The sequence below is a fragment of the Xenopus laevis genome, chromosome 3L, assembly GCF_017654675.1.
Source record: "Xenopus laevis strain J_2021 chromosome 3L, Xenopus_laevis_v10.1, whole genome shotgun sequence".
Lineage (NCBI taxonomy): Eukaryota > Metazoa > Chordata > Amphibia > Anura > Pipidae > Xenopus > Xenopus laevis.
In genome coordinates, this window is record NC_054375.1 from 49,095,007 (window position 1) to 49,383,364 (window position 288,358).

General features: G+C 38.6%; 3 protein-coding genes across 6 annotated transcripts; 2 read left to right on the top strand and 1 right to left on the bottom strand.

Annotated features, from left to right (window-relative positions):
• Positions 1-2,750: 2,750 nt before the first annotated feature.
• sh3pxd2b.L (SH3 and PX domains 2B L homeolog) lies at positions 2,751-106,624 on the top strand. Of its 4 annotated transcripts, XM_018252162.2 has the most exons (15): positions 2,751-3,340; positions 32,576-32,656; positions 47,473-47,548; positions 62,434-62,510; positions 73,796-73,887; positions 93,895-93,920; positions 94,554-94,583; positions 96,547-96,681; positions 98,032-98,136; positions 98,575-98,658; positions 99,051-99,168; positions 100,855-101,081; positions 101,853-101,902; positions 102,188-102,313; positions 102,467-106,624. In XM_018252162.2, the coding sequence occupies exons 1-15, from the start codon at positions 3,266-3,268 to the stop codon at positions 103,985-103,987; spliced, it is 2,823 nt and encodes a 940-aa protein (XP_018107651.1). In that variant the 5' UTR covers positions 2,751-3,265; the 3' UTR covers positions 103,988-106,624. The 4 variants fall into 4 exon arrangements, with proteins under 4 accessions (XP_018107651.1, XP_018107652.1, XP_018107653.1 ...); XM_018252163.2 differs by lacking the exon at positions 94,554-94,583 and having other exon boundaries at positions 2,752-3,340; XM_018252164.2 differs by lacking the exon at positions 98,575-98,658 and having other exon boundaries at positions 2,755-3,340.
• Positions 106,625-113,292: 6,668 nt separating this feature from the next.
• neurl1b.L (neuralized E3 ubiquitin protein ligase 1B L homeolog) lies at positions 113,293-167,787 on the bottom strand. Its single transcript, XM_018252167.2, has 5 exons — positions 167,507-167,787; positions 130,797-131,357; positions 120,101-120,802; positions 118,810-118,929; positions 113,293-118,273 (listed from the first exon to the last, which is right to left on the bottom strand). Exons 1-5 carry the CDS (start codon positions 167,535-167,537, stop codon positions 118,029-118,031), a joined length of 1,659 nt encoding a protein of 552 aa, XP_018107656.1. The 5' UTR covers positions 167,538-167,787; the 3' UTR covers positions 113,293-118,028.
• Positions 167,788-175,344: 7,557 nt separating this feature from the next.
• On the top strand, positions 175,345-180,484 carry LOC108706566. The gene has a single exon (XM_041585566.1). It carries the CDS (start codon positions 176,279-176,281, stop codon positions 180,482-180,484), a length of 4,206 nt encoding a protein of 1,401 aa, XP_041441500.1. The 5' UTR covers positions 175,345-176,278.
• Positions 180,485-288,358: the final 107,874 nt, after the last annotated feature.

The window sequence follows — 288,358 nt, forward strand, 5'->3', positions numbered from 1 at the left end:
GCCCTGTTCTTGAAGTTGAAATTAGTTGATGCCCCCTGCAAGGTGTTGATGTGACAATATTAGAACCTGATGATTATGGGCTAAAGTTTCATGGAACGCAAGAAGAGACGGTACATGGGGAAAATATGGATTGGGTAAGAGCATAGTAGAAGTATGTAAATAAGAGCAAAAACTCCTGAGGTCCAACCTTGTGTCATTTCCTTTATTACTGCTGGAGAGCAAAGCACACTGTTCATTTGGAAGTTGCAATACCCATCAGGAGTCCAGGCGTTCTCCTATTGAAACCCTTGAAACAGGGAAGAGAGAGTTCTGGGTGGCTAGGCAGGTGGATGTGTTTAGATACTGGAACTGCTTCTCTCTAAGGGTAAGGCCTCACGAGGAGATTCGGGGAGATTTTGTCGCCTGGTGACTAATCGCCTTGACTTTTGCCCGACTATCTCCCCGAACTGCCTCGGCGGTTTTCCCCATAGGCTACAATGCAAAGTCGCCTGCGCTAATGCACACGCGGCGATGCGTTTTCAATAGTCGCCCAAAGTTGCCTCGCTGCGTGTGCATTAGCGCAGGCGACTTTCCATTCTAGCCTATGGGGAAAAACGCAGAGGCAGTTCGGGGAGATGGTCGCGCAAAAAGACGAGGCGATTAGTCGCCAGGCGAAAAAATCTTCCCGAATCTCCTCGTGTGGCCTTACCCTAAGAAGTCAATTCTGTTATTTCTGCATCTATCAACAACAATCTTCTTTTTCATCCACAAACTACATATAGATGCTGCATTGTGTGGGAATTGGCTTTATTCAGTGGGTGTCATTGTCACTAGCTTTGTTGCGCACTGAAAACTGCACTTTCACAAAAGGCTAAAGATAGCATGCATTTTCTGGCTGAACTCCACTTTACTTGCAAGCAGCAGCTGCATTTTTCAGTGCAGATCAATGGAGTGGGTTCGCTTCTCACAGCCTGGAAAAAAAAACACCATCTGAGAGCAGTGGAGCCAATGCTGTATGTGCCCTCGCCCTTGAGACTAATGTCACACATTGCTAAAACTTAGCCTGCGGAAAAACACAGGTCGAGAATCTATTGTGTTGGCCTGTATGCAGACACATGGGATGGATTTTGGCTCCAAAACTAAATGGTTCGCATTTTGTCACCAATATCCAACATGCATATCTGCACCCAAGATAGGATTGCCACCTTTTCGAGAAAAAAATACCCAGGGCCGGATTTACATAGCGGGCCCACTGCCGTTCATCACCCCTATCCCCTCCCATTCATTTGTGCACATGCACAAATGTTTATCATCCAAACAAAAACAAAGATCAGCGCCTGTGGCAACAGAAATTAGAAACTAATATGGTGTAATACGTTTGAGTTTTGTTGGCACCACCCGGTGTTTAATTATTGCCAGGATGCCCATGTTTAACCTTTGGAAATCACACAGAGATTCACTTTCAAAGTTCTGCAATTGTGCTGGCGAATAAACGGTTTTTGTGTTTGGTCCCAAAACACCAGATGGCTGAAATGCCTACTTACAGACCAGAGGTGTTAATATGGCGTGTATTATGAATCCTCACACAGGTTTTCCCTTCTGGTGTACAGCAGCCTTACGACTCCAAAATGGAAACACAATCCAAAAATAGTGTAATACTATTTCAATAAAAAACATTTATTTAAAAACAATTCACTCACATTTTATTCGTTGGACTATATGTGTTGTTCCGAGGAGGTGATTCTGACGGCTTTCTTAGGTCACCTCGTGGTAATACCTTCAGTCCTGTGCAACGTCTCTTACTCCTGACACGTTTCGCTAGTTTCCCAGCTTCCTCAGAGATGCCTCTGAGGAAGCTGGGAAACTAGCTCAGGAGTAAGAGACCGCCTTCAGTCCTGTGCATCTTCTCTTACTCCTGACACGTTTCGCTAGTTTCCCAGCTTCCTCAGAGATGCCTCTGCGGAAGCTGGGAAAATAGCAAAAAGCGTCAGGAGTGAGACGTAGCACAGGACTGAAAGCAGTACCACGAGGTGACCTAATAAAGCCTGCAGAATCACCTCCTTTCCTTCTTTAAGGGCTGATTCTTGGTCTGCCTTTTTCAGTAGGCCGAGTTTCAGCACTGTGAGACATTAGCATAAAATGTATTTGTAAATTGAATTATTACTGAAATAACTATTTGTCTGTCCTTTCCTGGTGGCTGTCGTTTAAACCAATGTGGCAGAATCCAGCTGATTAACAGGCCCTTCTTAAACTGCCCATTAACTGGCCAATAACAGCAACTGATTTGGTGTGTAAGGATTATTGGGCATGGGAGCTTGTCTGGCTCATCACAACGAGTCAGCCAGGCAGGTTTGAAAACCTCAAATTTCTATTGAAACTTTTGGTAAAAGCAGCTGTAATCTGTGCATCTGATTGTTCTGCTTCCAGGAGAATGGGTTTTTAGAAGAAAGAATAAGGCATAAAAGAAGGAAAAACTAAAACATGAGTCGGCTGGCGCAAAAGCATGCGGTTAACCAGGCCTGGGATGGGATAAAAAAATAGGCCCTGGCATTTCAAGTAGATAAAAGGCCCGAACAGCCACCTACCAGCCCACTAATAGTGACTGTCTATGGAAATGTACAGCAGCTCCTCTGGCATTTGCCATATTCCACAGATTGACAGTCAGTGCCTGGGTTATACACACACACATATTGTCACGTGATGTTGATAACTCCAATGTTACAAGTTCATCTCGGAAGCAATTTTAAGCGAACCAAAAACAGCAGGCAGCCCAAATCACGTGCCCAGTTGAGAAATATTCCAGCAGCAGAAAGAATTGAACTGGCAGAGTGCTGTGCCCAGTGAGGGAAGAGTAAGGCCCAGCCCAAACTGGCACCAGAGCGGCAAGACACATAGATGAATGAATGTGGAGCCGGTCAGCCAACTATCAATACCCGTGAGTCACCCCTCTCGGCCTCAATTGCGCGGCTTGTGCTGCTGCAGCTTTAAATAGTGGGCTGACTATTCCAAGTCAGAGAGGGGAGGGGTGAGCGGAGTGCGGCGCTTTTCTGAAACTGTGCAAGAAAGAAAAGAGAGACAAGGGGAAGAGAAAAGTGAGCACAGTCTGGATCCCGTGCCTCTGTCTAAGCGAGCGCTGCTCCTTTTTTAGCCGCCCCCGAGTTGCGCTGAATGCAAGATCCTCTCTCCCCCCCCCCAGCTGGATGTACTCAGGGCCGGACCACCCAAACACAAGTGCCAGGCTCTCTGATAAGCCCTTTGTTTGCTGCTGGAGAGCAGAGATCCAGCCATGCCCAGCAGGAGAAGCATCGTGCAAGTATGTGTGCAGGACGTGCAAAAGCGGCGCAGCCCCAACAAGCATTATGTGAGTAACCCTTGCCTTTATCCACTTGGGGAACGGCGCTCTCTGTCTGACCCCTTCTACTGGCACCATTCCCTCATGTGCCTTCCCATAGCTGCAATGTGCTACCAATTTTCAGGGGCATCCTTCTAATGCTGTAAAAGGACCAACTGCAGGGGTGGATTATAGTGTTGCCATAAGCAGAAATCACTGACCAACTGCAGGGATGGATTATAGTGTTGCTATAAGCAGAAATCACTAAGCAGCAGCATCTGCTGTCACTATAAGTTCTAGTTTTTGGAAAGATGAAACAGCAGTGCTCTATAGATGGAGGGTGGGTTGAATACAGACAGTCCTCTCTGCAGGGACAAGAGACATATATACTGCCCCAGCCCTTCTCTGGGAACCAATAACACCAGCAGCACCATGTCTTGATGCTGAATATTACTATTATTAATAACACATTTTCCACAGCTGTAAAGGACAGAAACATACAAACCACTGATGCCAAAACAGCAGGTAAAGGGGAATACAGCCTATTTCATCTATATGTTCCCAAACTCTAGCCAAGCAGCAAAGTGCTCACTGGAATTATCACATTGTGGAAAGTTTTTCTTCTGCCTTGGCTTACTTTAAGGTGGGGGCTGCTATGTTTCCCTGTTGGACTTAAAGGAGGTCTAAACCCTAAAAATGAATATGGCTAAAAATGTCATATTTTATATACTGCACTTATTTCACCAGCCTAAAGTTTCAGCTTGTCAATAGCAGCAATGATCCAGGACTTTAAACTTGCCACAGGGGGTCACCATCTTGGAAAGTGTCTGCGACACTCACATGCTCAGTGGGCTCTGAGCAGCTGTTGAGAAACCGAGCTTAGGGGTCGTCGCAAATTATCAAGCAGAAAATGAGGTTGGTCTGTAATATAAGCTGCTGCTACAGGGCTGATTATTAAATTCTGATGCCAGTTACACTGGTTTCTGTGCTGCCATGTAGTAATTATCTGTATTAATTACTAATCAGCCTTATATTGTGACATTTCTATGTGTACTGTATATTGTGAGTGGGTCCCTAAGCTCAGTAAATGACAGCAGCACAGAGCATGTGTGGTGAATCAGCAGAAAAGAAGGCAAGGCGCTACTGGGGCATCTTTGTAGGCACAGATCTTCCCTGCTAAAGGGCTGTGGTTGCCTTGGGCTGGTACAGAGCACAAAGCATAATGCTCAACATTTCTAGCTACTTCTTTAGTTACGATTTACTTCTCCTTTAAGGCGTGGGCACTTTGTTTAGGAAGGAAGAAGGTGCCCAACCTGTATCCTAACGGCTACTGTTCTTCACAGTGTGCTATGATAGGCCGGATGATCCTTTGGCATGGATTCTTGTAAAGACCAATGTAGAATGAATGTATAAAATGATGAAATGAGGGGGCTGTTCAGCGATCAGCATTAGAATCTAGAGTCCCAGATTGTGAGCACACAACCGCTATTCACTTCCCATCTGCAGAAACTGCACAACATCCATTCACCATAAATATATTTCCCCATGTGCACAGAGAAGAGATATTTAAATAGAGCAAAGTCTAATGAACATGGCATGCAAATATGTTATCGTGTACAACCTAATGTATATGTCGCAGTATTGGGTAACACCTGATTGAATTGACGAAAAGGCTTGAAAGCCATGATTTGGACTGGGCAGTAATTTGACGACTTGGAATGGAAGACCTGAATTTATCACTGGCTCAGTCTGCCCGTGTGCAAGAAAGTAATCAGCTTAATTATAGACTGGGTCTGGCTCTCAGACTTGACTCCTATTCCCAGATGAGCTGACCGTATATATTTTTACTGTGTAAAGGTAATGCAAATGTGTAATAATCATATAAAACCCTGGTATATTCTAAAGAGGAATGCACTGGAAAGTGCCGATATTCTGCGTCTCACCTACTGAGTGGGATGTTGGGCTGGTCTTTGTCAGAAAAGGAAGCCTAAAAGCACGTATTGATTTGTACATATGCATTAGTCAGATAGCAAGTATATCCAGCTGTAAGGGTTCCATTTAAGATCATTACAAGTCATTTGGTGCTTTCAGAGTACTTCATTCAGCCACTGTTCTATATTACAGTGCAAGTCCCACTGAGCTTTGTATAGAGGAACCCATCAGTAAATTAGCCATGCCCCCAAGGCCCTACACTATTCAGCTGTTTTTACATCACGGTTTAAATTTCTTCCTGTATGTTTAGCTAGCATATGGAACATTTATCATTCACTGTCAACAGAGAGAAGATTTATATGTTCATTCAAGATATTTATGAACAGTAGAGATGCTTTATGAACATGGGGGGCTAAATTGTACATGTGCAGTTGCCCGTAGCAACCAGTTAGTTGCTGGCTTTCATTTCCTGACTTGGAGTAGACTGTTCAAAACTGATCCCCAGTGACAAAAATAGTAAGCCAAATGTATTCATCTTAGATGCAATAACCGATGTGAAAGCTTAAAGGGTTTGTTCACCTTCAGACACTTGTTCCAGAGCGTTTATCAGAAATAAGAACTTTTTCGAAACACTTTCTATTTAGTGTATGTGACCGTTTTTATAATATTGAAGTGTAAAGTTTCATTTTTTCAGCTCTGGGAGGGGAGGGGGTCGCTGATACTTTAACTGTTTTAAATTGATACATTTATTGGTACATTTCTTGTTTGTCCCTGCTTGAGTTCCATTAAAGGCAGCTGTTAGATTTGATACAATATATTCCCCACAGATCCTACTGAGAAACGGAGCAACTAATTGTATCAACTAAATGTATTAAATTGTAACAATTCAGATGTTCTTGGATCACTGAGCTGCCACAAACATTAATCTTACATTTTGGGAAACCGGCAAAAAATAAAAGATGGAAAGCAATTGGAAAAAGTCTTTGTTCTGAAACAACTTAACTAAAAAAGTGTTTAGAAGGTGAACAACCCCTTTAAAGGAACCGTTCAGTGTAAAAATAAAAACTGGGTAAATAGTTAGGCTGTGCAAAATAAAAAATACACACATCCAGCCTTTATACATTACATTTTTGCCTGACTAACTATATTAGAAACATTTTTTTTATTATTTTGCACAGCCTATCTATTTACCCAGTTTTTATTTTTAAATTGAACAATTCCTTAAACTGTTAAGATTTGCGGTTGATTTGATGCCTTTTAGCTGATTGAAGAGCAGTTTTCCGTAACATACATATTTGTTACACAGAGGGCAATAAATCACTGGAAGTGACATGTCATTCTTCAGAAACTATATCATACGTCACAAATTCTACTATTTAAGAATAATGTCCCATTGCAGCTTTTACAGTTCTTTTTAAAGGGGAAACCATATTATTGTCTCCTTGTCTTGGTATTTAGAGTGGTGGCACATGTGGCTATTCGGGGAGATTAGTTGCCCAGTGCCAAATCTCCTGTTCTTCGGGCGACTAATCTCCCTGCCTTCCTGCCAGCTAGAATGTGAATCACTGGCAGGGTGCCGCTCGGTTTCTCTTCGGTTTTGGGAAGTGAGCAACATCCAAACCCTTTGGATGTTGCTTACAGTGGCATCAAAGCAGGGGCTTTTATTTGAATTCCTAATTTGAAGGCAAGTTTTGGTTGCATAAAAACCAAATGTACTGCCAAACAGAGCATCCGGTAGGCAGTCAGACCACATAGGGGCTACTAAACAGCCAACCAGTGCCCTTATTTGGCACCCCAGGGACTTTTTCATGCTTGTGTTGCTCCCCAACTCTTTTTACACTTGACATGGTGGCTCACAGGTTTAAAACGTTGGGGACCCCTGCTCTAGTGATATGAAGCTAGCTGATGGTCATATAACGTCCCAGATAGACACAGACACATACACAAACAAGATCTTCAGGATGGTGCATTTGTTGTTAAGCTTAATTAAGCATAAGGGTAATTAATCATAGTTATCACAAATAATTGGAATTTGAATTCTGAAGTTTGTTGCCTTTTTACTTCATTTGCGTGATTTATTTTTGAGCTGCGCCTTTTTAATTCTCTTCCCTATTGCTATATGACATACTTGAAAACAACTCAGTGACCAAATAAGAAAAGATTCTGGTTCATGGGTAAGACTTTCTCATCCCTCTTAAAGCTTCTTCTAGAGGGCATGCTTGAAAATGGCACCATATTCAGAAACACTTAAGAAGATATAGCAAGTTCTTATGGATGATCTTAATCTGCCCTGGAAATGGGACAAGACACCTAAGGGGGAAAAAAAGTTCTAAATTAGTTTTAAACTGTCACTTCTGCTTTAAACCTTGTTGGTGTCCCTTCAGTCAGATGAAGGAGTCAGCCAGTGTTTGGCCACCTTAACTCAAATGTATAGCTCCTGTATTACTGGCTATACACTTTGGGCTCTCTGCACTAGCGATGTGGACCCGTCTGGCGCTGAAGGTGAGAGGAGGGGGGCGGCAAAAACGAAGGGCGCCTCGGGCGGCAAATTGGGCATAAAATAGTTTCTTAGGACTAGCCAACAAATCCGAAAATGTGCTTCTGTGTGACCCAGGGTAGCCTAGACACATGTTTAGAATCTTCTCACACAGTGTATGCATTCCATAGCAAAGGTTTGTTCCTGTCTGCAAAGCAAGGCCTCCAGTACAGAGCTGTAATTATCATCTGAGAACTAGACCGCTTAGAGGCCATTTATTTCTTGTAATCTTGACTTCCACACAAAGGAACAGCGAAAGAATGAGATTTATGTTCTGCTAAATCAAACTGGCCACTGTGAAAAAAGTCATACAAGTACAAGCAGCTCCCATTTGTTAAACCTTCGTTGGAAAAATCAGCAGCTAGACTAAACCTGAATATTCCCTTATGACCACTTTAACCCTTGCCTCACAGTGAAGAAGGCTTTTTCCTGGTCTTGCTGATTGTCCTCTGAAGTGTAAATGGTGTTTTTGTACAGACTGGGTGGTCTAATGGTATTAAATACTGTACATCTGTGTGAGTATATCCCACTCAAACCAACCTTCCTTTCATCTTGCTTCTGGTTTCCCACCACTGACAACACATTCTCTAATTTTCAATGAACTCTGGGATGCTGAATTCTTTCTAAGCCCTTTCCTAATATACAAGGGACACCAAGCTTGCAACATTAATGGTTAACAATCTGTTGTTCTGGGTCCATTGTGGGGGCCCTGAGCAGTGCCTGGTGGGACTCTGAGCTTTAGGTAGAATGGGTCCTTGTCACGGTTGGCACCCAACACCAGAACAAACACCAGGCACCCTGGTCTCAGCTCGTGCTTCACCAGTAGTGTGACCGCCTTTGGGCCTCGGGAGGAGCCCTCGGTTTACTAGGATGCCACCTGGACTTAAATGAGAGGTGCAAGATGAGGGTTCTGGATAGGCAGAGGGGCACAACTATAGGTCAAGGTACAAGAAGGAATAGGCAAATTCGTGGTCAGACAGGCAGGATCGAGGCAGGTAGATAGCAGGATCGTCAGGCAGGCAAGGGTCAAAACCGGGTAATCAATCAGATGGGGTGAGGCAGAATCGGAATCAAACAACAGGCAGGAGTCAAACCAGGAAGTCAATCAGGAGGGACAGACGGAATAAGAGTCGGTTTCAGGCAAGGTTCAGGTTACGGAGGTCAGATAAGTCAAAAGCCAGGCCGGGTCAAAACACAGAAGTTCAAAACAGAATTCCGGCAAACAGATACTAGCACAATGTTCAGGAACCACCAGGAAACTAATTCTATCATGGGCAAAGAATAAAGTGTAATGGCCCCTTAAATACCCATAAGGCCTCGCGCCATTGCGCGCTGACGTCACGCATCAGTGTGCCTGCGCCTTTAAAAGGAACAGAGGCGCGTCGCGCATGCCCTTAACAGATCGGCACATCAAGGGGAAGACCGGCTTGGCGGGCGTACCCGCCGAGAGCGTGGCGGGCGTCCCCGCCGAGAGCGTGGCGGGCGTCCCCGCCGGCCCGCTAGACCACCAGGGTAAGTTACCATTACAGTCCTTGCCCAAATGCTGGACCTCTAAAGAAGGTTTGAACTAAATAAGCCTGAAAAGTGTTACTATAGATTATAAAAGAAATACTAAAATTCCTGTATGAGGATGGTGGTTGTTCGATTCTTGAAGTCCAACTTGAGTCGTCTGCATTTATTTTTGCACCAGGGTATTCACTTGGGACCTCCAAATTCTATAGACTGGTGAAGCCTTGATGCACTCCCTAAAACTGGCCATTCATGTCCACATTCAGTCAGGCAGCTTAGCTGTTTTGCCCATAACTATTAAAGGAGAACTAAACCCTAACAATTAATATGGTTAAAAATTCCATTTTTTATATACTTAACCTATTACACCAGCCTCCATCCTGAAGTTTCAGCTTCTCAATAGCAGCAATGTTCGAGGACTTCAAAATTGTCACAGGGGGGTCACCATCTTGGAAAGTGTCTGCTACAAGACTGATTATTAAATTCTGATGCTAGTTTCACTGGTTACTGTCATATAGTTATTATCTGTATTAATTACTAATCTACCTTTATATTGTGACATTTCTATTCTATGTGTACTATATATTGTGAGTCAGTCCTTAAGATCAGTAAGTGACAATAGTACAGAGCATGTGCAGTGAATCAGCAGAAAAGAAAAGACGAATACCAAACCTAATCCTAATTTGCATATGCAAATTAGGGGTGGGAAGGGAAAAACATTTTGTACTTCCTTGTTTTGTGACAAAAAGTCACATAATTTCACTCCCTTCCCCTAATGCATATGCAAATTAGGATTTGGATTCAGTTCGGCCGAATCCGAATCCTGCTGAAAAAGGCCGAATCCCGAACCGAATCCTGGATTTGGTGCATCCCTAATTTTTGGAGACACAGATTTTTACTGCTAAAGGGCTGTGATTGCATTGGGCTGTTACAGAAGCCAAAACATAATGTACAACATTTCTAGATACTTCTTTAGTTAAGCTTTAGTTCTCCTTTAAACATCTGGGCATGGATGGCACCTTGAGTGGCAGTCATAGTTTTCACAAATCAGACTGAAGTTGTTTATGCTAAAAATCTGCTTACACTTCATCTTCATGGAGGGGCATTGTCAGAATACTGAAAGAGCAACATATAGGGCATTGAAAGTAATATACCCGCACATGCAAAATTATACAGAATAATATATGGTTGTGCCACGTATAGTGCTGGCCATAGATACACAAATGATCTCAATATAAATCTCCGGCAGGATGGCACTCAACGCAGTTCATTTTCCGATGTCGTCCGCAGTTGCCTCACGAGGAAACTTCGGGCGACTTCAGAAAACGAATCACTCAGAGTGCCATCCCGACGGAGATTTACATTTTAGCTGGTGAGAAAGCAGGGGAGGCAGTTTGGGGAGATTAGTCAACCCGAAGAAGAGGAGATTTGTCGCCGGGCAACTAATCTCCCTGAATCTGCCTGTATACCCTGACACTAAATGATGGAAGTTCATGAGCAGCTGGGAAGACATTTATAATGACCATAAACCTGATTTCCCAGATACAGAGTTAATGTTTTTTTTTATTAGTGATGGAATATATCCAAGTCCATTAGACTAAGACTGAAAGGGAGTAATTTCTCATGAAACAATGCAGTGCTTGCTTTATATACGCGATATCTCGGCTATAAGACAAGTAATACTTTCTGTCTCTGTATAAATGAGGAGACTAATACTTTTATAACTAATATACAAACCAAGCTGTTTTAGCTTACTATAACAAACATCAGGACATAGTACATCTATATGCTGCCTGATATCTTGTAACTGATTGTAACTATATGAGATGTAAGCACAAATGCAGTTCCTAGGCAGAGATGTGTTTTATGTGCCATAAAGAAAATAAAACCCATCCTATCCAGAATGATGTTATGATCTACATCACTAATCTAATTCCAGTTTTGCTTTTCTGCCTGTATATACCACAGCTGGATGATGGGAGAGATTCCATATCCTACTGGATAATGCTATGAATATAATAAAAAGAGTTTGATTTACTAAGGCCAACTGAGCACCCTACCCTTACCATTCAATTTCCATTCCTATGTTCACATTTGAGTAGAGACTGGTTATTTGAAATAGTGTATTTTACTGCCACAAAAATGGGCCCTCGGTGCAGCCAACCTAGTATTGGCCAAGGCAATATTTCCTGCAGTTTTCTCATATATTTCCATGTACTTAAGACACTTTCATGATTATAGTTGTTGTGTTTTTTTTTTTTTTTTTTTAGTTCAATCATATACAGATTAGCTGCCCAGCAACAAATATCCTCTACTGCGGGAGACTAATCTCCCCAAAATGCCTTTCTGCCGGCAAGAATGTGAATCTCCGGTGGGATGGCATACATAGCTTTGGTTTTCCGAACTTCGGGAAAACTTCAGAAAACAAAGCGATCCGAATGCCATCCCGCTGGCGATTGACATTCTAGTCGCCCTCGGTAGAGGAGATTTATCACTGGCCAACTAATCTCCTCGCCTGCCGTCACCCTGAGTGGAACAAGATAAGGGTGCGTTTGCCTGAAGGGAGTGTAGATTTAATCCGAGGGAGTGCAGACAGACTATCATGGTTTCCTTTCTATTTGCAGAATCAGATTTGTGTGTATGTGTATCATTATATCTATATAAAGGTGCCCAGCACTAATTCTAAGTGTTAAGGCCCCCATATATGGCCTGATAAAAGCTGCAGACAGACAGAATCGACAGTTTATTGGCCAGTGTGTGGGGCCATCCGACGGGCTTTCCCAATCGATAACTGGCCGAAAGTCAGCCAGCTCTTGATCGGGCAGGTTAAAAAATCCCGTTGGATCGCAGCCGCATAAGTGCGTGTATGCGGTCCCGCGATCTGACCGCCCATATCGGATGCATTATGATCCAATCGTGGGGCCCTAGGGCCCACGATTGGATCAGCCCGATATGGCCCACCTCAAGGTTTCTCTACGTCTCTAGCCACCTTAAAAGGTGCTCCCTGCCTCTCCCTCAGCTGTCTGATACTCATCTGTGTTGAGCCCCAACACAGCTAAGGGTGAAAACACAGTGTCCCTGTTAAAACTGGTATGTGTCGCTACTATCCCTTTAAGTCTAAGCAGGATTTAGTGATGTTTGTTACACCTAGCCCCTATGCAATGCAAAACCTAAACTAATTCATAATGAAAAGAAAACTGCACAAACGTGGCTTTATATGCATTGCTAACCTCTCCACTATTTTCTGTTCATAGTGAGATACTGAAGCCACAAGGTTATCCCTTCAGATAGTGGGAAAGGAGATTAACCTTCAGCAAGGATAAAGATATGGAATTCCCTATCTAAAAGATATATTGGAATGTGCATTATGTTCCTATGTGACACAGATGTACAGTGCAGCCCAGGGAATATTTGCAACACAGAATTTCTTTTAGTACAAGCAAAATCTTGTTCTAGATAGAAATCTAGTCTCTGGAATGTTTTTCCTTGAGGCAAAATTTGGGTGGTTGTTTTTTGTGGCTTAGTGGCAGGGGTTGCATCAAAGGAGGTTTTTCTGCTTTTATTAGATTGTTATTCTGTGGCAAGGGATTTTCAAGGCATCAGCAGAAAAAATAGGCTGGCTGTTATATGTATTGTTCATTCATTGTTCAAAATTATAGTACCTTTATTTAATAGGCTGTTGCACACAGGGTATAATGACTGCTGCATGTGTTCTTGTCTACACTAATTCCACTGGGAATGCTCAACCTTTGGCAGACATTGTTGCTGAAGGTTTCTGAGCAGTGCCAGCCTGTCTCAAGTGCTTTTTCTTTACTGAAGGAGAGTAGTGGTATTGTCTGCAAGTTGCCGTAGGTGCCATAACCGCTACGGCTAATTATTTGTGTACAACCGGTTGATGAATTTAGAGAATTGTGCAATTGTAAAGAAGACTTTCCACTGGAGAACTTAACATTATATATTAATTTAATGCACTTGAACTTGCTTTTTTTGGGGGGTGTGGATGCTGAGTCTCCCTAAAATTTCATTCACCTTCATCTTCTCCACCTCTGGGTGCTGTAATGCTTAGTGGTGCTAAAGCAAGAATCAATCTCCCTTTATATGAATGTGGATATACATAGAAGAAATCAGCTATGCCCCATGATTTTACCTTTCTATTTTTCCGACTGATTATGGCGTTAATAACTAAAATCTAAAGGTTTCAATAAGTTGTGCAGGGCTGTCCATCTAGGGGTTTATGGACTGGACATAGCCATTCAAAGCATCTCTATGGCTCTAAGTCTGTACAGGTATGGGATCTGTTATCCTGAAACCCCAGAAAGCTCCGAATTATGGAAAGGCTGTCCCCCATAGACTCCCTTTTATCCAAATAATCAACATTTTTTAAAAATAATTTCCCTTTTCTCTATAATAAAAACAGAGTACCTTTTACTTGATCCAAACTAAGATATAATTAGGAATTCCCCGGATCTAGGATTCAGTTCAGGATTCGGCCAGGATTCTGACTTCTGAAGGATTCAGCTTCAGATCCTCGTGCCTGGCCAACTGAATCCTAATTTACATATGAAAATTAGGAGCGCAAAAGGAAATCACATAACTTTTTGTCACAAAAAAAGGAAGTAAAGTTTTTTCCACTTTTTCCCATTCTGTCCCTAATTCACATATGCAAATTAGGATTCAGTTTGGTATTCGGCTGATTCTTTCATGAAGGATTCGGGGATTTATGTTATGGGATAGTCTTTTTGATACATGGGCATCTTAGACCTTCATGTATGACTGTATTGTTTCAGTATGATTTGGCCAGGGTACATAGCGTATATCAGATAGCAGGCACTCTACTCTGAAAAAGTTAAACAGCCTTGAAACAGGGTATAAGCTTTCATATGACTGAAAATATTTCTCTGTATTAGGCTACATTTGGCAAACTGTGGACCAACTGTTTACTTATTACTCATTATCCATTTTTGGAGAACAACATCTAGAACTATTTTTTGTGTTAGGGGGGAATTAGAGTAAGGTGTAGGAACTGACTGGCAGCAAGGACCTCCTGCTGCTTTTGAGAACTGCTTGTTTGCACAAAGGGGAAGCAGCTATCTGCGGGCATAGCATTTTGAGTTCTGTAGTTCCTAGAGGGAACTGGTGATGTTAAACTCTTGCTACTCCTTGGGCTCATTTGCAAATAGAAGCACAAGTGCAGAGTGCTAGTTTGGACTCCCTAATCGAGAGAGAAGTACTTGCTGCTTTGCAGCTTGAGGGGAGTACCTTGGTGCTTGCCCAACCTGCACCCATTGATCTAAGGTAATGCTGGACTGCCGACAAACTGGACCTGCCGATCATTCCAGGGTTCCCTTAGGAGAGAGCAGAGAGCAAACACCTCCTCAGTGCTATTCTGTAAAATGACTAGTTTATTGACTCCCTAGTGTCTCCCATACAGTTAAATGGCAATCGCGTGAAGGAGATTTAGTGCATAAACTCAGCGAAAATCAGCTGTGAAGGAATTCTTTTAGAGCAGGGGTGCCCAAATGGTAGATCAGGGCCTACCAGTAGACCTTTAGCTGGTGATCAGTAGATCTCAAGACTCTGTCTAGTCTTGAGATCTACAGCTTGTCTAAATCACCCTTCTGTTTAATTCAGGTATTTATTCTGTTATGGTTACATAAGGAATAGTTAATAATAAATGATTATTATTATTATAATAATACAATAATATCACAATAATATATTAATAATGCATAATAACATTATTAAATATAGCAATATAACTTTACCAATAAATCAATATAATATTTAAGTAATACAAAATGCTAACAATGCTATTATGGATGTAGAGCCGACTGATGGTTCTGTTTAATCCTTACACTGCATCCCATCATTAACCCAGGGGCTTACAATTATGGCCAACCCTGAACGTAGTTGTATGGCTAGCTGTAAACTCATCCAGACTCCAGTGAAATAGTGTGGCCCCAAGTATGTGTAATTTACTAAGCAATTACTTTGGAACTGAGCATTTCTTAGACACTCGCGTATAATTGTTTTACCAAATAGGAAAAGACATACATAACAGTTAACTTGTTTAAAAAATCCATAAATGACCAACATAATGTTTCTTTAATATGCATCCCCATTAAGGAAATGTTTCAAAGAAAGCAATGAAGCCATTAACCTAATGAATTAAATTAGGTTATGTTTCTGCTTGCCGTGACAGTCTACATATTTTGAAGTGGCCTAGCAAGTGCATTGACCTGAGAAAAAGTGAGAGGAGTGTCTGTAAGAAATATCTGTTTAGATGGAAAGTTCAGAAAGTCACGAATGTCTCCTTATCCCACACATGTGTTATTCCTTTCCTGGCTCCCTTCCCACTGGAACACGCCTTGATATGCTGAATATTTTCCTTAACAGTCAGGTGTCCTGCTTCTGCCTCTAGAGCTGGGGGGCTATTGTCCGAAAGCAGGATATTTCAGGAGATATATCATAAGCCCTTCAGGTATTGTAAACACAACTCCCATATCGTTGGGAGTGCTGAGAAATTCAATAGTTCTAATGCTGGCCTGTCACTGCATTATAATGTTGATCAGTATCCATGAGCTATAGATATCAGGTGGTTCGAAGATCGGGCTTTCTTCTACTGATGTTAGCGAGTACATGTTGGATCGGTCATAGATTGGCTGTGTATGGCTGCCCTATAGGGAACAGATCCAAGTTAGTACAGACTGATATAAAAGATATAAAATCTGTACAAAGTGCTGCATAATATGTTACTGCTGTCCACTAAAAAAATAGGAGGTACTGCGGATTTGGCCTGCCACCCCCTTGCTTTCCTGAGCAATAGCTTTTTACGTTTACTTAAATATTTTTGTTTTAGCTCTATTTTAACTTTTTATGTTCAGGGGCTGCTGGTAACCAGATGGCCTTGTCTGATTCCCCCCCCTACAGTGTTCAGGGCCATTTTTGCTGTATGGGTAAATTAAATTCCACAGTGAAGCATAGACGTTCTTATCCACCTTAGCTGGAATAGATATAGTAAAAGCTAACCTTTATTTAACCTTTATTATCAGAATGAAAAAATAAAGGCAAAGTCCATTCACGTGATCACAAGGCAGAGAATGTGTACCCTCTGCTTGTAGTTACAGTTTATGACTATAAAAGGACTGACCCCTGTATTGTGGGTTAAAATGGTACATTACCAAAGCAGTCAGATGGCTGAATGTTACCTTACAAAGCCTGTTACTCTTGTCCTAGTTGGATCAGTCTGATTCGCATTAGGGAAAGCTGACTTTGTGTTTTTCCTATGCAGCCTTGGACTCCTAATGTGGGACCTGGATGACTGCTCGTGAGGGTGTGGACTCCAGCCAGCAGCCATAGCAGCCAAGAGGAGAAATCTCTTTGTTTCCTGGCATCTCCATCATTGCCTCTTATAGTTGTTTTATTTTCCTCTGACTTTTTCCACTTTCTATACAGCCCTCCCATTCTGTGTTCTTGCCAGCAAGGCAGCTACTAAACAGCACTGTAATGATTTAACATATTAGATCCCACGTAATGAGCATTGGTCTCTTAAGGAGCCTCATTGTTTGCTCCAGTCATGTTTGTTTTTGGAGAAAAGTACTCGAGCTTTGTGATTGTCTCCTTGTGACGCAATATTACACACAATTTGATGCGACCTTTAAAGAGAACTGGATTTTTTTGTATTATTTATGGCCACAATACGTTGGGAATATGACAATTTGGTGCCAACCAAAAACAGATTTAGTTTGTTAAATGGTATCTTACTGTTCAGAGTGATCATGTCAGTCCTAAAGTGTCAAGTTTAAATTGGGCATGATGGAAGGAACAGATAGAGGTTGACTTATTTATGTTTTATTGAGAACGAGACTCTGAAGATGGTATGCTCTTGCCCCGATTGCTGCAGCCACCCAAGCCACCTAGTAGTGCAATATGCATTTTTCAGTAATACAAGGCAGTTACTTGAGTGGACAAGGCATGGTTGTAGGGAAATGTATGTTCCTTCATTGCAGAGACATGCCCTTAGTATCCGTGCCTCTTTCCCACAAGACAAAGGAGAATTAACTGAATGGCTTGTAAATATTTACTACACTCCTGCTTGGAATGCCTGAGTGAAACAGACCTGGCCATGACGACCATCTAAATAGTGCAGAAGTGCCCCTTTTCATCAAAAAGTTGAACTTTCCCTTTAAAAAACATAGAATCTGTCTTTTGTTTTTTTTTTTGCAGAGCTTGTTTGTAGCCTGGTTACGATTATGTATTATACAGTCTCTCATTGAAACCGCTGGTTACTAGAGCAAATAAGACCCTAACAACCAGATAGCTGCTGAAATACCAAACTGGAAAGCTGCTGAACAAAAAGCTAAATAAGTGAAAAACCACAATTACAAATTGTTGCAGAATATCAATTTCTACATCATACTAATTAGTTTAAAGGTGAACTGCACCTTTAAAAGCAGTAGGCATTAGGCCAGGGTTCCCCAACCTATTTTGGCCAAGGGACCTATGGACCGGGGGAGGGGGTCGCCGTCCAATTCAAGCGCACCGCATTAATTGCACCTAGGCTCGGCGGCCCAGTTGAAGACCTGTCGGTTGGGGACCCCTGCATTAGGCAACCTTGTGGTACTCTCTGAGATGCAACTTGTGGTATGAGATAATTAATATAATATTTCACCGGTCGTCGGCTGCTCATCCAAAATCAATAGTGATAAGCATCTGTAAAGCACTTCTGGAAATACTTTTATTTTAAGTTTATAAAATAAATACATTTATATCGAGTGGCTTTACCCAGCACCCAGTTAATTAGGAGCCAGTTGCTTTACTCACAACCTTAACTCTTCTATATACCAGGTATTATTTTATGGGGAACCACAGTAATCTTGGCTTTTATGGAACACTCTCTGCCAAGGGCACCTTCAAGTGGTAGACAAATTAATTCCATATGAGTATCTAAACCGCTCAGAGCTGTGCAACAAAGTTTCCTTATTTCATTTTAAGGGTGCTGTAAAATTTCAAGCATATTAAAATGTTCAGTATAAGAGAAACACAAAGCAGTGTGTGTATCAGCAGTGGGTGCCCTGTAGTAATTCAGATTCAGTGGGCTGCATAACATGGAAAAGCCATACTTTACAGAATCCCAATAAATAGGACTTGCACTGCCCAAAATCAGGTATCATTCTGTTTATGTTATATGAAGTAGTGCTATATGATGTGGTGCCTGGTGTTATATTATAATATTGGTAGATATTCTAGGATATTGGCATGGATCTTACAGAGTAGAAGAATTTCAAGTGGCTCAGCTGGTGGGAAGTTATTAGCTGGGTTCGAGCGTGTTACAAAAAAAGTAAAAACATCTATTTCTGCTATTCTGTCTTTGATATTGGGACTAACTGTAAACTTATTCCTTCTGTATAATGAGCTGCTCCCTATCTTACAGGCTGCAGCTGGGGGAAGTGGGCTTCTCAGCGGATTTGTTTGCTGATTTGTTTGATTGTGCTTGCATGAACAAGAAGTGGCTTTAAATTTTAATTGCCCTGTTTAGTGAAAGCAATCACGAAAACCATACATAATCCCTAATTAAAACTATATGAAAAAAGTATATTCAACATAAGCCTTATTCATGGATCTAATGTTGAAAAAAAAACAGGAATCTGCCCCTTTTAATGGGACCTAACTTGTGTCCGCCGTACTTAACAGCGAAACATTGGAGGAAAACAAGGCAATGTTCACGGACTTGCTAACATTATAAGCATATACTGTATAGACTATGAATGTCTAAAAAGAACATGTGATAAATGATTTTGTTAATAGTCAGGGTAAAGCTGTTTTTTTTCTGAATGGCTTTTCTTTCTGAAATCTGAATTCTGTTAAAGCCAGATACAGCTGGAATTAATAGTCCTGGAAATTGCACCTGCGTTATATCACGAAACACTGCTGGAACGCAAATATCTAGTGGGGGTGGGCGGTGGTGCATAGAATTCCTCCTAGCAATTGGTCGTTTGTAATGAGCATCTCTGTGACCACATGACTTATTTAGCCATCTGCTTTGCAGTACTGTAGCCAGTAAGTCACGTGGCCATGCTTTCCTTTAACTCCTTACAGTTAATTGCAAATACTGGATCCTCCATTCCTTTTTTTATTATAGCATCTGTTTGCACTATGATGATTTGCTGTATCCGTCTAATTGACTAGAGCCGCTGCCGAAATTCCATGGCACTTTTCATTTCCTTTATACTTTTCATTATTCAGTTATTATTTTAAGCTGGAATAGAACTTTTTTTTTTTTCTGCGAAAACACAAAGTGCAACCCTTTTAGACCATTAGTGATTTGAGGTCTTAAAGTGTCAATATACCCTATATGTCAAGGACCTTAACATTTACCATTTGTATACAAACAAAGTACAGTATTGGCATAAACTGGTTAAGGTCAAGTGGATTTATTTAACCTCATCCAAAGAGGTGGCTGTTTTGTGACCAAACGTTCATGAAAATGACAGAATGCATGCTTGGCTTTACCAGGCAGTAATCTGTAAAATTGCCATGTCTCAGACATAAGTGTACCCTTGTTTAATTTGACAGGGAAAACCTAGAAAAAACTCAGTCTACTGTCCCTTTAAAGTAGGCATTCATATACAGTGGTTGAATAAAAGAAATATGTAATTTTAGCTTCCTTGGCAGAGACATTTTTTGGATAAATTTTAACACGTAAAGGATAAATACAGTTTGTATTCCATTTTGTTTTTGCCTTTAACAAAATATTTCCTCATTATCAGCCATATTACAGCACATTTGGAGAGAGGAGAAAACTGTTTTATAAAACTGGTCTAGACCAGGGGTCCCCCACCTTTTTCACCCATGAGCCACATTCAAATACAAAAAAAGTTGGAGAGCATCACAAGCATGCGGAAATAGCTCAAATCTGAACTTACACCATCTAAAACCTGTTGAGGTCATGTAGAAGTCAACTGCAGAGGTCCATTGAACCATCTGAATAGCCTTCATGATGTTCAAGTTTTTTTTGGTGGGTTTCTCTCAAAAACTCGATCAATTCGAGTTTTCAAGTTTCACAACTCGAAGTCGCTAATTTTCGTTTTTTCTTAAATAAGAAACCATTTGAATTGTGAGTTCATTCGAGGTTTAATAAAAGCTCACATAGTTCTTAAAGTCGACCTTTGAAAAATAGTGTGAGGATTCCTACTAAGTTTGCAGTATTTCTTGGGCCACTAAAATAAATCATGGCATGTTAATGTTCTTAAATGTTCCTAACATAATTGGTAAAACAGCAGAAGAATCACTTGTATTCTCAGAAGCCCATTCTGGCATTTTAGAACATCGCTATTCTTCCTCTTTACAAAGGCAATGCCAATTAACATATAATTGTTAATGGCAATAGCATGCATTAAGTTAATTAAGCTTAACTCTCACGCACAATAAAGCATATGTGTATCATTTTGTCCCTCTGAATTATGCATGGAGTTAATGTAGTAAAATAAATTGAGAGGCGGTATCTGGTGTCACTTCTGTTGCCTGCAAAGCTGCTTCTATGCTCGAAGGGTATGAATGTTCCGTCTCCCATAGACTCAATTTTCATCCAAATAATCCAAATTTTTGTACAGGTATGGGATCAGTTATCCGCAAACCCATTATCCAGAAAGTTCTGAATTACGGAAAGGCAGTCTCCCATAGACTCCATTTTATTCAAATAATCCAAATCTTTCAAAATGATTTCCTTTTTCTCTGTAAAAATAAAACAGTTCCTTGTAATTGACCCAAGCCAGCCTATTGGGTTTATTTAATGTTTACAGTACATTGTTTTCTAGTAGACTTTATCTACTACTATCTACTTTTATCTACTAGTTTAGTTATCAGGAAAGCCTTGGGTCCCAAACATTCTGGATCACAGGTCCCATACCTGTAATAATAAAACAGCAGCTTGTACGTAATCCAGTCTAAGATATAATTAATCCTTATTGGCAGCAAAACAATCGTATTCAATTTATTTCATATTTAAATGATTTTCAATTAGATTTAGGATACCAAGATCCAAATTACGGAAAGATCTGTTATACGGAAAACTCCAGGTCCCGATATTCTGGATAACCGGTCCCATACCTGTATTCGATAATATTACAGGTATGGGATCTATTATTTTGGATGCTTTGGGAATGTACTACTTATGCTTAAGGCTACCCAAAAACGCCTACACACATTAGAAAAAACAATCCATCAACCTGGATCCCATCTATTTTAGGTTTACATCTGCTTCCTTATTACTACTGAGGATAAAGCAAATTAGTCAAAAATGAACTATTTGCCCTTTTTTGGAAATGGTGCTGGCATTTTTAGTGTTTTCTAGATAACTGCAACTAAAAAATAGTTTGAAACCAATATATATTGTAATTATTAAAAGGGAATTAAAGGATCCGTAACATCAATTTTTTTTTAAGAAATAATTTGTTTGTATACTACGAAACAAAAAAACTCCAACACATATTAAACTTTAAAAATCGCAAAGTCTTTATTAAGAAATAACTTACTGAAACTCCGCTTGCGCTCCTCTACAGAAACGGCGATCAGTGGTGATCGATCGCACTCGATTTCTCCTCCATGCCTTCCTTATAGGAGATGGGAGGAGAAATTGAACGCCGCGCGATAGATTGTCGCCCTTCCTCCTTTTCTGAAGAGGAGCGCAAGCGGAGATTTGGCAAGTTATTTCCAAACAAACTAATTTTTTTTGATGTTACTGGTCCTTTAAAGGGAAGCTTATAGTGTTGTCTCACATGAATGAACGTGCCTCCTCATTAAAACTAGACCTGCCACTACAGTTGCACTACATTTAGTGGAAAAAGAATCCAGGCTCAACATTAACAAGTTAAGTAACTTCACCCTATTAATGGATCAAAAAACCACTGAGAATGCTGCTTACTATAATATACGCACATCACACTTTTTAGACAGAATGCAGCCAATGGGTAATGCTACATGTTGGCCTCTCGCTGTAACTTCAGCTTCCCAAAAATGGCTGATATGCCTGATTAAAATAATGCAATATAGGAGACCATTAAGTCTTATGCATATTTCAGTGAAGTGTCAATGAAGTCTTTGTATGCAGAAGTAAAAACGAAGTAATACAGCACCTCAGCCCTAACAGATGGTGGTGTAAGGGATTCCATTTCTCTATGCCTTTTACCAAGCTGTTCTCTTTAGAACATTTTTGTGGATTTTTTGTAAGTACTAAAAAACCTTTAGGAATTCCAAGCCGAGCCTTGAAAGTCCTATATTGCTTTTCTGATCCCAGAAAGTGATTGGGTTTAAGGAAAGCAGCATCTCTTCTCTTTCAAACCAAAGACACATTAGTTGGTTTCTTCGGGATGGCGGCCAGCGATGATGTAACTCTGTAAAACCTTCGTTCACATTGGGATTTCAGCAGAACAAAACTGCCTGATTACATGATGTCATCTGGCAATTCTTAACGGACTTCAATAAAAAAGCCAAAGATTTTAAGAGCACATGACTCAAGATTTTACAGTCTAGAGAGGAGAATTGGTGGCCATTTTCCACCTAACAATGATGGTTAATGTTATAAGAAAATGTTAGTTTTTTTTCCCAATTGACACATAAGCAGTTTTTATAGTCTCTCTGCCTTTAAAGGGCAACATACTGTCAATGCAACAATATAGTGTGGTCACAATGTCATTCATTCAGTGGCATGGGCGCAGTCTTGAATAAGACTCGATTGTTCAGTTATTCCTTCTGTATATGAAGTATGTTTCTGCTTCAGATTCCATTAAAAATTATATATGTTAATGTGCAGAGAGTGCAGGCTCTTTATTCCCTATTCAAGGGGTCCCCTAAACCATCAATGATTATTTTTCCCTAAGGATTTGTCCAATGAATATATTAAAGGGGACCTGTCATCCAAAAAAATTATTCCAAATCCTGTTTTATCACGTTAGTCAAGCAAAATGAACTTTATTTAGACTATATGAATTATTTTATCTTGTTTCCATCAGTCTGGGAATTCATAATTATAGCAAGCAGGCAGGAGCCATTATGTGGACACTGTTATTAAAGGAACAGTTCAGTGTGAAAATAAAAACTGTGTAAATAGATAGGCTGTGCAAAATAAAAAATGTTTCTAATATAGTTAGTTAGCCAAAAATGTAATGTATAAAGGCTGGAGTGAACAGATGTCTAATAAAACAGTCAGAATCCAACTTCCTGCTTTTCAGCTCTATAACTCTGAGTTAGTCAGCGACTTGAAGGGGGGCCACATGGGACATTTCTGTTCAGTGAGTTTGTAATTGATCCTCAGCATTCAGCTCAGATTCAAAAGCAACAGAAATGACCCATGTGGCCCCTCTCAAGTCTCTGATTGGTTACTGCCTGGTAACCTGGGTAACCAGTCAGTGTAAACCAAGAGAGCTGAAAAGCAGGAAGTAGTGTTCAGACTGACATGTTATACTTCAAATCACTCCAGCCTTTATACATTACATTTTTTCCTAACTAACTATATTAGAAACATTTTTTATTTTGCACAGCCTATCTATTTACCCAGTTTTTATTTTTACACTGAACAATTCCTTTAAGGCAAGTCTTGTATCATCTCAGAATCTTGTTTGTGCACCAGAATGGGGGACCTGATGTCCATCCCCATGCCCTGGCTACACAATTAAATGGTGAAGAGAATGAGGGAATGTGGAGAGCAGTGACATCTAGGAAGTGCTGAATGGAAAGTGAAAGTAATTGTCTGCCCCGCCTCTATACCTAAGGCATAGAGGAGGGGCAGACTATTTGATTGACAGCTGAGATTTTTAAACGAGTTTACATCAGCTATGAATGCTTTAATAAAAAAAGAATTTGGATTTCATGTTTAAATTTAAAAGGACTTTTAGGGGCAGATGTATCAAGGTACGAATTGAAAATCAGAATTTCGAGTTTATTTTTGTGTAATTCGACTAGGGAATCCACATTTCTTTTTTTAAAAAAAATTTATAAGAATTCGATTTCGAGGGGCGTGACCAACGCTGAAAGAAAATGGCCGCATAGTTAAGAGCTCCGCTCGACCGTAGGCCCACTGACTACCGAACATCCAGAAATATGGGGAAATCTAACGGACCCAAAGCAACCAAAGACAGCGGGAAAACCCCGAAACACTCGGGGCAACATAAAGATATCCCCGCTCTCTTCTACAAGAAAAACCGCGATGACCCGCAAGGCAAGATGGCGCCCGCTAGGGCCGAGGACCACGAGGACGCGGCATCTCAAATACCAGACTCCTCGGAGGGAGAAAGCGAAACCGACAGCACCACAGACATGCAAACATACTTACGGAGATTACCCTCCAAGAATGACATAAAGGAGATGCTGCACACGGTAACGGATGAAATCCGCAAGGAACTGCAGGGCATCAAACAGGAACTAGAAAGTGTGGGAGCCAGAACAGATACCCTGGAAAGGAAACACACAAAGCTGGTAAGCAACCAACAGCACTTACATGCCACAATACGCAGACAAGGAAAAGAACTTACTGAGCTACACAGACAGATAGAAGACCTACAAAATAGAAGCCGTAGGAATAATATAAGAGTCAGGGGGATCCCCGAGAGCATAACTAGAGAAGAGATAACACCCACACTCCACAGACTTTTCCACAGCATACTGGAGAAAGACGCCAATATACCAATACCAATTGAAAGAGCGCACAGAGTTTATAAACCGCGCAATGCCCCGCCAGAAGCCCCAAGAGACATTCTATGCTGCATAAACAACTTCCCACTTAAAGAAGAGATACTATCCAAAGCCAGAGGAATGAAAAAGATAACCTTTGAAACCTACAGCATTATACTGTTCCAAGACTTATCTCTATCCACACTGATCAAAAGGAAACAACTTAAGCCGCTGACAGACCAATTGAAGACCAAAGGCATACTATTCAGATGGGGATTCCCATTTAGCCTTATGGCAAACAAAGATGGAGTGCAAGCAACAATTCGACTACCCGCAGACCTGAAAGAGTTCATGGGAAAATTCCAACTAGAGGAAGTCACCATGGAAGGATGGAACGACAAAGACAAAGGCCAAAGAGAACAGGCAATAGAAGAGGACGACACATGGCAGGAAGTACCTCTCACACAGAGAACCCCAAAAAAGCCGAGAAGCCAATTCCCCAAAGAAAACGACACCAACAAAAGAACACCGAACAAAGACTGGGCGGAGTAGTGAGTATACCATTACCTGCAAAATAACTGTTTATGTTTCAGAACTGTCCTGAAAGCCCCACCAACAGACATTCACTTTTGAAAAGTCAGTGGGCCACGTTCAATGACTGTTATTTTCTACACCAGTTAACCACCCCCCCACGGTGGTAATTCCGCACATAAAGGCGGTTCAGACCCAATAGTTGTTAAAGTTAATAAAGTTGCAACTGCATATAATTGTCTATTTGCATAGAAATGTATAATATGTTTGTTATAATAAGGTTTCTTACCCCCCCCCCCCAAAGGAAGCAGGTCAAACTGAGTAAGACCAAAAGCACACCACATTATATATATTACTATGGGACGTAATATCCCACTGACAATTTGGTCGCAAAATGTTAATGGGATAAACAACCCCAAGAAACGAGCACAGATCATCAACAACTGTAAAAAACATGATGCAAAAATAATATACTTACAAGAAACTCATATAAAATCCACTCACGCAACCGTAATCAGAAGCAAGTGGTACGACAAAGTGTTTACTAGCACAAATCCAGAAGCCAAAGTAAAAGGAACAGCAATCCTTATTCATAAAGATGTCCCATTTACACTGATAGACTCAAAAATAGATACAGAAGGACACTTTGTCATCTTAAAAGTAGACATCTACAACACACGAATGACATTATGCTCAACGTACATACCAAACAGAAATCAAGAAAACTACATAAAAAACATAACGAAAATAATAGAGGATTTTGCGGAGGGCATCCTCTTGTTAGGAGGAGATTTAAATGTAGCACTAAATCCGATGATGGACTGTTCATCACAAAAATCAGCCACGTCATACAAGACACTAAAGAAAATTAAAGGCCACCTGAATAAATTAAACTTAATCGACATATGGAGGACACACAACCCAAAAAAGAGAGACTACACATTCTTCTCAAACTCACACAACAGCTATACGAGAATTGACCACATGTTTATAAATCAGAAATGGCTACATACAGTAAAGAAGACACAAATAGACAATATGCTCCTCTCGGACCACGCTCCGTACGTAACACAAATAGAGATTCCAGACACTACAAAGGCGACATTCGCATGGAGATTCAACGAGAGAATACTCTTAAACAAAAATAATAGAAACAAAATACAAGAACAACTTCAGGAAACTATAGATTTCAATAACCTAGCAGACACAGACCCCTCCACGCTATGGGAAACAATAAAAGCAGTGACTAGAGGGAACCTGATTGCTCTGAGCTCCAAGATAAAAAAGGAACACGAAGCGAATACACAAACATTACTACAAGAAATCAAAATGCTAGAGGATAAACACAAGGAATCATTAGCTAAACAAGTCAAGGAAGAATTAGAATTGAAAAGAACCCAACTAAAACAATTATTAGATATTTATACAGAACAAGCTTACCTGAAATGCAAAAGAGAATTCTACGAACTGGGGAACAAACCATCCAAATTACTCACTCAAATTATCAAATCACAGAAAAGCAAAACCTACATCGCACAAATGAAGGATAACAAACAAACACTTCACCAGAGCTACCCTGGAATAGCTAACTGTTTCCAGGAATACTACCAAGAACTCTACAACTTAAAAACAGACATGTCACCCCAAACCAAAGACAAAAAAATTGAGCATTACTTAAAACAATTAAAGTTAACACAAATACCGGCAAACCTACAACTACAGTTGGATGCACCACTACTGACAGAAGAAATAACTAAAGTCATTAAAGATCTGCCACCAAATAAAAGTCCAGGACCAGATGGATACAGCGCAGCCTTCTATAAAGAATACCAGAATCATATTATACCCATTCTCTTACAACACTTCAACTCGATTACAGCAGAAAAAAATTTTCACAAACAGGCCCAAGAAGCGCAAATCACAGTAATCCACAAAGCCAACAAAGATCCATCAACCTGCGGAAGTTACAGGCCAATTTCACTGATAAACTTGGATCAAAAAATTTATGCAAAAATATTAGCGAACAGACTCCAAAGCATTATCCCACTGTTGATACATCCAGACCAAACGGGATTCGTGAAAGGACGAGAAGGGAAAGACAATTCGACCCGACTCCTTAATCTAATATCATCTGCTACCAAAAACGCCACACCGACGCTCCTACTGACAACTGACGCAGAAAAAGCGTTTGACCGAGTGGACTGGTCATTCCTCAAAGCCACAATGAAAGCCTTTGGATGCGGCCCTACTATAATTGCACGAATAATGGCATTATACAACGCCCCCCATGCACGCATAAAAGTTAATGGGATACTATCCTCCCCCTTCAAAATCTCTAATGGCACACGACAGGGATGCCCTCTCTCCCCGATCCTGTTCGTCCTGGTGATGGAGACGCTAATCACAGCCATCCGACAAAACAAGAACATCTCAGGCCTTCAAATAAACAAGAGGGAACATAAAGCAGCGGCCTTTGCCGACGACCTATTATTAGTAGTAACCAAACCAGAAATATCAATACCCAACATAATACAGGAATTCTCAACATTCGGAGTTGTGTCTAACTTCAAGATCAATTACTCGAAATCAGAAATACTAAACGTCAACATACCAACAGAAAGAGCGAACCGACTGCAAGACTCATTCCCATTTAAATGGGCACACCAGGCCATAAAATACCTAGGCATCAATCTCCCAGCTAAATTGGACAAACTATATGAATTGAACCACATACCACTACTAAAAGATATAAGCAACACCCTGAACCAATGGCAACATAAATCTATCTCGTGGATGGGCAGAGCCCATGTGTTGAAGATGATGATAATGCCCAAACTACTATACTTATTCCAAATGATCCCAATCAAGATCCCCAAAATCTTCTTCCAAAAAGTCAGAAAGGAAATGACGAGCTTCCTCTGGGCGAAAAAGCACCCAAGAATTGGATATCAACAAATGCTGAAACAAAAAGCCGATGGAGGTTTGGCCCTCCCATGCCCGGAAAGATACTATCTAGCCACGCACCTACACAGAATATGGCTCTGGAAAAGAGATGCAATCTCCAAATTGTGGAAAGAAATAGAACAGTACGAAACACAAGGGAACCTACGAAATATAATGAACATTAACTACAAGGATCTTCCCCCAAACCTCTTACAACATACCACAATTGGAGCCACATTACAGATCTGGAAGCAACTACAAGAAGAAATAGAGATCTCACCATTTCCGTCCCCAGACCTAGAGCTATTAAACAACCCTGGTTTTCCACCCAGCTGTGAAAGAGGATTACTAAATAGATGGGCAATAACAAACAACGAGTCCACAAAACTAATTGACTTCGTAAGGAATAAAGAGGTGATATCACTGGACGATATAACTAAACAATGGGGATACCACCCGAGAAACCAATGGAATCACATGCAAATAACCAACTACCTGAAAGCCAAAGAAATACCGCAGAAAGCAAGACCGTCAACGGAATGGGAAAAACTACTGAGTCAGAACAATATACAACATCCCGTCGCACAATTCTATAAAAAATTAATCAAGGAAAACCAGGAAGAAAAAACACCTTTCATGAAACAATGGGAAAAAGAACTCAACACGGAAATGCGGCAGACTACATGGAGGAAAATAATGGCAACTACACATAAAGGCTCAAGATCAACAAGAACACAAGAAGCAAATTACAAACTAGTTAGCAGATGGTATAGAACTCCTGAATACTTACACAAGATATACGAAACGACATCCGAAAAATGCTGGAGATGCAACGAGGCAGTCGGCTCCCTCAGCCACATCTGGTACACCTGCAAAAAAATAAGGAATTATTGGAGTGAAATAGTTGACAGGATAGGAAAACTAAGACCCAAAGCAATACCCAACAACATAGAGATGGCAATATTTAATCTAGATACAACAGATAACAAAGTCATAACAGACAAACTTACAATACATATGCTACAGGCAGCGAGAATAATAATCCCAAAATACTGGAAGAGTACAGAAGAACCCAAAATAATTGACTGGTTAAAAGAAATGGAATACGTTAAAGCGATGGAGGAACTAACGGCAATCAAAAACGGGACAACCAAAACATTTAGAAAAATCTGGGCGGAATGGAGAACATAAGTCATAACCCAAATAAGAAGATTAGAAAAGCAAGCATGACAACATCAAACATTCTCATTAACCCAAATTTACGAAACTAATAATGAGAAAAGAAAAGTAATACAACAAAACTCATGACCTGCTTCCACAGCTCCTACCCCACAACCACCCCCCCTTACCCATTTCTCATTCGATGCAGTTACCATCACCTTTTCCCTCCCACCCCCCTACCCCCCCCCCCACCTCTTATCCCCACACCCCAACCCCTCTTCATACTCCTCCTTTGATAGCAATTTATGCAAGATCAAGATGCTATGTGAGACTGATATACCCTCCCTATCTTTATTTCTGTATCCCATGTTAAACTTGAAAAAGCAAAATAAAGACTTACAAAAAAAAAAAAGAATTCGATTTCGACTATTCGTCATGTAAAACTGCCGAATTTGTGTTTTAGCCTATGGGGACCTCCTACAACCAACTAGGAATAATTGGTGGACTTTGAAAAAAAACTAGGGATGCACCTAATCCCAATTCGGTTTGGGATTCGGCCTTTTTCAAATGGATTCGGCCGAATCCTTCTGCCCGGCCAAACCGAATCCTAATTTGCATATGTGGAATTTGCATATGCAAATTAGGGCAGGGTGTAAAATCACGTGATTTTTTTGTCACAAAACAATGAAGTAAAAAATGTTTATCTCTTCCTACCCCTAATTTATATATGCAAATTAGGTTTCGGTATTCGGCCAAATCCAAAATAGTGGATTTGGTGCATCCCTAAAAAAACTCAAATTTGCTGCTCGATCCTATTCACCCCTTTCGATTGATCTTTTTTTTTTTTTTTCTAATTTTGCGTTTTTGGGGAGTTCATGGGAGTTTTTAGAAACTCCCATAAAGTCGAAATTCCACCCTTGATAAATTTTCCCTTAATATACAGCTGTTTATGTCTGGTTGAAGGGTCCACATTAAGAGCTGAATATGTTGGGTGTGCTCAGCTGAGGGGAGAGACACTGGATTAGTACTAAGGATACATAAAATCGCACATTTTGGACTTGAGATTAAAAAAAAAGTAAGAAGAAATAGTTGAATCGCTGCTTTGTGTTTAAAAACAAAAACACGCATTGTTTTTGCATTTTACACATTACATTGTAAATAAGTCTTTGTAAATGTATAATTTAATCATTGAAAGTGTAACAGACCAAGAGGACTTCCTATAAACAACTTGTTCTGTTTTGTTAGAAATACTTGTGGCTATTTGTGCTTCACCAGCCAGGACACAATCACTGCTTTCTGCAAGTTATGTGATTCCTTCAGAGATAGCCTCTGTGTTCATGAGCGGAATCTAAGATTGAGGACCTAACTAACATTTAATGTTGTTACAGTCACTTAGATCTCCTAGATGTGCAGGCTGAAATGAGACTCTCAGTTTCCTGCAGATGGGAATATGTACATTTTTTTTTTGGTTTCCTGCCCATCTGTCTCCACTCCTGCATCTGTTGGAAAATCTCCTTGATAAAATTGGGAAAACTGTGGAAATTTATAGGATAAACACAGATAATATTTCCTCGCTGTGATCATAAATAAATATATATATATATATATATATATATATATATATATATATATATATATATATGTTGAGAGCAATTTACGATGTGGCTACTATTAGTAAAGCGTCTACACCTCAAATGTGTATTTGTAAAATTCTTTAGGTGTTTGGTTCTTTACGAAGTAACATTTATTGAACATTTTTGCATAATACAGGTATGGGATCTGTTATCAAGGATGCTTGGGATCTGGGGTTTTCTGGATGATGGATCTTTTTGTAATCTGGATCTCCATACCTTACGTTCATTAGAAAATAGTTTAAACATTAATTAAACCCAATGGTCTTGTTTTGTCACCAATAAGGATTAATTATATCTTAGTTTGAATCAAGTACAAGCTACTGCTTTATTATTACAAAGAAAAAGGAAATCATTTTTTTTAAATTTGATTATTTGGATGAAATGGAGTCTATGGAAGACGGCCTTTCTGTAATCCGGAGCTTTCTGGATAACAGGTTTCCAGATAATTGATCCCATACCTGTATTCTCTGTGGCCAGCTTAGAGCTGCTAAATGGGGGATCCATGTTTTGAGTCGGATCTGATTCTTAAGTGCTATTTTCAGTACAAAAGTAAACCACCATCAATTACAAACAAAACATCGCTAATGTATATTTTAGTTTTTGTTTTATATCTTGGTCTTAACACCCACTATGTCACAACTACTGCTAAACACTGGGATTTCCATTGGTGTGTAGCAGAAGCATACTACAACTTCTATACTTGTCTGATAGAACATTCAGTACAGATACTTACAGTATATGGTCATCTTATATTTTACAGCAGAGAGTACCGGTACATTATTCTCTATATAAGGGTTTCTGGGTATCATGTCTTGGCTCTTTTTTTCCAGCTCCAGTGTTTAAAAGTAAAAAAAAAAAAAATACGATCGCTTCCAGTACTTTTAAAATTTTACTTCTAGAGTAAAACTGTTCAGCCAAGACATAATTGTCTGTACTGCAGTTATCTATTCTCTTGTTAATCTGAATTCCCCTGTGTATGCCTTTGGGCATGACTAGCCTTTATATGGCGGGGGAACGTTTGGGATAAAATAAAGGAATCCAAATGCCTTGAACTGCTGGCAGGCACTTTCCAGGACATAGGACTGCCTGGGGCACACCAGAGCAAGCAAAAACAAATGTCAGCATTCTCATGCAATATTCATTCCTCTGCCAATCGTGGAAAGCATTTTGATGGCTGTGGCTTTCCCTGAGAAGATCATGGTTATCAAAAGGCTGAGTGTTCAATAAGCCTTTAGTTAACTGTTACAAAGAGACAATTTAATAAACGTACCATGTTGTTCTGCCACAAATATTAGGAAACAAATCATTGCATGTTCCTGTATTGTAACCTTTTCTTTTTCTTTCTGCAAACAGGTATACATCATAAAGGTGACATGGTCTAATGGAACAACAGAGGTCATCTACAGGAGGTACAGCAAATTCTTTGACCTGCAGGTATGAGGGGGGAACCCGTGGGAAAAATAATGTTGCCAAATCCAAATGTGAGGATTGATGTGGGTCTGCTGCTCTGAATTTCACAGTTGAGTTTCTGATGGATCTTTATGCTAAAGTCTGAAAAATATGGAGACCTGTGAGTTTAAAAGGGATCTTTAGTCACTAGTACCTAGTTCAGTTTTCTCTAACTCATTATTAATCAGGTCCAATGAGCTATCTTCCTCTTGTTGTCAGTACAGGGCTAAAACCTCTAGGAAAATGAGAAGAGCTTGGTATAGGATACACTGCCTGCAAATTAATTTAATCCTTGGGCTGCTGGCACAACGGGTCATGGATACAAAAATACAATACAATAAAATCACTTGGGGGTGCCTGACATTTGGAAAATTACTTTTCTTACTTTTTCTTTTAAAAAATGTAAAGTTGCCTCCTAAAGTTACCAGAGGCTGCTTTCTACAACCCCTGGTATGTGGCTGCTCACCTTGCCTCACGACAGGAGCTGCCTGGACCCATAGCAATCCCATAAGAAACTCTTATTATCCGGGATACCCTGAGAAGTCATTTGGGATAGCCAGTGCTCCATCTGTATTATAAATAAAGTAAGTTGCAGAAGTGCTAAGAAGCCTGTAGTCTTGTGCCTTTATAAGGTTACAAAACTCCTTGGTGGCTTCTGATATTAGTGCAGTCTCATAATCATACTTTAGGGCAGAGACACACGCAAAGATTCGGGGAGATTTAGTCGCCCAGCGATAAATCGCCTCTTCTTCAGGCGACTAATCTCCCCAAACTGCCTTCCTGCCAGCTAGAATCTAAATCGCCAGCGGGATGGCACTTGGAGTGATTTGTTTTCCGAAGTTGCCTTACGAGGAAACTTTAGGTGACTTCGGAAAATTAAGTGCTCCGAGCGTCATCCCACTGGCGATTTAGATTGTAGCTGGAGGGAAGGCTTTTCGGGGAGATTAGTCACCTGAAGAAGAGGCGATTTGTCGCCGGAATCTTCGCATGTATCTCTGACCTTAAGTGTAGGATACTGCTCAACACTCATAGCCCATATAGAATAGAGTCAAAATACAATAGATGGTGCACGCCCAAACTGGCAGAGAGAAACAGTCCGACAGATAGATTAGCACAGCATTAGAGAATAATAAATGCTGAGTATTGCTCTCTGTGTGATTGGATATACTGCACTGTCAGACTTGCCAGGGAATAGACAGCCAAGAGTGGAGAACTACTTCACTTTATGAAAGTACTGCAGATAATATCAGTGTGAGGAGGCAAGGGGATAACTGTATTTATAACTGCTTCTGATGAATGTGCTGTAGGATTATAGAAGATTGAAGTGCTGCACCTTTGTAGATGGGAATAAGGGGGCGAACTTCTTTTGCCAGACTCATAATGACCGACAAGGCATCTCCAACAGTAAGGAAAATTTGTACAGTGACCATATAACCCCTTGTTCAACTTTCTTGGTGTAAGCTCGCCATATCCCTGGATGGTGGCATTGTATAAATTCTCTTTTTTTTGATCTGGGGTTAAATGACTGATGGAAACAGATTAAGATGAGTTTTTGGATTCCCTCTTCCGTGTAAATATTTTGATTAGTTTAAACTGAAGTGCAGCTGTACCTTCATATTTCCTGCATAGTACAGGGAAATGGCTATTTATGGTACTGCAATGCTTATGACCTGTTATCCAGAATTCTTGGGACCTGGGGTGTTACAGATAAGGGAACTCCATTATTTGAATCTCTCTACCATAAGTCTGCAGAAAAATAATTTAAACATTAAATAAATCCAACAGGCTGGTTTTGCTTCCAATAAGGATTCATTATATCTTAGGATCAAGTACAAGGTACTGTTTTATTATTACAGAGAAAAGGGAAATCTTTTCTAAAAATTTTAATTATTTCCTTAAAATGGACTCTATGGGAGACGGCCTTACTGTAATTTGGAGCTTTCTGGATAATGGATCCCATAGCTGTATCTCACTGCATGTTATAAGAAAACTAAGCTGTCCTTGCCCTGTTGGCTTGGTTATGCCCCAGTGACATTCAGTATGTTCACTCTTCATGTTTTTAGTTATTCCCTGTTGGATTCTTGTTATAGGAACACACCCTGGGAGTGCTATGGATAAAGCTAAGGAAAGCTGATGCCAGCCAGTCTGGGAGACAATGGTAGCTTAGGCAACTGAGAAAGTAACACCTTCAGAGAAGGTAGAATTAGAAGGAAAATAACATTATATTTACCTCTTAATATTTTCATTAGATCAATCTAAAGGGAAAATGGAGAGTTTCAGGATGGGTGGGCACTTATAAATGATGCTTCCGTGCTGCACCCTGTGTTGTCACTCACTTTATGGTCCTCCAGTCTTATCTCTCCAGAGCAACCTTGTAATAATTCAGGCCATTTGCAACAAAATAGTTATGTTTTCCTTCATGTAACCATGCTGGCTCTATATAGAGTTATGTCAGCACACTACAAGGTGAAAGCTTTCTCTGTACTCTGTAAATGGATTCCGTGAGGCTGGTATAATGTTATCTGCCTATGATGTGACTGTGCTTTGCTACCGTTTTTGTTTTTTTAGATGTGGCACTGAAAATAGGTCTTTTTGCCAAAAGGAAATCTTTGTGACTCCTAGAAATTGCTTTTTCAGATAAAAATGATAGCTAATTTAGCAGTACTAAGGGTAGTGACACAAAGGAAGATTGGTCGCCTGCAATTAATGCGTGGCTGCTACTAATCTCCCGAAAATGCCTCTCCATTGCCAATCATTGAAATCACTTATCTCTTATTAGCTCGAAGTTTCCTCCAGAGGCAACTTCAGGCGATTTAGAGATAAGTTGGGTATACCGCCAGCAATTTCACTGATTGGCAATGGAGAGGCATCTTCAGGAGATTTGTCCGACGCGCATAAAAAATCTCAGGCAACAAATCTTCCCGTATGCTACTACCCTAAGGGGACATTAATTCCCTGGCGATCTCACAGTATTAGCCAAATATTTATAGCTCTCATTTGCATCCAATATATTCACCAAGATTTTATTTATAGGGACCTCATTTACCCCACCAGAGGTGCAACTGGTTTAGTTACAACAGTTTCGAAATTCTGAGCCAGAGAATAGACAGTGACAAATAATGATACTTTCAACAGCAATGACTTTTACAAATAAAGCTGGCCATACACTGTAAGATCCGCTTGATCCCTAGGGCCAAATGATCATGTTGGGAAACCGAAATCCGCCCGATCGATGCCTTTCCAGCAGTGCAACAAAATATTATCAAATTTTATATGTCACCGGAATATGTATTGCCTCTGTCAAAAGGCACCCATATCAACCTGCAGATCTCTTCACTTTTACAAAGGCATCAAAACTTAAATATTTAGAAATATCACAGTTTCACGTGCAGCAGGAACAGCATGTGCTTTAAGCCAGCCCTCTGGGAGTGTGTTCATTTAAGAACATGTTAGCACCACCTTATGTACAATTTAAGTCTGTGGATGTCACTAGTAATAGTGGAACCAGTGTAAATAAAAGGGGCAATAATCATTCTTGTATTCTAAGGTCCCACTTATTGTGGAATGAAGGAATATATATACATAATCACTGACTTAGTGTACATGAGTCTATGGAGTGGTTTTATGGGTCAAGGGCACAGACTAGTGATGATTTACACAAATATGAACCAAACGGAAAGCCACGTTCCTGTGTATACACATTTGCGGATGTTGCCTGTAATTTCTCCCGGGGCATTGTTACATGGAGTAATTTTGCATGATGGAAATATGGCAGTGTGCATTTCCAAGCGACAGATGTCTGCCGTTCACTTGCATTTGTGATTTTACAGCCGTGGCTGGCAGTGGAAGTGATTTCAAGCAATTTGGTGCTATAGATAACGCACGATCATGGGTGCCAAAACAAAGAGGCTCGATTGCCGTAAGGGGCCATTTTTAGAGGAATAAACTCATAGTGGTGCAAAAATAACCTAAACTATTGTGTTGTAATAACATGTTGTGTTTTTTCCCCCACATGACATGCTTCCTATTTTTACATGACTAATAATCACTCATGGGCCATTTTTCTTGGCAGGGAATTAAATAACCATAGACTAAAGTATAAAGCAACAGTTCCCCAACATAAGATGAGAGGTGCGATATGATGACATCTTAATTCCTGAATTTATATTTTATGCCCTGAGCGCTCCTGGCTGCATGGTGTAACTACTAGGGGAGCAGCTTATTCAAACAAGCAATCTCATTGTTGTTAAAGGGGAACTAAAGTCTAACATAGAATATTGCTAGAAATGCTGTATTTTGTATACTAAATATAAAAATGAACTTACTGCACCAGAACCCTAATATAACAAATGATTTATGCTTTCAAAGTTAGCCACAGAGGGTCATCATCTTGTAACTATGTTAAACCATCTTTGCAAGACCAAGACCATGCACCTGCTCAGTCTGTTCTGGGCGTCTGCTGTGAGGTTAAGCTTAGGGATTGTCATAAATTATCAAATCAGCCAAGTCAAATATCTGCCATAGAAGCAGATACAGCAAGACTGATTAATAATCAGAATATAAAGACTGCACTGGGTCTGCGGATACGAATCTCTAAACAGTCGCCGGCTGCTCCACAGGGAAACAAACAAAGCTGCTGGAGTTCTGGGAAGTAAGGTGAGGGGCTCCCCCTGCCGTTAGAATGTATGATGGTGTCCCTGCACAGCTGTCAGGGACTGTCTGAAGTTTCCTATCCACAGCAGTGAGAGCAAGTAAAACTAAGGGGAAATTTCACTGCATACTGTTTCTTATAAAAATGGTAGACCTTTTTTAATTAAAGTATGTTGGAGATAGATTTCTTTTTCATTAAAGAAAGTAAAAATTAGATTTTATTTTTTTGCCTTTACATCCCCTTTAAGATGGGACCTGGCTGCTAATGCCTCAAGTTCTGCACTTCTGGAGAGACGACCGCTGTATACAGTTACAGGATAATGAAGTTATAGTAACTCACCAGCTAGGGGAGAGACTTTTACACTTGCTGCAAATACTTGACTTGCTCTCTCAGCCACTCTCAGATAACAGATTAAAAGCAACATTTTTATTTCATTGTTAATAAAATACACATGGCCATAGACAAGTTACTGGCACTTATTAATACCAGTTCCTGGGTCAGCAACAGTGACACATGGCAGCCTAGGTAGATTCTGGGACAGAACAATAGCAAGTTTTATTTAACAAGATTACTTTATTTGTCAATAAAGACCATATCAGTTATAAAATGTATTGAAATCACGTTTCACCCAGCTCCCTCCCCATGTTACATAAGGAAAGAGGATACACATAAAGTGACCGGTGCACGGAACAGTTAGTTCTACCATATTACTTTGTTAATGACTCTAATTGCTTGTTGGAAGCTTTTGCAGTGTCTAGCAGTTCTAGTTTGAATGCTGCGGAACCTTCTTCTAGATGGCAAGAGAAAGAACAGAGAATAAGATGGGTGAAAAAGGTCTTTTGCTAAGATATTTGCACGGAGTATAATGTGTTTTTGGGTTAGGAGATCGGTGGGAGAGGTTTTGTAGTAAGCCATAAGGACTATGTGATTGTACCACAATGTGCCAGCATGTTGCATCTAAAAAATGCAATGAAACATGAATGGAATAAAAAAACAACCAGGTAGAATATGATGGGATCAATTAGCTAATATGTTTAGGTGCAACTCAAACATGCAACTCAAACATACATCAAGCACATTAAAAAAGGCTGTATGTATAAAGAGCCCTAAACGTTATTTTTTTTTTTATGAACATTTCCTTTTGCATAGCTTGCTAACAAAAAATATAGTGCCCGATCTTGCACATAAAAGGTCTGATTTTTATACCTTTCAGCTCATTTCATTACCAGCTGCACAGACCTGATCTGAGTGAAAGCTAAATGAGTCACTACTAGTTTGCCAACACAAGAGCCATGAATATCCTGTAAATTGTATCCTTTTAAACGGTACTTAGTGATGTCATCTGTTATAATTGGAGCTTAGTGATGTCATTTCTGTCACATGACTCACTGAAACTTGTGTATTATAATATATATAGTACCCCCTGTTGCAAAATATGAGGATTTTAGAAGTCACCTTGGAGTACCATGACCTGTATAAAAGAAAACTCACCTGTATAATTTCCCTGGAACCACCCAGCAGAGTATAGGGCAAGTGCTTCTGTATTTCTGCCTTGCCCACATGTTCACGCTATTTCCTGGCTTGGCAAAAATAAGGCAGGATTTTGGGAAGTTTCAGTATAGAGTTCTTTATGATCCATGTGACTGGAAGTCATTGTGCATAAAAATGAACTGGGAGGTTTTGAATATGGGAAATCTGCCTTTGCCACTTAACCAAAGGAGAAATAGCAGAAATGTTTGCAATTACTGGCATCAATAATTGCCCCAAAGTATGAAGACCCATATAATGGGTTCATACAGTATGTACTCTTGATGAAATGACCTTTACCCATAGCTTTGTATCCGATAAGGAACCTAAAAGCTTGTTTTTGGAGAAACTGGGATACAGTTGAATTGGAAAGTAGGTTCTGAGCTTCATAGTACATAATCTAGGTTTAGTAAGCATTCAAATGCAGACCCCCTACCTCTAAAATCATACTCGGCATTAGAATATTGGCAAATACAGTTCCGTTAGATTAACCACAAAATTATATATGGGGGGGATTCAGGCTCTCAAAAACCATGAAGGTCACCAGAAAAATAAGTTAAAAAATGAAAAACTTCATTTGAACAACATCTCTATTGCTTTGCCCATTTCATGTTGTTCGAGAACTTAATCATGGGCTACTAAGCTTATAGCCTATGATTTAGGGTTGCCACCTGTCCGGATTTCCAAATTAGGAATGTAGTGAACCCTCTCTCGAAAATCACACAATCCGCCCCTAGATGTCATCTGTCCTCCCTTGATGTCATCGTCCCTCCACCTGCCCAGAAAGTGGCAACCCTACTATGATTAAAGGAACAGTAACACCAAAAAATGAAAGTGTTTTAAAGTAATGAAAATATCATGTACCGTTGCCCTGCACTGGTTAAACTGATCAGTTTGCTTCAGAAACACTAGTTCATATAAACAAGCTGCTGTGTAGCAATGGTGGAAATGGAAAAAAAGGTTATATGGCACAGGTTAAATAGTGGATAACAGATAACACCATTATGTTCTGCAGAGATTATCTGCTGTGTAACCTGATCCTTTTCTCCTTTGAATGGCTGCCCTAATTGCTACACAGCAGTTTATTTATATAAACAATAGTAGTGTTTCTGAAGCAAACACAACAGTTTTACTAGTGCAGGGCAACATTACAGTACTCTACATTTTTATTATTTAAAACACTTTACATTTTTGATGTTACTGTTCCTTTAAGTGCTCGGAAAGAACGAAACGTGAACTTATTTTTCTTGTGATCTTTATGGTTGTTGAATGCCTAATCTATATCTACACAATCTATATTATTTTTCCAAAACTGTTTGTTGAAGATTTTCTGGGGTTAGTGCACTTGGACCATGTTATATACTAGGCGAAACACAATATACAGTACAGGTATGAGAGCTGTTATCCAGACTGCTCGGGACAGGGGTTTTTCCAGATAATGGATCTTCCCATAATATGGATTTTCATACCTTAAGTCAACTAGAGAATCATGTTAACCTCAAATAAACCCAATAGGCTGGTTTTGCTTCCAATAAGGATTAATTATATCTCAGTTTGGATCAAGTACAATGTACTGTTTTATTATTACAGGTATGGGATCCGTTACCTGGAAACCCGTTATCCAGAAAGTTCTGAATTACAGAAAGTCTCCCGAAGACTGAATTTTGTCCAAATAATCCATATTTCTAAAAATTATTTCCTTTATCTCTGTAATAATAAAACCCTAGCTTCTACTTGGTGCAAACTAAGATATAATTAATCCTTATTGGAAGCAAAACCAGCCTATTGGGTTTATTTAATGTTTAAATAATTTTCTAGTAGTCTTAAGGTATGTAGATTCAAATTACAGAAAGATCTGTAATACAGAAAACCCAAGGTCCCGAGCATTCAGCATAACAGGTCCTATACCTGTTCAGAGAAAAATGTAGTAATTTAAAAAAATGTTGAATTGTTTGGATAAAATGGAGTCTGTGGCAGATGGCTAACAGGTGTCCAAATAACGGATACCATAATCGTATTTATATTTTTTACTTTTGTACTGTGTTCTATATACAATAAATGTTTTTTTTGTGTGAAATACAGTTCCATTGCCACCATAAATTCACCAGTAAGGTGCTCCCATTACAGAAGCTAATATACAGGACCCAAACTTGTCGAAAGTTCAGGGTTTGGATATTCCTGAGAGAACTTCAGTGGAAGATTCCATGTAACTTACATATGTGCCGTGGGGCCATGCGGGTAGAAAGTGGTGTATAGGTCTTCTTCCCCATACACCATATTGTTCTCTTTCCTTATTTTTGTTTCATTTTAACTAACAAGTGAACATAATCCTCACAGCTCTACCAACATCAAGAATTGAGAATTTTAATCAAAACTCTTAGTGCTCCCAGGTGTATCCTGAGCAGATGTGCAAACACAAGGTCTCTTCTAGACCCACTTAGAAAGTAAACACGTAGAGGCTACAAATGTGTGATTCTTTTTTTTTTTTTTCCCCCACATAAACCTACAGCCATTGAAATGGAGAAAAGCTGTGTTAACCCACAGCTGTGAACTGATTTTCCCACACAATAATACCACATCTCCTTTCTTAGAAAACAGCAGGACCTGATTCATCGGCCACTTACGCCAAATACAGGAACTGACTCCGCTGGCCGGCTTTACAGTGCTATCAATGATCCCAGTAGCTGAAGAAAAAAGTAGTCCCTCTCCCCAGCTGCCACTTTAGCCAGTGATATGCATGTGACTAAGATACGCATACGTTCCCATTACCTTTGATGAATGATATAGTCAGAATATTAATGATTGGTTGTTATAGGTTTCTAAACTCAAAGGAAGCTTTGAACCTGTTATTAAATTATCCCCATTGCGTTTTTTGTGTTACATTTATTGTAGAGAGTGCAGGAGCTTATTCTACAATTGTAGGGAATGGTTAATGTTTTTGCTTTGTTAAAAAATGATTATCAGTTGTAAAATAGGTTTGGAGGCCTCGCTATCATTGTTAGCTCCCTGCACATTTTCCTCGAATCTTGAGACCCCGCAGCGATGATGATATTACGGAACAGCTTCCTACTTGGCACCGGCTGCTTGTCTCCGCTTGCTGTGTCACCTACTGTTCCAGACAACATCTAAATACATCTAAATACAACTGGAGATTAGAGAATCGGCATATTATTATTGACCAGTGAAACACGCAAGGTTTTCACAGTTTATACTAGAGCAGCAAGAGTTTCCGGTGGCTGCTTATTTTCAAGGCGCTTTTCCAGTATTTTGTTTTTGCAGACCTGACTTTGGTTAGATGTAAAGCTGAATCCTTATATTCGGAAACAGAGCCTCTAGTTTTTATACTTCTTGGGTTAAAGTAGTACAGCGTTTGTTCAGGGTCCATCAGGATATCCAATAGATGAAACCAACATAATAATATTGTATTGAGTTCCAGGAATATCTAGAACAGCAGATAATCATTTTGCCAAATGAAAGCAAATGTAATTTTAATCCCCTTGCCAATATATTGACAGTTTAAATGATTTTAAAGCCATGTGTAAATGTGATGGCTGTGCCTTGCAATGCTCTGCACTGCTTGTTCTGACTATTGAAGCAACATAACAAAAGACAACATTTTAATAGAACTCTAAAGGAGCATGAAGGGCATTGTGGAATTGTAATTCTGGTTGAAAGTTTGCTGATTGCTGTGTCGTTTCAGTAGCTAAAACCACAGACACAGATACAGCTTTCATCAGCAATTAAACTTATAAACAATTTTAACATTTGCAGTTATTGGAAAATAATTTTTCTTTTTTGCTGACTGTTCTAATTTCGGACCCTAATTACTGCTGTGGGTTTCCACGGAGGTGGCACTGTTTCAAGATTTGTTCTGTTCATGACTGATCGTGCCTAATGCACAATGCTTAGTTTTTCTGCCGTGCATTCTTGGATTAGTGTCTTGGATTATTTTACTCTATGGTAAAATGAACTTGGGTGCTATCATTGCACTCCTGCTTACTCCTTACTTTTTTATGTCATTATTTTGCATATATAATTGGTCATTTGGCATTTATAAATAGACCTTGTCCTGAGCGAGTGGTCCCCACGTGATAATTTTGCAGTCTGAAAAGCAGACGTGACCACATTGGTTGTTATTCTTCAATATGGAAAATCCTGTGAAGTGACTTTCCTCATTGTTGAGTGCAGGAGTCATGAGCCGACCTTGGAAGTGCAAATGGTCACACTTCTCCTACAGTCTGATCATTTAGTCTTGATCCCAAAGGAACGGATTGGTGCAGTGGGACTAACCACTTGTGTGGTCAGGATCTGATTCCTGAGGATAAACGATCGGATTGCTCTTTTGTGCCCTACTTACATAAATCAAATCATAAATAGAAGTAATTTTAGCCAGTTTCACCCAGCTGGCCTCAAATCATCTGTGCAGTCCCAAAACGGCCCCATTGCCTGATCCAAATTCATTCAGGGTCAAATGAGTTTTTTATCTACGTGATGGCAGCCATGGTCCTTGTTTCCAGCCTTAGCTACTTTTGCTCCGGAGCAATTTGGTCAACTTTGGCACAGAAAACTGCATTCCGGTTATATATAAATCTACTTTAAATGTTTCCAACCAGTTTAGAAACCTGAGCATTTCTAGAGGCATGCACTACCACGGACAGTTGACATCTATGCTATTATTAACCAATACATAGTTGGAGAGGTTTTAAAGGGCTTTTTATTTTATTAAACAAAGACTGCCTTTGGGCATTTGGCACTGAATGACAAGTAGAACAGGAATACTTCCTTCTATGATATAAGAACCTTGCCTCAAATTTTAGAAGAATTAATCTGCTGCCTCTTGACAACAAGGTAGAACCCTGACCCTCGAGTTTCATTCTGAACCAGCACATCTTCATAGAGTTTATCCTGTGTTTGTGTGGCTTTCCGACAGATACTATGGTTAATTCACTTAAACACAGGTAGAGTAAATGGGTCCTGATGAAGGAAAGCCCTGACAGCTGTGATGGGCAATGTTTTTGAATGACAAGAAATTACTGCAGTTAAAATATTGAAAGCAGAAGCCTGATTGGATGTGATGAGTTAGAGCAAAACTGAAAAAAATCTTACTGCATTTGAAGAACTGAAAGTTCATCTGACAAGCAGCCAGCCCCACAAGTAAAAGCTAAAGAGAGCGTTGCCATATGGTAGTGGTAATGGAACATCAGGCAGAATGCTGTGCTCAGCCTTTTGCAGAATATGAAGCAGCTGCCGGGGGGGGACGTGTCTGCTCCAAGAGCAACAACGCAAGGCCCACATCCAACCGCACCGCTTTACTTGCACAAAAGTGCGCCCATTGCCATTTCAAAGAGACCAGTGCGGAGGAGGGACATGTGTTTGTTTAATGAGAATGCCGGGGTTAAAAATGACAAACATACACACAAAATCAGCAGGAACCTTGGGAGGGGAAAACTTTTTACTGTCTGTAACCTCTGTGGTGCTGGAGAGATATCCGAAAGCAACAATAAGTCCTGCGAAACAACTTAGTCTACCCATGTGTAGACACAAAATTGCCTTAGTCCGCAAATCTCATTCTTTATTTATGTCTTCAGCCTTTTCCCCTTTCAACTTCAGTCCCTTTATTCCCGTCAGTACTGCAAATAAATCACAATGATTAGTCCTAAGGAAGGTGTTGGGGAATTCAGTGGAGCAAGGCCGATCTGCAGAATGGCTTCTAAAGATGTTTAAAAAATTCCTTCTGGCTCCATATTCTAGAATCATTATGTGCCTGACATTCTGCAGCCTTACAGGAGTGAATCATCTCTTTTACATGTGGCTCAGTAATTAATAGGGTCTTGTTAAAACCTGCAGTGCTGTGCGCTCTAACCAGGGGTCACCATTGGGGAACAAAGATGCTGTTTTATGTCGGCTTTAAATTCCACCAGTCATCTCTTTAGAACACTTTAATAGAACGACTGAGGATACGGTGGTGCTATATCCAGGGGTGTAACTACAGAGGAAGCAGACCCTGCAGCTGCAGGTGGGCCCAGGGGATGGATATAGGGTTCCCCATGAGGCCCAAATTAATGGGCGATTTCAACATATATTTGTAAACAAAATACAGCCTCTGGATATGTTTGGAGCCTTAAAGTGAATTTGCTGTGGGGCCCAGTAACATCTAGTTATGCCGCTGGTGCTATCTATTAAAGGAAAACTATACCCCCAAAATGAACACTTAAGCAAAAGATAGTTCATATCAAATTAAGTGGCATATTAAAGAATCTTACCAAACTGGAATATATATTTAAGTAAATATTGCCCTTTTACATCTCTTGCCTTGAGCCACCATTTCATGATGGACTGTGTGCTGCCTCAGAGATCACCTGACCAGAAATACTACAACTCTAACTGTAACAGGAAGAAGTCTTGAAGCAAAAGACACAACTCTGTCTGTTAATTGGCTCATGTGACCTAACATGTATGGTTTGTTGTTATGTTTGTGAATCCTACGATCCCAGGGGGCGGCCCTTATTTTTTAAAATGGCAATTTTCTATTTATGATTACCCAATGGCACATACTACTAGAAAAGTACATTATTATGAAAATGGTTTATTTACATGAAGCAGGATTTTACATATGAGATGTTTTATGCAATATCTTTTTATAGAGACCTACATTGTTTGGGGGGTATAGTTTTCCTTTAATAGGCATAAATATTTTTCACTAATGTCCTAAAACTAGATAATGTGAACCAAATTAAACAAAAGAGCCCAAGTCATAATACTTGTCAGTTTTATTTATTGAGGAAAAATGATCATAAGTCACATATTTTTGCATGCCCCCCTTGTCAATAACTGTAACAAAATATTTCTGGTATCCATTGATCAGTCCTGCACAGCTTGTAGGGATTCTAGCCCATTCCTCCTTACAGAACAGATTCAACTCAGACATGACCCCCTGATCTGTGCACGTGTTACACCTCCCCTTTTTGTTTCTGTCTCCTATTTGTGTATAGATTGTGAGCTCTTTGGGGCTTTTTGCACCTGTATATAATTATCATAGTTAGAGTTATATTAGTTGTCCCCTTATTTGTTTTTATGCTTTTTTTCTATTTCTTTTATTAAAGGAGTGGATCACCTTTATGTTAACTTTTTAGTGTGTGTCACTGTGATGGAACAGTTAATTCTAAGAAATTTCAATTGGCCTTAATTTTTTCATTTTTAAATTATTTGCTCTCTTCTTCTGACTATTTCCAGCTTTCAAATAGTGGTCACTGACCCCGGAGGCCAAAACGATTGCTCTGTGAGGCTACAATGATATTGTTACCATTACCTTTTCTTACTTCTCTATCTTTTCATACCCTTTACTATATATTACTTCATATTCCAGCCTCTGATTCAACCCACTGCCTGGTTGCTTGGGTAATTTGGACCCTAGCAAACAAATTGGTGAAATTGCAAACATCAGAGCTGCTGAATAAAAAGCTAAAAAACACTAATAATAAAAAATAAAAAACAGTTGCAAATTGTCTCAGAATATCACTTTCTACATCATACCAAAAGTTAATTTAAAGGTGAACAACCTCTTTAAAGGTAAACTAAAGTCTAAAATAGAATAATGATAGAAATGCTGTATATTGTATACTAAACATAAACATGAACTTACTGCACCAGAAGCCTAATAAAACAAATGATTTATGCTTTCAAATGTTGGACACAGGGGGTCACCATCTTGTAACTTTGTTAATCATCTGTGCAAGACCAAGACCATGCACATGCTCAGTGTAGTCTGGGCTGCTGCTTAGGGATCGTCATAAGTTACCAAAACAGCTCAAGTCAAATAATATCTGCCATAGAAGCCGATACAGCAAGACTGATTACTATTCAGAATAGGCAGACTGCACTGGGTCCTGTGTTGTCATGTAATCTAATGTGGATTTTATAGTTTTTGTATTGTTTAATACAAACTTTCTCCAACTCTCCAGAACCAGTGGCTGCAGCAAAAATATCCTACAAATAGAATCCCAGTTTATCCGTTTAAATCTGACTCCATGATCTTTGTCTCTGCAGCTGGAGTTGGAAACAAGCAAAAATAAAATACTGTTCCATTTTTACTTTATTAACTGGAAAAGAAACCTATCCCCAATATACTTCAATTAAAAAAATCTGTACAGTTTTTATAAGAAATCTGACTGTATGGAGTAAAATTCTCCCTTCATTTACTTGCTCTGACTGCTGCAGATATGAATCTCTACATGGTATGATCCTGTGCCTTAAGACCATCTGACGTTTCCTATCTATAGCAGAACTAGTAAATAATGGGAGAATTTCACAGCACACAGTCAGGTTTCTTATACAAACGGTAGACATTTTTTAATTTAAGTATATTGGAGATAGGTTTCTTTTTCATTAAAGAAAGTAAAAATGGGATTTTATTTTATTTTTTTTGCCTTTACATCCCATTTAAAAGTATCTTATGTGATAAGCAGCATGAAATATAATGGAAGACTCAAATGCATTAGTGCTTTATTGTTGTATTTTTGTTTATTATTTTTAATTGTATGCCAGTTGTTGCCTTTGTTTCTTTCTGGTTGCCAGGCAAACACCGGTCAACTGTGTTATATTTAACAACTTCTTTTATATTTAGATGCAAATTTTGGATAAGTTTCCAGTGGAAGGAGGTCAGAAGGATCCAAAACAGAGAATTATCCCTTTCTTGCCAGGTATGTGATCTATCTGTACAATACATGCACTGATTCATGTTTTCTATTGTGTGTTAGAATAATATTATTTGGTATCATTCTGTTTTTGGAGCAAGCAGACACTTTTTTTTTTTTATGAACATAATTTTGTCATAATATGTAAAGTGTTACAAGTCACTGACTTTTTTTGGAACTTCTGATGTCCTCTTATTTTACAAAATGGGTACCTTTATTTCTTATATTGATGAGCCATGATGGAAGTAACATCACCTTTTATAACTAATGACATAACTAAGTATTTTACATTAGGATATATTATTTGCAGGTAATTCATGACTCTTGAGACTTCTATTAGGGCATTATCCTGTCTGTATGTTTTTGGACTATGGGAGCAAACCTGGAGGAAACTGTAGCAGCATAAAAACTCTTCCATTGTTTGTATTACATTTTATGTTGATTTGTAATATCTTTAAGGTATAGGTCCAATTCATAGATGAGATGCACTGAAGAGGCTTTCTGAAAATGGAAGTCTGTTTGTTGTACAACAATGTTTCAAGCAGAACTGAAACATTGACAATAAACGGATTTACCTTTTAATAAAGCCCCTTGCGTTCACCTCATTTATGAATTAGACTTGTGTGTGTGATGCTGGAAGGCTGCAGTATAAATTAATCTATATAGAGATTAGATGGCTGTTCTCAGTTATGCCGTTGCCTCTGGAGTTAGGAGAAGAGAAAGGGTTACTGATGCTTGGGTGGGATTGGCAGCTGCTGAGTTTCATTCCAGCAGAGAAGTTTTCTTGCAGAACCTTTGGAAAATCCCTGTTCAATATTTGGAAAAATAATCATTTGTATTTGTAACTGGAATATTCTGCACAGTTTAATGATTTACTTGCTGTTATGCTGAGGCTTTTAAAGGAACGATCTTGCACATTTGACAGTTTCAGCCAATTGCCAACAAATAGGATTCTGTGATGAGCATCTGTGCATCATTTGACACATCTAATGCACAAACAATATGCCTTCACGCAGCATCCTCTCTATTTTGCTTGAGTTATTGGTGTTCAAGTGAAATGCTCTTATGCATGGTTTCCTAGCAGGGCACACTGGGGAGTGGAGATTATTGCTTCCATAACTTTCATTTGCAGAAAGAATCTCTGATCCCTGATTACGTGTTTTGCAGTTACGCAGCCACCCACACCAACTACACTCGTCTAACTCATTAAATAATGATTCCTATAATTGATGATTTTTCTTAGTCCAATACTGGCAAGTGGTTTCTTTTTTTTATGGATTTGAAATTTTCATGGAATTTACCTTGTTATGATGCCGTCTGAAGTAAAATCTGGGTTCTACTGTAAATATTTTTTATACATCATGATTGCTCATATTGATTGAAAACTGTAAGTCTGTTCCTGACTTGCAGGGACCATTTCAACTCACTCACCATTAAGTTGGTCATTAGTCATTCAACCCATCCTTTCCCTGTTTTATGTTGACATGATGGATTCTGGCACTTGATAGGGAGTTCTTGGTTTTGTCTCTATCACGTAGCACTTAATCTTGAATGTTAATGCATAGTTCTAGTGTATAGAGCTCTGTGCATAATTAGTGCCATATAAATAAAAATGTAAAAAATACACACTTGAGGGTCAGGGCACATGCTCAGATTCAGGGAGATTGGTCGCCCGGCTAATCTCGGGGCGACTATTCTCCCCTGAACTGCCTCCTGCTGGCTATAATGTAAATCACAGCAGGACATCGCTCGGATCGCTTCGTTTTCCGAAGTCGCCCGCAGTTTCCTCGTGAGGCAACTTTGGGTGACTTCGGAGTGCCATTCCGCCGGCGATTTACATTCTAGCCGGCGGGAGGCAGTTCGGGGAGATTAGTCGCCCGGAAAAGTGGAGATTTGACGCCGGGCGACTAATCTCCCCAAATCTGAGCGTGTGCCGTGACCCTGAAAATTCATCTGCATTCTTTATAATGCAAATTGTCTCAGAATATTGCTGTCTGATAATAAAAGTTTATTGTATTATCAGGTCAGCTAATCTATCACTTCATTTTGGAACAAGGTAAGGGAGAGGTTGAATGGCAGCCAGTTTAGGGAGCGAAATTGTCCCTACGAGTCTCACTTTCATGGTTCCTATCAGTCTGAGGAGTCCTGTATGTCTGTCACATACAGGACATGATTCTTTTTTTTATTTAAGCCCAACTGAATGAGTCTATATCAAAAAGTTGGGTGTGGGGTATATTTACCCTTTTATATAATCCTTCCTTGTGCTTTTCCTGACAGCAGAGAGTGGGGGTCACCATATATTCTCATTCATTAGACTTTAGTGTTAGGAAACACACAGCTTAGCCTGGAAAAGCTCACGGCAGTTCTGTCCTTGACTTCAGTTTGACTTTATACAACTGCTGTGATATATTGGGGCTTGTGGGTCTTTGTCAGCGCTTTTGGGGGCTGCGCAGTATGAGCAAGCAATGTTATTCCACCGGAAAGTCTGTAACACACAGATTTTGTGCCAAAATATTCATCACAGGGATTTGGAAATGAGTGCAGCTGGTCTGCATGTTTCCCTGCGGTGACCCCTCACTGTATACATACCCTACCCCCGAAACACACATTAGTAAAATGCAAATCACTCACATCACTAGGTGGTGTTACAATCAAATAGAAATAATTTGAAAGTAGTACTTTACATTCATGAAAAAACCCTCTGACCAAGATTTAAAGGAGAACTAAACTCTAGTCCATCCTTAGCCCACTTCACCTGCCTCCATTTTTGGCCCTAAGCTCCTTTCCCTCAACATCTATTCTAGTTTCGTAGTAGTAGTTTCGTAGAGCTTCTCAGTGGAGTTGAAAGGCCACGGAGACGGTACTTGTACAGTACTTGTGTTCACTTGTTTCTCATTCTTGTTAGGCCCTCTGTTATTGATCTTCCATTCTGCCTTCCAAACTGCTGCCTGGTTGCCAGGGTAGTTAAGCCATAGGAACCAGATATCAGATTATTATTATTATCACATTTTTATAAAGCGCGAGCATATTCTGCAGCGCTGTACAATAAATGGGTGTATACATCTAACCTACAAATTTACGTACAAAGCCACCAATAACTGATACAATAGAGCTTACAATCTTAAAAATGAAATCCAAGCCTAAGGCTTGCAGAACTAGAGACAAATCTATATTTTTTGTAATGACATATATTTAATAGTGCAAGTACCTTTTTTTTACTATTTCCCACTGGTCTCTTTAGAGTCATCTTGAGGAGGAGACTAAAATGCTCTTCTGCTTTCCTTTACAAGAAGGGTTAATCTCTGTAGATAAGAGAGTCTCTACCCCATATAATTCCCATATTATATGGACAGTCCACATATATAACGGGAAGTGGAGTAAAAAATTGTCCCCGGTGAATCTAATTGAGTGCTTGAGATAACCCCCGTTTGCTTCTATAAAATCATGGCAAGTTTTACATGGAGGTTTAGATTTTTTTTTTTATTTGAGTTTTTGTTTTTTTGTTTTTTTTCCATTTGATAAAGCATAAATATTTGTGTTTGGGGGGAAAAAACCTTAAATACAGGTATAGGACCTGTTATACAGAATGCTCGGGACCTGGGGTTCTAAATAACGGATATTTTTGTAATTGGGATCTTGGGATTGCTAGAAAATCACGTAAACATGAAATAAACCCAATAGGCTGGTTTTGCTTCCAATAAGGATTAGTGATCTCTTCGTTTGGATCAAATACAAGTTACCATTTTATTTTTACAGAGAAAAAGTAAATCATTTTTAAATATTTAGATTATTTGGATATAATGGAGTCTATGGGAGACGGCCTTTCCGTAATTCGGAGCTTCTTGGATAACTTTGCCTCCTAATTCTGCATATATAATCTTAAAAACAAAACCTACCATTATATATGTTTTTTTTAAATGAAAAGAATAGGCAGATGAAGTTTTACAAACTTTTTTGTTTTACTGAGTTATATATTGTCGCTGTAAACAAATGGTCGCCTCCTTTGTATTTGGATAAAAAGAGATCTCTGCAGGCACCATGTGTGTGTAGAAAGTGATACAGAATGTGAGGGTATTAGAGGTTTAAGGGCAATGGTGCAAGGGGTAGTGCATTAATGAGAGAGGAACTGAGCCATATAAGTACATTAATATCCACTGGGGATATTAGGATGCAAGACAAAGACCCTTGTGGTGACCGAGGGGTAATCCGATAAGGCAGTAGCGGAAATCTCTGCGGATTATTAGGCAAAACTATTAAGCAGAAGTTATTATCATATAACTATTCCCCAGGTCAGACAGTCAGAAAGGCTTTGAAATCAATTATAAAATCAAAGCAGCCGCTCCAGCTGTAAGCATGTGTCGCCCTATTAATCCCGAGCTCCTTGTTTTCTCAGTAAGTGACATGTAGCCTCACAGGATCCATTGACGTGACATGCCTGACAAAACCCAATTCTCCTTTAGCTAAAAGCTGTTGAAGGTTAATCCAGAATCTGCTGCATTGCTCTCAGTAAGTGGATTAGATGCCTTTGCTTAGGTGTGGAGGGCACTTTCAAGGCTAAGTTACTGCTAAGTATATTGGGATATTATATTTCACTCTGTGGCCTTTAAGTAGTCATCCGGGCTTAGGTGTAGGATTTGCACCCGGGCTCCACTGTTGGACGGGACCCTCCAGACGGCCTTCTCACCCTCCGGACATGTGTATGCATACAAGTTCTGTCCTCTGTCTTTTTGTAATGGGCTGCATTGAAGCACCTTTAACTGATTTTGCTTTATCGATTACATTTGAGTAGTGCCACACTAAACATGCACAACCATACTCTGTACTTGCTTTATCAATTAGTATGTGTTAGTCTCAGGCAACTGCTTCATATAATTTAATAGTATCCCACTGGCAGCAGTTAAAGACTTGTGCTTTAATATGTAATGGCTAATTTACGTGCCTTCCATTTCTGTGCCAAGCCATGCCCACTTTGCCAAGTATGAAGCGGTCTGGGTTAAGAATGATGAAAAATTCCATATTTAAAAGCAACTAGTCTGACATACCCCTTCTGTCTCATTCCCCCGTCCTGAGCGCAGCTCTCAGTTCATGGGCCAAACAAAATGCACCCTTTCCTAGATTGTGCGCCTCTATCAGAATAAGCCTGCCACCATGTATTTAGAGATGAATACGTTTTCTATACCTCCCTCTCTGCTTCCTCGCTTTTTGGCTTCTTTCCAACTCTGTTTAGGTGAAAGTGCTTTCATTGTGAAACCAAAGCTTTGGACAAAGGGCACTGAATGAAATGTGACTGTGGCTAAGGAAGGAAAAGCTTCTGGAACACTGCCCTTTTTGTAGAAAAAGACAAGCGGCTTTTAAATTTGCAAACTGTGCTCTGTTCCAGGTCAAAGATGGCATGGCGGGAGAAGAACAGGCACTCTGTAGGCTGCAGAATAGAGCAAGAATTTATTTTAACCATTTCTTTTCGGCAGGCTATAATGTGAACTCTAGTTCATACCTCCCAACTGTCCCTTTTTCAGAGGGACAGTCCCTCTTTTGACAGCTCAACCTGCAGTCCCTCATTTGTACTGGAAAGTCCCTATTTTCTCTGCACTGAACAGCCAGAAAAAGAAACAAAGTTTCTCACTTAATTGGCTTTTAGCAGAGAGCCCAGAACAGCTAACAGGTGCAAATAAGATACTTTGTAACAATTTTGAGACACAAAAAAACAGTTTAGATAAGGAGAAATATTTTCAAAATTTCATCACCTGCCAAATTTTGTAAAATGAATATGGTAATCAGGGGGTGTGGCCACAGAAAAGGGCGTAGTCAAAATGTCGCTGTTCTACGTGCAAAAAAATTTTTTGTCCCTCTTTTTACTTCCAAAATGTTGGGAGGTATGCTAGTTACAACTTTTATTGTAGTGAAGCTATATATATATATATATATATATATATATATATATATATATATATAGTAAAACTTGGTCCCTTTGTAAAATGTATAATTAAGCAATTGAATTCTTAATGAATCAGATGAAAATTGAGCGTAGGACTGGCCAGATATGGGATGACTTTGACGTAGTTGGCCAGCTTAAATATATTGCAATATATGGACAAACAATCCCTGTTTTGTTTAAAGGGTAAGGCATTTTTTAGTAGCAGTATGCACAAAATGTCTCAATGTCTTAAATATATTGATAATGAGTGCAGAGGACCTCTTGTAGTTGACTATATGTATTTTGTGGTCACACCCTCATTGCACCCCTACCTAAATAGTGGTGAGCACAACTTTCGTGGCTAAAATTGTGAATTAAAAGAATACAGTAAGACAGACATCAGCATTTCACTTGTGAATATACCATTTATCACTGAAATAGGGATGCTAAAATCAAGCCGTGTCTGTGTGCTGAGTGTGTATTTGCCAGGTCTATACCCAGGAACATAGTCAGATAACTAGGACAGATGGAAGCTGTGACACTGCTCCCTGCTCAACCGAATGTCTATAGCGCATTAGTGTAATATACAGTATTTATAATCGATGACTTATGCATAAGCATCTCCCTTTTATATCTCTGCCTCCCTACTCCACCTCCACTATCCTTGCAAGGTTTTGTCATTAAACCCTTTTGTGGTTTCAGAGCAATGAATCCTTGTGAATATAAAAAGCATGGCTATTATTTCCTTAATATTCCAATTAATGACATCCTCTCCTTTCTTGTGCAGACAGTTCATTTACATAATTCATTTGGGTTAAAAAAGACAAAAGCCCAAGTTCAACCCCTCAGTATGACCTCAATATGAGTAGCCCTCATAATAACTGAAGACGTTTGGAGGAAAAACACAGGGAATCATATGGTACTAGACAAGACAATGGAGGACTTAGGGATTGTTTACTACCACTGGTTTTTAAGTGACGTTCAGAGTTGTTGGAGTGCATAGGAGCAAATAACAAAAGTTTAAGTTGGCCTTAAAAAAAGGATTCCTTGAACCCGTGTGAGCTAATAGATCTTGCCACAGGTATAGAAAAAAGTCCTCTGGGTATGGGCACTTGTATTTGTCCCTGTGGTAAATGATCCATTTGTTCTACATCTAAGCTCTCTCTTTGATTTGTATCCCTTTAATCAGGGTAAAAATTGCATTTTAAAACCAACCAGCATCTGCTGACTTTTCTGTTGTTTTTCTCTTATGGTTGGATTATTTCTAAACTTAGAAATGTCTGAATATGAAAGAGAGGGCTACTACGTGTAATGTTTTTCTACTACATGTTGGATAATGTGGCAGAAGATACCTGGGTTGGACTTTCCAAGTGTGAATATAATAGGAGGCGGCTAATATATACAATGACATGCAAGTACATGTTGGATAACCTGGCAGAAGTAGCCGGCAGCTATTGTTGTCCGATGGTTGGACCCTAACTAAGCCACTAACACATGCTGAAAATATTAAAACCAAGTAAGCTTCATAAATAATAAAAGCACTGTAATTCCTGCATATAGTTTCAAAGAAGGCCAGCACAGAGGTTAAAACATCAATCCCTGGCATACTTTTAGGGTTATGGAAACACACTGTCTTGTTTTATAAGGTGCAGTCAATTGCCTCCATATTCATAAAATACTTTGTTTCCTTTTATTCCAACTGTTCTCCCTTTCTGTTTTTTTTTCCCCCATCTTTTCCTAAATGTAATAAATCATGTTATTACAAGCACCAGTTCCTATGGAGCAACTTATTGTACACTTCCCAGAAGTCCCAAGTATAAGAGAGAAGATTTTCCGAAGAGTAGGTGAAACTTTAAACCTGACACCAGGGTGTTGTCTAAGTGAACATATTGTTTGCGTTTGTAATAGAAAAGAAAGGTGAAATTAGGACAGAGGGCTCGTGCTGAGGCTTTTGTGTCCTGATCAGCACATTTGCTGGCTATAATAATGCGCCCACTGCTAGAGTTTAAATGCTTCACTAAGGAATTTCTATTGAATTCAGAGTAAAGTTTTACTTCCTAAAACATTTTATTTGTTTGCACAGATCCGCTTTTTTTGGAAATTTTAACCTTAGTCAAAATGTAAGATTGGGTAATTTTTTTTGGGGTTTCTACAGTCAACATATTGCAGCCTTGTCTTATATAAAAAGGACATTGGCTTCGGGTGAAATTATCTTTCCTCTATATATAGAATGCTGGTAAGGTCTCACCATGAATGAGAGGGTAGGGTTGGGCCTATTGTTGGCATGGTTTGGGCATAATTTGGTTTGGCTAAAGTGAATTGAAGATAAGGTCAGGTGTCAAATATAGGTGGCATTTTTTTTTATTCTAATTGGAGTCCCCATTTTACTTGGCAGGACCCTCTTCCCAAAGGGCCTGAATGGGCAGTGGACTAATAACTGTGGCCCACTGGAGAGAAGGGCCATACAAACTTAAAGTGCAAGTCAATCCCTAAATAAAATGCAGTGTTTGTCCCTGTCTATTCTCGGTCCTGATGGCTCAGACTGTTGATACAATGTAAGACAAGGCAGCTGATTAACAGATGTGTCTTTGCTGGGAAACTAAGAGTTTTGCAACATTATTTACAAACAACAACCAGGAGTTAAGCAAATACTGCTTTCAATAGCAATTTGTTTTTACAAATAACTTTTAAAAGCACTGACAATTTTTTAGAAATGTATATTGGAAAGTTACTCACAATAATGTGTTCTTTTAATAGGCAGGTTTTTATTTTGGGTTGACTTGCCCTTTAAGTTTGCCATGATTTTTTGTGAAAGTGGTGAAGTTGTAGAATTCCCTGCTGGATGTGTAATAAAAAGTAGAAATAACAATGAATTTTGTAGCCTTACAGAGCATTTGTTTTTTAGATGGGTCAGTGACCCCCATTTGAAAGTCAGAAAGGGCCAGAAGAAGAAGCCCATTAATTAAAAAAAAAAAATATAAAAAGAAAATAAAGGCAAAATAAAAAGTTGCTTAAAATGAGGCATTCTATAACATACTAAAAGTTAATGTAAAGGTGAACCACCCCTTTCATATTGTGCATGTCTTCTTGAACAGGAAAGATCTCTAGGGTTACAACTGAGGGACATTTGTCTAATTTCATCTTATATTAACAATGTACCAATAATAATCTTTGTTGGAAACTTCAGGCTAATTTGGGAACATGTATCTGAATACTGACAGTTACTACTGCTCTAGAGGACTATGTTCAGATCCTTTGAATGCATAAATACATGTAATTCATTGGTGAGCTCTCACATATTCTGAACCCCCTATTTATACCATGGGTTACTCACTGATGGTCTATGTCAGGGACCTGTGCAATATAGCCCTTTGTTTATCACTGGCTCTACATTCCATTAAGCAAAAATCTGCTTTCTTTTTTAAAAGCATCTTTATAGGGGGGATTTGGGATTAAAAAATTACCAACCGCCATGGAACTGATAAGGTTTGGGTTAAAATCGATGGGGTTTGGTTAGTTGCTTATCATTACTTTCTCCTAAATAAAACAGCGTTTTTGGAAATCATATTACTCTGTTCCTTTTATGTCCGTCCTTCGCATGCCAGAATTTTGGGGAAAATGCCAAGCTCCATAATGGATTTTATTATTTTCCTGCAGCGAGGCCTCTTGAACAGAAAGCAGTACAGCATAACATACTATCAAATGTTGTTTCTTTTCCTTTAAAGCTTTATTAGGATCCCGCTGATTTGCTGCATTCCTATCCTACCTTGTAAGTCTGCTAAAGAATACGATTTATATAAGTATAGTGATTGCCTTCACTGCAGCTGACTTTAACCCAGTATTTTACTTAGAAGCAGAGAGAGTGTTTATGCCTTCTAGCTAATTGAACAGCTCAGATAAGCAACAGTAGGACCCATTTGGTTCATCAATGTCATGATAACAGATTCCATACCTGTATTGCATTGGTCTATTATGGCCTTACTCAGTGGGCTTCAATCCATACTGGAATTCGGTGCTTCATGTGGCATCTCTTTTTCAGTGGATATATGACTGCAGAAATTAGCAACATGCAGTGATACTTGTATTTGAGAAACTGCTGCCTATCACTAGCCCACCAGGATATTTTGAATAACTTAGGACCTAGGGTTTTCTGGATAAGGGGTATTTCCATAATTGAATTTCCATATCTGAAATCTACTAAAAAAAACATTTAATCGTTCATTAAACCCAATTTTATTGCATTGCATCCAATAAGGATTTATTATATCTCAGTAAGGATCAAGTACAAGGCACTGTTTTATTAATACAGAGAAAAAGGAAATGATTTAAAAAAAAATTGAATTACAGGTATGGGGCCCATTATCCAAAATGCTCAGGACCTGGGGTTTTCCAGATAAGGGCATGTGCCTTAAAACTACTAAAAACAAATCATTTAAACATTAAATAACCCCAATTGGTGTGTTTTGCATTCAATAAGGATTAATAATATCTTAGTTGGGATCAAGTACAAGCTACTGTTTTATTATTACAGAGAAAAAGGAAATTGTTTTAAAAAAAAAAAAATGGATTCTATGGGAGATGGCCATCCCGTATGTATTTCAGAACATTCTAATAATTCTAATAGAAGGGCCCGCACTCCAACTTAACGTGAATCAAGTGTGTTTTATTTTAATGCGTAATTAATCCGTGTGTGTGTCTTAAAAATCTGAGTTCACTCTCTGGAGCAAATTTACTTACCTTCGAAGTTGCACCAGCGTTGGCTTCACAGCATTCGCCAGGCGTAGATTTGCCAGGGCTGTGCAAATTCACGAAGATCCAAAGGTGTGCAAAAGGTACCGATTGCGTGCGAAGTTGCACTAGCGATGTTACGATCAGTGGGTTCGAAGTTACGCTAGTGATGGCAAATTTGCATACGGCGTGCAGTTAAAGTACAATGGCCGTATATGCAGCAGCAAACACACTACACAAGGCCAGGGAACCTTAATAAATGTGTTCTAATGCCCTACTCATGTGCCCACAGTATAGTTTAAATGCCATATGTTATCAAATGTAGGGAGGAAGGAGGGTACCCTAAAAGAAATTTCGATCTTTTTCAGCCTATCACCCTATAAAAAGTAAAAGACGCCAGCGTTTTTTTGGGACTTTTTTTGGACCATCCCTATCTACTCTATTGCACTTCACCTGGTCTGAGGTGGCAAAGTAAAGTCTTGCGCAAGAGAAACGTTCACGAAAATCAGTGAATTATCGTAGTTACGTCCCTTCACCAGAGCGCAACTTCGCCTGGCGTAAGGGTACGAAGTATCGCTAGAGTAGGTCCAGAGTAATGAATTTACGCGAAGTGGCAAAATTATGTCACGCTGTTGAATTTTCGTTAGCGTTAGCCACTTCACCCTTTAGTAAATTTGGCCCTCTCAGTGCTCTGCAATGAATGAAAGCTTCCTGAATAGGGTTACACAGTCTATTAAGCCACTAGAGGACTGACTATACATAATACATACAATTCCCCAGAAACCTAATTGTTTGTGTACACATGCACTAAGTGTTTAGTATTTAAGTAGTGCACGGCTATCAGCCAGCAGTCTTGTAGGCTAAATGTGTCCAGGTGACTTTTATGACGTCCACAATGTCACATGGGCTCAATAGACATCATCATTTTAATACAATGTGACCCTTAAATGTTTGATATATTAGATGTACATGTTGGGTAGTGCTTAGCTTGTCCATTGTAACCCTTGTTTACATGTTAAAGTTCAGGCTCATGACCGCGGGTCTGCCACTACAAAAATGAAAAATCTTCTGTTCGGGTTGTTTGCTCCCTTCCGTTCTCCCCGCCCGTGACCTCACATTACAGGTTTCAGGCCTATCAATTTATAGACTCACGCCTGCCCCACCCCTTTCGTGATGTCATTGCGGGGCAGGGTGGGGTCTATAAATAGAGGGGACGGAGCAGGCCAGGCAGGGTTCAGGATCGGAGGGAGCCGGTCGAGAGAAACTCAAACCCGCACATGACTAGTACAAAGATTTATCCACCCAGGGTCTGAAGAATAGACCATTGCTGATGCATTTTAATTTGCTGCTGTCTGTTCAGCCAAATCTTATGTAGTGCGGGTCTTGTTAAATATATTCTGCAGGCTCAGTGGAACCGTTTATACATTCTTTTGACTGGATCAGTCCTATCGGTGACAAATTAACAAAGCATAACTTAATAGACACAGGTGTCTGGCACCTTCTTACTGCAAAGACTTGGCAAAGTCCCTGAATGGAAAATACAATCTGTTACTCCTTTTAAAACTCTACAAAAGACTAATAATGGATGTTAAAATGCTATAAATAACCAAAAGGTATTTTGAAGATATATTTAATAGGCGGCTGCAGCAAAATAAGCGATGTCTTAGCTCTGCAATATCGAAATCTTTTTCTTAAAGTGGACCTGTCACCCAGACACAAAAATCTGTATAAGAAAAGTCCTTTTCAAATTAAACATGAAATCCAATTTCTATTTTTTATTAAAGCATTCAAAGCTGTTGTAAGCGCATTTAAAAATCTCAGCTGTCAATCAAATATTGTCTGCCACTCCTCTATGCCATGGGCATAGAGGCGGGGCAGACAATTACTTTCACTTTCCATTCAGCACTTCCTAGAAGTCACTGCTCTCAACATATTCCCCTGTTCTCTTTACGATTTAATTGTGTAACCAGGGCATGGGGATGGACATGGGGTACCCAATTCTGGTGCACAAACAAGATTCTGACACGATGCAACGCTTGCCTTAATAACAGTGTCCACAAAATGGCTGCTGCCTTCTAGTTATAATTTTGAAATTCCAAACTGAAGGAAGCAATATTCAAATAATTTAGATAGTGTAATTAAAGTTAATTTTGCTTGACTAATGTAATAAAATAGGATTTTGAATAATTTTTTTGGGTGACGGGTCCCCTTTAAGGAGAACTATGCCATTTAAATGTAGGAGTGACATTTTATAGAACTGTCAGAAAACATGGCAATTGTTTGTATTTCATATGGAGATCCACCTTATGAAACCCACACGTTGTTGTTTATCAGGGTCATCAAGATCTTCAGGCCCCATATTTTTTTTGTGGGGGTTTACTGTATGACTGTTCCCCCAGTAAGGTCATTGGATTTAGGCAACAGTGACTACTAAGTGAGTACGGGTTGTTTATAGGGCAGGCAAAGCCACACCATGTGTTTTAAATCAAGTCTCTTAGCTGGTCTTGAAGCTTCTTATTTTATCATAGTCCTCCTTCTGCTTACCTTCATTGTCTTATGCTGGATATCCCTTACCATGTCTCTTTGATGCAATGAGTACATCTTCCCCTATCTCTATGTAAACCACAGAGTAATATCCATTTCCCTGGTGTAACAAATTCAGGCTCCCAAAATACTCAGCACTAAGAACACATCCCCAGTAGATACATTGATCCTACACACGGCACTTGAGCCAGATGTATTCCAATACGTCTTGTAGCATCTGAATCATCTCATATATAATGAAGGACAGATGTGGCCTGGATTTTATCAGGACCCAAGTATAAGACTCTCATTCAGAGTATTGGGCAGCAGCACTGCTGACCCCAGGAATGCATAGACCGCTGATGAACTTCTGAATGCCATTACTTCCAATAAAATAAGTTAAGTAGATATAGAATTTGGGATTGCAGTCATTCAGATCCAAGTTGCAACCCAATGACTTGGGACTGAATAAAAAATGCTGGGCAGTATCAGAAATTACAGAGCCAAAGGGAAAGCTATTAGCATAGTGTGACACTGTGTTCATATCTCTATCTGAGACCATTAAATATGATTTATGGAATGATTTGTTTTTGTCATTTTGAGGCTTAGGTTGTCTTTTACAGACTCCTTATTGAACAAAATGAGTGGGTTTAGGCAGCTGCAGGTCTGAAGGAAGGAGCTTTGTGCAATTGTGCAGTTAGTACAAACGAGCAGACATTTGTTTCCTGTCACGCTGGAATTTTGGCCTGAAGAAAGATGAAAAGAGTGAACCCAAACTTTACAGTAACGAGAATATATCCAAACCTGTTCCCGAAAGAATTCCTTTTAAGGACAGTGAAAATAAACACTAGGCAGGAAAGAATATCATATAGGACCTGACTCAGGTCTACTGCTTAAAGTAAATAAATGGCTCTGCCCTTCACAGATGGGAGGAAGAAAGTGCAGAATAAGATACATGTTTTGTAGAAAGTGTTCTTTATAGTGGAATTGCTTTGATACAGAATACCAGTGGGAAGCAATTATGGTAGGGGCTTGTGCGGGGCTGGGTTTAAAAAAAAAAACTATTTTGGATACTGTTATATGATTGGAATATGAATGTAGGGATACTGACATATACTGTACATGATGCAAACAACATTTATACCCACCCACTCTTGTTAGTGTGCTTAGCTGGTACTGTAAACTCAATGGTAGAGAAAAAGAACTGACACTTCCCATTAACACAAAGACTGTAAGGTTTGGGTGGTAGGACATAAAAATGAGAGGAGCAAGGACTAATCTCTCCAAACTATCTCCCCTGCCTTCCCGCTGGTGCTGGCTAAAATATAAATCGCCGACGGGATGGCACTCGGAGCGATTCGTTTTCCGAAGTCGTATGATATCAGGCGACTTTGGAAAACGAATCGCTCCGAGTGCCATCCCGTCTGCGATTTACATTTTAGCCGGAGGGGAGGCAGTTCAGGGAGATTAGTCGCCTCAAAGAAGAGGAGATTTGTCGCTGGGTGACTAACCTCCCCGAATCTTTCTGTGTGGCCTGACCCTTAATGTAAACCTCCATTACCCTATGAATAGAGTTCTCGAGTCTGTGTACCTTGCATCTGTCAGTGGATTGTAAGTGGTTGTAGATGGAGATACATCCCCTTCTTTCATATATAGATTTGTTATCTTAAGGCAAGTTCAGCCAGAGAACATTTAGATGAGTGACGTGTCTCTGTATTTCCTTCAGGTAAAATTCTGTTCAGAAGGAGCCACATACGAGATGTCGCTGTGAGGAGACTGATACCAATTGATGAATACTGCAAGGTGAGTGTGTGTTATGGCACTTTAAAAAAAAAATAGTTTTTTTTGGGTGTCAGGTTCTCTTGTGAACCATAGGTGGCCCTGCCCATGAGGGAGAGGGGTGCTCAGACAAAGGTCTCTGCTTAATGGTGAATAACTGTGAATAACTTCTACATGACCCAGTTTGGAAAACTGAATTCCAGTAGTCCTTAAAAGAGAACTCTGAGCAGGTTTCTTTTTCTGTTTGGCTTTGTGTTGCTTTTAAACTCTCGCTCATACTTCTGGTTTGGCATTTCTTTCTTTTGTGCTGCAATTGCTTAGTATCATAAATTGTTATGTAAAAGCTTCTGATCAATCATTTCAGATTTATTCTTGGTAATAAATATGCAGGCATTGTTAATTTATGATATTTTTTTCCAGATGCTTCATTTTTAAAGGGCCTTGGAAGCCATTTTTATCTTTGCTTTGTACAGTATTTAACTGTGCTCAGAGTTGCTGATGCGAGGCTTGCCCTAAGCTAGCAATGCATGCCCTGACCTGATTGTTTTGGGCGAGCATTTTTTTCCAGGAATTTGGCAAAAATCTACAGTATGTAATTGAAATAATAGATCAGGGAAATGTAATGAAATTATTTACGAATGATTATAACATCTGTGCATGCTTTGCAATAGGTAGAATTTGCCTGGAACATATTTTGCTTAGCGTGTCCTTGGTTTGATCTCAATATAGACAGTCTGTGCCCCAAACAGCCAGTACAGGGACTGTATTGTTCACCTACAGCAGCAGCATCATTAATTACCCGTATCTAGTTAAGATTAGATTTCTCCTTTTTTTTTGCCGCTCAAAGTCATAGTGTAAGTGAAAATCCTACCTGTTAGGGTAAGGCCACACGAGGAGATTCGGGGAGATTTTGTCGTCTGGTGACTATCGCCTTGTCTTTTGCGCGACTATCTCCCCAAACGCATTGCCACATGTGCATTAGCGCAGGCGACTTTGCATTGTAGCCTATGGGGAAAAATGCTGAGGCAGTTCGGGGAGATAGTCGCGGAAAAGACGAGGCGATTAGTCGCCAGGGGACAAAATCTCCCCGAATCTCCTCTTGTGGACTAGACCTTACAGTGCAGAATATGAATACCGGATATACTCGAGTATAAGCCGTCCCGAGTATAAGGTACCTAATTTTAGCACCAAAAACTGGGAAAGCTTATTGACTCCAGTATAAGCCTAGGGTGAGAAATGCAGCAGCTTCTGGTAAGTTTCAATCAAAAAATTGAGGGTTTCTGCTCCCATTGGAGGTGCCGGCGTCTCGTTTTTGGATGCCGGCGACCATTCTTGGATGCCGGCGAATATTCTTGGAGACTATTCTATGACGCCGGCGACTATTCTTGGACGCCGGCGTCCATTTTTGCGCTTGACCCGAGTATTTCAACATATTTTGGGGGCTGAAAAACTCGGCTTATACTCGAGTATATACATTACGTACAATTGTGTTCATGTGCAATTGAGTCAGGCACCTGCCACACACCTGGCCCTTTGCTCTTAAACAGAGAGTGTGTATTATAGTTAGTATGTATGAATTTATTGATTGGACCCCCCAGCTCTGCCACTGGATTTAGGACCCTGACAAATAAGGGGTTAGTTTGCCTCACAAATAATCTCCTCTAGTGTCGGGGCGACTGATTTCCTCTGAACACTTGGCAATTAAAAAAGTTGTTTCGGCTTTCCAAAGTTGTCTGAGGATTTTTTTCTTTATGTAGGCAATGAGGGCCGTCCCCGAAAGCTGCACAGTGTATTGAATATATGGTATATATGACCTTGAGGAGGGTGGGTGATGTTTGGTTCCTTTCTGCATTGCAACTGGGGGTATAGGTTTTCATGTAGTGGGGATATATGTTCATTCAAGTAGTCCCTTATTTGTTCCATAGCCTTCATCCATTTCTCCTTAGATACCAAAAGGTCCTTTCCTGGAAGGCTTAGCTGGCTGCAAGAGTGCAGGCATACTAGAATTAAACCTTTCCCTAATATAAATCACAGGATTAGTGTTGCCACCTGGTAGAAATGATGCTTGATGCAATGTTATTAATAACAGGGAGGAAAGAGAAAAACTATAAGAAGATCGGAATACTATTCCAGAAAAGGTGGTGACCCTATAAAGGGTTCACCTAAAGAACTGTCTAAAGCTTCTCATTTTCCCCATCAGGTGTAAGCTTCCGAGGAAGTGGTGTGCAGCATGGTGTGATAAGTCTCCATGATGTGGATGTTTTAATGGTGCAAATAAAAGTGTTTTTAACTGAAGAAGCAGCATTTTCTGTGCCCTATGAATTTAGACTTTTCATTGGATAAGGACACCTGAACCACATTACCAAAAGGACTATTGAGGGTTCATGGTCATGGCTGTGTTCCAGAGCTACTAACTCATCAGTTGGTCATGCTTAATGGGAAATGTTTTTTATAGTTGCCTGACCGATATATATATATATTTGATTTTTGCATTCTTCTTGCTTTTGCCCCTTCAGGTCTGATTAATTCTACTAAAACATTCTGCTTGCAGTGTCTGTAAAGAATGATGTCTGGAGACTTTTCAGCATTTTCATTGTGGATAGCCTGGGTGGTTTTTAGTGCATGTACCATGTGGCAAAATCTATGAATGAATGAAAGGAAAAATAAATGATGTAAAACAGAAAAACCAATAGAAGAGCAGCACACGGTGTGCTGGAAATCTCCCCCATCTAGATCAATTGCCAGTACTAAACTGGACTAGGTTGAGGGGAGTGTGCCATGACACTTACTTACCATAGTTATCCATAATGATCATGGCTAATGCTGATATGTGTATTCACCAACCTGCTGGGTGTGTTTCTCTGATCTCCTCCTTTTAGAGCAGGGATCCCCAACCTTTTCAACCCATGAGAAACATCCAGGAGTAAAAGGAGTTGGGGAGCAACACAAGCATGAAAAATGTTCTTGGGTGCCATATAAGTGCTGTTATTGGCCATTTGGTAGCCCCTATGTGGATTGTCAACCTACGTTGAGGCTCTGTTTGGCAGTACACGTGGCTTTCATGAAATCAAAACTTGACTCCAAGCCAGGAATTGAAAAATAAGCTCCTGTTTGAGGCCACTGGGAGCAGCATCCAAGGGGTTAAAGAGCAACATGTTGCTCACAAACTACTGGTTGGGGATCACTGTTTTAGAGTGAAGGCCACTACTTGACTGCTTTAAGCGGGCCAAAAAGAGACTCCGCTGTTTCTAAGGGGTTCTTTTGTAGTCTGTTTATATTGACCCACCTCAAACAATGTAACATTATTTTGGCTGCTGCGGGTAGTTGGCTGCGGCTCCATAACAGCTGGCGGGCCTCATGTTAAACATCCATATACCAAAAAGTTAATCTCTTGGAAATGAACGATCCTTTTTAGTACATAAATTGTATTCCTGTACTAGTGGAGATGAGAGTGCCCAGCACCCGCCTACTTCTCAGTGAGTTATTTGAAACCATTTGTGCTGTGGTTGAATGAATTATTTCTGCTATGTGGATTTGGGCAGGGCAAGGTATGGAGTGTGTATGGGCTCATTGGTTAACACAGTTATGCACAGACTTTGCTCTTGACTAGATGCACCGTAGTATGAGGACATGTGCCTGTCCAACACCTCATTCCAAAACCATGAGTATTGATATTATGTGGCACCTGTGTGTTAGAAATAGTGTGTGTGCTTTAAATAGGCAACTCTATGAGCCAGTCTATTGCATTAGGAACAGGTGGATTCATGAATGTTGTACTTACACCTGACAGATTGTGTAACATTTGGAAATTACAGAACTATGTCTTTGTGTGACCAGCATGAGTCTAATATGTGCTCTGGAAGATTAAGATGTAGACTATTTGATCCTAAGGCAATTTTGCTTTTAGCATCCATTTTGTTAAAATTTCTAATCGCTGACTCTCAAACCTGAAAATAAATACACATTCTGCGATCAGTGACTCTGGCAACTACAAAGCAGATTAATCCCAAGGTTAGATTTTTTTTTTATTATTATATTAATATTATATTAATATAATTTTCTGTAATTTTTCTTTGTACTCCTTCTTCCTTTAGTCTACATACTGCCTGGTTTCTAGGTTATGTGTGAAGACAACAGTTTACATTTTAAAACCGAAGATCTGTAGGACAAAGAATTATTTAAAATCAGTAATCAATTAATAAGTTGATATCACATGAACTGCCTCTTTAGGTTTCGTGCCCAAATAGCCACAGAAACGGAACCCTGCAATCCCCGGGCCTATTAACTAAACCCATGAGCCATTGCTTCTCCCACTGACATAACATATTTCTATACTGGATATCTATAGGATTGTGAGGGAAGTACTAGAGATTTGCGAGTCAACAAAAATTTAACCCAGACCCAACCTTCACCTCCATTTATAGATGTCACAAAAGGGGCAGAGCAAGCGTGCGCCTATGTTTGTCAAAAAGCAGGGAGCAACAAGAAGGAGCAGAATAATTGATAAAATATCACCTTTAGTAGTTCATCTTTAAACAAATCCAATACATCCCAACATAGAACTGTGGATCATACGCTTAAAATGTGCTCCCTTCAAATGGACTCAAGCGTGCTCCTATAAATGGAGGCTACCGGAGCTACAAGCAGAGAAAGGTCACGGGTGGGGAAAGCGTAAGAAAAGCTCAACCTGACCCATCCACGACCCAAAAAATATGTGTGATGGTTGTTCTGGACCAGCATGAACATCACTAGAAGGTACATATGTAAATAAAAGAATGCTTGCCCAGCCCCTCAATGCCACTGAACATTTGCACTTACACGTTCTATGGTTCAGCTTTCTCTCCTTTTGTTAGCATATATCTGTGTTACAATCGGTTTTCCCATCCCATATATATAACTGGAAGCCGTGCAAAAAAAAAAAAACCCCACAGAAATAGATATGTTCTTGTTATGTAAAGCTACGTTTAAAATAGCATTGAGACACATGATTTCCCGTGCCTATATACACTGTTTAGAGGCTATTATTTGACCTATAAGAACACAAAGGGTCCAGGATATACACACCCATATTTCCTTTCCATTCATATACTCAGCCACGTGAGCAATTCTTATAATGTCAGCAATACGAAATGTGTGTGAGAAAGAGTCTGTTACTAATGTGTTATGGGAGGCTCCCACCTCTGTATACAAGGCTTTATTTGGGCACCTCAAATTTGTATTGACTGGGTGCTGTAATGCAGAATTACGAGCTTGAATTTCCAAGAAGGCAATGAAATTGGGCTGTTTGTTCTTCTTATCATATATTTTAGCTAGTGGGTGTAGAAACGTCCACAATAGCTTTCCATTACTTGTAATGACACTTACCTGCACCCGTGTGGTACATTCATGGGCCACGTAACTGATGCTGACAATACACTGGTAGAGGCATAGGAATGAATTCTGGATGGTTTTGCAATGAAATCATTTTTTCATGGCCATTGGCAAGGCCTGATGGTAGCCCTGAAATTGGCCACTTTCACAACACATCAGGGTGGTACATAGGGTTCTCCACTCAGGGGGGTCATGGCAGAAGGGGCCCAAAGAGATGGGAAAGTTCAATTTGCAGGTCGCAAAGGGAACAGGTCTCTAAAGAGTGGGCAGGGATTGTGTGGGGAAAGGGTGTTGACATAATAGGGCATCCATAACAAACCTCATTGTGTTTTTTTCCTTTTTGTTTTGGGGCACCATTCTACTTGTTGACAGGTCCCACCCCTCTAGGGGTGCAGGTGACCAATGGGCCGCTAACTGGAGAGGAACCGGTAACAGTAGTATGGAGCTCTATGATTACATACTGAGGCCCTGCATTCGTTTATCCAATAGACAAAAGTAACCTAATTTGTGTTGGCTAGCCTTAGTAATGTGTAATGCTTCTTTGGCTGTCTTTTAGTGTTACCCACAGCACTTATGATGGAAAGGCAATACAAAATTAGGGAGAGAAGACTAACTTTAAGGGGTGGTTAACTTTTAGTATGTTAAAATAACAAAACTTACTGAGCAAAGACAATTGCCCTTCATTTTTTCTTTTCTATAGTTTTTGAATTATTTGCCTTCTTCTTTTGACTCTTCCCAGCTTTTTAATGGGGGTCACTGACCCTGTCTGAAAAAACAAATGCTCTGAAAGGGTACAAGTGATTGCTACTATCTATCTACTCTATCTACTCTATCTACTCTATCTACTCTATCTACTCTATCTACTCTATCTACTCTATCTACTCTATCTACTCTATCTACTCTATCTACTCTATCTACTCTATCTATCTACTCTATCTATCTACTCTATCTATCTACTCTATCTATCTACTCTATCTATCTACTCTATCTATCTACTCTATCTATCTACTCTATCTATCTACTCTATCTTTCTAGACACTCTCCTATTCATATTCCAGTCTCTTATTCAAATCACTGCATGATTACTAGGGTAATTCGGACCCAAGCAACCAGATAGCTGAATTTGCAAACTGGAGACCTGCTGAATAAAAAGCTAAATAAGTAAAAAACCACAAATTATAAAAAATTAAAACCTATTGCAATTTGTCTCAGAATGTGACACCATACTAAATGCAACCCCTTTAATCAGTTACAATATGTAAAATATTGGCAGCAAAAATAGTAACCAAATCAGGTTTAGGAGCTCCAACATGAAAGAAAGCAGGTTACAGTTTCACTTGTGTTTATAAACGAGTCTTTCCACTGGGATGTGAGTGATGAGTATTTCGCTTTTACAGATGGGAGATGCCAGACAGCAGTATTGTGTGGCCACTACACACCACCCCAGGCAGCGACACTTTATTAAGTGTCAGTAACACGGCTACATTTGTTACTATTACTCTTCTAAAAAAACAGTGTAAAATATTTATATAGTTTTATTTTAAACTGACAGTACAAGAAGACGTAATCTAACTTTGGCAGTGCAGAATCATTTCACACTTTTGTTGGCCTTCCATACAGGGCTTGGCAAAGCTTTTGGTAAATGAGCTTCGCAGGCCTCGCCAGTGGCTGAACTGGATCAAGTAACACAGGTGTAAAAGGACTGTAGTAGGTCTAGGAAATGAAAGGAGAATTCAGCTGATTTCCATTTAGTCAGCCTCTCTGTGCTGCGTTATTTCTCTGGTGCACATCAGGCCAAGATCTCATACACCTTAACTAGGTTCTTTTTTTTGATAATAAAAAGAAAACAAGTTAATTTTCAATATTATCATCTTGGGCTCATTGCTTTATTTTCCTTTAACTTTTTGTATGTTATAGAATGGCCAATACTTAGCAACTCTTCAATTGGTCCTCATTTTCAATTTTTTTGAGATTTTAAATTATTTGCTTTCCTCTTCTGACTTTATACATCTTTTAAATGGGGGGGGGGGGTCACTTACCCCCAACAGTGAAAGAACTAATGCTCTGGGAGGCTACAATTGTTATTGCTACTTTTATTGCTTCTCTTTCTGTTCAGTTCCCCTACTATTAATATTACAGCCATATGAAAAAGTTTGGGAACCCCTCTTAGCCTGCATAATAATTTACTCCACTTTAAACAAAAAAGATAACAGTGGTAAGTCTTTTATTGGGGTGTTTTCTAAACAAATATTTTTAGTGAAGCAGTATTCAGTTGTATGAAATTAAATCAAATGTGAAAAACTGGCTGGGGCCCTTAAATTCGAGGGTCAGATAAATTCAACTCAATATCAACAAATTCTTCAGGATAATGTTCAAGCATCAGTCACAAAGTTGAAGTTGTGCAGGGGTTGGATATTCCAACAAGACAATGACCCTAAACACACTTCAAAATCTACAAAGTCATTTATGCAGAGGGAGAAGTACAATATTCTGGAATGGCTGTAACAGTCCCCTGACTTGAATATCATGGAAAATCTATGGGATGATTTGAAGCAGGCTGTCCATGCTCGGCAGCCATCAAATTTAACTGAACTTGAGAGATTTTTTATGGACGAATGGTCAAAAATACCGACATCCAGAATCCAGACATTCATCAAAGACTATAGGAGGTGTCTAGAGGCTGTTACATTTGCAAAAGGAGGCTCAACTAAGTATTGATGTAATATCTCTGTTGGGGGTGCCCAAATTTATGCACCTATCTAATTTTGTTATGAAGCATATTGCAAACTTTCTGTTAATCCAATAAACTTTATGTCACAGCTGAAATACTACTGTTTCCATAAGGCATGTTATATATTAAAAAGAAGTTGCTACTTTGAAAGCTCAGCCAATGATAAACAAACTCCAAAGAATTAAAAGGGGTTCCCAAACTTTTTCATATGACTGTATATTCTCTAATTAAAACCACTGCCTTCTGCAATGGTAATTTGGACCCAAACAACCAGATAGCTGCTGAAGTGGCAAACTGCAGCACTGCTGAACACAAAGGTAAATAATTCAAAAAGCAAAAATAAAAAAAAAATAAAGACCATTTGCAATTTATATCTCTATCTACAATTCTACATCATACTGAGAGTTTAATTAAAAGGGGAACAACCCTTTAAGAACACGCAATATAACAATAGACATAAAACAGTTATCGCAGAGCTTTTTCCTAAATAAATTGCCATAAAAGTGGGTAACAAGTATTGCCTTGCTTTATACACTTTATAAATTGATGGCATTTGACTTTGAAAGTTACCATTTGTATTTCCCTCAAAATCTTGCCAGCGCCTACAGGTGGTTTCACTTCTAACTGGCTGCACTCCCAGGCTGCCCAAGAGAGCTTTCTAGGATAGCGGCCAATCCCAATCTCCAGAGAGGGAACTTCCTTTTATCTGTCCCTGTATGAAGGCCTATGCATGCATTTTGGGGGTGGAATTATTTAGTATCTGTGCACACAGCAGTATCTGTCTGACCAGCTGAAAGCCTAAAGCAAATATGCTTTATATAGTGGAGCTAGAGTTTATCTTCCATTCTTTATAAAACCAGGAAGTATTATAATAATACCTAAAACAAACATTGCATTGCAATTACACCAAAGAATAGGAGTGTATATATTACTAGCGTGATGTTGTCTTGTGAGACCGGTTTCGCATATATTTTCCTTATGTGTCCCACTTAAATTTATAAATACAAACATGGGGAAAAAACCCTTGTAGTTCACCCTCGTAACCTAAAATGTGTTGAGCTGCCATTTTTTGATGCCAAGTATTTTGCTTTTAAATTAGTTATCTATGGCTTCCAGGCCCCTGCTCTTCTGCTCCCATAATCCCAGAGCCCAGCTGCCTCGCTAGCTTCAAGATAGTCCATAACTTGTCTTTTGTCGCTTGAATGAAACTCAAAATCTTTTCTTCTGCTCTGCTTCCTGATTATTGTTATCAATGTTGTAATTCTGAGTCTTAATGTTTTTCCTTTTTTATTTGCAATTGATGATATTGTTTTACGTTTACACATTTCTAATGGTATCATTGAGTGGGCCTGGTCTGTAACAAGTATGGAATCTGTTATCCAGGACCTGGGGTTTTCCGGATAATGGATCATGGATTAAGTCTTTTAGAAAATCATGTAAACATGACATAAACCCAATAGGCTGGGTTTGGTTCTGATACAGATTAATTATATCTTAGTTAAGATAAAGTACAAACTACTGTTTTAATATTACAGAGAAAAGGGAAATTTTTAAAATTTGGATTATTTGGATAAAATGGAGTCTATGGGAGACACCTTTCCGTAATTCAAAGCTTGCTGGATAACGGATGCCATACCTGTATATCGTAGTTGTATTGTAATATAATATATTCACCACTAATAGTCTATGTTGTATACAATATAAATACTCCCCCATTATAAATAAAGCCATTGTGTCTTTGACTTATACTTCAGTAACTCCATTTGTAGGGGACCGATGGAAGCATCCATACCAACAAGTACCTCCAAGGGGTTGGTGTCAGAAACTATCATAGCTATATAAATGCAACCAAACTGCAGTCATGTCTGATTATCTTTGGGAATATTAGTGGCCTTGTATTTGGCCTAACTTGTTGCAGACCCCTTAGTCATGCTCTGTGGCACTTAGGCACTCCAGATGACACATGCTGGAATCTATTTATTAGACCTGAGGAATTACTAAAGGTTGCAAATCCTTGCCTCTGCCTAACCATTTTCACCTCGTAAAGTTAATTGTTCTGCTTTTAGTCTGGAACTTACTGGGTTAATGAGATGTCTACAGCCGAAAGAATATTGCTGGGTTGAGTGAGCTCATCTTGAAATATCTCATAAACTGTAAGAATTATAATGAGAAAACAATTCATTTAACAACATGGGCAGTTCCACTGTGTAGGACTTTACATAGTCTGCCTGTTGTTCCATCTAGAAAAGAATATTATATTGCAAATATTACAGCCCAGCATTCTTTCTGCTGTTCTTCTGCCTGTAAATCCAGTCCTTCCAAAAAAACATAAAATAGCTTTCTGTGTTGTATGATATCCATACGGTAAGTAGGATTAGTTTGGCTGGGATCCCTTTAACTGACTCAATACAATCTTGGTTAATCGTAACTACCCAAGAAATCAGGAACAGCCATGGTTTTCTTTTAGCCCAACTCATTCCTAAACTCTAGAACCCGGTGTGCTAAAGATCTTCCCATTACATGTTTTCTACCAAAGCTTTCATGTAATTAACCATGCATAATCAGAGCTTTACAGTTTAGCTGTGAATGGTAATTAATAACAGAATGGAGTTTTACTGGCTTCAGACAGAAATCCCCTTGCTTTTTTTTAAACATTTTAACTTGATATGTAATTCATTTTTCTCTGTATACCCAAGTGGTGAATGGATTCATTATGACTGTGCTAAGATAACTCTTGTTTGGTAGCCCCTTAGGGTAATGGCACATGGGTTGTTTCTGCATCTGGGTCCAATTTGGCCACCCACAAACTAGGCCAATCAGTTTGATCAAAATCAACATATGAGACCTGTCTGACAAGGACCATATCAATGTGCCAACACACTCGCCCCCCAACTGGATTTTGGGCCAGAAATCAATCAGGCAGGTTTATGGGTGGGTCCAATATGCTGCCAACATGGTCCTAAGAGGCTGAATCAGCAGCCCATGTATGGCCTCCTTAATATTGCAATGTCCTGAGCATCTTTGCCTTTACACACTGGATCACTTGTAATTCAGTTATTTGCTATTGAATTTTAGAATATTTTACTCCCATGTGTCTAGTTACATTGCAGCCCTGGGACACACTATTCTCTCTTAAATGTAGGTATTTTTGTTCTGGCAGCACTGCTTCCCATTAAAACTTGTACAATTTCCCAATTCTCACCTCCAGGCACTTATCCGGCTGCCAGCCTATATCTCCCAGTGTGATGAAGTGCTACAGTTTTTCGAAGCCAGAGTAGAAGACTTCAACCCACCGAAAGAGTAAGTATAGCATCTGTGAATTCTCTTCCAGTACCAAAGAGTATAAAGAGGTTGCACAACACCATACAACTGTTGTCTTAGTTAAAAAGGGTTATTGTTATAATTAGCCGTAACTATGATTTTTAAAGGTCTATGTGATCTCGCTGACCGCTAATGTTGGACACCCTCCAATATCCTTTTTAAGAGTCAGGAGAAGTCACGCATCTCTGCTGTAGAAGACTTTGTGCCAAATAGGAAATCTCACACATTACCAGCCATTGTTACCTGCCAGTATGTCTGTGCTGTAACTGCAATCTGTACACTAATGCTGTCTAAGATTTCTGCATTTGAATGATTTTGCTTACTCCATGACTTCCATGATTAACCTGACAACACCTTGTGTTAGATTCCTACCCAAGGTTATTGGCTGAAGTTAATGTAAAACAAAGGTTTTTTGGAGTACTGTTATTCTCACCTCAGTACTCCGTAAATAATCTAGGGTCGTGCCTCCTCATGAAATAGAGAGCTGACTTCAGTTCTGCCTGTAAACGTCCCAACAACAGTTGTGGTTCAGCAACATCTGGAGAGCAGCAGGTTGCTTGTTCAATGCATACACATGCACACCCACACATGGACTTTATACATAGGGTTCTAGGGATGCACTGAATCCAGGATTCAGTTTGGGATTCGGCCAGAATTCTGCCTTTTTCAGCAAAATTCGGATTTGGCCGAATCCTTCTTCCAGGCCAAACTGAATCCAAATCCTAATTAGCATATGCAAATTAGGGTCAGGAGGGAAATTGTGTGACTTTTTGTCACAAAAAGTCACACATATGCAAATTAGGGGTGGGAAGGAAAAGATGTTTCCCCCTTCCCACCCCTAGTTTGCATATGCAAATTAGGGTTCGGTATTCGGCCGAATCTTTCTCGAAGGATTCGGGGGTTCGGCCGAATCCAAAATAGTGGATTCGGTGCATCCCTATAGGGTTCAATGGCATATACATCCATTTATTAACTTATGTAGTTAAAAAAAACCATTAATAATGCTTTAAGTACCCATACAAGTACTTAAAGTTAAATGTTTAGTCCTTTACATGGACAAATATTAACAGATTGAATGCCGTTATGAAGCCTATGGACAAACCTGTTACAGTGACTATGCATGAATGTTATGACAGTATCTTGTCTTGGTGGTACAACTTTGGGGCATGGCTTGGCCTCCATGGATCCAGGACTGTCTCATAGTATGGTCAGGGTTCCACAGAGCCTATTAATAACCCTGTACAAATCAGACAATTTACAGCTAATTAATAAATATTACAATGCCCATTTTACATCAACTTTCAGCAGAGTTTAGACCTGCTGGCAAAAAGGTACTTGAGGATGATGGAAGCTCTCAGTTCTCATCAGCTGAAGGCTACAAGCTTGACATCATTGCTTTCTAGTCTTCAGGTTTATTTTTTTTTTACTCTTTCACTTCCATTTTATTTACGCATCCTTTTTCCTGGCAAACATTGAGCTTCTCTCGTTTCTTGACGATAAATAATCGTATTTAGCCTGTGGTTTCTTCTGCCTTTCATAGTCATTTCTTAGTGGCACATCTGCTCCCACATCTCCACAGTAGTTCTTTGAAATGCTGATTTATGGGGTTTATTTTTTGCTTGAAAGGTTTAGCTAGGTAATGTGTTCCAGAGATGTTTAAGCATGTGAGTATGCTTGTATGAGTGTTCTACAGAAGGGTGCAATTCTAGTGATATCCCACCATAAGGTGGGGACCCCAATAACCGTCTTTTGGATGAGAAGGATTGCCTGGAATAGAAGTTGTATAGCAGCTTTAGGCCTGACATTCCTGGCATATATACTGTATGCATTGGCCATTACCACTTTCATTAGCCAGATGTGATTTAGTTGGATATCCTGCAGATATTTTGTGTTGGGCCTGGCAGTAAATGTATGCGACAGCCGTCCGGCTCATATCCTGTGAGTCACTATTTCTTTATTGAATCTGAAGTGACCACAAGGGTTATTTTATCATGAGCAAGACAAAAATAGCTCTCATGTTTGCAATGAAAGATTAGCCTTGTTGGCATTTGATGTTATACATTATGACCCCATGTAGCAGACCTCAGTCTGCTGCACAGCACATCTTAGTTAATGTAATGGAGGCAATAATTCAACATATTAGTTGGAGGCTTCACAAATGAAAATCATTGGTAGGGGCTGTTAGCTTTTCCTGCAAGTGTCTCATGTAGAACTGACAGGGACATTATATGGAAGGGCATATTTATACACATTCTCGTTTGCAGTAGTCTTCCCCCATCAGCATGTGACGTGCAGTGGTATACATAGTGGAGTCTTCTCCATTTCAGAACAATCAACTCTGGGATTATGTATAGATGTAGGCAAATAGCGGATCATTTTTCTTCAACCTGATAAAATCACAGACCTTTCAAAACAACCTAAAGCTGGCCATAGATGCAAAGATCCGATCGTACGAATCATCGTACGATCGGACTTTCCCATCTCCCGACCCGCCACTAACCATTCAGGTCAAAGTCTTACCAGTCAGATTAGTTAAAGAACAGATCTGCAATGTTCTGCCCCTGACAGCAATCGTACGATATCTATGTCCAACCAAAGCTAGTGACAGTCTCCCACTGAAAATCGTACGATCGGCAATACACGCAGAGATATTATCGACAGAAATTTTCTAATCTGTCCGATCGACCAAACGACCGATCTCCGCCGGACGAAAAATGTCGGGACTCTCCACACACGGTTCGAAAATCGTACGAATCCTCGATTCGTACGATCAGATCTTTGCGTCTATGGCCAGCTTAATAAGGGTGCTGTTTTATTTAGCAGCGCAAGTATTATGACAGCTCCTACTTTTATAAAGAAGCGTGCAGATGAGTAGGAATGTCTGTGTGGCATAACCTATGTGCATATTAACATATAAATGTACTGTTCAACCCATTAACATTGTAATTATGAAAGGATTGTTGTTATCTACACTGTGGTGTTAGTGAAAGGTGGTTTGTCTCCTATAGAAGCAAGGGATGAAGTTTGGCTTCAGAGTAGGAGAGTGCAGTGATGGTTAGGGTGTGAAACCAGTGTCCCTGAATATGGAAACTACTGTGTCAAGGAGTGATGCTTGGAGAAAGGAATGGTGCTTGGAGAAAGGAATTGCGCTTGGAGAAAGGAATGGTGCTTGGAGAAAGGAATGGTGCTTGGAGAAAGGAATTGTGCTTGGAGAAAGGAATGGCGCTTGGAGAAAGGAATGGTGCTTGGAGAAAGGAATGGTGCTTGGAGAAAGGAATGGCGCTTGGAGAAAGGAATGGCGCTTGGAGAAAGGAATGGCGCTTGGAGAAAGGAATGGCGCTTGGAGAAAGGAATGGCGCTTGGAGAAAGGAATGGCGCTTGGAGAAAGGAATGGCGCTTGGAGAAAGGAATGGCGCTTGGAGAAAGGAATGGCGCTTGGAGAAAGGAATGGCGATTGGAGAAAGGAATGGCGCTTGGAGAAAAGAATGGCGCTTGGAGAAAAGAATGACTATTGGAGAAAGGAATGAAGATTGGAGAAAGGAATGGTGCTTGGAGAAAGGAATGGCGCTTGGAGAAAGGAATGGCGCTTGGAGAAAGGAATGGCGCTTGGAGAAAGGAATGGCGCTTGGAGAAAGGAATGGCGCTTGGAGAAAGGAATGGCGCTTGGAGAAAGGAATGGCGCTTGGAGAAAGGAATGGCGCTTGGAGAAAGGAATGGCGCTTGGAGAAAGGAATGAATGTTAATGATGGGATATTAAGTGCATGCTAAACCTGGCCATAGATACCCACATTTGCTCAGACTGTTTTGCCTATTTCAACTATACAATACCGACAGACCATCTTGGCATGGGGTTAGGCTTGATGATTATCTGTCTTGATGGAAAATATCTGTTGGTCGGCCTAAAGGAAGAGCCGCTGATCCTCTTCACATCCTGCTGATCTGGCAGTTGGCCTGGGCAAACAAAACTATACAAAGGTGGCCATAAACATGTATGGTATATGTCTGTTGAGAGTGCCCTATGGGTTGGCCTGTGTATGGTTGCCATAGACTCCAAAGTGTCTCAGAATGCCAGAGATCTATATGTGAACAGGCATCCATTACTTACACGCACTATGGCTGTGGTTTCAATTTAAAGGGGTCAGCAGAGGCCAAGTTTTAATATTTATTGCAGAGTATTGGTTAAATGCCAGTTTGTCCTTATTGCACCCCTAGAATGAGTTCTGCTGCAGAAAGACAGACACACATAACTGCAGGAACAAAAAAAAAAAAACACGTCGAGCATTTTTGACACTGATAATATATTGGCTCTGTAAAAGTATTCTAAGAAAGTGCTCCATCAGTTCTGAGTGGGGATTTCGGTATTTTAATTGCACAATCCCATATGGATTCAGGCAGTCTTATGATCGTTTCTTATGACCTCAGAGCACATCTCTTTAAACAACAGCCCGGGATAGGACACATATTTGAACATTAGCCCATTGTCCCCGTAGCTGTTTCTGTCCTGCGATTGGGAAATACATTTGTTCTTTACCTTCTTGGAACTGACAGACTCTTACCAGGATAAAAGCTGATGGTGTTTTTGTGAGTTCACCGGAAGTGGTTTGTCGCATGCTGACAAATGTGTTATTATGAGCGTTTATACAAACATTACTCATGCCAATTTAAATGTAGCCATCAGCCCAGACTTTTTGGAAAAGCAGCTCTCTATCCCATTTATAGTCAGAATGAGTTCTGAGTTTATCAAATGCTGAGCATGTGCAGCCGGCCAGCCATACTATTATTGGCGCCTCCCTTGGCTATATCTGGGAATAATGAACGGACAAACTGCCCTTTAAAGAAAAAAACTACCCAGTTTTAAGTATATAGTTACTGTAAGTAGGATTTACATTAATTGATTTCTCCCCCCCCAATACGTTTTATAGAAGGGAGGCTTATAAATCTGATTTTGTTATTCTTGTGATTGAGAACTGACATCTGTCCTGTTTAGAGACCAGTTCACCTAAACTCCACTAAAACTTTGCCATTCAGTGGTCATATTTTAGCCAAAATCAATGTCAGAATACATTCTCCATAAAGGTAATGGTACACTTGGTGCTTTTTTTTTTGTATTGAGTGACACGTGCCCGTCACTTGATTTACTAATCAAATACAAGCGAACCAACAAATGTATTTTTTAGCTGTAATATTGGTGTGGAGGCAGCCATCTCAGTGCATTGTGCATGATCCTGAGATTTGAGAAGGAGCCAGCACTTCAGGATGGAACGGCATTGAGACATATTGTTTCTCATTGTTAACCACAACCCAAGTCGCTCTCTAGTGGTAGACCAATCCGGAACAAAGCTAGAGAGCACCTTTAAGGCCCCCATATGCGGGCCGATAAAAGCTGCCGAAAGACCGAGTTGGCAGCTTATTGGCCCATGCGTCGGGCCATCAAACGGGCTTCCCCAATCAATATCTATCCGAAAGCTGGCCAGCTCTCGATCTGGCAGGTTAAAAAATCCCATCTATGCGTGTATCTTGTGCCGCTATCCGACCGCCCATATTGGATCCATTATGATCAGCCTGATATTGCCCACCTCAGTGTAGGCTTATCGGGGAGAGATCCACTCATTTGGCAACATCTTCAAACGAGCGGATCTCTATTTATGGCCACTTTTAGAAATGCAAACAAATCGTTCAGCAGAGTTGTCAGGGAGCTGCTACATGGTTAGCTGCCCATTGGGATGATATCACTCCAACTTGCAGCATAGCAGTAAAGAGTGACTGAAGTTTATCAGAGCACAAGTCACATGACTGGGGGCAGCTGAGAAACTGACAATATGCGTAGCCCCATGTCAGATTTCGAAATTAAATATTAAAAAAACCAGTTTGCTCTTTTAAAAAAAGTTGTCCTGCAACACTATCCCTTTAAACTTTAATTTTGAAAAAACATGCAGCATCCAAAAGTTCTACCCATTTGACCTTTATGTCTCTCTGTGAAGATGGTCTAAGCTAAACTACTTGTTTCAGTGTCTGTACATCCCAGCAATTACCACATTTGAAAAGGACCATATGCACTGATATATATATACACACACACACACACACACACACACACACACACACACACACACACACACACACACACACACACACACACACAACACACACACACACACACACACACACACACACACACACACACACACACACACACACACACACACACACACACACACACACACACACACACACACACACACACACACACACACACACACACACACACACACACACACACACACACACACACTGGTGTGAAAAACTATTTGCCCCCTTCCTGATTTCTTATTCTTTTGCATGTTTGTCACACTTAAATGTTTCTGCTCATCAAAAACCGTTAATTATTAGTCAAAGATAACATAATTGAACACAAAATGCAGTTTTTAAATGAAGGTTTACGTTATTAAGGGAGAAAAAAAAACTCCAAATGTACATGGGCCTGTGTGAAAAAGTGATTGCCCCCCTTGTTAAAAAATAACTTAACTGTGGTTTATCACACCTGAGTTCAATTTCTGTACTCACCCCTAGGCCTGATTACTGCCACACCTCAAGAAATCACTTAAATAGGAGCTACCTGACACAGAGAAGTAGACCAAAAGCACCCCAAAAGCTAGACATCATGCCAAGATCCAAAGAAATTCAGGAACAAATGAGAACAAAAGTAATTGAGATCTATCAGTCTGGTAAAGGTTATAAAGCCATTTCTAAAGCTTTGGGACTCTAGCGAACCACAGTGAGAGCCATTATCCACAAATGGCAAAAACATGGAACAGTGGTGAACCTTCCCAGGAGTGGCCGGCCGACCAAAATTACCCCAAGAGCGCAGAGACAACTCATCCGAGAGGCCACAAAAGACCCCAGGACAACATCTAAAGAACTGCAGGCCTCACTTGCCTCAATTAAGGTCAGTGTTCACGACTCCACCATAAGAAAGAGACTGGGCAAAAACGGCCTGCATGGCAGATTTCCAAGGCACAAACCACTTTTAAGCAAAAAGAACATTAAGGCTCGTCTCAATTTTGCTAAAAAACATCTCAATGATTGCCAAGACTTTTGGGAAAATACCTTGTGGACCGACGAGACAAAAGTTGAACTTTTTGGAAGGTGCGCGTCCCGTTACATCTGGCGTAAAAGTAACACAGCATTTCAGAAAAAGAACATCATACCAACAGTAAAATATGGTGGTGGTAGTGTGATGGTCTGGGGTTGTTTTGCTGCTTCAGGACCTGGAAGACTTGCTGTGATAGATGGAACCATGAATTCTACTGTCTACCAAAAAATCCTGAAGGAGAATGTCCGGCCATCTGTTCGTCAACTCAAGCTGAATCGATCTTGGGTGCTGCAGCAGGACAGTGACCCAAAACACACCAGCAAATCCACCTCTGAATGGCTGAAGAAAAACAAAATGAAGACTTTGGAGTGGCCTAGTCAAAGTCCTGACCTGAATCCTATTGAGATGTTGTGGCATGACCTTAAAAAGGCGGTTCATGCTAGAAAACCCTCAAATAAAGCTGAATTACAGCAATTCTGAAAGGATGAGTGGGCCAAAATTCCTCCAGAGCGCTGTAAAAGACTCGGTGCAAGTTATCGCAAACACTTGATTGCAGTTATTGCTGCTAAGGGTGGCCCAACCAGTTATTAGGTTCAGGGGGCAATTACTTTTTCACACAGGTTTGGATTTCTTTTCTCCCTAAATAATAAAAACCCTCATTTAAAAACTGCATTTTGTGTTTACTTGTGTAATCTTTGACTAATAGTTAAATGTGTTTGATGATCAGAAACATTTTCCCACTGGTCCATTGTGCATTTTATTATGATTTCATTCACATAACTCATATTGGATGATTGTCAATCGCCTCCGTTGCTCTATCGGGAATTATTCTCCCATAAGATATGCTGTTGTAGCTTCTTTTAAGCAGCCCTGATGAACATTAACTTTAAAGGGATACTGTAACGCATTTTCATCATTTTTTTTATTGACTCATATCTACGTCCGTGTGAAATGTTTGGCATACCCTTGACTTGATAGAAAACACATATTAAGTGAATTCAGTGCATATGATGTATTGAGGAAAGTGTGATTGCTTTAAGAAATTGCCTCTACTGTCGCTTCATGGTTTACGTACATCATAAGAGACATTTATTGGAAATTGAGCCTGTGGTATTAGTTTGGGTACCTTTATTAAGCAAGACGGCTATATTTTAGAACAGCAGTGAACCATCTCCGCAGCTCTGGCTAGTAGCATGCTTTATTAGCCTGAGTGCTCTTAAGCCCAGAGTTCATTACCTAAGAGCTCTGTCTGGCAGGTTTGATTTTTCAATCACTTTTCCTCTGATCCGGCTGTTCATTCATTGACCTTATGCACTTCTTAGCTTTCATCAGTAACTGAGATCATTACGCAGGCAGGATTAGCAGTAGAGGAATAAATTACCCATATTAAAGTCCTCCTTCAGCCTACATTTTTGTGCAGTAGTGTGCTTCTGCTTCCCCTGCCTTGTTGCTCACAATGTGGCATTGGTCTATCTGCCTACTTTTATTATAATGCCTGCAGCTTTGCAAACAAGCCTGATAAGAGCAGTAGAGATCTAACTTTAACGGTCAGGGCACACACTCTCCTCTTCTTCGGGGTGACTAATCTCCCCGAACTGCCTCCCGCTGACTAGATTGTAAATCGCCAGCAGGATGGCACTCGGAGTGCTTTGTTTTCTGGAGTCGCCCGAAGTTGCCTCATGAGGAACTCCCGCCGGCTAGAATATAAATCGTTGGCAGGAGGCAGTTCGGGGAGATTAGTCGCCCCCAAGAAGAGGAGATTTGTCGCCTGGTTGACTAATCTCCCCAAATCTGAGCATGTGCCCTGACCCTAAAGGCTTTATATTTCCCAGATAATCATTTCCCAATATGGAATTGCTGTGTATGGTGATATATAGGTGCCAACGGTGACTGTTGTATGTGCTAATTGGATTATCACTATTTGCCTAAAATGGTATTAATTGAGAGGACATTCCATCCCAGCCTTGCCAGTAATTTCCATAATATAATCTTATGACATTAATACAAATTATATAAAAGTATTCAGAGGTGGTTGATCTTGGAGCAGAGCCATTTAAAGGCAATGAGTGGCATAGCCGTCGCATTCCATGCAATTGATTTATGTGTCTCGCAGTATGTAATTCTATATTGGACAAAAAAAAGAGAATATACCAATTCCTGGAATCTTTAAAAACTAGGGAGGCGGTTAAGAGTTTACTAGACAACAAAGTGAAGACTGCTGCAGAAGTCTTTTATTACATACTAAGAGAGTGAAGTAACCACAGTGTTGTGGCTGGGCAGGAAGTTTGTTAGTCATTTGGCTTGTGGAAGAATCTAGTAGTGGCCCACAGACAGTAGAAGGATTTAGCCCTGAATGATTTGACTTCTTTTCAGTGCATTGAGTATTTTGATGAGCCCAGAAGAAAAGGTAATTGTTGTAAGCCGCATGGCTGTAGAGTCAGGGATGTACTGGGAGCTATTTAAAAGTCAGTTCACATTTGACTGTGTTGTGTGCTTTAAAGGGATTGTTCACCTTTAAATTAACTTTAAGTATGATGTAGCAAGTGATATTCTGAGACAATTTGCAAGTGATTTTCATTTTTTATTATTTCTGATTTCTGATTTATTTAGCTTCTCATTCAGCAGCTCTCCAGTTTTCAATTTCAGCAATTTCATTGCTAGTCCGAATTCCCCTAGTAACCATGCATTGATTTGAAGAAGAAACTGGAATGTGAATAGGAGAGGCCATAATAGAAAGTAGCAATAACAATACATTTGTAGCCTTACAGAGCATTTCTTTTTTTAAGATGGGGGTCGGTGACCCCATTTGAAGGCTGGAAAGAGCCAAAAGAAAGAGGCAAATCATTTTTAATTGTCTTTTTTTTTTTTTAACTATAAAAATTAAATAATGAGGGCCAATTGAAAAGTTGCTTAGAATTAGCCATTCTATAACACCGGTATGGGATATGTTATCTGGAAACCTGTTAACCAGAAAGCTCCGAATTACGGGATGGCCATCTCCGACAGACTCCTTTTTATCTAAATTCTTAAAAATGATTTCCTTTTTCTCTGTAATTATAAAAACGATAACTATAAAATAGTACCTTGAACTTCATCCAAACTAAGATATAATGAATCCTTATTGGAAGCAAAACCATGATTTACATTATTTTCTAGTAGATTTAAGGTATGAATATCCAAATTAAGGAAAGCGCCATTATCCAGAGTACGTCAGGTCCCCAGCATTCTAGATAACAGGTTCCATACCTTTAAGAGCCCTGTCATCTTTCTTTGATGGCTTCTGCACATTCATCATCTGCAATTGGAAATGCTGATTCTGAAATGCTAAATAATGAAGGCCAATTGAAAAGTTGCTTAGAATTAGACATTCTATAAGACAGGTATGGGATATGTTATCTGGAAACCTGTTAACCAGAAAGCTCCGAATTACGGGATGGCCTTCTCCCACGGACTCCTTTTTATCTAAATTTTTTAATAATGATTTCCTTTTTCTCTGTAAGGGCTAGTCCACACGGGGAGATAGCCACGCGTTTGCGGTCGCGGCGACAAAGCGCCGCGCCAGTCGCCGCGACCGGCGCAGGCGACAGTTTTGTATGGGCGCCTATGTAAAAACGCCTGTGCTAACCACACGAGGCGATGCGCTTTTCAACAGTCGCCTGAAAAAGCCTGGCGAGGCATTTTCAGGCGACTGTTGAAAAGCGCATCGCCTCGTGTGGTTAGCACAGGCGTTTTTACATAGGCGCCCATACAAAACTGTCACCTGCGCCGGTCGCGGCGACTGGCGCGGCGCTTTGACGCCGCAACCGCAAACGCGTGGCTATCTCCCCGTGTGGAATAGCCCTAAACGATAGTTCCTTGAACTTCATCCAAACTAAGATATAATGAATCCTTATTGGAAGCAAAACCATGATTTACATTATTTTCTAGTAGATTTAAGGTATGAATATCCAAATTAAGGAAGGATCCATTATCCAGAGTACATCAGGTCCCCAGCATTCTAGATAACAGGTTCCATAACTTTAAGAGCCCTGTCATCTTTCTTTGATGGCTTCTGCACATTCATCATCTGCAATTGGAAATGCTAATTCTGAAAGAGACCTTGAGTTTCTCCTTTGGCAGAGCATGATTGGACCAATTTGCATTTACCCTTGATACGCTGCCAGGAGACTAAGCAGCTGTAAGTATGTGGGGTGATCTACAATGCACAGCAGGAAATTGCTAGGCTCATATTGTCCAAGCACAGAAAATGAAATGACTATGCATTGATCACAGCCGGATCAAATGAGGAATGCAAATATACGGGGTACGGTTCTCGTTCTGAGGAGGGGAACGGTATATTGTCTGTGGGAGAATATAACTGGAATCTGTCCAGTTTTAAAGAAAGAGAGCCTAGCTTAGCTAGTAAATGAGGTATTTATTCTCTAAGAATTGGCATTTCCATGTTTGAGTCGGGCTGTCGTACTGCTAGTAGTGAATTTTGTGTCTCTAGATGCAACTTCTAAGCATAGCGCTGGCTAATTTTTCCATTTACTGGGCTGAGATGTCTTGTATCAAAATGCTCAGGTCATACAAATAAATATATAGAGGATTTAAGCAGAGTAGGGGGTCATTAAACTTTCTTGGAGAGCAACTTTTAGTTGGACATCACTGAATTAAGAAACGGATAAATTGACCGTAGCAACATGGCTGACGATCTGTAACAATTAGGGATGCACCGAATCTAGGATCCCGCCTTTTTCAGCAGGATTCGGCCGAATCCTTCTGCCTGGCTAAACCTAATTCAAATCCTAATTTGCATATGCAAATTAGGGGCAGGGAGGGAAATTGCATGACTTTTTGTCAAAGGAAGTAAAAAAATGTTTTCCCCTTCCCACTAATTTGAATTCGGTTCAGTATTCGGATTCGGTATTTGCCCGAATCTTTTGCGAAGTATTCGGGGTACGGCCGAATCATATATAGTGGATTCAGTGCATCGTTAGTAACAATAAAAATGTGCCCAACAAGGAATGTTTTGGGTGCGCAGTAGGCTTTTCACAAATAGAAAACAAACCCTGCTTGAAAATAAAGTCTTTAACTGAGGATGTCAAGTGTGGTTGACTAGAGCAGGAAGCTGTAACCAAGCGTGCCAAATGTGATTGGTTAGGGGAGAAGCCATAACAAAATTTGTCCGATATGATTGGCTAGAGAGGACCATGTGTTCTACCTGTAGTCTGAGTGTTTCTTTCTGTGCAGCAGTTTGCTTTAACGCCTTTGCGTTAACTTTAAGTATGATGTTGTAGAGAATGATAATCTGAGACAATTTGCAATTGTTTTTCATTTTTTATTACTTTTTTGAGTTATTTAGGCTATTTATTCAGCAGCTCTCCAGTTTGCTATTTCAGCCATCTGGTTGCTAGGGTCCAAATTCCCCTAGTAATCATGCATTGATTTTAATAAGAGACTGGCATATGAATAGGGGAGAGACCTGAATAGAAAGATGAGTAATAAAAAGTAGCAATAACAATAAATGTGTTGCCTTACAGAACATTTGTTTTTTAGATGGGGTCGGTGACCCCCACTTGAAAGCTGGAAAGAGTCAGAAGAAGAAGGCAAATGATTAAAAAACGATAAAAAATGAAGGCCATTTGAAAAGTTGCTTAGAATTGGCCATTCTACAACAACATATGAAATCACATTGCTCTACCGTTGTGAGTCATAAATCTATAATTATAAACACAGTTATATATTTGGCGCCTGAATTTCTGTTGTGCCTCAGTCCATACAATTGACATCACAGGAGCTGGTGGAGCTGCTTCATAGCATACTGTAGCTGTATATGTTCTATAGAACATTCATGGTCTCGATGTGATCAAACCTTACAATCTGCCATGAGACGTTCTGCTGTTGTGCTCAGAAATAGAATTAAAGGGGCTGGAAATAACATTGCTAACCATCAGGGGAATCTGTAGCCTACACCTTCCACAGGCATAAAACAGAGGAGGGCAAGAGGGTAGCATATTAGTAATGTTGGCTCAGAATAAACCAGAACCTGCCGATGTTATAAAATCAAAAGTTGGTACATTTATGGCAACGTATTACATTGCTACTTACTCTTCACATAATCACAAAATTTGCAGCAAAATGTACTGCTGTGTTATAAAAAAAAAAAAAAAATTGTCTCATGGTGGCAGGGTTTTTAGGGCCTCGAGCAGCGGTTTGTTTCAGTAGGAGAGAGATTGCGGTGGCTGGAAGAATACAAGTATTTATACTGCGTAGACTGCTGGAGAATGCACTCCTAAAGCATATTAAGTGAAAAACAAGAGAGAAGAATATGGATCCAGACTGTAAATATTTGGCAGTGATTCAGTATCCCCCTACAGACATGGGTCAGAGATGGAGAAACGCTCAGTCTCGCTCATGAATGGAATAAAAATATTTGCTGCTTGGAATCTCAAATTTTTTTTAACCAGTAACAGTCTCTGCATGACGGATAGGGCTCCGTGCGGGGATTCTGCATTAAATTTTCGTAGTCACGGAGCATCAAGCAGGTTAAAACATCCGTTTATTGAAAAATGATTAAAATATAACAATGGAGCATAGTGAGCCCATCGGCTCCATGGCTTTGACGCGTTTCGTGGACAAACCACTTCCTCAGAATGCTTTCTGAGGAAGTGGTTTGTCCACGAAACGCGTCAAAGCCATGGAGCCGATGGGCTCACTATGCTCCATTGTTATATTTTAATCATTTTTCAATAAACGGATGTTTTAACCTGCTTGATGCTCCGTGACTACGAAAATTTGCTGTTTGAAACAACGCTTCGGGGGCGTACTTCCACGTGTAGCACAGCTGAAATACATCGTGGGCCGGTGAGTGCTCCCAACTCTCCTTTGTTTGGGGATTCTGCATTAGCCATACTCTAAGGGGGTTATTTATCAAAGTCCGGATTTAGCTCCATATAAAACTCCGCCCAAATCCGCACGGGTTTTTTGGGCTTACACTTTCGTGAAAATTTTGTTTGCGGGAAAAAAACATGAAAAAACTTGAAAAATCTGATTTTCATGATTTTTTTCGACTTTTTCATCCGATTTTCATGATTTTTCGTATTTTTCACCCGAAAACTCAAAATTTTGCTCGAAAACGTTGGGGTATTGCCAAAAACCCAGCGCACATCAAAAAATCATTGGGACTTCTCCCATTGACTTATATGCAACCTCGACAGGTCTGAGATGCTGGATTTTCAGATTCTGACTTTTCCATCCTTGTTGTTTAATAAATTCCGAAAAATGCGTGATTTTTTTTAAAAATCTGATTTTTGCATTCAGAGTTTAGTAGATAAACCCCTAACTTTCAATCAATTATGTTTATTTCAGATTTTTAGTGCAGTTTTAGCCACATGTATGTGGGATAAGGGATTGCACATCTGCCTCATGCAAAAAAAAAACATTTTTTTCTGGTATCGGCAAGGAAAAATACTCTAGAATAAATCAGACATATAATTACAAACGGGACACCAGTGCTCTGACCAGCGTTTAATAGACAGCCATGTAACAACAGCAGATGTTTGGAAGCACTCAGTTAGCCATGGCTTGCTGCTGCATCTGGTTGCTAGGGTCCGAATTCCTCTAGCAACCATGCATTAAATAAGAGACAGGAATATATATAGGAGAAGCCTGGCTAGAAAGATAAGTTTTATAAAAAGTAGCAATAACAATAAATTTGTAGTCTTGCAGAGCATTTGTTTTTTTATGGGGTTAGTGGCTCCCAATTGAAAGCTGGAAAGAGTCAGAAGTAGGCAAATAATTAAAAAACAATAAAAAAATAAGTTGCTTAGAATTAGCCATTTTATAACATACTTAAAGGTGAACCACCCCTTTACCACCCTGAACATGGTCTGTATAAAAATATTGCTTCATGGCCTTGGCCATTGTGTAGTCATGGAATTCCTCAGTGATCTTTATTATCCTTCTATTTTACAGCAGAGGGGGGATAGTAATACCCTTTATTCTTGAAGAAGCTTTATTTACTAAAGGAGATGGTAATAGTTATGGAAGTAGCAGGCCCTGTCCTTCCTCTTAGTTTATTTCAATAAAATGTTGAAATTGAGTTGAAGTGATTTTACAGAACTGAGAATGCTTCTTCCACTGCAGAGCCCTACACAGTGTGGCGTGTTTAGGCTTTAGTGCAGATGTGGGGAGATTTACTGGGGGAAACAAGAACAGACACTCAATATGTTTCATCTCTGAAAGTTCCTCTGGGGAGGTCAGGAGTGGGATTCCCAATTGGAAACACATTCATTACTGTTAAAAAGGCATCTACTTTGAATGTGGCAATGATAGTGCAGTTTAAAGGGACTGGTTTTTCTGCTTATTTTTTAAATTGGCATTCATAATAATACACTTATTTATAAAGGATCAACCTATACTGCAGGCTGTACATGTAAACTGGATTTTATTTTGTTTTAGTGCAACAGAGAATTTAGGGCATAGAACTGAAATTGAAAAGGGTCAACTTTATCATAATTGTGTATTGTTTCTGCTTTAACTTTAAAGGGCCAGTAACACCAAAAAAAGCAAACATAAGTTATATAAACATAATATACCGTTACCCTGCACATGTAAAAATGTGTATTTCCTTCAGAAGGTCTGGTATAAAGTGTAGGTGCAGCCATTCATACTTAACTTGGGCTTCGATTTGCATAGCTGCTTAAATGTTATACAGGTATAGATCCCTTATCCGGAAACCTGATATACAGAAAGCTCTGAATTACGGAATGGCTGTCTCCCATAGACTCCATTTTATCCAAATAATCCAAATTTTTAAAAATGATTTCCTTTTTCTCTGTAATAATAAAACAGTAGCTTGTACTTGATCCCAACTAAGATATAATTAATCCTAATTGGAAGCAAACCCAGCCTATTGGGTTTATTTAACGTTTAGATGAATTTCTAGTAGACTTAAGGCATGAAGACCCAAATTACAGAAAGATCCGTTATCCGGAAAACCAGCGCCGATCCGCGCCTATATGCCGCCTGAGGCGGCCTTCCGTTGCCGCCCCGACCCCTCCTCACGGCGCTCACATTTTCTGCGCAGGAGGGGGTCGGGGCGCTGCACGACGCTAGTGCAGAGAGCGCAATTGCGCTCTCTGCACTAGAAGAGCCGAATTTCCGGGTTGAAAACCGGAAATTCGGCTCTTAGTTACCAGGAGCGGCATTTTTGCCGCCCCTGGTAACCAGGGGGGTGCTGCCGCCTGAGGCGAGTGTCTCAACTCGCCTCATTGGTGGAGCGCCCCTGCGGAAAACCCCAGGTCCCGAGCATTCTGGATAACAGGTCCCATACCTGTAGTAATTAAGTGAGGATAATGAGGGTTCAGATGTCGTTCTTGGCTGCTAGGGAACACAAAAACTGTCAGCCTGGTCTATATTGGCACATTGTGCATGGGTGCCTTCGGTTACATAGGAATTCGGGGGAAGTCACTGCATTGTGGGTATTTGTGCCCAGTTAATGAATGTTGCAGATGCTTTTTGAATGAGATCTATCATGTTCAAAATTACACATTGCAGTGTTTGGTGATGTCACCTAATGAGAAGATCTTTGCCTGTTTTTACATGGTGGACCAAATTGGGCTGATCTGATTGGCACCCAGGCCAGTCAGCAGATCATGTTAGGGTCTAGGTGACCATACACGCACAGATATTATCGTATGAAACAAATTTTCGTGCGATATTTGGTGAGTGTATGATGGGAGATAAGCTGACCGACATAAGCAGAAGACTTGGATATCAGTCGATCGGTCCAGGTGGAAAATTTTGATTGGGCGCCTTTGAAGGAACCTGAACATCTGCCACTGTCTAGTGCTGAATCATCATATACAGGTAGAATTCTGTTGTTTCTACCTGTATATCTGACCATTCAGCTCTACACGTGTGTATTGAAACAAATGATCTTGGAAAGATCTTTTCCAGATCTTCAGCGAGATATTCAGCAGAGAACACCATATCAATGGGCTGGTAAAGTCCTCATTTGGCACATCGATATCCCTTGCCAGAGATCAGTGGTGCAGGCTGTCCATTTTCCTCTATACACTGGCCAATAAACTGTTGATTCAACCTGGAGGGGCCAAGTCTGTAGCTGTCAGTGGCCTGTGTATATATGCCATAAATAGAGTTTTTGAACACCCTGGGTTTTTTTTAAGCATATTTACTAATGTTTCATATTAAAATGCAACTAGGAATTAGTATGTGTAAATTCAGAAAGTTGCAGAATAGAAGTAAACTTATTATAGACTAATCAAATCTTGTTTACCTCTTCATGGTTTTTTATATGTCTTCACTGGGTAGGAGAATGTATTCCCAGTCTTTTAAAATTGGGGAACTGCATAGCGTGAGTAGAATTGTGAATTCTTCAGCACCATGGCATACCCTCTGGTAAGAGACTTATCCTGTGCAGGTCATTTGTGGGCACTTCTGCAGCAACGGTTTGGTATAACTTACATTGGCATGGGTTCTCCTAGTTCAGACTCAAGTTGGCTATGCATGGGCAGATCAGATTTATCTGCCAATTTGGCTTCTTCACTCCAAGATGGCAGCTGTCGGTGTATGGGGCACTTCAATGAGCCTACCCAACTGAAATTGGCCAGATATTGATCAAGATCATGTCAGGGCAATGACTGCTCATTGATGCAGTCCTCGTCCCATTGGATCCCATTGGATCAGCCCGACATATTTGGGAAAGATCTGCTCATATGATGACCTCATCAAACTAGTGGCCAACTTTATTTTTTCTGAACTTGTATGTAGTAATGACTGTTTACTTGAAACACTGCCCTTCCTCATCTCTTTATATAAAGGGCACATTACAGCTCCTCCAGTGCTGCCTTTACCTCCTGGTGATCACTACTTGCTTTCACTGTACATGCAAAGTGAATTTTAGTACTGATTTCTTATTTCCTTTTGTTTCATTATTTAATGAGGTCCATAAAGGGGATCTAAACCCAAATTAAAATCTGATATAAAATTATGCAGAGTGCTTCTCTGAGAATTTTCGCACTTTACATCCATTTTCTTTTTGTAGTGGTCTCTGAAATATTTGCAGTTTTAGACTGCTAATACCAGGCAGGCTTTTAGTTCAGCAGCTTTCTTTCAGATTCTCATGTCAGCAACTCTGCAGGTGGTGCATGGTTGCTGACACTCTGGGTCCTTTAATACGAGCCATAAGCATGGAATGTTCCATTATATGAGACACCTGCACCAAGGAACTAAGCCTTAATGTTGTCTCTCTCCCATAGGTGCAGCTATTCATGTCATAATAGCCAGTGTATTACTTCTTCCAAGGGTGTCCCTCTTCCATTACATGTGTGCATTTGTCTGTTCAGTGCAGACCAGATATCAGCGTGTATTGGTGCCTGCAGCCAAGAAAGTGCTGCTTGATTTAATTGGAAATCATTAGGGAAGTAACGTAATTTCCCTTGTCCGTAAATAAAATCTGCTGCTAAATCTTGGCTCCAATATCTGGTCTGTGTTTTCTTATACAGCTCCATCTGTTCAGCACTCAGACTGCTAATAGGAGTAATAGATGTATGTTACTGTGTTTATTATTATCATAGCACCAACATATTCTGCAGCGCTTTACAACAGATTATTGAATTAAAAATTCCTTTACATACTAAAACATAGACACCACATGTTGTTGGGCTCTTGACTCCTTATGTGGTAGCCAAGGCCACATCAGGGGGGCTATTGTCCTCTGTTTAAAAGTTTGAAGGGGGGCCCGGTCATGCTGCACCCCCTTTGCCCTGGCCACCAATTTTTTTTATAACTTGTAGTGGTCCTGGCCACCAATATTCTTTTTTTAACAACTTGTAGGGGGTCCGTTGCCACCATTGTTGTTTTTTAACATGGGGGGCCATTAATGTTTTATTGCTTGTGTCTGTGTGGCTTTTGTACTGAGGGGAGGGCTCAGAATATGTTGTTGTGTGGGGTCCTGTGATTTCTGATGGCAGCCCTGGTGGTAGCCACAAAACCTCCTGCACTGAACAATACGCAAACTGTGATATTCTTTCTACCTATATGAATATGTTGTGATGTACTGGGTACAGAATATGGCTGTGCTCTTAATTAATTAACCAATACAATACAAAGAATGTTCTGTAAGATTGTGAAATGCATGTGCATATTTATAGATATTTCACAATATTTCCATCTTCAAGGGGCACGTTTACTGAAATTCAAACTAAGGAATCCATAAGATTCCCAGCAGTTCAGAGAGTAATACATTTAACTCCTCCATGACTATCAGTACAGTTGTAGTCTAGATCAGTTATGAGCTCCTACGAAGTTTGCAAAAAAATGGGTTAGAATCACCGCAGGTCTCTGTGCTTTGAAACATAGAATATAGTGTTGAATGCAAGTCCACCTTATTCATCAGGGGTGGGAGGCACATAAGCTATTGTACTAGTGATTGCAGGTCTTGCTTTTCTGGACCCGCACCCGACCCTAACTCGCCCTCACCCAACCTGCACCTGGACCGACCTGGCTCGGCTACTCCATTTAAAGACCTGCACCCGCCCTGCAGTTATGTCATGAAATTGGTGGGACATGCGAAATCTATAAATGGAGGAGCCAGAAGTGTTAGGGAGAGTGGAAGGAACTGCTCAACCCGAACCTGCCCAAGACCTGAAGATTTGATAAAACAGTCGGCCCATGGGTTTCGGGCCAGCCCGCACATCACTATATTCTACCCCTTATTACTCTAGCAATTGCGCCCTGGGGAAGTGAGAATTTCAGGAAGGCCCAACCCCACTGTAAAGTCAAATCTTTTAAGCAAATCTGGTAACTCTGAAATGTGAAACACTATTAAGTATATACTATGTAACTGCTACTTTAATCTCTGATATATAAATATATTTTTCCTTTAGGGAACCTTTTGGAAGGAAGAAACTGGGTAAGTCTACATTTAACTCAAGGTTTACGAATAATTTGAGTTGAACTTAATCCAGTTTAAACCAGATTAACAAAAATATTCGGTACGGGATTCAGCCAGAATTTGTCTTTTTTCAGCAGGATTCGGTCGAATCCTTCTGCCCAGCCGAATCGAAGTCTAATTTGCATATGAAAATTAGGGGCGGGGAGGAAAATCGCGTGACTTTTTGTCACAAAACAAGGAAGTAAAACATTTTTCCCCTGCCCACCTCTATTTTGCATATGCAATTTAGGATTAGGTTCAGTATTCAGCGGAATCTTTCACGAAGGATTCGGGATTTGGCCGAATCCAAAATAGTGGATTCAGTGCATACCTAATATCTATCTATCTATCTATCTATCTATCTATCTATCTATCTATCTATCTATCTATCTATCTATCTATCTATCTATCTATCTATCTATCTATCTCTATATCTATCGCATCTATTATTGCATTGCCCCATAGTCCTGACTAATAACATTTCTGTAGGTATAAAGAATAACCCTAGAAATCATCTGATGTTTGTTGTTGTGACACAACTTTGCGCTGTGCTCCCAAACACTGTTCTTTCCCCAGTGCAGATTTATGCAGCGTCTTTTTCCTTTTTATCAGGGATTTTCAAGAAAACATCTTTTAGAACAGGTAGTGTGCGTGGTGTGCATAAGCATCTGCATCTCTCTAAATCACAGCGTTCTTTAATACATGTCTCCTCAAGGGCAGAAGTCTGGGGGGTTTTCTGTTGTGGCAATTGGGTGAGGCTCAGCTCTCCGGAAGCAGTAAATGTCATAAGAAATACAAAAGGCACCATCAGGCTATGGAAGCTCAATTTATTTCTATAGAAACGATTCATTCTTGCTCCAAATAAAGGCTATTTATTTTTATCTTGCCCTTTTTAAATTTCCATGTTAATTAAGGGTGGAATATTGTGTAAAGGATTATCACTTAAAGGGGTCCTCCATCCAAAAAGGTTTTATTTCATTTTTTTTGCATAGTAAAAGAAAATAGTAATAGCATTTCTAGTATACATCCTTTAAACATTTTCAATGGTTTTTAAAGCTATTTATGAAAGTATTTGTAGGTGAAAGCCGGTGTCTATTTATCCCTTTTTTGTTCTGTGGGTCTGACTCTTAAATCAATGTTACACTAGTCCCGTTTTTCTTTATCAGCTGGCAACATTGTTTCAGGAGTCAGAGCCAGGATAAAGGGAATGGAAATCGGCAGATATTGTGTTTTTATAGCATTTTACATGTCGAAATAGCTTTAAATGATTTAAAACATTTTATGGGTTAATAAGAAATAAGTTGCTTAAAATTACATTTTCTTTCATTAGGTTTAAAAAGAAAGCCCCAAAAAAACAAAATTTTGGATGGAGGACCAATTTAAAGGCAAAAAAAATGCACGTTAGGCTTATTTACAGTCCCATATATTATGATCAGATGCAATGGTGCCAAGCATATAGCTTGCTAATATTTCCCTTTAACATTGCCTATTTTTATTTTATTTTAAAGTATACTGCATTTAGCAGCGGCACGGCTATCCAACATGCTCTCAGACAGCTGCTCTCATCCTTTTGCCTCTGATTAATGTTGGTTTGGCTCCTTTCCTGTCTGGAAATGTCTAATATTTTATCCTCCTTTGGGTTCGTAATAACTTTGCACTTGGCTGGTGTCCATTATACTGTTATGGTTTATTATTGGGTGATTTTATCATAATAAAAGGGGCATGATATATTATTATATTGTTATTGTTATTGTTGTGATAAAGGTTGACGCGTCACCTTTATATGAAAATTCCCTTTGATCTATGGGCAGAATATATATCCTGTCTTAAATTCTGAATTTAGAACTCAGCATAGGAATAAAGATAATAGCTTTTAGGTTTTGTGGATTAGTTTGTTTTTTTGTGTTTCTATAAATGTTGCTTTAATAATTTTTGAAATTTTACATTTTTTTTTGCATTTGCAAGTCTTAGTTAACTGAGCAAAATATGCACCAGTCCTATACTGCCCTCTAGTGTTGCTGCTTCATAATAACACTAGACGTATTTCATTAGAACATTGTCTCTGTACAGGACAAGTCTACAATCTTCATTTGTATCAATTGGGCAGAGCATGCTTTATATATATAAAAAAATAACAGAATACAGATATATGCAACATATGCAAATAATTATTATATGTAAGGATCTATACTAATATTATATTTAAGGATTTATAGTTGGACAGCTAGTGAGGAGTGGGTTGAAAATCCATGGGACATGTAAATTGGACAGTTTTAGATGCAGGTTAGAATGGGTGTCAGTTCCACAGAATGGAAACCATTGCTATTAAGGGTTTTGCACATCCCTGGCCCCACCTTCTGTCATATAACTGGGGTCTGACACAGAAAAAATGGATGCACACTGCAGGTTAATTGGGTGCAAGTCATTCATAGACCGGGTAGGGACAGGATCATGGTTTTTTTTTTTCTTTTTGCTTATTTCTAGGAGTAATAATAATAGCTTGAAAGAACAGAAACCCTCCTTAAAATGTGTTAAATGTTCCTGAGCCTGCCCGCATGTACACTGGTAGCACAGACATGCTCTAGTTATTAAATTATTTTGCCAGGTGGAGATTCTTCCTCATCTGATGCTTTGGTGCTGGATCAGTATGTTGTGGCGGCAGCTTATGACAAACAGGAGAGCTCGGAAATCAGCCTGCAAGTGGGACAAGTTGTCGATATCATTGAGAAAAACGAGTCTGGTAAGATGTGATTTCTAGCAGCGTGCAATTAATGATAGGTAGTGAGCAAGAGAGAATAAGAACTATTACCTCTATTGCAATAGTCTAACGATATCAAGTTATATTTATGGCATTACTTATGTATAATATTATACTAATGTATTATATATAGTATATAATAATGTATTCCCAGCCATCTACAAAAATTAAAAAATCCCACCTGAGTGCCATTGCTTATGTGAAAGTCTAAACCAAACCAAAGGTTCATAGCAATAAGGCAGATTGTAAAGTTGGTGAATATAAAGGATTCTGGAAGAAGCTTTAGCATCTGACTTTTATTTTGTCATGGCAAACAAATTTGCCTTTGTGCGAATTTAATATAACTTTTGCGAACCCGGAAACTGTTTAGCGACCACTTCCGACAGCGGAAGAATCTTATAGTCGGCGCCAGTGTGCAGTAAATGTAATAAAACTTCTTACTGAAAAAGTTATGTTTGCTCCAAAAGGACACCTTCAAGCACTTCTTAAAAGTGGGCAATGTGCAATTAAAATTCGCAATGTAATAACAGTTTAAGGAAGAGTATTACATTGAGAAATGAGACTTTTTATTCTTATTTGTGCTAATTGTTTTGCTTTTTGCGACTTTTATTACATTCCCCCCATTTATGTTTGATCCAAAAGATTACGGCACCTTTAAGGACTTCTTAAGAGTGCACAATTAAAATTCGCAATGCAATAACAGTTTAAGGAACAATATTACATTGCGAGATATGGATTTTTATTTTTAATGGTGCGAATTGTTTTTCTCTTTGCGACTTTAATTACATTCCCCCCCATCTTGTGCTATATTGGTGCTCCCTTAAAAAGATAAAGCTTAGAAAAAAATGAAACACAGCAAGACTATATAATAATTAGAATTTATATTAGTATATTGGAGTATACAGTAGATGACTTATTTAGACTTATTTGAGTCCCAAGCCTGACAACTCTCTCTCTATCTGTAAAAGCAGTCTGGTTGCTATGGTCCAAATTACCCTAACAACCATGCATTGATCTAAAAAGAGACTGGAATATAAATAGGAGAGGCCTGAATAGAAAAGTGAGTAATAAAAAGTAGCAATAACAATTACAGAACATTTGTTTTTTAGATGGGGGGTCAGCGACCCTCATTTGAAAGCTGGAAAGAGTCAGAAGAAGGCAAATAATTTCAAGCCTGACCACTCTCTCTCTCTCTTTATCTGTAAAAGCTACAATTTACAGACTTGTCCTTTTAATCTGAATTTGCAAATAAGAATTACATTTTTATGAAGCATTTGTCCAAAAGTTTTTTTGTCGGAATAACTGAAATTTATTGCGCGGCTGTTATTTTAGGCTGGTGGTTTGTGAGCACGGCAGATGAGCAAGGCTGGGTACCTGCTACCTGTCTAGAAGCTCAGGATGGTGGCCAGGATGACTTCACAATTCAACCTGAAGAAGGTATTGTTAAATATGTGATTTTCTCCCGTGTTTCTCAATGTTTAACATATAATACAGAGCTGGCTTTCTAAATGCACCACCAAGGGTTTTGTTTTACATGACTGGAAAGATTCATATAGATTTCACTTCTTCATTCAAAGCTTTGTCTGTGTTGATATATGTTTGTCATATTTCCTCTCTGAATTCCACTAAATTGTCTGAAAATGTCTCACTACCTTCCATGTAATTCCTAGCTGAATCAGAATAGATTAGTCAGTACAGTCTTTGTGTTTGCATGAGCATAAGCATTATAGTGCCCAGCTTGTGGGTTTATGCGGCTCAAGGAACAAGTATCTACAGAGTGTTGAATCCTGACGGCACCCTGATATTAAGGGGTTTATTCTGAGAACCATTACAGTCCCTCACTTCCTGTTTTGTCACTTCCCAACATGCTCCCAGCCCCTTGGAGATACTGGTCCTTGCCCAGACATGTCGGCCGCCGACGGACCCTTGGGGATTTGTACGGCAGTGGATGGGGTCCAGGTGCAGAGAGGCTTGTTTTATTGTCTATGTTTTTTGTTTCTTTCTCTGACATTGTTTGCATGTGCTGCAGCCATGGGTGTTTGCATGTCCTGCACGGGATAAGACTTCTGGCAAGCAAAAAAATAAATAAACGATTTTGCACGTCTAAGGCATGTTTTTTAGTTACAACATGCTATCAACAAGAACAACCATTTGAATACTAAATCCAGCCCATAGCACTTAACATCTTGAGTTCTGAGTTACGCCACTGATCGTCTAAGTGGTTTACTGAATCTTTGCGTATAAGAAGTGGCCTTCAACCCTAGAGGCAACGAAGAATTGAATACAAAACATGTAATGGGATTCCTGTGTGGTAGATTTATTGTATTCACGCCTTTATTTTTTCTTCACAGAAGAGAAGTATATAGTGGTCTACCCCTATACAGCAAGAGATCAGGATGAAATCACCCTAGAAAAGGGATATGTTGTGGAAGTCATTCAGAAGAACCTAGAGGGATGGTGGAAAATCAGGTACCTTGTAAATATGGGGAATAATGGAAACTGTCTGGGAAACCTTTAGGTTAAAGGGAGTAGTATATGTGCCAGAGCCATGAATGAGTAAGATCACGAGGTAACGCCACATATTCCTTGGGGCATGTGAACGTTTAAACTTGCTAGGCATCTGGCCAGGACAGCTATCAACTCGAGTTCTGGCAAGCCAATGCATCGATACAGATCTTTCTCAATAAACAGGTTACTCGTTCTCATGTCTCTTTGAACACATGTCTCTATGACATATGCAGTTGCCTGTGGGTGGGTGTCTGTTGAGTGTGCATCTTTTAAACCTTGAGGACTGTCATGTTAAATTAAATCAACACAGTCTACAGAGCTTTACATAGAAAATATAAACGGAACGCTTAAAGTTCCAGTGATATCCAATACAAGTTTCACACTAATTTGCCTTCTTGCCAGGACCTCTCCATTGGTTTGGGACCCTTAGGAGGCTGTTGTTACTCTCTTACTGTGTGTCTGTCTTTCAGTGTGTAATTTCTCAGAGCGTTGCCATATTTTGTTTTCAGCAGTGCTTTAGCTGCAGTTTTATGAGGATTTCTCAGGCCAGGCAAGGAGTATTGAGGCTTCTATTGTCTTGTGCCAAATGCAGTTATGAAAAGCTTCATGAACTGCATTGGAAAAGTTCCTAAAGGCCCTTGTAGAAAAAGTTGCACCAGGGTTTCCCATTTGTACCACTTCCCCGTCATCCTAACTGCCTGGCAAACTCCTTGTAGCACTGTCGCTGTGATTGTTATGGGCACTTCTTGTGGTTTAAGGCATAATAAGGAGCTTGTTGTACAACGGGTTGCTAGATACCACCAATTTTTTTCAGCTTTGCCCATTTATAAGACTTTAAATTGGCCCGAATGATTCATACTGTCCGAGTTTAACCCAATTTAACCGTTTTTTTTACGTTGCTATATTTAAAACAAATGTCCAATTTGACCAAAATGTAATTGAAATTTCTTGAAATATTTTACTGCTCATCAATCTCTTTAATAAGGTTAAAATGCAGCTGATATTATGGAATTTGACAGCTACTAAAGCAAGTACACTCCTACAATCTTTCAGTAACTCTTTGTTATATTTCAACTATTAAATGCATCAGCAGAAGGAGATCAAGGACCTGGACTGCATCTGTGTGCTGCCCACTCCCTGCTATAATGTCTCCTTCTGTCCTTGCTGTGAATGTGCAGAGTCTCCTAAAAAAGAACATTTAGAAGCAGTGGGTGTCTTGTATTAAAACCAGACAAATCTGCTGTATTGTCCATTGTAGTAAGACAAGTTAATAAGAAGGTCTGTGTTTATTTCTACTGATGGATGGTTCAAGGGACAAGCTATACAACCAGCTGTGGAGCCTTTTATATTGCTAGTCCCCTGTTCACAGTAACCTGTGTTTTTCTTTAAAAATATTAACTTAATTCTATACTTTTGTAGACTATTATCCAATTTCTGAATCTATTTAACCACCCTGCCTTATGTAACCATAGACAACCGAAATAGCAGACGGGTCATAAAATGTTCTGTCATGTGTCATGTGGGCCTTCTGTTGAACAACCCTGATTTGGTCCATACAAATTTGGAGAGAGACCTGTTCCTACCTATAGTTGCACTTGTTTTCCCAATATGAATGTATTGAATTGGTCACTGGCTTCCCTTTTGTAGATACAAAGGCTCAGAGGGATGGGCTCCTGCTTCCTATTTAAAAAAGGTCAGTGGTGACCTGTTGTCCCAGAAACTGGCTGCAGGATCCGGTGCAAACTCTAGTGCCCTAGACTTGGATGGTATCACCAGGCAGCACAGCTTCACAGGGCAGGAACGGGAGAGCCCAGCTCATCTGAGAGAGGGGAGAATTGATACACGACCCCCTCATTTTGCAGATATAAAGAGGAGTAAGTATTGTTCCCTGTTAATAAGTAGGCTTGGCCTACATTCACCCTTTTCTCCTATGCCACGGAGTAGTATTACAGTTGGTTATTATTCCTATTAGGGATGCACCGTTTCGGTTCGGGATTCGGCCGAATCAGAATCCTGATTTACATATGCAAATTATGGGCGGGGAGGGAAATCACGTGACTTTTTGTCACAAAACAAGGAAGTAAAAAATTCAGTAAAGGACAATCAAAGGTAGGCTCTGCGCAGAAGTTCCAATTAGTGATAATTAGCAGCACCGAGGGGAATCACGGATCCACCAGTCCACAATAAAAAAACTTTTAAGTATGTACTGATTCAGTGCGCTCTGGAGCAATACATATAAATCTCAGTACCTAGATGTGAAAAATAAAAAGTATATAGTGCAGTAAATTTTTTTCGGAGTGTGCTCCACGATAAATAAATCTACTCACAAGGTGTTAATTAGTTGGTTCGGCCAAATCCAAAATAATGGATTCGGTGCATCCCTAATTCCTATTGTCAGCCACAACAACAGCCCTTATGCCTAAACTATGATTTATCCCTAATCCTTTTGCAAAGCCCCGTGTCTGTTATCGTTACCAGCACTTATTTTGTAAATCATATTGTTTCTTTATATTTACTAGATTACTCTATTCTGAAAACAACTGTTATTGTTGTACCTCTTACGACCGTTATATTTTCTTCACAGGAGTTTGTGGAATACAGTATATTTTGACTACTAAATACTTTTTGGATTTTTGCCATTTCAGAATCTCCTGTATTAAGACAACGGCCACCTCCTCGGCGTGATCTCACTATTGTAAGTAATGCTCAGCCTCTTTCTCTATTCTACTGCTATTTATCACTATAAATACCATTAAGCCCCCCTTACTACACTCTACTTTGTATTTGTGTATCAACTGCTTCACTGAACAGATCATCACATTTTATAGACCATTTTATCCAGTGCACTTGTTCAGTATCAGCATTGATTGAATGAGCTACAGAGTTGTTCAGTTTGTTCTGAATAAAATGCAATTTGATCGGATTCAAACTAAGATTTCATAAATATGCTTATAGTTTCCTATTTTTACATCTGTTTCAGCCCCGTGGTCTCAATCTTCCAACACCACCTACTCCCCCACATGTTGAAGAAGAGTTTTACACTATTGCAGACTTCCAGACAACCATACCAGACGGTATTAGTTTCCAGGCTGGGCTGAAGGTTGAAGTGAGTGATTTTTTCATATTGAATGTTTGCAGGGGCACCTGGACAGAGTGACTACTTGGTGGTCCAAGTGTTCAGTGTTGCAATTAAACGTACTACAATCGCGTCATCCCATGGCAAAGTGAATGTACAAACTATCTCTCTGCTATCTTTTAGGTCATAGAGAAGAATCATAGTGGGTGGTGGTATATTCAGATGGAAGATAAAGAGGGATGGGCTCCAGCAACATTCATAGACAAGTACAAAAAGACTAGCAGTGCCTCAAGACCTAACTTTTTGGCTCCATTACCTAATGAGATGGCCCAGCTATGCTTGGGAGATGCCAATGCTGAAAATAACACAGAGGAAGAAGCAACTGGCCCATGTAGGCCGTTGCCTGAACCACCACAAAATGGTACAGATTCCACATCAAAATGGTCCAAGGACTGGAAAGGCAAAGATCCTGGACTTAAAGGCATTCAAATAAATGGACGAGACCTTGGTGCCAACAGTGTGTATGATGAAGCTGCTGGTGATCTTGAGGAGAAGCCAAACCTACCACCAAGGAAAGAATCCATGTTAAAAACAGATGATGCTTCTGAACGAACAAGCATGCATCAGCTTAGAGTACCACCTTCCAAACCACCCAGCAGCCTGATGGCACCCATCCCTCAGAAAATCATACCTTCAAAGGAGACTAGAAAACCCGAGTTAAAAAATGACAAAAACAAAATCTTTCAGCTGAAAAACGAAATGGGGATTGAGTGTGGTCACAAAGTGTCCCCTAAGGAACTGAAAAAACCCATGCTTAAGCCTGTTGCCAACAAACCAAAGCCTGAGCCACCTACAGAAAAGCCTGACTCCATAGCCCCAAATGCATTTTTGAAACCTAAGCCAGTTGTGAGGCCAAAGCCAGTGACTGCTCCTAAAACTGATCCTCATAATGATGATAAAGTTGATATTTCAAATCTGAGAAGCAGACTCAAACCAGCATCAAAATCCATAGACAAGCCAAATGACCAGGAATTTGCAGGAAATGGTGCCTCCTCATATCCAACATCAACTTCAGGGGCTGCTGGCAGACCCCAGGATAGACCAGATCTAAGGCCTTTACAAAAACAGGATGGTGATGGCACTAGAGAACCTCCTTTCAAAGCTCTCCCAGTACCCTCTAGAACTGTTGACAGTGATCTGAAAGGTGGGATGGTATCTGGTAAAGAACCACCTCAAAGGCCTATGATCCCTCCAAGAAGGCCCCCTCCTCCAAAAAAAGCTAGTGTGTCTTCTGATACAACTGAGGGAAAAATACAGAAGGACTCGGAACTTACATCTTCCCCATTGGGAAACAGACCAATAATGGTTCCACCTAGAGCCAGACCATTTAATCTGTCATCAAGCAATGATGATACCAAAGTCAAACCTAGCTTTGTTCCAAAGACACAGGTGCCAAGGCAGATGGATAAAGAAATAAGGGAAAAGCCAGGCTTCTCCTTACCAACCCCAGAGGTTTCTAAAGAAACACATTATGTGGCTGTTGCTGATTTTGATGGAGATGAGGACACCAGCAGCTTTAAAGAAGGGACGGTGTTTGATGTTCAAGAAAAAAGCTCTGGTGGCTGGTGGTTTTGTAGGGTCCTTAGTGGAGGCCCCGCTTGGGAGGGCTGGATACCTTCCAACTATCTAAGAAAGAAGCCATAGTGGCTCTTTTAGTTTACGCAATTCAATAGTCTTCAATTTCATGTGTATTTAATTAGCCGATTAATTTATAGTTTTTACATAAAGCCTGCTTTTTTTTAATACATTCCATATTTTTTTTATATTACTTTTATATGAACAGCAAGAGAAGGACAGGAATTGGGAAAAATATAATTTTGTGCAGAATTGGTACAAGAGATGTTGTTAGTGAGCTATACCTCCCTGCATCACCCTCTGATATTATCATGCAGCATTACTCAGAAGGCCACTAAGATTGGTATTACAGCAATGGTTTGAGGGACACAGGCTGGCTAGGTACTTTCCCTCAAGTACCAAGAAAATCCAACCATGAATGTTTTTAGCGTTTATTAAAAGAAGCCCTATTTAGGTAAGTTCATTCATCTAGAACTAGCTGTACGGTATATTAGTGAAATCCAATGTGCTGTCATTTCTGATAACGCTCTCCATACTTGGATTAGGACATGAGCTTGAATATAGTGTCACGTTCATCTTTAACAGCAAATCCATACAAGTTTTTATCCTGATACAGCAGCCTATTTAGCCAGAAGTCATTTGGAACAGTCCTGCATTTCTAATGAAGTTCTGTGAAAGGTCGAAACCATGAAAGAGGGAGCTCATGTGCCTTTTATCTTCCAAATCAGACATCTATCCAGATAGAAGCTACAGCTCATTATTACTTTTATGTTTTGTTTTTGCTATGTAAATAGCTGGCAAAACGTGCACTTACTGTCCAAAAACAGACATATGGATTGCAGACACGGGAAGAAATCACGTCCGGTATAAAGATTTTCTAAAGAAAAGGAAATGAGTTCCTGTAGGACAGGGATCCCCAACCTTTTTTACCCATGAGCCATTTTCAAATGTAAAAAGAGCAACACAACCATCAACAAAGTTCTTGGAGTGCCAAATAAAGCATATGATTGGCTATTTGGTAGCCCTGTGTGGATTGGTAGCGTACAGGAGGCTCTGTTTTTCCATAAATCAGTTTTTTATACAACCAAAACTTGCCTCTAAGTCATGCATTCAAAAATAAGCACCTGCTTTGAGGCCCCTGGGAGCAACATCCAAAGGGTTGGTGAACAACATATTGCTCGCGAGCCTCTGATTGGGGATCACTGATGTAAGGCTTAGTTCCCCTTACATAACATTAATGTTTGATTCTCTATTTCAGTCTGAGGTATTCACATTGGGCTAGTAAGGATCCCTGGTTAGTTTAATAATAAGGAACTAAGGTTTTGAAAAGTGTCCAACGGCAACTCACTACAGTCAATGGAGGCTCCGAGTGCAACACCCCAAATCTTTAGGGGGGATCCATATGGTGAAATGCATGCACTCTATGAGAAAACTCCAGACCAAGCTTATTATGGTCATTTTTTGAAGACAGCATTGTGCGCTTCATTAGCACATAGGCCTTGATTACTGTGAACAGGCTGGGTACATATTTTCATTAGGAGTCAAAATGGCTGACCGTACATCATTAGATTTTTTTTTTTTTTTAGAAATTTGATGTGTATTTGAGAATTAAATATGGGCTAGGCTGTAGCTGAAAGCTGATATTTGTATGTAGCGGAGCTGTGCTCCAACCTTTTGCTGATATAGAGGAGCCACATTTCCGCTGCCTCTCTTCTGTTTACTTCGACAGATGTTAATTTAAACATTAACATGGAAAGATTATATATAAAAAAAAAATTACACAGTGCACATTTTATTGAGTATATTTTTATCCTGCAGTATTATTATATATCTTGCTATTGCTTCACCAAAATGGGGGCTGCGTCACCCAAGTGCATGTTTTTAGTTTCACTAGAAATGTATCATCCTGAAAACAACTAAATGTTTACTTAGCCGAGCACCCCTTTCCTTTTGACATTTCCGGTGTCTGGCCAAAGTTACAGCTCAACATGTAACGGGGGCAAAGATGGCTCGGGTAACCTCTAGCAGTCAGTCAAGAGTTAGAATGTAGGGGTCTGCTTTGGGAAAGCAAAGTTGTGACTGGCTCCTGTGGCTTACTAGTCTTGTAACAATCTCAGACATGCCAACCGTGTGCCTAGCTGTGCCCAGTGCTTCTTGGGGGGGGGGTGAAAATTGATTTGGATGGAACATACAGGGAGGGAGACTCCAGTAACCAGGTGAGGGCCTGCGGGAAACTGCTGAAAAATACATGTGAGTTGGCATAGCTGTAATCTTTGCACCTGTAACATTACACCATTCTGATCTTAAAGGGGTGGCTCACCTTCACGTTAACTTTTAGTATGTTATAGAATGGCTGATTCTAAGCAACTTTTCAGTTGGTTTTCATTTTTTTACTTTTTGAATTATTTGCCTTTTTCTTCTGACTCTTCCCAGCTACATCATACTAAAAGTTAACTCAAAGGTGAACAATCCCTTTTCGATCATGTTGCACTTCCAACCCAGGCCAGATTTGGTAGAGTTCCACATGGAAAGGTCTATTTCTATACCAAATACAAAATGTAGGACTTAATTCACCCAAACACACCATCTACCCATTCCACACCCAGAAAACCTCAGACTATGTCTACCCACAACCCACTTTCTGGTACAGTATGTCTGCAATAATTGTTTTATTTTAATGTTTACATACTTTAACATAGGCCAAAATCTGGCCCACCAGCTCTAGTGAAACTCCAACTCCCAATATCTTCCCAACAAACTTTGGGTGTAGGTGAAATGTTGAAAGCTTTGGTTTCAAAGCAGGTTGGAGATCTCTAATTTACATCTTTATTTCTCTGGGATTCGCTTCTTTCAATCAGTGTGCCTAGGAGGTATAAATATGCTTTTCCTTCTTAGTTTTCATAGTATATTTGTAACTGAGCCAAAGTGACCTTTTCCAATCCCTCTCATTGTGCCTTCACAGTATTACTCATCTGTTTTACATGTTCTCTGCTTCCTTTAACACATAATCAGACTTCTATTCTGCCAAATCTAATTCACCTCTCACATATATATATATTGTATGAATGTTGGTGGGAGGTGTTAACTACACCCACCGGGAACAAACCTGTGTATTGCCAATTACTGGTTATACCACAAGGGATTATAATGGAGAACGAAGACCACATTTATGACTAATGGCTTCTCTTATGTAATTAGAGGGCTTATATATTTCTCCAACAAATATTCACTGCGAGCATTGATCATTATGGATATTGTCCATGATAGATATATATATATATATATATATATATATTTATATTTATATATATATATATATATTTATATATTCCTAGCTTCGTACTTGCCTTTGATGCCTTTGTTTGTCCAAACTTTCTGTGTTTGGTTTTTTTGTCTTCTGTAGTATGACAATCCCCAATTTCACCCCTAATAAAGTGCTTTTTTTTTGAAAAAAAAAAAAAAAATACGTTCTTGTCCTGTGTATTCTTCAAAGATAAAGCCTCACTTTAAAGTACCAGTAATGTATATTAAAATATTATCTTTGTATCCGGTGATCCAGCTATTTCTTAGCAACTCTTGCATATGAGAGAGGGTTTCATTCTTTAGAGAACCTTGAATGGAATTGTTTATTTCAATCCCTGTTGATGAAGGAAAAAAACTGGTTTATTTACAGGGAACAAAGGTGGATGTGGGTTCTCAAGGGCAGGTATGCCTCCCACGGCTAAAATAATTAAAAAAAACAAAAACTGATTTGTTATTTTCAGAGCCTATGAGTCGTGTCCACGCTAAGTAGCCTAGAGGCAGTGCTGGCTCTAAAAGGTAAAAAGGCAACTTCTCTTAAAGGAACAGTAATGAAAATATCATGTACTGTTGCCCTGCACTGGTAAAACGGTTGTATTTGCATCAGAAACACTACTATAGTTCATATAAAGAAGCTTCTTGTATAGCAATGGCGGAAATTGAAAAAGGCTATATGGCACAGGTTTAAATAGTGGATAACAGATAACACCATTATGTTCTACAGAGCTTATCTGATGTGTAACTTGAGCCTTTTCTCCTTTGAATGGCTGCCCCCATTGCTACACAGCAGCTTATTTATATAAACAATAGTCGTGTTTCTGAAGCAAACACACCACTTTTACCAGTGCAAGACAACACTGTATTATAATTGTATTACTTTAAAAGACTTTGATGTTACTGTTCCTTTAACGCAAAAGAAGAACAAAGATGAGGCCACGGGGGGGGGGGGAGTTTGTTTGGTTCTACACCCAGGCCTACACATTCATCCCATGCACCCCTTAAGACTTACAAGAACAGCACAGAAGTGGCTGGAAAATATTTTTACTTCTCAAGTCTGAAAAATCTGACTTATGCTCAAGGCATTCCTGGTTAACAAGGGGGACATTGAAGATTTTCATTCATCCAGGTCATGCTAGGTTCCCAACCAATTAGGTTACTCTCCCATACTCTACATCTCTTTTTTTTATGTTAGCATTATGCTGTTCCTCATGTTTCCTATTTTGTATATTTGTGTCCCGTGTCAATAATGTTAATTGCAGGTGCAGCTGGAGCATTGGCCATGGCAAAGAATTGTGTAGGGAAAGCGGACAGAATAGCGAATAGATAAAGAGTCCAGGCAGAATACTACTATATAGTACTACAGAGTGTGACCCAAAGCAGTGCAAGTCAGATTAATATTTAGAGGTTCTGACTAAGCAAAGTGCTTCTATCCAAACCCAGTTACCTGCAAGTATTCAGTGCTGCACTGGATAGTCCTGCAGTCTGAAGGAATTGACGCTTATATCTCTGGCACATGGGCCTGTTAGTAGCAGTTAATCCAATGACAGGCCACACAAGCACATCTGGCCACTTTTCTGTGCCACAGACGACAACCCATGTCCCATAGGCCTTACAGTATGACAGAATGGACACGTTTAATTGACCGAGGAAGGGGAACATTGCACTGGAAATGTACTTCCCAATATATAGTATATTTGTGTGCACGTTACAAATGGCTAAATGTAAATAAAATATAGGAATGCCATTTTCCAAACTGTCCTTTTTGAGCAAAAGTACATTATTATGACTGATTTCCTATTCTCTGTAATAGTATTATTACTAGCAATCATGTGACCCCATGCTACTAAGTTAGCAGGGCAACCAGGGAGTCGCATTCCCTGGACAGTGGGCCCTGCTAAGAATCAGAATGGGGCCCCAATGAAAACTGCCAGGAGCACATATTTTCATGCCGATGATCCACCCCTGCCATGACCCATTATGTGAAACCCTTGATTAGGGATGCACCAAATCCACTATTTTGGATTCGGCCGAACCCCCGAACCCTTTACAAAAGATTCAGCCGAATACTGAACAGAATCCTAATTTGCATATGCAAATTAGGGGGAAGGGGAAAACATTTTTACTTCCTTGTATTGTGACGCGATTTCCCTCCCCGTCGGGCAGAAGAATTCGGCCGAATCCTGAATTAGTTGCATACCTACCCTTGATCAACTCAGACTGCACCCTTTCCCTCAACAAGCTCTGTCCTCTTTTAGCCCTGAAACTTGCATCTGTCTCTTGGGGTCCCTTCTGCAATAGGACCTCTGACTGTAACCCCTTCATGATGGCCATGTTTTTTTTAATGATTTTTTGAACATGATGGTAACTGGGCATGGAGTCATGTTATTGGGAAAAACTGTTGCTGCAAAGGTGGAAAGGCCTTAGGTGATCATACAAAGCATCACCATACCTGTGCTGCCATCCATTCATTTTATAGATCTCTAATTGGTGTGCCCCAGTAACTGCTTGATCACAAGCTGGGTAACATTAATGCATGAGTTACAGTCATCATCCTACTCCACTGTTGGCATTTCTCCCTACAATAACTGCTATGCCTCACGCTACCTACCTAACTACTCCTCTATCTTTGGACCCCCTAAAGAAAGCTGAATATGGGAAGATTTTATCTTAATCTAATTATGCAGCCTGTACCTTGCATGTGAATAATTTGAAAGGCACAAGACTTGCCTTCATTAGTTTATATGCACCATCTTTACCACTAGATGGCAATATACCATTGATGTTGCTAATTTTTTATATCCTGTGAATGCAGAAAAGTATTTAGAAGGAGACTGAATCAATGCGGTTTGCATACACAGTAACCTTTTATATAATACTATTCACAACACTGAGGCGCACACCAAAAATTAGGGAAAAACAGCTGCCTGGGTGCTTGCCCTTAATCAAGCCTTATAAAGTTTGATAAAGGGCGCCCGAAACATCGCATTTGTGATTTTATCTGCTGAATATAACCTTTTTACAATGAAAATTCTAAGTGCCACTTCTTATTCCTAAGGACTGTTTTTATTTATATGGGGATGAGATGGCGTCCCTAAAGTGGCTGAGCACCAGGTCTATTATCGTTGGTGAGTGTGATGAGGCGTTTCTATTATTCTACACTATCTATCTATCTATCTATCTATCTATCTATCTATCTATATTATGCAAAATGTAAGCCATTTTCTAGTGCTTCTGATAGCAATTTTTTCCCCAAAAAAACCTTAAAGTACAGGATTTTTGCCTTACCCGTGATATTTTCCCAGGCAATAAGTGTGCTGAAGCAGCAGGCCAAATATTTGTGTATGCAGAGAGGAAGACAAGGGGCCTAGGACACCATATTTACTAGAACCAGCACTGAGTATAGACCATAGCTAATGGGCCTTACATGTGAAATATAACTAAAATATAAAACCAAAGACTGGCATAAAAACCCATCCTGATCTGTGAAGCATATAATCAAGAGGCAGCAGTCAGACAGAATCGTGAATTATAACTAGGACACGTCTCAGCAGAGATACACTACAGTGCAGGCAGGGGTGCTTCGCCAATGAGGCAAGTTGAGGCTGTCACCTCAGGCAGCAGCACCCACTAGGTACCAGGGGCAGCAAAAATGCTGCTCCTGGTACTTTAAGAGCGAATTTCCGGGGGAGGGGGGGCAGCAGCAACTGCTGCTGCCTCAGGCAGCGGATGGGCCAGGATCACCCCTGAGTGCAGGTAATCTACTGGGAGATTGCAGCTCTCCAGAACTACCAGGAAACGCATATCTATGATGTGGGTGCCCAATTGGACCACAGTTGTACCGCAGATATAATAATTGTTAAATGCTTTCTTTTTTAGGCTGAGTATGCATTTTGATGCTGAAATCCACTCAGTGTTTCTGAATCCGTGCTAACACAATGGCTTCAGGTGAAGACACACAATAGAGCAGATGTGAGCCGTAGGGGCTGTTTTTCGGCCTAGTCTGATGTTAGCCTAAGGGCAAGTGAGGTAAACTGGTGTTACTGTCATGTGGCCAGTGGTTATATGACATAAGCTGGGCTAGCGATTAAGCATTTTAGTCATGGAAGTGGGACCATATTTTAAAAACTGCAATAAGGAAATTCCTCAGGAAGACAATACACTGGCACTATTTCAAAGGGAATGTTTTTTTGTACAACATTTGACATAGTGAATGCTAACTGAAAATGTTTCATACTCTTAGAACCATGGAGGGTGTTGGGAGGGTCATGTTGGCAGATGCATCCTACTTATGGCAGACTCAATTTGATGTATGGATCTACCCCTACATACATCTACCAATTGTTCAAGGCTGGGATATTATTGTGGGGGCCACAGTCTCCTCTGCCCAGTTCAAACAGAGCACCCAAGACCCCTAAAATGGATGAAAACAACAGTCTTAAGTCCCCAACAGCAAATTTTGCTCCACTGAACAAATCTGAATAAAACTGAGCAAATTTTGCCTTAGGGCCTTGTTTAACCACTGCCAATATTTCAACATGGTTTAGCTCTAAGCTGGATGTAGGGTTATTCACATTAGGTTAATGTTTAGTATGTTATCGAATTCCTATTGCTAGCAACTTTTTTTTATATAGTTTTTGAAATGTTTGTTTTCTATTTTCCCTCTTCCCAGCTTCTAATGGGGTCACTACCACCCCCCCCTCCGAAAGCTCTGTTTCGGCTACAATTTCATTGTTATTTTTAATTTTTATTAATTAACTTCCTATTAAGGCTGTCTCCTGGAGACTGGAGAGTTGCTGCACAGATAGAAAAAACCCCACAAAACAATAAAGAAATCAAGACCAGCTGCAAATTGTCTCAGAATACATCATACTAAACAACCCCTTTAAACACAAAAACCACTGCTATAAAGTTTGTGCAGAGCCCACAGTGGCGGTATCTTAGAAAACAAAACAATTCTTTCATATTTAATTTCTCCTTTCTTTGATGGGTGCAGGGAGTGACAACTACTGGGCTCGTGTGCTTACAGTTGCTAAGAAGGGCACAGATTAAGACAGGGGCATCCAAAAAACAGATTGCAGATCTGTGGCACTTCCATGAAACCCGCAAGGCATTCTGCTGAGTTGAACATGGACTGGCAGTTCATCCTTCACTGTAATGTTACTGTAAGTACTTACTGTATTAATGAAAAAGTTGTTTATTAGTTCAGTATTATGTTTTATTACGTCGATAGCATTACTGGTCATTGGTTTAGGGTTTCTCTGTATGTGTGTTTTTGCTGTAACATGTTCTATACCCAAAGCATGTCTGGGTTGTAGGAATACATCATAATAAATAAACTATAACAGAATCTTATCAAACTGGAATATAGCTATCCATAAATATTGTTTTTTAACATCTTTTACCTTGAGCCACCATTTTGTAGCTTTCTGTGTGTTCCCTCAGAGATCACATGACAGGAAATAATGCAGGCTCTAACTGGAAGTAGTGAGGCAGTAAATGTCAAAGCTCTGTCCATTTATTGGCTGATAGAACCTAACATATATGTGTTCCCTTAGTTTGTGTGTGAGCGCAATTCCTCGTCTCCTATAGGAAATTATGCAATGGCATATACTACTAGAAAAGCATATATTTATGAGAGGACTTGGTTTATGTGAAACAGTGTTTTACATAAAAAGTACCTGGCTAGTTCTCTGACGGCCTGATCAGAGATACCATAAATCTACACATGTATTCTCTTGTATTGAACACAATTTGAAAGAAAAGTGGTTCTTATGTATTTATTGCATGATAGGTGCTTTATTTTTATGTTGATGCTTGGTAAAACATAAGGGTATTATTCTGCACAAGGAACCGTATTTATCGGCAGTTTTATTCATATAGACGCTCTTGCATGAAAGCTCATCCGACAACTCTGATTAAACAGTGACCTCGGTGCCCAAATCTTCACGAGAAGCTGTGGAATGATTGCTTCCATTTTTTTTTTATTTGTAATTCCATAAATGGCCCCTTAAGGCCAATAGCCTTTTAATGAATACTGTGACAAAGATGTTTCCACAAAGAATATTCGTTTGCCCTTGAGTTAAACAGGCTGAATTTTTATTTGTATTTGAACTAAAGTAATGGTACTGATGCAAAACAGAGAGAAATATACAATGACAAAAGTAACACAATCACAACAACAAACTCATGAAGAACAAAGTGCAAAAGAAAACCGAGAGCCGTTTATGGGGGCTCCTTTAAGCTTACAAGGCAGCACAGTTAATCACAGTCATGAACCAGGATTTTTTTTTCCAAAGATCAATCCAAAAAGTTTTTTTTTTTTTTTTTTTCTTTTTTGAGGGAAAAAAATAAACTGTGAAATATACAATTTTCACTCAAATATCAAAAAGCAGTTACCGGTGGTAATTATATAAAACTAACATGTAATGTGTCATATTTATTTTTTTTAGCTTTTTTTTTTTTGTTTGAATATAAAAAGTGCACAAACACCCTTATTAAGGCACAGACATCTGCTATACAAATCATTTACCTTTCCATTATAGGCTTCTAAGTTACAAATAATGACATTCATTGTACAAACGATTGTCTTTCTAAAGAGTGGAGAAGAAGTAAGTACATCATACAGCAAAGTTCGCTCTCACAGGAAACGTTATACCGGCTTAGATTTGGCTTGGCAAAGTGGAGGCACAACCTATCAAAAAGGTTAATCTGCAAGAGCGACTGGCTGTCAATAGGTTTCGTGGTGTTCTGTGGATCAAACCACATGGAATATATGTAATACTGTATTTTAAATACAGTAGACCATGGAACCTGTTTGTAACCAACCTCATGCAATGAAATTGACCACATTCCATATATAAGGATTATTCAAACTGCAGGCTTTCAGATCTGAATGAACTCCTTGTATATTTTAGAAGATGGAGGAGATTGATGCTGGATATCCAGTAGCCAAAGAGATGGTGCCACCATTAATGTAATGCCCATGCATACCTGATCGGATGCCAGAACAACGCTAGTCTTAAACTGGCCATACTCATACTAATACAATTGTAAGATAGAAAGTTCAGTTAGTGTACAGCGGCCAGACAATCCAGACCAATAATTATGTACCATGGATACTGGTTCATAGATTGGGTACGTTTAAAATTATCACCTGTATATGATGTATTAACAGATTAGTAAGCAAAGAGGAGCCGCAACTCTTCCTGCTACACCAGACTGTCTGTGTGAATAAATGGAACAACTGAAAGAAAGTCATACTGCATATGGCCCCTTGTTTGATATCTATCTGTTCAGCTGGATATCGTACAGATCGGCTGGATATGGCCACCATTAAACAGACTAGAATCTGATGTTGCACTTGATATTAAAAATATTAACGGCTGCAACATTCTTTAGGTGTTCTGTCATGCACAAATGCTGGCAAATGTATGCTAAGATAGGGGCTTTGGAAAGTCCTAATCCTTATAAAAAGCTGAAAATTATTTATTTATTCATTTTAAATGCTGCCATCATTTTGGGCTGCATTCTTGCAGTATTCACTCCTCCCAAATCTACCAATTTTCAACTTAAGCTACATAGGTGGGCATACAGAAACACAGAGATGTATGACTTGATTCCGTCTTTATATATTGGCTTAGATCTCCAGCATTAAGAGTGGAAACCATTAACAAGAGGCGATTATATATTCAGAATATAGCTCTATAAGGCACCGTTGTTGTGCCAACCTATTTTTTTTAAAAAAAAATCCTGAGGTCTCTTCAAAAAAGCCTTATGAGCTGGAGTTCCTGATATTTTTACCGCAGTTCCTTAGTTTCGATGTGTTCCAGGATACAATGCACTGGATAGAACACTTTTGAAAGCAGCACAGTGATCACAAATGTATTTGAAAGGATCTAATATAGCAATAATACTAAAACAACAAAATAGAACAGAACTGACTTTCAGATTTTCACATACTGTGCCTCCATTAAAGTCAGTACAATGTTATTAAAGATACCACAAATTGTGTGATAATGTGTTCTGCTTCAGAAATAAAAGGTTACCTGGACACATGATACCTACAATGCACTGTTTAGCAAAAACTTCTATTATTCCATAATAAACCTATGATTATACAATGTTGGGGAGCAATGGGGAAACAAGGAAGATCAATAAATAATTTAAATATATTTTACAAGTATATTTCCTTCACTAAGATCCACATTAAACACCATATTGCATTTACATTGCTAGGTAACCAAAAGTTACCTCCTGTGCTGCCACATATCTATTATTTGCCTAGAGTTCCTCATATTTGCCAGATTTTTTAACAATAAGTAAAAATTAATAGGAAAGCTGTTTTTACAGCCAGTCCAAACTTAATGTATAACAATATGGCTCTGCTATTTTGTAGAGTTAAAATGGCTAAAACTGCAGTATATGCAATTAAAGAAACAATGTAATATGATACATGCACCCCTAAGTGGTTTAATTCTAAATGTTATATTTATATTACATTTGTCTATTGGGAATATTAAGAGATGAATTTTATAATACGTTTCCCTTGTTTTCTCTAACCTTTTTGTTTCAGCCTTGGATAAGACTCCGTTGTTCTCTGAGTGCCTGGCCTCCATTTGTAACTGTCTTGTAGTGTTAAAATTCCCTTTCAAAGAGTCGCGCAAGAGTTTTGAGTTAGTGGTCTAGGCGGTGTGGTCTAATGTCTTTGGTGGGGGTGGGGGGGTTTCCAGCAGAAATAACCCATAATGGAAGAGTCCAAGTAAAGCAGCAACAGAAAACAATGCCCTAGGTACTTCCATAAATTGCACAGCTATCGTAAAGCGATGACATTAAGTCACTAAGTGAAATTCAGCAGACACACTACAGCCCATATTTAAAAGCAAATCAAGTTAACATTTATAAATGTTCAATTATTGGAGCATTTAAAATATCCATATCCGACTGGATAAAATGCCGGTACAGAGTTAACAACATGTTGTTGCTCCATCTACTTAAGGCAATGCATAATGGGCCAGACTTACTCTACTGGGTTTTTTGTTTTTTTTTAAATTGATTTATATAGACTGAAAATATTTCTCGATGCAATGAATCACATCTGAGAAAACATTTTCATTTTGTCATCATCTTTTCAAATGGGTTTGAAAACTGCTAATTGCTTTCCAGAGAGGACTCCCATTAGCAGAAAGTAACAGAGAGGAGCTGTAGGAATAAGATGGCTTCCTTTATTAGCTGCCATCTTGAACTTCAGCATCATTCTGCTAACCTCAATTCACATGCTTCAATTCCAAATCTTTTCTTGTCCCCATACACATACTGCACCAACCATCTCCAGATCTTCTTGTCTGAAAAAGCCACCACAGAACTAAACTCACCAGGGCTTCTATTAAAACATCAACTAAAGACTACACAAGAACACAGAACTACCTACCAAAGTTCCTACTGAGACTCAGCTACAACAAGAAGTCTCATTTACACCATGACACACAATTCTATATTTAAATGTCCCTCTGGAATTACAATATTATTTTGTGAAAGAAGCTCTTTCCTGGACTCCTGGTTTAATCAGTCAGTCTTAATAGCACCCACAGCAGTGTAAGCTTTTTAATCTTTTTGTCCTATTAGATTGGCCTGGGAAACCTTCCCCTCTTCTCAAACCAAGGCCAGTTAAAAACAGGACACCCAAACCAGCATGAAATGGCCTATAAATCACTTTATATCAACTGTTGTACAGGTTGTATGTAGTTCATTTGTAAAGAAGGATGGGAATTATGGCAGCCTCAAAGTAGCATGTATTTTAAAAGCTGATTAGCAGTAAGTATCCTCTGGCAGAAAAACTATTGTAAAACTACAGGTCCCAACAACCAGTTCTTTTCTAATATTCATTATGATTAAAGATTACACTGTGCCTATACAATTATGATGGGGATACTAATTAGTAAATGACATTAATGAGGGGACATCACAGCAATAAAGAAAGGGCTTTGATGCTGGACTATGGAAAGCTGTAGATGTAATATAGGGGTTTATATTTTAACCTGTATTTCAAATGAACATAATCATTACATGAAATAACTATATATAAATATTCAGGGTATATTGTATTTTTCATGAGCTACAATATTTTTCTTGCAAAGAGAAGATTTTTTTAGGGTATTGACGTGTCATTTCCTCATTTTACGGAACTGCTCAAGGTTATGATTGTGAGCAGCATAAGCCCCTCACTAACCTCACCAGCAACAGCACCACTGCAGCAAAAGCTAGTACAGCACACCAGCCAACCTTTCTATACAAGCTCTGTGTGCCAAGTCATTCATGGCAACAACCTTCACCCAGCAATGGACCTGGCTCTCTATACATTTATCATTGTAAAGAATACTATCTCTCAAATTACATTTTACTGTTGGTGCTGCCTACAATACAAAAGTTGAGTATTGGAGATGACCATGGCCCCGGATGCAAAACTCTGATGGGAAAACAGACTCAAGCAACTTTGCTCACTTTTGAGTATAATATTTTTCATTCTATTGCTTTTCTCATATGGGGGAAAATAATAGTTTGGTCTTTTTGAAACCCTGAGAAATTGCACCAAGTTGGGCCAAGAGCTCACACTTGGATATTTGCTGGAACAGCCAATAGGAGGCAGATGAGGAGAATTCAGTAGGTAGTGCAGACTTAAACCCTTACATTTAATTCCAAAGCCAAATTAAACAGTATGGTTTTCATGAAGGGACAATCCCTGATTTAACACCATATATTTTTAGAATAGTCACATAAAAAGTCCACATGAGGCCCCTGTTGAAAGGGTAAATGTTTAAGGACGGTATGTTTTGATGACGTCTTTTATAACTCTTCGGCAAATGGGGCAGCAGGCATTAACCTGCCTCTTGAGCTTCAAACCGCAGCTACTGCAGAGGCACATGTGACCACAGGTATAGATGACAGTTTCAACCTCATTGTCAAAGCAGACTGCACACTCTCCATCTTTGTTTCCTTGTGGTTCTGGAGGGACAAAGACTGGTGACACAGGAGGACTCAATGGGGAACTGGGAGCCGTCACTAAAACAAAATAAATAAAAGACACTATGTTATACATACGCCAAGGGAATTTCATAGTGTATATTCTATAACTATCCTCAAAGATAATTGATTTCATCCTGAAGAGCACATGCTAATCATATAGTGTACAGGTATGGGACCTGTTATTCAGAAAGCTCAAGGACCTGGGTTTTCCAGATAATGCATCTTTCTAAATCTACTAGAAAATCATTTAAACATTAAATAAACCCAATAAGGATTAATTTATATTTTAGTTGGGATCAAGTTCAATGTTCTGTTTTATTATTACAGAGAAAAAGGCAATCATTTTTAAAAATTCGGAGACTGCGTTTCTGTAAGTTTTCTGGATAACAGGTTTCCTAAATGTTTTTTATATTTTTTTATTTTACAATATGATCATAGAATTACTTGGAATATTAAAGACTGCAGGCCTGTCCCTGAGCCAGTGATTTATGTGACACAAGTAACACTGTTGGGATCACCAAGCACCACAAATATCTGTAACAAATGACCTATTATAACAGCTATAAACGTACCTAAGGAAGACTCAGATGCAGAGGAGGACCTGTTCACACTGAAGGCCATATCTGAATCACTGTCATAAGGGGAACCACTTGGTGATCCAGAGGGAGACAGAACACTTGCCTGCACAGTACCTGAAAGCAATGAAAATATTGTTTAATCACTCATTTTTATACCACATACAAGAAACAAGCCAGTCTGAAATTGATGCATGCGTACACAATTCTACTTATAAGTTTCTCAGTTCAGGTCAATTCAACACCCACATTATTCCCTGCAATTAAAATATACAGGCCAGAACCCCATGAAGAAATTGACCACATTAAGCAAATCTTAAGCATTATGCTTTTATAAAAACCTCAAAATATCTGTATACCCCTTAAATAATTTACTGATCCAACAAAAACTGTTTTTGAAATGACTCTACACAAACATTTAAATTATATATAAATCTACTTAATGTATTGCTTGACATACATTTACCCATATGTATGTATTTATCTAAAAGACTATGTGATGTCCGCATTCATATTAAGTTATAATGTGGTGTGATACCTTTTGTACATTATATAGAAAAGAGCAAAAACCTGGATCTTTGGAAATATCTCATTATAATGTTTAGTTATCTAACAATTTGGTCTTGGTCCAAGATGAAACCATTGACTATATAAACACACTAAGGTGAAGAGGTTGAAACAGGTCTAGTGATAAATAAACAAGTAGTAATTACTGGTCAGCCTAAACACTGATTGCACATCTTTTTTCATATCTTCCAAGTTTTTACATTGATACATGTGTATAATGTGGCCCTTGCATGTTACTAGCGCATAAAGAATGGAGTTAGTTCCCACAGAAGCCCTGAACAATCCCTAAATCATAAGCCTCCTCCACTTGCAGACCTCAGATATATTATTATTATCCCACAAATAAAAATAACTCTGAGAGTCAGGAGACACTTCCTTAGTCAGGGCAGAGATTTCATTCAAAAGGTCTTGGGAAATGCAGAGAGGAAACTGCAAAACCACAAGAGCAGTCCCATGGTGACCAAACACATTAAAAAAAATTCTGCAGAGACAGGAACAAATGTCATCTTCTACAAACTGCTACTTGCAAACAGTGAGGCACAACAGTAAAGTTGAGATGGAAATCAACCTAGTTTGATGTCAAAATACTCGAACTACAACAGTACACTTTTTTAAGCTCTATCTTGCTAAGTTTATGGTTCATAGTTATAAACTATACACAAAATAACTTAAAACGTTATGTGAAATCTTGATGGAATGATAAGATTAATATATTACATACCCATTATCTTTATCTGGTTGATAATGCCTTGAACAGTGAAGAACATCCATAGAGGTTGTGAGGTGTCTACACACATCAGCATTCCACGATTGTTTCCGTTTATGCCATGGTGAACTTCACCACTGGGTAAAAGTGAAAAGCTATGGATATCCCAATTGCCCAGTGTGTACAGCCCTTGGTGAACTACCCAGTACTCCTTTCTGTCCAAAAGATAATCAGGGTTGGCTGGGAGATCATAGGTCCGTAATGTGCTAGGATCACATGAAGTAATACCAAAAGAGAGGGAGCCATAGTAAGGCAGAGGCAGTTGACTGGTCTCGGCGAAGAGTGTCTCGCCAATATGGACTGGTCGCTCTGTAAATACTATCGTCCTATTACTCTCCTGCCAGTTGGTAAATGCCACTGTTCTGTCTGGAGAGAGGGTAATGTCAGCACCCCGAGTAGGATGAAAATGAAGTTCCATGTCCAACAGTGTGGGAATACCCTGTCGTTGCCTTCTGTTCGGGCAACAGGGTATAGAATGATTATCTGTCGGTGCTGGTAAACGACCCAAGTTCAGGTTAGCAATTTTGGCTACCACCTGGTTGTTCTCCAGTTCATTGTTGTTGAAGTTAGCAGAATCATGACTGGTCTGAGGCAAGCATGTACTAAGTCGGGGACTGGTGAGGCGACTAGGGGCCATCGTATCTGCAAACATGCTATCTGTAGGAGACACAAAATATAAATGATCAGCCATTGTTTATTGAGTTGTATCTCATTTTGGAAAGGATTACTACCATTCCCTGAAAAAAAAAACAACATATAAATAGGCCTTACTACCAATATTGTATATACATTATTACTTACCTAAGCCTTCAGACTAGTTTCTCTTCTGCTCTCTGCATCCTTCAGAATATCTTTCAATCTCTCTAGCTAACCAGGGTGATGCCCATGGCATCAACCAGTGGTGTCCCACAATATGACTGGCCAAGAAGCTCAGAGGAAGAGCCAACCCCACATACGCTCTACACTTCTTTGAGGAGCCTTTTGTGTAGGACAAACCTAATTTTAAAACACCTTCTCAACACAAATATCCTCATATAGTTTGTTAATAGGACAGGCTTTTTACTTCAAATAGCACCTTCCATAGCAGCATAACTGCCTCCTTGTTTTTAATTTCTGCCCCAAAAATGTTAAATAAAGGATGAAAAATATTCTCAGTTCTGTCAAGTACAATGGCAACCCCTACGTTTAAGTATAAATGGAGATGGAAAATATATTTTCAACAAATGTCGAATCCTCACAGCTGCTGCATGTCAGCAATGTCTGTTATGAAAGTCTGCCTTCGGGCCTGCAGCCACTCCAGGCTTTTGTAATAAACAATAAGTATGTGAGCACATGATTTATTGTTGATTTGAGTTAAAGGTGTTTCAACGCTCTGGGGCCTGATAAAATATGAAGCAATGCCGAATATAATTTCATATGTCTAACTGGGAAGAGGCTGCCTCAATTCACAAAGCTATGGGATGAAGTCATGTTTAGTGAACATTTCCCCTGGTCTGTTTTTGTTTAATCTTCCTTAAAATCAAAGCAGATTTTGGTTTGTTTTCTCATGCTTCCTAGAGATTAATGCAGATTCTAAAGGGTGACTACAGACGATTAATAATTGGAGTTGATTTTCCCTTAAACAGACAGAATAATATAAGGTTATTGTTTATATTGCACCTCTTCGTATCACCAGTTATAATACATGGAGGTTACAAACCCTGACAACTGCTCTGACTTTTAGACAGTCGTGTGTATATTTGTTCCCCTGGTGGAGACAAAATTGTGGTCAGAATGTAGCAAGGCATGCTGCGGGCGTGAGCAAAAACAACCCTCATAGAGTAATAGAACAATATTTATATGGAGAAGATATCCATAGCACCCTAAATTAAAGGAGAAGGAAAGGTTAAAACTAAGTAAGCCTTATCAGAAAGGTCTCTATAAATACACCAGTAAACCCCCAAATGAATGTTGCTCTGAGTCCCCTGTCAAAAGAAACACTGCATTTCTTTCCTTATATTGTGTTCACATGGGCTTCTGTATCAGACTTCCTGCCTTCAGCTTAAACCTCATTGCCCTGGGCAAGAGCATGCTCAGTTTGCTCCTCTCCCCCCACCCCCTCCCTTCTCTACTGTAATCTGAGCCCAGAGCAGGGAGAGACTCAGGCAGGAAGTGATGTCACACCACATTAATACTGCAGCTCCTATTCTAAACAAACAGAGTTTCTAGAGCTATTTACTCAGGTATGGTAAAACATTCTACAGAATAAATATAGTATTCTAGCTTGCACTATTGCAGCTAATCTATTGGCAATAAAATGCCTCAGTAGCTTCTCCTTTAACAAGGGGGGGGATGAAACATGTTAGACCACCCCTTCAGTAACAGTTATGACCAGCAATGCACCCAACACACCCTATTCTTTCTCACAACTTCCACTTCACTTTCCCCTAAACCCCCATTCAGGTCTGGGAAATGGCACTGTCACTTATAAATAGAATATATTTGTTATTTTAAATGTCGGTGAGTCCTATTCGCTAAAATGTATATCATAATACCCCATGCTATTAAGAGTAGGCGAATAAATTAAAAAGCAAATGAAGTGTGATTATCATGTAGATTTAAATGGAAAGCAGGAGGATTTTTTGTGAGGAGCTGGATCAATTTTCTTGGAGAGGTAGAATATAATTAAAAAGCATCAGGGAACTCAATCAACTTAGCCAGCCTGAATCAGAGGCAGGGTATGCAGACACCCCAATTTCTTTTTTTACATTCACTGCCTTTTATGGCCAGGAATTCTCTCTGATTTATAGCCAGGCAGGGACGTTTTTTGTAACCTAGGGCACAAAGCTGTATCACATGGTCAATGAAGAAAATAACATGGAAAAATGAAACAAAGTGATATACAAAGGATGTTTGTACCCTTAAATTGTATGCCAAATTTTCTGGTTAGCCGCAGAGAATTCTGCTCCCCCAGAGAACATCTAGAAAGCGTTCCCTTGCTAGAAACGGGGATGTTAAAATCTCACAGGATATAAACAGAGCATGACAGAAAGATAGACCAAATCCTGTGAACTTTAATACGGAAGGCTCTGTTCTTCATCAAATACGTGTAGTAAATTTCCAATACTTATATGAGTGGTTTCTGCGGCTGTTTGAACTGTATGGAATTCTGGAAGCATGTAATTGGCTTGTGGCTCTGTGTCATGAAAAGGCCTGTCTAGGCAAAGCAACTATACTTTAGCATCAACCAATCATCCGTCCATCCAACTACACAGAATCAACACCTCTGTGAATTGTCAGATGTCACCTCTTTGAAGAGTTACAATGTGCCATTGTGATTGGATTAGTGGAAGAGTTTATATGACGAGAACTTCCCACACCAGTCAGTTGAACTGAAGAAGCTGCTCGGATGAGTAGTGAAACGTCTTCATTGATTACTCAGCAAGTCCAGTTGTTTTTAGATTTACCTATACTAGATATACCATGACCTGGATGAATGAAAATCTTCATAGTCAATCATCCAATATGGTGTGTCAGGGCCAGCTTTTTAAATTTAAATACTAAATACTAGTAAAGGTATGGGATCCATTATCCAGAAACACGGTATCCAGAAAGGTCCGAATTATGGGATGCCCGTCTCCCATAGACTCCATTTTATCCAAATAATCCAAATTTATAAAAATAATGATAAAAAAATATCTCGAACTTGATCCAAACTAAGATATAATTAATCCTTACTGGAAGCAAAACCAGCCTATTGGGTTTACTTAATGTGTAAAAGGTTTTTTAATAGACTTAAGGTATGAAGATCCAAATTACAGAAAGATCCTTTATCCAGTCCCATACCTGTAGTAATGAAATAGAACTATCTTCTTGCTTGCTTGGACAAAGACATTCTGCATGGATATCAGCAGAATCTTCTGGCAATTAGTAGGGGAGCTGCTCTCCGTTATGCCAACACCCTCACTTTTATAAATTCAAAAACGAGAGGACTCATTTACTAGCTGGGTGGCTATGTAGAAAATGCTAAATTGGCATAATAATTAATTCTTCATTTCAATTGTATTTTTTAACTTGCAGAAATCTATCTCTATGGATATAGAGCAGGGCTGTCCAACTGGCGGCCCGTGGCCCCCCACATGCTGTGTCTGTTTACCATGTATAAACTTTAAAAGGTATCACTACAGAGATTAACTGGCCCCTGCATTGTTTAAACCTCAAATTCAGACTGTAATCCCCTGTATTGTTCACACCTGTGACCCCCCTGCATTGTGACACCTCTATTGTTTATATCCTAAAGCCCTGTACTGTTCATACCCGAGATCCAGACTGAAACTGCCCACATTGTTCACACTTTATTCAAAATTCTAATGGGGCACCAGCACTGTGTCACTGTATGTAGTATTTATCAGAGTGATAGCTTTCCCTGTCTCCTGCTCTCTTGTGCCTTCTCTCCGTGTGTCCCATTATCTTCTTGCCCAGTGCTGCTTGTGTGTGCCATTCTCTGCTTGCCCTACACTACCTGTGGAATGTAAGCCTGTTAGGGGTTTGTTCTTGGGGTTATTAGCATTTGGAAATTGTTGTTAAGGGCCCCTAAGGTGTTTAATCATGTGTTGGGGGGTTGTTGTATTATCCACAGGGGAGGATGAGGCATATGGATTAAGGGTATGTTTTAACATGACTTCAATTTTTCACATATGAGTGTTGAGGGATTTCCCTGCAGTGAGCACCAACCATTTGGTTTTGTGGTGTGCTACCACCGTTAATGTGGAGATGATCTTAAAAGTCCTTGTGGTAACATGGGTGTGGTTTACAGTGGGTGTGGTTAAAAGAGGGAGTGGCCAACACTGACTTCTATTATTGGCCCTCCACCACATAGGCCAGGAAAATTTTGGCCCTCGGTACCACAGAAGTTGGACAGCACTGATATAGAGCATTCTTTTATGCAAGTGGGGTGCTCTATACAATCTCCAGTGCCGGCTTCACATCAATGCCGAATATGTTCAAATGTAATAGATAAGTAGGCAGTCCAAAGGGCAGCTGGCTAAAAAACAACTTTATTATATGGCAGAAATTGAGTGCACTACATATTACCCACTTTAATGCCAGGTGCCACACAGAATAAGATACAAACTCAAGAGTGCAATTTATATCCATAGTAGGGATGCACTGAATCCAGGAATCAGTTTGGGATTCGACCAGGATTCAGCCTTTTTCAGCAGGATTCGGTTTCGGACGTATCCTTCTGCCCGGCCGAACCAAATCCTAATTTGTATATGCAAATTAGGGACGGGGAGGGAAATCATGTAACTTTTTGTCACAAAACAAAGAAGTAAAAAATGTTTTTCCCTTCCCATCCCTAGTTTGCATATGCAAATTAGGATTCGGTTAGGTATTGGGCCAAATCTTTTGTGAAGGATTCGGGGGTTCAGCCGAATCCAAAATAGTAGATTTGGTGCATCCCTTATCCATACTGAAAATGTTACAGGGCAACCCTTTTGAAATAAAAAATAAAAGTGGTATAAAGGTGATACCTTTATTGGCTAACTAAGATAATCATAGCAAGCTTTTCTTTTTCAAGATGATCACAAGCACTGGCTAATTAGGAGTATCATGGTTCTGTCCCTTATTTATCTGGAATTTATTGGGTTCACTAGCACACATTCCTTTATGCACTTCTCCATCAAAGGAACCCTTGACTTGAAGATGATAAAAAGCAGGTGTTAAGAACAGGCTTCCCTTTGTACCTAAATGCAAAAACGTGGATGCTTCCTAAATTTTGCAGTTTGGCAAATGAGGCCATATGCCATAATATTTTATTGTCTATTAAAATAAAACAAGGTACAAGTATGGGATATGTTATTTGGAAACCTGTTATCCAGAAAACACCAAGACTCTATTTTATCTAAATAGTCCAAATTTATAAAAAGTATTTCCCTTTTCTTTGTAATAATAAAACAGTACCTTGTACTTGATCCCAACTAAGATATAATTAATCATTATTAAGCTATGGACACACATGTGGTTTGTTTCATGTTTAGATGATTTTCTAGTAGACGTAATGTATGAAGATCCAAATTACGGAAAGACCCATTATCTGGAAAGCCCAAGGTCCTGAGCATTCTGGATAACAGGTCCCATACCTGTAATAAAATATAGATTTCCCCTTACATACAATGCATACTTATTTTATGGTTATTTTAGTTAATGAGTTTTTCTCTAACTAAATCATTTTACATCATTGCCCTTCACAGAAATGTTTCATATACAGCGAACCCCTCTCCTGGAGAGCTTGCAATCTAATTTTAGGAGCCTGAGGCCCTAAAAGGTTAATGATGTGGCAAAGGTCAGAGACGGAGAGTGGAAAGAGGGACTGAATATAGTGTTTAACCCACACGTCTCAACGGCTGATAGACGGAAGTCTCAGGAAACTTTGCCATAAGAGGCAATGCTATGAGCTAATGCCTTTGTAAAAATACAAATTGATATGACAAAGGGGCTTGAGTATTTCTCAAAGTGCCAGTAATCTCAAGGAGCGGACAGGCAGACTCAGAGGCACAGAGCATCCGGGAATGATAACCATGACACTAATGTGGGCTTTGGGAGTAAGCGCTTTCACCTGACCTCTTAAGTCTTCATGACACTCAAGTGAGATGACACTCAAGTGAGAAGACACATATAACATCACCAGGTTTACTATTTTCAGCCCCTGTGGCACTGCTTCTGCTGAAATCTCAGAAGGCAAAACTCAGACCTGTGATTCTCAGTTTTCTGTAGGAATTATTAATCCATCAGCCGTGCAAGCAAACTGCCAGCCTCACAAACCAAAGGAACAGCATGATGTGCATGACATTTCATTGCAGGATAATAACTGTGAGGTGGGAAAGGCAGAGAAGCTTTGAACATAACAATAAGCATCACCTACAACTGTCGCCTGTCAGGGACTTAGTAAATGTCAGCCCAACACCATTGATTTCTGAGGGCACAGGGTTAACATGTAAGTAAATCTGAAAAAAGGGTAAGGTAGGTTTCAAACAAAATAAAAAACAAACCCAAAGTATTTCTTTAAAATGTCAGCAGTCACGACACCATTATAACATATCGCTGCTTGTAACAGTTTCTTCAGTTTAATTTTCTATAAATATTTAGCAAAATATCTGGAATAGTCAGTGGAAAACCGTTATCCAGAAAGCTCTGCATTACGGAAAGGTCATCTCCCATGGACTCCATTTTACCCAATAATAATAATAATAAAAAAGTACCTTGTACTTGATCCCAACTAAGATAATGTATAATGAATCCTTATTGTAAGCAATTGGAAGCCTATTTAATGTTTACATATTTATCTTGTAGGCTTAAAGTATGAAGATCCAAATTACAGAAAGATCCATTATCTGGAAACCCCCAGGTCCTGAGCATTCTGGATAATACTTCCCATAGCTGAAGTAATGAATAGATTTTTATATAACTGGGAGCTGCCATAATAGTTCTAATTAGGTAATAGCCAAAGATTAATGAAACAAGTGACTTGTGGGGCTCAGTTTTTATGAATTGAGCAATAGACATATGTATGGTCGCTAGAAAGCTCCAGGCATTACAATGTACATACACACCTTCTAATAGGTCCTGAATATCTCACATTTATTTCCTAAAATACAGGTATCCGTTATCCAGAATGCTCAGGACCTGGGATTTTCCAGTAAGGGGCCTACAAAAAAATTATTTAAAAAATGAAATAAACCCAAGGATTTATTCTATATTAGCTGGCATCAAGTGCAAGGTATTATTTTATTATTACAGAGAAAAAACAGAAATCATTTTTAAAAATTCAAATTATTTGATTATAATAGAGTCTATGGGAGATGGCCTTCCTGTAATTCTGAGCATTCTGGATAATTGGTTTCCGAATACCGGATCCTAAACCTGTATATGGCAAAAATAAAGAGAACTACTAGCAACCATTAAAGTACAATGGCCACATTTAAAGGAGAAGGAAAGTCTGTTTACACTTGGGGGCAGGTCCGGACTGAGAATTAAAATAGGCCCTGGCATTTCAGGTACACAGAGGCCCAATCAGCCCACAAAGAGGCACAAACAGCCCCCACCAGCCCACTAAATACTGACTTTCTATGGGACCTTAAAGCAGCCCCTCTGGCATTTGCCAGAATCCACAGATTGCCAGTCAGGGCCTGCTTGGGGGTGCCAAATGTTAGGCACCCCCAAGTGCTTGTATTGACTTACCTGAAACCCTAGGTCAGTGCTCCTACCGGCAGAAAACTGCACCGGCCCGGGGTTTTTCTATTGAGCACCATGGAGATATCTTCTTTCGGCTTTTTCTTTCTTCAAATTGTCCGGTGCAGTTTTCTGCTGATAGGAGCACTGACCCCGGGTTTCAGGTAATCAAAACAATCAACCTAACATTTGGCACCCCCAAGTGCAAACAGACTTTCCATCAGATAAAGTATGCAACATGGCCCATTAAACTGCACATAAACAAACTGCAAATTATGGATGTAGATTACTACAGGTTCAGAATATTCTTTCTCTGCATTTAGCTGTTGATGTAGAAATCCTAGTTTTCATATATTTATGTAGAATAGGAGACTGGACATCTCTCATACAGAGAAGGTGAGTCATAAAGAAAGTACAGAAAGTGAAGTAAGAAGGAAGTAAGAAGCAATAAAGAAGTGGTGATGGCTCTGTAGACAAAAGGCCATGTAGAAAGTTAATAGTCCTTCAGACACTAAAAAACCAGGGTGATCAAAGTAACATTGCCACTTGTAAAAGCAGTTAATTTCCAAAATACACATCAGCTGCAAACCTCAAACCAAAGGAGTAACTATCCATACAGGCTTTTCACTCCTTTACAAGGGGTCAACCATCAACAAAGATGAAAGCCAAAATGCATCAGCCATTTATTTCAGTGAGGTAATTTGTTGACCTTATTTTTTTTTTTTAGTGGTTGGAAGTTTCCAAGATCTTTAAAATGAATTAGAACTCTCGTGTAGTCACTGATAAGATGGGGAGGCTGGTGTTTCTCTGGAGGGTCAAGTGCTGGACTTTCTAAAAAACCTTGCTTGATAACACAGGAATGCAATGTAAGAGGTACTAAAGAGTCTCTTGTGGGAGATACAAGATATACAGAAGGCAGCATCAATAATGGCCAGTGGAAAGGGGGGTTAACATGAGATCCGTGCTGAATAGTACACAGTTGGCAAGAGGTAATGCTTCACGAGATAAAAGGAAGCCTAATTCAATCTACTTTGCCTCTAGCCATTGAAGTAAACAGCTCAATCACTGAACCTCATGCAAGACGCAAGTAGCTAATGGCAGGGCACTTAAAATAGTTTGCTCTCTTAATTTACTGTGATGTATATGACTAAGGCATACGAGCCTCTAAGTGCTAGCTATACATATACGGGAGGATTACTTCATTTAACCTAAAGAAAGGGCAGGTCCTTTTAAAATATAAAAACATCAAAAGATGAGCAATAAGGGCCAAATTAAAGTGATGGCATGCACCTTAATAGAATGAATGTGTCAGTATCACTACAAACAAATGTTATGTGCTTATTTTTGCATGGTACCCTAACCCACCTCCCCAGCCCAATATTAACCAAGGGCCCAACACAAGGGTCTAGCTAAAGTGAGAAACTAAAGGATATCGCAACACATCTGATTTAGTGTGGCTTGTACAAAGTGTCAGACTCTGATGTAAAGCTGGAATGGGGGGTAAATTGTGGAAAAAGTAGCATGCCATACTTATTTGTCAGCAACACTGACCCGTTCACTATCAATTATAGGAAAATGCTAATATCACATCAATACATTATTAATACAGGTACAGGTAGATGCTTTATCCGGAAACTCTTTATCAAGAAAGCTCCGAATTAAGGAAAGGCTGTCTCCCATAGACTCCATTTTATTCAAATAATCCAAATTTTTAAAAATGATTTATTTTTTCTCTGTAATAATAAAACAGTACCTTGTACTTGATTCGAACTAAGATATAATTAATCCTTATTGGAAGCAAAACCAGCCTGTTAGGTATATTTAATGTTTACATGATTTTCAAGTAGACTTAAGGTATGATCCAAACTACAAAAAGATCCGTTAACTAGAAAACCCCAGATCCCAAGCATTCTGGATAACGGGTCCCATACCTGTATATGTTTTTAGAAATGTTATAGATAATAATAAAATATAAATCAAATATATTTAAAGGAAACTTGCCATTTTAGTCATTTAATAAGATAGACGTTGTTGTCTTACTGCAGTGATCCCCAACCAGTAGCTCGTGAGCAACATGTTGCTCTCCAACCCCTTGGATGTTGCTCCCAGTGGCCTCAAAGTAGGAGCTTATTTTTGAATTTCTGGCTTGGAGGCAAGTTTTGGTTGCATAAAAACCAGGAGTACTACCAAACAGAGCCTCATTCTAGGTTGACAATCCACATCGGGGCTGCTAAATGGCCAAGCACAGCCCTTATTTGGCACCATAGGAACATTTTTTATGCTTGTGTTGCTCCCCAACTCCTTTTACTTCTGAATGTTGCTCACGGGTTCGAAAGGTTGGGGATCCCTGCTTACTGTATCCAATTATAACATGTAATAATTTAGGAAAAAGACCAAAAAATGTATTTGCAAATGAGACAGTAAAAGTAACATGGTTTACCTAGTAGCTGAACTTCTTGAGTGATCCCATACACATCAATCAATGCCCAAAGAGGGCTGGAGACTTTCACCCCACAATGAAATAATATGGGCTCCTCATCATTGACACTGTAAAAGACTCTTCCATGTCGATCAACCCAAAATGCCAGGATATTGTCCCGCTGAGCGAATCTTTCTGGCAAAGCTTTGGCCCAGTACCCAGGTCGGGTGACTAAATCAGGACAAGCATATTTAGGTATGTCTTCTAACTTCATTTGTGCTGGGTCGTGTATAGTAAACCCAAAACGTAGTGCCCCGCTCCATCCATGGTGCACAGATACCAGCTTTAGGCGGACCTTTTCATACAGGTGGATAGGCCGACTAGTGAAAGTTATTCCATTGCAAAAGCTGTTGCGCCGGATGGCTTTCCTTCCATAAGTGTCCAGGCGAATATTTTTGCCCTTGGCTTGGCAGTGGAAACGCGGAGATTCTGTTCGGGAGAGGACAAGTTTTCTCTCCTGGCCACAGTGAAGAAATGTGTAGCTAGGTCTATTGGCCCCCGCACGGCTATGATGGCTGGTGTCTGTAAAAGAAAACGTATTAAAAAAAACCTTTAATGTTATACATATACAGAAATGTGAAGCTAGTTATGTCTTCAGATTGTAATGTGGCAAAAGAGCCACCCTGATTTAAAGTTCTTTTGTTTTTGAGAAGAAGAACTCAGAGTATAACATTTAACAGGGGCAGATCTCAATCTTATAATTCCATAGCACTACAAAATAAAATGTCAACATGGTCATCCATGCACATTTGTAGGTAAATTACACTGATAATAATAATATAGTACTATAAACAGCACAATAATATACTATAATAAACGATTATTATGCAGATGTATTCTTTTTAAACCAAGATAGAAATTGTTCTTTGCACTGGTTATACTTTATTGCTGGCTCACAACAGAAAACCATGAACACATTTGGTTTCATGAAGACAAGATGCCATTAATTCAAAGAAAGTTTTGCTTTCCTAGAAACCTTGGTTTTTACAGCGCATGTCTTTGTTAATAGCAATTTCTGTTCATAATCCATGTAAGTGATAGATTAAATGTTTTATGCATAGATATTTGTATTTTTCTTATTGTTAATAGCATGTTCTGTTCATGTTCCATTTAAGTGACAGATTAAATATTTTTTTTTTAAATTTAAATTTTTATTCATTTTCTTTGACAGAAAAAAAACAATAAAAAGTTTACAGATTAAATATTTTATGCAAAGATATTTCTATTTTTCAGTCACTTCTTTGGAATATATTTAAAATATTTTTGCTCATGTTGTGCCCAGGTTAAAAGTAAATAATTCTATCACTGATAAATCAGGTTAAAGGACATGGATGTGCCTGGAAACCTGCTATCCAGAAAGCTCTGAATTATGGAAATAGATAATTTGCTTTTTCTCTGTAATAATAAAGCAGTACATTGTACATAATCCAAACTAAGGTTTGATGTATCCGTATTGGAGGAAAAATACATTTTTTGGGTTTATTTAATGTTTGAAATATTTTAGCAGACGTAAGGCATGGAGATGCAAATTATGGAAAGATCCCATATCTGAAAAACCCCAGGTCCTGAGCATTCTGGATAACAGGTCCCATACCTGTATTACATTCAAGCATGATAAGTGGCCTGTTTCCCAGTATGCACCCCTTCTGACATAGCAAAAGTGTATGACATGTAGCAGCAGTACCTCGCACCATCAGAAGGTCAAACAGAAACAAACAAATAGGCAATGTATGGGCTGAGAGTGTGTGGGAAAATATCTATGAAATTAGTTACTGGGGAGAGGGGAACATATTTCTTTCCTACCCCTATCTTCCCTGCCAATCCAAATGGTTATTTGGAAATATGTTGAGACTGTTTCCCTTTATTATTTGTGAGTTTGTTTCCAATCACGGGACCGTCTGGCAGAAACTATAGAGACGACAGGTAATTTAAATTTGTCCCATTGGACATTATGTGCTGTCCCCCCTGCCTTTCCTTCCTTCCTCTGGTGCCCCACCATTGTACAGCTTTAACCCTTTTATCTCTGGTCACGTGCTTGTATATTTCCAAGACTGCTTTCAGTGACTGATATGAAGAATGAAATCACTGGGATGACAGATGTTTACTTGTCATAAAGGGTGCTAGGATGGAATTCCTGTTTAATGGCTTTTGAAATCAGTTTTAGTTGCTAGGGTCCACATTACATTAGCAACCATGCATCGATTTAAATAATAGACAAATATGAATAGGGGAATCATTTGGAATAATTATTTTTAAAGTTAACCCGTGTGCTGGCACTTTTTCTTCTTCTTTATGAATAGGGGAGGGCCTGATTGCAAAAAGGAAAATAAAGCGGCAATAGCAATACATTTGTAGCCTTACAGATCACTGTTTTTTTAGATGGGTCAGTGACCAGTCAGAAGAATAAGGCAAATAATTCAGAAAGTATGAAAAAATGAAGATCAGTTGAAATGTTGCTTAGAATTAGCCATTCCATAACATAATAAAAGTTAACTTAAAGGGGTAGTTCACCTTCAAATACTTTTTCCAATTACTTTTTATTTTCTATGTATGACCTTTTTTCTAAGATTAAAGTGTAAAGTTACCTCTTTCACCTTCTAAAGCAGCTCTGGGATGGGGGGGGGGGTTGCCGACCCTGTAAACTGTTCTAGATTGATACATTTAGTTGATACATTCAGTGGAGTAACTAGATATTACTGGGCCCCACAGCAAATTATTTTTCAATGACCTGTTTTACCAATATTTATTGAAATAGTATATGAATTAGGGCCTCATGGGGCCCATACACCTCCTAGGCCCCTCTGCAGCTGGAGGGTCTGCTTCCTCTGTAGTTACACCCCTGGATAGATTTCTTATTTTTGTCCCTGCTGAGCAGAACTGCTGTGTTTCATTATTCACCTTCAAACAACTAGTTGTTTTCCAATAGATCACCAGAAATAACGACTTTTTCCAATTACTTTCTATTTGCTATGTGTCACTGTTTTTCTAATGTATTGTAAAGTGTCTAATGTATTGTAAAGTGTCTTTTTTCACCTTCTAAAACAGCTCTGGGAGGGGGGGTCGCCGACCCTGTAAAATATTCTAAATTGATACATTTAGTTGATACATTTATTTTCTTTATCCCTGCTGAGCAGAATCCCTGAGTTTTATTAAAGGCAACTATTAGAATTGATACAATAGTTGCTAATACTCCAGAGATGCTGCTGAGAAATGTATCAACTAAATGTTGCAAAAGTGTAACAGTTTAGATTCTGCACCTGAATTACTGAGCTGCCAGACTCACCAGAGACAGGGACATTGAACTTTAAACTTAGATTTTGGAAAAACAGTCAAAAATAAATAATGGAAAGTAATTGAAAAAAAGTCTTTATTTCTGGGGAACAATCTGAAAACAACTGAACTGAAAAAAGTGTTTGGAAAAACAATATGTACGCACATACTGTATATCTGAGAATATTTCCCACAACATAATCCACATAAAGCTGTTACTGTTTTCTCTGCATTTCATCTTGCAGACAATATCTTCAGAAAGTCTAAAAATGGGATAAAAAGCGAATTTTCTCAAGAGAAAAAGAAACATCCGCATTGCACTGTCCATTGTCTAGCAATGAGTTGCCATATTTATTCCAGCCTTGCTTTTGTGCCTACTGAAGTGTGAGGGGGAACCCCAGGTAAAAAAGGCATGCGTAAGAGAGGGGAAAAAAAAGAATGAATTGAAATTAGATTTTGAAATGAGAAACAAAGGGTGAGAATAAAACTTTATTTAACTCATATGAAAACTGCTTGGACTATGTCTCTTTTGCACAATCATTTATCTCCCTGTCAGGCTGAACAGAGTCCTCACACAGAAGACATCGCTCTCTGCCCTGTCTCATTGCTAGGTGCCACGACTATTTTAACTGGAAGATTTATTCTCTGCTGTCAAACACACTCTTATTTTGGTGCAGCAAGCTTCAGTGTTATTCGAGGTACCCATACGGGTGTAGCTGTGTAAGGGCAGTTGGCGATGGCGGTATTTTTAGATCTCCTCACATGACTGAAAATGGATGGAGACAGAAAAAGTCTAGGGGGTGGAGCAAAACTGCACTATTTCTGAACTTGCTCCATGCAATTCAGTTACAGTGGGAGCTCCAGGCTTCTAATAAGGTCACATCAATTTGCCAGGTTAAAAATACTTTACTTGCCGTGTGTTTGTTGTGTGCAAACAATTCCCTCCGAACAGGGAACTGCTATAGCATGTACAGTGTGCACAGCGGCTCCCACATTAATAAGCAAACTGCCATTCTCTCAATATCTTGTCTCAACTAGTAAATACAGAATAAAGTAGAGCAGGTTGTGGAAATTTTATGCAGAAACTGTCTAATTAAAATGCAATTATACAGAATTCTTAAAGGGGTGGTTCACCGTTGAGTTAACTTTCAATATGATATAGAATGGCCAATTCTAAGCAACTTTGCAAATGGTCTTTATTATTTATTTTTTTATAGTTTTTTTTTTAATTATTTGCCCTTTGCTTCTGACTCTTTCCAACTTTCAAATGCCATTGAACCCATCTAAATACAAATGCTCTATAAGGCTTCACGTTTATTGTTATTGCTACTTTTTATTACTCATCTTTCTATTCAGGCCCTCTCATATTCATAGTCCAGTCTCTTATTCAAATCAGTGCATGGTTGCTACGGTAATTAGGACACTAGCAACCAGATTGCTGAAATTGCAAACTGGAGAGCAACTAAATAAAATGTTGACCAAACTCTCTTCCACAAATTGAACTTTTCTTGAAAAAAATCAATACGACAAAATCGAGTGTCAATTCATATTGCACACGATTTTATCGAATTTTCAGCGCAAAACTAGACTTTTTTGGGTTATTGGACAAAAACCCTGACTTTTTCCGATTATCCAGCGCAGATCACAATGTCTAGAAACAACTTTAGGGACATCTGCCAATGACCTTGATGGGTTTAAGATGGCATATTTTTGGATTTTAAGCAGCTTTGATGTATGATAAATCTCTAAGGGAGTTACTTACTAGACCCCGAATGCAATTCGTTTTGGTTCAAATCCACCTGTTAAAAGCAGGGTCAGGCATTATCCAATAATGTAAATGTCAGGCAGCATGAAAATGTATTGGCTGTTTCTCTGCCAGCTGATTAACTCTAGTAATAAACCATCATGTGTCCTGAAGGCCTTAGTCTTAGAGTTTTGTCTTTTGTGGCAAAAAAACATCAGGAATTGACAAATCAAATCAAATTACATATCCCAATGGTTATGGTCATGATGCATGCAAGCAAAAGTGCATGTGTGAGTGTTTGGATGTATGGTATGGGTGAAATTGGCTTATGTGACCCTGGTGGAAATCGCCATAAGTATGTGCAAGTTGTCCCATTGCCATAACTTTTTGCTTTTTGAGTGACAGTGTAGGAAAAAAAATTGATGGAATTGTTGTTTTTGTTCAAAGCGGAAGGAATTATGAGTTTATGCTTTACCACGCAAGTTAAATAATTACTTGCCTATGATATGATCAGGGACCAATAAAAGTTTTAGTTTGCAGATAGAGTGCCATTAAAACAGCACAGGCATAATATCAGATGGCATTTCAAGGGGGACTGTTTGAGGTTTCTGAACATGAATGCAATTATAAGGAGAAAGAGAAATGTCAGCAAATGTAATTGCAGCTTAATCTCCAATACGGCACGGCGGGTTTTATCTACAGCGATAAGCCCAACAATGGAGAGCTGTGGTGCGTTCTTTCTTCTGTTGTTGAAATGAACTAACTTGTTTTACCTGATAATGTTAAATGCATATGATGTCAATGGGTAATGTTGTGTTGCCCTTCAAAAGCTATATTTGTAGGAAGGCTGTTGTACCTCATCAGTGGCAACAATTTCCCACCAAACATACGTTAGTCCACTCATTATAAACAAATAATTTTCTTAGTCATCTGGTTTGAATGGTGGTGGGTGTGCAGTTAGGGATATTTTCGGTTTATCTACTTCCTCTGTACATGAGACCTTGGAATAAGTCCATGAGTAAGGTTCTATCAACAGGTTATGTAAACTAGCTCACAGACTATCCAGTACTGATAACATGGTGGAAAGCTACATGAATGCCTTCAGGGTCAGGCCACACTGGGCGTTTTGGGGAGATTTGGTCAGCTGGCGACTAATCTCCCCAAATGCCTTCCCTCACTCTGCGCCGGTTAAAATGAAAAAACGCTTGCGCTAATCACATGCAGCGATTCGTTTTTCAAAGTCGCACAAATGGGCAACTTCGGAAAACGAATCGCCGCATGTGATTAGCACCGGCGTTTTTTTCATTTTAGCCGGCGCAGAATGAGGGAAGGTGTTTGGGGAGGTTGGTCGCCGCAAAAACGAGGCGATTAGTCGCCAGCCGACCAAATCTCCCCAAAACGCCCAGTGTGGCCTGACCCTAATAGAATTCTTTTTGTGTGCTAGCTGTGGGAGCAGGGAAGTGCATGCCACTTATCACTCAAGGGAATCTTCATACCTTAAAGTGATACTGACACTAAAAAATGAATTTTAGCATATGAATGTACATTAAATGTTACCTATAGGTCAAAAAAGTTTAATTTCAGGTGTCAGTATCTCTTTAAGGATGGAGGCAGATGTGGCTACTCGTGGAGATTAGTCGCCCATCGACAAATCGGCTCTTCTTCAGGTGATTAATCTCCCCTAAAAGCCTTCCCTCCGGCTAGAATTGAAATCGCCGTTGGAATGCCACTCGGAATGCTTTGGTTTCCAAGGTCGCCTCACGAGAAAACTTTGGCAGACTTTGGAAAGCCGAAGCGATCCAAGTGCCATCCTGTCAGCGTTTTACATTCTAGCCAGTGGGAAAGCATTTAGTGGAAATTAGTCGCCAGAAGAAGAGGTCGATTTGTTGCTGGGTGACTAATTTACCCAAGTAGCCATGTCTGTCACCACCCTACCTACGTCTACTAGAAAATCATGTAAACATTAAATAAACCCAATAGGCTGGTTTTGCTTCAATAGGGATTAATTATATCTTAGTTTGGATCAAGTACAAAGTACTGTTTTAATATTACAGAGAAAAAGGAAATACTTTTTAATAATTAGGATTCTTTGGATAAAATGGAGTCTAGAGGAGATGGCCTTTTTTCTGAGCTTTCTGGTCTGAATGTTTTTAAAGAATGGGGGTTACCAAAGTGCTCATAGGCAAATCATGAACACTCAAAAGTTTTCCTTCAGTCAGCTATTCCCGTATCACTGCTATTCTATGTGATAGATGCAATGCATATTATTTTATTAAAATCTGCAGTCTTTCCTTCCAGTTTTAACTCCAGCTCAAATAAATAATTAACACAGGCCACAGAAAGGGCAGGAAGTTGCTTAAGAAAATCATCACATTGTGGTTCAGGTTTCCCCAGCAAATAATGAATGAAAATATTAAGTGAGACTAAAACAAGTCCTTGCTTGTTCTCGCAATCTCGACATACTTGTAGTGAATTAATATTGCCGTGCTGATAAGATTGCAGAACAAAGTATAGATTTTTCTGTACTAAGTACCAGTCAGTAGACGTGGCCTACGATAAGAGGTAGATTAACGAGATTTCAAAGACCTTTACTTTACGTATGCGAACAGATTTAAAAAGAAACATCGAGTTTAGAAGTGACTACATCATATAATGTGAATGTCTTATAGGGACTATAGAGGGATTCTAATGTGGCTTGGAGCAGGAGGTAGGTAAATTCATGAGCAGTAGTTAGAAATCCTACCTCCATCCCAGCACGTTTGGACTCTTCACTGAGGTAAGATGCAGCAGAATGGCCACTGATACAGAAAGCACATCTAAATTAACAGAAGTCTATATACATGGTTTTTAGTCAGCTGGCCTAAGAAGTTGCATTTGATTTCCCAAGAACTGATTCAACTGCAATCAGTTCAAACATCCTGTTCATTAAGCTTGGACAAGGTCTAAGAGACTTTTTTTGTGGTGTTCACAAGACGATGCACCCTATAGCTTTAATTTGGTTGCAGCCAAAATAGTGAGTTTCAGATGGGACATATGCTCTCAGCTTCCAATCCCCATTGATGGCCACATAGCACTGGAATTAGGCAGAATGATCAATAGGCTGCAACTGAGTACCCCTCTCAAAATCAGCTTAGCTGATGAAATATTAAGAAAGTGCATTTAAATTCAGAAAGTTTTATCTGCTGGTGTTTTAGCAACCACTTGCTTGGGTGCTAATTTATTAACCTTCAAGGAATTTTTATGGCCCTCATCCTGCCCCAGGGGACCTCAGAGTTCTTCATCTGACATTAATATGAATTAATTATATATATCCCATTTACCATATTTGCAAGATTGATGATATTTAATAATATCATCAATCTTGCAAATATGGTAAATTTGATATTTACTTTCATAATGTTATTTATCTACATTAAGAAAGTAAGATGGCATTTAATCTTTATCTCACCTGCAAACATATAAATGAACATATGTAGATAAAACCAAACAGGTAGTTTGTGTAGTAGCATACAATTTACCAGATCATTCGTAAATATATAAAAACAATAAATTATAAATTGCAAAGTTAATTCATTTAAATTAAAATTTTTAGGGCGTAATCCAATCGTTCATTAGTAACATGGAGCAAAACTAGGTCAACAGGACTTGAACATGACAGCTAATATGGCCAAACCAACATCTGCTGATGTGTTATAGCTAATAAGAACTTGATAGTATCTATGACATTCCAAACATCAATTCTCTGAAAGAGCAATTGAATAAAAATCCGGGCATTACCAATGGAGCCACGGCGTGTAAATTATTGACTATTTACAGGCAACACAGAGTACAGCAGGTTCCACATTACATCTTTACTCATGTTTATAAAGCAGAACATACATATTTATGAACATTACTAGGTAAACAATGTGGTTATATAAAATAGGTCCCAAATTAACTAGTTTACCTTACTGCGATAAACTGATCTACATTAATATTTATGAAACAAAATCATAAAAATTATAAACTAGAAGATTCAAAACTGTATGATCTATGGAACAAATACAAAACTAACAGTGGCTCTTTGGCTTATGCAAATACTGCTCTACATACTCAACTGAAAATATTTTCCACACTGCAAGCCTTAAGTATAAAAACAGATGTGTCTTAATTTGATATAATGCCAATAAATGTATTGCAAGGCTAGTTTATGACAAAATTGCAAATATACATGGGTACATATGTTAATCAGATTAGCAGATGTCTGTATTTATTTAGTCAGCTACTATTCTTTTTTTTCCCAAGCCGTTTCATATACAAAAATATGTTGCTGGAAATGGAAAGAAAAATGTGTTTATGCATTATCACCTTTTTCATATTAAGTTCCAGCAATCAAAATCCTCCCAGCATTGACTATACTGAACCTCTAAGGGCTCCTGTGTATAGAAGGAAGCAAAGTGAACTGGGAAGGAATGACTAACGGAATATTTGTGGTCAATCCCAGCTAATCAGCCAAAATACCCTAAAGACATAGACAAACAAAAAGCGGTATTGTTTAGGAGGAGAGATGTACAAGAGCAAAACAGAGGAAGGAATATAAAAATGTACTTGGTCCTGGGATTATGGCTTCCACATGGGAATGTCCCATTAAGAAACAGATCACTTCTTTATATTATGACTAAATAGGTTACACTTTGCCAGTATGGGTGTGAAAATGGAACAATGGAAAAGGCTGCTTGAAAAACTGAACATGCTAAAAGATGCTAGTCTGAAAGATTACCAAGGAGAATTGTCTATTTTAACGCAACGTTCAGACCATAGGGTTTTATTTAGTTCTTGCTAAAAGAACTACAGGGATTAAGAACACCCAATCAAAATGACCATTTCAGCAATTAGTCACTTCTATTTTTTGATTGGGTGAATAGATCTATTAGACAACTCTTGCTTTGGTATGTGGATATTAGCATTCCAGAGTGATTCTTACATACCAGTAGAATTTGGTCTTGAATATACAGTACATATTGCAATATATACAGTATATATTCCCATATCACAGTAGTCAAATTATGACTGCAGTAAGCAAAAATGCCTGTGTCCTCTATGTCCAGTGGCTGTTTGGCTTTTTCAGGCCAAATCCCCCTTGGAGGTTTAAACGTTGATCAGAGCTTAGTTTATTACAAGGTTACATATATAGGACATCAATGTATCAGTCATTCAGATATAGTTCCAAGAATATCAGGATATCACACCCAATCTCAAGCTAAATTACCTTATAGTCTAGAAAGTGTATCTAGGAGGCAAATAAGCATAATCCTCAAATCTTGCTAAAACTTGACTTCAGGGTTCCACACTCACCAATGCACCAATGAAAGTCCCACAGTTTGGGAACCATTGCCTTAGTCAATCCATGTATGTGTTTTAGGCACAATATGCTGAGACTTCCAGGGCTCCATGTAAACTATACAAATGTTTTAAGTCTGTTTATTTACTTTTGTAATGTGTATGATTAGATTTATATTGTATATGGATAGAACTCTAATTTGCTAAACAACAGTACATGTTCTACACAGACAAGGAACATTAGATCTTTGGAGATTAGTTCCAGCTGCCTAACAGTGCGCCATTTATGGCATAGAAATCATAATGATCCAACTGCCATTTTTAACAATGCCTTAACACTAGGCAGAATGAAAGGCAGTTTTCATGCGTGCATTGCAACAGTGTGGGGAATTCTCATGTTTTTTGTCTATGGGGGTCACGTATGATTTCAGTGTTTAATAGGCATTGCCCATGGGATTGGAATGTACAAAGTGGCTGCATAATACATCCCTCTGTAGGAGAGAGTCCATAACATTATAGCCTCACAGATGCACACTACTGTTTTATGTGTTTCAATGCACATGTGGCAAAAATGACCTCCAGGTGCTTTAGTCATGTAGCCACTACACAACGAAGAGAAAGTCCTCCTTTCGGACTATGCAGATGCCAATAACTTCTTCCTTGTCAGATGGATTTAGAGAGAATAAATACTGTCTCCTGTTTAAGATGGACTTTAAGTAAATAGCAACAAAACTAAATAATGTACAGGTATGTGATCTACTAACCAAAAATCTGTTATCTGACTTTTCAAATCTAATTGCTGATTGGTTGCTATGAGCAACATCACCGGTGATGTTTGTCTCCAATGTTGATAAATAAACCTGTTGGTTTGCCCAAGAGCAGTAACCCATAGCAACCAATTAGCAGGAAGCATTTACTGGTCACCTGTTTAAAAGCAAACATCTAATTAGTTGCTATTGGTTACTGCTCCAAAGGGAAAGTTTATTACATTTGGGGGTTTGTGTTTACTCTCTTATTAGCATTATGGCCATAGTGTAAAGAGTGGAGCGCTGTATTTTTTTTTTCAGTAGCTCAAAGATACAGGGTCAAAATGCCCGGAATGTACACATACTCCCTTCTGTAAGAATTTACAGAAAGCCCTTGATTCTTGGCTGGAAAAGTAACATTCATAAAAAAACTGTCTGAGTAGCGCTAGGCATTGTGCTCAACATTACAGAAAGCATTCCAGTTAAGAGATCCTTTCCTGTACTCGAAAGAGCACTATGATGCAACACAATATTTTCCACTTATGGCTCTCGTCGTAAACAACACTATTTACAAGAGAAAAACGTATTTCTATGAAACCTTCCTTCTGAAATTCATGCAGAAGTGTGGCAGAGAATATGCCATATACTAGTCTTACCTTGTATATTAGAATAAACAAAAAACAAACCCTAAATATATTAAAAATAAATAAATAATCCCCCCCCCCATGTCTCTCTTTCCATTAAAAGAAGTGAAAAAATGCAACGGATTATGGTCCTGGCAGCAAAGAGCTGGCTATCCCAGTCTTGTCAACAGATTATGGCAAGAAGCCTCTATTCAGTATTTCTGTAATTCTTACACAACAATCAAGCTCTTTTAATTACTACTGCTAAGATGAACAATACACTTACACTGTGCATTATGCATGTTAAAGGACACCGTGAAATCCTGGCAGCAATTAAAACTAGAATATTCTCTTTTTAATGATTGCTTATTATTAGCAACATGGAATTAGGCGATAGGCAAACATGAATATTAAAGGACCAGTAGCACCAAAAATAAAAACTATTTAACATACTGTTTATTTTTATACTGCACATGTAAACATATTTTCTTTTTTTATTCCAGTAAAGGTAGCCATACACAAGTCTTTACTGCCTGAATGAGCTGCTGCTTACTGTCCTGATGGGTCTATATAGGCCCCTATGGTGGTCATATTGTTGGCCTGGGGTTAAAGGATAACTAAATTTATATTCACTGGTGGTGCTAAAATGTTAAGCACCCCCCTGTTATTATAATTGCTAACCTGATACCCCAGGCCGGTGCCCCTGCTCTCTAAAAACTACATTGGCCCGGGTAATTTCTCCACATCTTCTTTTGGTTATTCCATCTTCTCTTCTCTTTTTAGTCTGCCTAACGCTATAATGTACCACCGTATTTTGTATCACCTAAGACCTTTAGTAATCAACTGAAGAATAATGGGATAAATGAAAATGGTACATCAGTAGTATGCTGAATACGTGATTTTCACTTTCCTTGAAGCCCTTGATTCTACAGTATCGCAGGAAATTGTAATTGCAAAAAGTAACCAGCTTCATATGTTGTGCTATTTCCTATGATAACATGCCATCAATACAAAAAAGGAAAAAAAAAGATAAAGCTCCATAAACATTTATATAACCTTTACTTTTGTTATAGCTGCAAATATATTATATAAAGGCAGGCTCGTAGTATATTTTCTTTCAAGGTATAAAATGATATAATGTCATTATGCAACTGGTGCTAAAAGGGCAGAACACAGTGCTCTCCTTGCTAAATACATCTTACTCACATTATAACCTTATATAACCTGAAAGCCACCTGAGAGTCGTGTCAAGCATTACAGAATGTCTCAGCTCAATGTATTCTTATAATACATTGGATGGAAAAAGTGTCCACACAGCAGAGAAAGAGATTTTTTTATTCTAGACAACAGCTTAAAAGCAATAAGATCTCTCAGATGATCTCTCAGATTGGAAAGCAGAACGCGGTCCAGATGCACTGCATCAGAAATACGTCTAAATTCCAGCCACTGGAGTCTTTAACAATAACTAATGACTATTTTCTGGAAGACGCTGGGAGCATGGGAAATGTTCTATACAGTAAAACTCCTCATCCAAATACATTAACAAACTGATAAAGTATCCTGTTTTCCCATTTGGTAAGAGAGGAAAAATGCGTTTAAGGCAGTCAAAGGAGATCTGTGAAAGCTTCAGTTCTGGCCGAGATATCACAATGTGTCAATAAGAATTCTGTCACAGTTCCCGTCCTGCTGTGTATTGTAACTTCATAAACCCCAGCGTATAGAATATAATAAATAAAACAGTAATATATTCAATAAGAGCATTTTTTTAAAGAGAGTGCTGTAATCAGGGTTGTAACTAAAGAGGAAGCAGACCCTGCGGCTGCAGGGGGCCTAGGAGGTATAGGGGCTGCACAAGGCCATAATTAACATACAATTTCAGTAGATATTGGTAAAACAGGTCAACCTCCGGACATTTTGGGGGCCTGAAAAATAATCTGCTGTGGGGCCCAGTAATATCTAATTACAACACTGGTTGTAATGAAATAAAGGTTAACTGATCCGAAGACCAGACATGTGTACTCATACGTTTGTGACCTTCTGCCAGGCCAAATAAGATAAAACATATTAGTATTACTACTAAAAATGTTATTATTAAATTGGGAGGTTTCACTCACACACTTTGGTTTTCCTGCCAGTAGCTTTCTGGATACATGCCGATGGAGATCTATACACCAGGCCAACATAAAGTAACCACAGACTTGAGACTAAATATCAGAGAAGATTTATTTAGTCAACATTTTGGCCTGGCTTGCAGCACTGTCCAGCTGTTAGCCAGGAGGCTGCATGGGCTGCCAATGGATTTTTAAGGCACAATAGATTCCCATCATGATGTTAATATGATCTGGTACACAAACATGTGCTATATGAAAATAATTAGCTCAATACATGGAAAAAGTTGCATTGTGTGCCACTGTCAACATTATTATTTTTAAAAGGACAACTAGACAACTATAGCTCATCTCATATGACATTTTGGTAACATTTAGAATTTAGTGGTAGAACTGGGCCCAGAGGTTGGGTAGGTTATTGCACTTTGAACTACACTTGAAATACATGAAGGCTCAAACTAACCTTGCACAGGTTACTCCAAAGTCCCATTTCACCAATTTCTAGAGGATCTTGGGATATATATTTTTTTCTGTCTGCAAGTCTTCAAGGACAAAGCAAGAATTCTGAATCAAGGGCCAAATGGCATTTGGATTGTTACTGTCCTGTATCACCCAGCACATAGGAAGCAGTGGTCCCTAGAAAAGAGCTTGTTGTACCATTTCGTACTTTCTTCTTTTTTTGAACTGAAGCTTTGCTGCTGCTTCTGTTTATACTTGATTACAAATGGTTGTATAACTAGAGGATCATTGGCTGCGCCCTGGCATTGCTGAACACCCAAACAGTTTGCTGTCAAGGAGATGCTGTATATACATATTACAATATCTTGTTCATCAGATAAAGTATTTTTGGAAGAATTGCTTTGCAAAACATGTAACCTTCTTGCGTTAACGATACATTCCCTATGAGTCACAAATTAGCCAAATACCCAAGACATAATAAATAATTACACTTAAATGTTCACAGGCAATGGGATGGAACATGTAACAAGTATTCCTTATACAATAGTCATAGCATTCCTAAACTTTCTTATACACTCATAGAGATCTTCACATGCAATCCAGCTGAAAGCCATATACTGTATGGCTAGTGCCACATGAAGACTTTTATAGCTCAATGTGATGAGATCAGCTGATGCTTCATGGCATTTCAGCTATGGAAGTTCTATGAGGCTCTAGGCAAAATGGAAACATGCTGATGCAATCTACTTTCACAAAGCAAGGTCCTTGCCTTGCCAGTGACTGTCCAGTCTTCTTACAACCTCAGTTGAAAACAGAATGGCCGGCTACTGGTTGTGTTTCAGTGTGAATGTCACACAGCAGTTAAATACAGTGGAAAAATTGATCCACTGGACTCCATTACTCTAGTAGTACTGGCCAATGCGGTGATTTAGTCCCATGGGATTGACTGTTCTATTTACCAAAAACCAGATTTGGATAAAAACCATAATTCCATGTGCAAATATAAATAAGTGAACCAAAAAAAACAGAATTTTGCGGATCTGAGTATTATAAACTGAAAAAAGAAGACAATAAAAATGTGCCTGTTCATATGATCCAAGACCCCAGCAAAGGCTAAACATTCTTGCAGTTATGTGCGCTGGAGATGCATGTTTCCTATATTCTTCATCTGTCTGGGAATAAGTACCATCTGTTCTCTAGTCTCCTACTTCTGCCATTCAGGCAGTGAAAAGCTCAGTAATAGGAACATGTCATTGTCATAGTGAGTACTGTATACATTTTGAATGGCAGCCAATTCTCTGCAAGGCTCAGTGTACTTGTATATTGGATCGTTTGGATGGAGATTAAAGAAACACTGCTGTTTAACTACTTCCTGCTTTTTATGGCAAAAAAAAAAAAATAGCTTCAAACTTCATAAAGGTAAATACTTCCATACCTTGATAGCCACATATGAGATCTAATATTTTGTTTTGCTTTTTATATTACTTTCCCGAAGGTAGTGTTCTGACCTCTCTTGAAATGGATATCATCATCAAAATAGTGTAGAAAGCATTTTGCCTAAAACACAATTGTTGCTGCAGTGGCTTAGGCGCATTGGATTCTATAAACCTGACACGTAGGGGCACATTTATTATTGGTCTAATATCGAGGGTTAATTAACCCTCGATATTCAAATATCGAAGTTAAATCCTTTGACTTCGAATATCGAAGTCGAAGGATTTACCGCTATTCGTTCAATCGAACGATCGAAGGAATAATCGTTTGATCGAACGATTAAATCCTTCGAATCGAACGATTCGAACGATTTTAATCCATCGATTGAACGATTTTCCTTTGATCAAAAAAACCTAGGAAAGCCTATGGGGACCTTCCCCATAGGCTAACATTGCACCTCGGTAGGTTTTAGGTGGCGAAGTAGGGGGGGCGAAGTTTTTTTTAAAGAGACAGTACTTCGACTATCGAATGGTCGAATAGTTGAACGATTTTTAGTTTGAATCGTTCGATTCGAAGTCGTAGTATATGAGCATAAAATACTGATGATGAGTCAGCGTGGAAAAAGCTATTCCTGTCGCTATATACAAAACCATCTTCAGACAGCAGCCAGAGATTAAGAGATCATACTAAATCCAGGTGCCAGATGCCGCTTGGAGTTTAATTTAATTACGGATTGTAATTGTTAATTGCTTGAATGCATTACTAGTGAGAGTCAATAGGAAAGTGAAAATCTGCTTAACTTTTGCCGTGAAGAATTCTTGCTATATATACATATACTGAGATCATTTGAAATAATAAAACCAAGATGAAGATTTGGAAGAAGCGACAGATAGGGCCTACAAATATTTGATCCCCATGAGAGACAAATTAATCCAATTTAAAATCATCCACAGGCTTCACCTGACTCTGCTACATCGTGTGAGAGCTGAGAATCGTCTTGTTGCCCTAAATATGGCATCCCCAATGCAGACTACCTCCATCCAATATGCCCGTAGGTACTATATTCAGAACACAATATCCCTGCCTAAAATACTTTCACCCGGCATTGTGGATGATATTGTCTTTGAATCTGCAACATGTATCCTTTTCCGAACCTTATTGTTTTATGCAAGGAAGTGTATCCTCCTTCAATGGATGGCACATTCTCCCCCGACACTTATTAGATGGCTCAGCCTACAAGAGCCCTTCTCCCTCTGATACAACTTACCTACACTGCAAGGGGGTGCCCCCAAATATACGACAAGATATGGGGAGAATGGGCTGAGTCTATAGACTAACACTATATGGGTAACCCTCTGAGATTATAGCCCCTCCCTCCAAAGCCCCCATTTTTCTCTAGCAGGTAACTGAACATCATCTTGAGCAGGTCATCGACTGATCAATACAGCGTCGGACCTGCCCGGCAGGACACCGGGAAAATACCCGGTGGGCCCCCGACCCTTAATTGGCCCCCGCCGGGCCAGACTCTTCTCCAGATCTCCGTTAAAAATATTTTCTAGCAGCGTCATCAGCGCATGTTCTAGGCACCAGGCGCCCACACGCTGGTGCGCCGCCTTTGTGTGCGCGCACTGGGAGGGGGGCCCCGGACAGTAGTCCCGGTGGGCCCCGGGCCTCCCAGTCCGACCCTGGATCAATATTGGTGTACTGGGTGTATATAAGACATAGAAATTAAACATGTATGTAGAGCCAATGTTGTATTGTTTTTTAGTTTTTTTTACTGAGCAGTTATAATTGTTTTTTAGGGCTGTAATTTGTGTCTATGACACACAGAGACTTTTGTAATATATGTGGATATTGGAAGTCACTTCGGAATTCCATGGTGAGTATTAAAACATTTGGTCTCATGACTACACATGATCATGGACCTTCTCAGTGACTTGTAATATCCTTTTCTATTTTCTATGTTGTGCTTATTTTTTCGTTTCAAAATATTGCCGGAAATGGCTAAAGTTGCTTGCCATTATAAACAAGGGGAACTACTCTGCTTCTTGGACATGGGTGCCATTTTTTGTTTCTGCAGAGAATGTTTCTTATTTAGGGCAGCAACTCTTCTCAAAGGGTCTGTATAGCAGCTCAAAACAAAAAAGCATTTTTCAAGTCTAAATCTCAGGATCATTGGGGCCTGAAAAATCCATGATTAAAGCAGTAGGTTTAAGACCCATATATTTTGGGAAAAAATAAGACTATTTCAATTCAAAATCGGGAGTCCATATAGTTAATCAGCCAGGCCCAAGGGACTCGCCCCAGTTCAGAAAGGCATTCAACTACAAAAAGGTTTATATCAAAAACGATATAAGTCCCAAGGCCTCTTCAAATAAAAAATATTAATTTATTGTAATTCACATTAAAACAGTAGCTAGTACATACAACCCCACATACCCCACCTTACGCGTTTCGCACCCTCCGGCGCTTAGTCATAGGTGTGACTAAGCGCCGGAGGGTGCGAAACGCGTAAGGTGGGGTATGTGGGGTTGTATGTACTAGCTACTGTTTTAATGTGAATTACAATAAATTAATATTTTTTATTTGAAGAGGCCTTGGGACTTATATCGTTTTTGATATAAACCTTTTTGTAAAAAAATAAGACTACACAAAACCAAGATGACAATCCTCCTAACCCTGGAGAAAATGACCTCTGTATAAAATTGCACACGAAACGCAAGAGAATCTGGCAATTAAAAAACAAACAAAACAAAATCATAAAATTCTATTGTTTTACTCCAGCCTGAATCCGTACAATGAATGTTTCCAGCACAATTGAAGAAGTCTGTTTTCTAACAACAAAGAAAATGAGGCAGTATATGCTCATGGCTAATTTTCCTTAAACGAAAAAACGTGTGCTCTAAAAACCCCCTCCATCCCCCCACGCTAATCTGCACGTATAAATAAATATGAACCCTCTATGTGGAATATTACAGCCTCATTCACATCATTTAAATTTACCATACTGTCTATGTCTGTATCCTGCTTCATTTAAAATGAGTATTTCCGATGCTCTGCACAGCTCTTATAGATCGAAAAGGAATTTTACCATAGAAAACTGGAATATCAGAAAGGCTGCTTGGGTAGTTCAGTTATTAGGGTTATAAAGAATAATCTGAGAATAACATGAAAATAAAGATATTTCTGGATCATTTTGGAGCTTCCTAGAGGAACAGCAACTACTCAGGAGACCCGTGGCCATCCAAGAAGACCTTGCTGGTGTAAAGACACTTTCCATCCATGTGAGTAGGAAACAAGTTGTCTATGATAAAAGGAAATTGATTCCTTCAACAAGAAACACCTACGAAATTGTGTAGTAAAGGAGTACGGTTTTAAAGAGGGAACCCTGTTTATACAGGTATGCATACGTTTTTGACAGGGACCATGTGGATTTTTTTAGGTGTTCAGGTTTAATGAGATGAGCTGGCAGGACTAAGTATACAGTTCGAAGATAGGACAGCTAAGAACGGCTGCTTTATGAGAAAGGCAGGGTGGCACAAATCCAACACAAATTTATTGGCTGGTCTTGTTCAAACAGCACAGGACAAAAAAGCTTTTTGGCAGATCCTTTCCCGCATACAACTTTCCACGAGGGTGGCCTCTCGGTAATTTACCCGTGTCCTGCCCTTTTCCATCTGTCAGTTTCTTCATTCTTTATTCTGCTGCCTGGTTCACATGCCAGGCAAGCGCTTGAAAGGCCGAGTAAACAATCTCACGGTGACAAGAGTAAGCAATCTCTTAGCAATACCAGGCGATCCCTTGCCTTGGCACAAGCTGCACATCTGATGGGCTGTAAACTAATGAGTATCATCTATACGCTCTTCCAAACATCAACTAAAAAAGTCATATTGCCATTAGGCGAATATTGTAGATGCTGTAGAAATGATTCTAACATCTCCATTTCTATTAGTACAGTATGAGGTTAAGGGATAAGTTTTATTCAGCGAAGGTTCAAAATTTTAAAAATTCTGGCATAGAATTCTGTGTTTTAAAGCCACGGTCATTCCCATGAGAGGAACAAAACGGTGCACTTCCCACAGACATGGGAACCGATGACAGCCGCATCAGTCAACAGCCTTGAGTAGTATTGGCTTAAACCTAGGTAAACCAGTCTGTATTGCAAACTCCTTTATATGTGGCCAAGCAGAGGGACTAAAGTTTCCTAACAAAATGTGTGAAACAAAATAGATATTAATCATTAAGGGAAGTACAATACTGATTAAGCACTAATAAACCAGAGGATGCATGGATGGGTTGCTAATGCAAAATACTGTATGTATTCTACATGGCGGCTGTCCATGCTGAGACTATGTATACTGACCATAACAAAAGTACCTACAGTGCTGTCAAAAACTACTAAAAAGTCACTATTCAAAAACAAAGCATCATTCATTATCAATAAAGCATAAAATATATGGAAATTAGAATCCAAAAACGGGCCTTACACATTTCATACCTCCCTGTGCCTATGATTAAGTGCTGGGGGCCATAAGAAGCTTTACTGATTAAAGACTAATTAATGAGAAGGGGCAACATTCTAGTTCAGCAAAATAATAGGCAATACAGCTTTCAGATATTCAAGAAACACATGGGCTCAGACTTATCTAACTTTCTGATACAGCAATTTTTATTCCTATTATCATCAGTTATTACAGAAAATTGGTGGTTTGGTGTGGTGCTGTAGGCTTGACAATACAGATACAATGTTGACAGTGTACAAAAAATAATGGTATCCTGTTGCAGACCAGTTATTGTGGGGAAGATCTTGGGATTCGGATAGCTCACAGGCATGGTAAGGGTTGCCTGTCTCCAGTATAGAACCTTTTGGACACAGATCTTCATCTTATAAGCCCCCTTATTTCTGCACACTCCCTGTCCATCATCATGTGTTACTATCATCACCCTCTTCCTATATTCTCATCTACACTCCACATGCAGAGAGATGAAAGATTATAAGTCTCAGTGGAGCTGCATAACGTGAAAAAACATACAGTATCAAATAAAAAGTGAATTAAATAAATGAAAACAAACATCATATAAAATACTTGCTTAAATAAAAGTATCCTTCTGATTGTAATTAACCAGCCCAGACAAATGAACTACCTTGCTAGTCACAAGGTTACCAGCTCATTTATGTTAAACTATATGCCTGAGGCAGTGAAAAGCAAAAATGTTCTCTTCTTTTTTTCCCAGCAAAATCTGCTTATGTCATTGTCAAATAAAAGAAAAACCCCCATATAATCTTTCATTTGTCAGCCTCCAGCACACAAACGGTTTAGACCATTGTTCTGTATTCCTGTATCTCCAATAGCAACAAGACTGAGCAATTCATGTTCTGGAGCAGGAAAAAAAAAGAAGCGATGATTGTCGGCTAAACCTGAATTTCTACATTATATCGCCACCACCTTGAAGTAGTGGGCCCCCATACTTGGGTGTGGGATTTTCTGCAGGCTAAAAGGAAAATCATGTTTGCTTTACTAGGAGCCATGCTATAAGAACAGGCTTGTCAGAGAATTTAGGAAGAATGTGTGCTATAAATGTTGGAAAACAGAATAATGTATAAGAATTTTAACAAACAGATATGGTAGGAGGCACAAAATCTATGCAGACATACAGAAATTTTTCACTGCAAGACAGATTTCAATCTATTAATTAGGGGTTTTGCCCCAGACTCCTGGCTCAGATTTAGAGGGTACCATTTTCCTTTAATGTGATTTGAGCTGTGTCTATATGAAGATAAATGGAAGCAGAAAAAGCTGTAACCCTTCTTTTAATGGCTCAGTCATTTTGACTGGCCTCCCTGTATTCAGCTGTTGGTTTCACAATCACCAATTTCCTGATGAATGGCCGTTTTGTCCACTTAGAACCCAATTACATGTATAAAAGCAGCTTTCACTATGTTATACAAGTGTTATTCAGGAAAGTACAGTCTTTCCCCCATTCAAATATACAAACCTTTGACTAACACCTACTTATGAATGCCATGTTTCTTGCCTTAATAGAGGGAGATCATCTAAAATCTCCAATGATTTTGTAGCTCCGAACATTCTCTGCTATTTTAATATACACTGGGGAGAATACAAATAATGTGATAAACAGAAACAGACCAATCACAAACAATGCAACAAGCAGATACAAATGATAACATGAGACCAAAAGGCCTTATTTGTGAAGGCTTTAAGAATCTAACATTTTTGTGTTGAATACACAAAAGGTTTGGTTAAATGACAAACCAAATCCAAACTCTAATTTACAAATTATAACTTGAGAAGACCAAATGCATGATCTGAAATAAAGAAACTAGAAAGGTTCAGATTTGGTTAAGCCAAACACTGTGGAATCCTTCAAAAAGTGCTGCGATTCAGCCTAATCCCCAAACCGAAACCTGGATTCAGTGAATTCTTACTTACAAGGCAGCATATTTCTGAAGTTAGGTTAAACTTTTAACTGAGTAAAAACATTTGACAAAATATTTGCCATTAAATTATATTTAAAAATACAAAAAATAAAAAGGCTTGATGTATTTATTTTTCTGCCTGCCTGGGGAGATTGCTTTCTTTCCTCAAAGCAAGTCACCTCATGTTTCTATAGCTTTCCTAATAGACACTTTCATTTGAGTGCTTCTAGATCTATATAGAATTAAATGGATCTTATGTATAATGTTCTTCAAAGTCATCTGTTTGAAGGTCAGAGTAAATCAAAGGGAAAATAACACTTTATTGAAAAAATTTAAACCAGAGAATTTATGATAACAATACATGGCTGTTGTAGAAGCAAATACAGGTATGGGACCTGTTATCCAGAATGCTTGGGACCTGGGGTTTTCTGGATAAGGGATCTTTCTGTAATTTGGATCTCTTAAAAATATTTAAACTTTAAATAAAGCCAATAGGATTGTTTTGGCTCCAATAAGGATTAATGATATCTTAGCTAGGAGCACAAGTACAGGGTTTATTAAAAAAAGTAAAATAATTTTTAAAAATCTCTATTTGAGATGGTCTTCCTGTAAATTTGGAATAATAAGTTCCATGGTAACAGATCCTATACCTGTACAAAAATGTTAAATATTTTCAAATGATAGGCCAGCGTAGACTATGCAAGTCACAGCAAAAAGGGACAGTAGTCTGACCAAAAATATCTCCATACTATGGCTGCTGGTCTCAGGGGGTATCATGTGGAATTATAAAAAATGCAGCTGTTCAGGATGTTGACAGTTTCCTTGCTATATCCCAAATGAAGCTTTGGAAAAAAATATGTTTGGATTTAAAAAGAAAAGGAAGGGGCTCATCCCACTGTACACTGGGTTTCATGGAGAATGAACTGGCACGAAGAATGATGAAGGATCAAAGGCTTAAGATTATGTGAATGTTCTAAATATACCAATGCCTCTCCCTATGGCAACAAAGAGAGGAAAGGCATATTATGACCCATTGCTGTTTTCATTTACTCTTAAATCTAGATGACCTACATTTTAAAAAAAAAATCAGTTAAGGTGGGGTTGTTGGCAAAAGTCACATATAAAAGGAGTTGCCGGTCTATCTGTGTGAAAAATATCTATCAAGATTAGGCAAGCAGTACTGCTTAAAAATAGTTTTGGGGGGGAAGGGGGGTTGATTTTCCTAATGAATAACTGCAAAAAAAGTAGCTTTACTTCCCCATTTGCTGTAAATGTAGTAGACTCCAAAAATATATGGAATGGCTCTTGCCGAGGTAAGCAGTATTGCATTCCACTACTATGTGGCCAAATACAAACATTCAGGGAAGGAATGTCCCGTGCCACCAATGAACTATGCCCTCATAAGGATTAGATGACATTCCCTTCTGATTTTGCATATGCACGTGAACTCCTTTTAGCCACAATGTTTATTTTGCCCTGAGGGTCTTGGTTACTGTTTCTATGTGTGGCCTCAAGCATCCACCCTGCAGTGACACCACTCATAAAAGCCACATACTGTAGCTCTGCTTGGCGGTATGCACAAACCATACACTGTTTATAGTGGGCATGCTAATGTACAATGCTACTACTTTCATGAGCTTATCCATTTATTTTGGAAATAAGTCATATCAGTGTCAGGGTCACTACAATGCAATGAAAAGATTACACAATTTTTTATTTACATTTAACAAAAATAATGAAATCTATACAAAAGTTTAATTGTATTCTATTTTGGGCATGCCCTCCTTCAAAATCCAAAATAGGAGAGAACCATCAAAACCTAAGCTAACCAGTGTACATGGAATCACGGTGAAGTATGTATTTCAAAGCAAATGGCAGACGTGAACGAGCGGTGGCACAATGCTTGCCTTCAGTGCTTTTCCATATGTATTTGCAGCTGTCACTAAACATGCTATATATATATCTAACCATGCGCAATATGTCACAAAGGGCATCTTTTGAACAGGCTTCTCAGGTTGAAGTACAAAACATTTTTGTATTTTTGAAAATGGACACCGACAATGTATTTTTAGGAACGGACAGTGCAGCACATGGAGAACCTTCTCTGGCATGCGAAAGCTAATAACCTTAATAACAAGCCGAACCCAACTTTGTTCGATAAGAAGAGCTGTGCCTATGAAGATGACTTAGTTACAAAAAGTAATGGGATTAAAAGTGCAGGGGGTTAACCTGATAAACACATTCTGAAAGGATCCATGTTGTGTGATTGTACAGGAATGTCATGTCTCTTGGTCAATGAAATGTAAACTGATCGTATAGCAGATCCTGATGGAAGCCATTTCTTTGGTTCTTGGAAGGATGAGCTAGCAGAGATTGAGGAAAAAGGTTTTATTCTGGTCTAACAAAGCTCAGTTTCAGTGTGAAATATGCCTTCATATACTGTATGTTTTTATGTTTATGCACCTTTGGAAACTTTTACAATTTATAAAGTTATGACAAAAAGTATTTTTAGAAAAGTATTTGTCTCTCTTAAGGTTTGCAGCTGGTCATTGTTTTGTGATGCATACATACAGAAAGGTCACATTTTGTTTTCTTCTAGACATGTGCCTAACCAAGGTATTAATGAGTAAGAAAACCTGAAAGAATTTTTAATTGTTGTGTAGCATACCATGTAAAGTTTGTATGGTGTTATTGTTATACATGCTGCTAGTCAGCTTTGTCAAATACAAAGTTACTGACATAAGTCACATATGAAAATTACATACTGTAGAGTTACATTGGACAAAATTTTATATATCCGTATCTAGATAGATAGATAGATAGATATATACATACATACATACATAGTATAACCCTGATTTTATGTCCCTGGTGTAATATTTTTAATAATGTTTTTTCCCAGTCCCATACAGGAAAGCAGTGTTTTTCCCCCAGATTTTATCATTTTCCAGAATTTACACCATATTGACATCATCCCCTGGGAAACGTAAAACTAGTGTTTTACTGTATATACTTATATATTTGTTTGTTGCCTTTGTTTTGAATACAGTAAAAACCCATTTTTCAGGTTTTTCGGAGGACCAGAAAAAAATCGTGTAAAACCTGGGGAAAAGTAAAATTAGGGAAATGTATTATGCATTATATATTAGCGGGACCACAAAAAATGAGGGAAAATTACAAAATTAGGGGATGTAATGAGGTTTCACTGTATAGGAGACCACCAAAACATAAGAAACCACCCACAAAGTGTACCAAATGGTTCTCTTGCCCAGTGTAGGGTCAAAGTCTGTGCATTTAACCTTAATTAAATATTGATTCTTCTCACAGTAAAGAGACCAAGGTTATTTGTTTCTTATTGTAAACTAAGAAATGTATACTGGAAGATTGACTGTCTTGGGCTCACCCCAACAGACTACTGACAAAGAAACCTGGACATAATGTAAGTAAATTCTTTCAGGGCTACTTGGAAAACATAGCCAATTTGACATTTCTCCTTAAATCCACTCTGGGAAAAAAAGGTAATTGTGACCCAGTGTCATGTGTTGTGAACAAGTCCACTTTAAAAGGGTAAGACCCTTAGTAATATACTCTCTCATAGACTATCCCTCAGGTACAGCAAGAATTATAAATTAATCAATATGCCTCCCATTAGGCCCCCAGCTGCTTGTGCCTACCTAACTAGCTTTATGTTTGTATTACCCCTGGAATCCAGTGCACCGGTGGCAGAGTATGATCCTTGCCTAGGGACAGCTGTTGAATGCCAACTGTGTATGCACAAGGGGGTTATAAGTGATTGCTTCAGCATGAGGCAGAGTTGGGAGATATACAAAAAGAGAAGCACATATTTGGGATACATTTGAATGGGAGCTATATGAATGTTGTTCTGGAATTGAGGTACATGTGGTTTGTAAAGTGGTCAACCCAGCTAAAATATATAATGGGATTGAGCTTGCCTTTAAGTGCAGAGAGGCTTTATACAGAACTAAAGATTTCTCAATCTCACTTAGCTTAACTGCAGCCAAACCAACCTGAAATTTGGTTATATATGTGTTTTTTGCCATGGAGTATATAGCTTCTTCCATTTTGTGCTCAGCAGATGTTAAACAGTACCTCTTTGGGGGGAAGGAGGTATGCCTTTAGGGCAGCCAGGTATGTAATTTATAATTTCAGGATAGTCCATGCCAGGGGTTAAAGGCTAAAGGAGGGATTCCCGGATAAATCTTTGCAGATGAACTGGGATGAATCTCAGATTAATTTAAAATTTACACAGCCATAAAACACTTTATTCACCACACTTAAAAGAAGAAGTGGAATTTGTCAGGGACGTTATAAAAAATATTTCTTTTTATGTAGAAAGCCAACCAAGCAAGGGAAGATCCTAAGAACAGAACACCACAAGTTTCTAATCTGAAAAGCAGAAATAGAGATTTCCAACATGCTTAGGGTACTACCCACAAACTATAGTTTGCAGGAGCCACCAATAAGATGACTTTTGTAGAGAACAACTTCATAGTGGTGACTGTACAGTGTTCTTATTTATACACTTCCCCACATAGGAGGTTCCGTCAAATACATCAAAACCCCCAGACATGACGTGTCAACACAATGATTTACCTTGCCTATACTGAGTTACAACCTAATTCCTTTACTACTGGAAATATAAAATATACATTCTTTATGCTTATAATAAATCCATTGAGATTAATGGCTGCTTTGTGTAATCTACAGAATACAGGGAATTGATCAATAAAAAAACAATGCAATATGCAGACTGTATAAGAAGCTATAATAATGGGTACAATGAGGCAACCCAAAATCTGTCCAAAAAAATTATTGGCAAGTGCACAATTGTTGTTGCAGAAGGCCAACAGTAGAGCATATAGATACAGGCCAGGGTTAGTCTGAACAAGCTTCATGCCTTGAACATGCTATTGCCGATTATTTATGGCCTTATTACTGTTAACAATTAACATTGGCTCCTAGCAATACTAAACAAACTCTGTGAATAAAACCTCACAGGAGGCTATTTGGGGGGGGGGGGTGAAGGAATATTTCCAAGCTTTGTATTGCTTTAGATTTCACTGTGAAGTTACTTAAACCCTACAGTGACTTAATTTATTGATACACTCTGAGACGTTTAGAGGGTGAATGCTAGAGGGGTTTTCTACTTAAACAGAAACATATGTGAAATATAGAGTACATTATTGCTTCAAGAAATCATGGGGATTTTTACAAATATTCTACGTAAAAAAATCTGGATTAAGTATTATGCAATAATACTGACTAAACCACACTGAAAGAAATATGCCAAGAAGTGCTCGAACATTGGCCTTAGAAGAGACGGTCATGTTTCTAGTTGTTAATGCATTAAACAGCCAGGCCAACATGTAATGTATAGTAAGAGAAGCTGCTGAGAAAGAAAGAGCAAACAACAAGGTATCAGAAGAATGGGAGAGAGAACACATTGAATTCAGGCCACAGTGGTGCCATTTCCTACTGATCATGTTGGTATATCTATCCATATTAGCACTTTGGTATGATTAGTTGCCAAACGGATTAAGGAGCCATTAGCATTATCCAAACCCTTTGCTAACTGAGAAACAATTGGATCAGAGGTATATAGCCAAACAGCCATTGATCAACCCATTCTACTGTTATGTTGAAAAGGCTGATCAACCCATGTGAACTCAGAAGCGGCTGACACTGAATCATTAAATATGCAGAAATGTAAACCAGTGGTGGCAAATGACCTAATGTGTACTGTCACATTAGAAAATGTGTCTATTTTTCTATGAATTTCTAATGAATTTCTTTTTTTATACCATTGCATTACAAATTTAAAACCTATAAAATCTATCAGGTGTTGATGAACTATAACCATTATAAAGTGTGGCTAAAGAGCATCTTAACTGGATTTGAACACATCCAATTAAAAATAAACCCTTCCCTGCAAGAGAAGAGAATTTTTACACAAGCGTGTTAATAAAAAACAAAAAAAACACACAAATACACAATACTTAGATTGTAAACTGTACTTGACAGGGACCTCCTTCCTTCCTCTTGTCTCTTTGTATATTAAAATATACATATATACGCTCAATATGGCTCCCACATACTGTTTAAATTACAAGGAAAGAGATAATTTCCTATATAGGACTAAGGGAGCAGTACCACTTAGGCTGGAAACACATGGAAATTGTCCATGCGTGATTGCATATATATATATATATATATATATATATATATATATATATATATATACTGTATATATATATCATAAGCAGCTTTACATACATACAGTACGTTCTCACAAGGCCTATCCTGACGTATAGAAAGGGAACATATTTTCCTCTGGGCATTTCCTCATACCACAAAGAGGAACCTGTCCTCATCTAGTGCAGACAATTCTGCATATGGTCAATGTGGTCAAAACAATAGTGCTACAGAAATAGGGTAATGTCAAATGTGACATACTGCCTGAGAAAGTGCATTTTGTCTCAATTTTGTCTTAATTAAAAAGAAAAGACATTGGGTGGTGCATTGAAACAACAGGGGTCAGTTACAAAGCAGGCATTTTATAAAGCCACAAAAAAAGCCCCAATTGCCCATTTGTAGTACTTTGCAGACTGTGTCCTGCAATGTGTAACTTGCCGTAGGCCTCTGTGCTGCTTTTCAGAGTGCAGAGGCCTGTACCATGTCTGTGGATCGAGATGCTGTCTGTTGTGAGATCCAGAGCCAGTTTCCTCTTTCCTTTTCAGGAATCCCAGCTGCCGGTACTAACTAGTTGGTACTGTCTGGGCAGAATGTTGTTGATACTGGGCTGGAGATCATCAGAGAGTCTCACCAACCTATCACCACCTTCCAAGCTATGGTCTGGGACTGCCACATTTGGGTAAGGGTGCTGGGAGTTAATGTTCTACTACATTTGTGAAGGGCACCCACTGCTTAAAGTATAGAATGTGTTATGCCAACAGTATAACAACCAGAATAATATGAACAAATGCAGTGTACACGCTACCATTTTAATTTTCATCCAATTACAGTCCCATAAGCAATAGAACGACATTCATTATTAGATTCTTGGTTTTAGAACCAGCATGACATTCTCCAAAGTAGCACATCAGGATTTGTCACCTCTGTGGGTCAAGCTGTGCTTCTATTCTGCCCCTGGCCATGTTTTGTATCACTCACTTAGATTCCTTATTGAGCTTTTGGGCTAGTCCACACGAGGAGATTCAGGGAGATTTTGTCGCCTGGCTACTAATCGCCTCGTCTTTTGAGCAACTATCTCCCTGAACTGCCTCAGCGTTTTTCCCCATAGGCTACAATGAAAAGTTGCCTGCGCTAATGCACACGCAGCGATGCGTTTTCAATAGTTGCCCAAAGTTGCCTCAGTGAGGCAATTTCAGGCAACTATTGAAAACGCATCGCCGTGTGTGCATTAACGCAGGCAACTTTTCATTGTAGCCTATGGGGAAAAACGCTGAGGCAGTTCAGGGAGATAGTTGCTCAAAAGACGAGGCGATTAGTAGCCAGGCGACAAAATCTCCCTGAATCTCCTCGTGTGGCCTTACTGTTCATCTGCCGCAAGCTACAGATTTTTTTTTTGAAAGATGGTCGGTGATTATCCAACAGGTCTGACAATTAACTGTCTGAGGCTTGCCCAATGTTGAAGTCACAGTTCATGTATGATAGATTGTTTTTTCACTTTTGTTTTTAAAATTAACTTCTTTTTAGTTTTGATTTCTGATCAGTTGCACATTTTAATATATATCTGGTTTGAGAATCAGTGACTAAAAGAGAAATAGGAGTGGAGCTGAACAAAAAAACATGTTTTGGTTTCCTTCAAAGTTTGGTCTCAATCAGTCTTGGGCAATATACAACCTGCAAGATATTGTTGAACTACAACTCTCAGAACAATGGGATTTATTCATAACTTCTGGAGAGCCACAGGTTCCATGTAAATAATACAGCAAGGCCTCTCTACCAACAAGGAAATGTGTTGACCCATACTGGGTGCAGTGCAGTGCTCATCCAAATAAATACCATTTAAATGCCAGGCATATAAATAGTTAACTTCTTGCCTCCAGGGAGTCTCGGCCAATACAAGGGGTTAGCAGGGGAAAAGCAGAAAAGAGCAGACATTCTGCTGAAGGGTCAGCTGACAGCTCCCAGTATCCTCGCACAAAGACCATCTGCTAGAGGCTTTTATTGTGTGGCTGGCTTTCAGAGCAGATGCCTCTTTCTTTAATGTGCAACTTGCATTTTATAAAATTCAAAAAGTCACGTGATCCCCTGTAGCACTGTACTTCTGCAGGAACAACACAGGGATGGATGGTGCTGTCACGCAAAATTACCTTAAACCAACAAAATATCTTGAGACAGACCAAAACAACCATTTAAAAAAAAAAAAGAATGTTTGTATACTGGGGTAACTTTCCATTTGTTTCCATTAAGTTATTTATTTAAGATCTCTCTCATATTTCAATAGGAACACCCATAGCGCCCTGTTTCAGTGAAGACTTCCAACACAGATAGCTATTGTAACAGCCCCCTGTAACTACAATCACTACTAGTGCTGTCATGGTTGTCTAAGGGCCACAGGATGCCTCAGTAGTATAATCTGGCAACACCCACTCCTAAGCATAATTAGAAATATGCAGAGATCAATGTCTTTGGGGACACAGGAATTTTCAGTATTTTACAATTTAAATTAAGAACGCATAAACTTGATTCATATATTCTTGTGTGGGGGTTCAATGCTTTTTAAGCTGGCACATAGCTACAGACTATGTTCTTAGACCCCTGGCAATAACGCTATGCTATTTTTAGCATAAATCACTGGCTTTTTAGTGCCTATTGTAATTACTTTTATGTCATTTTTCCCTAAGAGCATTAGAACAGAAGCCTGGATCTCACAGGCATTCATAAAAGGTTTCCTTAATTACACCGTGTTGATACAAAAGGTGAAGAGGGATCTGCTCGAGAACATTTACATGTTTATAACAAATATTATCTTTATTTCAGCAGGGCTTGCCAATAAAGTGTATTTTTACATTGGAGAATATAAAGACACCTATTTTGTGCACAATACATTCCTTCTACTGTATATCTGTATATATATATATATATATATATATATATATATATATATATATATATATATATATATGAATGCAAACCTATTTCTTAGAGGCATTCTTAAAGGCATTATACAGGCTCCCAGTCTTATGCACAATAGGTATTTTACGTGCATACACTAAAATTCCTCTCATGCAGCTTACTGCCTAATAGGGGAAATTAAAATAAGATCATCTGTTCTTATAAAAACAAAGTATTTCTTCTTTAATAGATCACTAGTTGCAATCAAGATATTATTGACCACCCTGTCATTGTGTCTGGAACATGGAACTTGTTATCTGGAAGCCGATACCTTGATTCAATTTAGGCATCTCAGCTGTTCTCCTTGTACCACTTGTGTACCAAGTGTGGGACAAAGGCAGCTGAGTTGCTCCTGCATCTGTTCCATCTCCAGCCGTCCAGGCACAAGGCTAATCCTCACAGAATGAAATGTTGCCCAAAGCAGATGACGCCGCTACTTAATAGCATTTCCGAGATGAACATCTCTGCTCTTTGGTGCTCTGCCGTGAAGTTCTGTCTGATAAATGTTCCAGACAAGGATTCAAGCATATTTGTTCCATGATGTTTATTGTAAGAATTAGTTCAATACAGAAACATTAGTGACATATATTCTGCTGCAGCTTTATAAAAATCCATAAGAAATTAGCTTACTCATACTCATACTGCAGCCATAAAATAGGGCTTGTGCTCTTCTAAAGCAAATAAAAGGTATTCTCTTATTACCCTGACATGTATATATATCTGACATGTAGAATTCAGTGGTAAGGTGGCACAAAACACTGGTCTTCACTCCAACATAGATGCAAATTAAAAGTTTTATTACGCAAATAGGAACATCTCAGAGGGTGGCCTTCCGTGTTTCGTGCCTTATGGGCACTTAGTCATAGGCTCTTTAATGCATATTTATCTATTTGTATATAATTTATGTAAAAGGTGACAACTCCCACGCCTTTTACTGAGATCAGTTAATTTTTAACTTCAGTGCAAAGATACAATAAAGTTCTCTCTTTATCACGCAGAGATGTGCAAGTTGTAGATATCATGGCCATCTGTTGTGGTGATCGGACTTCAACAAAACTACATAAGGACTGCAGGTTGGCCAATGATATTGTGTGTTTGTGCTGCCTTGTCATACTATACCTGCTATCCCACAGCCAAAGTCCCTACTATTATCCCATTGCTACTATAGACTATTATCCCACTGCTCCTATAGGCACCATCTCTCCCTACTATACCTGCTATCCCACAGTCACAGTCCCTTCCCAGAGACTAGTATCCCCACTGCTACTATAGGCACAATCTCTCCCTACTATACCTGCTATCTCACAGCCACAGTCCCTTCCCAGGGGATATTATCTCCATTGCTACAGGCACCACATAACCCTATGATACCTCCTATTCAACCATTACAGTTCCATGCCAGAGGCCATTATTCCCATTGTTACTATAGGCACAATATCACACAATAATACCAGTAGCAGTTCCACCTCAGAGGCTATTATCGCCAGGATTACTATAGGCACAAACTTGCACTACTATAACTGCTATTCTAGAGCCACAGTTCCTTCCCTTTCCAGTGGCTATTATTCCCACCAATACAGATCTTTACCTACTACAAATGCTCATCTTCCTAGAGATATCACCCCCCATTAATATTGTCACCGTTCCATTGGCTGAACAGTCTACAGGTAAATGTTTTGGATTTTTTTGCACTCTTGCACAAAGGCTTTTCCATGAGACTGTACTATATGGTGTGCCAGGGAATAAGACTCTTCTCAAAAGAGCTTTTGCCTGTTGTGAAACCACAACTTCCAGTAGAAGTAGATTTTAGAAGTGGGAAGGTCTGTACTTGTACAATGTTGGGCCATCTCTGTCCTAGACTGTATGCTCCACCAACTTCTTTTTATAGGCTTTCTGATTTATCTCCTTAGTAAGTAGTACAATATTATATAAATAATAAGAGCAAGTAGAAATAAGTACCCTCCTCCATTTCTACATACAATTAATGTGCAGCAGTTCAAACCCATCATTGGTTCCTTCTGTCTCATTGCCTTTGCCAATTATGAATTAATGAGATAAGCTATGCAGCACACTGAGTTATTAATACATGGAATAGCCTCCTTGTGTGTATGGCACAGGTACATCCCATTACAAATCTAAAATTAACCAATACTTAAGATCGTCAGAGATATTTTGAGAATGAAACAAGCGATCAATTAATATACTTAGTCACAAGGTCACTAAATGCAATATACAGCCTGTTTTATTGCAAGGGAAACCCACAAATCATTTACAATTAGGAGTACAATGAGTTCAAGTCGGAATTCCTAGAACATAATTAAGGTTATAAATATGAATAGACTCAGATAAAAGCCTCACAATAACATGTCAAAAGAAGGATTACAAGAAAAAGGGCAAAGTTTACAGATGTGTTCACTGTAAAATATAATCTCCTAGGGAAGCAGGGATACCCTTGCACGGTAACTGCAAAGTCTGCCCAGGACTAGTAACTCTAGCAACCAACCAGTTTGTTTTCACTTGTAAATGCTCCTGGTAATTGATCAACATGGGTTCATTAAACGTAGGAAATTTTCACTTTTTGGACACTGCGACTTAAAAAAAATCTTTGGGGCGGAGTAATGTAATAAAAGTGCTTACAATCTAACTCACTGCAAAGGGAACCTGACTTAATAAAGGCTGACCTTTGTGACCTGGTTTGTAACATAAAGGAAAAAACTGAATACTATCAATAACTCCTAAATTCTACTATTTTAAAAATCCCTAAGCAAAAGTCTATTTAAAGACATATACCATGTGATGTTCTATCTTGTCTCGTGATTGCATGCCACTGATACAACTATACTGTACACTTTATCTAGCTCTGGCCATTCTGTTCAAAGATCATAGTCAAGTCTTGCTGTTAAGAGGAAATGGCAGTTTTAAGGTTCGTATGAAGTCATGTAATAAAATAGCTCTGGTTTTTCTAAAGTCGTATTCTAAGGCTGATGGGACATTGTACAACTTAATGAACAGGCTCCACTGAAGGGTACTGCAGAGTGTAAAGGCTTTTGTGAGCAATGGATGAACAAGGAAATGGTCATAATTCTCTCACTGGAGAAATAAAGTAAAGACAATTTTTCGCAAGTACAATAAACCACATCAACCAATCCGAAACTAGCTTTGACCTAGTCTACTGCAGTTGAATAAATGAAAGTAAACATCAGATTGGTTGTTATGGGTTACTGCACCAATACAAGGTTGCACCTGCCTTTGTAAATATCCCCCATGTTTCTGACAATGACAAACTCCACCTGCCATTCATATGAACTAAAGTCCTACAAATGGCAGCAGCAGCAGGTAGTGATACTGTCCGGATTGGCCGATACTGGGAACCTACCTAATTACAATCACAAAAGCAGAATGCATAATCGGAATGGCTGACAAGTGATTCACACAACAAGGACTCTCCCTACATTCTCCAACAACAAAAACACAGCAGATGGAACTCAATGGAAATAAATGTGGATTATAAATGAAAAGTGGAATAAAAGCCAGTGCCCTAGCAGAGTGAGTTTAACTATTTTCCTGTAATCGTAACAAGCCTGTGCATCCCACTAGAGATCAGAAGAAGCACCTGTTCATGAATCCTGGCGGTTCCTTACTGATAGAGACACGGTTTCAACCAGTGCTCGGAGTTACATAGCAACAAACCAGGCTACATGGAAACAGCCGTTGAGAAAAACAACAAAAAAGTTTAAATGATGCCCCTCCCTCCCCTGAACGGTTCTTTTATAAACTGAATAATGTTCCCTACCCAGGAACTACCCAGCCCTCCAGGTAGAAAGAAGAGAACAACTGCCAGGGTGCAAGAAAGGTTTCTTTTTGCAGGAACTAAACGTATAATGTGCAGAACTCCACGAGCTCTATTCAATTCTCAGATTATTCCACTTGAACCCTTTGCAGATTAGTTTATCTGCCCCCATCCCTTACAGAACTGCAGGTTTACAAACCAGAACTGGCCCCCAACAAAGGTTTTATTTTAAGCCCCTTATGCTGAAATATATGTAGTGCTTTATAGCCTCAATGAAAGTATTGCAAAAAGGCTATTCACCACTTAGTAATATTAGTAAAAATGCTGCCCTCTGCTGTTGTTGGACTACAATTCCCAGCATCCCACGGCAGTTAAGGGTTGCTGGTAGCTGCCATTTATCTGGAGTTTCTCAAGTGTGGCACCCCTGGTAAAGTCAACTTATACAGAAACACAGATATAGAGATGTAAGTAATTAGTTGATAGATCTAGCTCGAGAAATGTAGATAAAATCTGACTGAGGACTACTGGTTATGTATTGCTATAGTTAGCTTTTGGCAAGCCGGCAAAGGTACCTGTAATAGATTTAGAGCCATGTACATATAATCAGATACAGAAGATATCAAAACAACAGATACAGCTCAAAAGATAGAACAAGATAGATCAATGAATAGAAAGAGTAAGCTATATAGTAGATAGATAGATAGATAGATAGATAGATAGATAGATAGATAGATAGATAGATAGATAGATAGATAGATAGGATAAGATAGATAGATAGATAGATAGATATAGATAATAGATGGAAGATAGATAGATAGACAGAGAGAGAGAGAAAGCGAGAGAGAAAGCGAGAGAGAGAGAGAGAGAGAGAGAGAGAGAGAGAGAGAGAGAGAGAGAGAGATAATAGATGAAAAATAGAGTAGATAGAGCTATAGATAGATAGAGATGAAAGATAGATAGATAGATAGATAGATAGATAGATAGATAGATAGATAGATAGATAGATAGATAGATAGATAGATAGATAGATGATAGATGGTAGATATAGATGATAGATAGAGATAGATGATAGATAGATAGATAGATAGATAGATAGATAGATAGATAGATAGATAGATAGATAGATAGATAGATATGATAGATACTGTACATATATGCCAACTAATCCAGCACCATGGAATGGCCACTTTTGCAGTGATACAAGCAGTACTGCTACTTTGAATCATACCCTGTAATAGCACCATGTGTTTATGGTTCATTCGTAGCCCTAAGATCTCTGTTCCTCCCAAAAGCATCCAATGAAACTACAGGTTTGATATTGATACAGTGTAAGAGATGGCAGCAGAATTTTCATTAATTCACAAGGCAGGAGACAATGTGATTGGCAAACTTTCCAATGGCACAATGGGGCAGGAGACTGACCACCAGCAGGCTGGGGTCCAATGAAGCTGTGTATGGGCACTGATTGGCACAATACAAGAAAGCAGGTGCCTAGAGTCGTTCTTTCCTCCAGTGAAATGAGTGTATGTACCCCCACATAGTCACACACACAGCAAGGTGTTAGATTGTTAGCTCACCTGGCAAGGTTTTGTGCGCCGTGTTCCCCATGCTCCGATCTGATGCCAATGGGTGCTGCAGCAGCTGTAAGGTGTCACACTGCCCAGTTCCGGGCACTGAAGGTCCATTTAACCCTGTCTTCTCTGGTATATGATACTGGCCGCTCCCACTGTGTGTAAGCACGATGCGCTGATAACTCCGAGGCTGCCGAGCAGTAACCTTTTCCCTGCCTCCCTCCTCACGGCACAGCAGCCTCAAGCCGTCTAATTGCGTCCACAGCCTGAGCGACTCAAGCACTACGGGGCGGGACTGAGAATCCGGATACGCCTCCCGTCAAGTGTGACACGCCCATCTCTCAACTCTGACTGACTCTGTGTGAAGCTCTGTCTCTATGAATAAAAGAGGCTCAGCGGGGGAGCGGGGCAGCGTGTGTGTCAGCTGCGGGGTTGGGAATAGGGAACACGCAAAAATACAGATATGTATTTATGATATATGACGTAAATATCCACGGTCGTGGCGACACTCGTTACGAAATAAATTGTCAAGTTCGCTATTAAGCCGAAATAAGGCGCCATTTGTGTTTCCTTTCCTAAGCGATGTTTTTTTTCGTTGGGAATCCCTAGCTAAAACATGAAAAAGCTTTGTTTTTGTACCCTGGTGCTATGGCTTTGTTGGGTGATGATAATGTTATCGTCCTATTGGTCTCGAAATCAGTATTCACATCCAGGGCTGAAATCAGAACCCGCTTCTTCGTGGGACTCCTTTTTGTGGCATATTGTGAGGCGGCACTAAATAATATTACTGGGCCCCACAGCGAATTATTTTTTCGGACCCCCAAACGGTCTAGAGGTTGACCTGTTTTCGACCTGTTTCATCCGACAGTCAGATCAATGTAGTTGTAACATGCGATTTCCCGTTTTCCGTAAACCATCCGACAGGTCGCATGTGTTTAGTCGCATTGCAACATGTTGGGTCAAAACGCATCATCGAGTCCTGCCCTTATACCATGTGAGAGTCCAGGCCCGGACTGACACTTTGTGGGTTCTGGCAAATGCCAGAGGGGCTGCTATAAGGTGCCATAGAAAGTCACTATTAAAGGAACAATCAGTGTGAAAATAAAAACTCTGTAAATTCATAGGCTGTGCAAAAAATAAAATGTTTCTAATATAGTTAGTTAGCCAAATATGTAATGTATAAAGGCTGAAGTGAGTGAATGTGTAGCATAACAGCCAGAACACTACTTCCTGCTTTTCAGCTGTATAACTCTGAGCTAGTCAGCGACTTGAAGGGGGGCCACATGGGACATATCTGATCAGTGAGTTTGCAATTGATCCTCAGCATTCAGCTCAGATTCAAAGGCAACAGATATGACCCATGTGCCCCCCATAAGTCTCTGATTGGTTACTGCCTGGTAACCAGGGTAACCAGTCAGTGTAAACCAAGAGAGCTGAAAAGCAGGAAGTAGTGTTCTGGCTGTTATGTTAGACATCCACTCACTCCAGCCTTTATACATTCCATTTTTACCTAACTATATTAGAAACATTTTTTATTTTGCACAGCCTATCTATTTACCCTGTTTTTATTTTTATGCTGAAAAATTCCTTTAAGTGGTCCAGTGGGGGCTGATTGGGCCCCTGTGGACCTTAAATGCTAGGGCCTATTTAATTCTCAGTCCAGACCTGTGTGAGACTAGGGTTGCCACCTTTCCAACCAATGGAGACCGGGCAGGGGGCGGGATGTGCCATAAAGGGGCAGAGCTATGACCTGGCGATCGCCGATTAGTTGATCACCGTGTCAATCATGGGTAATCCTGCCTGGTTTTCCTTATTTGGAAAACCGGGCAGGAAGTTTTGACCCGGTCAGCCCTTCAAAATACCGGCATGTTTGGGTCAAAAACAGACAGGTGGCAACCCTATGTGAGACCCAATAATGGCTGCCCCATTACAACATTTAGGAGGCATAACAAACTCTATTCAGAATTTTTTTTTTAACCTTTTAAATAGGGTTGCCACCTGGCCGGTAAAAATGTTGGTTGATGCCAATTATTTATAGGGAAAAACCATATATATTTTTTTTTCCAGAAAAGGTGGCAACCCTACTATTAAAGGGGTTGTTCACCTTTGAATTAACTTTTTGTATGATGTAGTGAGTGATATTCTGAGACTATTTGCAACTGGATTTAATTTTTTAATTATTTTGATTTATTTAGCTTTTTATTCAGCAGCTCTCCAGTTTGCAGTTTCAGCTTTCATGCATTGATTTAAGTGAGAGACTGGAATGTGAATAGGAGCAGGCCTGAAAAGAAAGATGAGTAATAAAAAGTAGCAGGACCAATGTATTTGTAGCCTTTCGGAGCATTTGTTGTTTAAATGGGGGTCAGTGACCCCCATCTGAAAGCTGGAGAGAGTCAGAAAAAGAAGGCAATTAATTCAAAAACTATAAAAAAAAAAATAAACAATGAAGACCAATTGAAAAGTTGCATAGAATTGACCATTCTATATCATGGCCTGAGGAATTACCATATGATTATATCAACACCCCTGTGACCCGGTCTCAATAAAATCTGTATGTCATGATTTATGAGCGTTACAGAACTGGAATTTATGGCAGCCTGCTGCTCAGTAACTACTTGTTTCCAAGACCAAACCACAATGGTGCATAACCTGGTGTAAGGTCGGAGCACAAAACCTTTACCCCTAAGCAATGGAAAAACTCTTAAGAGTGTTCTTTCATCCTTTTCCTACATCTGGACGTGTTTACAAAAGACAAAGCATGCCTTCAACACAAAAATATTTGTTGCCAACTCTTAAACATTCTGCTGGATCCATAACGATATGGGCAGCCATCACATGGGAGTCATTAGGTCCGATGACTGTATTTCATGGAAAATAATGGCCAAGGAATTAGAGACCAATTTACAGGTGCACCCTGTGGTCCACACACTGTTCCCTCATGATTTTCCAATCTTTCTAGATGCTCATGCTGATTAATATATTCAAGTGTGTTCTGAAATACACCAGGAAGAAATAATTTGCTTCCCATGGCCTGCAATCACCAGATCTAAACATTACTGAACATCCACCTTTATAAGAGGATCTCAGACTGCAAATAGATTAAGATAGATTTTCTTTTGTTTCTCAAAGAACTGTACGTTTCTCTTGCTTAAAGGAAAACTATACCCCTCAAACAATTTATGTCTCTTTAAAAATATATTGCATAAAATGTGTATATGTATATCATATGTAAAACCATGTTTCATGTAAATAGACAATTTTCATAATAATCTACTTTTTTAGTAGTATGTGCCATTGGGTAAATATAAATAGAAAACTGCCATTTTAAAAAAATAAGGGCCGTCCCCTGGGATCGTATGATTCACGGTGCACACAAACATACCAAACAAACCATACATGTTAGGTCACATGAGCCAATTAACAGCCAATTAAGAGTTCTGTCTTTTGCTTCCACACTTCTTCCTGTTACAGTTAGTGTTGTAGTATTTCTGGTCAGGTGATCTCTGAGGCAGCACACAGACCATCACAAAATGGTGGTTCAAGGCAAGAGATGAAAAAGAGCAATATTTACTTAAATATATTGTATATACCAGTTTGGCAAGATTATTTAATATGCCACTTAATTTGATATATATATATATATATATAATCTGTTGCTCAAGTATTTATTTTGGGGGTATAGTTTTCCTTTAATGAGAAGCTCTCCTCCAATTATGAAAAACTATATCTTATTTATGCATGGTATATTACTATTATTATGCAGGAATGGGAATGAAGACCATAAGTGAAAAGTATCAAAATAATTGAAGAAATATTAAATGAATTAATGAGAAGCAGTTTCACCATACACCTAAAACATACACCTACTTTTCCCATGTTAAGAGCTCAGCCCAAGGCCCCAGGCACTCTTAATCCACCCCTGTTTATAAAACATGACTTTCTACCCTAGTCTACATTTCAATTATGCTCCTACAAAAACATCCAAAAGGTAAACTGTGCACCTTAGTTATACAGTATGTTAGTTGTATGTATTTGTAGTTGTATTTGTAGTTTGTATACAGTACTTCCAGCCGCACGTGACTTTCAGGGGTCACGCAGGTTAGACTAACACAAAAACACCCCAAATACCAACCAACACCCACAAAACTCATTCGCTGCCATCATCTATCATTAACAGTCGATAGAAAGCTAATGTGACTATTCCCCTGTTCTCTCTAACAGGTAATAACTCACACTACACCAATGCATTAAACACTCTCTCGCTATAGTCAGTTAGTAACTTCCAATCGCAATTGGTCCTCCTAAGTAAATCTAAATCTTAGTCAGAAGAGCTGACTATTTATCAGTGATTTCAGGGCATCAGGTAACTGCACACTCCGCCATCCCTCAGGAATGCAAGGGGGCATGGCCTAGCAGGACACAGATTGAGTTTTTATGACCTCCTGTGAGTAGGAACTGGACCAAGAATATAATGACCATAACTCCTTATAGGAACATAGGAGAGAGATGATATTATATTCATTGGTTATTCATTCTCTCATGGATTCCATAGATCCTAAACATCAATACTGTGTGACCTGCACCTGCCCAGATATTCACATTTGATATACAGAGTACCAAACCCAGTCATGTTTGGACTGAAAGCTGAAATTACCTTGAACCCATCACCAGTTTTTTATACTATTGGTACAACAGGTATGGGTTCTGTGAGGATAAATATGTTTGAGGATCGGTTATGTGTGATCTTCACTTTACCTGTAAGGGGGCCTTGCTGGGAGCCTTAAGCTCTCCCTCCTTGGACTTTCCCCCCTCCACATGGAATGGCTCTTATCAGTCAGGGCTTGGAGAAGGGCATGATAAGTTGTGACCCTGTTACAAATGGCTGACTCCAGACCTTAGTGAAGAGAGGCTTGCTACGTGTCTGATTTAGGTACTGGCAGAAACAGTAGTTTCATGTAATGCTGTGTCCCTCAATAGCTACTTTGCTTAGCTGATTGGAAAGAACAGTGCAGCAATGGCTGTGAATCCAAAATGGCTATTTACTTCGAGGTAATAAAAAACGTGAACTTGTTTGATTTAATATGATTTGATTTGAATTGTTAATCTTTATTGATTAGGAAAGATGATAGTAGGGCTGGATTTCAATGCGATGCACCTCTAGGCCAGGGTGCCCACTTGCATCAACCCCACCCCACTTGCAACCTGCTTCTTGCCAAAGGGAGTCACATTGGGCAGGCAGTGAGTTTTAACAGCCTCTGGGTCTGGTTGGTAAACTGCTGTACTGCTACAGAGCTCTAACACACCATTGAACGGAATGATTTTTGACTGCTCAGGGCAATGCATTGACCTAAACAGATTCCTGATAATCAAGAAAATTTTACCAAACAACTAGGTTATTCCTCAAAACATAGCTAGCTAAAATAAGAATCACATTTAAAAAAAAATACACAGTTGTAATCACTTGATTCCTCTGTGTCTGATCTTGCTGCGGTTGTAGTATGCACATGCAACAAAATGCAGCCTCACACCGGTGTGGCTAAGTTCTGTGGTTTAGTTAACAGAGACCAAATTGCTGTATAATTACTGTCTCCTGTCACTAATAAAAGATGCATGTGAATACCTGAGGACTCATGGCTTCATACAGATTCTGTGGATCCTAAAGCTTGTAGCTAATTTCAAGGGTATAGCACTCCATGTTAATAATCCCAATATTCTTATTTGGCTTCAAGTTAAAACAGCAGCTCGCATGGTAATGTTTCAAGTTTAATGACACAGAGACTGTATTTTAAGGGCATAAAAATAAAAATGATATACTTGTTCACCCCCTAAATACTGCATTAGTGTGAATAATCTACTTTGTTTGCAATTGTGTGCATATTTATCAAAAATCACAAATGCATCCATTACAATCATGACAACTGCAAATTGTCATTTTAAAGGAATAGTTCGGGATAAAAATAAAAACTGAGTAAATAGATACCCTGTGCAAAATAAATATTCTATATAGTTAGTTAGCCTAAAATGTAATGTATAAAGGCTGGAGTGACTGGATGTGTAACATAATAGCCAAAACACTACTTCCTGTTTGCAGCTCACTTTGTTTCCACTGATTCGTTATTAGGCAGTAACCAATCAGTGACATGGGCCATAACTCTTTTTTGAATCTGAGCTGCATGCTAAGGATAAATTGCAAACTCACTGAACAGTTATGTCTCATGTGCCCCCCCTTAAAGTTGCTGAGTAACTCAGAGTTAGAGAGCTGAAAGCAGGAAGTAATGTTCTGGCTATTATGTTAGTCATTCACTCCAGCCTTTGTACATTACATTTTTTGCTAACTAACTATATTAGAAATATTTTTATTTTGCACATGCAATCTATTTACACAGTTTTTATTTGTACACTGAACTGTTCCTAAACCCTTTTGCTATACAGGTATAGGATCCATTATCCAGAAACCTGGTTTTCAGAAAGCTCTGAATTATGGATAGGCTGTCTCCCATAGACTCCATTTTATCCAAATAACCCACATTTTTAAAAATAATATCCCTTTTCTCTGTAGTAAAATATAACCATGTACTTGATCCAAACTAATATATAATTAATCCTTACTGGAAGCAAAACCAGTCTTTAGGGTTTATTTAAAGGTGAAGGAAAGTCTTCTTCCACTTGGCGGTGCCAAATGTTAGGCACCCCCAAGTGAATGTATTTACTTACCTGAAACCCTGGGCCGCTGCTCCTATCAGCAGAAAACTGCATTGGCCCGGTGTTCTTCCAGCGAGCACCACAAAGCAATCATCTTCCGGCTTCTTCTTTCTTCTCGCGGCTGCACATGTGCAGTAGAGAGAACAGCCAAACATTAACAAAAAAGTCGGCTATTTCTTCTGAAGAAAGAAGAAGCCGGAAGTGGATCGCTCAATGGTGCTCGCTGGAAGAATCCAGGGCTGGTGCAGTTTTCTGCTGATAGGAGCACCGGCCCGGGGTTTCAGGTAAGTAAATACAATCACTTGGGGGTGCCTAACATTTGGCACCTCCAAGTGGAAGAAGACTTTCCTTTTCTTTTAATGTTTACATCATTTTCTAGTAGACTTAAGGTATGAAGATCCAAATTACAGAAAGATCCATTATCTGGAAAATCCCAAGGTCTCGAGCATTCTGGATAACAGATGCTATACCTGTTCATTATAATTGTTGCATTTCTGCAAAAAAAAACAAACATGTTTTTTCAATTGCTAAAATTCTGAGGGCACTTTTTCAATTGGCTTCCATAGCATCTTGGCAGGTTTCAGCTGGAGTGATTGCAATTTTTAACAAGAAATGCAATTTGCCATTTTCTGTGATTTTTGCATTCATGCTTTTTGATAACTTTTGATAAATCGCCCTCTTGGTAACACTAGGAACTGCTTTTTAAACAATTCAGCATCATTTCTGAATGGATTCATGATTTTGCATACAGATGTGTATTGTTAATCTACACTAAGGTACTCTGATTTCTAGGTTTTGTGGGACTAAAGCAGTGTAAAGGTGTTGGTCTGTATGCACCTTAGAATCTATAATAATAAAATCCAAGTGTCTCTGCGTCCAGTCCGTCCCTGTGTCCGTGGAAATGCGCTACTGCGCATGCGCCCCACGGCCCGTCTCTGGCGAACTTGCGCCAGCCTAAATTCCTGGCGAAGTGCTGCGAACGCGCCTGCGCTAGCGATTTTGTGACCGCGGCGCAGTCAGTAAAGGTATATGGGGGGTCAGGGTTGAGAGAGACTTCCACCAGCTCGACTTCCACCAGCTCCTCACAGAGCGTCTTGCCTGCCCCGCCCTCATGGGAGAGCCGCAGCCAATCCCAGTGCGCTGCCCCGCCCCTCTTTGTTGTGCTGCCCAATGGCAGAGGGATAGAGCGTTGCTGGCTGGTGGGTGACAGAGGAGCAGCTACTGTCTGCCCTCCCATAGCACCAATGATCAAGAGGCGGGGGCGTTGCCAACTGTTCCTATCTTTAATCTCCCAAGACCTGCTCACTCAGCGCATGTCGCCGACGTTGCTACGGCAACAGGGATGCTGAGCTGACAAAGTCAGCCGGCACTTTTTCTAACACTAACATTGTGGCAGAGTCGCCTGAAGAACTACAATGTTTACGACAACAAAAGGCAGAAAGTGAAAGAGAAAGACGAGCAAAAAAATCAAAAAAAACAAAAGAAAATGAGCGAGATAAAAACACAAAAAGACGCAAAGCTAAGAGAGCAAGTCAAACCCCAGATGAACGACTAAGAATACGTCACCAAAACACCCAAAGAGAAAGAAAAAGACGAGTAAATACATCTATTGAAGAAAAGGTAAAAGATCAAAAGAAAAACACTGAAAGAAAAAGAGCTAAAAAAAAAAATTTAACTCATGATGAACAACAATCTCTACTTCAAGAACAAAACACAAACAAGATTAACAGGATCACAGATAAAATAAATTTACATGAAGATGCAAAGACACTGACTCACAGAAAAAAAAAAAAAAAAAACATAGAGAACAACAGAAATGCTAACAAAGACATTCAAAAACGACAGCAAGATGCTGAAAGACAATTAGCAAGGAGAGCAAATAGAACTCCAGAGGAACGAAAAATTCAATGTCAACGACATGCCACACTAGAAAGAGAAAGGTTAACATATCTGCCTCCAGATAAACGCCAATTACGGAAACAACAATTAACACAGAGGAAAAGAGAATTACGACAAAGGAAAAACATAGAGAGGCAAATAATACAAAACCAAGAGTCAAGGCCTGCAAGACTAACAATGACACTTATGAATGAAATGGAGAACTTTAATGAGGACATCATTAAAACACACACGTGTGGATATTTAGATCACATATGCCACTTTTGTAGTGCAAAACATTTTGAATCTGAAAGACCTTCTGATCGCAAATTTTCACAATGTTGTTCAAAAGGAAAAGTAAATCTTCCCACAATTAGTATGAATCCATTAATCCAGCAGCTCATGACTGGACAGCATTACTACAGCAAAAATTTCTTCAACGATATCAGATCTATAAATAGTGCATTAGCATTTGCCTCCATGGGAGCAAACATTACTCCACCCCCTGGCAATGGGCCATATTGTTTCCGGATCCATGGATCAATTTGTCACAGAGCAGGCACACTGCATCCAGAACAGGGACAAAACAGACTGTTTGCTCAATTATATATTTTAGATCCTTCTGAAGCAGCAGAGCAAAGAATGCAAAATTCAGCAAATAATGGAATAAATCCAGAACTTATGAAAATACTAAGCACACTCATTGCTCAAACAAATCCATTTGCAGAGGCCTGTAAAATGTTGTACCAAGTTGAAAAAGAATATGAGGAGGATGCAGCAACAACTGGAAACGTTATTAAGGAAGTGTCCATGACAATAGTGCAAGATCGTAGAAATGACCAAAGACGCTATAATGCACCAAAACATAATGAAGTTGCTTTTATTTTTCAAAATGATGATGGCGAACCTCCACTAGAAAGAGATCTTCTAATACACTGCAAAGCAACTACAGATGATATAAATCAAAGAAAAACACAAAGGATTAGTGTACTTGACCCCAATCTGGAACCAATGGTTTATCCATTACTCTTCCCTTATGGTGATCAAAGCTGGGGAATTGATATACCTTTGCAACACAGACCTGAAGCGTTACAAAGTTTAACAAATCAAACACAAAACCCTAGAATTAGAGTTACACAAATGCAATATTATGGGTATCGTCTTTCCATCAGAGACGATTTCAACCCCTTCTTAAATGCTGGCCGCCTTACACAACAGTATATAGTTGATGCATATGTCAAAACTGAATCCAACAGACTCAACTACATACGACTGAATCAGCCAAAATTGCGAGTTGAAAAATACTCAGGATTGATGGACCACTTAATTAATGAATCCAATGAGAAAGGCTTCATTCCTGGAAAAACATATATTTTACCTTCCTCATTTGCAGGTAGCCCAAGAAACATGCTTCAACATTATCAAGATGCAATGGTAATTGTTAGAAAATATGGTAAACCTGATCTTTTTATTACAATGACGTGCAACCCCAAATGGGAAGAGATTGTTGAGAACCTACAACATGGCCAAACTACTGATGCTCGACCTGATTTAGTTGCAAGAGTATTTCATCTAAAACTGAAAGCTTTAATTGATGATCTGTGTAAAAAACATATTTTTGGAGTACTAAAAGCAATTGTCTACGTAATAGAATTTCAGAAGAGGGGTTTACCACATGCTCACATACTACTTATTCTTCAACATGACTGGAAACCCAAAACTGAACAACTCATAGACAAAATTGTATCTGCTGAGATTCCAAATATCACCAACACTCCTCGCTTACATGCAATTGTTACAAAACATATGATTCATGGACCATGCGGACTACTCAATCCTAATTCACCATGTATGTCAAATGACAAATGCACTAAGGAATTTCCAAAACCATTTCAAGAAAAAACGTCCGCAAATACAAATGGTTATCCAAAATATAGAAGAAGAAACACAAACAACATGACAATTGTCAATGGCAGGACAATAGATAACCATTGGGTTGTACCATATAATCCACATCTTGCCCTCAAGTACAATTGCCACATTAATGTTGAAGTCTGCGCTTCCATAAAAAGGGTCAAATACCTTTTTAAATATGTGTACAAAGGTCATGATTGTGCAAATGTTGTTATTCAAGAACAAGGCACTTTAAATCATGATGAAATTAAGACCTTCATGGATTCCAGATATATCAGCGCTCCAGAAGCAGCATGGCGTTTAAATGGGTTTGAAATGCATTACCAATCACATACCATATATAGGTTACCAGTGCATTTACCTGATGAACAATCTGTATTTTTCAATCCAAATGACATTAATACAGCCACCCAGAGAGCTTCAGTAAAAAATACTCAATTGACGGCTTGGTTTAAATTAAATCAAGAGCAAGAGCAAGCAAGGAATCTTTTATATTCAGACATTCCTGTACACTATGTATTTGACTCTAAAACCTGTACATGGAAATTACGACAGCGGGGTGCAGACAAAATCATTGGAAGAATGTATTCTGTCAATTTATCATCAGATCCAGAACGCTACTGCATGCGTCTCCTATTGCTACATGTTCCCGGTGCAATATCATTTCAAGATATGAGAACTGTCAATAGAAATATCTATCTCAGTTTCCAAGATGCTGCGAAAGAAAGAGGCCTCATCAATGATGATCAAGTGTGGGAGAACACTTTAGAAGATGCTATCCAATACAGCATGCCAAAACAACTAAGAGAGCTATTTGCGTACATTTGTGTATTTGCCTCCCTACAGAACATAAATGATCTTTTTGTAAAATATGAACAGTACCTCACCGAAGATATTGTTCAAAAACATATCAATCACAACGATGAATGCACAATATGCCGTTCTATCGCGTTACAGGAAATATCTAACATTCTACTACTCCATGGGAAAAAATGTGAAGATTTCGGATTACCACCTATACTACCAAATTCAAACTTACTTGCAGATAACTATAACCAGGTCTTTCAAAAACAAAAAGCGGAAGAAATGACAAGTACATTAAACAAAGAACAAAAAACAGCTTTACAAACAATATTACAAGCAACTGAAAATGACAACCTTAACAAACATTGTTTTTTCATAGATGGACCAGGAGGTAGTGGTAAAACTTATCTTTACAAAACCCTGCTCAGCACAGTTCGTGGCCAAGGAAATATTGCACTACCTGTAGCTTCCACAGGTATAGCAGCCAATCTTCTTGAGGGTGGAAGAACATACCACTCCCAATTCAAGTTACCTGTGCCTATAGTTGAGAATACAACATCAAATATACGACTCAATTCTGTGGATGCTGAACGTTTAAGACATTCAAAATTAGTAATTTGGGATGAATGTACTATGGCCCCCTCTGTAGCTCTTGCAATGGTTAACAGACTGCTCCAAGAAATAATGGACAACAACAAACCGTTTGGAGGAAAAGTATTCTTACTTGGAGGAGATTTTAGGCAAACACTTCCCGTGCTACCTCACGGTGACCGGACAAAAATTGTTGAGGCCTGTGTTAAGAATAATAGACTGTGGACTAATTTCCAAGTACTTCAACTGAAAAACAATATACGCTCAGTTAACACTGATTTCAGCAATTGGCTGATCAAAGTTGGCAGTGGTGATACACCACACATTGACGGTTTACCTGAAGATGCAATTGAAATACCTTCCCACATTTTATGCACAGGAGATATTGTCAAAGACTTTTTTGGAGACAACATTTCTATTACAGATGTCTCTAACTTTACAAAAAAATCTATTCTTTGTCCAAAAAACTCTGATGTCAACTCAATAAATGAAGAGGTGCTTAACATTTTACAAGGAGAGACAGTGACATACCTCAGCTCAAACTCAATTGATGACTCAAGTGAGGAAGATATTCAAAACTATCCAATTGAGTTCTTCAATGAATTAACCCCAACAGGTATGCCTAGGCATAAACTCAACCTTAAAGAGATCGCTATAATTATGCTCCTTAGAAATCTAAACACTACGAAAGGATTGTGCAATGGCACCCGTCTCATCGTCAAACAACTTAAAAAGAACCTCATCATTGCTCAAGTAATAACAGGTTCAGCGGAAGGAAACATAGTCTTCATTCCCCGTATTCATTTGGCTCCATCAACAACTGATTTACCGTTTATCTTACGAAGACGACAATTTCCAGTAACATTAGCCTTTGCCATGACAATTAACAAATCTCAGGGCCAAACGTTCGATAAAGTTGGCATTTACTTGCCAGAACCTGTATTCAGCCATGGTCAGTTATATGTTGCATTGTCAAGAGTACGGAGTTTCACTGATGTCATGGTGAAGGTCGTAGAAGGTCATCACCAAGGCAAACTGTTGGAAAACTGTGACAAAATATTCACAAGGAATGTTGTCTATAAAGAAATTTTATAGAAATTCAAAATAACATCCCCCAAAAAAAAAAATTTTTCAAAAGAAAACTTTACTGATTTGGTATATTTACAATTGTTTCTAAAGGTTTGCACTTAAGCAAATTTTACCGTAACTTAATTGTTTTTATTTACTACATCAAAACCAAAAATACAAACTTGAAATTTTTCACATTATTCTTCTTTAACATTTCTAAAGAATAAATACAATAACATATAAATCAACTGCATTGTTGTCCACTTTTTTTTAGACTACAACAATTCTGTTTTTATAAATGTTTGACTACATATGTTCTAGCGCCCGTTATTTTAACGGGCTTAATGTCTAGTTTATAATAAAACAGGTGTCCAGATTATGAAGCAGGGCATTAACAGCAGTTAATCCTGAAGTCCCAGAATTGTTGTGAGCTCAGTGATGCCCTGACTGATGCACAAGTCAATTTATTTTATCAAAATAGACCATATTATTCAGTGTTGGACTGGGATGCCAAGGGCCCACCAGAAAACCTTAGACCGTGGGCCCAATTTCAAAACTATTATTCCTTCTCTTCTCAATCAAGCTCTTTATTCTTCTCATCTTTTATCTCTACATACTATATTCTATTATTCCATTATTAAGCCCCTAAAAGAAATAGGGAATGGCCATCAAATAGGCCAAATGGTTAGAAACAAAAGGGCCCGCTGACATCTGGGCCCACTGGGAGTTTTCCTGGTATCCCGGTGGGCCAGTACAACACTGATATTATTGAAAAGTTGGGGAGAGAGGCTTTTCTATGAGTCCTCGACATTTCTGATTAGGCCAGTGGTACAAAGTGTACAACCGAGGCAGGGCTCTGTAAAAACTATTTATCAAATGCCACAATGAAGCCACAATGCTTTGTGCTGGGCTCCATGGATCCAAACAGGTTTTAGTGCTCGTACACTAGGTGCCACTTCCTCTATTGATATCATTTATATTTGTCTTGGTGCAGCATTGGATTATTTCTTATTATAACAATGCGGACATGTCACAGCATGCCATTTCTTTAACATAGGATAGGAATCACCTTTTTGTGTTTTGGGGTGTGGGTAGAGGGAGGGGATGGGTTGCAGTCCTGTTACTGTGTCATTTTACAGGGTGAATGTTTTATATAAAGTGCTCCATTCAGTGGTTTGGGCTGACGTGAAAACAAACATGGCAATCAATTCAATCTTAACGTATTCTGGGAAGAGAATCCTGGGGGGCTCATGTCTCAGGGATGCTTGGTGTAGCTATTTCCTGAAAAAGTGCAACCCTAACCCTTATTTACAATCCATTTGCTAATAATGGGGGTGTTTTGCCAAACCATAGTTATTATACTGTATTTAGTGCCATTTAGAAAAGTATGAGTACAGTGGAGTAACTCAATGGTACTGGGCCCCACAGCAAATCATTTTTCAGGCCCCCAAAATGTCTAAAAGTTGACTTGTTTTACCAATATTTATTGAAATTGAATATGAATTAGGGCCTCATGGGTCCCCTATATCTCCTGGGTCCCCCTGCAGCTGTAGGGTCTGCTTCCTCTGTAGTTACACCTTGGATGAGTATGAAGATATGTTAACGGTAAGTAAACCATTATCAGAAAAGGTACAAATGCCTCCTGGTGCTAAACTTCTTAACAGGGGACCTAGTTTAGTATAACTATGGTTAACGGAGAAACTCTACAGGGCTTGTAATTATCCACCAATGCCAAGGCAAAAGGACTGGCAAAAGACAATAAGGATACTTAATTCAGACAACTTTAGAAAGTCTGCAATACTAAGACACAAATCCTTATAATTCTATAACCACTGATGTTCCTCTCCTCTCTAAAGCACCCTTGCTTCCGTTCAGCCTGTCTTATGGTCTGCTGTAAGCAATGTTACTTTCTCTGCTGCCTTTAAATCTCTTACAGACCATCCCATGTGCATCCAACTTTTTCTAAAAGGTCTGTCAATTTATAGATTCTGACTCCCTCTTCTGGGGTCAGAAAATCTATCTCATATAATGTATTCACTGGACTTCTGTGAGAAGATCCAGCATTGGAATACAAGCATGCATTCTGGGCATTGTACCTAACAAGGCTAACTAACTGTGACATAGAGTCAGTACATGTAGGTAAAATAAATAACAACATCCCAGTTACCTATTTTGAGTAAGCCTTATCTGATGCAGTGGGTCAGCAGCAAAGTTTTTACTTTCACAAGAAGGACCTGGCTGGGGGTTGGTGGCAGGTGTGGGGGACATCAGCACCTATACCCCCTCAGGGCCGGATTTACATAGAGGGCGCCCCTAGGCCCACTGAGTTCGTCGCCCCTGTCCCCTCCTCTTTATTCGTGCAAATTTTCATCATCAATGGGGAAATTTAAAAAATGATTGTATCTCCAGCGCATCCCCAGTCTTTTTGAACCAATGTGGGTGTGGTTGGGCAGCAAGCCGCCCCCCTAAAATCCTGCCACCCTAGGCCCTAGGGTATGCATAACATACTTCTAAGATGTTTATTTTAGGTGGTTTTACAAAACATATAACCTAGACTATTTGTTCTGTTTGAAGCAGAAATATTATCTTATAAAATAATATTTGGCATTTAGTGGGAAACTGTATAAGTGTAATGATTAGTGACATTTGGAGAAATGTTGAAGTTACTCAGCAATGAATCTGACCTAGCAAATTAGGACCTGAAGGCCTGCATTGTAAAGAATATTTTTCAAGGTAAACATTAAAAACAGAACTATATATATTGTGCATGTTGAGACTTAGTTATCCAGCTGTGTTACATCAACTAATTGTGTACAATGAATCAGGTATTTCTGAAGTTGTGCATTTTTGCTGAATTTGACACAATTGCAGAGATCATCTATTTTAAAAACCTGTTTTCTTTATTTATAAAAGTGTTTACTATCTATACGTAGCTATAATGCCATATTTTACACAATATTAGACATGGCAGAAGCCATTTAAGTCAATGGGTAAAATTGCTGCTTCAGATAAATTCACATGTATCTGTGTGCCTAAAGAACAGCAATACAATTACAGTTTTTGCACAGCATTCTTCAAAACAGTTCTTATTTTTACTCAAAATTTTTACAAAGACCTTCACAATCAAAGTCAACCAACTTTCCATATGGGGTAGTAGTTGGTGTTTGCATCAATGAAAATTTACTTTTCTGCTTTCCTAATGCATTATTTACTTATTACCCTTTTTATTCTTTTTATTTGCTAAACAGATATCTCCCAAAGTGAGAAAGAGCAGAAGATCTAGTAGAAATAGGTTCTAGATGGAATGTTATAAGTAAAGCCAAGGGTGGAGCACATCTATAGCAAAGTGAAATTATTCTGTATATTTTGAGTAGGAGATTGTAATTAGGCTCTCTATACTGGCAATAAATGGTGGAAAGGGGGTTGCATTTGGTCTGCCACCTTCGGCTACAAAATCCAAGAAGGATCTATTCTCTACCCAGGGCAAACACTTTAAGACAGGAAAATAAACATGAAGAATAAAATTACAGTTTAGAACATCCATGCACCATCCATGGATGAATTATTGTACATAGATGAATTCTTGACATCAATACAGTCTCAGAGCTCATTCCTGTCAGATTGATATCTTGAATAAAACTGCTACCTTTAAGGAAATTGTTGAAGTGTTCGAAAACTGAAAAGAGCATACAACATGCAGCAAATACTTTTTTATACTGCAACCAAACATGAAAGAAAAAGAAGAGGGCACAGCAAGAATGGTAAGAACTACTAATAAATGGTGTTATAGAACCACCCAATGTACATCATATGTTGCTAAATTATTAAAGAGAGGACTGAGTAAAAGAAAGAATAATTTGTGAGATAAGGTGTATTTGAATTTCATTAATTTGAGCCAGGAAGTAATGCAACTTCTTGATTACCCCGTAAAACAAAAAGTACCTGCTTGTTTACACAAACCAAAGAGTTCTTAAAGAGCAGGAAAGAGTGAAACAGAACAAGACCAAAATAAGAAAAACACCTCCCTCTCCAAAGCCATAAGGCATTGAAGACAAGCAACCACCTCAAAAACAAAAAGTGGACAAAAGTAGTTTTCCTTTGCTAACTCCAAAGACATGACAACAGGGAACCTCAAAAAAAGGAAAACCAAGATGAGAAAGAACAAATGACAAGCAATGATCTAAAGCCTGAAAGATATAATACAAGAGAAGGATGCAGCTAAAAAACAAAAGCAGTCTGAGAAAATGGTAAGAATCAATCTATAAACTGTAGTATACCACATAATATCAAAGGCTATTGCGATACTAAGCTCTATAGTTAGTATAGGTATGGGTATATAGAATTTATGTAAAAGTAGGGAGGGGTGTGTGTATGGATGCTGGGTTTTCATTTGGAGGGGTTTAACTTGATGGACTTTGTCTTTTTTTTCAACCCAATTTAACTATGTAACTATGTAACTATTTAACTATGTAACATAATACTATACCATCCTTGTGCTATCAACAGCCCCAAGGCTACTACAAGGAAGCTGTAGAGAGAACAAGAAGATATAGAGTATATATCAATCAGTCACTGCATTGACTGAAAGAATACATATCTCTGTATCCTAGGAAACACATTTACAGGCATTCTCATGAGGAAAAATGGATTATTCTGCAAACCTGGAAAACAGCATGCGACAGAGAGAGAGAGAGAGAGAGAGAGAGAGAGAGAGAGAGAGAGAGAGAGAGAGAGAGAGAGAGAGAGAGAGAGAGAAAGAACTAAAACACAGAGAGAGAGAGAGTATTCCTGTTACTTATGGGACCCCAACTGTAGGCTGTTCTGAAGGAAAGAGAAGAGACAAAGTCCAACACAATATTCCTTGTTTTACCTTCTCTAATAATGTATCTCAAATTGATTTATTCCTGTGTTTTATTGTGTTTTCCCCTGACAATATAGTTACATAATGCCAATAAGAGTGTCCTCTGATCCATCATAAGGATAAACTAAAGTTGCTAATCCATATAATTAGGGGATTTTTTTTAACTGTCCACCTACAGGTATAGGCCAAGGTGGTCAATTGAGCCCATATCTTCCTGTATATAGATAAATACTCAGAACATCAAGGGATGATCCTTATGATTGGCAGGAAATCAGAAAGGCTTTCTGTAGTGAAGGAGGTATAGCAGTAATTAAAGAGATTGACGTCTATCTATATTTGCATCAGATAAAATATATTTTAAAAAATGGTCATAAGGGTTTAATTACAATAATTATTATTCAAAGAATAACACACATAATTCTCATAAGAATGGCACCTGAAGTTCTTGCCAATTCTGGCATTTTTCAGCATTCAGCATGAAGAACCTAAAGAGCAAGTATTGCACAATCTTCTCACACACTGGCAGGAAGAGATATAATGCTTCTTTATCCAGTTCCTACAGTGACTCTTTTCAATTCAATGACAGGCTTCTGTTCTTATAATGTTATCAGCACTGCACCAAGACACTGCAAATCTTGTGGATGAATTGTCTTAAATGCAGTATAAGATTTTGATTGTTGTTAGTGGTTAAATAAGTAAGATTGGGTGGATGATTGAGTAAGTATACAATTTTCCCTGTTTGGGAACCTCTGTTCCTAAGGTTGTCTGACACCTGCCACTTCTTAAATTACTTGGAAGGTGTTGACCTCCCAGGGTATGGTTTGTAATCCTTGGGCAGCAGACTTTACATTTCAGGAAATATTACAATAGTATTATGAAAATATAAACATGTGGCCCCATATAGCTTACAATACAAGTGGGAGGGTAATGTACAGATATAAATAAGATGGTTTATATCCTTGTAGATATATATATATATATATATATATATATATATATATATATATATATATATATATATATATATATATATATATATATATATATATATAAATCTCCAGCATATAAATAAATAGCACGCATTTTAATGGAAGTGCCCATATTCTAGCAAGTTATAAAAACACAATCTGTTTACATTTTTAGTTTGATCTTAGCAGAACAAGATTTTCCAGTCCATTAATTATAATAGTAAGTAGATCTGGCTCAGTGAGCCAGTATTAATGCATATGATATCATATGTAATTCTGAGCAACTCTACCTAGGTTATTCCTTTCTGGCGTCATGCCAGCTTGTTTAAGATGGAAATAAACCCCTTACGTGCTGAAAGTGCCAAGACAGGCTGCAAATCCTGTGTCTCATCAGAGATCAACTGTAAATCTGTAGAGAAGCCGTTCCATAAAAAAAATGTGTGATAAACAAAAAGACTTGTGGCCCCTTGCAATGGGATGTGTCACATTGACAAGAATTCTTCTTGTAGATGAAAATAACACATAGACTATGGCCTGTGACCTGAGAATTAACTTTTTGGAAATGTTATACAATGTATTCCAGAAAAGTTTTTCCAGAGAAATGCCCCTCAAGTCTTTGATATTCGTCCATTTAGCAGTTTGTTTTGATCAGGCTGGAATTACAACTTGGCATGTCTATTACTGTCTCCAAAATTATTAAAGCGAAATTGTAGAGCTCTAGAGTTCATGGGTATCCCATTCCACACATAACTATACAGACCATTCTATGCACTTGCATATTTAAGCTATATATATGAATAACTATACTAACTGTAGCTCTTCAGATCATAATTTCCTTGGATATTATGGTTGTCCAAAAGGTCATCCCGACCACTTAAGGGCATAAATAGAATCCACCATCACAACAGAATCCACCACCGTAACATCACCCGGCAGGGCATTCCACAACCACATTGCCTCACTGTGCAGAACCAGCTTTGCTGCTTTTCTACCTTTTACCATTTTGACTAATTTACTTAATTTGCCTGAAAATATATACGGTTCATTCAGATGTATCTGTCTGTGAAATAATGTTCCCTAAGGATTTGGCAATATAAAAGTTAAATTGATACCCTCTGTATGTTCCCCACCCAATGCAAGCTGTCCAGCTATGTCATTACAACTTTGCCTGAGGAAAACCTCAGTTAGAGTGACCTTATCTAACCAATGATTTCCCCCAATTACCATTTAGCAAACCTAGCGAACAAACAATAACAGTAGAGAAGAAGGAAGAGAAACAGATATTATTTCTACAGGAGTTTTGCTTGTTCAAGCTATTGAGGGTGAGCTGGAAGCAGGAGATAAAATGGTATCCAACTAGACTTTTTTCATTGGCAATATGGGATTTCTAGATGGGTGTCCTGAGTGTTTTTATTGACTTGTACTGCAAATGATTTATTTCAGAGGGACTCTTTCGTGCATAGTATTTAGAAAACAAGAATAACTTTGCTCTGGGGGCAGACAGTAACTTACCATTAAAGGGAAATTGCCCTGCCAAATAAAACAAATCATGGCAATGCTTTATTCCATGCAAAAGCAAAATAACAATACTGCAGGCAGCAGTCTCCATCCTTGCAGAGGTGAGTATCTGAAAGGCTGACCTTTTGCATCCATGTATGAATACAGTAATCACTGAAATTCATCGTTAAAGGTTCACTATTCCGTTATATCTTATTTTTCCTTGTAAAATGGTAATAATTGTAAGGTTTTTCCCCTCTTGCTTTGTTTATTATGGCGCAAAAAGGGCATTTTATAACTGGCATAATGTTCTTTGGGAAAAACACGTAGGTCAAACACCCTCTTCCATCTGCAGCCATTTTTAAGATAGATATGCTGGTACCATCCAGTGTCAGACTGGACCACCATGGTATCAAGAAAACTTTTAGTGGACCCAGGTGCCAGTGGGCCCTCCTGCACATCCAACTACTTCCCTTGTATGCCTATACCAAAGACATTTCTATATGACAAAGAGAAAAACAAAAAGGAGAAAAGAATCAATGAAAGGAGTATGTATGGATAATATGTAAGGAGAGTAGGCCTGCACTGTAAGGTTTTTTGGCTGGCCCCTGACACCCTGGTTCAGCACTGGTGTCATCAGTTGTACATTATCGATAATGTTGCCTTTGGTGTTCCTGAGTGACCTTTCACTTCATCAGTCCCACCTGGTAGCAACAGCATCTGCCACAGGCAGCACTTTTTTCATTCATTTGAACAGGCTGGGAAGGGCATTTTGACCTCCCTGATACACCCAGAGTGCAATTTTCATAGTTCCTGCAGTATGCATCATATCAGATCTCCCCCATACCTCAGCCCAGTTTGGCACACATGCAAGCACACTAGGTACCATCTCCTCTGGAGTCTGTACTACTCACATGGAGGGACAGACAAATCTGAACCAGAAGTGGTTCAGCTGTGGGAAATAGGAAATTGCATGGGGTTGTTGCACCAATAAAACATTATTGTAATGCTTTGTATTGATTCTAATTCATTGATATGTTTAGGGCATGCATTTTTCCAAAAAAGGCAACTATTTTTCTCAGCTTTGTTCTGCCAATTAAGCTATCACTGCCTTGTGTACTTTAGTTCTTAGTTTCTTAGTGATCTAATTCAGAGGGTTACTCAAATGCTAGGCAAATGCAAGAGGGGCTGCCATAGACAGTTTCTATTTAGTGGGATGGTGGGGCTATTTGTGCCAATGTGTACCTTGAATCCCAGTCCAAGCACATGAAATGCTTTAAAAATATGATGTTAGTTTTCTGTTATAACACACTGGGCTTGGTTTGTATCTCTAGAATGCTACAAGGAAGGTAGAGATCCAGAATGGTTCCTGTTTTAAAGTTGATGTTGGTGTTAAATTCGAAAACAGCCTGAAAGATCCAGAAGCAAAAGATTGAGCTATTGAGTAAGTTTAAGACAGGTAAATAAATGTGAAAGAACCCAATGTAAGCTTTCCAGTTTATAGAAACTCTTGTTAAATGCAAACTACATTTATTTTGGCATCACACCTGGAACTATGTTCTGAACCAATGGTATTCAAACTTTATCACGTGAAAACTCATGGACGAGATTCAATTTGAGATGCAATTCAATTCAGAACAACTTATCTCAAAGTTTATCACGTGGAAACTCTATTGAAGTCTATGGGAAAGATGAATCTGGCCCATTGTATTACAAGAAGCTGAACTCTAAATGCGATCCATTTGAGGTTTTTTACTTTTAAGATTCAAAATTATCATATGCTGACTTTTAAAGCTATAAGGTATAGTTTTGTAAAGAGCTCTTTGCTTTTATTACGATAATGGCCATAAATCTGGTCATTGACATATTTATCATGTGCAGGTCTCAGGGATTTGTGAGACAACTTTTTTGCAAATTCTTGTGAAGTTACCAGGCACAGTTGAGGGTACTTTGATCTATACTGATTCTGCACTTTTTCAAGTAACAATTGTATTGATAAATGGTCCATTCATAGTGCAAGAACTTGCAACTAACAAATTGGAAATAATATGGCCACCCCCGCTAATTCTTTGCCTTTTCTAAATAACAATAATCTTAATAGATATCTCATTCTATATAGCCTTGCAAAAACAATTCTTGGCAATGAGAAATCAAATTAAATTGACTGAAAACCCCAAATTTTGTAAAACAAGAATGTGGAACCAGTAATCTTTTCTACTTTATAAGGCTGTAACAAAATGCAGCTGGTGACTGTGGCTGCGTGCTATGAATATGCTACACTTCGTTTGCTGTGGCAAAAAAGAGCAATAACTAATTGGCTATGAGTTTTAGAAGAGAAAGTACTGTATCTGATATGTGCCTTCTATATTTCCAAAATCCTTCTCTCGATAGTGATTGTTCCTTAAGCCAAGTATTTTAATATTTTCATAGCACAAGATTTTTCTATAAATGAGCTGTTATTGTTCCCTAGGGTAATCATAATGGCATAATGGCATAAATAAGACCAAAGCAGAATAACCCATGCCAATATCTTTTACAATAGATTAATATAAATCCTACTTAAAACATGGCTTATTTTACTTGACTTGGCGGATGGCAGCTAACAATTTGAAGGAGCTTGGAAGGCAGTGGCCAGGCAGCATTCCAGGCCTAAGGGGAGAATTATTGTTTTCCTTGGTAACTATTTGTTTGCAAGCAGTAATTACATGTTTGCATTGTATGCTTCTTGCCACTTTCCTTTTTATTGTGGGCATAAATTTGGAGCACATACATCTAAGCACAAGAGTTTAGAGCAAACACAAAGTTTATACTTCCTGGGAGCCATAGGTGGCAGTATTCCATCTTAGGGCACAAAGCAATACTGTTTTCTTGACTTTTTCAAATTTAAAGGTTTTTTTAACCCTAATAATTGATGTTTTTACAGGCAGACATGGAACATGCACTATTGGGTATGGGGCTGAAGAAAAGAAATTATTAAAACATTGAAAAATTGCTTATATTTGAAAACAATACAATATGTATTGTACTCAGTTGTTAAGCTTCAGTTGTCTGCCTAGTAATGTCCATCAGGAAAAAATGAATAACAAAAAAAATCTTTTTGATGCTGTCTATTAAAAGACTTAGTGATGATAGTTCAACAATATACTGTAAGTGCTCACTGTGTGTGAATATGTCTTTTGCCACACTAATGTTTTATAACCTAGACCCAATCCCTGCAAGGCGGTGGGCTACCATGCTCTATCCCTACGCCTAAAGCATAAAATAAATATCTATTAGAGCATGGATTAGACTATTGGACTGCTATGGGTGACCAACACCACAGTTTTGTAATTTCTGCTTGGTTAATTAAAATTGTTCTGCAGAAGGAAAGCTGCAATGAGAGTAAAAGTTTACTTCTACATCCTGCAAGGTTTTGGAGTTCTGCTAAAATAATAAAGGGATGGTGGGGACACTCCTTGACTAAGTATAGTAAAAGTATGACTGACCTGGCCAAATGTGCTTCAAACATACCATAAACTTGATTGATGAATGCACATTCCTTGGCCTCTTGTTCTGTTCTTTACTGATAAACCATAGTATTTTTTTTTTTTTTAATTGTTTATTTTAACAGATTTTTTTTTTCCAAATACATTACAGTACCACAAACATAAACAAATAAACAGATAAAAAGAGAGAAGAAAAAAAAGTAAAAGAGTAAAGTAAAAGTATATAAGAGTATATAGGGGTATATGGGACCCTGGCTATCTCACAACTGGGTACCTCTAACCTTCACTGCCTCACCCACAGGCCATGTCTCGGGCTTTTTAGGGTTACTAAAATAAACCATAGTATTGGTATTACTCAGGTGTCTCCAAGCACAGTGCTTTCTATTTCTGGTGAGAATGCCCACTCATGCTGTAAATACATGTTATGATTGAACCCATATGTAATAAACATGGATAAAACAAAGCAGGTGCTAAACTGAGAGTTTTCTATTAAAAAATAGCCCACTATAAATATCAGTGTAGTTAAAAATATATTTCTGCACCCCTTTCAGTTAAAGATTGCTGGAGAATTCAGATGAGCACCTCTTGATGATCCCAGGAGGAAGCTGTTTTTTCTCTCACTTTGACAGTATGCTCTTGAGTGTAAAGAAAATAATTCTGACATTTTTGAGGTCAAACTTTACTAATGGAGAAATCAAGCTCTTGCAATTCAAAATTTCAAAAAAGACAACTTTTTATAAAACATATTTTAAAAGGTAATAGCCACCCAGATTTTAGAATTAAAAAAATAGAGTCCAAATGATGCATGGGTATTTATTATAAATATCAATTAAAAATCCCTTTAAAGTTTGTAAATAAAATTGCAATTGAAAGCAATATCTGCTGTCCATTTTCCACAACTTTTCCAGACTACAGAAACATTGTATCTCTAATCGGCTTTACTAAAGCTCCACACACATGCTTTCTCCTGAGGTCTGTTAAAAACAGAACATGAAAGGCATCAGAGGAATTCGAATCTTGACCAGAGGAGAGCTGACTACCAGTACAGTGTTCCATAGATACAAGAAGTTAGGAAAATAAATTGAGGGGATAGTAAGAGACAGATATACAGTATATTGCTTTCAAATGCAATTACATTTACAAATAACTGCAATTTTGCATCAATGCATATTGGAAAATTGCTTAAAGGAAAACTATACCCCCAAAATGAATACTTAAGCAACAGATAGTTTATATCAAATTGAATGACGTATTAAAGAATCTTACCAAACTGGAATATATATTTACATAAATATTGCCCTTTTACATCTCTTGCCTTGAACCACCATTTTGTGACTCTATCTGTGCTGCCTCAGAGATCACCTGACCAGAAATACTACAACACTAACTGTAACAGGAAGAAGTGAGGAAGCAAAAGGCAGAACTCTGTCTGTTAATTGGCTCATGTGACCTTACATGTGGTTTGTATGTGTGCACAGTGAATCTTACGATCTCTGGGGGCGGCCCTTATTTTTTAAAATGGCAATTTTCTATTTATGATTACCCAATGGCACATACTACTAAAAAAGTATATTATTATGATAATGGTTCATTTACATGAAGCAGGGTTTTACACATGAGCTGTTTTACTCAGTATCTTTTAATAGAGACCTACATTGTTTGGGGGTATAGTTTTCCTTTAAATGTTATGTTCTTTAATTATGCAAATTAAATTGCATTTCTATTCTTTGGGTGGACATTCCCTAGCCATTAATCTGCACTTGGTTTAACTGCTCAATGTTTTTAGACGATTAGACGGTAATTTTTATAGACAGTACAAATTGGAAATAGAATTTTACTATGCTTTTTTTGTTTTGTGAGGAAAAATTTAGGAAAATGGTGTAATTATTTTAATTTCTCCATGTGTTTCATTTCACTAGAAAAATTTTTTTTCTGAAAATCAGATCAAATCAGTTTTGGTCATCACTATTTTTATGTATTAGCGACAGACAGAATGGATGATGGAGTGTTTTCAGAGGATGATTATTACTTTTGTAACAGCTTGTACTTTAGGGACATGGAGGTGAGAGAGAAGGAGGGAAAGACTGAAAATATTCTTTGTTGGGCGAGGAGTCACAGCAGTAGGCATGGAAATATCAGCAGCCATTGACCCATAAGAATATCTCACAAGGTACTTCCAACGTAGACCTCAAAGTTGACACCCATATAGAAAAATGTTTTTAAATCCATAGGAGTAAGTTGATTAACATCAAAGTATAAGCATAGAAATTGATACGCTGGTTAAGGGAATAAGTAACTGAAGGGAGGTATGCAATGCCTTTAAATCAATTACTACTTTTTACCTTTTAAAATAAGGAACAATCCTTGGCAATATGTGTCATATCTCCATTCACTACACTTCAACAAGGATTTGTGCACAAGGGGTTTGATCTTCTTGATTCAATTAACATAGCAAATGTGAGCAGCATGTTGTTCAGGGAGTGGTAGCACCATGTGGTGACATGTATGAAAAAAAGGGTTTGTTATAATGATATTATAATTATAATAACATCTATCAACTCTAATTCGTAGATGATGCAAAAGTGTCATGACTGGTTTCCCCTTTGCAGAAAGGATTGTAATATAGTAGTGGGGATTACTGATGATGTGTTATTTTGTACACTGGATAGTCAAAAGTATCAGGACACATTTCTAGTTAAAAGTATTAGAAGATTGACTAAAATGATGTCCTCAGTTGGGAATGCTAAGTTCCAAACTGTCTCTAGAAGCAAAGTCATGACAAGAATTGTTTGTAGGGAATGGAATTTTTGTTCATGAATAGTCAAATGGAAACACACCTACTGCATTTTCTATGCCAAGCATTTGCTGGAGTTGTGTGAAATTTACCTCCATTGGACTCAGGAGCGTGTAACCATCTGGCAGTCTGACTGCAAGATATGGGCTGGGCAGATGAGAAGAACATTACCTGCCTGATTTCATAATGCCACTGTTAAAGTTTAAGTTAAAGTAATGGTCTGTGGCCCCTATATCCATTAAAAGCAAACCTTAAGGCTATAAAGTACAAAGGTGTATAAGTAGATGGGAGTGGAAAAAGGGAAGTACTTGACTGGCCTGCAGAGAACCCTGACCTTACTCCCAAATGAACACCTGCAGGTGGAACTGCTACTCTAACTGAAAGACGGGCCTGATCCCCAACATCAGTGTCCTACATTACTAAAGCTTTTTTTCTGAACAGTTGCAGATTCCACCAATAGTGCTTCAAAACCCAGTGCAAAGTCTTCTCAAATAGTTTCAAAAAGAGTAACAACTTTATATTAATACCCTTGGAATAAGAATAAGATGTTGGAAAGATAGGGTTCTGGATACTTTTGGTCATGTATTGTAGCTCTTTTGACATTTTGTAAACTAGATTTTCTTGGACTAAACAATGAAACACATGCTATATTGTAAAGCAATACATGTGGACTAGAATAGAGTATTTTAGCTGTTGTTGTTATAGTGATCCACCTGTTTCACAGAACAAGTTACTGAATTATACATTAAAAAGTAAAGAAAACTGAAACTACTTAGTAATTTGTTTCACAAAATGTTGAAACTCTTCTCAGATGAAAAGATGTACAAGGCATCACTTAGAGGGAAACAAATGCAGACACTCTATCATGGGAGACCATTTCTAAAGTTCATATCCCAATACTTAAAGGAGAACTAAACCATAAAAATGAATATGGTTAAAAATGTAATATTTTACATACTGAACATATTGCACCAGCCTAAAGTTTCACCTTGCCAATATCTGCAATGATCCAGGACTTCAAACTTGTCACAGGGGGTCACCATCTTGTTAAGTGTTTGCGACAATCACATGCTCAGTGGGCTCTGAGCAGCTGTTGAGAAGCTAAGCTTAGGGGTTGTTCGAAATTACCAAGCAGAAAATGAGATTGGCTTGTAATATAAAATGATGCTACAGTACTGATTGTTAAATTACGATGCTAGTTGCACTGCTTTCTGAGCTATCGTAGTAATTATCTGTATTAATGACTAATCAGCCTTATATTGTGACATTTGTATTCTATATATACAGTATAACTACATCAGCACAGAGCATGTGCAGTGGATGAGCAGAAAAGAAGACGGGGAGCTATTGGGGGCTTCCTCATAGGCACAGATCTTCCCTGCTAAAGGACTGTGGTTGCCTTGGGCTGGTACAGAAGCCCAAAATATAATGTACAATATTTTTAGCCTTCATCTTTAGTTAGGCTTTAATTCTCCTTTAAAAATGGTTATATGTTATTCCTGGTGTTGTTTTTTTTAGTGAGATGACTAAAATGCAGGTCTCATTATACTCCCTCCATGAATCTGTTGCCATGGGAGACTACAACATTTTCACCAGAAATAGGAAGTAAAAATAAATCAGTTTAATACTGTAAATAAGTCTGTCCTTTATAAATCACTATGAAAGAAATTGCCAGAGAGGTATAGAAGAGCTGACGCACATAAGATATGGGGAAATTTAGCTTTTTTGTACCATTGTTGTACTATTGTTAAAAAGGGGAGGGTGAAATTAAATTTTACGTCAACTGTACCTGTTACAAAAATTTAGACATGAATAATTTTGTAACTATATGGATCTACATACTGACTTGCATTAGATCTTGAAGTTTTCTGAAAATATTATTTTATCTTCTTATTTAATACTATAATAAATGTTTATAAGCTTCATCCTGCTGTAATAAACCAAAAGAAATCCAGCCAGTTGCATCTAAGTGATGCAATAGCCTCGCCCAGGTGTCATAACTCCATCAACATCATTGTGCTCACCTCTGATGGTGTCATGCCTGTTCCTACATCACTGCTCCACCCCCAATGCTATATGCCCCGCCCCCGTGTTCCGGTTCAGCCATCAGAAAAGGTGGCAACCCTAATAGGCACGCATTAAAAAATTCTTGCAAAATATTTTTGACGTCTGCCTGGCATCATTTCCAGAGGGTTTTCATTAGTCTAAATACAATCCTAATATTAACAAACAGAAATCTGACAAACTTCCAACTCAACCGCCACATTTTCATATTGATAAATTGTCATAAGACAATTTACCAATATTTTTTGGTGAATATAAAAAAAAAATAAACAACATTTTAAATGTCATTTGCTCCTGCCATTTTTAAAATAGAGGAAAGCTCTCTTCCCCTTTCCTCAGCTCTGCATTGTGTCCTCCAATCTCCATTAACCCAGTATTCGGGAGTCATTAGCATATTCATGGGGATTAGCATTTTATAATCAGGTTACAAGTCCCATTTTCTGTATAACCAGAATAGAATAACAACAGGTGTAAAAAGCCTCATTAGTACCATTTTAGCTTTAAAAGTTGCTTATTGCCAACATTAAATATATGACAAAACCATGTTATTACCTTACATTTGCATTATTTTTGCTAGTTTTTGCTTAACTAATTATGTAATATTAGCATTTTGCGTTAATATAAATATAAATATTTGTTTAAAGCCTATTTTTTTTTAGTTTCAGAACCTGTAAATACCCCACAATCCCCTCCCCAACATGGTACTGACACTTGCGCCCTTACAGGACTGCTTAGCAGTGTTGGCCATCTTCAGCTGTATCACTGTTGTTCCCACCATCCATCTGTTGATCAGTAAGGAGTGCATGCACACTGGAAGCCAAGATGGCATCGTAAACACTTTAATTTTTTGGTGTTACTGTTCCTTTAATAGTTCTCCTTTATAATAACCACCAGCGTCTCCAGCTTGGGGCTTGTTTCATTTTATCGGGTTTCCTGGTTAAAAACATGACTGAAATTATTATTTGTTTATCAAGTGCCCATTTATACTTTACAGAAGACCAATGAGCGTGAGTGATGGTATGCACTTATATATGAGGAATATGAGAAAAAGATTGCCATTTTCTGTGTGAAACCACTTACGTATCTTGCCCACCAAAACTGATACAACGTAACAAAAAGAATGAGGCACTGAAGGAAATGTCAGCTATCCATAAATTAACTGCAGCGGATAATATTCTAAATAAAAAAAAATAAAAAAAGGAGGAAAAAAACCACCCCAAGTTCAGCTCTTGTCAATTCAGGAGGTCATGGCTTCAGGTCTCCATGGAAACCAAAGTTGGTCTTTTCAGATACTGATGTTTTACGCAATGTATTTTTTTTTCTTCAAATTAATCTGCTAACAGATGAAATCTACAGGCTTATAAAAGCAGAGAGGCTGGCAGACATGCATGACCAATTATTATTATTAATGTATTAAATTGAGGAGGTGTTTGCTAAAATGTGCACTATGCATGAAGGGCAGCTTGAAGACTCAGTATATACAGATTAAAAAACACAAAAATGTATTAGGCATTTTTCCATTTTTAAACCATGTTTGTGGGGCAGCAATAAGTTGGCCATGCTATTATTGGGAAAAAGTAATAAAAGGTGCAACGTTTGCACTTAGCAACTTATTGGTTCTATGGGCTACTGCAACTTAGTTTTTAATTAAATATTGGGCATAATGGTTAAATGGTTAATAATCCCATAACTGCCTGAGATTTAAGGTCAAAACCAACTGAGTAAGCCTGCTCTGGTAAAATACCCATTTGCTCACCCATAGCAACCAATAGGATGCTTGCTTTTAGAGAGGTGACCATTAAATTGTACCTGCTGATTTGTTGCTATAGGTGATAAGACCTGTGGCAAACTTTACACCCATTATTACAGAGAGAGAGATGGAGCAGAAGAAATACAGAAGAAATGTGGATTGTGAAAAAAATAAATTAGATCTCTACTGCAAATGATATACTGTACTGTATGTCTTATCTCTGGCTCTGCATAAATCATATTATGAAGGGTGCAGTTTTTAACGGACAGCCTGCGGACAAGGATGTCTACAAGGGTGTTAGAAGTATTGCTGAAATTGTGGCAAGTTATGTATTCGTTTTTTATTTACAAAAAATGTGACAAAGTGAAAGAAAAGGGCATGTACTTTTCACTTTACCCCTTGCCCCATTCCTACGCATCAAGGGATATGGGTGTACATTGTAAATTTCCCAGCATGTATGTTATTCAGAATTCACAAACTGGAGTGCAGCCTGCATCTGCCTATACTATAGATGCAAATGCTCCATGTATGAAACACAACTTAGCACTCAACACTTGTGCCTCTGGCATGTACAAATGGACCATCTAGTAATATTTTATGGCTGTTGGTTTAATTTGTAGGAGGTATTCTTGGCATAGTTCCTGTATTATATATATATAATGTAGACAGAGGATTTAATGAAAAAATTCTGGTGTTTATTGGAGCAAAAAGCTAAATTTACAGCTAGCTTTCTTTGGGGCAAATTCACTAAGCTCCGAAAATACGCTAGCGACGCCTTCGTCGCACTTCGCCGCACTTCACCAGGGCGCCGCTAATTCACTAAAATCGAAAGTTGTGCTCAGGGAAGCAAAAGGTAACGAAGTTGCGATGCCTAATTTGCATACGGCGCCAAGTTAAAGTACAATGGACGTATATGCTGCAGCAAATACATTACACTACACAAGCCTGGGAAAGCTTTAGTAAAAAAAATACAGTTGTTATTTTGCCCTATACATGTGCCCACTGTATAGTTTAGGTGCCCTATGTTATGTTTACGATCTTTTTGAGCCTATCACCCTTAAAAAAGTAAAAGACGCCAGCGTTTTTTGGGACTTAGAAAAAATGTTAACTTTTTTTGAAGCAAGCCCTATCTACTCTATTGTACTTTGCCTGGTCTGAGGTGGCGAAGGCAAGTCTGGTGCAAGAGGTAAAATGTGCAAGTTAGTGAATTAGCTTCGCCATAGCGCAACTTCGCCTGGCGTAAGGGTGCGAAGTAGCACTAGAGTAGGTCCACTTCACTAGCGAATTTACGCCAGCACCAGTTAGTATATTGGCAAAGTAACGAAATAACGTCACTCTGGCGAATTTGTGCTAGCGTTAGCCGCTTCGCGCTTTGGTGAATTTGCCCCTTAGCCTTTATAAAAGTGCTTGATACAAACAATCCAGAACCATTTAAAAGCCCCAGGGGCGGGAAAAGGAGGGAAAACAGCCCCTGGTGCTGTTAAATGGTTGTGGATTGTTTGTATCAAGCACTTTGATAAAGGCTAAAGCTGGCCATAGACGCAAAGATCCGATCGGATGAATCTAAGATTAGTATGATTTTAAGACCGTGTGTGGACTGGAGAGTCCCGACATTTTTCGTTCAGCTGAGATCGGACAGGTTAAAAGATTTCTGTCGGCTGCCGATAATATCTCTGCATGTATTGCTGATCGGACGATTTTCAGTGGGTGACTCACCAGCTTTGTCGGACACAACTTTCGTACAATTACTGTCAGGGGCAGGACATCGGCTGATCTGTTCTTTTACTACTTTATTTGATGGGAATGGTTAGTGGCAGGTCGGGAGATGGAGATGGGGAAGTCCGATCTTTTCATCTATGGTCAACTTAAGAGTGCTAGCCAAAATGTTAGCTTTTTGTTCCAATAAACAACAGTATTTTTGCATTAAGTCCTGTGAGTGCGATCCTCTGTCTACATTGTACCGAGGAATGATATACCTACTATACAAGTAGTGCCGGCATCCATTGCTCTCTCTCTCGATATATATATATCTGTACCATTATAAACATGACATTCTGATAACTCAGTTCCCATCATCTCTGCAGTTCCAAGTGAAAGGTAGGAAATCCATTTGTTTAACACTGCATAGGCCATTTTCTCTTAGTGGTTTCTTGCTGCTTGACTTCATCTCTAGCAGCAAGGTGGAAATGGCCAAGTCAAAGGTCTCTATGTTATGAATTCCATTCCTATTACTACTTTGCCAACTGAGATACCCGCTCTATAAATTCTCTCCATTAAATATGCACACAATGAGGAGGAAGTCAAACTTTGTTAACGTCCTTGCAGCAGGGATATCCTTTTCATTCTCTAACTAGTCATATTCTATTTCTTCTGTCACCCATGATGGATTCATCGGGTTTCTTATTTTGAAGCTAAATTGTTTATAATGAGTCAATTGTGCACTGCACTGCAATACAATTATAAGGATAATTTTTATTTTGCCTATAAGTGGAGCAGAAACTGTTAATTTTTTCCATTTTGTAAAAGAAATGGCAATATTTAAGAAGCTATTTTTAGGTGCTTTTAAAAAGCACTTACTGGCTGAAGGCACTTTACTTTCTGAGCTGCTAAGGCTCTGGTCCAGATGATGGTTCATTTAGGCATGATGCAAATTGTCTGTAGAAACTGAGCTGCAGATGGTGGATAACAAAGAAAATTCCTGGTATTGGACACTTGGTTAGGTATTTACTATCAGTTTTTTTATTCTTTTGGTACCTTTTAAATTCTGCTCCCCAAAATGACAAAGGGGATTGTGACTTTTTTACCTAAAGGATTTCGTCCTGTAGAACCAGCTACCTCCAATGCCAAGGATCATATGATCTGTCTGCCTGGAAAATCAGCCTATTGGGTTTATTTAATGTTTAAATGGTTTTCTAGCATGAAGAGCTAAATTACAGAAATATCCCTTAACTGTGTGTACTCTGTAGTATGTGTAAAGCAGACCATACTCAGCAATTTCTATGGGAGAATTATATTTAAATATCGGTCTATTAGCACTGTAAAGTATTAGGAAATAATCATATTAATATAAGCTTACAATTTCAGTGTGAAATGAATTGTATATTTCCTGTTTAGGGCACTGTGACTGTCTGGATTGCGAGTCGTAACACATTCCTATGCTTACTTTGTCTCCCTCTGTGCTGGTGAATGCTTTGCAGAAGCAATAATAACATAGAGTAGGAACATATTATTATCTGCGGGGGAAATAAGGGCCAGAGTTTTTGGTGAAACCTATCATTAGAAGTTCAAATTATGTCAGTGGGTAAATGTGGCCACACCTTTGACACTTGTTTGTGAGCCAGTATGTCGTCTATATCATCACTATTCTTCATCTACAAAGGAAGTGACAATTTTAACCTTTAGTTAAAGATGACATATTTGTGCCCTGATTCTTCCATTTAGTAAAATTAAGTGGTAACATTAAGTACAGTTACTTATATAGGAATTTCCCAATATGTTGAGGGTTTCTGCTGTTATGGGGATTTAATAGAGAAAATGCCCTGGGGCCATGTCATTTAGTGACAGGTTTAATGCTACACTGATTGAAGGAGCCTAATCAAAACCTTATCCCAGAATTTCAGAAAGGCAGGAGTAAGTGTCAAATAGGAAAGTGCAGTTTACAAGTATCTGGAATGGGCTCCTTAACAGATGCAAGGAATCGACTACGGTATTTCAATTTTGAAAATCTTTCTGCTCAATGAAGGTTTCTAGCTAATGACAATATATGTTTTAGATACTTTTCCAGGGTGTGTCAGTTTGTTATAAAAATTGCAGCACAAAAAAAACCTTATTTGCAAATCCTGCACATGGCCAAATGTTAATGGTGATCGTTTAGTCTCTGCCTATTAGAGCTTATTGCATTTGTCAATAAGAAATATAAACATGGAACAATTTCTTTCAAGGGAAAAAAGCACACCACTTCTTAACTGAAGAACAAATATCAAGATTTTGTGAGGCAAAATCATTAAAGACAGTAACTATGGTGGGATCTGAATTCTGACCTTGGTATTCAAACAAATGTCATAAACTATGTACTGTTATATCTGTGTATTCTGCTATGACAAGGTGTTCAGCAGCCCACAAGCAGTCAGTGGGATAATTCATCCTTGCATGAAGGGAAAGCTTTGCTCAAATGCTTAATTATAACATGGTGAACAAATTTGCCACCCACACATTCTTCAGAATGATGCTTTTCTTTGTTCTAATACACAGTCAGAGAAAAAAAAAGCTCCTCTGGCTGCGACATTAGAAGTACGGGATGCTGCAGGTCTGAGGTCAGGAAAGTAACAAATGCTTTAGTATAAAGGGAAGTGGGATCTTCAGTTGCAGTTAGTAACCTCCACCCCCAGGAGAAGCCTACTAATTTGGCCTTGACTGGTGAGCAATCCAAGCTGTTTCCTGCTTCTCATTCCTTGTCTTCTGGCTGGAACAGTTTGTTTATCTCTAGTCTTAAAGACAGTCAGTTGCCAAGGAGGTCAAGATTTGCTATGCTCCATCTCTGCAAAAATAATTTTACTGCTAAAGATAAGACGGTATAGCAATCAAAGGAAGCCTCGCAATGAATAAAACATAGATTACTAATCACTAATTGCCTCTATCCCAGAATGTGTTTGTTTCTGATGTTGAAATATGTAAAATGCCTTTTTTGAGAAAAATCTGATTACTTGCAAGAAAAAGACATTTCAAGGCTGAATGTACTATAGGTATAAACTGTACTGTAGGTATAAACATCATTTGGGTCTGTTATAGGGCAGGTTACAGTTGGGCACATTTCCTGAAGCCTTGAGAACTAATTTACAAAGCAAGTGTAAACAACACTAATTATGTGGAAATAGCCATTTTGTTTTTACTTACTTGTATGGCATTAACTCTGGAATTCCAGGGTGATTGTGTGGGGACTTGGTAAGTAGCATCAGACACAACTGTGATGCTTCAAAGTTAGAACTAACCTATGGGAGAAAATTAACACTTACTTTTGTGAACTGTAAGCTACAGTAACTGCAGTACATGGTCTCATAGTGGAGACTCCATAGATTCCAAGGCAATCAAGACTTTATTAAGCAAAATATTGGAACAACATGTGCCTCTTCTTCCAGTGATGAAGTCTCTGGAGTTTTGAGATTCCAACTGGGATGGTGGTGACAGCCCTACTAGTGAGTACTAAGCTGCTGTTGAACCTCGCCAGGCAACTTCTTGTGATTCTATATTCGATTATAAATTCTTAATATTCGAGGTTCTAAAGAATATTCTTGAGTATATTTACATTTCTGTTTTTTCTCGAATCATGAAAAAATAGCAAAATCAGCCCCAAAGTGGGGATGGTGTAACTAAATCAGCATTAGCTACTTCCAAGAATGCAAGCCAGTATGGAACCAAGGAATTATTTTTTGCTGTTATGTGAAATAACACCAAAAAAACGTTTAATGGGTGAGTTATGGGCTGATTCATCTCACAAGTGGAGGTGCCTATAGCAAACAATCAACTCTTTGCTTTTATATTCTAACTGGTTGTAGACTACCAATCAGATAGAGCCACGGTCAAACCTGAACACAAGACCCCAGAACTACACTACATCACACAGCAATACAAATCAAATTGCAAATTAATATAGTCTTCAGTCTGCACACATCTACTAAGCCAGTGATCCCCAACCAGTAGCTCATAAGCAACATGTTGCTCTCCAATCCCTTGGATGTTGCTCCCAGCGTCCTCAAAGCAGGTGCTTATTTTTGAATTCCTGGCTTGGAGGCAAGTTTTGGTTGTAGAAAAACCAGGTTCACTGCCAAACAGAGTCTCAATGTAGGTTGACAATCCACATAGGGGCTACCAAATTGCCAATTCCTTTTACTTCTGAATGTTGCTCATGGGTTCAAAAAATCCCTGTACTAAGCCATAGAGACCAATCAGATGTTTGGTTTAACAACAGCTAACCAGCAAATGCTACATGGAAAACCTTGCTGACTGATGACCCCTACAGGCCTGCAAATGGATCCACGGTCAACCAGGAGTAAAATGGAGTCATACATCTTTAAGCAGAAATGCAGTAATCATAAACAGTAACCATTTCTCTTAAAATGTAAAACTTATAGAAGCCTTATTTAGGGTATGTTAACCAAATACTGAATAGTCCAAAAATATTGAAATTAATCTAAACCATAATGTGTATATTCAAAGCTGAATACATTTTAAAAAACAAAAAAATGGATAGCAAAAACATTTACACATAACTTTTAAAATCATTGAAATGTTTAAATTAATGCATAGTTGAAAGTTTCTTATATTATGTTTCTTATAAAAATTATATTTTAGCTGGCTTCTGCTTTAATGATTCAATAGTCAGAATCAGCAGTACCAAGAATAGCAAGTGACAGATAGGTGCTGTATTGATCAGCAATTACATTCACAAATAGGTTTTAAAAAACTGAATGTGAAATTAATATATATAGGAAAGTTGCATAGAATTATATTCTCAAGATGTTATTACATTCAAAGCATTAAAATGTTTGGATTTGGTTCTGCTGGTGATTTATTAGGCTCTATTGCTAAAGTGCCGGTTCTAGCCAGTTACAGTGTTATTCTAGCAAGCCTGTCCTATCCAGTTCTAGATATTATGCATTTAACACGCTTCTGAAAAATTGCTTATGATTTTCTTAGCCGTTACTTCCTGACGAATACTTTCTAGAGTTACAATCTTAACTGTATGTATTAAGCAATGATTATCCAGTCATTTATCAGTTTAGAAAAGATTGTTAAAAAAACATTTACTGTACAGAATCTTTGCTGGGATATGTTAAACTTGTAAGCTTTCACTCATCTGAACACTTTTACATTCATTCCCATCCATCCATTCATGCATGAATTTTGAAGTGCCCAGTTATTAATTAGCACTTTATTAAAAAAACTCGCTGAAATATGGATAGATAGACATAGTGCACTTTTTAAGTAAATGGATAGAACATTTCTTACTTTTTATGATATAATTTCTCTGGAATAGTGGTGGCCATACACGTAGAGATCCGCTCATTTGGCGATGCCGCCAAACGAATGGATCTCTCCCCGTTATGCCCACATTGAGGTGGACGATATTGGGCTGATCCGATCATGTGCCCTAGGTACCCAGGCAATACATGCAATTGGATTGTGGGACCGCATCAACGTACAGATGCGGTCGCGATCCAATGGGGTTTTTAGCTCTACCCGATCAACATCTGGCAGACTTCCGACCAGATATTGATCGTGGAAGCCTGTTCTATAGACGGCCAATAAGCTGCCGACACGGTCTGCCGCCAGCTTTTATCGGCCTGTGTATGGCCACCTTAAGACACGGGTGCAAGTGCTAAAGCACTAATGGGGACAAGTGTGCACCCTTAGTGCTGACTTATGTAAAATGGATCATGAAATGCATTAGAGTTGTAGAGCCCATGACATGGCATTTTTAACTTTGCAATGCTACAATAGTACTTCATAAAAGAAGGCCCCCATGATGCCAAAACATGGTGGCTGAACAGTCATTGGTTCATGTAGAAGGCAAGGGTCAGATGTCTGTTTCCAGTACAACAGACTGCAATTATCTCCCATCAAAACAGGCAACGTGGCAAAATTCTAGCGTACATATGCAAAAACTTTTGCTGCTGAAGAAACCAAGTTCGTCATGAAGTGAGCAAAAAAGTTTGCACATCCCTAATGATGATTCAAATTAAAGGGGAACTCCACAAAAATATAACAAGCTTTTTGAAAAGTAAACATAATTTGAAGCAACTTGCTCTCCTATTGATTTTTCTGACTACTTTTGCTGAGCTGCCTGACTACCGTTACTTTGCATCAGCAGCCAGCTGTCCTCAGCCTGCATCCTCCAAACCCCACAATTCCCTACATGTGATTTCAAAAAGGAAAGGAACATCACAGTGCAATGCATTGTGGGTTATGTAGTTCCTGCATGCTGTCTGTAAGCTGTGGAGAAGTTGTTACAATTTGTAACATCAGTGTTTAGTCCCTCGTTTCCTGCCAGGATTTCAAATGATGCAGAAAGAGAAGAACTGTTAAACAGCTGGATATCAGCATAGAAAATGGTATATATTCATACTTTTTGAAGAAACAGGTATCTGTGATTGGTATATTAGTTATGTGGGCCTCTTTATCAAATTTTGGTTTGGAAGCTGGAGTTCCCCTTTAAAGGATTCAACCGTTTTTAAAAAAAAACAAAAAACCCTACCCCCTTCTCCCCCCCTCCCAGCATTGCTGCCCCCCTGGCAAATGCCCATCATTTTATACTTACCCCTCGGCTCAGCACAGAGTCAGGCATCGGAGTTCCACGCAGCCATCTTCTGGGTCTTCGGTAAACTGAGTACAAGACCAGCGAAGCAATTTGCAGGTTTGTGACAACTACGCATGCGCCAAAATGGTCGGAATTTGCCGAAGCGCTGGAAAAAAACACAAAGACCTGGAAGATGGCTGTGTGGAACTCCGATGCCTGACTCTGTGCCGAGGGGTAAGTATAAAGTTAGGGGCATTTCCCCAGGGGGCAGCTATTCTGGGGGGAGGAGGGAGGGGGTGTACGTGGGGTGGGGGGTAGGGTTTTTTTTTTTTTTAAACGGTTAATTCTCCTTTAAGAAAATCTGGAAGCACATCATATCAGGTTCCAATGGTTCCAGATAAAATATCTCATACCTCTACTCAAAAATCCCACACTTGCAATGTTAATGGCCTTTCAGGGATTGTGGTTATCTACAGACAGTATTGTTCATAGTGGTTAAAGAATATCCTGTATGAACAAAAGTATATGTTTATAATGTTCAATGTTTATCATAGAAACTTGATCACTCTCCCAATGAAAGTTCATAATGTGCCTTTTGAATCAGCTGTCATAGTGTTTCCTCGTTTATGCCATAGCAGCCTCTTCAGACCTCTGAGGTAGTTTGTTTCAAGTGAAACCCTTTAGGCACGGCTTAATTTCTGGGCACAATCAGGTGGAACGCAAGAATGGAACACAGCAGAGAAGAAGACATCTGGCAACTCCATTACCCTGCAGGACTGCAATGCCTAAAGTGAAAGCGCTCAAATGTGTATAAGAAGAAATTCCCATCATCATTTGAGGCACTATTCATTTCACTTACAAAAGTGAATTATTTAATGGTCTGCTGAAAATCTAGCATTGATTAAATAATGACTACAGGGACCCCTATCTAAAAACATTTATTTATATCACAGTAGGATTCTGGGTGCTTATGCTTAATTATGATTAATTAGCACAATTATTTAAAATAAAAGCATTTAGCAAAGCAGGAAACCTCTCTACAGTAGCTTTAAAATATTAAGTGAAATTTCAGATATTTGAAACAGACTAAACCATACTGTCTAGCACAAAGTAGAAGTGCAAAAAAGGGAACTTTAGTATCTTTTTCAACTTATTTTACTGTCAGAATAATAATACAACTTTCCACATTAAAGACCTTCTGTCATTTGGACAGTCTATACGTTTTAGCCTTTTAGGCATATCCAGTAAGAAGTACAGTTGTATTATAAAGTGGTCAATTCCAACATATCCCACGATTCATCTGCCTACAAATATGTTTAAACTTAAGAAACATACTATTTTTGGGACTGAGGACAGTTTATAGTGTTCTAGGATGAAAAATGCAAAGACTTACTAATGTTTACTGTTTACTGTAACAAGGAATAAACAGAATGCCGGAGATTGATTCATTGGTGGAAAAGCTGAGGACAGACTAGGCAGAACACGGGGGATAGAAGGGCTATGCATATACATCTGTGTGAAACATGGGTCAGAATTGTTAGAATGGCAGTGAAAGTAAATATGTATGCTAAAGCTATGTATGAGAATGTGTTGGACAAAATGGTTTAACTGCATTGGGATGTATGGTTAAATTATTTAGAATGAATTGAAAAAATGGTTAGACCTGCCAGATAGGACTGGGGAATATGCAGGATGGATGTGTAATGTTGTTAGAAATAGCAACGTTAACAATATCAAAAGTACCTCAAAAACAGGACTCAGTAACTTTTATTGCTCATTTTTTCCAACCTTGATATAAAATCAGGTAATTCACTAACATCAGAAATGGTGGTTCAGTCACTAAGTATCAAAGTAAAAGTCATAAGCTAGTAATTTACTGGCCTTATTCTGGCATGTGGCTGCACTGCACTATGTGTGTTCAAGTTGTAAATTCACAATTGTCTTGTGTGCCGGCCACCACCCACATAGTGGTTTGCGCAGTGCCTCTGTGTACATTACCATAAACCTCCCATCTGACGCAGGGGGAAACACCACTCAAAAGGTTATCCTGCTTTGCCACCAGGTATCTAGTGGGCATCTGCGTCCATTGCCAGCTTGAAGTGGAGAGCACCCAAGGCAAGTGCTCCAGGCACCTTCCCATTGTTCCAGCTTCATTGGTGCACTTGCGCATTAACACCCAGTCAATCAACTCCTTGTGTACATTACCACTCCAATAAGAACTGAAGTGGCATTCCTTAAAGGAAAACTATACCCCTCAAACAATGTAGGTCTCTATTAAAAGATACTGAGTAAAACAGCTCATGTGTAAAACCCTGCTTCATGTAAATGAACCATTATCATAATAATATACTTTTTTAGTAGTATGTGCCATTGGGTAATCATAAATAGAAAATTGCCATTTTAAAAAATAAGGGCCGCCCCCTGAGATCGTAAGATTCACTGTGCACATATACAAACCACATGTACGGTCACATGAGCCAATTAACAGACAGAGTTCTGCCTTTTGCTTCCTCAATTCTTCCTGTTACAGTTAGTCTTGTAGTATTTCTGGTCAGGTGATCTCTGAGACAGCACAGATAGAGTCACAAAATGGTGGTTCAAGGCAAACGATGTAAAAGGGCAATTTTTATGTAAATATATATTCCAGTTTGGTAAGATTCTTTAATATGTCATTCAATTTGATATAAACTATCTGTTGCTTAAGTATTCATTTTGGGGGTATAGTTTTCCTTTAATTCATGAAAATGGATCAATCACCAATGCGCACCAAGCAACATGCTCAACATCAATCTCCACTCCATAAGCCTTGGGCCCTCCTATTTAGCATTAAGATGCAGAATGTGTTGAAATAAACTCATATAATGTGTAGCATAAAAGAAAAGAACAGTAATAATGTGTTATCACACAGTGGTTACAATGTATGGATGTGAATATTATTAAAAGGACAACAGAGGTGCTAATGTTAGTACAGGTCTAGTAAGCCATAGCTGCCAGTCAGGAGGTAGATCTCAGTGGTTGATATGGGTTACTATTCCTTTTAAATCAAAGTTTATTTAATAGATGTACAGGTGACTGTAAAGGTTGGGTTGGAAATCCCATCTGGAAAATCTGAACCTGAAACATCTGATCATATGGAACCAGCATTAGTATAATTATAACCCTTTTATCTATCCCTTTCACTATCTCTGTTGAGAGCTACAGTATATATAATTATTTTTATATAGGGCTGGCATATATTATAAGAAAGTATGTCAGTATTGGAGCAAATCACAGGGTCAAAGAATATTGGGGTCATTTTAGAATCCTTTATTATAACTAGTCATCCTGTGGGCATAACATAACTAATGAGGTTCCTGTGGGCATTTTAACATGCTTGTCAAATACACACAATTAAAAATGTTGCAGTTGCTTTCAGACATACATTTATGCCCACCACACACCCACCAGGCAAATAGCTGATGCAGTTTTCTCAGACTTCTTAAAAACCAATGTCAGGCCAAATAGCTTCTCTCTTGTACTGGAAACCTGCCTAATTGTGAAAAACCATAGAAATGATATTTAAATATGAAGTCAAAGATTCCATTATTTAGAGGATAAGAGAGCAGTCATAGAAATGACTTTCTCTACATTCTTTGCCCATAATGCCTAGGTCTAATTTTATGACTTAAAGTGATACTGGCATATATGAAATAAAAACTTGTTTGTTTTGATATGGCAAAGAAATATGAACTTTATCCTTGTTTTTTTGTAGCACCACTAACTCCCACTATAGCTGATGTTGTTTTTCTCCATATTAGTTTTCAACCCGTTTGTACTCTGATTACTGTTATAATGGACAGGCTTTCCCTTATACAGTGATTTCCCTTATTACTGCAAAATTGTCAGACTTACTGGTTTCTGATCATTAAACAAAATGTAAAAAAGTGGCTGCTTAGTTACTTAGTCAACAAACTGAGCAAATTTAATTGATAATTCGATTCAGCTGTTTGAAAACAACCAGGCTTGATTTGAAAACCTCATTATATATATTAAAACTTACCAAGTAGTCACAACAACATTTCTACAACAATCAAGAGAAATTCCAGAAGGGAAGAAAAAAAGTTGTTAAAATATATCAATCTAGAAAGGGTTACAACTCAATTTCTAAGGCTTCGTCAAACAACAATGAGAGCCATTGTCTTCAAATGGAGAAGACTTGGAACAGTGGTGAATTCTCCCAGGTCTAGTCACCCTATCAAAGCCGTAACACAACTCTTTCAGAAAGTCACAAATTGATATGGTTTGGGGATGCTTTTCTGCCTCAGGATCTAGAAATTGCTATTAAGGAACTATATATTTAGCACTGTTCCAAATGTAAAACGTATGGAGAATGTCCAGTCATCTGTTCTGAACCTTGATTGGGTCATGCAGCACGACCCTGATTCAAAAGGCGAATGCAAGTCAACATCTGGATGGCCTAGGAGCAGATCCGGACTGAGAATTAAAATAGGCCCTGGCATTTCACATGCACAGAGGCCTAAACAGCCTCCACCAGCCCACTAAATACTGACTTTCTATGGGGCCCTATAGCAGCCCCTCTGGATTTACCAAAAAGGTTTCATTGGCCTACCCAAAACATTAGGGTAAGTTGGTATATTTTGCCACCCAGATGACAAAATGAGCAACAAAACACCTGAAAATACTAGAGTTTTTCCTTTGGCTATGCAAATGACAAAACATATTGTTTGTCTGACTAAAAAGAGCAGGCCATGCATGAAAATGTACAATTTTTGGAAATAATAGGGGGGTAAACACATTAAAACTTTGATATTAAATTATAGGAATCATTTCATTACAAAGCAGTATTGACATTACCTCTGCTTGATAGATCTGTGCCTGTTGAAACTTGGTTATAACATTTAAGTCCAGAGCCTTAATTTGTAAGTGTGCAATTTTTTTACTGTAAAGAAAACCAATTCTAGTATAATTTGGAATTATGGAAAACACCTTTACTGAAAAATGATTGGATTTTCATGTTCTGCAGGAATACATTTTTTAGAGGTATTTTAGGGAGGTGTGAGCACCTCTTGGATTTCAAATTATTTGAAGTAAACTACAACATCCAGCAATGAAATATGAAAGTTCGTAGAACGTTAGTTTCTCTGAATCATACTTTTTAGCATAGTTACCTAATCCACGATTTTTTTGTAATTTATCAAGTGTAAAAACCATAGTAATCTATGAATACAAAAGTACGGCAAGTAAAAGCTGTAGAAGTCAATGGAAGTTCCATTTCTTTTCTTGCAAAGATCAGCCTTTCATTTGTAGTTATAGAGGTTATTGCAGTTGAAAACGTTCATTCTTGTACAAATTTTTTGTTGGTTCATGAAAAATTCTGGGTTTACGAATTTTTTCAACAGCTATTTTCTTTCGTACTTTTTTATTCGGGTGTTTTAATAACTTTAATGTTAGTCATGAGTTTAGAGAAATAGAGTTTAATCGTGGTTTCGAAAAGCTCTAATACCTCTAAAATCTGACCTTTAGTAAATGGGCCTGCTCATGTATACACTTTAAGCTTTGACCTTATAAAAGGATGAAATTGTAAATTTTAAGGTCTGGAAAAAAAGTAATCCCGAGTACTGAATTTCAAACTTCAACATTGTCTGGAACATCTTTTCCTATTTAAGAACAGGTCATCATGACTAGAGAACTTTATCATGGTGTTCTTTAACATATTGGGAACGTGAAGAATGCACAAAGGCAAAGGTCTGGAATAAAACAGAACAGGAAAAACAAAGCTAATTGTTTTCCAGGATTCAATACTAAACTGTTGGCTTAAAATATATGAAAACCATTTTACAGGGAATGCTCATGCATTTTCCCATTCAATAAATGAACAAATCATACACAATTAATTAGGTTTATCGTTTTTGTAGCAACAATATAATTGCATATTTTATCTATGTTTTTTTTCGATGTAAGTGATTATTATTTTTAGTTGAACTGATCAAAAACATCTGGTTTCCATTAAACTGCACAATGTTCTCATTTTGTAAAATGTTCATCTTTTTTTCCCAATTAAAGAGGCACTGACATGGGGCCTGTAGCTGGGTCCTCATTTTGTTCTCATTTTGTAAAATGTTCATCTTTTTTCCCAGTTTAAAAGGCACTGACACACCAGTCGGTTATATTATGGCTGAAAACGACATCCCTTAACATGAGCCATTAATTATGAACCATCAACCATGTAGTAAAATGGCAATACCAAGTGATGGGGATTGTGGCTCACAAAAGGTTACATGTAATGTTCCCTCTAAGGTACACAAATTTTGAGGCCAGCACACACAAAAACATGTGGTGCGCAGAAAAGGGTTTGTATGAAAATAAAGGTGTGGGATCTGTTATCTAGAACCCATTATCCAGAAAGCTCCAAATTATGGGAAGGCAATCTTTCATAGACTCAAATCAAATAATGCAGAATTTTTAAACGGATTCTCCTTTTCTCTGTAATAACAAAACAATATCTTGTACTTGATCCCAACTAAGATATAATTAATCCTTAATGGAAGCTTAACAAGTCTAATGGGTTTATTTCATGTTTAATTTAATTTTAAATAGGCTTAATGTATGGAGACACAAATTTACGGAAAGATCCCTTATCCGGAAAGCCCCATGTCCTGAGCATTCTGGATAACAGCTCCCATACCTGTACTTAATTTAGAAATCATTTAAACCCACCCACATCTATGCACACACACACATCTGTGTAAAAGTGCACACGAAAGATAAAGCTGCATTGGTTACATTTGTGTTGTACTAGTCTGTATTATATCAACCCTTGATAAAGTAATAAAATAAAAATATGCAAGCAGAGTTTTACATTATGCAAGCATGGGCATTATACATTTAATAATTCTTATTTAAAAATATAGATTATCCATTAGCTGTATTATATAAGGGAAACATATACATGAAGTGAACAAACCATTTGCCATGTTGTAGGCCAATGTACTCACACTGCTGTGTTGAAGAATTAATTGCCAGTAAATATATAGCTGTCATATTTGCAGCCTTGCTCAAGAACTACTAAAAAATTTCAGTAGCAGTAGTCAGAGCAGAGATGCCGGATGGTGTAGATTGATATAATGAGTAGTGTTCCTACTTTTTATATGCCATCCACATTTCTGAAGCAATCACTGTGCTATAGTTTTATAGGTTTTATCAAGAACTAGCCTTAAGAATGTTTTTCAAAGAATACAGGATGGTGTAGGTTCCAAATTACAAATCAGGACTCATTTTCAGATGGGGTTTCTAGACACTAGGCCCTAAATGTGTTTAGATACACCTTTAGTATAATTTGCGGAGGGGTGGCTACTTGCTGACTCAAGAATATTCATAAGAGGGAGAGAGAGAGAGAAAGAGAGAGAGAGAGGGAGAAAGAGAGAAAGAGAGAGAGAGAATAAAGTAAAAAATGTAGTAGAAGGAATACAGCTGTATTTAAGCAAAGTGGCAAAGATGTTTAACAACATGACTGGGCACCAACTACTGGCAAATGCACGAGGTGCACAAGAATGCTCATTAAATGCTGATTGTATATAGTAAATCAGTCACATGGAAGAATACCCCATACCAGCTATTCACTGATCTACATTGGCCTTTGACATGTTGGTATCTATATTGACGCTTTGCTGGCTGTCTACAACCATTGCTTTATAATAAAAAAAAAACATGAGGTACAGAAATCCTCTATAATAGAATGGAGGAAGGACTACTTATGTCATGCAATTATGTATTTATTTATCACCTGTTTATTTATATAGCACATTTTTGCATTGTTTTACATTGGTTAAACATTCTTCACATTGGTCCCTGCCCCAGTAGAGCTTACAGTCTAAGGTCCCTGTCACATTTACATACACCAGGGTAAATGTTATAAGAAGCCAATTAACCAGTATTTATGTATTTGGAGTATAGGGAGGACATTGGAATTCCCATGCATACATGGGAAGACCATCAAGCTCTTTGCAGTAGGGATGCGCCAAATCCAGTATTTGGTTCTGGATTCAGCTTTTCTCAAAGGGTTTTGGATTCATTCAGAATCCAAGTGCCTGGCTGAACCGAACCCCTTAAAATCAAGAAGTTAAAAATGTTTAAACCTTTAAAAATGTTTCACCCTTCGAAGCCTTAATTTGCATATGTAAATTAGGGTTAAGATTACATTTTGTATCTTTCATGAAGTAACTGATATTCATTCCTACTTTGCAGATAGTTTCCAGGCCAGAATCATACTCAGGACCTCAGCCCTGCAAGGCAGAAGTGCTGACCATTATTATAGTACCTGCAACCATGTTCCACTTAGAATTTATGTCTACTGTTGTGTTAATTTAAGATAATAGTTATCTACCAATTTTAAGGTCAATCTGCAGTTTTCATTATAGACAGGCCTGTCCTAAGAAATAGTTTTAGGCAGAAAACGCACGTGCCTAGGGCGCAAAGGCAGAGGGGCGCCAGGCACGTACCTCTTCTGATGCCATCCCCTGCTCAGACCCTTGTTCCCTTAACTTCGGTGTCCTTAATCTGCAGCAGTACTGAATAGTGAGTGTGCGCATGTGCGCTCCTATTCTTCGACGCATGCACGCTCACGCTCTTTCGCGCATGCACGCTTATGTTGCCTCGGGTCTTCCGCGCTTCCTCGTCAAGAACGGTGGGGAGGCGACATAGTCGGCCTTGTTGCCTAGGGCACCCGGCAGACTTGGCCCTGCTTGGGGTGGTATACAAGGATATATGGAACTCTCTGTAAGCCAATAAATGGGTTAAGTGCAGTGTTTTTATCATTCATATAGGGGCAGCATGTTATTACAATGCTATCAAAACAAAGTGGACACTTAGGGGCCCATTTATTATATTGTGTAAAATAAAATTTGCTTAAAAAAAAAAGCTGTGTAACATAAATGGCGAGTATATCAAGGTGTGTTTCATTTTATGCCATGCAAACACCAGATTTGCTTTGTAAGTAAATTCCAAATAACAGTTACACAATGAAAGGAGGATTTATTTGTGGGTCATGCTAGCAAGAATTTACAATCTAAAGGAATTATAGTCCAATATCTAAACTTTGGCCCATAATAATTGTTGCATTTTTATTGAATCTAATAGAATTGGATATGATCACTCAGGAAGGAAAATCAGGCCGGCTAGTTACAGTATCTCCATCAAAGCAGTCACCTACTGACCTGCCAGAGATTTGAGATAATCACTGCACTTGTCATCCAGTCTACAGAACCTTTGCAACACTGAGTCATTATTTGAGTGAGGAAATTGCTCAGTCGTTAAACAGTAGCTGAACTAGGACACCTCGCAGTCTAGTGGTGGAGCCTTGATATCTTCTACATTGTTTTATGTATAATCAAATCTGAAGTCCATTGTATTTGTATCAACCATTAAGTGATGCTGTAGTTTTTGTCTGCATGGGTAAATGTAAAATATGTTGTCATGGCAAATAGAAGAAAATGGGAATTTCTTTATATTCTCAAATATATATTCTGAAATATATTCTTAAAACCAATAATTATGACACAAAATACTTTATTTGCTAAAACGGTCGGTTCGCCTTTTGGTTAACTTTTAGTATGTGAAAGGATGACTAATTCTAAGCAACTTTTTAATTAGCCTTTATTTTTTGTTTTTAAATAGTTTTTGAATTATTTGCCTTCTTCTTCTGCTGCTGAAAAAGGCTAAATATCTCAAAAACCAATAATAGTTTTAAAGTTTTAAATAAAAACCAATTGCAAGTTGTCTCAGAATATATCTCTCTACATCATACTAAAAGTTAATTTAATTGCAATCAACCCCTTTAACATTAGATTATACATGCCACACTCTATATACCAAAAAGGCAAAACATGTCTAGAAAAGAGGAGCTTATACTGTATATGAAATAACTTGCATGAAATATATATCTGTGGATTTGGCAGAGGAACAACAACAGGAAATGATACATGACTTAGAATCTGGTGGGATGGCTGATCAAAAATTGACGTTTAATCAGTATCTTGGAAGAGAAGCCTAAATTACAAACAAGATCTGAGCCAACATTTATTCTGTGCTTTGGCAAGAAATCATTCTTCAGTTAAAAAAAAGATGAACAAAAACACATTAATGCTGATTGTTGTCTTTAAAAAAACACTGGACAATAGATTCCCAAGAACTTTGCAGAGGGAAGTGTGAAATGATATGAGAGCTCTTTCTTTATACATAATACTGAAAGCACTATCACTTTCCACAAAGCTCACAGAACTTTGTCACAATTTGTTGCTACAGCTTTACTGGAACTTTGTTTTACAGCATCAGTCACAAAATCAACAATTTGTACTGATTACATTATTCCTGTGAGGGGATATTTCCATTTCCCTGTGTTGCTAGTGGAATGGGGGAACCAAGCTCAGTTGTTTGCAGGACAGAAGAGAGCAGTTTTAAGGAGGCTGTTCTTAGCAAAAAAGCTTTGAATTAATATATACACTGTTATTAAGCATTGCTTAAAAGTATTGCTTTACTCGTTTCTTTAAAACAGGTACAGATTATTGCAAACACAGAACAGACTCCTTCCAGTATGAAAGGTGAGATGTTCCATTGCTTGCCCCTTCATAAATGCTACTGGAACATCCCTACCTTGTGACAATTATTTTTTTTATCTTGAAAGAACTTTTTTCCCATTTTTCTCAGAACTGCATACACATTAGTGTTTGACAAGAGAAAGTAAATACACGGTTTTTGTGTAATGTAAAAAAAAGAAAAAAACATTTCAGTGTTGCAAATATGCAATAATGGGTAATGCCATAGAGGCGTTTTGCATAGAATGTCAAGCTTCATTAACCACATTAACTGTTACTAGAGAGAAAAGGCAAAATGGTGAAAAAAGAATAAAAGAATAGGATTAAAACCAAGCAAAAAAGGAATAATCAGAATTTGAGCCCTGGGGTTTTTGCCTGTATAGTGGTGATCCAAGCCAATGATTGCATTTAATAACTATAGTTATGCTACTGGTAACCTGGGGGTATACAGTAGTTAGATAACTATACAGTTATAATGACCAATTTGGGGGAGAAGAGATTTGTATAAGCAACTGGCTGCATTGAGATAGAGGAGGTGTCAGTAACAGAACTTGGTCGTGCAGCCGGGCCCGCCCCCACTCTCGTCTGCGTGATTTTTGTCTGACGCTGCAGCCGACTCCAGCTGGCTGCAGCGCGAGCGATCTACCGGGGGGGGCCCTGCGGTGGTGCGGGCCCTGGCCCAGTTGCACCCCCTGCTCCCCCGGTAGTAACGCCCCTGGGAGGTGTCCATATTAAGTGAAAGGACTTTGAGGTCCAGTTACACAGTTGGAAGGCGCAATAAGTCTCCCTGTGCCTACACTTAGGGGCACATTTACTAAGGGTCGAATATCGAGGGTTAATTAATCCTCGAATCTGACCCTCGAAGTAAAATCCTATGAATTCGAATTTCGAATTTGCAGGATTTACCGCAAATCCTACGAGAGATCGATCGAAGGAAAAATTGTTTGTTTCGAAGGATTTTAATCGATCAATCAAAGGATTTTTCTTCGATCAAAAAAACCTTAGAGGCTAACAGTGTACCTCAGTAGGTTTAAACTGGCGAAGTATGTAGTCGAAGTTCTTTTTAAGTTCTTTCGACTATCGAATGGTCGATTTTTAGTTATAATCGTTCGAATCGAAGTCGTAGTCGAAGGTCATAGTAACCTATTCTATGGTCGAAGTACCCAAAAAAAAACTTCAAAATTCAAAGTTTTTTTTACTTTGAATCCTTCTCTCGAGCTTAGTAAATGTGCCCCTTAATCAAAATTGGGTTATTGGGAGCTTTCCAAGCTGCGAGGTATTCCATGCGTCGATTGTCTTGGATTGCGGCCTTGAGTTCAATTAGGGTGGGGGTTGCACTTTTTTCCATTTGCGGCTATTAAAAGCTTAGCTGCATTTTGTATAAGGCATTAAAAAATGGCCAGCTAGTTGCAGTATTACACTGATCTCCTGCTGTCATTACACTTAGGCGAGTTAGAGGAGATTATATTATGCTTTTGCTGGCTTCTTAAGAGTACTCTAAAAACTGTATATTTTATCAAACGGCTAGGCCGCCTTGCTTAATATTATGCTGTTAATTGACATTGCTGATAGTACAACTCCCACCATTCTCCAATACAGAATCAAGAGTCAAAGCAATCTGGCAGCTGTAGTTCTGCAACATAAAGGTATGGTACCTGGAAAAGGCCCTTTCTGGGCAGTTTCCCATCATCGGGAGAGCCAGGTTTATACAGTGGCCATAATCTTCAAAACTGGAATTGCTGTATTCCTCGAAAAAACAAGTTTTTTTGAGGGGGGGGGATAACAGATACTACTAGTGTAGTATTTCCGCACTTCAATAATTCACCCTTAGTGATTTTCAAACCTTAGTGCATTACTAAATAACACCTTTTGTGTAAAACAATGTGCATACAGATTAGCTTAGTGTCAAAACACCTAACAGATCCATGTCTGATCTATTAACCTCAAATACATGATCACAGTTCACATAAATTCCTACAGTTCCATCATCCCAAAAGAAAATTTTAATATGGATGCGTAACTTGGGGGTGGAATAAAAATTGCGACCAACTGCTGGAGTCCTAGGTGTTTCCAGTGGTATAATATACTCACAAGACGTGAGTTGAAACGAGCATGGGTAAGACTGAACGATTCCGTGCACGAGCTTCCTCTTCCATTGCTTTAGTGGAGAGATAAAACAGCATGTGCAGAAGCGCCTTTTACAAATTCTAATAAATATTTAACATATTTAAAATATTTTGAAATATGTTTTTTTTACCATATTTACTTTTTGTAATTATAATGCATTTTACTATTTGTACTTATATGCCACATTGTATTAATTTTACTCAATTTTACTCAATTTTATATATAGTTACGGTTTTGAAAATGTGTATAGAATCATGGTGGGCCTAATGAGGTCTAATTGAAGTGTTTACCCAAAATACCCTAGGTTTATTTGGGTTAAAGGTTATTTTGGATATATATACAAGCACATGGTAATGGTCTTTGTACACTTGATAAAGGGTATTTACCCGAAACATGTCTTGTAACCACAACCTGGAATAAATGCTTTGCAGAGATCCTGCTGGAATTTTCCTTCCTTCATTATTTTGATTAACTAGTATAAGATAAGCCAGTTTCTGCACATGGTTTTTGAGTTTAGAGAGGAGAAGTCCAGAAAATATGGTGGAGTATACAGTCTCCAACACATGGGTGAGGTACTTGGGTAAATTGCATGTAGTTTAATAGGCGTCATGTTCCATTGCATGAGTTCTTTATCATTTGTTTCCTTGTGGGTGACACATGGTGAGGCCTTTCTAAGGTTCTACCATATTGAGCTTCATTTTCAACAGTGCAGTTCTTTACTTAGCGTTTGTTCCCAGGCTGTCATATAAGCAGGTTTAGTAAATTAAGCTTCTGGACATGTGTCGAGTATTCAATAAATATCCGATATTAGCCCTTTCCTGTCATAGTGTGCTTTTCTGCTTCAGGTACCCAAGCATTAGCATCTACTCCCGTAAGTCTGAGAAAGAAACACAATAGAGCCATAGTGTACACTTGATAAATATCAGACTACTAATGGCAGTAGTCAGTAAAATGAATGATATTTTGTACACACGATTTCTATGACATGTTCCTAGCATCATACAAGCATAAAGCCCAATAGACAAGTCCTACCTAACACTATGCTTTTGTAGATGGAATAATGAAATATATATATATATACTATATTACTAGTGGAGGTTCTATCCTCCTGTCCATGCTAGGGGCACTAAACCACAAAGACCCTGTGCAATTTAGGCAGGCTAAATACTGTTGGCTGTTGGAGTGTACTTTTATACAGTTTTATTTGGAAAAGTAAGCAGTAGAGATGGGAAAACATTCTGGGAAGTATATAAAAAAAATAGAATTAGTGATCAGCAAATGATAATTCCAGTGTATCAGTGATGCAACAAAATATATTATATAATATGGATTGACTTGAATATTATATAATCTATATTTTATTTTATTGTTTAAAGATTGTTATATAATCTATGTTACCTTTGGAATACTGTACGTTACTGGCACAAAGACTAATCATTTACAGGCTGTGATATCATTTGTGATATAATTAGATTTTAATTACAGCATATTAAAGCTCACAGACATGATCATTCCTATGATACTGTCATACTCCAGTACTATTTGTCTTGTTGAAATGTAATGACCAGTGTGCACCGGGGCTCACACAATTTGCCTTTTGTCACCTTTAAGCAACATATGGCTATTATTAATTAGAGGGAACAGAGAAGAAAATGTGGTAGCTTGTAAATCACAAGGGCACAACATTTTTCATTCATTATGTTACCAAGGAAACAGCTTGATCTTCAATTCAGTCATAGTCTTTTTATTCTACACATATATATATATATTTCCACTATCTATACTGTATTTATATTCCCTAGCAGGTAGCATTTTCCTATGATCTGACCTGACTGCATTGCTCAGGGGAGTGTTGGATTGTGGTGATCAAATGGCAGTTGTATTCAGTTGCTGGTATCCGTGTGTGTGCCTTTGGAAGAGACATATTTAAAAAATTGGTGTAATAAAATTGATATTCACTATGCAAGGTGCACAACCCATAACTGAAGTAAGAAACTTTCTATATACAATCAATTAAAAATTCTGCATTGTTTTTGAAATAATCAAGTTTATCTTCACTATCCCTCTCTCAGCTTCTGTTTCTCTTCATTTTGTATTCATGCAGCAGTTGGGTGTCAGATAAACTTTAACAGTTAGATCCAATATATCTTATAGGGGGCCTCCTTTCCTAGCAGATATATTAGAGCTCACTCAAATAAGTGATTCCAGTACAACATCTAACAACATATATGCCTTTTGCACAAATACTGCATGTAGAGAGACATGATGGCTGGTGATTTTAATACAGTGAGCTCTAATACATCTTCAAGGCAAAAGGATCTCCCCTATAGGATATATTGGATCATTCATCTGACATCCAACTGCTGCATGAAGACAGAAGGAAGAGAAACAGATGCTAAGAGGTATAATGAACATAAACTTTATTATTTCAGAAACGGTACAGATTATTTAATTGGCTGTATTTAGAAAACTTCTTATTTCAGTATGCTGAAGCTTATATTAAGTTTTCATTTTCGCGAATGTTCCCCTTTAAGAATTTACATATATTTTTCTTAAATGTTTGCCATATTTTCTGTTCCTTCTCAACTTACAGTATTAAATTGTGTTACTTATGCAAGCAGTGTTGCAAGGTTAAGGGACAACAAGTCAGTTAATGATTTCTACTGTGTAACAAAGTGCTTGTAATTATTATGTGTCTAGCCCCACCAGTCAAGTATTTTGCTGAACCAGTTTCTGCTTGCAACACTGTTTCAACACCTTCCTTATGTCAGAGGACATGTAACCTTTGGTTAAGCCTTTTATTAGTCTTTTTCATATTTCTATTTAAAGCTTTTAGGGGCAGATTTATCAAGGGTCGAATTTCGAAGTAGAAAAAGCTTCGAAATTCGACCATCGAATTGGAATTCTTCGACTTCGAATATCGAAGTCAAAGTTTTTTTTACATTGAATTTGGCCATTTGCGGTCTAAGTAAAATCTATGAAATCCTTGAATCGAATGATTCAAAGGATTTCATCGATCGATCGAACAATTTTTCTTCAACTTCAAAAAACGTAGAAAAATGCTCTAGGAGGTTCCCATAGGCTAACATAGCACTTCAGCAGGTTTAATTTGGCGAAGTATTGAAGTTGAAGTTTTTTAAGAGACAGCACTTCGATTATCAAATGGTCGAATAGTCAAAGTATTTTTTACTTTGAATCGAAGTTGAAGTCATAGTAGCCTATTCGATGGTCGAAGTATCCAAATAATTACTTTGAATTTCGAATTTTTTTACTTATAAAATTACCTCAAATTCACTTCGACCTTTGATAAATCTGCACCTAAGTATTTTAAGTCCTATTTGAATGCAATTTTGGCATTTTGAACTGTTCTAGTTTGGAAGACTAAACAGTAAAGTGGGAAAAAATATGTAGGAGGGCATCAGAGGGATCTGAATATACTTGTCTGCAAAAATCGAAAAGCAGACGGCACTTCTGAAAATGGGGTTTATTGGAGTTCCTGCTGGAAAGACCTAACGCGTTTCGGGAGTTATCCCTTAGTCATAGGTTGTCTGCCCTGTATCTACAGGAGGATGTTTATCCCTTTTACTGCCATAATCTAGTGCCATAATCTAGTGCCATATGGAACCAGGAAAAGAATGATTAATACAGTGCCACAAACTCTTGAAAATATATGACTAATAATTAGAAGCAGTTTCTTGCTACTGTGAAATGCCTTTCTCCTGTTTTTTCTGGCTAAAAATATGCTCCCCTTATTTCAACTGTTTGTAAGAAGCACAACTATAATACTTATGAAGCATAATTTATAAAAATTGTATCTAAAAGAAAAAAAAGAATGTTAGCAATACACTTTTTGGACATTTTTAAGCCACCCATTAAGTAGCATTTTATTATATAAATTTTCAGGGCTTAATGATTCGTATGCTGCGCTCTAGCACCTTATTGTACAGAATGCAGTTCAACTGCTCAAAGCAGGCCAATTACTGTACATCTGACAAACTAATTTGATAAACATGCCAGTTTATTAAATGCTTTTGTGACTGTCAGGAGATTGCTAATCCCTCTGGATTTCCCAGTTCCCCTTTCAAACAAAAAGTTACAGTTTCTACATTATAGACAATATAAACAACACATTTTTATGCAATCATTTCATCATTTGCACTAGAAAAAATAGTTTTCTGTTATTAAATGACACTTTAAAAGAAACAAAAATCCACTTCTCGTGGTATCACCCCTTTAGTGTCCATTGTTTTTTTTCGTTAGCTATTCTTGGTTAACATATGCTCCTAGAAATCACAAAGTTGGCAACCCTTGACACGCTATCTAGGGCATGCTTTCTGCATGAAATAGAGGATGACAGGCACGGCAGATTTCAATGGAGTTCCATTGTCTGTCACCTGAACAAGCTGTCTGCACCTCTCTTTATAATCAGGAATGACAAGAGTGCTATGGGCTCAGTCATACTAGTGGCGCACAACACTGTTAAAATGACTGCGTCCATAAGAAGCTCTTAATGAGAACATTACTTGGCAATTTACAATGTGGTAAGCCAATGACCAACAAAAAACCCTTTGCACATTTTGGGGGTTATTTATTTATTTAAGTCAACATTTTTTAACCGATTGATTCATTATTTTGGGGGACACTCACATTTTTCTTTTTTGAAATGTTGACTTGGACTTACACCCTAGGACTGGGGTGAATTGTGAGTATTTTCCCCATGATTAACTTTAATGATATTTGATTATGTATTACTAATTCGTTTTGTAGTAGTATATATAGAATTTTATAGAATATATAGAATTTTTGGCACCAACATAAACCGTATTATTATTGGTTATTTATTAAAGGTCTAGCAGCTGTATGTTTGGTACAAATCAGAGGAAAAAAGGCTAAATGAACAAAATGAAGCTGCAACACATACATCTGTACATGTCAAATGGAAAGCACTATTTGTTCAGCTTTTTCCTTATTAGACAACTCTAAATTGAGATGGAATATTCATGTGTAGACCTTAAGCATTCACTGAAAGCTACTTTAATAAACATGAGGGTTAATAAGTAACTGCCTGCATAATAGTTGCTAACATATGATTATGTGTGTTACCAATTCACTAGCAAATAGATTTGTGCCATTGATTTATTTATAGATGTGGATAGGCTATAATACTGACATTTTTGAAGAAGAAGAATGATCTATTATATTATATTTTGACTTTTTAGGTTGGTCCCTTTAAGGATGTGATGAGGATGATGTTGATTATTATAAAATAGTCATCTTCCATAGACTCCATTTTATACAAATAATGCAAATGTTTAAAAATGATTTTTATTTATCTGTTATAATAAAACAGTGCCTTGTACTTGATCCCAACTAAGATATAATTAATCCTTATTGAAAGTGAAACCAACCTGTTGGGTTTATTTAATGTTTACATGATTTTCTAGTAGAGTTAAGGTATGAAGATCCATTATCCGGAAAAAAACCCCAAGAATTCTGGATAACAGGTCCTATACCTGTACTCTTAATTCTTGATTTTTATTGTTTATATCGGTGTCCAAGTATAAAGTTTGGTACAGTACAGCTGGCATGGATTGTATATAGAGGAGTATATAATGGGTGCTGATGCTTGTGAGAAGTATTTCAGTAACAGGTAGTGGCAGCAGAGGAAACGACTGTTAATAAAAGCACCCTGAATTTGCAGTAATAATCTGTGTTTGACCTTTTCTGACAATTACTTGGACTGAATTAAATAGCTTCACTGGATGGAAGCAGTGAGAATTGGTCTAAAAGTGACAATGAATCCATTACCTGCCCTTGTTGAAGGGTTTACAAGGCACTAGGCAATGCTGTACTTATTGCCTTCTAATGGCACTTGTTATATACAGGTCTCCTTTGTTTTCTTTCAACCGTGTGCTGCATGTACAACTTTATGCAAGTGTTTAGTGCATGGGCCTTTAAGGGTGCCATAGGTGACCCTGCCAAACATTTCTGGCTACTTTCAGATGGCATTTAAATTTAGCAATACAATCCCCTGTTACCTCCAGCTTTCAGGAAACACCAGGTACACGTGTACAATCTGTTTGGCTCTGTTTAATGAATCCAAAGTGGTTATTAAGTATTGTTTTGTGAAAAAAGGAAAAAGACTCACATAAATGCTTTTGTCATTGCTGCGTCTTTGCATTGTTTCTTCTGCACTAAAAGGACACGATACAAGGCAGAACTTATAGTTTCACAGAACATTGTACTGTAGATCTGATAGTAAATAATTAATGAAGAGTATTGGCAAGCATGAGGTTACCACAGAATGTCTCACAACCACAGAATATACAGCGCATGTAAAATTAGGTGGGTTTTCTAAAGTTCAGGAACAAGTCACAGAAGCCTATAGTAAAAGAAAAACGTGTGACGTTTCACTTTTTTAACCACGTCTTAGAATATTTAGAGATGATGCAGCTGGAGCGCCATGTGTCTAAAAGGGGGGGGGGGGAGGAGTCGCATATTGAAGGTCCAAATGTATCCATCATTAAACACGTCCAGCAACCAGGAAGCAAGCCTGGATCTGCTGGGAACAGATGACGTGAGCTCTTGCAATTTATAGTTTATTTGTAACCTTTATGTAAACAAATTAAGGCTTTTCTACCAAACTAGTCTTTTTTTATAGAAAATATCGAGGTAAAAAGCTTTCAGCCAGTCTTAGAATTTGAGGTCCGATCTCCAGCTATTGAGGAACTACGGCCCTGTGCATGCTGGAAACTTTAGGTTTGCAAGATATTTCTATATGCAAACTTTGGTTTGATAACATCTTTTTAATTGTCAACGTATGAGAATAGCATACACACATCTAACAATGCATTACAATTTTCTTCTCTCCAACTGTTGGAGAACCAAACCACCCAGTATCCTGATCAGATTGGAGTAATCTGCCAATCCCCAAATCCATGTATGTGTTTATGTATAACTTTATTTTCTATAGTGCTACTATACATATATATATATATATATATATATATATATATATATATATATATATATATATATATATATATATATATATATATATATATATATATATATATATATATATATATATATATATATATATATATATATATATATATATGTATAATTTTACAATATAGAAAAATACAGACAAAGTCAAAAATACAGTACTAAATAAGTATAAATATTAGTGCCATGTGTTAACAGACATATGGGATGAAACCTTTAGACCTGTGTAGCACTAATAAAGAAAGTGTGGCAGTAAACTGTAAAGATGGTGGTTCTGACTTTTGAAAGGAACAGAATACAAGATATCCGAAAACCACACAAGTGAGAAAATGGCAGTTTAGGAGAGCAGTGTTGGGTCATTTTCACCACCAGCCAAGACCCTCCCTCCACAAGCTCTCCATGCTGTGCCAGCCTCACTAGTGACTGGGTTGCACTTACATATGTACTCACATTCGCCTTGCCCCCTCTGATGATATCAGAGATGTCTGACTTAGGTTGGGCCCAGGTTGGCTTAGGATCTGAAAAATCTTCAACCCATGCATCACTATTTCACAGTTCATTGATAAATGAATTAAAAAAAACCCCAAGACAGATGCATTCCCTTCCCCACATGGCAGGGTTCAGCTCACAAACAGGCATAGCTATAAGTATATACAGCAAGCTTTTCATTTATTAAAATAGATTCTGTGTTGTCTATCTTTTTTATTATTATATTTGTGCACTTACATTTAGAAGTAATCTATGCTGACGCCAAAGTAATGAAAGCAAACCTATTAGCGAGATTTACTTCCCAATTATTTTTTACACCTAAAACAAAACCAAGTATACATATATGTCATGTTTTTTTGCATAACAATGCACAAAATGCAAAGTATATCTTTTTTTGGTGTATTAAATCAGGTTTCAGCCAGTTCTTCCATGGGGCAGCTGCTATTATAGTTTGTTTCCAGTTAGTATCTACTAACCCTGTTAGTGGTTGAGATTCAGTGAGCTACAGGAAGAGAGATGCAAGCTGAAGGCTTTTTGTATTAGTGTCTGCGTGCTGCACTGGGGAGTCTGTAGGGAATCGATGTTATAAATATCGCCTTCCGCCCTTTGTTTGTAATGTGGATGACTGGTCTGTTAACTGCATTAAATCAATCTTTTCGCCCGGACAAGAAGTTGTTCAAAATTCAATGGTATTTTGGGATGATAGCAGTTTTCACCTTGCTCCAAATAAAACATGTGAATCCAATGAAAAGAAATATGAAGAAAGTAAGTCAGGAGGCTCATATTAGAGTGACGGACAGGAGCTGCCACTAGCTTGAACTTACTCTGCTATAAAAGCAAAGATTCAACCTGGGCCTTATCAGATTAACAAGCAATCCTCACAGGTATTTCCGGCCTTGCTGCAGTTTCAAAACAAACACAAAATAAACTAAAGATGAACCCTTTATATAATGTACATCATAGAATCTATGGTGGCGCTTATGTTATGGTTCATAGATTGTTCAAGTTGCAAAGCAATGTAAAATATTACTGAAACAATCAACCAGCTATATTTCCCTTTACAATCACAACAGCAAGCAAGCATTTCTCCAAAATCTCACTTCATTCTCTTTCACTATAGAGCAGTACAAAAAAAACACATAGATACTGTATATATATTTACAGATAGAAAGAATGCCATGGTGGAATTAACAAAAGTTCATGAAGCTTTTGAAGCTGCAACAGAAAGTCAAATATGAGTAAAAGAAAGAAAAACAAAGTTTTAACATAATTTGAATATGTATTTTTATTTCCCCAAAAAAACTAACATGTACCTATTTGATCAGTCATTAGCTTTAGAAATACCATATACATTACCTGAACTGTAAAATGTCCATTGGTTTAATTCATTGGTTTTAGACACAGGACCATCTTATGTAGTATTTCTATTTTGTGGGATCAAAATTGCAAGTTCTAAAATGTTCCTTTTAGAAATGCCATTATTTGTGGATCAGTTGGACCAAATGAAGGTAACAATCACTAAGAAATGATTGCACTGCTGTATAAAGTCTTAAAAAGGGAGGGGTCTTATCAGGCCTGGACTGGCAATCTGTGGGTTCTGGCAAATGCCAGAGGGACTGCTAGAAATGACCATAGACGTTTATTGGGCTGGTGGAGGACTGTTTGGGTGTCTGTGCACTTGAAATGCCAGGGCCTATTTTGGTTCTCAATCATGGCCTGGTCTTACTATTTCCAGAAGCCATAGACTTTTTCTCAGATGCAAAAATAGCATGTTAGAAGAGTAGGCCAGAGCAAAAGGGAAAGCAGAAATGAAGTAGAAAAGGGTCGAACAGAGGGAAAGCAGAATGGAAGGGAGAAGAGATTTGGTAGAGCAGATGGCACAGGGAAATAATAAGGACAAAAAAAAAGAAGTGATGATAGAAAGTGATGGCAGCCTAAAGGGAAGGAGTGAAAAGAGGCATGGAGAAGGAGAAAGAATGGTCAAAAGGAGATAACTGGGGAGAAGAATAAGGTGAAATGAAAGGGGTAGAGAAAATGGGATCAGAAAAGAAGGGGTAGTAAAAATATGGTAGGAGAAAACATCTGTTGGCCTTTTTTTTCCATGGCTTACAAATTATATCCCCTGCTCCTAAATTGGCCCATTTGCAGAATCATTTGGATTCTGTAACATATTATTTCATTGGATCCATTATCCGGAAACCAGTTATCCAGAAAGCTCCGAATTATGGAAAGCCTGTCTCACATAGACTCCACTTTATCCAAATAATCCAAATTTATTAAAATGATTTCTCTTTTCTATGTAATAATAAAACACAGTACCTTGTACTTGATCCAAACTAAGATATAATTAATTCGTATTAACCAGCCTTTTCGGTTTATTTAAGGTTTACATGATTTTCTAGTAGACTTAAGGTTGAAAATCCATTTTCCGGAAAGTCCCAGGTTCCAAGCATTCTGGATAACAGGTCCCATATCTGTACTCTCACTCATGTGTTTTCATATTTTTTAACTGAATTTTACTGGGACGTAAGATCAATGATATAATGTGCAGTATCAAATGGGCTCAAACAATAAAGTATTAACTCTGTTGCTTACCTTTATATACAAATACCCCAATATCAACTAATTTTAGAACATTTTTTCACAATATAATAATACTAGAAATGTAGCAAAATCAACAGGAAATTGTCGGAACGCTCACAAAATTATTATGCTAGCATAGACAATCAAAACTAAAATTTAAGCCCACTCATTTAAGCAGCAGCCTCATTTCTTTGTATACATGAAAGTGCCAAGGACATTTTGTTTGTGTGCAATTCATTGCCTACTCTGATGAGCATTCACCTCCCGTATAGTGTATGACAGCAATTGCACTCAGTAAGGGAGGCACTTGGAAAGGATATTCCTAGGAGAAATGCGCACATTGGGAGCCAATACGAAACAATTGGCACAGCAGTGAAGACTCTTTTAGGTCATAGCACTGCGGTAGAGAAATGTTTGGAGTCTGGATGACATGCTCTTTTCCCAACTGATTTCTAAAAGCTTAAAGAAGAGCCTTTTTCCTCAATCATATTGTCCTTTCTCTGTGGGAGACTAGATTAAAAAATGGGACTTCAGAGAAGGAACAGAGTAAACTGTATACTTTCTATTCTTCACAGATTAACAGGGATGGAAAATTACAACAAAGCTATTGTGTCTGAATCTCGTTAACAGAGTTTGTTCTTATATACAAAATATTTGCTGGAACCTGAGTGGCTCTTCTAATTATCTCATGGCAACTGTTTATCCAGCTGATATGCCTACAAACATCAGGATATTCTGGGACCTCTAGTTTAGCAATAGCTGCAAGGCTGTCTTTAGTGGTAGTGTGTTTGAGGACAAAAGAGGACAAATCTTTTTGATCTCTGAATAAGAACTGTTGCCTTCTTGTGAATATATGACAACCTACGTTCTTTAGTGCTTATTCATAGGAATCATGGTGTGTGGCCCATGGGCATTATGCAACCCTTATTGCCCTTGCACGTGCAACTGGGACAATGGTAAATAAGCACTTACATTTTTCCTATCTGAAGCCCTAAGACTGATGACATACTACTATGTGTAATCCTAGCACCCACTGACAGCCTACTGGTTGTGTAAATTGTAGTTCAGCCACAGCAGAACGGCAATAGGTTGGGTATAAATAAATTGTAACTCATCATCTTTTCCAATCAAATCGTGACATGTATAAAATCTGGCACTTTGCTGCCCATAGTACAATGTCCTCAAGCATGGATACTCTTTACTCACTATCTGGCTTTTGCCCTCAAATACAATAATCTACAGTATGTCATTCAATTTATGTTTAAATATTTTATCACTAACAGGGGATTAAGGTGACCTCCCTTCTACAGGTATGATACCCGTTATCTAGAAAGCTCCAGTCCTAGAGTTTTCAGGATAACGGATCTTTCCTTAATTTGGATCTTCATACCTTAGGTCTACTAGAAAATCATGTAAAACATTAAATAAACCCAATAGGCTGGTTTTGCTTTGAGTTAGGATGAATTATCTCTTAATTTGGATCCAATACAAGCTACTGTTTTATTATTACAAATGAAAAGGAAAAATTTGGATTATTTGGATAGAATGGAGTCTATGGGAAATGGCATTTCCATAATTTGGAGATTTCTGGATAATGGGTTTCCAGATAACAGATCCTATACCTGTAATACTTGCAGGACTTGTACTCCAAACTATTGGGCCAACCCTGTAGCCACATGTCTGATCCCCTTATTGTTTCATTGCTGCTACCATTCATTTTCCTATCTTTGCCTTCACTGTTTTATTTTTGATTTCCCTAAAATATAAAACAAAGCAAAATACAGAAAATGTACAAACCACACGATGGTCTCTAGCTGCTACATTTTCTCTGGGCTACAGGATGCTTTTCAGCTGGTGTGTGCAACATTCAGTCCATACAATAAAGTGTTGTGTATCTCGTTGCACTTGTGCAGATGGGGAATGTCCATACGGATTTCATGTTTGCCAGACTGGAAACATGACAAAGAAGTGATACTACTGCAATGTCAGTACTTACAGATCTAAAAGACTAAGGACACTGCAATTCTATCCCGCGCTCCATATATCATTACTGACATGCAAATATCAAGTGATTTCTCTGTTTCACAAATATGGGCCAATTTGTACATACATCAGGTATTTTGAATTAAATAAGGTCACCTATACATTCTGAATTTGATGGGTTTTTTTCTATTACAAAACTATCAATATAAATTGGTTCTTTTATTTTGGAATCCCACACTGTATATGGCATTCCATGAACAGAATGTTCAGCCTTTGTCTGTGGGTAATTGAAAGAACACCTGCTGTAGTATTCTGATACATGAGAGCCCAGACCAGCAAAATTATATGTTTGTATCTCTAAAAAGGCAAAAAGACATTTGGGACATGCTTGGTAGATTTCTGATGCAGGGTCAGTAGCTTTCCTTTATTCTTATTGGCTCTTGTACACACAAAAGCAAGCACATGCCTTAATTCAGAAAAAGCTTTGCATAGTCAAAACTAGCTACTCTATGCAATGTTCTGTTTATGGGATGCACTGTATATTGATATGGACAATGTTTGCTTTGGACAGTTGTGCGCTTCTAATGATCTAATTCAGCCAGAACACTGCATGCTAACACCTGATTGACTGATAATCCAGCTAGAATATTGAATATTAATATCTCATTTGCTGATATGGGTTACTGGACCTTATTTTATACTTCTTAATACATAACTCTAGCTATATAGTTTTTAGTATTTACTGTATTATGCTGGCACTTCTGCTCCCAGAAGCAGCCTAATGTCCTGAGAAAAACTAACACTTCAAACATGAACATGTATAGTAACAGGATTTCGTTTAAAGGATTCCCTTAGTCCAGGGTTGGTTGGTGAAATATATAGTAATCCATTTGGTGCTGCCAGCTATGCACAGTCTCTTCAAGATTTGCTTCAAGTTTTCTTTTCCACGTTACATATATATTAAAAAACAATTTGGTCCTTTGGGAAATATTAGTGCCCCGCTTTAAATTTCCCAAAAACTGATCTGCTAATGATCTCATGTCAGAAATGCAAATGACGCACATATTTTTCAAACCAAATATCCTGACTGAATTGGCAAAAGCATTAATCGGTAGCTGCCTCACTCCTTGTCCATTTGGAGTTGAATCAGTGTGCAGCAAGGTGATATTTACACTGAAGCTATATGTACTGGCTTGGGGACTAATAAAAGTTAGCTTTATGTATCCTTGATAATGCAATTAATCAAGGTTTACTGAAATAGTTTCATGAATGTTGTTGTGTATCTTGAAGTTTAGCTTCCCTTTAAGAGACTATGCTTGTTGGTTCCATTACACCAAGTAGACAGCATATTTGGTTTTCACATGGAAATGAATCTTTAATAGCTTGCCCAGATCACAGTGTGAATTAAAGCACCTGTGAAAGTAAGGATTACTTTTATGGGTAGGTTCTTGCATGTGATTCTCATGACAATACTGTGTTGTATTACGCAAAGATATGCCCATAAATACATATGGGGTTTGATTACATAAATACCTAGTTTTGTGCATATTATTTTCAAATCAATTACATCTGTAGTAACTGGAAATAGCTGTTGTACTACTTGTATGCTAAGGCCACTGATTCTTACTCATAATACACATTATAAATAGCCATTTTATGTACAGTAGTTACCACAATATCCACTGGAGACTATAGTTGTAGCTTTAGTTTATCTCAATAGACTGCTTCTATCGTCTAATCTTATCATCCATGATCATGGTTTATGCTTTGCAGATGTCAAGTACACTATATATTATACTCATATTTTTCAAGAGTTAAACCAGTCAGCCAAAATCATCATAACCTATTTAAGCTTCCAAATAAAGCAGAGATTACCATAGCGAACATTTTTTGGCTTTCTATCTAAGGAAGCTATGCAGAGTCTCAGTGCCTTGAATGTTAAATTAAGGCATCAATTCAACAGTAAGAATCTAGAGTATGACTATGCAACTCAGTTTTAAACTATAACTAGCTTCTGTCAAGTTCTAGACTTTAATAAAAAACAGTTTTCTTATGTCTACAGTAAATATATCTTGGTGAACAAACACTGCAAAATGTTCTATTCCAAGGAGAAGGCCGGGGGAAGGATCCTGCATTAGAAGACTACTGAAGAGCATGCTTGCCATCTCAGTGCAACTCAGTTTTAAGCTATTACTATCTGCTGTAGTTATACACTTTAATAAAAGCAATTATGTTATGTCTACTGTAAATATATCTGGGTGAAAGAAACACTACAAAATTTTCAATTTCAAGGAGAAAGCCAGGAGAAGGATCCTGTAGGAGAAGACTAATGAAGGGCATGCTCTTAAGATATAGGTAGAGAACTGCTACCTCTGCAAGATATTACCCTTTATAAGAAATAGTGCTAGCTCCTATAAAGATTCATATTTTTTACTCTAGAGATCATATAACAGTGGATATATGTTTCATCTGTATAGCTGTGGGTTATGGTTAGAATTTTTAATAATTTGGAATAATTGAGACAATGTTTGTAAGAAGACTTGAGATGCTTATTGACACTACCAGGGTAGCAAACAACCTTATTTTAGATTTTAGACAACCTGGATGTAGTCTACAAAATTCACATCAGTCCCTGTCCCAGTGGAGCTTACAATCTAAGGTCCCTATCACACTAGGGCCAACTTTTCTTAATGGCCAATTAGCCTGCCTGTATGGTTTTGGAGTGTGGGAGGAATCAGAAATGTCCAGAGGAAATCCACACAGACAACATAGAAACTCCTTGCAGATAGGGCCCTAGCTAGATCAAACCAAGGGCCCCAGCAGTGCAACGCACCAGTGCTAACCATTGCACCACCATTTTGCTTTTTCTTGTGTAAGTAAAGGTTACGCTATGCTGAACCCAGGCTTTTAATTGCTAACTCTTAAAGCCCACTATCCTAAAACATGATATGGAGTCAATTGAAAAAATGTGCAGTTTGCCCAGGTCTAATAACTTAAAGTAACTGAAAATATTTTCGTTTTGAAACAGTGATCAGTAAATGCCACTTGCTAAGAAGTTATTGGTAAACTTTTTTTACACTGCCTTTATAGTCAGAGCTGTCACAGACACTCATAATCTTGAAGTAGACAGAAAAGATTAGCAGAAACTCAAGTGGCAGTAAGACCAAGAAGATATTTCACTAAACTTTTGGACAATGCTATTTAAATGGCCCAAGCTATATTATTAGTATGCAATGTTCTAGGCAAACTGAAGAAAAGGTAACATTTTCTGATAGCAGGTATGCGGGCATTTAGTCTTGTAGACAGAAATGGGGGTATCAGAAAGGTCTGCACAGCAGCACCCTGGACAGCGAACCTTGTGGTATAACTCTCTAACCACTCAGCAGGGCCTCTATGTGATTGATGTATGAAGGTATCAATGGCTCCCTGAAGCCACAGCTTGAATCTGGTAAAGTTGCAGGGTATCTATGATGAAATACATTAATGAAATCTTATTTACTGCCATGCTTTTATATGGCATCAGTTCTGCACAAAGGAATATTCCGTAAAAATCCTAATATGTACTCAACAAAACAGCTGCTTAACCATGGCCCAGCGTGATCTACTACAAATGTCATTACATCTGGACTAAATATTCCAAATCAGAGCGAACTTTGCACTGTGTATGCCTCCAAAAGAAATTCCTTTAAAAAGCTCAGGGATTTGAGGGATTTCTGCTTTCAGAAATCTGGCACAATGCATTTTCACCTAATAGTGTTTTAGTCTTCCTCTGTTTAGGAACATGAACGCTCATTAGGGATGGACAGGCAGTAATTGATTTAAAGAGAGCAAATGGTTTGCTGTAGGGTCTCTTCTTCTAATCACAGTTATCTTTATTCAGTAAAACATTCAGTAATACATCATTTTGCCATATGTTTACCTGCAGCCTTAGCTATAGACCCCTGACCGTTTGAGGCATAGCATGCTGGCTGGGGAACCAATGCAGAGTCTGTCTGTTACATTTTGTATTTATGTTACAGCTGAACTGATCAGCGCTCACTCCATTACCCGGCATGTCCAAAAGCTATAAAGGCCCTCATCTGGGACTTCATGCATGCCTGGCCTCACTTTTATTTAGCCCCCCAGCTATTGATCCCAGTTACCTCATTGCTCAAGCATGCAAATACATTGTTAGGTACAAGGCTGCTTGCTGCCAAAATGTTATGTTCCCCCATATCCCCTAGATTGTTTGAACTGGATTCCATCCCAAGCTTTGATTACTCCATAAGTGCTTCTGCAGCCTGTAGTGAATTATCTGTCACTGGGGTAGGGTCTACTCCAGCCCTTAATGGGTTACAGCAAATAATATGGAGCAGACCTTGCTCAGCAGGGTACTCCCCAATCAAGCCCAGGGCAGAGATAGGGAGGGGACGAAGGGCTTTGAGAATAAGTAACCATGACACCCTGCCAGCACTTACATGTGGCTCTTCAATAACGTAATGCATTTTTCTCTCTATTCTTTCTTGTAGCTGGCTGCAAATTGAAACCTAGAAAATAAAATGTTTTTAAAAAAACAAAACAAAACAATACAATAGAAGTATGAACAGGAGGCAGGTAGGATCTCAACTAGAACTTGGCAAGGGTCAAGAATAACCAATCTATTGCTAAACTACAGCCGGACCTTCACAATAGTGCTGCTGACTGCCACGTAAACAAGTTAACATTGGAGAGCCAGAGGTTAAAGTTGAATTTATTGCCATCATATTTTTTACTCCTAGTACAAATAGTAAAATGTTGTATAAATGGCGCTGTATAAAATATTTGCATATATATATATATATATATATATATATATATATATATATAATGTTGTACCAAGAGATTATCCACTACCCAAACTTCTTGTGTGGCAGAGCAGATCAGGGTATGGACAAAAGTGTCTTTTTAAAAGGCGCATGCAAGTTAGACTTATGATCCAGTAGTTGGTATTGGAATTACTTACGTATTTTTTTTTTATTACTATTCACTGTTGTAGGAGAACATTTCACTTTATTAAGGTGATCATAATGAAACACCCTAAACCGCATGGGGACTATGGTCTACTGGTTATGTCTTTCTATCTGCTGTACTCAACTGGCACATGCCTGGTATGGTCATAAGTCTTTCTATCTGTTGTACTCAGCTGGCACATACCTGGAATGGTCACCAGACCAACATGTTAAGAAACTGAGGTCTACGGGTTATAAGTCTCACTTTCTATCTGCTGTACTCAACTGACACATACCTGGTATCTGCTATGGGCATTTAAAAGCACATTGATAGTAAGGACTGAAACTTTAGCTGGACATAGCTGCTGTGCAAGGGAAATCATAAAGCTACTTCCCACAGTTCCAATATCAAATAAATCATACACTATTGCATCTACATCTTTACATATAAGAATATATTGCGCGGTATGTAATATTTATGTAATATTTAATATTTAGGGATGCTCCGAATCCAGGATTCCATTCGGGATTTGGCCAAGATTCTGCCTTTTTCAGCAGGATTCGGCCGAATCCAAGTGCCTGGCTGAACCTAATCCAAATCCCAAAAATGCCATGACTTTTCATCTCACAAACATGGAAGTCAAAATTTTTTTAATCACCTATTTGTACAGTTTTCTTTCCCCCTCGAGCATATGCAAATTAGGGTTCCAATTCAGCTCGGTATTCGTCCGAATCACAAAAGATTCGGGATTCGGCTGAATCCTAAAATAATGGATTCAGTGCATCCCTAGTAATATTATAAAATGTAATGTTGCCATGATTCATTAGACAGTTTAGTACACTACAAATTTTAATTGCAGTGTAGATGTTGTTGATGAAGATGGTGTGATTTTTTTTTTTGCCCCCCCAAAAATAACTTCTGTAGATGTTTTATTATATACACTGCTCCCTTGAAAATTGAGTTGCTATACACACCATACAAAGGAAAAATTTGTTATAGTAGGCCTATTTTTTTCCATTTTTTTCTCCTAATTGTTTCTTTACATTAAGGGTCAGTTTCATTAAAGGGATACTGTCATGGGAAAAAACATTTTTTTCAAAATGAATCGGTTAATAGTGCTGCTCCAGCAGAATTTTGCGCTGAAATCCATTTCTCAAAAGAGCAAACAGCTTTTTTTATATTCAATTTTGAAATCTGACATGGGGCTAAACATATTGTCAATTTCCCAGCTGCCCCAAGTCATGTGACTTGTGCTCTGAAAAACTTCAATCACTCTTTACTGCTGTACTGCAAGTTAGAGTGATATCACCCCCTCCCTTTACCCCCCAGCAGCCAAACAAAAGAACAATGGGAAGGTAACCAGATAACAGCTCCCTAACACAAGATAACAGCTGCCTGGTAGATCTAAGAACAACACTCAATAGTGAAAACCCATGTCCCACTGAGACACATTCAGTTACATTGAGAAGGAAAAACAGCAGCCTGCCAGAAAGCATTTCTCTCCTAAAGTGCAGGCAAAAGTCACATGACCAGGGGCAGCTGGGAAATTGACAAAATGTCTAGCCCCATGTCAGATTTCAAAATTGAATATAAAAAAATATGTTTGCTCTTTTGAGAAATGGATTTCAGTGCAGAATTCTGCTGGAGCAGCACTATTAACTGATGTGTTTTATAAAAACATGTTTTCCGATGACAGGATCCCTTTCATGGGAGTTTATGGGAGTTTTAAATAACTCCCATGAACTCCGAATTTGGCCCTTGATAAATCTGCCCCTAAATAACCTATATTTTGACATTCTTCTAACTACTATTCTTATTAACCAATTAAGACTAACTAACTACAACTAAAACAAATTAAGAGCAAGGACAATGTTTTAGCCAACATTATGATTTAATCCAATAAGCAAATATTTAGGTGGGTCTGTACTGACTAGACTTTCATCTGCTTTTCCTTAAATGTTTTTCCTAAATGCCGTTGTTTTTGTTGCTATGCTACAAACTGTATTAGTGAGCCTGACAAATAACTTCTGCATCTTATTAACACCTTTTGTCTGAATTCCTTTCAATCTCGTGTTCAATTAGATTATTTCTGCATATTTTAGCTATTAACGTGCTGCAGATTTCTGCTGGATAACCGATTGCCAAATCCATTTTTCCTCTCAAAATGTTTTCACTTCCCTTAAAGGCAAATAAATGAATCTTATTTTTTCTTTTATATACAGGTATGGTACATGTTATCCAGAATGCTTGGGACCTGGGGCTTTCCGGATAATAAATCTTTCCATAATTTGGGTCTTCATGCTTTATCTCTACTAGAAACTCATGTAAACACTAAATAAACCAAATGGGCTGGTTTTGCTTCCAATAAGGATTAATTATATCTTAATTTGGATCAAGTACAAGGTACTGTTATTATGACAGAGAAAAAGGAAATAATTTTTTTAAATTTTGATTACTTGGATAAAATGGAGTCTATGGGAGATGGCCTTTCTGTAATTCGGAGCTTTCTGGATAACGGGTTTCCAGATAACTAGTGATGGACGAATTTATTAAAAAATACGCTGGGATAAAAAATGGGCGCCGGCGTCAAAAACGAGACGCCGGCGCCGTTTCGCGAATTTTTCGCCATTTCACGAGAAATTCGCAAATTTTCCGGCAAATTCGCCCATCACTACAGATAACGGATCCTATACCTGTATAAGCAAAAGAATCCATATTGCTCCCATGTTGTTCCATGAACAACAGCAGCGAAAGTGCATTGTTTATGCAGAATAGGGGAGCAGATGTCAGCACACAAGGTATTCTTCAGTATTTCCCTGTATTTTGCACATCAGTTATTCCTTCTGGTTCAAAATAGTTCCCAATCCCTGTTGATTAGAAACAGCCCCACGTTATGATAGTACCATGTGAGATGTGAGCTACTGAACTCTTCACAATGATTGTTGGCCTCTCTAGGTTTCTTTTTCAAGCATCCTTAGTTTTTGCAGAGGCTTTGAGGGCAATCTTTCCTGGGCAGCTATTTGGGTAGTTGCAGCTGATTGCAGGCTCTTTTGCACTGTGCACAATATGTAGGCCTTTGTAAATGAGCCCTAGGATGTTTTCCATATGCAGTACACTTTATGCTCTTGGCATAATTTAGTTATTAGTTAGATATTTTTAAAATAATTAGGGTGTTGTACTTGTACATACATAACCCTGATTAAAATATGTCACCTTTATATTGCATTTTTACTAGCCTTCTTTCAAAGAGAAACTATAGTAACTGTCAAGTCATATTTCCCAGTGTTTTTTTTTTTTTTTTAACAATTCCTCAATTTTAACAGTGGTAGTAGCATTTGAGCTGGTCTTTCCCAGATGATGTCATTCTTTGTGTTTATTGACAGTGAACCCAAAGTCAGTTAAATCTGATCCTCTCCAGGGGGCAAGCATTGAAGTTTTGCTCAGGATTTAAATGTCGATATAGTACTTGTTTATTTTCTCTATTGTTGAATTTGGAGAATGTACAAATCTCATTGATAAAGGTCTGCCAATGTGTTTAAAGAAACAGCATTTCCACCCTTTAAATAAGATTTTTCAAAGAAAGATGAATATAATTGCATAGATAAAGATGAATATACAGTGAAACCTAAATTTTACATCCCCTGGTTTCAAGTTGTCCTTTGTTTTTTGTGGTCCTATCAATATATAATGCATTTCCCTTATTTTACATCTTCCTGGATTTTATAGCATTTTTTTATGGTCCCCTGAAAAACGTAAGATGGGAGTTATACTGTAGATTACATGGATAAATACACAGAATCCGAATGGTTAGGTGAAAATTGAAAGCAATTACATAAAACAAAAACTGTTAATTGGGCAACAGGCTGGCACTTCTGCCTTGCAGTGCTGGGATTCCGAATTCAATTCCATCTTGGGCACTACCTGCAAGGAGTTTTTTTCCACGTTTACCTGGATTTCCTCCCACACTCCAAAAATATACAGGCAAGATAACTGGCTCTGAATAAAATTGACCCTACTGTGTGTGAAGGTGAGAAGGACCTTAGATTGTAAGCTCCACTTGCACAGGGACTGATGTGAATTGTGTCATATCTCTATAAGAGCTGTGAAAATTAGCCAAAACTATAAAAATTACAGATACCTGTACAGGCTGACATTGATCCACTATTAACATCTTTAAAGCACATCGAATAGGCTTTCCAATTCAGCAGAATGGAGGAAAGCAAAAACAGGTAAATATAACCATTTATCTGGAATGCTGGGGGCCGGTGTATAGGATATGGGGTCTATAATTTGGGAACAGGGTCTTATTCAAGGCTACAAAAAACAGTTGATTATACAAACAATAGGTTTTGTCATTAGTATGGATTTATGCTATTTTAGTAACCATCAAGCACAATGTACTGACTAAACATGATAGAGAAAAAGTGAACAAAAAAAGGACAAAGAAACAAAAAAAACCCCCAAAAAGCAGTATTTAGATTTTACAAAATCTATTAAAACACAGAAGGAATAAGGAAAAGCTTGAAGTAGAAAGATTTGTTTTTTTAATCTGATTTTTTTATTAGCATATTTGTTCCCTCTGAAGAGCAACATTTTCCTGTAATTAGGCTGTTGTTTGTACTATGAATACCCTCAAGAAAGATTTCCAAATGTTTGTTACAGGTATTAACTGAACCTGCCAACACCAGCTCCCTCGGTAGTGAATTTTACAATTGCTCCGCCCTTTCCATAATTATTTACATGTATAATTCTCATTGCAGGCTATGTAAGAGCCAGATTTTTAAAAAAAAAGCTATTTACATTTGGACATTTGGCTATAATCTGGTTAATTCTAGAACTGCTATTCCTTATTTAGGTAGGCTGGAACCAGAATGATGAATTAAATTGAATACTCTCTGGGCTGACCCCTGCTTTCTGCCCACACCTGAGCTCATGTTCTGGTGCCCAGCAGAGATGGTGCAAATTGCCCTAAAGGTACAGATAAATTTGACTTCCTTACATAGGTCCCCCCAAATTGCTGACAAGGACAAGATCCACACAATTGCAATCAAGACTTTTTTTTATGTGTTCATCATTTAAAATTAATCTGCAGACTTGGCATGTACAGGATAGTATAGTGGGTATAGTCCTTTTGAAGAACAACAACTAAACCTATTGGTGTTTTATGCTTATTAAATAGTCTTTGATGCATAGTCAGTTATAGTACAGGTATGGGACCTGTTATCCAGAATGCTCGGGACCTGGGGTTTTCCGGATAACGGATCTTTCCGTAATTTGGGTCTCCATGCCTTAAGTCTACTAGAAATTCATTTAAACATCAAATAAACCCAATAGGCTGGTTTTGCTTCCAATAAGGATTAATTATATCTTAGTTGGGATCAAGTACAAGCTACTGTTTTATTTATTACAGAGAAAAGGGAAATCATTTTTCAAAATTTGGATTATTTGGATAAAATGGAGTCTATGGGAGACAGCCATTCCGTAATTCGGAGCTTTCTGGATATTGGGTTTCCAGATAAGGGATCCTATACCTGTACTGATAAGGTAGGGATGAGCATCCTTTAGCTAAATTGTGACCTTCAGACATCTCACTAAATGCTGCTAGTTCTTTCCCATAATGTGTTTCCCCTATCTGACCCTCCTTTGTTTTTTGGGGGCACCCCTTCCATGTGTGTAATTGTTAGGCATACAGACATAAACACACATGCATTTTATTAACTCACAGGGTCTGATAAACCATCATCACTTAGCCGATGGGAAAAGCATAACTGTGAGGAGAAGCTGTAATTAATCAAACATTGTTTCCATATTTTTTTAAGATGCAGTGCTTGCCTTAACAAGATTACAATGACAGAATAATAGTTCTGTTAAGATATATGGCCTCATTTACTATTTAGGCAAAAAAAAGAGAAAATCTCAAATGGGCAAGTCTATCCTTTTCTATTATTCTGTTGGACTGATCACTAGCTGTAATCTTAATACGGTCTAAACTATTACACATCCATAAATATTATTCCATAGACAGTTTAATTAAAAGCAATGAGTATCATGGGTAAACTTCTAATTGGTTCAGAAACTTATAGAAATAAATAATTTATTAGTTGCTTTGCTGCAGTTATTTGATCTTGTATTTGTGCTCATTGGTTAATATGAATTACCTGCCTAGGTCCATTATTATATGTTCCTACATATACCATTAATTTGAATTTACTGTATAAAGGTATTAAAAAATGAGTAAGTAGTATCCAGGTGATGTAGCACCATTTTAAAAACTTCTTCCAAAATATATATAATAATTATATTTGCGTTAGCAAAGCCAGAACTGCACTACAATTATGCAGATTTATTTGATGCATCCAAGTGAGAGTTTGGAGGGTCAGTCTGTGTCAAACTGGGGTGTCTGGGACCCACCAGGGCTGCTGCCTGGGGGACCCTCCCCAGTTGAGAGCTATAGCTCCTCCAAAAATCCACCCCTCCCCCCATCCGAAAACCGCTTACCGCACTTCCTTATTTCGACAGGGAGGCATAGGGAGTGCCACGCCCACAGTTCCCGGTGGAGGGGAGCTTTTTTTTGCAGGGAGTAGGCCTGGATTGACGGGGCTCAAAAGGGCCATGTTTTTCCCCTGTGTGCGCTCTGCCCAGTCCAACCTTAGAGTCAGTGCCTTTTGAGCAAATGGTTGGTTCCTGAATTGTATCTTGTAACTTAAATCATTTGGGTACTTAGATTCAGAGAGAGAGAGAGAGAGAGTATAAAAACCACATGTATTAACTTCCATACAGTGCTGGCAACTTATTTGTTGTTGTTCCTGTTTATACTGGACCAATCAGCATTTCTAAAAAGTGACAGGACTTGGCTAAAGTGGGTGAAGTTAGCGTGGATCAGGTCTGGGTACAAGTAATAGCGGGCTAGGTAAAATGAAAACCACTGAGTATCCCTTCTATTACACCATAACTGTGTTGCACACATGGTGACAATACGTGACAAAGTTCTAGTGCTATGTGGTTTTTATTTTAAAAAAAGCTTGACTGGAAAAAAAAATCATCCTTATGGAAAAGCTATTAAGAAAAATAAATAACATACTGTAAATGGATAACGTTCCAGTTGTTATGTGGCTAATTATTTTTCATGGATTAACTGCCAATATTTCATTGTGTTGCACAAATGAGGCTTTAAAAAAAACTCCAAATTCTAGAATATTACTACCGGTAAAAAGTGACTCTTTACTGTGATTAAAATTGATAATTCCTTTAAATAGGTAAATGGATGCAAATAACAGATGAGTCCAGTGATGGGCAAAGTTGCGGTAGGTGGGGAAGGCAGCGCATTCTCCTTGCATTTCAGATAGCTACCATCCTTCAATAATAATATCCACTGCATCAGTCTGTCCATTGCCAAAACCACATTACTAACAAGAGGATACAGGCAACTTATGAATCCTCGTGAGCAGGACCCGCCTACTATTGTCTTTTAAAATTGTATCAATATGCATCTATTTTGGTGAAACATTACTGTTTTGTCTGTATGTGCAAAATATAAATAATTATGACTGTTATAGTTCTTTAATTTAGATTCTGACTGTTGTAAAATCCACAATTTGTCAAACTAGATCAGCCCTTTCTAGTCTAAAGTATATATTTATTCTTTATAAATATGAAGTCAACCTACAAGGGCTTTGGTATATGGAAGGAATTGCACTCCAGCTGACACTCCAGCTGACACCTTTGTGAGATGCACTTATCTAAGGTCAGTGCCAGTACTATAAGAAATAATAAAATCTACCCCTCTTAATCTGTTGAGGATCAGGATATGCATTTGGCACTATTAGATCTGCAGAAGAATAATCACGCTGTAACCAGGCCCCTTTTTTCATGTTTCATGGTATTAAGCCTTTGCTAACATTTGTTAGACTCCCACACATTCATTTCATCTTTTATTGCTTTGGTTTGGTACAAAATGTGAACAACTTTTACATGACGTCTATAAACTCCACAGACCTACATTATATTCTTGCTAAATAAATAAATAAATAACAAATCATTCTCATTTCGAGACCTACACTTGACATAGAATAGCCTATAGAATAAGTAAATCTGAACTTAATTTTGGCATTTCAAGTACATTAATTGCTGTCCTGGCATAGCAGTCTACATTTGGGGGCTTATTTATTAAAGTCGGAATGCCAAAAACCCGAAAAATTAGTGTTTTTTTTACTATGAAATCTGAATTTCTAGTGGGAATTTTTTCGGGATGTATTATACCCCAGGAATGGAAAAACTCAGAATCTGAAAATCCGGCATCTCAGACCTGCTGAGGTTGCATATAAGTCAATGGGAGAAGTCCCGAAGATATCTTTATCTGCGCTGGGTTTCGTGCAATAAACCAAATATTTCGCGGTTTTCAGGCCTATATCGTTTTTTGGGGTGAAAAATCCAAAAAATTCATATGATTCGTTCTTTTCACGGTTTTTTGTTTTTTTTCCGCACACAGGAAATTTTCATGAAAATATATTGATAAATAAGGGGAAAAAACCCATGCGGATTTGGTCAGAGTATTTTTCAGAAAATAATGAGATAGATTCGGATTTTGATAAATGAGCCTCCCACACATACTGTACATTCATTATGTTTCCTTTTTTAACCTAAAATATAAAACATACTTATTCTGAAACTTGTGACTTGTCACTAAAATCATATTGAATATAATTGAATCCACCTGCTGGGCAGCCATGTTTCTAGACCAGTATAACTTGATACATTAGTTTGTACATTTCTCAGCAACAAAAATGACAGCAGCTAATGTATCAGCTGATACAAACATCAATAAAGCTTGGAAAGCATGCTCTGATTTATGAGTATCTTTTAATATGTAATGCTTTCTTAGATCCCAGGAATGGTACTGCCCAGACTGGCAGTAACAAGGGTAAGCTGGACATACATGCAAAGATCTTCTTGTTTGGCAAGGTTCCTAAACAAATGCAGATTTTAGTCTCTCATGCTTTGCACCAAATTGACCAAAAGATGATATATGATGATACTGAGGGCCTATGGAGATCCCTTGGGAGGAAAATTATATGGTCCACCTCCAACAGGATTTTTAAACTTGTCTGATAACTATCTGCCCCAGAATCGAAGATGAATCTCATGGTGATAAATCATGCTGTACATGGAGGCCACTTTGCTGAATATTCTACATAGAAATATGTGCTGTGTTTGAGCCCAGGCCCATACTGTTGAACTGAATATCATCAGATATGCTTTCAAGAAAGAATGTGAGAAGACCAGGTTTACCCCATATTGCATATGTTCCTGTGTGCCGATTCCTCCTTTCGCTTTGTTTTATTGGAATTTGGGGGAGTGCCGTTTCCCTAGAGGATTGTGCACCAGGCAATCGAGTGAGGAAGGCTAGTGTGTGCGCTCACACTGTTTCTTCACATAAAATAATCATCATATCAGGATGAAGAACAAACATACAACCCATATTCATCCACAGTGGTGACAAAAAGAACAGACGGCTTGAGCAGTCAGTCAGATAAATAAATGAAAGGAATGGGAAGAATAGACTAGACCGGATATTGGTCTTTCTGTGCCATTAATTGTGGACTGTTAGCAGCCAGCCAGAGCAATGCAACAGCAGCCAGATAGATAAATAGTTAAACACCATCAACAAAGCTACAGAAAATCATGAGATTAACCACTCTACTGAACCAAATTTTCCCATCAACAATGTTTACATAGTAATTGAAGCCTAAACAATGTAAAGTGCATGTGCTGCCTCAACACATTTCCTACATCACTAATTTTCAACATGTTGGTGCCCAAGCACATTATTTGGAGGGTTCACCCTTTACTGCGTATGAAACTATAGCAGGGTGACTAATACAATGATACAGTAACTCTTAATATCTAGAACTTTTTTTTGCTAAGGAGGCCTGAAGAGGAGCTTAAAAAAATTGAGCCTGGATTGGTCAAGGAGGGGTCCTAAGAGGGCCATTTGGAATTAGGCCAATTAACAGTTATGGAATTCATCCTATTGGTTTAATTGAATGTCTAGAAGGCATGAAATTAGGAAAAGATCCGTTATCTAAAAAAACCCCAGGTCCCAAGAATCTGGATAACAGGTCCCATACCTGTAGTAGGGAAAATATGAAGGACAAAAAGTATATTGGAATTTTAAAGACTAAAAATATTGCTCATCTAATTAAATGCATGCTATGCTGACCAACTGCAGAGGACAGGACAACCTCCCAAAAGGCAGATAAACCTGATTTCACTGAGAGGTTAAAGGAGCAGTAACACCAAAAAATGATAGTGTTTTAAAGTAATGAAAATATCATGTAGTGTTGCCCTGCACTAGTAAAACTGTTGTGATTGCTTCAGAAACACTATTATAGTTTATATAAACAAGCTGCTGAGTAGCAATGCCAGAAATTGAAAATTGAAAAAATGGCTATATGGCACAGGATAATTAGTGGATAACAGATAACACCATTATGTTCTACAGAGCTTATCTGCTATCTGCTTTGTAACTTGAGCCTTTTCTCATTTGAATAGCTGCCCCCATTGCTACACAGCAGCTTATTTATATAAACAATAGTAGTGTTTCTGAAGCAAACACAGCAGTTTTACTAGTGCAGAGCAACACTTCATTATATTTTTTTTCTATTAAAACAATTTCATTTTTTGATGTTACTGGTCCTTTAGGTGTGTGGACAGCCATTTTTTGTGATATGGCCATTCACACCAATGGACAGAAAACACTGAACCATTCATTAGGGCCATAGAAAGTGAGAGGAAACTGCCACTCCTCTCAATTTCAACTGCCGGTGTCCTAATCACCCAATTAAAAGGTACTTCCTCCTATGAAATGTGGATTAATTAACTGGTATCTGATACAATTATAGTGTGTTCTGGTTTCACTGTACTGATTGTTTGAGCAGCAAGACTAATGTGGACCAACATTCTCAATCAGATCTATGTATGGATGGCCAGTATAGAACTGGGTAAAGTAAACATTGACTTAGAAAAGAAGAAAAACAGAAAAAGACATGTACTCTAAGTCAAAATGACAGCACTTATTATAAACACACACTGTCTAGATAGGAACTAGACACTACAGTAATGATTATAATTGTATTTTGATTAACATACCATTAAAAGTATCAAGGAAATGACCTGTTGTATATCCAAATTATTTTACAATTATGGCATTATAAAATAATTAAGGCCTGTGAAACAGCATTCAGTGCTCATTAGAGCACAACTACACAAGTTATTTCCTCATATCTATCAATCCTGACCCACAAATGCTATGAAGTCTGCAGTGACTGTATAATCTTTAAAGGAGTAGAAGGTATTTGCCTTCCAGTGGCTATTGTGATCAGACAGTTTCTAGAATGAAAATTGGCAGCATAACAAGATTTGCAGGATGGAAATGTTCAACTAAAGTTTGTCATGGCAGCTGCTCTGTAGACTCAGTAAAGCAGAATTACACATTTTGATAGTTTAAGGGGGTTATTTACTAAAACTCGAATGAATCAAAAAAAAAGTTGGAGTGAAAAAACGTTGCAACAAAATTGAGCGTCAATTCAAATTGTACAATTGACTCTCCAAAAACTCAACTTTATTGTCGCCATGTAAACATGATTTTATCAGATTATCGAAGGAAAACCCAGACTTTATGGGATTATCTATCACATATCGCGATGTCAAGAAACAGCTTCAGGGACATGTGCCATTGACTTCTACATGACCTCGACAGGTTTGAAGTATTTTCGGATTTTCAGCAGCTTTGGGGTATCATAAATCTCTAAATATTCTGGGTTTTTTCCCCTCTAAAAATTTGAGCTTTCCCCTTTAAAAACTCTAAAAATTCAGTTTTTTTCCCCTCTAAAAATTTGAGTCTTCCCCTTTAAAAACTTAAAGTTTGATAAATATAAATAAGTTATTTGAAAACATAATTACAATTAATTTCAGTGCTTGTTTACTCCGTTCTGCTTTCTATACCAGGCTCTTTAAATAATGTAATAGAAGTCAGCTCTTCTCCTGCTCTAGGGATCAGCTGGCTTGCAAAATTGTTTCAGGAGTCAGAGCCAGGAGTGCAGTGAATGCAAACAGTCAGATACTACTTTTCATAGCAATGATATTTACAAATTAATTTAAAAACACTGAACACATTTAGTTAAATGTAAAGGGGAAAGTTGCTAACAATTAAATTTTAATGTGCTGAAAGACTCAAAAGAACTGGGAATAAAGCATGTGAATGCAATGTCTTCTTTTCTGACTCTTAGGGGCCCATTTACTTAGCTCGAGTGAAGGAATAGAATAAAAAAAACTTCTAATTTCGAATGGGTTTTTTTGGCTACTTCGACCATCGAATTGGCTACTTCGACCTTCAACTACGACTTTGAATCGAACGATTCGAACTAAAAATCGTTCGACTATTCGACCATTCGATAGTCGAAGTACTGTCTCTTTAAAAAATACTTCGACCCCCTACTTCGCCACCTAAAACCTACCGAACCTCAATGTTAGCCTATGGGGAAGTTCCCCATAGGCTTTCTAAGCTTTTTTTGGTCGAAGAAAATCGTTCGATTTGAAGGATTTAATCGTTCGTTCGTACGTTTTTTCCTTCGATCGTTTGAATTGCGGTAAATCCTACGACTTCAATATTCGAGGTCGAAGGATTTAACTTCGACGGTCGAATATAGAGGGTTAATTAAACCTCCATATTCGACCCTAAGTAAATCTGCCCCTAATTGTATTCATATTCTTATTCTCATAGTCTTATTTTCATCTTCTCCAGCTACTGCTTTAATGCTGAAGCTACCCACATCTGCCTCTAAGAATAAGTTTACTCACAGCCCTTAAGGCAGAATATAAATATATATTATGATATATATTATTATATATATGCAGTGGATACTCTGTATGAACTCCACGCTTTGCTTCATATTGTAATGTTTGTTTATGTGAAATGAATTAAAACATAAACCAAACCTATAAATAGAGCTTATTTTCCCTTTACCATTAGGCTACTCTAGCACCATTTCTTATTTATAACTGAAATACACATTTATTTATGGCGTTAGAGCTTTGTGTGATGGGAAACAGAAGGTGATGATAAGGAAAAAGGGGCATAGTAAAGGAGACAGGGTGCAAACAGAATAAAAATGGGCTATAAATATCCCCAGTAAACATACCTTGCCTGCCATTGTGCTGTATTGTTAGCAGTGAGTGTTTGCTGCTGGATGGTGTGATCATTGTTTGCTATATTTAGGGGCTGCTTGTGTGTGCGCTGCTAATCTTTTTTTGCCGCTCTTCTCAGTCCACAGGGGAGGAATGGCAATTGTGGGCTGCAAATTATCTGGCTGAAGTGAAGTCTCTAATGGCACGAAGAAGATTAAAACGTAACACTTGGCGGCCCTCTATGGGTGCACAGTTTGGAAGCTACGACTTTTATGAATTCTGCGTCTGATTTCCCAATTCACAAAGGCAAAAATGAAGAGTGTGATAATGGGGTTGTCGTTAACAGATTCACTGCTAGAGTCTCAAGTACCTACCCTCACATACATGGGAGCCACAAACTGTGATCATTTTAAGGTACAATCCACTATTTCCATCAGTTTCTGTACATCCCACTGGCATCAGTGTCTCTTAATTAAAAGTATTTTATTTTTTTTGTAAAAAGGGAACTGCCCCCACTTATATGAAGAAATAACAACATGCAGCATAACCAATGCCAGTATTTAATTACTATAAAGCTACAGGAAAATGGATTGAATACCAACCTGAAGCATAAATGTGGTTTATATATCCAGTATTTACCCAAGAGAGTCTCTGACAGCTGCAGGGATTGCCTTTTAACCTCAGCAGGCCTTTATAACAGTGATCTGCAATAAGTGGCTCACGAGGAACATGTTGCTCACCAACCCCTTGGATGTTGCTCCCAGTGGCCTCAAAGTATCTGCTTATTTTTATTTCCTGGGTTGGAGAGAAGTTTTGGTTGCATAAGAACTAGGCGTACTGCCACACAGAGCCTCCTGTAGGCTGCCAGTCCACATAGGGGATAACAAATAGCAAATTATAGCCCTTATTTAGTACTCCCAGGATACTTATTTTGCTTCCCAACTTTTTTTACATTTGAATGTGGCTTATGGGTAAAAAAGGTTGGGGTCTCTTATCAGACAAGCACTGCCTATTATCTGTACAGTAAGCCCACTGAGTAAAAGACTAAACAAGAGGGGAGCTTCTTGTGATTTCCTAAAGTTAAAGGGATACTGTCATGGGAAAACACAGTTAATAGTGCTGCTCCAGCAGACTTCTGCACTAAAATGCATTTTTCAAAAGAGCAACCAAATGTTTTTATATTTAGTTTTAAAATATGAAATGAGGCTGGACATGTTTCCAGTTTCCAGGTGTCCTCAGTCATGTGACTTGTGCTCTGTTAAACTCCAGCCACTCTTTAATGCTGTGATGCAAGTTGGAGTGATGTCACCCCCCTCGCTTTCCCCCAAGCAGCCCATCAGCAGAACAATGGGAATGTAACACCATAACAGCTCCTTGACACACTTGACACAGCTCCCTGGTAGATATGATAGCATCACTCTATAGTAAAAATCCAAGTCCCACTGCAATTCCTTCAGGACATTGAGTAGGAGAAACAATAGCCTGTCTGAAAGCAGTTCCATCATGAAGTGCTGGTTCTTTCTGAAAGCAGGTGACCAGGCAAAGCTACTGAAGATGGCTGCCTACACACCAATATTACAACTAATAATATGGTAGTGTGAATTATTTGCAGTGTAAACAGTGTAATTTAAAAATAACAACTATAAATGCCAAACCAGCATGGAAAAGTTGTGTTATAGAAAAGTTGCTCTTTTTATCATGCTGTGTAAAAAGTGGAGTGAAGCATTACAGGTGATGTTGCCCATAGCAACCAATCAGACCTTTACTTTTGTTTTCCAACTGTTCTAATGCTGATTGGCTGTTCTTGGCAACAAGCCATGTAAAAAGTGGAGTGAAGCATTACCTGTGATGCTGCGCAGAACAACCAATCAGCAATTAGATTTCATCAGTTAGAAAACAAAAGTAAAGATCTGATTGGTTGCTATGAGCAACATCATCAAAAATGTTTTAGTCCACTTTTTACACAGTTAGATAAATAGACCCCTAAGTGTCTTGGTTTAAACAACTGTCATAAGGAACAATTGAAACAAAATACATTGTTGCAGGGTGCTCATATAAACTAGGCCAAAGGATGAGAATGAGACATTCAATTTTCACTTTATGACGTGCAATGCTTGCGGTTATGGCCAGGGTCGGATTGGGCCAGGGGGACCCCGGGAAGAAACTTGATGGGCCCCAGCCCTCGTAGTCCATGCCAACTCCAACCCACTCACTTCTGCCGCCTAACCTGAGACCGTTGCCCCCTGAACCCACCCCTACCCCAATCGCGGGAGGAGGAGGACAAGGTATATGCATGTTGGGTGTTTGTGCTGGTATAGGGGAAGTTGCTGTTAGTGGTGCACTAGGGGGTGGGGGGCCCTGAGACAGAAGCCATGGTGGGCCTGGACCCCCCCAGTCTGACTCTGGTTATGGCACACTGGGCACATTTGGAATTGTATGGCAGCATCGGTACTGATGGTTTTCAGCTCAAAAATGTTCACTAGAGTGCATGGGTGTAAAACATCAGAAACATGATAGTACTTATATGTGATGTGTTGCAGTTTTTAATCACAGTTATTTTATACATGTTTTATATGGGGCAATGGGGCAATGTACAAGGTTTGGCACCTGAATACCTGCTTTGCCCAGCCAATCAGAATACACAATGTAGCTGCCCTATTGCTAGCATATACAATTTTGCCTACACTAAGTACAACCCAGATACAGCTCAGCTAAGTACAACCCAGATACAGCCCCATGGTACATTGTACATGTATTGCAACAGTATGTGCAAAAGAACAACACAACTGAATCTCTTAAGTGTTTCCTTCTGCATTATGAGAAATATACTGTATATAATACCGAAAGGTTTTAAGTTTTCTCAGCTGTTTTCTGAAGACGCCAGATTACGAAATATTTATGGGATGAAGGGCCCCTGGAGAACTCTTAAATAATGTTGGATACATTTTTAAAGAATTAAGTTATTACATTCTGACATTTTGCAAACATTTATAATGTGTGCAGTATATATTTACATGAGCTCACAAGTGCAACGTCTGAGTGAGAGATTGCACTTAGTTGCCTGAATAACACTCCTTTTGGCAGGAAGAGGGTCGCTGGAAGGCTCCATCACAGGAGAGCTTTGTTCTGAGAGCTGCAAGGTGAAGCATCTGTCTAATAAATCTTGGATGGACTATAAGTTGTTCATATTGCATTTTATTTGGCACAGCGCCTCTTAACTTAGAGCGTATATGTTAAAGAAAAGAAGCACTGAACGAATTAAAAAACAGGCCAAATTAGGATTTTTAGCATGTGTGCCGTCCAGTTCAGGCCAATGCACAACGCTCAGATATCTATACTTACTAAAATCAACACTCTGTGACACTTATCCTACACTCACTGTGGCACACAATTTTTATAAACCAAGTATATTTTGTGTGCATTTTTGGTCCAAGTCTATTGAGAAGAAATACAGCAGCAAATAGAGGAAAATGCTTAGCTTGTAGACTGAACATTATTAATTGTAAGCCTATGAATATTACTATGAATATACAATATTACATCTTCTCCACATAGTAGAAACACATTTATGTTTTACACTTATTGTTTCTTTGAACATTCAGGCACTTGGGTGTAGAGTCTTAACTTCCACCCTGATAAACCTGTCCTGTAAGATAAAATTGATCTCACCAATTTATTAAAGATTTAAGATGTGGGAAAACAAAAAAGCAGGATGGAATGCAGGATGGGCTGCTGAACTGGTGTAGGTGTATATTTTAATTACAGCATATGTTGCAGGGCAAGAATCCAAAGTATGTGGTAATTGCCTAATTTCACAACAAATAAATGTACCCACTTAGACCATATAATATCTGAAAAAAACATTTTAGCAATATGCAAATAAACAGTTTATATGGTTTTTACTGGAGGCGGCGAAAAACTTATAAATCAAGGTGTTAACCTGCCTCATGCTACACACATAGCATTCGCTTTTAAAAAAGAAATGGAAGTTTCAGCTATCACACACAAGAAATCATAGGAGACATGCACGTTATTCAGATTATTTTATTTGGAGGGGTGTAGAACACTGGAGTGGAGGGGTACAAGAAGTGTTTGATACTAGCCATGATTAAACTGAGTGGAGCTTGGAGGGAAACAAAGTAAGTGGGGGTTACATATAATGTAAGGTGTACTTTTGCAAGAAAGGCACATTTTCTTCCTTGTTTCATTCTGATGCCATTGTTTATTTGTTGTACGACTCCAGTTTGTTATGTTAGTGGAAAACACTGCATAACTTGCAAGTACTATATAAATAAATGAGGTGAATTTTGGCTGGATGTGCTAGTCATACACTCTATATCCAATTGTTACTACAGTTTGGAAGGCTGGCCAACCTTTCTGTGGCTTCAAGCACTCCACTCATACTTGGCTGATTTAGTGGGGTATTTAGGAGACCTTTCAATTGCACATGTCTTATGTTTACACATCATTTTACAGTCTGACTGTATTATTTATTTTTCATATTTGTCTAATAAAAATATTCGGTGGAAACTGCACAATTAATATACCTATTCACAAATGTTCCATGAAAGTTGCTGACACATCCTGCAGTTTGCCATGGTCACATCCTCATTTAACACTTGCCCCATAGTGTTGCAATCCCCTAACAAGAATCCAGAACGTACAGAGCAAGGATCATACAATAATTTTGTTTAAACTGGGTCTCCATCGCAGTGGCAACTCTCTAAACTCTTTGTGCAAAGAAATAACAAAAACATATTCAGCTTAGGCAATGCTGACCTCTCCCCCTTATAATTTCCAGCTTAAGTTATTGAGAAAAGGTAGAAACCTATGGCCAACAGGGCATTGAGTCCAGTGATCTCCAAATATAGGTATGAGACCTGTTATCCAGAATGATTGGGACCTGGGTTTTCCAAATAAGAGATCTTTCTGCAATTTGGATATTCATAACTTAAAGGAGAAGGAAACCCCCAGGGCGCTAAACCCCTCCCCCCCTCCCCTGTGCTGCCCCCCCTCCCTCCTCCCCCCTGGCCTACCTGTCCCCCTGGGCAAATGCCCCTAACTTTTTACTCACCCCTCTGCGCAGGTCCTGTCCACGGAGTACGCAGTCGCCATCTTCTCCCACGCGCGTCTTCTTCCTGCTCTGATCGGCGTTTTCTGGCGCATGCGCAGTAGGAACAGGTACCGGTACGGCTCTACTGCGCATGCGCCGAATGTCACGAAGTTTTCCGATTTCACTTCGTGACATTCGGCGCATGCGCAGTAGAGCCGTACCGGTACCTGTTCCTACTGCGCATGCGCCAGAAAACGCCGATCAGAGCAGGAAGAAGACGCGCGTGGGAGAAGATGGCGACTGCGTACTCCGTGGACAGGACCTGCGCAGAGGGGTGAGTAAAAAGTTAGGGGCATTTGCCCAGGGGGACAGGTAGGCCAGGGGGGAGGAGGGAGGGGGGGCAGCACAGGGGAGGGGGGGAGGGGTTTAGCGCCCTGGGGGTTTCCTTCTCCTTTAAGTCTACTAGAAAATGATGTAAACAGTAAATAAACCCAATAGGTTGGTTTTGCGTCCAATAAGGATTCGTTATCGTTATAAATTCATTTTGATCAAGTACAAGGTACTGTTTTATTATTACCAATGTGGATTATAGGATAACAGGCCTTTCTATAATTCTGAGTTTTCTGGATAACTGGTTTCTGGATAACAAATCCCATACCTACTATTTGTACTGGATGCACTCTGTGACTAGGCCTGGGTCATTCCTATGGGTGTGAAGTGAGATACTGGCATTTCTACAAAGCTTATACATGTTTGGCCCCATAAAGGGAATCAAAGTTGAACATCTGGCACCAATCAAACATCCAGCTCAGAACAACAGTCAAACTCTGAAATTTTCATTGAAGCAGAACTGCAACTACCCATGGATCAGGTTTTCAGGCAGGGGTGCTGCGAGTTACAGTTCTGTGCATGCCAATTGTTTCCAGCACAATATAATCCTAGTGGATGAGTGCAGAGTTCCTATTAAGAAGAATGATTTAAGAAGATACCAAGTATAAATAAAAGGTTGTACATTGCGTGCTTTATCGCAAGTGCTTCAATTATGTAATGTAAGTTGAATGTAGGGGAAGAAGGCCAAGCCAACAATCTAAACTCCAGAATTACTTCAGGGCAAACCATAAAGCCAATTTGGCAATTACATTTTCATTTTATTGTGTGCCTTGGAAAGGAAAGCACAAGTACAGATGTGGCCAGGGGTTAGGGGCTCATAACAAGAATAATATTAAATACACGTCAGCATATATAGCCAAATTCCCTGCTAACATAGAAGGGAACCCTGTTTGTATTCTCAGCCTTGTGCCTTTATATTTTAAAAAAATTTGAATATTTTCTTTTGTTACGATATGTTACCTGATGGAGCATACAGAGGTGAAACCAACATTTACACTACAATACCATTAGCCCCCATTGGTCAAAAGTGTCATTTTCCTGCTTGGCTTCCCCTCAGACAGAACAAAATTCAGACCATTCCCTATGTTTGGGGTGAGTATGGCTCATCAAGTTAACCCTTCATTTGCATAATATATATTTATATAAATCACTGACTTGGGGCTACCATGTATAGGTACGCTTTAAATCATATGGACACATTGAATGTTCTGTAGGGACTTGTTTTGTAATAATCAAAAATACTTCTTAATTGAGTAAATGCTTTGGTCCTCACAGGGACCTTTGTGAAACCTGGGGTATTCCAGATAATGGATCTTTCCATAATTTGGATCACAATACTTTGTCTACTAGAAAATCTTGTAAACATTAAATAAACCCAATAGGATAGGTTATATCTTAGTGTGGATTAAGTACAAGGTACTGTTTTATTATTACAGAGAAAAAGGAAATAATTTTAAAAAATGTGGATTATTTGGATAAAACGGATTCTATGGGAGATGCAGGGCCGGATTTACATAGTGGGCGCGCCTAGGCCCACTGCCGTTCGTTGCCCCTGTCCCCTCCCCTTTATCCGTGCAAATTTTTATCATCTGGACTGGAGCAATGGGGATTGGCGCATGGGAAATTTAAAAAATGTTTGTATATCCAGCGCATCTCCTGTGTTTTTGAACCAATGTAGGTGTGATTGGGCAGCATGCCACCCCCCTAAAATCCTGGCGCCCTAGGCCCAGGCCTAGGTGGCCTTTCCAGAAATCCGGGCCTGGGAAGATGGCCTTTACGTAATTCGGAGCTTTCTGGATAACTGGTTTCCGGATACCATACAGCAAAAATAGAGACAGTGCTTACAAGGCCATCTTCAAAGTAATTTATGAACAAAGTAAAAAAGCTATTTAAAGGGATCCTGTCATCGGAAAACATGTTTTTTTCAAAACACATCAGTTAATAGTTCTACTCCAGCAGAATTCTGCACTGGAATCCATTTCTCAAAAGAGCAAACAGATTTTTTTATATTTAATTTTGAAATCTGACATGGGGCTAGACATTTTGTCAATTTCCCAGCTGCCCCTGGTCATGTGACTTGTGCCTGCACTTTAGGAGAGAAATGCTTTCTGGCAGGCTGCTGTTTTTCCTCAATGTAACTGAATGTGTCTCAGTGGGACATGGGTTTTTACTATTGAGTGTTGTTCTTAGATCTACCAGGCAGCTGTTATCTTGACTTAGGGAGCTGCTATCTGGTTACCTTCCCATTGTTCTTTTGTTTGGCTGCTGGGGGGGGAAGGGAGGGGATGATATCACTCTAACTTGCAGTACAGCAGTAAAGAGTGATTGAAGTTTATCAGAGCACAATCACAGAAAAACAGCAGCCTGCCAGAAAGCATTTCTCTCCTAAAGTGCAGGCACAAGTCACATGACTTGGGGCAGCTGGGAAATTGACAATATGTCTAGCCCCATGTCAGATTTCAAAATTGAATATAAAAAAATCTGTTTGCTCTTTTGAGAAATGGATTTCAGTGCAGAATTCTGCTGGAGCAGCATTAACTGATTCATTTTGGGAAAAAAAATTTTTCCCATGACAGTATCCCTTTAAGTACAAGGCCCTTATTGCTTTTGAGTCTTTCCATTAGTGATTGGAGCTGCTAAGGAAGCTTGCACTAGTGCAAAAGACACTCACGCTTTACCTAAGAAACACATCAACCATACACTTAGCAGATACTTTGCATTGGTTGCACAAAGCAACAGCATACACATGACTTGGGGCAGCTGGGAAATTGACAATATGTCTAGCCCCATGTCAGATTTCAAAATTGAAAAAAAAAAAACTGTTTGCTCTTTTGAGAAATGGATTTCAGTGCAGAATTCTGCTGGAGCAGCATTAACTGATTCATTTTGGGAAAAAAATTTTTTCCCATGACAGTATCCCTTTAAGTACAAGGCCCTTATTGCTTTTGAGTCTTTCCATTAGTGATTGGAGCTGCTAAGGAAGCTTGCACTAGTGCAAAAGACACTCACGCTTTACCTAAGAAACACATCAACCATACACTTAGCAGATACTTTGCATTGGTTGCACAAAGCAACAGCATACACAACTGAATAGTCATGCACGCAACAAATAATTACAGAAAGGTATTCAGAAAGTGTCAATATATTCTATATGGCTGTCGAACACAAATTAAGTGTAATGGGTAAATTAACTGATCACAGAACTGAACTACAGTTACTTTTAAACATTTGTATTATTGTTATTATTATTGTTATTATCGTTGAACAACCTCCAATCAATACAAAGCATCATTTAGAAGAAAGCCAGGCAGCCTTAGTGCATTATTCATATGCACAATGTATTCAGAGCAGAAGCGGAGAGAAGAGAGGAAAAAACATATTGGATGTGACAGCAAAAATCCCAGGACTATACCAACATTCATCCATTTTGCAAGAGACAAGCCGCAGTCCTGGAAGGTTAATCTGGGTTGGTCCACCCAGAAAAAACACATTAAAATAAGCTGCTGGCAACACCCACTGCTTTGGCAGAACGTAACTCTATTCATGATTTTCTTTTCTCTTACAGCAAATGAATAACAGAGCAGCTGCTAAAAAGCATAACATAATCAGGAGATGATGAAAAGGAAAGCACTGCAGGCTGCAGATAATAATCTGTATTTCTTCATTTAACTGTTCTAGCGTCAGAGGAGTCAGTAGAAGTGCAGCTCTCCCATTCACGCTCACCCATTACGAACGAATAAGCAAGACTTGACACCTGATGGCCTTTGCAAACGCCACGAGTTGTAACTGGAATTAAAGTCATTTCCAGCTTATGGAACAGAGAAAGGTTTGAATGTGTTTGAAAAACAAAATCCGACGTATTTCCACCAAAACTGTTTGGTTATGTTAAAAGCCACATGTTTCTTTTTGTTCTAATGCTGAACATGATTATTTCATTGCCCCAGGAACAGCTAAGTTAAGTTGCTTTTATATGTAAAGTAATGTGGTGACATTTACATACTGTATATTCCCTCACATACAGAAGGATGAAGCATATGAAATATGCCATAATTCTGAAGACTGATTTGGAGAAACAGATTTATTCTTGGCTACCTCATGCACTGTAAAAATCAGAGGCTTCGGGTGGGGGATCAGGAGTGTAGCTGGCCTCAGGGCTGTGGGGTATAATGAACTGCAGAACCCTCTGCAACGCCAGGTTCTTTGGGTTTGGGGTTATAGGACTTGAAGGTCCCAGATACAAATAGCAAAGGACTGGCTCAATCATACTGTTATGCAACATTAATATCTAGTATTGGCTTCTTGATCACCAGCATTTATACTTTAGTTACTGGGACAGAGAATGCATTTAACATGGAATGAATTAAGGGATAGAAGTGCTTTCATTGGAAAGCCGGTGAACAGTTTAAAATCATTTGACTCACTACTTACATTTAATGGAATAAAGTTAAATATATTTGCAAGATTCTTTTCTTTTACACTGGGGCATATCATATGACTAGGATTAATGGCACATGGGGTGTTTTGACCACTGCTGACATCAAAAAAATAGATGCCCCGCTCTACCTGGGACAGCTTCCCAAAGTAACAGATATGCATATATATATAAATATAGGGCAGGGTTGAACCCCTCAAATACCCAGGCCTGCTTCTCCCTCCAGGACATGTGGGGCCCTACCCCTGAGATGATCTCAGCCTCAAGGAGGAAGTCTGGTCTGTGCTGTTTGGAGAAGACTGGGGTGTGGAGCCCCCAGGCGGCAGCCCTGGACACCCCAGTCCAACACCGGTCTAGTGGATAACTCAGTGGTGACAAGAGACCTCTGGACCACTGAAAGGAGTCCATTCACACCAAGAGGGATGTAACGGGGTACAACCTGCTCATAGATTAGTCACTGGAATCATCTTATTCATCCATGTACATCATTATATTAAAAAAAAAAAAAAAGTAATATATTATTTTTGGACAGATTCAGTGGCATGACCAGATCCATGGTAGAATTCCACAGAGATAATAACTTTTGAAGTTGTGGTTTTTTTAAACAAAAAAAGTTTTATCAGGAAACCAAAGATGGCCCCAAATATGATAATATATGTATCTAAAATTGCCAATATCCCTTTACAGAAACAAACATTTCAAACAGCTATCTTTCTGGCAATGGCTAGGATGTTAAATTGCATTGTAAAATTACAGCTTTTATTGTTCCCCCTAAAATGTTAATTTCAAATGACTAAATTAGAGAGATCTTTAAGCACAAATGGCAGATCCCGCATTTGAATTGGCTGTACAGATATAGCATATTATTTACTGTGTTAAAATCAATTGTACCACCACTGTACAAATCTCCTTTTTTGTAATACAGGTATGGAAACCGTTATACAGAAAGTTCCGAATTACGGGATGATTGTCTCTCATAGACTCAATTTTATCCAAATAATCAAAATTTTTTAGAATGATTTCCTTTTTATTTGTTATATAATAAAACAGTACCTTGTACTTGATCCCAACTAAGATGTAATTCATCTTTATTGAAGCAAAACCAGCCTACTGGGTTTATTTATGTTTACCCAAACGGGTGACAGGAGGAACAGGGAATGAGTAAGCGTAGTAATAGAACAGTCTGGGGTCAAAACCCATGGGTCAGAGCAGGTGGTGGTGACGGAGGAGTGTTGTGGCTCGGGCGTGGGGGCTGGAGGTGTGTGGGCACCTGATGTGGAAGCTAGGTGGAAGACTAATACATTACTAGAAAAAACTGATTCCATGAGACTCGTGTAGAAAAGCCACAGCTAATGGTTTAGTGAATTTTTGCTATAGGCACCCAAAAATATTATTTATCATAAACACCAACTGCCCACTAAGCTTTAATTTTCTTTTTTTTTTATAGTAGTAGGCAAGAGGGCACTCTTCCCATGGTGATCCCCAGACTGGGCAGAATTACTAAGGTAAATCTAAATTTGTAGCTCAGGGTTTCCTTGAGTTGAGAAGCAGCCACCACCAACTAATTGTGCCTACTGGGCTACATTTTCTTCTCTCTGTTAAAATGCTCCTGTTTTATTAGCCATTAATGCTTTATGTGTTATTAGGAATTAAATATACTTTTATTACTTTGTTGGATAAAAAAAAAAAGCAGTTTGGAAAAGGAGGAAATGTGTAATTGTTTTTCTTAGCATTGGCTCTTAGAGGAAAGTGAAAATACAAATAACTGTGCCATTTGGCTGTTACAAGCTTCTCATCACCCTGCCTGTACAATGAGGCTGTAGAAGATAACCAGCCTGCTGAGTAGTATATTTGTGTGTATCTGATTTAGGAGCTGCCATGAACTGGCAAGCCATGTTTGCAAACTGCTTTTTTCCACTTTGGGTACAAGCAATATTTATGGTGCAAGTATAAGGCATCTGAGTTTTTTACATTTCCTTTTGGCACTAAAATCTAGAAGATTCCACCTCCAGCCCCCCCCCCCCTTCCTTCAAGTGGAAAATCCTTTCCAAGCATTGATAGGCTTCTGGAAAACTTGTTTTACATGGCCTGTGTTTTTTTTTTTACCGTAATGGGGAAAGCATTTTCCTTGCACTCCTCACTGGCACTCGCACCTGCTCTTTATATCGTCTACATGTGACACACTGCAAATCATCAGGTAAAAGAAAACCGCTTTTCCAATTCCCAGAACTCCTTTCAAACTGTAGCAGTGGGAATTTGTGAATATTTGCCTTCTTCTTCTTCTTCTGCCTTTTTTCAGCTTTCAAATGGGGGTACCCATCTTAAAAACAAATACTCTTTGAGGCTACAAATTTATTGTTATTGTTACTTTTTATTACTCATCTTGCTATTTGGATCCTCTCCTATTCATATTCCAGTCATCTCAAATCAATGCATGGTTGCTAGGGTAATTGTGCAAACAGAATAATGAAAACAATATCAATGGCTGCCACAGTCACTTCTGGTGTGTGGGATCAATAGCTACATTAGGGTCTGACTTACTTGGCACAAATTATTAAAAGCTTCTGGTGCAACCTACCTGGTTGCTGTAAGTATAACTGAGTATAAGTGATGTGCGGGTCGAGTTTTCTTCGACCCGCCCCCGGCCCGCTCCGTCCCCTTTATTTATAGGCACGCCCTGCAGTGTCACGAAAGGGGCAGGGCAGGCACAAGTCTATAAATTGACAGTTGACGATCAGATCTTGGCATCAATGGCCAGCTTTACATTAAGAAAACGAGCCTTTGTTTTTTGTCTGTATTTTATATATTGTCATGAAGAGGCTCATGTGCTGCAACCTCATGCCATATTTCCCACTCACATACATTTTGGCAGTAATAGGTTTGCAATTACTTATTTTTTCTCAATGTAAAGACAGTGGCTGACAGCAATATAATCTTTTCCCTTGAATATTAGCCATGTGTGCACAAGCCGAAAGAACCACATACTGTTATACGTCTATGATTGGCACAAACATACAGTCCATTGAGTTGTCTTAAATAGTCTCTAAACTGAAAGTTATTTTTCCCTGATCCAGAAAAATAAACCAGTTTTTTTTCCCAAAACATCCAAACAGGTAAGTATCTATGAAAGGGGTGTAAGGCCCAAAGGCCACAGAGGTAGTGAGGACCAAGGGAGGAGATAACAATGTCCAAGTTCGCGGTACAGATAAGGATGAGACGAAAGAATGGTCAAACAGGCAACAAGATCAGTCCAGGCAGAAGAGGTTCAAGGTCGAGGAATTCAGGCAAAGGTCGGTACACGGATAACAAGGATTTCACAAGATCACACCCAGGAGTAGCAAGCTAAAACCTATAATTGGGCACAGGTGAATTCCCAGAGCTCCTTAATATAGTCCCAGATTTGGCGCCAATTTGGACGCATCGGCGTCATAACGTGTGCGTGGACGCGCTGGCGTCAGCGACCGACGTGCTGACGTGTGCGACTGACGCCGGCGCCAATTATTGACGCCGACGTCCATTCCGGCGCCGGCGACCAATCAGAGTGCGGGAAGAGGTCGTCATCATCCGGCTGCATCCGTGAGGAACCAGGGAGCGGCCATCTTGGACGCCATCTTGGCCACCATTTTGTAAACCGATTTCGGACTCCATTACAAGGGGAACCATTGCAATGATAAAAACTCATAAAATCATTGTACAATACATATGCAAAGAACAAGGCTCTATGAAAGGTTGGGTTAAAACGTAAAAAAAAAAAAAAGGCATGGGATCCGTTGATGAGTGAATCTGGAAAATAAGCACGATGGCAAAAAAAATTGGGAAACTGCGAATTTTTTTTACATGCAACAATTTTTTACGCACACAACAATTTTTCATGCTCCAAATGTTTTTTCTTATGGCGACTTTTTTTGTCCAAATGCATTCAACTGAATGGTATGGTATTTTTCCTTAGGGCAAATTTTTTGTCTCTGCAAATTTTTGCTTCAGTTTCACAAAAAATTTGCAGACAGTGAAATGCAGAATTTCACCACAAATCCATGGCTGACGAATAAATTCGCTCATCACTAGAAGGGACACTTCCATAGAGTCTATATCAATATAATAACCCTAATTTTTACAAACGATTTCCTGTTTCTTTGTACTATTAAAAAAGTACCTTGTACTTGATGGTACCTAAGTTGCATGAATCCATATTGGTGGCAAAACAATCGTATTGGGATTATTCAATGTTTAAATAATTTTTTTTAAACAAAGGTCAGATTCAATTCAGTGAGAAAAGGGTATCTTGTAAAAAGTCATGAACGTGATTCAATTTAAGATGCAGTTCAATTCAGAAAAACTCTTTTCATGGTTTATCACGTGAAAACTCTATTGAAGGCTTTGGGAAAAAAACTGAAAATGAATTTGGAGAAAAGTTTTTTCTCCTCATTGAATCTCGTCTATGACTTTTCAAGTGCTAAACCATGAGACTTTTTCTCACTGAAATGAATCTGGCCCAAAGTATGGCGATCCAAAATGGATACACCCCTCATTATATACTGTGTATATATATATATATATATCTATCTATATATATATATATATATATATATATAGTACAGGCTACTGTTTTATTATTACAGAATAAAAGGAAATAATTTTTAAAGTAGAATTATTTGCTTGAAATTGAGACATTGTGATGATGAGCTTTCTGGATAATGGGTTTCTTAATAAGGGATACCATATTTGTATTACAGAAGGAGAGTAAGGTATCATAATAGATTTGAAAAAATATTTTGACTATAGCAGTAGAAAAAGGAATGAAATTGTAGTTTGCACCTGCTTCGAATCATGCAATAGCACTGATTATGAACATTTAATAGCAAGTCGGTAGGAATGCGGCTCTGGCACTAAAGGCAGCTGAATGGAGTCTAGCCAGTCCTACCTCTGCTGGGCTTTAAAACGCAACATGTTTTATGAAATATTTTTGTGTAGTTAATACTGGTAGAAGCAAATTACTAAGATGCCTCCCCCAACCCCCAATTCAGAAAAACTTATCTCACTGTTAATCTCGTGAGAACTCCATTGAGTCTATGGGAAAAACGTTTTTCTCCTTGAATTGAATCCAATCCATGAGTTTTCACTTGATAAACTAAGAGATAACCTTTTCTCACTGGATTGAATCTGGCTCTAATTGTTATTCATTGTGGTGTTTGGGATTGTATTACTTCAAGAGGAGCATGTCAACTGAAGTTATTGGTTTTGGCGCAACTGAAAATGTTGACACAGATTGTGTGCAGTTTCACAGCCGACCTTTTAGCTAATATATTATTCTGTATATAAATACCTTGAATATTCTTTTTATGTTCCAGCTAGCAGAGCATTGTTAGAGCCAGATAGTTTACAGATGTACTCATTTACTTTGAGCATGCAAGATTAACATGGTGCGGATTTAAAGGTAAAGCTATTTCTGCTAAATTCTAACTGTAGCTTGCTTGAATATACTTTTTATTTATTGCCAAGTAAACTACCAGATTAGAAAAAGCATGACACCAGAAATAATTTTTAATGCATGCAATATATCTCCAAGCATTTTTAATTCATGAGATCTGCAGGCATGTTGAACATTGTACTGTACATACCCAAATGTAGAAGGGATTTGAGGACAGATGATGGTTATGTCTGGTTGTAAATGGGCCTGTGTTGTTTATAGTTACATAGTTAAGTTGGGTTGAAAAAAGACCAAAGTCCATCAAGTTTAACCCTCCAAATGAAACCCAGCGTCCATACATATACACACTCACACCGACCCTGCCACACATAAAATATATATATAGTAATATTTATATTAATTGTAGATTTTAGTATCACAATAGCCTTGGATAGGATGTTTGTCAAAGAAAACATCCAAGCCCCTCTTAGAATCAGCCATCACAACATCACCCGGCAGTGCATTCCACAACCTCACTGTCCTGACTGTGAAGAACCCCCTACGTTGCTTCAAATGAAAGTTCTTTTCTTCTAGTCTAAAGGGGTGGCCTCTGGTACGGTGATCCACTTTATGGGTAAAAAGGTCCCCTGCTATTTGTCTATAATGTCCTCTAATGTACTTGTAAACTGTAATCATGTCCTTTCGCAAGTGCCTTTTTTCCAGAGAAAACAACCCCAACTTTGACAGTCTACTATCATAATTCTATCCCATCAGCCAGTTTAGTTGCACGTCTCTGCCCTCTCTCCAGCTCATGTATATTCTTCTTAAAGGACCAGTAACATCAAAATTTTTTTATAAAAAATTCGTTAGTATAAATCGAAAAAAAAACACCAAGCCAAATGAAACTTTAAAATTGCAGTCTTTATTAAAAAATAACTTACAGAAACTCCACTTCAGCTCCTCTTCAGAAAAGGCGAAAAGGCGACGATCCATCGTGCGGCGCTGGATTTCTCCTCCCTGGCTATCTCAGATATTCTTCAGCATGTGAAGGAGCCATGTTCCTTGGAACGTCGGATGCGCTGGTGGGCTCGCAGGCAGTTGTTCTCCTGGCAGTCCAGTCCCATTGCCTTCATCACAAGAAGAACACCAAGGCTTGAACTTGCAGGGGGCGCCCTGCGGAGGAGGCTGGAGGAAGAGCAGGAAGCCACAGAGGAAGGCGAAGTCAGAGGGCTCCCCAGCAGCAGTCGCGCCGGCAGATGAGGTCGCAGCACCGGTTCATCCTTGCTTCGGCTCCCCTCCCCGCAGACTGTATATTCACCTGTGCCCCCTAGCAATACAGGGCAAGGCGGGGTAAAAAACCCAGCCAGGACCGAGTAAAAACGAACCATGATGCCCTTATGGTATAGTGCAGAGTCCTTGCACGTGAAGTAAAAACCGGATCATAAGTACCAGCTGAGGCGCTAAACCAAGACCCTGCAGGACAAGTACTATCTAGTTGGGGGGCTGCTGCACGAGGTTGGAGGAGGCCACATGGGGGTCGTCCTGAGTCCAGGTAGATGTGGGGGAGCGGGAGGGATGGTGGTACAGCGCAGTGGCATTGAGCGCATACAGCTAGCATTCCCATGCACGCAGCAGCCACGGCAGAACATACAGTATGCGGGGAGGGGAGCCGACGATAGGACGAACCGGTACTGCGACCTCATCTGCCGGCGCGACTGCTGCTGGGGAGCCCTCTGACTTCGCCTTCCTCTGTGGCTTCCTCCTCTTCCTCCAGCCTCCTCCGCAGGGCGCCCCCCTGCAAGTTCAAGCCTTGGTGTTCTTCTTGTGATGAAGGCAATGGGACTGGACTGCCAGGAGAACAACTGCCTGCGAGCCCACCAGCGCATCCGACGTTCCAAGGACCACGGCTCCTTCACATGCTGAAGAATATCTGAGATAGCCAGGGAGGAGAAATCCAGCGCCGCACGATGGATCGTCGCCTTTTCGCCTTTTCTGAAGAGGAGCGGAAGTGGAGTTTCTGTAAGTTATTTTTTAATAAAGACTTTGCAATTTTAAAGTTTCATTTGGCTTGGTGTTTTTTTTTCGATTTATACTAACGAATTTTTTGTAAAAAAATTTTGATGTTACTGGTCCTTTAAGCACTGGAGTCCAAAACTGCACTGCATACTCCAGGCGAGGCCTTACCAGATACCTATAAAGAGGCAAAATGATGTTTTCATCCCTTGAGTTAATTCCCTTTTTATGCAAGACAGCACTTTATTGGCTTTTAGTAGTCACCGAATTACACTGCCTGAAATTAGACAACTTGTTATCTACAAAAATCCCCAACATACTGCCACTGCCTAGTTTTCCAATTTGTTAAGTTAAGGCCCCCATACATGGGCAGATAAAAGCTGCCGATAGACTGATTCGGCAGCTTATTAGTCCGTGTGTGGGGCCATCCGACGGGCTTCCACAATCTCAATCAGGCAGGTTAAAAAATTCCCGTTGGATAGCGTCCGTATCTGTGCGTTTATGCGGTTCCGCGATCCGACCTCCCGTTTCGGATGCATTATGATCCGATCGTTGGGCCCTAGGACCTAACAATCGGATCAGCCGGATATCGCCCACTTCAATGAGGGCATATCGGGGAGAGATCTGCTCGTTTGGCGACATCACCAAATGAGCGGATCTTTACGTCTATGGGCACCTTTACTCTGCAAAGAGCAAGTATCCTGCATACAACATACAACTTATAGCTCTGCACAATTTAGAATTATCAGGTCAGGGTGGCAAAAATCATGATTTTGCACATACATCAAAGACGGCACAGTATGATGTGATAGTGAACAATACGCTACTTGGCCACTAGTAGGGTCCCCAATTCCAAAAAAACCAAGATGATGTTTGACATCATCACATGAAAATGAAAAATCTGTAAAGACCCTTGAATATAACTGGTTGAATGTGCATTCATTTTTCCAATGTCAATTTGTAATTCATCCTTTCATGTCTATTGTCTTAAATTACTATCATCTATCACTTGCCAATGTTCAGAGGCAGGAGAAGTACACAATCGCATAAGCCTCCTCTAGGAAGAAGCAAAAACGACCTTGTTGGAACACCACTTCTCCTCATAACAGGTACTGAATAAGGGAGTATGACAGCTTTATTTACTGGTCCTTCTCTAGAACGAGAAGTTTAGGACAGTCCTAGTATAAAGTAAATAACTATTATTATATAACTTTATTTATTTATTTATTTATTAATAACTATATTAAATAACTAAATTATTATAAAGTATATTAGCTTGTATTATCTTGTCTAGTTTTTTAAGCCAGATACCTTACAGAAACACAAGAACTAACCATATTCATACCCAAACCCAACTTTTCTTCATACCAGCTCAGGACTGAAGTAGAGACAGGGTTACATAAGAATTTTACAGATAGTAAAGATATATTGGACTTGATTTGCTTCATCACAAAGATCACGACAAACAAAATCCAATGTGCACAAAAACATAGATTCTTGACACAGCTTTTAAACTTGTTCCATCGCTTGCAAAGCAGATGGAATGTATAACTGTAGGAAATATCCCTTTGTTCAAGGGACATCTTCCCATGTTCCATTCACCTTTCTACTTTCCTACTTTCCATGACCTCATATGCACGAGCACAGTGGAAAATATAGAGAAGCATTTAGGAAATCATTGACGATAACCCTACACCTTGTGACTGCATCGGGGGTTCTGCTCTCTGTGTCCTCGCAGTTAAATGAATAGGAAGTCAGACCTCTGGGCAATGAGAATTCAATAAAAAACAAATGAATTGCTGGCAATTAGTGGAGGCAACAGGAAATGAATGGATAAGTCACGGAGAAGTTGTTTCCTACGGAAAAGGAACTACCATGGCTACAGGAGGGTATCAAAGCAATCAGGAATAACAGTAATGAAACAAAGGCATGCCATCTTGTGGGAAATTAATAGGAAATATAATATATTTTCATTATTAGACTCTAAGTAGATAAGAACATAAAAAAACACAGAACAAATGCCTTTTCTTTATAGTAAATACTTCTTTATGTACATGGCTGCAGGTCACTTGAATATTTAATGGAAAATAAAATATTCTCCCCTTATGCTTGGCATATGCCAAAAGAGAAGATCTTTTCCACATCACTCTGGGCCAAATGAAGATGACGCAATCTTTTCTCAGCTAACAATTGGATCATTATGAGGTCCCTGGGACACATGCACGGAGAGACCAAATTAATATGGTGTGGAGTTATTTACTAAGACTTTAATTTTTTTCCAGTTGGCATAACTCCCATCCAAGATTTTACCTAATTTATTAAAAAAACAGATTGAAAAAGTCAGTGCGGGAAAAGTCTGGACAAAACTGTGTGACAATTCAATTGTACGAATCGTACACCTTTTTCGAGTTGTCTCCCAAACATCTCAACTTTTTCGGATTGTCGTACGAAAACCAGCACAGATCACAATGTCAAAAAATATCTGCCATTGGCTTCTACATGACCTCGACAGGTTTTAGCTGGAGTATTTTTGGATTCGGATTTTTAGTAGCTTTGGGGTATAATACATTTCTAAAAATTCAATTTTTTTCCTCTAAAAATTAAAGGGGGTATAATACATTTCTAAAAATTCTAATTTTTTCCTCTAAAAATTAAAGTTTTTCCCCTTTAAAAAACTCGACCAGAAAAAAATCGAGGATTCATAAATATGGTATGGGTCCAGCCACTAATTGTTTGAATGTGAATGGAGAAGGTTGTTGCCTTGTGCATAATAAGCAATATGGGAGGCTCTGTTTGTAAGGATAACAGAGAAACGTCAGCATGAGCAGATAATAACCTACTGCATGCCCATTATAAACACTCAACTCTCCTGTACAGTACTTAAATGTATATGTGTATATTACAGCCCTAATACCATTGGAATGCACATTTGGAATGGTTTTTAGAGTGGAAAATATTTTTTGGCTTATTTAACATACTCGTCTCATCAAAGGCCTTTTAGCAGACGCCGAAAATGCTGAATAGACCAAATTCATTTTTCACTCAGCTGCTGTGCTCCTATGTGTTTTTTGACTTAAATATTTGAAAATTTCTTAAGATTTCACAAACTGCAATTGGCAAAAACAGCTACACCGAATACCACAGAAACCAGTTGTGTCTTGTCAGTGAGAGGAACAAAGCTGTCAAATTAAGAGGCATAAAACTAGGTTTATTTTCTTCCAGCAAACTGTTCAGGAACACGCACCTAAAAGGAACATGTTCCTGATAAAAGTACTGCACATTCTGTATTCAAGTGCATATGTACAAAAGTGGATGTGCAGTAAGCATATTGGTGTATAGATACCACCTTCATTCACTTGCAGTGCAGTCACACATTAACACAAGCAAACGTAACTGGTTCTTCAAGTAAAGTAATAGGGACATACTCACCAGATAGGCACACCATTACTCTACACATTGATTAAACAAAGAGTTGGATGAATCAGATATATATTTGGCAGGTTGAGCTGTTTGATCGGTAATGGGACACTTTGGATGGTGTTGGTTATCAATCATATCTGGCCTTTCCTGTATGATGCCAAATTAGCTACAAATCAGTGTCAGACTGGGGGGTCCGGGCAGGGCAGCCATCAGGGGGGGACAGGGGGGAGAGTTGTAGGGGGCCCCAAGGGTTAGGGGGGCCCTGCCCGGCCAATCTTTCTGAGAGCTGCTGACTTCGGGAAGGCATGGGCGTTTAAGGGGCCCTGGACACCAATTTTCTTATAATGTGGGGGGGGCTGGCCACCAATTTTGGCCACCAATTTTTTTTTTCTCATGTGGGGTCCTAGCCACCAATATTTTTTAATGGGGGGCCCTGGCTACAAATGTTTTTTATGGGGGGCCCTGACCACCAATATCTTTTTATTTTTTATTAACATGTGGGAACCCTAGCCACCAATACTTTTTTTGTTTTTTTACTGTGTGGTGGGGAGGGCGGACCTGTAGGTGGGGCTTGCGGTGGGCGCAGTCCAGGGGGCCCAGGAACTTTTGTCGTATGGGGCCCTGCAATTTCTGATGGCGGTCCTGGGTCCAGGTCCCTCCTGCTATAGCCGCCGCAACCCCTCTATTTCAACATCCCCCCGTGCATTGTGTACCTTCTCTCTTTACAGCCATGATCTGGGCCAGTGGTTTGAGATCAGGAAGCAGGCAGGTAGCAAATCTGAGTCCCGGGGTCCCGTCAGCCAAATCCAACCCTGTTACTGTATAAATACAGTACTTTGGCAATCAATTTCAGCTAAACAACTTGTATCTTATAGTGTAACTAGTTTCTACTACAAGTCTTATGATTAAAACTTAATTTTAAAAGCTTCTCCCCAAGTGAACTAATATTCAACCGGACCGTCTTCAGGCTAAAACCATCTACCCACATATTGCTGGAAAGCCTTTGTAGAGCGTAGAGGACACAACATTTACCAAATGCACTATGGCTCCTTGGCTCATTGTCTGTTAATATTGTTTATTAATGAGAAAAAAAGCCTATTTGTTCCTTTTAATAGAAGAATTCACCAAACCAATTGATCAATTATCTCCCTTGTTATGAAAATTTCACAGCCTGCCAAGGCAATTTATATAGAAATAATAATAATTTAGGCTGAAAAATACACCTCTCCCAACTTTTGATCATCTGCCGTAAGAGCCAGGGCCGCCATCAGGGGGGGACAGGGGGGACAAGCGTACCGGGCCCGGGCATGAAGGGGGGCCCGGCAGCGCTGCATTTTTTTGAAGATCCGGGCCCCCCTTACAAGCGCCCGAGCCGTACGTCTTGCCTCTTGCGTTGGCGAATGCGGAAGTGCCGAAAAGCCGAAGCCGATGCGCCGAAAAGACCCGAAGTCACGGAAAAAGCCGAAGTCCCGAAGCGCCGAAAAGACCCGAAGTCACGAAAATAGCCGAAGTCCTGAAGCAGCGCAAAGACCCAAAGTCACGAAAACAGCCGAAATTGAAGTCCTGAAGCGGTGAAAAGACCCGAAGTCACGAAAGGAGGCGAAGTTGAAGTACTGAAGCCATGAGTTCAATTCTACTGAACACCAGTTTGTGTGTTTTTTTTTTTTTAATCCCCTGGCCACCAATGTATTATTTTAATATTCTATAGGCCCCTGCCACCAATCTTTTTTTTAAATTTTTTTTTTGGGGCCCCAATTTTTTTTTTTAACTCGTAAGGGGCCCCTTGCCACCATTGTTTTTTTTTGGTTTTTTTTTAAAAAAAAAAATATATATTTTTTTTTTTTGACGGCCCCAATTTTTTTTAACTTGTAAGGGGGCCCCTGCCACCAGTTTTTTTTTTCAAAAAAAATTATTTTTTTTTCAAATTTTTTTTTGGGGCCCCAATTTGTTTTTAACTTATAAGGGGGCCCCTGCCACCAATGTTTGTTTTTTTTAGTTTTTTTTTACATTCTTTTTTTGTTGGGGCCCCAAGTTTTTTTTAACTTATAAGGGGGCCCCTGCCACCAATGTTTTTTTAAATTTTTTTTTTTTTGGGGCCCCAATTTTTTATAAGGGGGCCCTGACCATCAATAGCTTTTTACAACTTGTGTGGGGGGGTTTACTTTTTTAGCGCTGATGTCTGTGTGGTCTTTTAACTGCGATGTGGAGTGGGCGGGATATGGGGTGGAGCTTGGTCGTCAGTGTGGGCGGGGCCCAGGGGGCCCCAAAAATTTTGTTGTACGGGGCCCCGTGATTTCTAATGGCGGCCCTGCGTAAGACCCTACACTCCAAGTTTGTCTGGTGAGTTCTGATGTCATCATTTCTGTCACATGACTCACTGAAATTTGTGTATTATAATAAATAAAGTACCCCCAGTTGAGAAATATTCGGCCTTGTGTTTTTAAATGGTCATGAAACTCCTCAGTAACTTACAATATCCTTATATTTTACAAGAGGGGGTACTTTATTCACTATATCTGCTCTCATCATTCCAGCTCTTTTCAAAATACATAAACAACGCAAATAATGATTTGAAAGAGATTCAAATGTTTTAATTTGGTTGAAACAACCTTTCAGGCATACATTGATTGTAACAGAGTTTAAAACGTATTACATTTACTATCCGCATATGTATGGGATGCCATTTGTTTCAAGTACGAAAATACATTTATTCCTAAACTTCCTTTAAATTGTAGAGTGATTTTAATCATCTACTCTCCCTGGTTTCAGTATTAAATTCCATTAGATTGGTTGCCATATCTTAAGGGCCTCTTTACCTTACTATTCTCTCCCAATACTCACAATGACAAAGCAGTTCCAAGTAATTTAGTAAATAGTGCCAGACTTTATACACTGCTTAGCTGAGGTTTGATTGTATGTGCAGTAAGATGTGTCTCCCGCCCATTTGATTTTCTTGGCTAAATCTGAGACAGGAAGGTAAAGCAAAGCAGAAAGAAGCACTGGAGTAACATAGGGACTCAAAGCTGTGCTTGCTCCGTCAAATAGAATTTCCTTTAATGGGCTATCTTTACAGCCAGGAAATGGGTCTTTTCATCTGGCTAATGTCAGTTTCTTGGCATAGGGAATCCAAATATTAGCAAATACAGCAGTATTTTTTTCTTTTTCCTAACAGATACTTAGAATGATTTCTCCTCTCTTCTAAGGAATGCATAATTCACTGAAGTAGTTGTAAATATTTGGCCAGAAGCAAAGGGTGGAAAAAGGGGCGCCGATTGTCCCTTTAAGTCATTGTTTTCTTAAAGTTGTTATTGCTGGACTACAACTCCCAGCAACCTCCAAGATATAAACCATGGTATATCAAAGCATGCAGATAATTGTAGCTGAGTAACACCTGAAAAGGTGATGTAGATACAGCTTTATTTTGCCATCACATGATAAACCACAGCACTTTAGAGCACAGCATGTCCTGGAGAGACACTGTGAGCTATATGCCTAGATAATGTTGGCTCCTTCTGTATTTTCCCATTTAGCGAATAATTAAACTTTTCTGTGCTACGTATATATTAATTAGAAGTTCTTGTGGATCGCAAACCTGCTTTCAGTATAGTATCCAGAAAGAATACGAGGGAACCAACCATTTAGTAAATTATTGTTTTGTGTAGCGTAAATGATAATATATACAGTACAATCTTCTGTACATAATAAGTAAGATATTGTTAAAATGTAAACATAGTAACATGAAAGTCCAATAAATAATAAGGGTAGACTTGAACCTAGTCTCCCTCTATGTCTTACATACAGAGCCACCCCTTTATCTCAATCATCTGATGATTCGCTTGTCTTAAATATACATATATTTTCAAAAGGTGCATTGCTGGGTATAAATGAGCATGGAGTCTAGAAAGACTACACTTCCAGGGCATTGTGAACTCTGCTCACTGCTGTCTACCCTGTCACACTGGATCGCCTGTAGGTGCTTGGGACAAGCATTCTCTTGATTGCAAAGAGCCAGGAGAATGGGGGCTACACTAGAGGGAAGAGAAATGAAGTGCTTCCTTTTCCATCTACTACAGGTACCATATTACCACTACAATGAAAGCTGATACCCTGCACCAAGTAACCACTGGTGTTAGGCTGAGGGAACACGGAGCCAGCCTGCATTCATTTTTGCAAGTTTTGCAAGTTGAAAGAAGTGGATCCACTCCATGTCTCAGCTCCATTGATCTGCACTGAAAAGTGCAATTTCTGCTTGCATGCAGGCATATGGATTGGAAGTTGGTTCAAAAACACAAAAACACGCATGATCCTAACAGTATGCACTGAAAACAAATACATAAAAGTCTTTGAGTACACACATAAGTCTAATTAAAGGCAAAAACGTCTAGCTTATCCTACAGCTGAGAAGCCATAAGGTGATTTCTAGTTTTGGCTGGACAAATGCAGACCGAGAATCCTCTCCTCTGTTCTTCCTTTGGTGCTGCTCTGCCTGCACACAGAAACATTGCCTCCTCTCTGGTGTAGGTAGATGTAGGTGGATTTGGCTTCCGCGTTTCGGTGGAAGGAGTGTATTTTCTGCTTGGTCTGGCACTAGCCTTATGGGTTTCCATGATATCAGCATTGGTCAGGGCCAGACTTAGATAGCAGACGCCCCTAGGCCCACTGTCGTTCGTCGACCCCGTCCCCTCTCTTTTAGTCAATCAAATTTTCATCATCTGGACCAGGGCAAAAGGAATTGGCGTAAAGGTAATTTTAAAAACTATCATGCCTCCCAAGTGTTTTTGAACCAATGTGGGTGTGGTTGAGCAGCATGCCGCCCCCTAAAATCCTGCCACCCTAGGCCCGGGCCTTGGTGGCCTCTCCACAAATCACATAATTGTATTTGGAAGGGAAACTGGTGTCCTGTAGTCACCAACAAATATATTGGTTAGGGGGCAGACCTAAACCCTAGGGCAGAAATTTAAATTACACTACTTATCATGTTAGATTAAAAAGTATAATTAGTGAAGATGACCCTTTGCTCTCTGGGTCCAGTGCAAATGTTTATTTTACCCATTTATTGCAACAGCCCTGGCTGACCTTTCTTCATTTGGCTGACTATTCTGTCTTCTCACTCTCCTCTGGTTTTAGCATATGTGTTATTTTGATGATATTCCTTTAAGCAACAACACTAGATTTATGATGGTGAATTTGAAGGCTACAAGCGAAGACAAGGCCAGAGGTTAACTGAAATCTAAAATAATCTGTGACTCCCCACATTGGGCAGTATGCAGGGGGACAATAATGGCACTGAGCCAGATCCTGTGTAGGACAAAGAGAGGTTCTATGGCGTCTTGAAATGACATAAAACAGATAACATATAATCTATTTAATGTTGGCAGTGAATCTAGTAACTTGCTGATGATTTTCTCCTTAATTTTCAGTCAGTGTACTTAAAACTCAGAATCAGACTTATGCTTTCCTCACTTGAGAAAATAAGACTCATTTACATGTTGGCAGACACAAGTGTTGAGCTCTAAGGGGCATAGAATTGCAGAGTGCAGCTCTCTGCATAAGAGAAGCCTGGATTTAATTCAGCAGGTTTTAGGTACAGGACTATGGATATTCCTTGCACCTGCAACTGCAAATGCTCCTACTGGCACAACATGAATTATGCACAAACCCACATGCACAGCCCGTATATTGAGCTTGTCTGTTTGCTTCATACTGGAAACACAAAGTGTTATGGGTAACACCAGACACTACAAAGGGGTTTCAAGGTACATTGAGGACAAATAGATTTGTGCCAGTCTTTTATTCTACTGGCTCTAGATGCCATTGATCAGCAGTTCTTGCTATATCTTGGTCAATTATCAGGGACATATTTAAAGACCCCGGCAAAAAACATTTCTTAAACCCCCCACTTGAGTGACCTAAATGATGCATGATTCATTCCTCCGATTTCATGTTGCACATGACAGCATAAGGCAGAAAACCCTGATGTTGTTATAACTGTACTTGCTCAGTCCATAAAGGGCCTATTTTCCTCTCAGACCTCCTGCAGTTTTTGGTTCTGGTCCATTCTTTTGCCATTGCCTGGTATGTACAGGACACATATAAAAAATCGAACCACGACAGGGCCAAAATAATAAGAATTTGTCATCAATATCTTTTCCAAGTCATAGGGATATTCACCAGGTAGATAAAAAAAGGTTGTGATCTTCAGGTAGTCAAGTCAAGTGGATTTTATTGTCATTTCAGCCATATAGAGTAAATAAAGTACATAGTACATCCTATCATCTTCTTAAAGGGATACTGTCATGGGAAAAAAAATTCAAAATGAATCAGTTAATAGTGCTGCTCCAGCAGAATTCTGCACTGAAATCCATTTCTCAAAAGAGCAAACAGATTTTTTTATATTCAATTTTTAAATCTGACATGGGGCTAGACATATTGTCAAGTTCCCAGCTGCCCCAAGTCATGTGACTTGTGCTCTGATAAACTTCAATCACTCTTTACTGCTGTGATATCACCCCCCTCCCTTTTCCCCCAGCAGCCAAACAAAAGGACAATGGGAAGGTAACCAGATAACAGCTCCCTAACACAAGATAACAGCTGCCTGGTAGATCTAAAAACAACACTCAATAGTAAAAACCCATGTCCCACTGAGACACATTCAGTTACATTGAGAAGGAAAAACAGCAGCCTGCCAGAAAGCATTTCTCTCCTAAAGTGCAGGCACAAGTCACATGACTGGGGGCAGCTGGGAAATTGGCAAATGTCTACCCCATGTCAGATTTCAAAATTGAATATAAAAAAATCTGTTTGCTCTTTTGAGAAATGGATTTCAGTGCAGAATTCTGCTGGAATAGCACTATTAACTGATGCGTTTTGAAAGAAAACATGTTTTCCGATGACAGGATCCCTTTAAGAACCAAGCAATCATATTATTGGAATTTGGCCCCCTTTTATGTTCTGATCCACAATCAAGCATATACAGTATACCCACATATGGAAGTTAGACATTCAACCAGCCCAATAAATTGTAATCCCAACTATATATGGCACATCTTTTGTTTATTAAATTCCTTTACATAGTTTTATATTTAAGGTAAAATAAGTATATATGTGTTTAACCTTTTAAACCTCATTGATTGCAAAATCTACTGTGTCAGCTCTGAAGTACCCTGTACCAACGTACCAGCACCTTAGATTCTACATTTGAAGGTTACATGGAACCAATGGAAAAATGAATTGTCTAGAAACAAGCCTTGCCAGCTGCAGCAGGCACTTCAATGGTTAATGCTTTCTTAGCAGTAAATAGCATAGCATTTGCTTAGCCAACAAATATTAAAACTGCACAGGCTGTTGCTGGAGAGTTCTGGGTATTTCATCTGGGTATGTAATCTAAATTCTGAAATCGAACCTCAAAATTTCCCTGCCAGTTAATAGCAACAGATAATAATAGTTACAGTTATCATAATAAGAGGTCTATAGGGTGTTGATATCTTTTGCAAACATACTTTTTGGCATACTCGTTTTTATTTCAGTGGAGCCACATTGTCCACTGAATAAAAACAACAAATGAAATATAATGTACTATCCAAATGATGCATAACAACACCTCATAAATGCCACTAATAATCATAATAACATAGACCAGAGATTGGAAGGTCTAAAGAAGCTGTTTGCGTGGCATGAATTCTGGTCAACTGTTCATCCCGGACTCCCACCATCCAAATTAAATAAGTCAGCTTCTGCTTTTGTACTGGAAACAGTATGTCATCAACATACTAAAGTAGGGACTTAGGTACTGACCTGCCATTATTCCTGTGCTGTGATATTCAGGCTTATGTCAATTATTATACTATACAGGAGCCCAGGCTACCCCACTTGATCTCTCACCATATGTGAGTGATATTTTCTAAGATGGATTCATAGGGGCTGTTCATGATTGCAGGAGAATATGCAATTTGATATATATATATTCTTTACAACAATGTGCTTCCGAGAAGTTCTCCAATATTAAGGGATGTTGCTTTAAATTGGTCAGGTTGGAGGGTTGTTATTTTGGAGAAAATGGATGGCAGACTGAAGCTCTGCCCCTTTGAAAACCCCTCGATACCTGTTATCTGTCTCGGCATTCCATTTAAGGTAATTAGGTACCCTTAAAAGAAAAGTCTTAGAAAAGAAGTCACCTCTAGGGATGGGCGAATTCGACCCGTTTCGTTTTGCCAAAAAGTCGCCGACGCCCAAAAATGTTTTGTTGCACGGCGAAATTATTTTGACACGTGTCTTTTATTTTTACGCACGCTGCCGTCTATGGGCGTCATTTCCGTGGCGAAACAAGATGAAAAAATTCGTCCATCCCTAGACTCAACTCAGATCTCTGAAATGCTGTCCTTATATTGCGCTGCAATTCAGGACATTACACACATATTTATATTATCATAATTTCTATTTGCTCTGAAGTCAAAAAGTAACCTTTGTTCTAAGCTTTTTTTCTAAAGAACATAAGAACATAATTAGCCTTATCTCTAAAAAGCATAACGTAGGGAATAGGCAGTGTCTCCAATGTTGCCTTTGCATTCTACATCCACTCTCTGAATGACTGTATAAACACCCATTTACAGTTGCTACCTGTAACCTTACACACAGCACCAATATGCAATTAATATATATTTTCCATGTATCATTCAGCAGCAAAATCCCCAGAGCAGATAACCGGAGAGCCCTATTAAGCTCATTGTTGACTACCTCTGTGTGCACCAGGCAGATCCTCCCATCTTTCTTTTTGATTTTGTTTAATCTCAACCCAGTTTCTCTCCCCACTCATCATTTGTGCATACCTTGGCTTGTAGCATGTCTGCCATGTTCCATTTCACTCCTTAGAGATAGGGATCCGTACAAACCTTCAGAACATGCTGGGGAACTCCGTTCTCTCTGCATTATCTCAGTGGTGAAATATAGTCCAAAGCACTCTAAAGGTCTCCTACACCTAAACATATCATGCAGCAGCATCAGAAGACGCATTCACAAGTGATGCCTCCTCTCTCCCAAGATAGGTATCATATGACCTTAATACTATGCTAGTCAGTCTGGCCCTTGGGAAATGATATCCAGGTAGAAAAGGCTTCAGTTACAGTTGGAAAGTAATGAGTTGTATATCCCATATGTGTCCTGGGCACAACAATAGTCTTGGATAATCATTTGCATTTCTTGTCCTTCATTAACCAACAACTATCCTGGAGATTCTATCATCTGGCCATGCTACAATCCATCAATCTTGCAAGTTTGAGAAGGAATTGTTTTCAGGAATGGAATTAGTTAAATATCTCTACTTTTACATGTTACAAAAGGCTTGCTGCCTGAATACTTTGATGATAAGCCGTCACATCTTTGGGTATAAATATATTTAGTTTATACATGTACTGTATGTGTGCATACATAGCAGGCAAAGCACAAATATTGTATTCTGTGTGGGTGTCTATTGTGCTAATAATAAATCCTTAAACAATTAGATTAATAAATCCAGGGTCCCCCTTAATATTCAAAGTTTTTGTGTATTATTTATATTACTGGGAAGGCAAAGTAGGCAAAGTATTGGTTTGGTACTGGTAGCAGTAGTTTTAAAGATTTGCATTACTTACATACTGAGCTTTACTGTCTTGCAAAGTTTATCTGCAACTAGATCTAATGTATTCATTTGGAGACCATTGTAAAATAATAGGTGAATCGTGATGCCAAGCAGCTGGTATATATTACTGGAATGATACTATATATTTATTTTATGCACTTTTAAATGTACAAATATTACTCACAGTTTATGCTCTTTCCTTGGAACGTTCCATTTTATGAGAAAAGGCTATAAAAGGCCTTACAGAGGAGGGATTAACATGTCCTAACATATACTGTTTTTAAAATGTTATAAGACAACAATAAAATACGTATTATTGAAACATGGTAATTGATGGCAGACAAAAGCCACCGGGTCCATTAAGTAATTCTCCTCATAATCCAAATGTTCAGCAAGCACCAACTTCAAAAAATAGGTTATTAGGAAATGCAATTACAAGTATGGGACCTCTCATCCAGAATGGTCAGGACATGGGGTTTTCTTGATAATGAATCTTTCCGCAATTTGGATCTTCATACCTTAAGGAAAATCAATCTGGAAAAACATGTAAACATTAAATAAACCCAATAGGCTGGTTTTGCTTCAAATAAGGGCAGAGACACATGGCCAGATTCGGGGAGATAAGTTGCCCGGCGACAAATTGGTTATAGAAAATAGAACGATAATCTCCCCGAATCTGACTGTGTGTCTCTGCCCTAAGGATTAAGTATATCTTAGTTAGGATCAAGTACAAGATACTGTTTTATAATTACAGAGAAAAAGGAAATAGGTTTAAAAAATTTGGATCATGTGGGAGAAGGCCTTCCCATAATTCAGAGATGTCTGGATAAATGGTTTCCAGATAACGACGGATCCCATACCTGTATAATTCATTTTATATTCAGTTATTGTTGCTCACTGTTGTAATTTATTTAACTTGAGTCTCTGAACCCTTATGTATTTTATAAGAAATTATATATCTATTATATAAAGAAAAACCTTGCAAAAGATGTGTCCGAACTACCAGCCCTAATAAGAATATTCATAAAAATATAAAAATATTGCATCAACTCTGAACAAAAAATGGCTACAATTAATTGTTCGGAACTATAAAGTCACATGATTTTTTTTTACTTTAAAATTCTATTGAGTTTTTCAGAACAAAAAAGAGGCAGTGTTACCAACATAGCAGCCATTGAATATAGGCTGAAAAGAGCTGAGAGAAGCAAGAGACAGGTAAATAAGAGATATTGGGAGGGTTAGGGGTATGTTGCCTGTAGTATCTTCTGCTACCAATATTTCTGCTACTGTTCAATACATTATGTACTGTGAGAGTTGGTGCAGTTGACTTATCCTTAGGAGGATCTATATTGCTTTTTCCAGTATGTTATCAGATCATCTACTTTCAGGATTCCAGTGGACTTCCATAGTCTCAGTATCAGAGTCTTCCTGACATAGGTATATGGAATACTAGTTTTCTTAGGTGAGGGGGATAATTCTATAGTCTGTGGTTGAGTAGACCTAGAGATGGAGTGACTGTAGCAATAGTGATATGTAATAACAGAAGAGGCAAGAGCTGGGCATGACCATCATATATAATGATGAAAGTCCCTTGCATCTCCATCAGTATACCACCTGTATAATATTTTCCTTTGGGTTTCTACATGGTTGGTACATTTGGATTACTTGAAGGTTCAATCCATGGGGTAATGTAAATTTGGTTTATTGGTGGTGGGATGGTTTGATATTATCCTGTTTATTTTTGATAAGCCCTTCTGTTGTCCTGCTGATCAGAAGCAAAGAAGTTCAAAGGAAGTGGACCCTCTTTCAGGTATGGGAGTGAGAGGCATTTAGTTTGCCTGGAAATTTAGAATTGGAATCTGAATTCTGTAAAAAGTTCTAGGGTTTGATGACTTCTCAGTGGATGTGGTGCATCACTAATTAGAAGTCACCTTGAAGTTTTATTACCTGTTTAAAACCACTCAGAATTTGGGCTTGAAAGTCCATATTCACTGTCAACATCAATTCATTATATAACAGGATAAGGATATCATAAGTTAGAGATGAGTTCCAGGAAGGCCGAGTGTTATTACACAGGTCATGGACTTCTAAGGTCACTTCTAAAATCCTCATATTTTGCAACAGGGGGTACTTTATTTATTATAATACACAAGTTTCAGTGAGTCATGTGACATCACTAAGCTCCGTTCCTAACTGATGACATCACTAAGCACAGTTTATAAGGATATCATGTACAGGATATTCATGGCTCGTCTTGTGTATTATAAAAATATATTTTACTGGATGTTGTGCTTTATATTATATATGAAGACAGGGCTTCATCATTTGAACCTTGGTAAATTCTTTATAAATGATGTTGTGGTCCCAGACATTGACAATTCTATTAGTTCTGTGGGTCAGAGAGAAACCCCATGCCTCATTCACGCCAGATATCTGTATCAGTGGCAGCCACACATGTTTGTTCAGTGAGAACAGCAAGTATTGTTGATCTGGATGCTCTACAATCCAAAGTGTATTTCTTATGATCCCCTTGGTGTGTTTCCTGGAGGCTAATACTTACAGTAAGCCCAGTCATGTAGCAAACTAGAGGCCATGCTTTTTGGCTAGGCAGCATGACAACCCAATTAGGTCTTATTATATGACTGCAATGTGTACTTCCTCCTGCAGCTACATACAGAGCTATTAAGCAGGCTGGGGCTTTCACACTGGTATAAAAAAGTATATATTATGCTGCTCTTAAATTGAACAGAGGCTGTCTCTGCAATTCATCATCACTTGTAGCAACACCCTGTTTGTAGGGACTGACATTCTTGGCCCCTTACTCATTGTAGCTGTGTATCGTTGCTCATTATGTACTACACACACACTACTGACCCTCTTTTACCCTGCCTGGACAAAGGGTTTGGTAGACCTCTTCACCGCTTCTCCATTTGCCGATGTCTCTATCAGTTTCTCCGATTTTTTTGCACTTTCAGTCTAATTTTGTTCCTTCTCTGAGGAGCCTCACAATGAATCTGTCTCGCGCTCTCTCTCTCTCTTTAATAAATACACACTCGCTGCCATACTCAGACAGCCTGTAAAACTAAACCATAACATTTAAAGCATGGAGATATATAAATTAAAAATGTGTGTATTTATATTTGCTCTTATTGTTTCATGCTGGTGTCAGTGCAAGTGACATGTTTAAACAAGCATGTTTTTCTGTTAGCATACATGTTGCCAAATTAAATGTAATTGGTGTTGCCATGGAAATAAAAATAACCATATTGAAATACCATTGACTTTTGTACTATTTCTTATGCAATGGGCTATTTGATACCTCCAGCCTGTGATTTCTCATGAAAGCTCCATTTCAAAAGCTGTTTTTTTAAGCCTTATAGTGTACAATTATATATAGCTATATATTATATATAACTATAAAGAGCTATACTTTATTTTTTTTAGAATTCAGGAATATGAGTATGCCAGGATCTGAAATTTGTTGTATTATGATATCTGGACATGTGCAACTACTAGACAACACAAGCAATTGTGACATCACACAAACCAAGTGGCAAGGGATTTTCATACAAGGCAGAAGAGACACAACAATTTGGGAAAATCAAAACATTTTATCATTATAAAATAATTGTATTATATATGAAACAACAGGGAAAGTGAACAACACTTGGCTAGCCTCTTTATGCTGGGACACTAATATAAATGTAAACAGCTTTTTTAAACGGGAAACCTATCTCCAATATTCTGTGTATCGTTTTTATAAGAAACCTGACTGTATGCAGTGAAATTCTCCCTTCATTCACTTGCTCTGACTGCTGTGGATAGGAAACTTCAGACGGTTCCTAACTGCTCTGCAGGGAAACTGATCATACTTTAAAACAGCAGGGGGAAGCCACCTTACTTCCCAGAATCCAAGCAGCTTTGTTTGCTACTGTGTAGAGATTCGTATTGGATTTTATTTTTGCATTTACATCCCCTTTAATGTTTCCAACTCCAGTGGCAGGGACAAAGATCATGGAGCCAGATTTAAACAGTTAAACTGAGATTCTCATTGAAGGATTATTTTGCTGCAGCCACTGGTTCTGCAGAGTTGGAGAAAGTTTGTACTAAACACATTAAATACAAAAACTATAAAATCAACATTAGATTATATGACAACACAGGACCTAGTGCAGTCTGCATATTCTGATTATTAAGCGGTCTTTCTGTATCGGCTTCTGGCAGATATTATTTGACTTGTGCTATTTTTATAATTTATGACGATCCCTAAGCAGCAGCCTAGACCACACTGAGCATGTGCACAGTCTTGGTCTTGCAAAGGTGTTTAACAAAGTTACAAGATGGTCACCCCCTGTGGCCATAAATCATTTGTTTTATTAGTGGTGCAGTAAGTTCATGTTTATGTTTAGTATATAAAATAAAGCATTTCTAGTATTATTCTATTTGTTCCCCTTTAATGAAAATCATGCTGCTGTGTTGTTTTGTATAACAACATTTGTAATGATTTATATTTCTTCCAGGGGTGTAACTACAGAGGAAGCAGACCCTGCTGTTGCAGGGGGCCCAGAGTGTAGAGGACCCAGTAAGTCCTTAAATTAAGAATAGGGTTGCTACCTGGCCGATAAAAATGATGCTTGATGCCAATGTTATTAATAGGAAAAACCGGCAAGAAAAGGTGGCAACCCTAATAATGAACAATACATCAATATATCTTGGTAGATTAGGTCACCTTTCCAATATTTTGAGGCCCCATATTGAATTTGCTATGGGGCCCAGCAATGTCTAGTTACACCACTGATTGCCTCTTTATCTCTTATAATGATTAGTTTTTGTTGTATGAGTGGTACATTGAGGAATTCAATTTATAAACACATGCTATGAGAACAAATGCCTTTTCTTGTTCATAGTAAAGTTAAGTCTCCATCAAAGGAAGGGGAATGACACAGGGACGTTTTACCAGCTCTTGGCCAAAAATGTGAAACATATACACACAATGGGGCAGATTCATTAAAGGGTGAATTGTCACCAGTGACTGCTGTTGTGCTTAGTGAAAATTCGCTAGTGATCTTGCGCTTAGGTCAATTTGCATAAGGCAGGTAATTTAAAGTTGTATGGAGGTCTTTATTATAAATGTTGGCGAGAGTAAATATAATGCCCTACACATGAGCCCCCTGTAAAAGGAATGTTCCATATGTTAGGAAATGTTTGGAGAAAACCGGTTCCCCAAAAAAAGTTTGTTAGGACTTTTGCAGGCAATCCCGCTTCTAAAAAGGAAAAGTCGTCAGCGTTTTTGTAACTTTAATGCATTTTGGCACACAGGATAGGATGTTATATACTGTATAAAATATTCCTCATTTGGCTGAAAAAAGGTTTTTTTGAGTGACCCGGATGTACAGTACATACATATTTATAAATTTAAAGGTGCAGTGGGTATAAGGTATCCCTGGTAGATATGTATTGTGCCCAATATGCTAATGTCAGACCAGAAACCCCTGTGCCATTGAGTATAATGGAAATATCCACTACCACTATTACAGACTGTTTTCACAATTGTGTGCATTTGTTAGTTGAAAACGACCTAATCAGTCAGTAACACTTAGTGATGAAGAACACCTTTGATTGGTCTGACATTAGCCTTAGAGAGAGGGAGAGAGAGAATGTTAATTCATTTGTTAGCATTAGTTCTGTCCTCTGGCAGGAATAGTAGGAAAGCATCTGGAAAGCACATGGTGTATGCATTAGCTGTATGAGATTAAGTGTAATTCCACTGGTGATGTAAATCCTGTGTATGAGTGGTCAGTCCTCTGTGACACAGTCTCATGATTCTGCTACTGGTAATCAAATCTTGGATATATTCAGCTAGTGATCAATAGATATCATGAAGAGCATGGTCTACAGCTGATTTTATTAGATAACCCTAATGGACCTGTTCCATGATTCAGATTTCTATAAAAAAAATGACACATGGTATTGAGCTGTGTTGTTTGTTTAAACATACTGTAGCAACACATATTCTCATAAATAAATTTAATCAAGTTACAGAATCATAATAGTTATGGTGGTTGATCTCGATGGGAAAAGCTTAACTAATCCCTTACTCAAAGAGGGTCTCCACACAGTAAAATGATTACTCACTGCCCTGAGCCCTCAGCATAGGGAGCAGACAACTAAAAGGATAAATCTGGAGCAGGCACTCAAATGAAGGCAGTCTTCCACCAGATAGTCACAGAAAATTAAAGATTTATTGTGTCCTACACCTTACGCTTTTCATGTCTTCAACACTTAAAATCATAGGCTAGATTAAGTGTTGAAGACAGGAAACGCGTAAGGCATAGGACACAATAAATCTTTACTTTGCTTTGACTATCTGGTGGAAGACTGCCTTCATTTGAGTGCCTGCTCTAGATTTTTCCTTTCGGTAATTCCTTACTCTAAAAGGAGACACTAAAATGGCCACTCCGATCTTAATGTAACAAGACTACATTACATCAGAGGTCCCCAATCTTTTTTACCTGTGAACCACATTCAATTGTAAAAATAGTTGGGGAGCAACACAAGCATTGAAAAAGTCTCCGGGGATACTAAATAAGGGCTGTGATTGGCTATTTAGTAGCCCCTATGTGGATGGGCAGTCTAAAGGAGGCTCTGTTTGGCAGTACACCTGGTATTTATGCAACCAAAACTTGCCTCCAAGCCAAGAATTAAAAATGAAGCACTTGCATTAATGCCACTGGGAGCAACAGCCAAGATGTTAGTGCATTGCGTTATATGATGGTTATAGGAGGAAATAAGGAAAACTGTAGCTTGTCAGTCATTTGTAGTCTTAAAATGAAGATAAGCCTGCAAGCATTTATTAGCATCTTCAAAGTAGCAAAAAAAAATAATAATAATAAATGTTTTATATTATCATTGAACGAAAGGGCAAATAATTAGATGTAATTTTTATGAACAAAACAGCCAAATGGAAGAGTATGTGGATGTTACAATCCCCTGTGTATGAAATACTATAAGGTCTGAAACCACAGCACCTGTTATGTATGTATGGGAATGGAACAGGCATATTTACCTATACAGTTAGATCCCTCTATTTTTGACAGCAACTCGCTTCTCCAATTCTCTAAGTTAACTGCAACAGGACTTTCCTACAAATGTTTATTCCCTAAATCAAACAGCAGATAAACTAACAATTCCTATTGCTAAATAAAGGAACATGAGCTCTTGAGATGTCAATCAAATCCATTGTATGGTGAATGAAATAAACTCTTTTAATATAAGTGCCTTCTGACAGTCCTGCAGCTTTTTAATTGCCATCTAAGAGAGCACCCATGGGCACACAGGGATGAGTACAATGATCACATTTTGAAAATCAAATATATTTCATAGCCTTGAATAATCTCTTGAATATTCATTAATCGTGAATATGCAAATAAATACTTATTAGAATAATGTGCCACTTTTATGTTTATAGGGACGTTTGAACAATTTACTGTAATATACTGAAATCCACATTAGTATGAGATTATCAGAAGGCAGTTAATAATAGCAGCATCACCCAACTTTTTCCATGTAAGACTATTATTTGATCATCTGAAAATGTTTTTCTCAGACTAATGAGGGAATGTAATAAAAGTTGTTAATGGAAAAAACATATGTGTAATGCAAATAACTTATTTTTAAATAATCACTGCCAAGATCTATTAATCAGGGGTCAGAGCCAGAACAGCCAGATACAAACTGCTTTTAATAGTCGTTACATTTACAAATAATATTGAAACCATTGAACTGCTAAATGAATATATAATGGGAAGTCACATTTTCTTGCTTTATACAATAACAACTCATTTAGGAAAAAATTTAAATGCATTAAGGATTAATCTGATATGCTTAATTAAGATGTAACAAAGTAATTTGAAGGAAAATGAAAGCATTTAAAAACCTCAATATATATATATATAGCAGACTGTACTAAATCATTTCTTTTTCTTAGTATATACAATAGAGGAGTTAGAATTACAGGACCCACTCTATTGTAGTACAGGTTGTAGTCTGATTTTCTCAAATTTCCTTTCATCTGGTATGATGCCAAAGGACTAAATATAATTCCAGTATTTCAAAAGGGATTACAATGACACCCTGGCAATTATAGGCCAGTAAATTTGACAATATTAGTGGGCAAATTATTTGAAAGAATGTCAAGGGGTCACAGTGAAGGTAATGTTTAAAGAAAGTAATTATAAGTAGTAATCAGCATGTTGGAACTTGGACATTGGGGTTGCAGAGAGCTGCTTGGATTTTGACAAAGATTTTGATACAGTGCCACACAAATTAAATTCTGGTCTGTTGGCTTTAGTAATGCTGTTTGTATATAGGAACTATGCAGGACAATTAATTCTATCCAGGATGTATAATATTTACAGGGTATTAGGGACAAATTTGCATTAAGTAGCAGATGAGATTCAGTGTTGATGAATGTAGGCTTATGCAATTGGAATTTAAAAATATGAAAGTCACTTAATGCAATTAAGTCATGTAAATTATTGCTGGAGAAAGACCAAGACGCCAGTAATACCTGTGAGCAATATGAAAGCCTAGCAAACTGTCCTTTATTAAAGGTGGTAATATGAAATATGGGATATATGGGAGAAGACAGTAATTCCTCTCCTAAAAACAGCACGGTTAAAGGAACAGTAACACCAAAAAATTTAAGTGTTTTAAAGTAATGAAAATATCATGTAGTGTTGCCCTGCACTGGTAAAACTGATCTGTTTGCTTCAGAAACACTACTATAGTTCATATAAACAAGCTGCTGTGGAGCAATGGCGGAAATTGAAAAACGGCTAAATGGCACAGGTTAACTAATGGATAACAGATAACATCATTAGACAGACAGAGCTTATTTGCTATCTGCTGTGTAACCTGAGCCTTTTCT

What these genes read in the sequence shown, in the direction of transcription:
- neurl1b.L (XM_018252167.2), bottom strand. Translation starts at nt 167,537, where the DNA reads ATGGGGAACACGGCGCACAAAACCTTGCCAG. An exon ending in TCAAGAAGTTCAGCTACTAG is followed by an intron (nt 120,803 to 130,796) that starts GTAAACCATGTT and finishes TGTCTCCTACAG; the next exon opens with ATAGCATGTTTGCAGATACG. An exon ending in CAACCAGATAAAGATAATGG is followed by an intron (nt 118,930 to 120,100) that starts GTATGTAATATA and finishes CATTGCTTTCAG; the next exon opens with GTACTGTGCAGGCAAGTGTT.
- sh3pxd2b.L (XM_018252162.2), top strand. Translation starts at nt 3,266, where the DNA reads ATGCCCAGCAGGAGAAGCATCGTGCAAGTATGTGTGCAGGACGTGCAA. An exon ending in GCAAATTCTTTGACCTGCAG is followed by an intron (nt 32,657 to 47,472) that starts GTATGAGGGGGG and finishes TTTTATATTTAG; the next exon opens with ATGCAAATTTTGGATAAGTT. An exon ending in AGGCTGGGCTGAAGGTTGAA is followed by an intron (nt 102,314 to 102,466) that starts GTGAGTGATTTT and finishes GCTATCTTTTAG; the next exon opens with GTCATAGAGAAGAATCATAG.
- LOC108706566 (XM_041585566.1), top strand. Translation starts at nt 176,279, where the DNA reads ATGACACTTATGAATGAAATGGAGAACTTTAATGAGGACATCATTAAA.